This window comes from Podarcis muralis, chromosome 8 (assembly GCF_964188315.1).
Source record: "Podarcis muralis chromosome 8, rPodMur119.hap1.1, whole genome shotgun sequence".
Classification (NCBI taxonomy): domain Eukaryota; kingdom Metazoa; phylum Chordata; class Lepidosauria; order Squamata; family Lacertidae; genus Podarcis; species Podarcis muralis.
Genome location: NC_135662.1, coordinates 89,488,542 through 89,776,899, shown reverse-complemented (window position 1 = coordinate 89,776,899; position 288,358 = coordinate 89,488,542). Strand labels below are relative to the sequence as shown.

Sequence of the window (288,358 nt, the reverse complement as noted above, 5' to 3'; positions counted from 1 at the left end):
AGCGGACACGGAGCAATGGATCCAAACTACAAGAAAGAAGATTCCACCTAAACATTAGGAAGAACTTCCTGACAGTAAGAGCTGTTCGGCAGTGGAATTTGCTGCCAAGGAGTGTGGTGGAGTCTGCTTCTTTGGAGGTCTTTAAGCAGAGGCTTGACAACCATATGTCAGGAGTGCTCTGATGGTGTTTCCTGCTTGGCAGGGGGTTGGACTCGATGGCCCTTGTGGTCTCTTCCAACTCTATGATTCTATGATTCTATGATTCTATCCTTCATCTTCTTACTTGTGTAAGAATGCAAATACCTATTTCAGCAGAATTAAAAATCCCATCCCTGCACAGCTTATCTTTAGAAGCTTTTAGAGACAAGGTTGTTTAACCTAGAAGAATTATGATATCCAATGATGCTTTGGCAGACTTGGGTCATCTCCCTTTTATGTTTCCCTCTCAGACTGTTTAAAGAAACAAGAAACAAGATTTACTCACAATAAAATACTTGCCAGGATTCAAAGAGATACAGTGATGAAAATCAGGCTGGCAATAATCCTTAAAAGTTACAGAAGTCTATAGTTCAATTCAAAATGATGTGTGCTTCTTTGAGGAGACCACAGACAACTTTATCCCATCATAGGTAAGAAGAATGTGCAGTGACAGGAAGATGAAGTTTTCTATTGTTCTCCTTCCTACCACAAAAGTTTAGAGGTTGTGACATCATATAGTCCCGTTTATGGCTCTCTGGAAATCATGCATCTGGGGTTTTGGCTGCAGATTCTCCCACAGGAGAGTCTTCTTTCAATTACAAATGAAGGTGTCTAGCCAATGCCTGGGTCTGTTGTGAGTAGAGGCTCTACAGCAGCTGAGATTGATACCAGGACAACCTACCATGAACTAACTAACTAACTAACTAACTAACTAACTAACTAACTAACTAACTAACTAACTAACTCTCACTCACTCTTACTCTCTCTCTCTCTCTCTCTCTCTCTCTCTCTCTCACACACACACACACACACACACACACACACACAAACGCACACACGTTTGTGCACACGCGCACACACACTGTGTGACACCCCAGCAACCTATTGTGTTTCAGTTCCCTTCAGCCTCCTCTTCCTATCTGCAGTTTAGGAAGAATAATAGTGATCTGCTTTGCATGGTTGCTAGTAAGGTTTACTAAGGTAATGTGTGTGAACTGCTTTCAGTATTCTAAAGTATCAAATAAATGTTATGAGTTGGTTTCACAACCACCAGTTTGATGCTGCTCAATAGCAACAGGGTCCCAATTCATACTGGGGTGCACTGGCTATTTCTGCCGGAAAAATCAAGGGCAAACCTCTGGGTTAACATCACATGAAGTTTGGTCTTTGTTCAGTCTTTCTTCTTCATTTTTGTTTCTTTATACCTCTACTCCTCCCCACCCTGTTCAGCTCAGCTGCCATCAGCATTCTGAAAGCTTTTGACAATTTAGGGATTCAAATTCTTCAAATTTACAAACTTCTATAGATCAGTGTACATAGCAACTACTTCCTTATACTTCATTTCCAAACCAAGTATCACTAAACCAGCTGAAGAGAACAAGCAATGATCAGGACTGGGACCACAGTGCAGAGAGAGAAGGGCTTTCCCTCCAGGACATGATCCTGACTCAATCCCTTCCTCCAAAACTTCTACTTGGTCTATGAAGGAAGCAGCTTTGACACTACTACCAGTTACACTACCCCACTCCACCTCCCATAGCAAATTTTCCTGCCTGGTTAATTGGCACTCAGTAAGAAGTAGGACTTTGCATTATTATTTTTGCTGGGGTTTATATACTGGTTAATCCAACCAGTATATAGCAAAACAAAATGAGTGAAATGAGTTCCTGAATAGAATGGGTCTTAATTGTCACAGACATTTGCATATTCCTGAATCTGTACTTCTTAAGTTAGTACTTCAAGCCAATAACAACAACAACAACAACAACTTTTTATTTATGCCCCGCCCATCTGGCAGGGTTTCCCCAGCCACTCTGGGTGGCTTCCAACAAAATATTAAAATACAATAGTCGGTCAAACATTAAAAGCTTCCCTAAAGAGGGATGCCTTCAGATGTCTTCTAAAAGTCTGGTAGTTGTTTTTCTCTTTGACATCTGCTGGGAGGGCATTCCACAGGGCGGGTGCCACCACCGAGAAGGCCCTCTGCCTGGTTCCCTGTAACTTGGCTTCTCGCAGAGAGGGAACTGCAGAAGGCCTTTGGCGCTGGATTTCAGTGTCCGGGCTCTTCCTTGATGAAGTGGTTTAATTCTGACAGCACTTTTCAAAGTTGTTCAGCAAGTTAACATTCCTTTTCAGATGTCCTCAATGCATTTATCAGCTTTTTCAATTTCCCTGTATCAGGAGCTGCCTGAAGTACCCTTGGTGGGCCTCAGGCTCACATGACTCAAGCGGAAAACCACACAACCAAAGTTCTGGAGAGCTGGACACTGCTCTGCAGGAAAAGGAAGACATGACTTCAAGGCCTCAAATAGAAAATGGCAATTCACATCTAATTCTGCAAGCAGATTGAAAGTGCTGTGTGGAAGAAGAGTGAAATATCAATGATAAGGATTTGACACTTACTGGTTATCAATTATTGTTGATTAATAATTAAAATATTTTATATTTTATAATTAATAAATGTACAAGAATTAATCATGGCACTTAATAATATTAGGCATAATGTTAAATTTCATTGTTACTAGTTGCTAGCAATAATAGTAATACAGTATTATTAACTTTTATTATTATTTTGCCCTATATTATCATTATTTCTTAAGGTGAAAGGAGGAATACAGGGAGATGTTTTCTAAAGAGCAGTGAAAGGAATCATTTCTCTCTTATCTTAAGCACCAATCCACAACACTAAGACAGGAGATTAAGACCCACTGCTTACTCCTTCAGAGCAAAAGGAGTCAGTGGAAAGTTGTTGATATTGGCATCTATCTGTCTTGAGTGACAATGAAAGAGTGCACCTTCAGGGGTAAAGTTAAATCATAACAGAGATACAGTGCTGTTAGTGGCTGTAGAGACCAGCACAGGAGAGACATATTTTATTGCAGCTGGGGCAGATGAAGGCATCCGTTTTCGCTGTTACAGAAACATCATGGCATTTCTTCTCTCTGCGCTTCTCCCAGTGGTCATTTCTCCCCTGGTCACTGCTGTGGATACACAACCAGGCTCTGCAGTCGTCTGCAAGGGATTCCCATATGGCATGGTTGAAGTTGCCAGCCTTCATGTCACATTTGCAGACATCTTTGTAACACAGAGTTGGTCTGCCAACAGGCCTAGTGCCTGAAGCCAGCTCTCTGTAGAGCACATCCTGGAGAGTCCTGCCATGTTTCATTCTGTGGACATGACTGAGCTAGGGTTGCTGAGGCAGAAGTGCAAACACGCTGTTTGCTTGGGAGAGCATTTCTTTGTTTGAGGCTGTCCTGCCATGTGATGCCCACATGTGGGCACAGCTCATAGGGAAGGCATTGAGGCATCCCACGACTCACATCCACAAAGCAGTGTGCTCAACACACAAGCCTGGTAGACCTTCAGCTTAGTATTGGTTGTTAAGCTCACATTCTCCCATACCCTTTTGGAGAGCTGAGCCATTGCTGCAGCTAAGACATCATTCCCAGCACTGGTGTGGGGAGGGCTCAAGTGTGTATGCGCAAATACATGTAGGTTTGACTGCATGTATGCGAAGCTGGATGTCTGGTGGTTGTGTGCTGTATATCTGGCGAGTGTGTGGTTAACGTGCATGTGTCATGAGTATATTTCTGTGTGTAGTGTTCATGTCTAGTTTATGCATCTGTGAATACACTGGCACATGGCTCTCAGAGAGGTGGCTGACTGTTAGCTATGCCTGCTTTAGACCAAGTTCCCCAATAGCATTCCAAAACCTGTATAAAACTCTAAGCAACTTGAGACCCAGGTATTTGAAGGGCAACCTTCACCAATGCTTCCCAGCAGAGCCCTACAGTTAGCAGGGGATGTTCTGCTTGTGATCCTTTCAGCCAGCATTGATGGCAGGGCAGTGAGGTGAGTCAGATTTATGGAACTCCTTCCTGAATATTATTCTGCTGTCCTCCACACTAACTTTATTCAGTCCAAAGTTAAAGATATTTATTTGGCCAGGATTTCAGGACTTGAGTTGATGTTGATTCTGGAGCATATATTTATTTGCAGACTGAGGTGGGAATAACGAGGCAAAATACAAGTAGCTTGATAGGAATAGGGCCACATTTTATTAACTGAGCAGGGCAGTGACATTCCAGGAAAAACTCTGTGAATTATCCCTGCCCTGCCCCTTAAGTTCCATCCATTCAAGTGAGTAGAGAGTCTTCAACATCCTGCTGCAAGACTCAGGAAGCGTCGGCCATCCTCAAAGGCAGTGGTGTCCAAACTTATTCAGAGAGGGCCAGATTTGATGAAGTGAAAGGCCATGGGGGCCAACCAAGGGGCCAACCAAAATTGTTGAGCTTCTTTTAGGATTCAAGTTGTTGAGTTTTTTTAGGATTTTACCCCAGGAAATAAACTGCCACAGGGCCCGGATTGAACTGACCAGCGGGCTGGATTAGGCCCCCCAAACGGACTTGGACATGCCTGCTCAAAGGTGTTTAAGGGTACTGAACTTATTCCTTGCCTCTTAACCTTAACCTTCCATGTGAGCAATCAAGAGGGTTGGCCCACCCATGAGACAAGATGAGGCAACGGTCTCAGGTGGCAGGATCAACAGGGGCAGAAGAACTGTCCTCCAAGAAATGCACTGCCTGTTGCTGCTGCAGTGGCAGCGGTGCTGCGATGTGCTCCTTGGAGGCCGAATTTGCTGCCCGGGTAGCAGCCCCTCTACCATAGCCTCTTAGTGAACAGGAGGTCTTGCTGGTCTCCTCCTCCCTCTAGGAAGGAAATGGCCAATGCAGCCCTCCGAGGTCTCCTGGGCTCAGCTCCCATCTGATATGATTCAGAGCAAGCCCCTTTTCCCCTAATGATGGCCTCTGATTCCCACTTCAACTGTCAGATGAGGCTGATTTGATTGTAAATATAAATATTCACTCGCCCCTTCTTCCCTGATGCGGACAACATTTTGTGGTTCATCTCAGCTGCCACTGGCGGAGGAAGAGGAGTGCAGGGGGAGCACACAGCCCTGGCAGAGCGATCCTGGTGGGGTGCCATCGTGGCTGCCCCCCTGCACTGGGCGCCCCTGCGACGCACTCCAGCCACGCCCCCTCCTGCTCTCCACACACACACCCCAGTGCATGAAGCTCTGCCACTGTCAGCTGCATATTCTCACAACTAAAAGATTTTTGAGGAAGTATTTGTGCTGCCTGCTTAAAACATTAAAGGTAAAGGGACCCCTGACCATTAGGTCCAGTCGTGGCCGACTCTGGGGTTGCAGCGCTCATCTCACTTTACTGGCTGAGGGAGCTGGCATACAGCTTCCGGGTCATGTGGCCAGCATGACTAAGCCGCTTCTGGCGAACCAGAGCAGCGCACAGAAACGCCGTTTACCTTCCCGCCGGAGAGGTACCTATTTATCTACTTGCACTTTGACATGCTTTCGAACTGCTAGGTGGGCAGGAGCAGGGACCGAGCAACGGGAGCTCACCCCGCCGCGGGGATTCGAACTGCCGACCTTTTGATCAGCAAGTCCTAGGTTCTGTGGTTTAACCCACAGCACCACCCGCATCCCTGCTTAAAACATTACTTTTAACTAAAAATCAAGATGGAACGGCATTCAGCACATTCTCCTATAGGGTTTCTTTTAGAGCAGTGGTGGCTAACTCAGGCCTTCCAACTCTTACCAGCCTCAGCCTGCCCTGCCAATGGTCAAGGAGTAGTGCTCTAGCATGCCTGGAGTGCCGCAAATCCCCACCACAACTGTTATAAAGTGTTCAAAATGGTTCGCATTCATTATTTTGCAATCCTTCACAGTATCTTTGTAAGATAGTAAGTGTTGTTGTTTAGTCGTTTAGTCGTGTCTGACTCTTCGTGACCCCCTGGACCAGAGCACGCCAGGCACTTCTGTCCTCCACTGCCTCCCGCAGTTTGGTCAGACTCGTGTTTGTAGCTTCGAGAACACTGTCCAACCATCTCGTCCTCTGTCTTCCCCTTCTCCTTGTGCCCTCAATCAAAGCATCAATTTTTCAGCGACCAGTCTTCTTTATGGTCCAGCTCTCACTTCCATACATCATTACTGGGGAAACCATGGCTTTAGCTATACGGACCTTTGTTGGCAAGGTGATGTCTCTGCTTTTTAAGATGCTGTCTAGGTTTGCTGTCTAGATAGTAAGTATTAGCCCCATATTGCAGACTGGGAGCATCTGAGTCTGAAAAATAGTGCTTGCAGGGATTTTTTTCAGCTGGAACTCAGTTCCGGCACCTCTCATGTGAGCACCATTGCCATTCTAAGAAAATGAGGGAGGCGTTCATGGTGAGTTCTGGCACCTCTTTCTATAGAAAAAGAGCACTGGCGGCTTGCCTGTGGAAGGCTGGCCCTATTATTGGACAGAGTTAGGCTTAAAAGGAGAGCAGGTTGGTAGTAGTCTGGGTTTGCCAGCACCCAGGGCCATATGAAGGGTGGGGAGGGAGGGAAATGGAGTACACATGCACATTCAACTGCCAAATGGCGCCTGCGTCACCCAGAAGATCGCAGGCGCAGAGATAAGAAGAGTTGTTCCATTGTCTGGAGAGGTCACTTCGTGGTTTGCATGGAGGACAGTGACGGAAGCACTCAGCTGTATTGAACCAGCACTGGGGGTTTACATTTTGCACCCCTGGCAACTGGCCCTGTACGCCCCACCCCCCGTATGTTATTGCTGTCTTTTGCCTATTAGGGAGGGGGGGTTCTGCTTCAGGTGCCAAAAGAACTTTACTAACCTTGGACTTTGGAGATAGGCACCATTTCCTGCTCTACCTTAGGCAGCAAAATATTTTTGGCTCTGTGCCTGTGGTCCTAGCAGTGGCGTAGCGTGGGGGGTGCAGGGGGGGGCCGGCCGCACTGGGCGCAACATCTGGGGTTAGGGCAAATCCACAGGTTAGGGGGCGCAAATCCACGGGTTAGGGGGTGCAAATTACTTGCCTTGCCCCGGGTGCTGACAACTCACGCTACGCCACTGGGTCCTAGTGAGTTCGTGAGATGTAAATGGAAGACTTCCTGGCTTGTAGCACATTGCAAGGCTGCACCAGCTCTCCTTATTCAAAGTGACTTTAAGAAAGGGCAAATGAACTCTACTTGAACTCTACACTGTTGCCCCAGTAAGGTCTAAAGCACTTGTGCAGCAACCTAAAATCAACACAGAGCTTGCTTTTTATAGTCTGGTATAAACCTGAATGGGAAACACACAGTCACACTCAACAGCTTGGAGAAATCTTAACAGAAGAAATTGATGCCTGTGACCATGGACATGAACGCAAGACAAACAACAAGGATCTCTCAAAATGCTTAACAACTTCTCTGCCCCGCAGTTCTGCAGTTACAGAAAATCAGCACCAAAATAGTTGTGTCATGTTAACCACAGAATGTGATCATTTCGTATTCCATTTTTAAAAGGCCTCTGGTTACTGATGGCCTTAATATTTTGAAGTGGCATATCGCCTTTGACCTGGCCATTATACTTCAGCAAATTACTACTTTATTGGAGGACCTTTATTTCCTGCACGAATAAACCAGTGTTTGAATTCCTGAGGAAATTCATCAAGATTTTCAAAGTGAAATATGGGCTTTGAGTCTCTTCTGTGGGAGACTATGGATCTGTTTCACAGATGGGACAGCGATAGTGAAAAGTAATCACACAAGGTAGACCAAAAGGTTGGATTCAAAGTCCATACAGCTTAGTTCCTAAGCACATGTAGGTAATTTTAACTAGACTTCACGACTTCCTAGGATATCTCCCCACCCCCCAGAACACAGACACCCTGTTTCAGCTGAGAGGCAATTTGGAGAAGAGGCAGGGCAAGGAAGAGGATGCTTCGCCAGCCGCTTTGCTGTCCACAGAATCAGTGCTTGGTTACTGTGCTGCCCCAAATCCTCCCGGTTGAGCTTCAGGAGGTTCCAAGCACATCTTTGTGAGGAGAAGCACACACTTTGTGCCCAGTGCAGAGGAAGCAGTTAGACCTGAATTTATTTTTCTCCCATGAATTCTTCTCTGCAAATGTTGGAATTCAAATACTAAATATTGACAGATATTCCCTGGATATTGAAAGACTAGATGAATATTTGATATCTTTATTTTACATCCAGCAGCATTTCATTTCATTATTTTATCTTTCTCTTAGAATCTTGGTCTTAATATTTAAAAGGTGATACTTGAGGGAATTTGATAGTTGTCATGCAACAGCATTTAATATTTGACAGCATGTGCTACTCAGCATGCAATAGTACTTAGTATCAATAGTATTTGTGACACCTCGTGGGGTTTCATTTTTTATATCTCAATATTAAAACAAGAAAAAGATGTTAATAATTCTAAAGCACTGAAATTCCATATTTGAAGGGGAAATCACTTTCAAAATTCTACTTTGCAAATTCAAAATTATGCATTCAGAATTCAAATGATGAAGTACAGCATTATGGTGATTTTTAAAATACAGTGGTACCTCTGGTTACGAACTTAATTCGTTCCGGAGGTCCATTCTTAACCTGAAACCGTTCAAAACCTGAGGTACCACTTTAGCTAATGAGGCCTCCCGCTGCCGCCCCGCTGCCACCACATGATTTCTGTTCTCATCCTGAAGCAAAGTTCTTAACCCGAGGTACTACTTCCGGGTTAGTGGAGTCTGTAACCCGAAGTGTTTATAACCTGAGGTAGAACTGTATTTGGAAACATTTGTTTCTGTGCTAATTATAATTAAGTCAAAACCCACAAGCTGAAGGCAGGGAAAGTTCTGTATTTCTGGAAAGAGTCATATTGTAAATATCTTTTAAAAGTAGGTAAGTTGGAGACTGTGACTAAACCTGATTTCTGATGATACATTTGCTGACTGTTAGTATGATAATATTTTCATTTCATTGTGCTGAAAAGATAATTACTTTTTCAGGGTTTAAGAACTGAATGTGTTGATCCAAAGTTAATCTCTGTGTTTTACCATTTGAGTATTATATTAGAAATATAAATGTCAATGGGCTGATGTATCATAAGATGAAAAATATGTTATCTAAATTAAAGGAAATACTAAGAATCAGAAAATTTACTCCAGCTGTTGCATACTCTTTCTTCTTCATCAAATCAGCCACTGCCACTATAGCAGAACAGAAGACATAAGAAATTTGCTAATAGGGAGGGACAGGCACCTAGAGCATCTTCCCCTCGGCCTATTGCTTGTTTCTCATAATGACCTGAAGGGAATGTTTTGTTTGTTGCACTGAGAAGGTTTATGATTATATACATGATGTTGCAGTAATGGGGTTGACACACCAGTAATAGAGTTGACATTTTTCTGAAAGAAAGAAAAAAATGTAAGAGGGTTTTTCCTTAATATATCCCCATCATCCCCTCATGTTGCCGACACAATAAACACTCATATAACAGTAAATGCTTCAGGAATGTGGTAGGAATAAAGAAATCAGTTGTATACTTGAACTTTATTCAGAAATCAAGGCAACAACTTCTTCACTATTAAATCACAGTATATCTAATCCATGTTCCCTGGTCACACATGCTTAAAAAGGAGAACTGCTGGGAGAAGCCAGGCGTCTCGTCCTGTCTAGATGCTCCTAGATGGTACGCAAGGGCAGCCTTATCATGAGGTGAAGCAGTCACCTTAAGTCGTGGGTTTTAGGAGGACATATTCATTTTAAAACAAATTAATAACTGGAACAAATGTGGTTCATTCACATATTTCATTTCTAGCAAAGGAATGAATGCCACAGTCATGAATGGATATGTTAATTGAACTGGATATATTAATTTATTTCATCCAGAATTTGTTAGTTTTCATTTTTTTTTTCTTCCAGGCAGTCAGAGTAGGTCAGATAAAGGCTGCTGGGTAGATCCTGATTCCATGGGTCTCAACTATGAGAAGCATGGTGAATATGTATCTCAACTAGGGTTCTCCGTATAACAGGAGTGTCATTATTGCAGGTGGAGAGTCTGAGGAACAGAGAAAAATAACAGTGTTTAGAGACAAAGTTCTAAGCCTAACAGACAAAATAAAAACTGACAAATCGCCAGGTTTGTATGGCACCCACCTAAGAGGTCTCAAAGAACTCAAATGTGAAATTCCTGATCTTCTAATAAAAATATGTAACATCCCTAAAATCAGGTTCTACACCTGAGGATTAGAAAGTGGCCAATGAAACAACAATTTTTAAAAAGGGAATAATGTCTGTCCCAGGAAAACTGATGGAAAGTGTGGTTAAAGATAAAATAACCAAGCATATTTAACAGGGGTCAGCAAACTTTTTCAGCCGCAGGCCAGTCCACCGTCCCTCAGACCATGTGGTGGGCAAGACTATTTTGGGGGGGGAGGGGAATGAACGGATTCCTATGCCCCACAAATAACCCAGAGATGCATTTTAAAGAAAAACACACATTCTACTCATGTAAAAACACGCTGATTCCCGGACCGTCCGCGGGCCGGATTTAGAAGGCGACTGGGCCGCATCCGGCCCCCGGGCCTTAGGTTGCCTATCCCTGATATTGAAGAATAAGCCTTGCTGAAGCAGAGCCAGCATGGCTTCTGCAAGGACAAGTCCTGTCTCATGAATCTAACAGAGCTGAGTGTGTTAACAAGCATATAGATAGACGTGAGTTTGTTGGCATAGTGTACGTGGACATTCCAAAAGCTTTTAACAAAGTACCTCACCAAAGACTCCTGAGGAAGTTTAGTGGTCAAGGAATAAAGGGATGTCACCCTGTGGATCATGAACTGGTTATGTAACAGGAAGCAGAGAGTGAACAGGTCTCTGAATAGAAGATAGAAAGTAGAGTCCTGGAAGAATTGGTATTGGGACCTGTGTTTTTTAACTTGTTCATATATTATCATCGAATAATGGAATTCTACAGCTGCTGGGCAATGAGGGAATCACAGCTAAATAATTCCATCCTGACACCCAACCTCTATTTAAAAATCTCCAATGAAGGATAATCAACCGCCACCTTCCAATGTAGTCCATTCCACTGTCAATCAGCTCTTTAAATTATTTAAATTATTTAAATTATTTCAGTTATAAAGAAATAAAGTGCCACAGAGGGGGGAAGGGGGGAGTGGGGGGACACAAAGATGTTTATAAGAAAGAAAAAATATATATACAAAAATGCAATGTAATATACTCCCATACATTCTTACATCAATTGATATGTTATTATCCTATATATAAAAAATGATATTTATTACTTTTCCAACATTTTCAACACAACACTACAAACAAAAAAGAGAAAAGAAAAAGAACAATACAAATACAATACAAAAACACTACATAGACTAACAAAACAAAGCAAGAACAAACAAAAACAGTTTAAAAACACCTCAAACACTTTCAATATCTTATCTTTCATTCGCTTATTTCCAACGACCTCCTCACACCTCCCTTTTTGTATTCCACTTCTATTAATTGTTTCAGCAATTCCTTTCCATCTTACTCTGTTTTCTATCCTATAATTATCTTAACACATTCTTGCCTTATTTTTCTTTTAATTTTCTATTAATCTATTTATACTTAATTCCTTATAACATTTCTACTAAAGCCATATAACTTCATTCCAACATTTTTCTAACATTCCTTAATTTTACAATATTTCTATAAATAGTCTTTAAACTTTTTCCAGTCTTCTTCCACCGACTCTTCTCCCTGGTCTCGGATCTTGCCAGTCATTTCCGCCAATTCCATATAGTCCATCAACTTCATCTGCCATTATCCAACACTTCAGTGCTTTCAAGAAGCAGCCATTCTCTCAGCCAGCAAAAAGCAGATGGTTCACAACAAGGTTTAGGGGTCTGGCAGGGCAAGTCCACCTCCTTCTTTGGCATCCGTCAATATCTTAAATTTTACTCATGGCTTCCTGCCCTGCCAAACAAATCTAGCAACATCCCTCTGCCACCTCCTGAAACAATCCATCCCATCCAAACCTTGCAATGTTTGAAACAAAAGCAACATCCCCGAGAACACAGCCGCCCTCATCCCCACAACAACAACTCGGCCCAACAATAACAACTTCAGATTTGGCCATATTTCCAAATCCCCCTTCTCTTCAATCCAACGTCCTTCACAGTTGTCCTTGAATAAATTCACATTTCTGGCGGTCATACTAACCCCCCAAATACCTCTCTTTCTCAACCGATGTTAGTCCTGTCACCTCCTGAAACTCTGTCAAGCTTTCCTTTTCAAGTTCAGGTAGGGCTCTGGTCCTCAAATTCGTCTGTTTTTCTTTAAGTTCAATCATAACGAGTGTCAGCTTATGTTCATCAAGTTGTCTTTGTATGAATGGGACTCTCCTCTCCAGTTGTATTGCTTTACATTCAGCAGCAAGGGTTTTTTTCCTGACTTCATCTGCAGTTTGCCGTATCAGAATAGATTCCTGTATCAATTTCTGGGTGGTTTCTGTATTGGTATTCACCTTTTGTCCCAAGTTATTTAACTTTCTACGATTAAGTCAATTTTAATATTTGCAGCATCCACTTTCACATTTATCACGTCTGTTTTCTTGTGAAGTTGTTCCAGCGAATCGTTTATTTTCACTAATGCGACCACTAAGGCCTCTTCTGTCGACATTCCGTCTGTTTTTTCTTTCCATTTGCCATAACACTTAAGAGATTCAAGGTCAATTCCAGAGTCTCACAATTTTTTATCTTGCAGCTGGAAATTCCCCTAGCCCAGCTCCTGTAAAGTAACCAATTTCAAAAGCTTCCACTAGGGGAAAACAGTTTCTATTTGTATTGGTCAGTATGTCCTCTTTTAAACACAGTTTCAATAATCCAAAGTTAGCTTCAATTTTCAGTTACTTTCCTCCTTTTTTCTTTTTTTTATAACAACCGGAGACAGTAAAAACAATGTATTCTCTTGTTTAGCTACCTGTCAATGAACGTTCTAAACGCTGTCAATGAACATTCCAAAAGACATCGATCCTACTGGCAGCCCGTTTCCAGGGTCAGAGCGGCAGTATTTTAACTCTCTCTCTCTTTTCTTTTTTTTTAATAAATTTTTATTAATTTTCCAAACACATAATAAAAACAAACAATACACAAAACAAAAACATACAAACATATAAACATATATAATTTCATAATCTTATTTTCATTCACCTTACTTCTCGGACTTCCCCATACCTCCCCTTTTCTGCATCCTTGTTTTACATTTCTTCAGCAACTCCTCCAGTTAACTAATTATCAAGTTCACTTTCATATAGGTTCTTTTTTTTTTTTTTACTTATTGATTACAGCTGTAGTTCTCTAATTCCCAGTTCCTTAACATCTTAACACTCCTCAATTTTACAATAAATTTTAAGATATACTTTGAATTTCTTCCAGTCCTCTTCCACTGTCTCTTTCCCCTGGTCGCGGATTCTGCCGGTCATCTCTGCCAGTCCCATGTAGTCGATCACCTTCGTCTGCCATTCTTCCAGCGTGGGTAGTTCTTGTGTCTTCCAATACTTTGCTAAAAGAATTCTAGCTGCTGTCGTAGCATACATAAAAAACGTCCTGTCCTTCTTTGACACCAATTGGCCAACCATGCCCAGAAGAAAAGCCTCAGGTTTCTTAGGAAAAGTCCATTTAAGGACTTTCTTAATTTCATTATAGATCATTTCCCAAAAGGCTTTAATCTTCGGGCAGGTCCACCAAAGGTGATAAAAGGTACCTTCAGTCTCATTACATTTCCAGCATTTGTTATTGGGCGAATGGTAAATTTTTGCAAGCTTGACTGGAGTCATGTACCACCTGTAAATCATTTTCATTATGTTTTCTCTTAAGGCATTACATGCCGTAAATTTAACACCGGTGGTCCATAACTTCTCCCAGTCAGCAAACATAATGTCATGACCAAAATCTTGCGCCCATTTAATCATAGCTGATTTCACCGTTTCATCCTGTGTATTCCATTTCAACAGCAAGTTATACATTCTTGACAAGTTCTTAGTATTGGGTTCTAACAGTTCTATTTCTAGTTTTGACCTCTCCATCTGGAAGCCTATTTTCCTGTCTTGTTTAAATACCTCGTTTATCTGAAGGTAATGCAACCAATCTCGTACTTTAGACTTTAATTTCTCATAACTCTGTAGTTTAACTTTCTCACCATCTTGTTCTAAAATTTCACAGTATTTTGGCCATTTAGATTCCATATTAAGTTTTTTCACCTCTTTAGCTTCCATTGGTGACAACCACCTGGGAGTTTTACTTTCCAGTAAGTCTTTATACCGCATCCAAACATTGTATAATGCTTTCCTAACAATATGGTTTTTGAAACCTTTATGCAATTTTACCTTGTCATACCATATATATGCATGCCAACCAAATCTATTATCAAACCCTTCCAGATCCAAAATGTCTGTATTCTCAAGAAGCAGCCAATGTTTCAACCAGCAAAAAGCTGCCGATTCATAGTAGAGTCTTAAGTCCGGCAGGGCAAACCCCCCTCTATCTTTTGCGTCAGTTAAAATCTTAAATTTTATTCTGGGCTTTTTGCCCTGCCAGACAAATTTAGATATGTCTTTCTGCCACTTCTTGAAACAGTCCATCTTGTCCAAAATCTGCAACGTCTGGAATAAAAACAGCATTCTAGGCAATACATTCATCTTTATGACAGCAATTCGGCCTAACAAGGAGAGTCTCAACCTTGACAATATTTCTAGATCTTTCTTTACTTCTGTCCAACATTTGTCATAATTGTCCTTGAATAAGTTCACATTCTTAGATGTTAAGTTTACCCCCAGGTATTTCACTTTTTTTGTTATCACTAAACCTGTTTCAATCTGAAACTTCTCTTTTTCAGCAATTGTTAGATTTTTCTCCAACACTTTCGTTTTCTGTTTGTTCAGTTTAAATCCTGCTACTTGACCAAATATCTCAATTAGTTCTAATACTCTTTTAGTACTAGTATCTGGCTGTTGTAAGGTCAATACTAGGTCATCTGCAAATGCCCTTAGTTTGTAATGTCTGGCTCCGACCTGAACTCCTTTAACCAACTGGTCCCCTCTGATCATATTTAACAAAACCTCCAGGACTGATATAAAAAGTAAAGGGGATATTGGGCATCCCTGTCGTGTACCTTTTTCTATAGGTATTTCTTCCGTAACCACATTATTTACAATTAACTTTGCTTTTTGTTCAGAATATATTGCACCTATACCATTTTCAAAACCTTGGCCTACCCCCATCCCTTGGAGATTCTTCTTCATAAAGCTCCAGCAAATATTATCAAAGGCTTTCTCCGCGTCCACAAAAATTAAAACAGCCTTCCTATTAATGTCCCTTTCTAACAGTTCCAAAATGTCTATTATGTTCCTCACATTATCTGACATATGTCTCCCTGGGAGAAAGCCAGTTTGGTCCTTATGAATCTCCCCTACCAACACTCTCTTCAGTCTTTTTGCCAAAATGTCTGCAAAAATTTTGTAATCCACATTAAGTAGTGATATAGGGCGGTAGTTTTTAACCTGGTTCTTTTCAATCTCAGTTTTCGGTATAAGTGAAATAAAAGCTTCTTTCCACGATTCAGGTGCCTTTTTCCCCTCCAAAATTTCATTACAAACTTCTTTCAATGGTTGTACTAACCATTCCTTCAACGCTTTGTAATATCTAGCGGTCAAACCATCTGGTCCTGGAGATTTTCCCAATTGCATATTCTGAATGGCACCCTCTATTTCTTGTCCTGTTATCTTCTCATTCAAAATCATTTTGCTTTGCTCTGAAATTTTTGGTAATCCATGTTTCTTAATAAATTCTTCTATTTCCTGTTCGTTGACTGGCCCTTGTGCGTATAAATTCCTGAAGAAACTTTGAAAGCAATTACTTATCTCGTTTGGTTTGTGAATAATCTTTCCATCCATTTCTAAACTTGTCACAGTGTTCAGTTTTTGCCTCTTTTTCAATTGCCATGACAGAAGTTTCCCACATTTATCTGCTGATTCAAATGTCTTTTGTCTCATTTGCTTTATTTTCCATTCTATCTCTTGAGTCATCAATTCCATATATTGCATCTGATAGTGCTTTATTTCTCTCAAAATCTCATGAGACTTTGGTTTAGACCTCAATTTCTTTTCACCTTCTTTCATTTTTTCCAAAAAATTTTCTTTCCTCTCATTCTGCTTTTTCCTCTTTATGGAGTTCTGTTGTATTAGGAAACCTCGCATCACGGCCTTGCTTGCGTCCCAAATTATTCTTTTTTCCACTTCTGTTCTCAAATTTATCTCAAAGTAATCTTTCAATGTTTTTTGGGCCTTCTTGTAAATCTCTTCATCTCTAAAGAGGGTGTCATTCATTCTCCATCTAAAGGATCCAGTTGTTGTTAGTTTCATCTCCATCTTTACAGCGTTGTGGTCGGAGCAAGTCTTTGGGCAGATTTCAACTTTTTTTATCCTTGGCGCCATGCTACTAGTTACCCAAATTTGGTCAATTCTTGTCCATGTCATTTTTGCTTCAGAGAAAAAAGTTCCGGTATTTTAACTCTCTTAACTCTCTCCTACAGGCATATTCAGTCCACCACTCCCCCCCCTCTTCTCCTGTCTCCAAAAGGGGGGGTTTAGTTCTTTACCGATGGAAATTTAGTCTTTTACAAAAGGCTTTCCAAGACTTCAGCTTGCAGGCTCATTGCTTCAGTTTATTTACAAAAGGGGGAGGCGGACTTCCTGTATTGAACCTCCCCGTTTCGATACCAAATTAAACGTTTAAAAATCCAATTCTTCCCGAAACCAGAGGCCTTCCTCCTGGGCATTGTTGACCAAAAGGTGTTAAAGAAGGACAGAACTTTTTTTATGTACGCAACTACAGCAGCAAGAATACTCATTGCAAAATACTGGAAGACGCAAGATCTTCCCACACTGGAAGAGTGGCAGACGCAATTGATGGACTATATGGAACTGGCTGAAATGACGGGCAGAATCCGAGAGTTGGGAGAAGAAAAAATGGAAGAGGACTGGAAAAAAATTAAGGACTATTTACAAAAACACTATAAGTTGTATGAATGTTAAGAATTTGCATGATTTAGAAATTTTAGCTTCAGCAACTAGATTTGGTGGACAGGAAACTAAGTCATAAGTAAGAAAAGGTTGAAATTTAAAGTTATACTATGTTTATCTTAAGGTATAAGTAACTGATAAAAAATACTTTAAATTCAGAAGTATAATATTTGAAAGATACAAGTAAGGTATGAAACAAGGTAATAATTTGCTGATATGTTTTTTGTAAAGAATGCAGGGTGAGGGAGATGTGGGGAAGTCCAGTTGGTAATGTAAAAATGTTTTTGAAAGTTGGGTCTTTTTTGCTACTTTCTTTGTTTCTTTTCTTTTCTTTTATGTTTTTTATATTTCTGACTTTGTATTTGAAAATGTAATAAAAATATTTATAAAAAAAAATTAATCCAATTCTTCCCACTTCAGCTCTACTCACGGGTAATTACTTTAGAGTCAAATTGTCCACAGGAAAAAGTCAGTGCTCTCCAGCAACAGCTATGCGGCTTCGCTCCGTGGAAGAAGCAGATGATTTGAAGCACTGCGCCGCTCACCCCACGTCGCTCCGGATCCCCGAAACCGGGTTTCCCCGTGAGTAGGGGAGGCGCAAAAGGTGCCCGCCGAATCCCACGTTCACAGGCTTCTCCCGCCTGTGATTTTTACGGGTCTCCGCCTTCGCAGTGGCGGTACAGACCCAAATTCCCATGGGGCAAATTCCTCCCGATCAGAGGAATTCCGCCATTGCCGGAGGCACCAACCCGGAAGTCAATATGTTATTATCCTAATACATATATAGATGTTAATAGCCTAGTACATGCTGTATAAACTCATTCCAAATGTTGTCATATTTATCCAAACAAAGTCTACGTCTGTAAGCAGTATTCTCTAGAGCAGCAGAAAACAAGCTTGTGACAGTCCTTCAGTTACTTGAAGATTGCTATCATATCACCTCTCAGTCCTGTTGGGATGTGATTAGCTGCTAAGAGGGGATATATTTAGGGTTGCCATACATCTGGAATTTCCCGGACTTATCTGGAATACTGCTGACTCTAGCAGTATCTGGGTGGAAATCGGCAAAAAATGTCAGGGAAAATATGAACGTATGGCAGCCCATATCGGCAGACCCGTTTTTACCGATTTCCCCTAAAAATTGCCTTTTTGAGATTTTGCCCCCCAAAAGGAGCTCAACAACTTTGCCCCCTTAAAATAGCAAAGTGCTCTCCCTTCACAGCTTAAAGGGAAGCTAAGATAGCCTAGTTTTAGCCTTTTAGTATTAGTAATCCAGGATGCTTTAAGGCATTTAAGGCATGTATATTCCTGGTATTTCCTCCTTTTCTCCACCTTAAAATAATAATCACATATAAATAGTCTTGTAAAAGGTAAAAAATAACATTTACTCACTCAGAATATGTCTTGAAGAATAATGGGTACAGTAGCTTGATGCAGGCAGGCTTATTTTTATTTTTTTTAATAATAATTTTTATTAAGTTTTCCATTTAACAATCCAATCATATCACATTAATTATTCCAAATTATACCAATACATATCATAAAGTCCAAATATTTTGCCAAATTATAAATTTTTGTTGGGGGTTCCCATGCTTCGAGTTCAGTAGGGTCCAATCATCTCATATTTCTGCTGCTTTTAGTGTTCCCCAGTCCCATCTTTCAATCTTCTTGTTGTTATCCTTTTTCTTCTTAATAGCCTCTGAGTTGTTTCCACAGGCGAGTTAAAGTAAGCAATATTATGCGAACTATGTATTATTATTAAACAATATTATGTGAACTTTGTAAGGCTCTCCCTTTTTAAAAAAAGCTGCTAAGTCTTTTGTTTGCAATAAATCCTCACACGCTGCTATTTATGCCGAATCCATCCAAAAGTCCTCCTCGGGTGGCAGACGCCATCTTTCTCAGTTCTGATGAAATAAAATCTAGGCGTTTGCTCATTAATTTTCCCATACAAGTTGCACCATAAATTAGCCTTTCCAGAGAAGATTTGCCAAGTCGAACTTAGAATACAAGCATGATAACAAAGTAATGGCTCGCCTCCCCCTATGACTGTTAATCTCTGCAACGTAGTCTGTCTCATAATGGCGGATCCCAATTAAAAACTGCGCCACAGGAGAGCCTTTTATTTTATTTTCAGATATTTTAAAAAGCAAAGGCTTTAGTTGATATTTTTATTTCCACACAGTTTATTTTCCAATCTCACTTGCTATAGGTTGTTTTGACGGTTCTTCGGGGGGGGGGGTTGTTAGGTAATATCGTAATAAGAAAAGAAGAAGTTTTATCCCCCCCCTTCCCTTCCGTTTCATCATACCGTCTTAGATGTTGTTCTTTAATGTTATCTTCTTTCCAGTCCAATCCATCACTCTTAACTTCTCAGTGGCAGGCTTAATTAGCAGCTAACATACCCTTTTCTTCGCTCGAAGCATGTGCAATAACTCTTATATCCAATTTTTTATCTTAAGAAATGCAACTTGGGTCGCTCTCGGAGACAGCGTCCAGGAGATCCGAGCTCACTCGAGGGCTTTCCGTTCACTGCCCTCACCCCTTACTTCTTTCGAACTCAGGGGTGATTTATGGGCAACCGTGGACGAGGCTGCATCTTCCCTTCCACCGGGAAGAAAAATGGGAGGCTGATTTACTCCCATCTCAGCCCCTTAATTACCCCGTGTGAGCTGGAGAGATGGTATTGTCGGCCATCTTCCAAGGTGCCCCTAGCGGAGCCCCGATGCAGGCAGGCTTATAATGGTAATTAAGTTACTAAAATATACTAAGTCTAGCTTTAAACTGGATGTTCTTACGTTGTAGGCATGGTGAAGAAGAGCAGAAAAAGAGGGAGCCCAGGCAGGGAGGAGCAGATATAGACACACCCACTTCCTGTCAGGGCACAAAAGGGAAGTGACGTCACAGACTTCTCTAGCAGGAAAGCTCTGTGAGCCTCAGCCCTTCCTGTGCCTCTCTGGCAAAACATGAATTGTTGGTTTGACTGCAATTCAAACAGTGCTTTTTTCTGGGGGGACCCAGGGGGACACATTTCCCTGAACATTTTGTGAATCTAAGTTTGGCCTCATTGAGGGGCAGTATTTCAATATGAGTAGGAAAATTTAGGACAGAGGTGCCTGGCGTGCTCTGGTCCATGGGGTCACGAAGAGTCGGACACGACTAAACGACTAAACAACAACAGGAAAATGTAAGAAAAAAACCCACTGAATTTAAATATCCCACAAGCCTCCTCTTCTTCAGATTAAACATACCAGCCTCCTCAGTCATTTCCTCAGTAGAAGATAGTTATTTATTTATTTATTTATTTATTTACCACCTTTTTCCTTCCAAGGAGCTCAAGGTGGTGTGCTGTCTCTCCTCCTCCCCATTTCATCCTCACGGCAACTCTGTGAGGTGGGTTAGGCTAAGAGATGGTGACTGGCCCAAAGTCACCCAGTGAACATATTGCTTGAGTGGGGATTTGGAGCAACACAGAACCATGCTTATGACTAGGACTGGAGGGGGAGGACTGAAAGAACGGTTTTAACAAGAGATTGTAAATTGCCAATTTTAAAACATAAATATTTAAAGATCATCTTCTACCACAGGAGCCTGCAACCTATTAAGCTCTTCTGTGCAGCAAATGGAAACCACTATCCACAGGCCTAATTAAACCCATCAGACCTGTCCATTTGGCCAGCAAGGTCATCTCAGCCAAGCCATGCCCACCTGCCTGTCATGGACTGGTTGGATGCAGAGGACTGCTGGGAGGAAGCAGCTGGGGAATCCCCAAGGAAAGAAGGTTCAGAGCCAGGAGACTAGTGGTGGGACAATGCTGAGTGGTCAGAGGGAGCAGACTGGCAAGAGGAGGTGTTGGAAGCTGAAGAGGTCACAGGGCTTAGTGAGCAGGGGGAGTATGTGGCAGAGAGAAGACCAGAAACAGGCGCAGAAGCTGAAGCAGGGGAGGAGGGAGGCCAAGAGGCAGAGATGACTCAGGCTGGTGAAGAGTCATGGGTGTGCCCCACTTCTGCAGTGACAAGGTCCCCTCTCCCCTGGTCTCACAGAACCAAAAGAGGCATGAAAAGAGCAAAGGAGAGGTTGGCTTCAGGCAGGTACAGTTTCTGATTGCTTGGGGAAAACCCTGGAGCAGAGGGGACTTAGATGGCTGTAGGGAGGCAGATACTTTCAGTCTTGACAACTGATCCATGGGACAAGACATACTGGGGGTGAGATGCTGTGCTCATTAGGCCTGACACTTCGTCAAGTCTGTGCAGATTGTGTTCTTGATAATAAAAATTAACTCCAACTTGCATGGTGTGATTTACTGCTGGCTTGCTTCTGACACTGCCCCACTTCTGATGCCATGCATAATGTCAGGTTTGTGGCAGATAAAGATGCAACTTTGCCGAAAAAAGGTTTGCAAGCAACACCATATAGCTGATTTTCAGAGGTTTGGAAAGCACTGTTCCTTTGTGGTTTCCTTTCAAATTGTGTGGGCAAAGGATGATGGGTCACCTGGGGGTCATTGTGACATCAGGTGACTGATGGTTGGATGGTGCTACCAAGCTGTCAAACTTAGCTGTTTGGAGAGGTAAGGATCCAGTCCATTGGCTGGATGCAGCGCCACACTCCTGTTCTATGGAGATTTACTAAGGCATTTCAGCAACATCTGAGGTGCATATGCTTGATACATTAGAGAGGACTTTCTCTGAGGCCATGCTCTTCCTGTCAAGGGAAGTTGTTTCTTTGCTGATTATGTCCTTCCAGCATTGTATGGTGACATTTTCTTTTCAGCAGACACTTGGCCTATCAAACCTTTAATTTTGTAGGATGTAACATAAGCAGTCAAATACAACATTTCCTGTTTACCTAGAGTGGACATGCAGGGGAATGTTGGTCCAGTCAGTTGAGCTTCCTTTTACACCTGGCATCCTTCCTTTGCATGTGACCAGGTGGTGGGCGTGGTCCTTCCAGACCCCACAAAAGGTCCAGTCACGCAGCCACCTTCCTCTCTTTTGATGCCTTTTCTTCTCTTGGACTGCACTGCTGGCTCTCAGCCAGCAGCATGTGGGATGAACTCAAACCCTCTTCTAAGCTAAAGCCTGCCTTCAGGGATCCAACTGTGAACTGAATGTGAGTAAACTTCTTATTGTTACTTATGAACAAGACTGTTGTGTCTTTATTCTTTTAGGAGGGAATCAAAGGGGTCTTACCAGGAATAATAGAACTTAAGAGATTCTAACGAATCTGCAACTAGCTTTCTGCTGTGTAAAGAGGGGGGATGTACTCTGCCGTATGAATAAACTCACTAGCATGAGTTAGGAAGGATAATATTCAGTCAATATATCCTCTCCTGCTACCCACAACATTCCCACAAATTTTAACCTTTAGAGTGAGCAAATTATTGGCTATATTCACAAATGATTCTGAATTGTTAAAACAAAAAGAGATTGCAATGAGCTCCAAAGGGACCTCTCCAAACTGAGTGAATGAGCAGTAAAATGGAAAATGCAATTCAGTGTAAGCAAGTACAAAGTGATGCATGTACAGGCAAGGGGAAAAAACTAAGTTAACATATAGGTCAGACTCATGGGGTCAAACTGGCAGTGGCTGACTAGGAATGACGGTGTTGTAGTGGATAGTTTGATGAAGATGTCAACCCAATGTGCAGCAGCTGTGAAAAAGGTAAAGTCCATGTTAGGGATCATTAAGAAAGGAATTTAAAACAAAACTGCTGATATCTTAATGCCATTATACAAATCTATGGTGTAACTTCATTTGGAATACTGAGTACAGTTCTGGTCACCTCACCTCAAAAATGACATGAAAGGCTTCAGAAAAGGGAACCAAACTGATCAAAGGGTTGAGGCAGCTCTACTGTGTGGAAAAGGTCCAGCATTTGTGGCTTCAGAGAAAGGGTGAGTATGGGAATATGGCAGAAAATAATAAAATTATGCAGAGCATGGAGAAAGTAGGTGGAGAAAGGGTCTGCAAACCAAGCCTTATGATGAATGGTTGAGGGAGCTGGGGGTGTTTAGCCTGGGAAAGAGGAGACGGAGAGGAGATATGATTACCATCTTCAATTATCTAAACTGCTATCACATGGAGGATGGAGTAAGCTTGTTTTCTCCTGCTCTGGAGGGTAGGACTTAAACCAATGGCTTCAAGTTGCAAGAAAGGAGATTCCAACTAAACATCAGGAAGAACTTTCAGACAGTAAGAGCTGTTCGACAGTGGAAAAGGCTCCCACGAGAGGTGGTGGACTCTCCTTCCTTGGAGGTTTCTAAGCAGAGGTTGGGTGGCCATCTGTCATGAGTGCTTTAGCTGAGATTCCTGCATTGTTGGGGTGACCCTCAGAGGTGACTGACCCTTCTAACTCTCAGAGGTGACTGGTCCCTTCTAACTCTACAATTTTATTATTTCTATGATTCTAACACTAGAGCCCAATGAAGCTGAATACTGGAAGCAGGGGTACCAACTTGAATAAAATATGGGGGGGGGAGCGCTGCCCTGCCAATTGATCACACGATGCGGCACATACACATCATTTGAATGGCAATGCCCATTAACTTTGGGGGTGCCTGGCCTCTCAAATATTTTATTGAGGGGGCAAAGACCCCCTTGGCCTCTAGGAGTTGGTTCCTATGATTGGAAGATTCAGGACAGACAAAATAAAGTACTTTTTCATGCAGTACATATTTAAAACCATGGAATTCACCCTCCCAAGAGGCAGTGGTGGCCACTAAGCTGGACTTTGAAAAAGAGGGTAAGACAGATTCGTGGAAGACAAGGCTTTTAGTGGCTACTAGTCGCAATGGTTGTGCTTTGCCTCCATGGTCAGAGGTAATATGCTTCTGAATATCTCTTGCTGGAAAACTCAGGAAGGGAGAGAGTGCCGCTGTGGCCCTCAGGGCCTGCTGGCAGGCTTCCCACAGGCATCTGGTTGGCAGCTATGAGATGGGACACTTGCCTGATTGAGAAGGGCTCTTCTTATGCTCTTATTTCACCCATTATGAAGACCCAGAGCAGGATTGTCAGGCAGCGTATTGCCTGATTGGTGCTCAGTTGCATTCTGCTGTGGCCTCAGGAGTGGGGTGGGAAGCAGTCCCGGTGTTTTATAAAAGAATTACAACAGATATGTGTCGTTTTGGTGGGTGTGTTTCTGAAATGATCCTACAGTGGTACCTCGGGTTACATACGCTTCAGGTTACATACGCTTCAGGTTACAGACTCCGCTAACCCAGAAATATTGCCTCGGGTTAAGAACTTTGCTTCAGGATGAGAACAGAAATCGTGTTCTGGTGGTGCGGCGGCAGCAGGAGGCCCCATTAGCTAAAGTGGTGCTTCAGGTTAAGAACAGTTTCAGGTTAAGAACAGACCTCCGGAATGAATTAAGTACTTAACCTGAGGTACCACTGTATTGAAGACAGGAGTGCCTGGCGTGCTCTGGTCCATGGAGTCACGAAGAGTCGGACACGACTAAACGACTAAACAACAACAACAACAACAATTAGTATCAATGTATTTTTTATGCTTTTTATTTATGAACTGCTTTCCCACTTTAAATGATTCCTAAAGCAGCCAGTATAAATTAGAAGTACTTGGGGCTACAGCTGAGTGGCAGGTGGCAGCCCTCCTGAGAAAGGCCGTCGTCACGTTTCTTTCCAATCCATGGCATCTGAACATACGAGGAACTAAAATGAGAATCCTGGATGAACAGGGAACATAATGTATGGAAAACCCTATTCTACCACAAATGTAATGATAAGTGTATATGAGTGGCTTCATTCAGTTCATAAATCTTTGCAGCTGAAAGAATAGCCATGGAGTCACACTCTCAGCTGCAGCTCATATCTCTGATTATGCTCTCCAGATTATCACAGACACAAAAAGAACAAAATGCGTTATCACAGTATTCATTAGCATGCTTTTATGTGTAAACTTTCAGTGGAAAGTTATTTATGAGGATTCCTGCCTCTGTATTTTGGGCAAAAAAAGAAAAGAAACCCTGAAATAATTAGGTCACAAGCACTGTTTTTTGATGTACTGTGAAACTGAATGGTTAAATATAATTGCTCTCCAACTGTAGGACATTTGTTTGTAGCTTGGCTTTTTACAGTTCCAACAATAAACAGAGTACTGTACATTTATCTTGTGAACATAATCCAAGCTATGGGCTACATATGAGAAACATCATGCTACAGAGGTTTGTGAATTAAATCATTTCAGAGGGTGAATTCATCCATCAATGCAAAATACAATATATGAAGATGGCCTAATAAGGTATTTTCTTTTGCATTCAAGTTTGTTTGTTTGTTTGTTTGTTTGTTTGTTTGTTTGTTTTTATTTCAACAATTTCAACAATTTGTATACTGCTTTATCACAGTTGTCTGTAAGCAGTGTATAGAAGACCCAATGCAATAAGACTAAAAATGTGTTAAAACTAACAAACCAAAATTCAATTAAAAAGCTATTGGAACAGCCTCAGAGAAAATGCCAGTTCAAAGGAGCTCAAGACATCTGACAGGCAAGACCTTTTTGAAATGGCAAGATGGCGATTTCTCAAGATTCTGTTTTTCTATCCTTTGCATAGAGAGAGCTAATTAACTTTCTTTCAGGTTCCCAAATTTAAAGCAAAATATGAACCGTAGAAATGTCATAATTAATTAGAATGAGCACCACACAATTGTTATATGAGTTGAAACAATGCAGAGAACAAACATGGCAGTTGTGCAAGCAGATGTTGTGCAACTGTCCTGGGTATATTTTTAGGACAAGGGTGTTGTCTTTCAAACATCTGTATGCAGCTGTACATTGCTGAATACTGCACTGTCACACCTCCTCCTTCCCCTTGTTTATGAAAATGCAGAGATCCGGTTTTGAATTCACAAATACAGTTCATACAAAAAAGCTGATCTTTTTTGTCCACAGAACATTTTTCCCTTGAAATTAGCTATGCTATTTGTCAAAATATCAGAAACTTGGCAGAATTCTTAAACTAACCTTTTTCGTTAGCTGCATTAACAAGCCAGTCTGTTGCTCCCCAGCTAGATAATAGTGAAAGAAAGCAGCTAATGATTAGTGAAACCGGTTTGTCATCTTGTCTATATGAGAATGAAATAAATATTAATCCTGCACTGCAGGTGGTTGGACTAGATGACCCTTGGGATCCCTTCCAACTTTACTTTTCTATTATTCAGATGGGAGGGGTATAAATAATAAAATTAATATGATTATGATTATAGTTGGCCCCTAGCAGGCTATGCCCCACTGCTGCCAACCACCAACCACCATGCCTCTTCACCAAGGACTGGACTTCCCGTGGCAAGTCAAGGGAAGATAAAGGACCCTGGATGGTTAATTCCAGTGGAAGGCGACTATGGGATTGCAACGTTCATCTTGCTTTCAGGCTGAGGGAGCAGACAGCTTTCCAGGCCATGTGGCCAGCATGATTTAACCGCTTCTGGTGCAGCAGAACACTGTGACAGAAACCAGAGTTCACGGAAACGCCATTTCGAACTGCTAGGTTGGCAGGAGGTGGGACAGAGCGATGGGAGCTCACTCTGTTGCAGGAATTCGAACCACCAACCTTCTGATCAGCAAGCGCAAGAGGCTCAGTGGTTTAGACCACAGCGCCACCCGCATCCCTTTTTACTTCCCATGGTATCCTAGCCTCACCCATAGCAGCTAAGCCATCCCACAGTTTAAGCAAAACCCAGACCACAGCTGCCAAAATGAGGGCAGGGCAACAAAAAGAGCCAGGCAGGTGTCTGGGGGCATGTCCAGAAGAACTTTGTATCACGAGGCATTAAGAATGATGCTTATCAATTCCCCTTTTTATGGCCATATAAGAAGACATGGAACTAGAATGCTTTGCAGGAATAATTTTGAAAGCTTGCACACATGAGTTCTGAAAGAGTTGAAGCTGTTTCTGTCCAGCCAGAACTATTGTAGAAATGTAGAATCAGTAGAATGGAAAGTGTATGCCCTGTGCATGACAGGTGTTACCCCTTAGAGATGCGTGGCCTTGAGAGGGGAGATCATGAGGCAGCTGCAGTTTCCTGACTCATCCCTTTGATCCTGATGGGAGGCTCTTAGGCAGGGGTCAGCAAAGTTTTTCAGCAGGGGGCCGGACCACCGTCCCTCAGACCATGTGGTGGGCCGGACTATATTGGGGGGGGGGAATGCCCCACAAATAACCCAGAGATGCATTTTAAATAAAAGGACACATTCTACACATGTAAAAACACGCTGATTCCCAGACCGTCCGTGGGCTGGATTGAGAAGGCGATTGGGCCGGATCTGGCCCCTGGGCCTTAGTTTGCCTACCCGTGCTCTTAGGACTCAGGTGGGCATGAGCAACGCACCAGTTCGCTTACTCAGCAGGATGCAGGCTATTAATGTGAGAGCTGGAAGCACTGAGCAGGAGACCCAGAGGAGAGATCCAGATTGGTACTATGTGACAAAAGTTCCAGCTATCTGTGGGTCCAGACCCTGAGGGATAGCTCAGTCAGTAGAGCAAGAGGCTCTTAATCTCAAGGTCACGGGTTTGAGCCCCACCGAGGGCAAAAGATTCCTGTGTTGCAAAAGATTCCAGCATTGCAGTGGGTGGACTAGATGATCCTCATGGTCCCTTGCAACTCTGCAATTCTATGATCCAGCGGTTGTCATTCCCAGGAAGGAATTATTAGCAACTGGAGGGGCATAAGAATTATTATCTTGATAGTAGCTTTATGCTTTATTCTTGTTGTGCATTAATATGATCTAGCCTGGTAGCTTTATACTTGCTGTGCAACCAATAAAGCCCATAATCTTTGTCCATAAGAGTGTTAATTGCCTCCAAATCCAAAAGAGCCACTGTCTTTGGCAGAGCAGGTGAGAGGAGGAGGAGGAGGAGGAGGAGGCAGGATTTCTGCACAAGTGCTGCTAAAGAAAGACCTACATTGGCTCCCAGTACGTTTCCGAGCACAATTCAAAATGTTGGTGCTGACCTTTAAAGCCCTAAACGGCCTCGGCCCAGTATACCTGAAGGAGCATCTCCACCTCCATCTTTCAACCCAGACACTCAGGTCAACAATAATTGATAACCAGTGAGTGTCAAATCCTTATCATTGATATTTCACTCTTCTTCCACACAGCACTTTCAATCTGCTTGCAGAATTAGATGTGAATTGCCATTTTCTATTTGAGGCCTTGAAGTCATGTCTTCCTTTTCCTGCAGAGCAGTGTCCAGCTCTCCAGAACTTTGGTTGTGTGGTTTTCCGCTTGAGTCATGTGAGCCTGAGGCCCACCAAGGGTACTTCAGGCAGCTCCTGATACAGGGAAATTGAAAAAGCTGATAAATGCATTGAGGACATCTGAAAAGGAATGTTAACTTGCTGAACAACTTTGAAAAGTGCTGTCAGAATTAAACCACTTCATCAAGGAAGAGCCCAGACACTGAAATCCAGTACCAAAGGCCTTCTGCAGTTCCCTCTCTGCGAGAAGCCAAGTTACAGGGAACCAGGCAGAGGGCCTTCTCGGTGGTGGCACCCGCCCTGTGGAACGCCCTCCCAGCAGATGTCAAAGAGAAAAACAACTACCAGACTTTTAGAAGACATCTGAAGGCATCCCTCTTTAGGGAAGCTTTTAATGTTTGACCGTCTATTGTATTTTAATATTTTGTTGGAAGCCACCCAGAGTGGCTGGGGAAACCCAGCCAGATGGGCGGGGTATAAATAAATTATTATTATTATTATTATTATTATTATTATTATTATTATTATTATTAAACATCCTTCCTCTTCTTGGAAGATGGAGGAGTGGAGGAGGGAGAGAGTGAGAACAAAAGAGCAGGAAGTCAGGAGTTCCCCAGTTCAGCATATCAGACCAGCTTTATAGCAGGAGCAGCCTGAACAAGCAGCCAAGAGCAGCTTCCACCTCACAGCTCCATCTAGAGCAGAAGAACCCGTGGGAAGGGTTCCTCGTGAGCCATATGAGGAAGGGTTTAGAAGAGTCTCCCAGATCTCCCACTGAACTTTCCCAAGAACAGCAGAGTGACAAAGCATCTCATCTCTCAACCACTTTCTTCTGTCCAGTCTCCTGCTGCTTCATTCAGCAGAGGCTCTGCACAGGGACTGGCGAAGGTCAGCACCATCCCTGCAGTCTTGAACCCTAAACTGTTGAGCCCCATGGCAGCTCCAGGTTGTTGGCTCCACCTGGCCCCATCTTCTCTCTTGTGGAGACTGCCATGGCACAGAACATGATGCCACAGGACATTTTTTTGTTTAAAAAAACCACACCCAAATCCTATGCTGAATAAGAGATGGAAACATAAGAGTGAAATATTTAACAGATGGGTGCAGCACTTTCTCAGCCTGAAAAATTATTTTATCATATGCCATAAAAGGAAAGAAAGAAACAGAACAGAGAGGAGGAGGAGGAAGCATCTCTGGTAATAAGAAAAATGAGATTTATGAGAGAATTTAAATTATTTGAGGAAGTAACTGCAAGAACACAAAAGAAAGTGAAATAATTTTTGAGTGAACCATAGAGGATTAGATGGTGAATCTAGGAGAAGATGAGAAAGAGAACAAGAAGGAAAAGTATGCAGAACAGTTAAAGGTTAAGAGGGGGGAATATTTTAAATCCAAACAAAAGTTCAAAGCTGTGAAAGGATAAGACAGGCTGTGAGAAATGTATAAAGCATCATTATAGCAACAGAGCATAATCTGCAAAGGGTTTATATTGGTAAACTGAAGGCAAGGAAAGTGGAGTTCATCTCAGAACAGAAAGAAGGTCCTGTGAAACAGAGAAGAATGGCAGAGGGCACGGAAGGACTGAACTGGATATTTAGAAGTAATGCTTAGAAACTATTTAGAGTTAGTTAAAGCATAAGTGGGGTCTGCCACAAAATGTTGTGCGGAGGAACCTTCCCCTCATTCCACTGTAATTCTGTCATCAACATCTCCTCCCACACCTGCAGCACCTTTGGAGAACAGCTGGAAGTAACCACAAAGAACAGATCCACACCCAACACACATGTAATGTTTATTTCTTTATATTTATTCAAAACACATGATGTCCCCCAAAGAATCCTGGGAATAGTAGCTTACCTCTCACAGAGCTACAATTCCCAGCACCCTTCACAAACTACAGTTCCCAGGATTCTTTGGGGAAGTAATGTGCTTTGATTGTATGGTGTGGATCTGCCCCTTGTCTCTTGCTCTGTCAAGGGATTTAAAGATATAAGCACAGTATTTGGGACTGCAAGGTGACAGCACTCTTTCAAAAACGCCATAGAACACTGTCTCTAAAGAAAATAGTAGGATTAGTATGCATGTAATTAGCAACAGTGATTCAGAACATAAAGGTAGTCCTGCTGGACGAGGGCAAATATTTATCTTTCACCATCCTGCATCCCATTGTGGCAGCCAGATATGTCCAGAAACCCACAATCAGGATAAGGGAGCAAATGTTGTTTACAGTGGTACCTTGGGTAACATACGCTTCAGGTTACAGACTCCGAAATAGTACCTCGGGTTAAGAACTTTGCTTCAGGATAAGAACAGAAATCGTGCTCCGGTGGCACAGCGGCAGCAGGAGGCCCCATTAGCTAAAGTGGTGCTTCAGGTTAAGAACAGTTTCAGGTTAAGAACGGACCTCTAGAACGAATTAAGTACTTAACCCAAGGTACCACTGTATTGCCATCATCTTCTGTTCAAAGGTACAACATCTCTGAACCTGGAGGTTCCATTTTGGCTTTTGCGTTTAGTAGCTAGTGATGGTTCAGTGTACTATCTAATCCTCATTTAAAGCCATATAGATTGGTCATTATTATCATCACAAACTGGAGCAGTGAATGTGTGCTATGCAACAAAGCACTTGATCAGGCCACTCTCAGCCTCAACAGGGGGGTGGGGTGCTAGCACCTTTCTCCAGAAATAGTCATGTACAGTAATCCTATTTTTAGGGTATAAGTGTGCTGTCCTCTTGAAATCAATATCCATATAGTCCTACTTGTGTGCCTGTTGCAGATCTAAAGCTGTGGAAGTGAAAAGGTAAGCCTGTCTCACATTCTGCCCCTCCCAAGCTGCTTCTTTCTTTGTAGGTTTATATCGGCCTTGATCAGCTCTGACCTGTGCTGGCTTCCACCTAGTGATCACAATGAGAAAGAAATTCCTCTCCCATTAGTCCTTAGTTGGCTGGGTTCCTTTGTGGGTTGTTGTGGTGTTTTGTGTTGCTGTTTGGGGTTAAAGGCCATTATTTATTTCAATGCGGAGGTAATTCTGTAGAAAATACATCCGTGGTGATGACCACATCAGTGCCATTTTTAGACTTACAGCTAAGGACCCAGCGAATTTTATTTGTTGTGCTCTGGTGCATCTGTAGAGCAGAGAAGAAAGAATCCAATTACTTTGTGACAATAGGTATCAAACTCCTTCTGAAAGAGTGAAGCCTTGAACATGTGAAACAAGTACCATGGGAGCCAAGTTATTTAACTTTTATTTTTTTATATAAAAGCATTGACTTTTTCATGGAGGCTTTTATTAAGGCCAACCTGTGGAGTCTGGACACTTTTGCTGTGTTCACAGCTATGGCTGTTGAAATAGCAGCCATCCTGTGTTTTGTTTTCTAATGTGTAATTACTGCACTAGGCCGGATAAAGGCATGTTTCAAGAAAATGACCTTCATCGTTGCTGCCAGGCTTTGTGTTGTAGGTGTTGAGTTATACGCTGCTCCATTCATCAACAACAATAATTCTGCTGCCTTGGGCTTGTTAGAGCGATATTTGTTAAGCTCAATAGCGTTGCCCAAAGAGCGTAGCATTTTTCTTTCAGCTTGTTATCATATTCTAGGTAGGGTAGTTTTCTGTGCGTTAGGCCAAAGAAGAGCAGGTGCCTTAAACGTGGCAAAGACTTTGGGCACGATCCAGTGTGAAGTTCTCTGGTGCAAGCCATACTGAAATGAGTGGAATCTGTGCAAGTGGATTTGTGCAGGACTTCTGACATTGTCCCATTGTCATTCTTCTCAGCCACAGAGACTTGTGGAATGAGTGGAGGCAGGGAACAAGCCCAGGAGGGGAAGCTACTGGTACTGGTAACCTCAAGACTTGATTACTGTAATACGCTTTGTGTGGGGCTGCCCTTGAATATGACCCAGAAGCTGGAATAAGCTAATGGCAACTTGCTACTCCTCAATGCAGCCGAGGGGAGTGGTGGAACAGGAGGCAGCAGTGATCAAACAGGAGGGTGTAGGCTTGTTGCCCAGAATTATTATTATTATTATTATTATTATTATTATTATTATTATTATTATTAACATGTTCAAAATCACCTTTTTTCCTGAAGGTACTCAAGCCAGCTTATATATAAAAATGAGAACTGCTAAAAACATAGAAAAGGCGCATCATTAAAAAGCAATTAAATATTTTTTAAAAGTAAAATTATATGCATATGTAAAATCTATTAAAACCATAGCAATAATTGTAATAAATACTGTGGAGCACCAGCCCTTTTATTAAAAGCTGCCTGTTCCCAAAAGCCTGTTGGAGCAAGACGGTCTTCACCTGCCAGGAGAAAGACAAAAAGGATGGAGCCAGTCTAACTTCTCTAGGGAGAGAGTTCCAAAGTCTGGCAGCAGCCACTGAGAAGGACTCACCTTTGGCCCCACCTTTGCAGATGGGAGCGAACCTATCAGCTTCAATGGAGCACAGTCCTGAAAATCCAAGTTTTTGGGAAAAAAAACAAAGGTTTTATTGAAAGATTTTCATGAATATCAAAGCTACATATAGTGTCTCTGTTTTCAGTTCATAGAGTCTTTTTTAGAGATCAGTTACATCTGGTGTGAGACATTGCTGCCATAGGCATTGTGAGTTTTGGGAGGAGAGAAAGAGGCAGAGGAGAGAAGGGGGTAGTGCCCTTTCCTTCTTTTGCATTGTGTACATGTGGAGTTTTGTGTCAGCATCACGTGAATAGGTTCGTAATCTATTCATGTATTGGTTTTCATTGGCGGTGCAGGAGGTTGGTGAGCAGACATGCCAAGTTGAGTGAGTCTCGTGAGTGAACATGCCACACCTTGTCTTTAAAGCTTGGCAGGCAGGAAAACCCATTGGCTTTCACCCAGCCCTGACCTCCTTGCCCTGCTCCTCAGTGCCTGAACTGTGACTCCTCAGCCCTGTATCTGCTGCTGAGTCTGTATCATTATGTGCTTAAATAACAACCTTTTTCTTACTTCCTGGTTAAGAGCCTTTGTCTGCTTGGGTTAGGCAAGAGCCAGGACAGGCAGGGCACATTCTCAGGTCAACAGCAACTGAAACTGATTCCATGCAACAGGACCAGATTTTATTTAAATATTTGTAGGCAGCACTTTTCATAAAATTACAGTGATTACAAAATTACAGTAACATAAATAAAAGCATAATCTAAAAACTGATTATGGAAAAGAAATTAATCATTCAAAGGTCTGTCTAAATAATCAGTTTTCGGGAAACACCTACAAGTAGGCAAGGATAATTCCCACAGAGCCTCTACTGGAGCCAGTGTGGTGTAGTGGTTAAGAACGGTGGACTCGTAATCTGGTGAACCAGGTTCGCTTTCCCCGCTCCTCCACATGCAGCTGCTGGGTGACCTTGGGCCAGTCACACTTCTCTGAAGTCTCTCAGCCTCACTCAACTTCACAGAGTGTTTGTTGTGGGGGAGGAAGAGAAAGGAGATTGTGAGCCGCTTCGAGACTCCTGAAGGGGAGTGAAAGGCGGGATATCAAGTCCAAACTCCCCCCCCCCCTTCTTCTTCTTCTTCTTCTTCTTCTTCTTCTTCTTCTTCTTCTTCTTCTGGCAGGAAACTCCGCAAGGCAGGGCCTGCTACACTGAAGTCTCATATCCTAAATCTCAGAGGCATGGGGAACCACCAGAAGTATTGTGGGATGTAATCCACTGAGAGCAGTCAAATACAACATTCCTTGTTTTCCTAGAGTGGACATGCAAGGGGATGTTTGGATCAGCCAGTCAGAACTTCCTGTTCCTCCTGGCCTTGGGCATCCTTCCTTGCATGTGACTAGTGGGTGGGTGTGACCTTTCCAGACCTGGTCAAAGGACAAGGCATGCTGCCACTCTCTCTCTTTTCCATCTTCTTTTTGTCCTGCGGACTTCGTGGAATGAAGCAGTCCCCCAGGTCATCTCCCTTATGGGACAAACCTATTAGTATAAGTTTGTAACTTTAAGCCTTAAGCCTGCCTTCAGGGATAACACTCTGCCCTGCCTGATCATGAGTAAACTTTCTTTTTATTGCTTATGAATAAGACTGTGGTGTCTTTATTCTTTTAGGAGGGATTCAAGGGGTCTTACCAGGAAAATATTAGAACACATCTAAATCTGGACAAGCCAGATTGAATTGCGTATTGTCTTAAGAAACTCACACGAGTTTGCAACTAGTTTTCTACTGTGTAAATGCACTCTGCTAAGTAAAGGAACTTGCTAGTGTTAATTAGGAATGATATTAATAAACAATATATCCTCTCCTGCCACCCTGAACATTCCCACAAGTATGCCATCAGATGATCTCAGTGATCAAGGTAGAGCATAAGGGATCAGACAGTCATAGAATCATAGAACGGTAGAGTTGGAAGGGACCATGGGGGTCATCTAGTCCAACCCCCTGCAATGCAGGAATCTTTTGTCTATTGTGGACCTCAAGGTTTTGTGAATTAGCACAAGAACACAATTTGGCAAGCAGTACATCTCTTCAGGAACGTCTTGAGAAGTGGTTGGCGTCAGGGCAGAAAGGAGCCATCCTCTCTAATCCAACCCAATCAGCTCCGCCACCCCCATTTCTTCTTCCTCCTCCTCCTGTTCCAGAGCCTGCCAATCCAACCCCAATAATGCTGTGCTGCATGGCTCATGGCCCTGCCCTAGAGTTTCAGATGCCCTTATCTGAATTGTCTGTATTAGTTGGCTTTGATTTTAAATTTCACTTGTTTGCATAATCTCTATTATTTTTATTGTTTGGAAACCCACTCTGGGGTCTTTAGTGAAAAGCAGTCTCAAAATCCTGTAAATAACTCAATAAAAATCAGGAGCCAAGAGAAGGGTTATAGTTTAGTGACAAAGCATCTCCTTTCCGCACTGAAGGTTCAGTCCCTGGCATATCTACATATGGTTGGGAGAGATTCTTTCTGAAAGCCCAGAGAGCCACAGCCAGTCATTGTAGACATCACTGAGTAACACAGATCAATATTCTGATTGGTTAGAAGGCAGCTGGGATGGAAAGTGTGTAGACATCACTGAGTAACACAGATCAATATTCTGATTGGTTAGAAGGCAGCTGGGATGGAAAGTGTGGAGCGCAGCTCTCTTTACCTGTGTCCTCAGCTTGGAGGCCTTCATCCATGATGCTTCCTTGTGTAGACAGGCGTGGACAGGAGCAGGACTTTTACATTTAATTTAAGGATTGTGAAGGAGCAGGAACATCCAAGAAGGGGGATTTGTTCAAGTTCCTCTGAAAAGTGAGCAAATTAGGGATCGGCCAGGAGGTTGCAGCATAATTGGTTACCGCTGCACCAAACCATTCACTTTTTAATAACAACAAAAATCAATAGAACGGCTATGCAAGTGCTTAGCTCATTTGAAAACTTGATTTTGTAAATTTCCCCGTATGAAGTATTTGCACAGTGTATTACATTTGTTAAAGGAGATGACAGGTGTCTTAGAGGGACATCATATTGTTACACTCCACCCCAATCTCCACAGCAGTGTGAGATTCCAGGGGTGGAGGCATTTTGCAGGCTCTGTTTTTCCTTTGGAAATGGGACTGTGGTCGGGGTTGCCATGTTTCAAACAGTGAATGTTGTTGTTTAGTCATTTAGTTGTGTCCAACTCTTCGTGACCCCATGGACCAGATCACGCCAGGCACCCCTGTCTTCCACTGCCTCCCGCAGTTTGGTCAAACTCATGCTGGTAGCTTCGACAACACTGTCCAACCATCTCATCCTCTGTCGTCCCCTTCTCCTTGGGCCCTCCATCTTTCCCAACATCAGGGTCTTTTCCAGGGAGTCTTCTCTTCTCATGAGGTGGCCAAAGTCTTGGAGCCTCAGCTTCAGGATCTGCCTTTCCAGGGAGCACTCAGGGCTGATTTCCTTAAGAATGGATAGGTTTGATCTTCTTGCAGTCCATGGGACTCTCAAGAGTCTTCTCCAGCACCAGAATTCAAAAGCATCAATTCTTCAGCGATCAGCCTTTATGGTCCAGCTCTCACTTCCATACATCACCATGGCTTTAACTATACGGACCTTTGTTGGCAAGGTGATGTCTCTGCTTTTTAAGATGCTGTCTAGGTTTGTCATGGTTTCTACATATATAGGACCTGAGCCTAGGATAGAGGGGTTCCCAAGATTACACTCCAGCCCCCATTCTGCTCTGCCCCCCTTTCTCTAGCTTGTAAACTGCTTGCAGAACACAACTAATTTTCCTCTTGCTTACCCACTGTGATTCTGAAACTCCCCCCTCCCAACACTGACATTGTATTTTGCTAACTACCCACGAGTCTTTGCCTCGCTGATGGCTTTCTTGATGGAACATAACCCTGTCCTTGTTTGCTTAACATCTCTGTCATTCTCAGACTGGCTTGGCAATTTTGACACTGCTAAATTCAGCCAAGCATTGATTAAATTCTAGCACTTACTAAATCTAAGCACAAACTCTGGTACCCAAAAACCTATAACAATATAGTGTGGGGAAATGACCTAGAAACTGCTGTGGAGCAGAATGGCTGACAAAGCCACTGTAGAAAGAAATGCCTTGAAAGTTGTACATAGGTGGTACCTGCCTCCTTAGATCCTATGTAAAGTTCACAACAAAGGTTGCAGTCCTAACTGCACTTACCTGGGAGTAAACATAATTGAATTTAATAGGGCTTACTTCTAAGTAGACATTGTTGTCATTTGTGTTGGGCAAAAGATTCCTGCATTGCAGGAGCATGGTCTAGATGACCCTCATAGTCCCTTCCAACTCTACAGTTCTATGGTTCTATAGCCCACCTTTCTTCCAAAGAGCACAAGGCGGTGTGCATACTTCTCCTCCTCCCCATTTTATCCTCACAACAGCCCTGTGAGGTCGGTCAGGCTAAGGGACAGCGAGTGGCCCAAGGTCACCCAGGGAGCTTCATAGCTGAGTGGGGATTTGAACCACTACCCCATCCATGCTGGCTGCAATTAGGATTGCACAGTTAGTCCAAGATACAGGCAGCTGTATGAGGTGTCTGTGACATTTGGTAAAGATGAAATTGTGGCAAAATTATCCCATATAAACCCTAGTTTCTCTTACTATCGTTTTGTATGGGGAATACAAAAGATCTGATGCATAAGGAATCACTGACATTTTTATTTGTGGCCACTAGACCTCCAGTTGCTAGAACTGGAAAATATTTGTTTTTGAGAACTGATTCCACCAAGTGTGGGGAAATTAACTAAATAAGTGTGGATGCACAGAGGATAAATGGCAGAATATAATTTGTATGTTATCTGGTTTTGCTTTATTACATAAGTTAATAAAAGACTATGGCTGTCATGCTCTGAATATACATGGACAATTGTGGAAAGGTTTCCTAAAAACAAACAAACAAAAACGCTTTTACAACACTTGCAATTACGCACTCCTGTGTTGTTCAGTGGCGTAGCGTGGGGGTGCGGGGGGGGCCGGCCGCACCGGGCGCAACATCTGGGGGTTAGGGCAAATCCACGGGTTAGGGGGCGCAAATCCACGGGTTAGGGGGTGCAAATCCACGGGTTAGGGGGCGCAAATTACTTGCCTTGCCCCGAGTGCTGACAACCCACGCTACGCCACTGGTGTTGTTTATATCATTGTGACAAAAATGGATGATGTTAACTGCCTCGACTTGTAACATGCAGCTTATTCTGTTTACCTGGGGGGGGGGGGTATTATCCACAAACTGTCTTTTACCTTTTCTGCAAAAGTGCAACATAGAAAATGAATATGTTTCCTTTTTAAAAACAAAATTTATATATCACTTGATGGTAGTAAAGCCGCTAAGTGGTTTACAAGAAGTATTAAAATTATCAACAAAAAGGGTTAAAAACAATTTAAAACATAAAATAACAGTAAGAAAGATTAAAGCATGTCAACTAACAAGAAGGATCTGAATGATTTGGAACATGTAATTCTGCCTCTGGCCAGATGACTCAAGCCACCCTTAACGGCTGATCAATTGGGTCATCTTTTGATTCCTGTCTCGTTTTGAGAGTGTGTGTTCTCAAGAACCAATTGTTTATTTTGTTTATGCACTGCAAATCTTGAACCCTCAAAGTCTGCTGTGCATAAATTGGATAAACAATTGGCTGCTTCCTTTCTTTTCCAATAGGGCAAGGTGGGGAACACAAGGCCTGAGATCGCACCCCCCCAGGGGTCTCCCCGGGCCATGTACCCTCTCACCAGCCCTGCTCTGCATTCCCTCTTCTTTTGCTGGGCTGAAATGTCAATTAGATGACCCTCGAGGTTCCCTTCCAACTCTACAATTCCATGGTTCTATGATTATGTGCTCATCCATCCTGTTGCTTAATGTCGTTAGTACATTTCTTGTACATCCATTGATTCTCCAACTTCGATATGACATTCTCCTCTAAATCTTTTCCTTCCCACATTTTATCCTTTGTCAATTCAGATTTCCCCATACCTTCTCCTTTTCAGAGTATCCCTTCAATGAGATGAGAAAGGCTTCCTAGGCTATAAGAATTCGCTCTCTCGCTCTCTCTCTCTTTCCTTCCTTCCTTCCTTCCTTCCTTCCTTCTGATTTAGCTACCTATATGTCTTCTTTTTCTTTGAAGAACCTATACACACACTTTTCTTTCTGCATTAGCAGTATTCACAAGGTACTGTACTCTTGTTCCAGAGGACATAAAGTGGTTTGACTACTAGTGAAATTCTCCCTCTCCTGAATATTTTTACATGTGGGTGTGTCTGCCACCATTTTTGCATGCATCTGCATGCTCTTTATGCAATGGGGCTTTCAGTGTCATAGTGAAAGGTGCAGTCGGTTACTCTCTGTTTGTATGATAAAGTTTGTGAGATGTAACATAAGCAGTCAAATACGCTTCCTGTTTGCCCAGAGTGAACACGCAGGGGGGGGTGTTACTCCAGCCAGGACGACTTCCTGTCACACCTGGTCTGGAGCTTCCTCCCCCTGTGTGTGACCAGGTAGGTGGGTGTGACCCTGGGAGACCCCATAAAAGGGGCTGGTCACACAGCCACCTCCGTCTTCTTCCTCCTGATGCCATGCTCTCTTGATACTGATATTTTGCTCTCAGCCACCAAGACATGGGCTCATTCCCATATGGGATGAACTCAAACCCTCTTCTGTAACTCTAAGCTAAAACCCGCCTTCAGGGATCCAACTATGAACTGAATGTGAGTAAACTTCTTATTACTTTTAAAAGAAGCTTCTTGTGTCTTTATTATTATTATTGGGAGGGATAAAAGGGGACTTGCCAGGAACAGAACCCAATCTGGACAAAGCCAGACTGGATTGCTTAAGTAAAGAGATTGAAACGAATCTACCAACTAGCTTCCTGCTATATACTGGGGAATGTCGTTCTGCTGCTGACTCACAAGTGTGAGTGAGGAAGGATACTATTAAATCATTATATCCTCTCCTAGTATCTACAACATTCCCACAAAGTTCACCTACACTTTCCAGTAAGGAGGGGAAGAAACCCCCGGGAACTTGCCTTCCTATGAAAGCAATTGAATGCTGAAAGGATGGAGGAATGTGGCCATGGAGGAGGAGGAGGAGGAGGAGGAGGAGAATGTAGGGTTTCCTGTCATCATTTTCACTTGGAGTCTCCGATGGGCTATTTATGTTAGGATTATTCGTGCAGATTTCCCATTTGCATCGCCACCCAAACAGGATGCAACCTTTTGCCCGCTGGCTTCTACAGACTTCTGAGTGAAACAGCAGGCCAGCCTATAAAAGAAGAAAAATAGAAAAAGGAGCCTACAAATGTGAATTTCATGCATCCGGAGGCCTGAGCTTAGAGCCCTGGTCAGAGCCGCTCCGCCAGTCCTACCCCACGTCCCTGCCCCCAACCTCAGCAGCTCCCCCTGCCTGACGCCCTTGATTTCTCTGCGGATTTTCCGCCGCCGCCGCGACGGGCCACGAAATCGGAAACCTCTCCGAACCTTCATCTCTTCTGCTTCCTTCACATCTCCGCGCCCGCCCGCCCGCCCGCCCAGACACCCACCCGCATCCGCTTCAGGTGGGGAGGATGGAGCCTCGGAACCCAAACACGTCTAGGCTAATAGTAGGTGCCTTTTCCCCTTTCAGAAACGTTTGCAACAGGAAGAATGGTGACTCAGGGACACCAGAAGAGGGCAATTCCCTGGCGTAGATGCCCTCGCGCCCCATCCATCCCCGACTCAGGTCCCCACTTGTGGGCTTCCCGTAGGCAATGCTTGGTCTCTTCGGAAAGAAGTGGCCTGATCCTGCAGGACTCTTCTTCTCAGGCTCTTACTTTCTCCTAGACGTGGGGAGTTTTTGATCTTGAACCTGCGGGTGGGTGGAGGTAGTTCTTATATCGAGGTATCGCACTCCTTGTAGGAATGGACTTGGCAGTCGCAGTTTCGTGCGCCTCTTCCAAACGGTGCCCTGGCGAACGAGGAGGCGACGTTTCACCGAGGTTTCCTCCATCCCTCACACTCCAGTAACGTGGAAAGGCCAGCGATCTACAAACTCTTTTCTGGGTTACTTGTGCTGAGAGTTACAGCAGCGAGGTGTAAAGAGGTGACCCCAGTTTTCTTAAAACCCAGTAACCTATTGAGAGAGAGGCGGTTTACCGGCGTCCCATTCGAAAAAGCCAGTCCTAAACATTCCCAGCCAACAGTTCCAAATGTACCAGCAAGACAGCTACGTTGCTTCAGTCGGAATCGCAAAAAAACCCAAAAGTCCACACTTTTAACACCCATTAGTTTACATGCGAAAAACGCTTCACGTCGGATTTATGGTGTTTGGCCAGGTTTCGATTAGGAAAGGCGACTGTTTGCAACAGCCGAAAATATTATAGGCCTTGAAATCATCTTCAAATTTTGAGCTCTATAAAGTAGCAGTCGAATGGATAGAAAACTGGCAAGATTAATCAGAAAGTTATATTGAGCGTTTGCTCAGGATAACTCTCTGGTGGGTTGCAATAAGCGTCCCAAAGCAGCGTGAACTTGTTTAAAGGGTTTTAGTGGATCTGAACAGTTTTAGAAACGCGACTGATAATTTTTATAACTATAGTGCGCTCTTGCTGGGACGGAAGTTCCATGGAACCTTTTGAGGTCTTCACGTAGATAAGACTGAGACTAACTCCTGCGAGGAGCAAGTCGTGAAAGATCCCCGTCTTTGTTGCCGATGTCTTTATAAAGGCACCCAGAACAAGCTTCTCCCCTGAACAGCAGATCACATAGAGTAGAAACCTTTAATCTGAGTAGGGATTTCCTTGCGGGGTTCCCCCGATGTTTAAGGCACTCAAAATGCTTCCAAGGTGGATCTCATTTTCATTGCTGAAAGTAATTCATTGTTCCTCCATTCATTACCACATATACACCGCCCCACATATGTATAAAACAGAAGCCCCCCCCCCTAAACTTCTCGGCCGAAATACAGGTTTTGTTAAAAGCACCACAAGTTGTTTTTTTTTTAAAAAAAAAAAAAGCAAAAGCACCACCACAACCCTTACATAAAATAAGTTCACGCTGTAAAGGTCCGATACAGTCAACAGCCAGCACTTGAAGAGCACGGCCCTGTGCGCGCCTGCTCAGAAGTTCCGTGGGACTTACACCCATGTACGTAGGTCTAGGACTTGCAGCCTAAATTAAGTATTGATTTCAGTGGGAGAGGTTTAAGCAAGAGCTGAAGTCTCCCACTGAAATCGATGGGCCTCCAGAGTGCTGAACCTTGACTACATTCCTGCGCCCCTTTGTCCCACAGGGGTCTCTGAAAGAGATGCCCGTGCTTTCAAGCAGCAGACAGGGACCCTTGCCTGAGCTGGCAGTGCCACTTCAGACTGCAGAGGATGACACGTGTGATGCTTCCCCCAAACAGGATCCTTACTCCCAGGAAACAAGCGCGTCATCAAGGAAGTCAAGAGAGCATGGTTTTCTATTGGTGTGGAGCCTGCCATCTGAAGTGACATCAGCCAGACATAGGTTGACATCTCCTGGTGCCCTTCTCCGAAGTAAGCTCAACAGCAAGCCTCTTCCAAGAAAATTGGAAGAGGCGGAGACTTGGCATCGGAGCCAAGAAAGCCATAGGCTAGTGACCTACTTGCCTGCTCCGGCTGCTGTTTGCTGCCCACTCGCCACTGCCCACTTTGCACCAGCATTTGTCCAAAGTACCTCGATATGGCAGGTATTGTTAGCGTTGTGGCAGGCACAACTCCTTTGGGGATGCCCGCTCAGCACCACCCTTTGGTGTTATTGGGCCAAGACGCATGGAGAGTCACATCATAACGTATGCTATTGTTAGCTATTGTGTTACACAGGTAAGTACTTCTGGGCGCGTGCAGAGTGTCAGTTCTTCACCTGATGCCCACAGTGCCCACAACCTTATAGACTTCCAACTGCCAGCGGGCAGTCCACAGGGAGCAGAATTCCCCCTTCCCCTCTCCTTTCCCGAATGAAGCGCTCGCCGCATCGCCCCTGACAAGAGTCGGTAGGCGTTTCATTTTCCTTCTTCAGCGAGCAACTTTGTAGCTCGTAGAGCTTCTGCAGTAGAGCCAGGACTAGACCTGATCGCCGCTCACTTTTTCTTACCGCCGCTAGACCTCGTCTCCACACACCTTTTCTCCCAGGCCAAAGGCGATCGCTTTCAGGGCTGCTCCTAGAAAACGGGAGCACTGGCGGCTCTTCATCCTCACAGGGGTCGCTCCATCTTGATCAGCGAGAAGTGGCACCGTCTAGTCTCACCTCCCCAGCCAGCGTTCAGTCCTGCTCAGAGAGAACAGGAAAGGCGCGGGACGTGGAACTCTTCGAGCGGGACGTGGTCCTTCTCAAGCAAAAGAGTGAAGCCCCACAGAGAGGGAGGAGGCGATCGGTCTCTAGCGGGTTGTAAATGGAGGGCGCTTGTTTTTTACCTCTGCGTTTCTTCTAAAGATAAGAGCCGTCACCAAAACACTTGAAGGAGACCCAGCGCTAGAATCAGACTCAGCCCTAGTTAGGAATCCGACGGTAGGGGACCCGACGGGTTCAGGTCTGGCACACGTTTAATATCCTGTCAACCCAGATTCTCCTCTCCCTGGTTACACACACCCACACCCACACACACCTGCTTTAGTAAATCCAGCTGCCAGGCGGATCTCGCTTCTAGCTTCCCGAGGAGAACGTGGTCTCTGCCCGAGAAGTCACGCTAAGGAGAAGCTGCTGTTCTTCATCATCCGGCTCCGACGTGACTTGGAACAAAAGCACTCTCTCCCGAGGTATGCGTTTAGAATCGGATTCTTAGACGGACAGAGAACTGGGAAAGCTCCAATCCTCATCCTGAAGCACAAGGCCGAAGCAAATCCGCTTTCGTTTCCACGGGACACGCTTCCCAAACGGTGCCACTCTCTGTGGTCCGTGCTCCGACGGCACGCTCATTTTCACTCGATATCTTAGGTTGGACCGGAAAATTCAAGCAATGTTGTAGCAGGGAGCCGAAATCTATCCTTTCCTGGGTACCGGGGGCGGAGGGGAGTGCTGTTTTCTTTCTTTAGCCCAGTGAAGCAATCGCTTGTGGCATGCAGTCCCCACACTGCAGTATCCGCACATTTTGTAGGCGCAATGTGTCCTGGCCATCCTTGGACATCCCTTTTCCGTGGACAAGACTTTCGATTTCTCGCTTTCTTTTCCCACTGCCCAATATTGAAGGCAGAGAACTGGAGGACTTCAAAGCTTGCTTCCAGTTAGGTGTTTCAAACAAGCCTCAATTCAAATCATATCCTACTTAGCAATTATAACGCGCTTTTTCCATGCTCAAAGCGCTCCTCTTCTATTATCTCAGTCATCTTTACAACAACCCTGTAAGGCAGGAGAAACGTTCTCATCCACGCGCGCACGCTCAAGGTGTTGCTTTCAAGCGGGGGGAGGGGGGGAGCATTTCCTCTTTCGCCAACCTTGCTGCCACAGTTTTGCTGGAGGGCGTAAAAGGGACTCTGTCCAAGAGCGGCGGGCGCTCTCAAGCGCCAGGCGGGTGTGCGCTGACTCCGAGGGTCGTGCCGAACGGGCCTGGAGCGCACCCCTCGAGCAGTCGGTACAGCAGCCTGAAGAGGCGTCCAGGGCAGAGGGGTGCCTGCCCACCCATCCATTTGGTGTCCAAGGCAGGCCTTGCTTGGCAAGGCTGCCGCGGGGACGCCCGGGCCTCGCAGGACTCGGCCTCCCCCAGCTTTTGGAGCACGAAGTCGAGACGGCGTCGAGGGTTCTCCGCCTGGCTCTCTCAGGGGTTCCCAGTGAGCGGGGTCGGGGTCCCGAATAGTTGCTGAGGGAACCCTCCGAGTTGGGGTCCCTCTCCCTCTGAGGGCCTCGGGGAGGCGGGGTCCCCTGTACCTAGCAGGGGCTCCCTTTGAGGAGCGTGGGGTGGGGGCTCCTTGTACGCGAGGAGTGGTTTCCTACCTTGGAGCAGCTGGAGGTGCCTCTCTAATTGGCGGGGGACCCCCCTCTCCACTGGAGGGGGCTCCAGCCGCAGAGGCAGCGAGTGGCTGCTGGGGGGGGGCAGCCTTCCTTGTGGCTCCGCCCCCGCCGGTGTCTGTCGTAAAGCGGGTGCCGCCGGACTAAAAGAAACCCCAGCTAGGAGGCGAGAGCTGCGGGAGGGCTGGCGCGCCGCCGCCGCCTCCTCCTGCTGCTGCCGCCCCCTCCTCTCCTTGGCCGGGCTCCCGCGGCGGCGGGCGGCGGCGGCGGCGCTCAGCCCCCTTTTCGTCCGGACTGGGCAGCCGCGTCGGCCGGGCGAGCGAGCGAGCGCGCAGGGAGCCCAGGAGATTCGCCCGGCGAGCCATGTCGCTCAGCCCCAAGCACACGACGCCCTTCTCCGTCTCCGACATCCTCAGCCCCATGGACGAGACCTACAAGAAGTTCGGCGCCATGGACGGCAGCCTGGGCGCCCCCCTGGGCGTGGGCGCCGCCGCCTACCGGCAGCCCCAGAACGCAGCCCTGCCTCCGCCACCGCAGCAGCACCCCATGGGCGCCCACAACGCCGCCGCCGCCGCCTACCACTCCATGGCGCACGCCGGCGTCTCGCAGTTCGCCCACGGCCCGGTGGCCGGCTACTGCAACGGCGGGCTGGGCAACGTGGGCGACCTGGCACCTTATCCAGACAGCGTGCGCGGAAGCGCAGCCGCCTCGGGCTGGTACGGAGCCAACGCGGATCCCCGCTACCCCACGAGTAAGCGGGGAGGGGCTAGAAGGGAATAGGGCTGGTGGGGCTAGTGGGGCTGGGTACTCAGACTGCATTTTCTTGGGGGAGGGCTGGAGTGCGCCCCATCTTTGGTGGCCCGTCTCTTCCAGCGCCGCACCCCAAATCTGGAGGCCCTTACCCCTAAATTTGGGGAGCTAATTGGAATTCCGCAGTGGGGAGGGGGAAAATACTTTGGACGTGCTCAGGGACACTCTTGACATCTCAGGGCGCATAAGAGTCCCAGCTCTTTGGGACTCAGTCGCCTTAAGCGCTTAATAAAGCTGACCTCTCCATACTTGGTGAGGGTGACGCTTTCGGCCCCAGGTCCCTTTCCCCCAGATTGCCCTCTGCTCTAACTGCCTCCTAACTCTCCCGTGTGTGTGTGTGTGTGCTCAGTTTCCAGGCTAATGGGCCCGTCGGGGGGCATGAACATGGCCGGCATGGGGGCTCTGTCGGGCATCGCAGAGGCTGCCAAGTCCCTGGCGCCCGGGCTGCACGCTGCGCCGCGGAGGAAGCGCCGGGTGCTCTTCTCGCAGGCGCAGGTGTACGAGCTGGAGCGGCGCTTCAAGCAGCAGAAGTACCTGTCGGCGCCCGAGCGGGAACACCTGGCCAGCCTGATCCACCTCACGCCCACGCAGGTCAAGATCTGGTTCCAGAACCACCGCTACAAGATGAAGAGGCAAGCCAAGGACAAGGCCGCGCAGCAGCTCCAGCACCAGCCGCAGACGCAGACGCCTCCCGAGGGGCCCGGCCTGTGCCCGCAGCAGCCGCAGCAGCAGCAGCAGCAAGCGGCGTCTCCCAGGCGCGTGGCCGTGCCGGTTCTGGTCAAGGACGGCAAGCCCTGCCCGCACAGCGCCGCCGCCGCCGCCGGTCAGTCTGCCGGACAAGCTCCCAGCGCCAGCGGGGCCGGGGGCAGCGCTGCCCAGCACCCCCAGCAGCAGCAGCAGCAGCAAGTGACCTCCCTGGGCCAGGCGCCGGACCTAGAAGAGATGTCCCCCAGCCCGCCTTCGCTGCACAGCCAAGTGGGCGCCCTGGCGCAGATGGACGCGGCGGCCGTCGAGTATAACGGCGGCCTGGTCAACGCCAGCTTGCTCTATGGCCGGACATGGTAACAACCCCACAAACACCTACCCACCCCCGCACACACACCCCAAAATAAACCGAACCGCCCTGTTGCTCTTCCTCCCCCGACCCCCGCAAGAGATGCCCGCTCCCGGGACGCAGCGACCTTCTCCTGCGCTGGCGGGCTCCGACGGCAACCAACTGGACTCGGTTGGCTTAGGGAGACAGGGGCAAGCTCTCTCTGCCGTCTAAGTCCTCCTCGGCTCCAGATCATCCTCAGGCCACTAGCCCAGGTATCTGCCTACTGTACTTGCTGAAGACTACAGGGGGATTAAGGAACGATTTGTTAACGCGGAGCTGGGGATTATCCGCTGGGAGCAGGTTGTTCTCTGGCGTAATTTTGTCACCCGCTCCAGTGGTGGGCGGGAAAGCGGGGCAGAGAAGCCCCCCACCCCCAGCAAAGCTTGATCTGAATATATTCATCAAGACAGCTCCTGGGTGGTTCCAGAACTGGGCTGGATCGGTGTTTTGTACATATCCGATCAAGGCAACCGAGCAAGATCAACAATGAAGTGCAACTTATCTCTGGAAAAAAAGGGAAGAGATCCTGTTACTAACACTAATAATAATTTTATATGGGAGTCCCTTAAGTGCAATCTCGTTATTATTGATTGAGAGCTGATTGAATTGGAACTCGAGGTCGACTATCAGCATGATCCGCCATTTTTACAAAAGGGAAGGCGCAACTGTCGCCTGGACGGTGGCGGGGGAAGGGAGAGGGATGGAGAGAGAGGAACCCTGACATTCGGGATACCCCGCCATAGGGGTAATTTCCAATACAACTTTTTGGACGCGGACGCGCAAGAAAAGTTTTTAATTATTGTTATTTACTATGTGTTCGAATGTATTACTGGCAAAACCTCATACAAACCCAGCCATTGTAGAAAGAGCAGGCAAAACAAACGGCCGCCTCGTTTTACTGAAAGGTACATGAACAGATGAGCGAGATGGGCACCGCTCCCTGCCTAGTTCCCATAACAGGTCCAATTCCGTGAGAAGTTCTCCTGCGCAAACCCCACTGAAATCAATGCGAGCTGAGGAGGAGCACGAATAAACCTCCTCGAGGAGCAATGTGCGCCTCACTGAATTGGAATCTCCACGTTGGTAAAATAGGGTTGGGACTGTATTAAGAGCTGAGCTCTTAAGAGGACCAAAAGAAGCAGTAAACATGGACGGGGCGGATAGAAGCGGCAGAATTCCTCTGTCCATTAGACTGGGAGCAAAGGATCGAAATAAATCCACAGGCAGGAGAAGGTGGCCCTGAAACAGGAAACAAATTATGTTTGCCTTTGAAGGCTGAAATCCTCAGAAAAGTTTAAATTGCAGTGGGCTTTAAACAGTCTCGACCCAGTGTGTGTAGGATTGCGTCCAAAGTCATTTGTAGTCTCTGGCGTGGGCAGGAAAATCGCTTTTACATAATTTTGTAAGTCTGTTCTTTGGGCGGGGGGGGGGGCGTATTCTGTTGTTTTAATTGGCTGGCTGCTTTTTGCTGTTGTTTGCTGTTCTTAAAGATTGGGATTATTATTCCTTCCAACACGCCGGGTCTGAAATAGATCTGCCGTTCTCAAAACTAGCACGAGGTTTGTTCGTAACCATTTTTCCTCAAATGGTCATCAGAAGCAAAGAGATAATGTCCCACGAAGTCCTGCTTGGCGGGGGCCGCGTGTGTGTGTGTGTGTGTGTGACTTTTAAATAAGTGGGTACAGTTTGAAAACCTCAGATTGAAAATAACACGAATAAAGTGAAGGCTGGATCGAAATCTGATCACAACCATGTCAGTGAGCCGATTCTGCCTACTTTACGCAAAGCAAGGGGATATCAGAAATTCATAAAACAGGATGCCGGAGAAGAGAGACGCTTGTGGTGCCGCGGTTGTTATAAGCCTATTGGAGGGAAGTTCCCGGTTTGCTGCTGCTTTTTAAAAAATTGATAACATAGGAGTTAATTTATATAATTTATGCCATTAGTTAGCTTTAAAGCGGGCACAAGCTCACCTGCCAAAACCCCACTGGCAGGACCAGGAGCCACGCGAAACCAGGGAGTTCCCGGTTCACATTCGTGGAGATGGCGCAGGAGAACTTCCAGGAGGCTTTAAGGTCCCGCTTTACCGAGCTGAATGGGGCTTTGCTACCACCCAGCTCTAAGTGCTTTTGGCCGGTGCTGAATTGAAGTTTCTTACACGTAAAGAGTTCTGTTTAGGATCTCAGAGCACAACCCAAGTACTCTTGCCCAGTGCACAGAATTCCCCTCCCGCCCTGGAATGGCGCGATCCTATGCACGTCTACTCAGAAAGAAGAAAGACATTTCCTTGGGAGGAAGTCCGGTAGGACTTACTTCCCAGTAGACACGCGAAAGACTACGCTTTCAGTGCATTTTAGGTAATTATTTTGCAAACACGTTATTGGGCATGATGGATTTCCGTGTCTCCACAATTAAGATAAATTTGGGCATTTTCCATTACTCTATTTTCTCCGTATTCCTCAAAGTGACATTTACTGCTAAGTTTAGGTGGGAAGTCAGTTCCATTAAAACAAATGGATAGTTCTTTTTGAAGTTAACACTGGATCTTTGGAAATACAGTATGTGTCATTTAAAATAAACTCGGAACCAAGAGGACGCGATCTAACCAAAGCTGGGCTCTTGTTTAAGTCTTTTAAACGAGAAAGCTCAAGTTTAAATCTCTGCCTCTCGTCCCACACCAGTATGGTTTTGAAGTACCACACTTGGGCTGGATCTTGTCCATTCGGAGCAAGTTAGACTGCGATGGAAGGCCCATTTGAATTTAGAGGGATTTAGGCTGCACTTGCCACTTACCTAAGCCACATTTAGTTCAATGGCACTTTCTTTTATGTAAGCGCATGTTCTGCCGCACGTGCCATTTAAGGTGATTGCAGTCAATGGGACTTAAAAGTTAGTGGCTCTGAATTTACTTTAGCTGTATCAGGTTAGACTTAGAGGGACTAAGACACCGTGTTGTGTTTAGAAGTCGGGTTAAAAGAAAAGAAAAGCAAAACCACGCTGTGAACGATCGTCTTAAGGCTGCAATCCTAAATACTAGGAAATCAGTCCCATTGAACTCAGTGGGTCTTACTTGGGAACGCCAGTTAGAAAATGCATGGGGAAGAAAGAGAGAGGCTCAGACTGCAGAGAGACGAAATAGGCTTAGCATATTCTGTGGTGTTTGGTTGATGCGGGATTTTCGTCTTCTTCGCTGCTCCGGACCGAGGCCCGGAATGCTACCTATAACAAATGGCACACCTCTTTCCGATTAAATCCGTTTGAGATTCAACTATAATAATTATGAGATGGCACAAATACCTGGGAGTAAGTCTGAACTTACTGGGACTTGCTTCCCAGGAAAAATGCACAGGATCGGACTGTAAGTACTTAAATCCAAGTATTTGGACTTCGTGGTAAAAGGACCGGGTTGCATGAAATGTTACAATCCTGCTGCACCCTCACTTCCCTCCCACCTCTTATTGTATTTACTATCCTAAATAAACGTTTGGACAAAACATACTTTAGCCATTTGCAGACACCAGTTTTATTTTCCCTGTTATCTTGATTAGGATCACTTTATTTGGACCAATAAATATTCATTTTTAAGTTACTGTTCTTTGGGACTTAAAAGACAGTGACATCCAATTGTCTTAAAGTAAGAGAGGATAAGGCGGGGGCTGGGAAATATCAGCGACAAAGAACTTTTTGGAAAAGGAAAGCGTGCGAGATGGAGACAGAAAAATAATTCCATAATTATTAGGGAACTGGTGAGTTATTCGCCTGTTTTTAAGATGTACGCTTACTTACCTGTAAAACTAAATGCATTGCCTCGAAAGTCCATTGGACGTGGCAATACTCTCGAGTAAATGTGCATACTGTGACCCGACAATCCTATATGCACGTCTACTCAAAGGTAACATCCATTGAGTTTAGTGCGGCTTACTCCAAGCAAGTGAATCGCAGCCTAAACCTGATTAAAATTACTAGCACGTACTCTCCCACCCACCAGAAATGTTCCTAGGATAGAAGCGGAAATGGGTAAAGTCATAAGTTTATGAGCAGCACTGGGGCTGTAAACTACCTGGAAATAGTTCCCGCTGAAGCAAAAGGGAGTTTATTCTAAGTGAACATCTGTCGGATTGGGCTGCACAAAACTCTAAAGCGAATATAGAAACCGAGACCGCGGGGAAATGATGTGTTTGGGGCCACGCGAGAGTTTTGTCTTCCGTGGTTTGATCTGGCACAGTTCATTTAGACACGCGAGCTAGGAATGTGCACGTCTGAACCGGACCACACGCGGTGATCAGGAAAAAGCTGTTGCTTGGGCAGGCCATTCCTGCGGGAGGAAAGCGCGTGTGGACCGGGACATCTCCAGGCGCAAATATCTGTATACCAAGGTGGAGAGCCTCAGGTGGTCTAACTTGTTCTGGGCTCTGAACTAGCGGGGCTGAGCCCAAAGAATGAGAGCGACGGAGCATGTGAAGAAGCGACATTGGCTTGGGCCACCCCGGAATGGTAAAGGATTCTCTTGGTATTTACAGCAATTCAGTTTAGAGACGAAGGGACTTCCCCCAAACTACAAAGGCCTTTCCCGTGCGCCCAGGAGCTCCCCCAGCTCGCCTAAACTTGAGGGTGACGACGCAGATACACGCGCTCCAACTCCCCTGGAACTTCCTTCTCCGGACTTGAAAGGAACAGGCGCTCGGCAAGGCCTCTCCTGGTCACTCCAGCGGAGCTGGCGCTGCAAAACTGCCCGGTGATTTGTGTCAAATTATTCGTAGGGTTATTATTCATTTCTTAACTCTTGTGTGGGATTAAAATCCAATCAGACCATTTTTGCAAGCCCTGTTCCACACCATAATAAAGTGGAGGAAAGGAGATGGCATTGGCAGTTCTTTTTAATGTGAATAAAGAGCCAGAGATAAATGGAAGGAAGGGGCCTGAATATCGGGTGTTGGCTCTCAACTTTTATCTCTAGGAAAAAATGTTTAATTTAATAATCTAAATAAATGAGTTTCTTAATTTGTCCTTGCACAAAGGCAGCAACAGTTTTCTTAGTCCCTGCACAAAGGCTGTGCAAGTTTTCCAGTGTGCGCAAGTCTGGGAAAGTTTCGTTTTAAACCTAGAAATTCTGTGTGTGAATGCACACATATATTATTAAAAAATGTGTATCTCACCCACAGTGAGTCAAGGAGAGCTCTTGGCTTCTCTGAAGCTGTAATGGGAAGCCTGAGAGATGTCTTTTGAATGCCTGACACCTTGGCAAGGAAGGCACCAAGCAAGGAAACATCACTATTTAACTGCATGTCTAAAGCATACTAAGTTTAGCTTGGCAAGATTTGCTCAGGAATTGTGATGACTAAGCAACACTACTAAACTGACAAGGGCATGTTCCACTCTCCACCATAATGCATCAGAAGATATCTACTTGTTCCCTGTGCAGCTCCTAACAGCAGAATAAAACTATTTTTTAAAATAACAAATATTATAACCATTGCAAGTCTTTACTACTCTGCCCATCCATAGCTAAAGTATATATGCTAGCTACTGAAAGCAGTCTTTGCATGTGCCTGTATAAATATATTGTAAAAGGTTCCTGGTGCTAATTTGCCCTCCAACTTAAAACCCCTTTATGACTGAAAAGCCAAACTGGTTCTTTTTGGGGAGCAGCGAGGGTTTCCCCGTCTTCCTCGGCCCAGAGCAACCTTCCTTTCCATTCAGCTGCGGCATTTTTCGGGCTGCTTGAAAGAAAGGGCTTCTCCTGCAATTAGTGCTGCTGAGATCCTTAAGGCGAAGACAAACCAGGCAGACTTGGGTGAAGCTCATTATCTGAAGAGGTGGATAAGTGTCTTTGGTGCGGCCCGGCCAGGAAGGGGTCTTAAGTGGGAACAAAGAGCCTCCCGAAGTTTCCCTGGTGCAGTGGAGGGCAAAGTCAGCTGGAGGAGCACTCTCCCTCTCCAGCCCCTGGAGTTGGGGGCCCTCGAGAGGCGGCTCTGGGCCTCCGGCAGGCCTTTAATTGGCGGCCAAGACTGTCCAGGAGAGAGACCTGCATTTAACTCTGCAAAGAGGCACCTGCATGGGGGAGAAGGGGCTGGACGAACCGGCTCCTCCTGCTGCGACTCTGAAGGCAAGTAGGGATTATTTCATGGTCTCTTAGGGGAATTTCAACCTAGGGGTGTATGAGAACCACCATCCAGAACCATCCCTGCAAAAAACCCTCTCCCCTGTGTACCAGGCTCTGTACAGAGGCAGAAATGACAGGGCCTTTCCCCACAATAACCGACACAAATTGATAACAAAGATTCTTATTGCACCCTAAAGACAGACATGTTTGTTATAGCGCAAGTTCTTTTGCTGTGACAGGCTGACAGGCCTACCTTGCTGGGAGCGCAAAACAATCTATCAGATTGATAATATTTTTGAATTGGTATAGTCAGTGGCTAGGGGCAAAGAAGCCACAGAGAATAAATCAGTCATTTCCTGGATCATTCCTCTCCGTCCTGTTATTCAGAGCTCTAGAAATTTGGGGCTCTGTTCAACTACAAAGAACAGGTGTACCTTTCCTAGGGTCCTTCCGAAGGGAAAGGTGTTGGGAAAGAGTCGCAGGAAAGTGTCTATAAAGGCAACAGCTTTTCTGATTGGCTGGCAAGGACATTTTCTAAGCAGGGAAAATTGTAACTGCTTCACATGATTTGTAGAGCATAAACCTAAAATGTGAAGTGTGAACACAACCAACAAGCATTTGCAAACAGTTCCTCACACAGAAACACTCCACAGAAAGCTACCATTAAGTAATAATAATAATAATAATAATAATAATAATAATATTTATACCCCGCCCATCTGGCTGGGTTTCCTCAGCCACTCTGGGCGGCTCCCAACATAGAATCAAACATTAAAAACTTCCCTAAACAGGGATGCCTTCACCTGTCTTCTAAAAGTCAGATAGTTGTTTATTTCCTTGACATCTGATGGGAGGGCATTCGACAGGGCAGGCGCCACCACCGAGAAGGCCCTCTGCCTGGTTCTCTGTAACCTCGCTTCTTGCAGCGAGGGAACCGCCAGAAGGCCCTCAGTGCAGGACCTCAATGTTCTGGCTGAACGATGGGGGTGGAGGTATACTTCAGGTATACTGGGCCGAGGCCATTTAGGGCTTTAAAGGTCAGCACCAACACTTTGAATTGTGCTCGGAAACGTACTGGGAGCCAATGAAGGTCTTTCATGACCGGTGTTATATGGTCTCAGAGGCCGCTCACAGTCATCAGTCTAGCTGCCACATTCTGGATTAGTTGTAGTTTCTGGGTCACCTTCAAAGGTAGCCCCACGTCGAGCGCATTGCAGTAGTCCAAGCGGGAGATAACCAGAGCATGTACCACTCTGGCGAGACAGGCAGGGAGGGTCTCATCCTGCGTACCAGATGGAGTTGGTAAACAGCTGCCCTGGACACAGAATTGACCTGCACCTCCATGGACAGCTGTGAGTCCAAAATGACTCCCAGGCTGTGCACCTGGTCCTTCAGGGGCACAGTTACCCCATTCAGGACCAGGGAGTCCTCTACACCTGCCCGCCTCCTGTCCCCGAAAAACAGGACTTTCTTTTTTTAAAATATTTTTATTCAAAGTTATAACAAAACATATTTTCCAAAAACATATCCTTATTCCCTCCCCATTTTTCCTCCCCTCCCCCCCCACAAAACCCATCCCCCCACCCCACCCCCCGACTTCCCTCAGTTCCAGTCTTTGGTTTCTCCAATAATGCTATTTTCTGCATGTTACAGAGTTGTATAGATCCTCCAACTGTTTAGCTAGTTATTATCAGTAAAAAATAAATTTAAAAAATTGTGGATGTTTATTCAAAACCTGCCAAGGAGTCCAGTTCGCTTTGTTGCGTCTTCAAATACTTTGTGAAAGGTTCCCATTCATCCTTAAAGTCACAGTTATCCTTGTCCTGTAGCTTATGAGTCAATTTTGCCAGTTCTGCATAATCCATCAATTTTTCTTCCCATAATTCTTTAGTTGGGATTTCTTCAGTCTTCCATCCTTGTGCTATCAGAACTCTCGCGGCCGTTGTCGCATACATGAAGATGTTTTTCAACTTTTTTGGCAGGTCTTTCCCTACGATCCCCAGCAAAAATGCCTCGGGTTTTTTAACAAATGTTAAATGGAACATTTTCTTCAGTTCATTGTATATCATTTCCCAATTTTTTTTAATTACTTTACAATCCCACCACATATGATAAAATGTTCCCTCCTTTTCCTTACGCTTCCAACATATGTTTGAACTAGTTTTGTACATTTTCCCTAACTGCACTGGTGTTGTGTACCATCTGTACATCATCTTCATGTAATTCTCCTTCAATAGGGAACAATCTGTAAATTTTAAGTCAGTTTTCCATAATTTAACCCAATCCTCCATCATGATGTTGTGACCTACATCTTGTGCCCATTTAATCATAACTGATTTTACCTTTCGTCTCCCATTCTAATAGTATGCTATATGCGGCCTTCAGTAGTTTCACTTTCCCTTCACTTCCATTTGAAACCTAGATCTAGTATAACTAAATCCTTTCTTAAAGGTAAAGGTACCCCTGCCCGTACGGGCCAGTCTTGACAGACTCTAGGGTTGTGCGCCCATCTCACTCAAGAGGCCGGGGGCCAGCGCTGTCCGGAGACACTTCTGGGTCACGTGGCCAGCGTGACATCGCTGCTCTGGCAAGCCAGAGCCGCACACAGAAACGCCGTTTACCTTCCCGCTAGTAAGCGGTCCCTATTTATCTACTTGCACCCGGGGGTGCTTTCGAACTGCTAGGTTGGCAGGCGCTGGGACCGAGCAGCGGGAGCGCACCCCGCCACGGGGATTCGAACCGCCGACCTTTCGATCGGCAAGCCCTAGGCGCTGAGGCTTTTACCCACAGCGCCACCCGTGTCCCAAATCCTTTCTTACAGTCTTCTTTATGTTTCGTGTAGTTGTCGATAACGCAACCAACTCTGAAAGTGGTCTTTGATCTCATCATAATCTCTTAATTTCCATTTTCCATCATGTTCCTTTAATAAATCAGCATATGTGAGCCATTTTCCTTTCTTTCCAAGTGGTTTGAGCAGTAATGCTTCATGTGGTGAAAGCCACCACGGAGTCTTTTGTTCCAATAAGTCTTTATATCTTTCCCATACTCTCATTAATGATTTCCTGATTATATGGTTGTAAAAGCTTCTATGAATCTTCCCTTTCCCGTACCATAAATATGCATGCCAACTAACTCTGTTGTCATGACCTTCTAGTTCTAATGCCCCTTGCTTGTCCAATCTCATCCAGTCCCTGATCCATACCAAACAAGCAGATTCGTAGTACAATTTAAGGTCTGGGAGGGCAAACCCGCCTCTATCTTTTACATCTGTAAGTATTTTATGTTTTATCCTTGGCCTTTTGCCCCCCCCCCCGATAAATATTAAAATCTCTTTCTGCCATTTTTTAAAGCATTCATCTTTCAGGATGACTGGTATTAATTGAAAAAGAAATAGCATTTTTGGCAACACATTCATTTTAATCGCTGATATTTTTCCTAACATTGAGAGATTCATTCTGCTCCATATTTCTAAATTTCTTTTTACCTCAAGCCAAATTTTTTCATAGTTATTTTTAAATAGGTTTATATTTCTTGATGTTAACCAAATCCCTAAATATTTAACCTTTTTATGGACTTCAATCTCAATATTTTGTTCTAATTCGGTTCTTTATTCTTCCTTCATGTTTTTAACTAATAATTTAGTTTTATTCCTATTTAGCTTAAATCCTGCCACTTCCCCAAAATTCAGATTTTTTTCTATTACTTTAGAGAGTGAAGTTTTAGGTTCTTCCACTGTTATCACTAGGTCATCTGCATACGCTTTTAACTTGAATTCACTTTTCCCAGTTTTTACACCTGTAATCTCTTTATTTGCTCTTATGTTTTTGGCAAGTACTTCCAAGACCAGAATAAACAATAATGGTGATAATGGGCATCCTTGTCTTGTTCCTTTTTGGATCTTACAGTCATCCGTTATCACCTGATTTATAATTAGTTTAGCTTTTTGTTCTGAATAGATTGCTGCTATTGCTTTTAAAAACTTGGGACCACTTCTGATTTGTTCTAACAGCTTTATCATGAACTTCCAAGAAACAATACCGAAGGCTTTTTCTATAAACATCATTGCCACTTTCTTTTCATTTTTAGCCTCCAAATATTCTATTATATTCAAAATATTCCTTATATTCTCCTTCATTTGTCTTCCTGGTAGGAACCCGGCTTGATCTTGATGTATATATTCATTTAATATTTTTAAAAATCTGTTAGCTAGGATATTTGCAAACAATTTGTAATCATTATTTAACAAGGAAATAGGCCTATAGTTTTTAATTTGCAGCAAATCTGCCTCTTGTTTTAGAATTACTGTTATATAGACCTGTTTCCATGTTTCTGGGATTTCGCCTGTGTTCAGTATTTCATTCATGACATCTTTCAATGGGTTCGCTAATTGTTCATTTAATATCTTATAATATTTTGCTGTAAAGCCATCTGGGCCTGGAGACTTGCCATTTTTAGAGCTTTTTATTGCATCAAGTATTTCTTGCATTGTTATCTGGGAGTTAAGGATGTTCCTTTGTTCTTTTAAATATGGCATATTGCTATTTCTGATGTACTCTTCTATCTTAAATGTTTTTTCTTTCCCTTGTCTATACAACTCAGAAAAATATTTAACAAACCCTTCTCGTATTTCCTTCAGCTTGTCTGTCATTTTGCCATTTATGTTAATTTTATTTATGGAGTTCCTTTGTTCAGTTTTATTCAACTGCCAGGCTAACAACTTCCCCGGTTTATTTGCATGCTCAAAATATTTTTGTTTTACTCTTTTTATTTTCCAGCTGATTTCCTCGTTTATAATCATTGAGTACTGGGTTTGTAATGTTTTGATTGCCTGTTTTACTGCTTCTTTGTTTGCTTTGTCTGGCAGCTGTTTCTCCTTTTTCATAATTTCCTCTAATATTTCTTTTTTTCTTTTTCTCTCTCAATTTCCTTTTACATGAATTTTGTTGTATAAAGAGTCCTCTCATTACAGCCTTGCTTGCATCCCAGACCATCTGTAACTTTGTTAGCCCTTGACTATTTATTTCAAAATAATCCATCAAGGTCTTTTTTGCTTTTTCAACAAATTTGTGATCATCTAATAACTCATCATTTAATCTCCATCTAAAAGAGATTTGGCTTTCTTTTTGTAGTTCCATAGTCAGGGAATTATGGTCTGAAAAGGTTCTGGGATTGATTTCAATTCTTTTGACTCTTGTTTCTAATTCTTTGGAGATCCATATAGAGTCTATTCTCAAACTGCTGTCATGTACATGGCTGTAAAAAGTATACTCTCTATCAAACATGTCTCACTCGCCAGATATCTATCAGCTTTAGATTTTGAGTCATGTCAAAAAAAGTTTTCGGCAGTTTACCTTCTTTGGTCTCTTTTTTCCTGGCTGATCTGTCTTTGTCTAAAGTTGGAACTCCATTTAAGTCTCCCATTAAAATAATCTTTTGATCTGCAAATTCAAGTAGTTCTGTTTCTAGTTTCCTGAAAAAAGTTGCTTTTTTATCATTAGGGGTGTAAATACCAACCAATATCACTTTCTGTCCCTGGATTTTAATTTGTATTATTAAAATCCTGCCTTTTTCGTCCTTCTGAATCAATTTGGGTTCAAGTGCAGGATTAATATAAAAAACAACTCCTCTTTTTTGTTTTATCTGATGAGATGAAGTCCATACCTAATTTTTTGTTAATTAAGACCCTTTTATGCTTTTTTGCAATATGTGTCTCTTGGAGACAGATTATATCCAATTTCTGTTTTGCTATTACATGTTCAATCCGATGTCGTCTGGCTCCAGAGTTCAAACCGTTAACATTCCAGCTCAGTAATTTAAGATTGGCCATTTCCAGAGTCAGTTACAATATCTGTTTTCCCTGAAGCTGCCTCTTCCAGTGCAAGTTGTTCTAAGGCTTTCTTTTGCTCAGATCGGGGGTTTCCCCTGTCTTGTTTGGGGTCTAAGTCTCTCCTATTTTTATCCAGGAATTCTCTCGCCTGAAATTCTGATGTCAGCTTATATCTCCTCTTCATGTATGTAAAGGAGATACCCTCAGGAAATTCCCATTTGTATCTGATGTTGGCTCTCCTAAGAGCCGTTGTCAAAAACCGGTATTTTGTTCTTCTTAATCTCAATTTCAGAGGAATTTCTCTGAAGATGTCTACTTTCTGTCCAGCAACCACGGGATCATTTTCAAAGCTATTCTGAAGGATTGCATCCTTCACTTTTTTTGTCACTAATGTTAAAAAAATGTCTCCTGGGCGGTTCCGTTCTCTGCTCTGAAACGATTTAATTCTGAAACAGCTTTCAACTGAACCATCCAGCCAATCTGTACTTTCCCCTATCCACTCTGAAATTAACTGTGTCACATATGTCTCTAGTACTGGCTCAGAGTCAGAGTCTGGCAAGCCTCTGATTCTGACCATCCTATCCCGTTCTCGTAGCTGCAAAAGTAAAAACTGATCCTCCAAATCACTCTGTTTCCCTTGGACCCCTTGTACCAATCCTAGCATCCCTTTTTGTTCTTCCCTTACTTCTGTGACCTCCTCTCTTAATTTTTCTAATTTATCTACTTTTGACTCCAAGTTGCTAACCTTGTCTCCCAATATCCCAAATTGTTCCTTTAGAACCTTGTTTGAGTTCTCAATATCTCTGTGTACTTGTTCCTTCAATGATAAATTAGATTTTTCCATGTCACTACGGACCTGTTGTATAAATTCTTGCATTGATTTCATCATCTCTTTCCTGAATTCTAAAAGCTGCAGTGCAAAAGGGTCTGCCTGTTCTATATCGCTTTCCCCCCCATTATCGCCCTGTACACTGGCCCGTCTTGCAGCTGCAGCAGTAACCGAAGCTGCTGTTTTCCGTGTTGTTATTCTGTCTGGCCCCGACATTTCTTATCTGTTGGTTCCCAGTGTTATATGAGTTGTTCAAGGTCACACCTACCAGCTCTAAGTCTGTTCAGCCGTACAGCTATCCCCCCCTCCCGGCTTTCTTCCAGTTTCTCTTTCCCTTTTGTCAACTATTTCTCTCCCTGTCACCCTTTCACATTCAAAAACCTATAACATAAAATATATAGATATACAATACAATATTTAACAATAAGGGGGAGTCAATTAGTTAATATTCCAAGAACAAGGGAGGTAAACTTAATAATAATATTAATATTAATATGAAGAATATTAGGTCATTCCAATTTCCGATATTTTCTTAGAATCATAGAGTTGGAATAGACCACAAGGGCCATCAAGTCCAACCCCCTGCCAAGCAGGAAACACCATCAGAGCACTCCTGACATATGGTTGTCAAGCCTCTGCTTAAAGACCTCCAAAGAAGGAGACTCCACCACACTCCTTGGCAGCAAATTCCACTGTCGAACAGCTCTTACTGTCAGGAAGTTCTTCCTAATGTTTAGGTGGAATCTTCTTTCTTGTAGTTTGGATCCATTGCTCCGTGTCCGCTTCTCTGGAGCAGCAGAAAACAACCTTTCTCCCTCCTCTATATGACATCCTTTTATATATTTGAACATGGCTATCATATCACCCCTTAACCTCCTCTTCTCCAGGCTAAACATGCCCAGCTCCCTTAGCCGTTCCTCATAAGGCATCGTTTCCAGGCCTTTGACCATTTTGGTTGCCCTCCTCTGGACACGTTCGAGTTTGTCAGTGTCCTTCTTGAACTGTGGTGCCCAGAACTGGACACAGTACTCCAGGTGAGGTCTGACCAGAGCAGAATACAGTGGCACTATTACTTCCCTTGATCTAGATGCTATACTATTGATGCAGCCCAGAATTGCATTGGCTTTTTTAGCTGCCGTGTCACACTGTTGGCTCATGTCAAGTTTGTGGTCAACCAAGACTCCTAGATCCTTTTCACATGTACTGCTCTCAAGCCAGGTGTCCCCCATCTTGTATTTGTGCCTCTCATTTTTTTTGCCCAAGTGCAATACTTTACATTTCTCCCTGTTAAAGTTCATCTTGTTTGTTTTGGCCCAGTTCTCTAATCTGTCAAGGTCGTTTTGAAGTGTGATCCTGTCCTCTGGGGTGTTAGCCACCCCTCCCAGTTTGGTGTCATCTGCAAATTTGATCAGGATGCCCTTGAGTCCATCATCCAAGTCGTTGATAAAGATGTTGAATAAGACCGGGCCCAAGACAGAACCCTGTGGCACCCCACTAGTCACTCTTCTCCAGGATGAAGAGGAACCATTGATGAGCACCCTTTGGGTTCGGTCAGTCAGCCAGTTACAAATCCACTGAGTGGTAGCATAGTCAAGTCCGCATTTTACCAGCTTCTTTACAAGAATATCATGGGGCACCTTGTCAAATGCCTTGCTGAAATCAAGGTAGGCAACATCCACTGCGTTCCCTTCATCTACCAGGGTTGTAATTCTGTCAAAAAACGAGATCAGGTTAGTCTGACATGACTTATTTTTCAGAAATCCATGCTGACTATTGGTGATCACAGCATTCCTTTCTAGGTGCTCACAGACTGTTTGCTTAACGATCTGCTCCAGAATCTTCCCTGGTATTGATGTCAGACTGACTGGGCGGTAATTATTTGGGTCCTCTCTTTTCCCCTTTTTGATAATAGGGACAACATTTGCCCTCCTCCAGTCTGCCGGGACATCGCCTGTTCTCCAGGAATTCTCAAAGATGACTGCCAGTGGTTCTGAGATCACATCTGCCAGTTCTTTTAATACTCTTGGATGCAGTTCATCTGGCCCTGGAGACTTGAATACATCTAAACTAGCCAAGTATTCTTGTACTATCTCCTTAGTTATTCTGGGCTGTGTTTCCTCTGCTGAATCATTTGCTCCAAATTCTTCAGGTCAGGCATTGTTTTCTTTATCGGAGAAGACTGAGGCAAAGAAGGCATTGAGGAGTTCAGCCCTTTCTGTGTCCCCTGTTTGCATTTCACCATCTTCTCCTCTGAGTGACCCCACTGTTTCTTTGTTCTTCCTTTTGCTTCGGACATACCCATAAAAGCCTTTTTTGTTGCTTTTAACCTCTCTAGCAAGCCTGAGTTCATTCTGTGCTTTAGCTTCTCTGTGTCTACATGTGCTGGCTATTTGTTTGAATTCCTCTTTGGTGGTTTCCCCCCTTTTCCATTTTTTGTACACATCCTTTTTTAATCTTAACTCAGTTAAAAGTTCTTTAGATAGCCACCCTGGCTTCTTTAGGCACCTTCCATGTTTCCGTCTCATTGGTATTGCCTGAAGTTGTGCTTTTACTATCTCCCTCTTAACAAACTCCCAGCCATCATGAACTCCCTTTCCTTTTAGTATTACTGTCCATGGGATCTCACCCAGCACTTCCCTAAGTTTTATGAAGTCAGCTTTCTTAAAGTCAAGAAATTGAGTCCTAGTATGCTTGGCTGCTCCTTTCCGCTGTATAGTAAACTTCAGAAGAGCATGATCACTCGCGCCTAATGATCCTTCCACTTCTACCCCACTAACCAGGTCATCAACATTGGTTAGGACCAGATCTAAAATGCTTCCTGTCTTTACTTCCCCCTTCTTCTTTAGCTCCTCCAAATTTTTATAAAGTTTGCTTAAACCTCCAGCTGTGTAGATTTCCACTTATATCTCATTGGGTAACTGGATACAGTTAAAGTTGCAAGCCATTAGAATGTGACAATCCAGTCAGATTTAGCTGTAGCAATTCTCCATAGCAATAAACAAAATCAAGTCCCATTCACAAAAGAATCCATTGCAGAGCCTGTCCACAAAGATCAGAGACTGACTTCCTCTTTTATCTCCGTCTCACCAAATTGACGTTTTATGGTCTAATTGCGCCTTTAAATTGTTTTATTGGTTTTTACCGCTAATTAGGAAGGTCTGCTGCTTCTGGTGTCTGAATGTAGCTTTGGCAGGGGCCGCGATGGTGCCTTGAAGCGTCCTCAAGCCTCTCACCTTTTCCTCCCGTGTGCTGAATAGCCACCAGGGGGGCTCGGGGGAGGCGATAATTTTCGCTCTGCGGGAACCCTTGGGTCCCCACACTCCTGTGGGGTTTTTTTGGGGGTGCACTGAGCTCTGGCACTGCCCTCAAAGCCTTCCTGCCAGCTCCGTGTTGCAGGCAACACTTAGCACACCGACATTCCTTTCCGCAGCAGTCCCGGAAGCCACGATTAGCTGCAGCTTTCAGTCAAATGTACACTTGTATCAAGCTCAGGTTTACTGCTGCAGGATATATGTGCGCGTATGTAAGCCTACACCTGTGAGATGGCTAATTTACACACACACAAAAGGTTAAAAAAACCCACACAGGTGGCGCTGTGGTCTAAACCACTGAGCTTCTTCGGCTTGCTGATCGGAAGGTCAGCAGTTTGAATCCCTGCGACGGAGTGAGCTCCCATTGCTCTGTCCTAGCTCCTGCCAACCTAGCAGTTCGAAAGCATGCCAGTGCAAGTAAATAAACAGGTTTCAGCTACACAGTGTCAAACTTTCAAAAAGAGATAATTGAGAGTGATACAAAATTACTCAAAAAACGTATAATCTCCTGTTATATGGGGAAACGCTGGATGAAATGGTAAAGTCAGCACAAATAAAGTGGGCTCATGATTTAGGTCACAATATACAACTTGAAAATTGGGAAAAGGGTGGAAGGTGAATTTAAAATTTACAGATTGTATTTTGTTGAAAGAGAATTATATGTGGTGGGAATGCAAAAGGGTTAGAAATTATTGGGAAATGGTATATAATGAATTAAAAAAATGTTTTAAAAGACTTTTGTTAAGAAACCAGAAGCATTCCTTCTAGGAATTTTAGATCAAGATTTAAAAAAAGAAAATTGGAAATTATTTATGTATGCAACAACAGCGGCAATAATTGAATTAGCACAAGCTTGGAAGACAGAAGAAATACCAACGAAAGAACAATGGCAAGGGAAACTTATGGAATATGCAGAACTGGCAAAATTAACAGATAAACTACATGAAAAGGATAACAAAGACTTTAAAAGAGAATGGGAACCAATTACAACAGGGGTAGGCAACCTAAGGCCCAGGGGCTGGATGCGGCCCAATCCCCTTCTAAATCCGGCCTGTGGACGGTCCGGGAAGCAGTGTGTTTTTACATGAGTAGAATGTGCCCTTTTATTTAAAATGCATCTCTGGGTTATTTGTAAAGGTAAAGGTAAAGTTACCCTTGCCCGTACGGGCCAGTCGTGTCCGACTCTAGGGTTGTGCACCCATCTCACTTAAGAGGCCGGGGGGCCAGCGCTGTCCGGAGACACTTCCGGGTCACGTGGCCAGCGTGACGAAGCTGTTCTGGCGAGCCAGCACCAGTGCAGCACACGGAAACGCCGTTTACCTTCCCGCTATAAAGTGGTACCTATTTATCTACTTGCACTTAAGGGTGCTTTCAAACTGCTAGGTTGGCAGGTGCTGGGACCGAACAACGGGAGCTCACCCCGCCGCGGGGATTCGAACCGCCGACCATACGATCGGCAAGTCCTAGGCGCTGAGGTTTTACCCACAGCGCCACCCGCGACTCCTTGGGTTATTTGTAGGGCATAGCAATTTGTTCATCCCCCCCCCCAAAAAATTGACTGGCCCCCCACAAGGTCTGAGGGACAGTGGACTGGCCCCCTGCTGAAAAAGTTTGCTGACCCCTGATTTACAACATATATGAAGAGGCAGCATAAAGAATTGGACTCATTGGCAGGGTTTGAATAAACAAACACAATTGTATATAACAAAAAGTAAGACTATATGTATTGGGAAATTTTTGGGAAGTGAGTAATATGGAAATAAAACAAAATGGGAATGTGAGGGAAGTCCAGAGGAGGAGGGGGCAAATATGGAAAATTGTTAGAGAAATATTGTTAAGAGGATGTATTCATGGAAAAACCAATAAAAATTATTTTTTAAAAAAGAAAGAAATCCATTGCATTTTAGAGTGACATCTAGTGCACATTAAAGCTCTTATTTGTAGCATTAGTCCTCCAATGCCTCATTCACACATGCAATTCATCCGTTGATGTAGCAGCCATCAAGCGATGAACATACATGTGAACTAGTCCTGTCTTATCCTAGCTTTGGACATTTTATTATTATAAACTGTCACCTGTTCTGAATGTCTTGCCCAAAAGGAGGCATATAAGCACAGAAAACAAATGAACAAGTTCCTAGAAAAAGAAAATCCCTGCATATAGGAAGATGACAATTCTATTAATGTTTCTAAATTAAATGTTTTAGGACCCAGTTCAACTCCCCTTCCTGCCACGGCTGATGTGGGAGTTTCCTGCTGCAAACCTCCTGAGAGCAGAGAGCTGGGATTGCGCAAAAGTAGTATACACCTAGTGATGTGGTAAGGGGTGAACTATAAATTTCCAGTTAGTGTATTTGTAAAAGAAGTGTGGAAAGCATTGCTAATTTATCTAATTTAATGGTTGGGTAAGTGCTTCAGGAGGAAGAGGCATTTATTTTAGACCCTTTATTTTTAATATCTCAAAGTCAAGCTTTAAGAAGTTACTGAAGGAAAGAAGAGTGTTTTTTCTCTCTTTCTCTGTCTCTCCCACACACAGTTTGCTTTAGTAGGCAGGCAGCGTAAGTGGGTCCTGTGGATGAAGTAGCATAGGAATGACTCAGCCAAACTTGAGAACTTCTAATTCTTGTCTAATAATATGAAACAAACTGCATAACAAAGATACATTGATGTTGTAAAAGATGAAACTTTTACTTCAAAACTTCACCAACTTTTTTTTAAAGGGACAAATACATCAACAATGAAGCACTTTAGAAGGAATGCTGACCAAAAGTCTTTAAAACATGGTGCTTGTAGATAGCCTCTAAGCTAACTTCCACAATTAAAACACAATTTCTGTGTGTTTTCAATGCAATAGCAATAGCCTTCATAGGACAAACCTTTTCCTAGCTTTGAACCAAAGGGATATTCTTATGTGGATACAAAAGGCATCAACAATGTAGTAATGCAATAAAAACCACACAGTAAAGACAGAACAGGACTCCTGCTTCATTAGACTTTTCACACAAGCAAAATAAGTGCTAATTTCACTTGTATTCTGCAGTACAGTTGTAAAGTAACATATGTATCATATCAAATCTTATCAGTAAAAATGTACACAGTTTAAAAAGAAAGTTTATCACCTAGAAATTACTCAGATGATAAAGATGGTATTTAAAAAAGGATTATTTTAAATGGTGGAAATGCCAAAAGCCTAATTCCAGTTGTATCTTCCAGATGGTGGCAATGGGTAAGGCCTTCCATAACCCTGCAAAGGAGAAAGATAGTATTACTCTACTTTTTCCAGTCATAAGGTAGTACAAAACAGAAAGAAGAGATTACAAGAAAAGTGGTACAAGAAAAATAAAATGACATGCAAATAGAGGCACAATCCAGCCCAAAGTTAAGCAATTTTATGCCTCATCAAACCCAGAGAGAATTAAGGATGTGCTTCTCTTTCTCTCTAAATCAGTAGGTCTTAACTTTGGCGTGGATCATAACTCTCAATTGCCACCAATCCTTGAACTCCATTATAGCTATTTTTATTGCTATTACTATTAAAGTTGCCATTTTTTTCTTTGAGTAAAACTGGACTTTAAAAGTATAAGGGGAACCTAAAACGGAAACTTGGTAAATTAACATTACAAAACGTATTACAAAACATATTTACATGGAACTTTAAGTTTAACATTAACCCTATTAAATTAACTGCTTGAGACTTGAACTGACCAGTTATTCTTGACCAGTAACATGAAAGTATTGTTCACATTCTTTTATTTGCACTACATTATGCAGCCTGCAAAAGGGTTATTCAGCTATGTGAACAACAGACTACTAAGAGTTAATTCAAAAGTCGGCAATTGTAAAAGAGGACTCTTTTGCAAATATGTACAATATTTCAATAAAATACATTTTGACATAGGGTACAAAGTAGTAAATAACCTTATAGTTTCTCTGAAAGGGAACTTAGGGTAACTATTTCATGCTATGCTTAATAAACAGTACTTGCATCTATGCAAAGGGTTAGCAAAGAGGCCTGTGGCCAAAATCCGATCTCCAGACTTCTATCTGGTGCCCCAACCCCTGCTATTCCATAGGCAGCCTGGTGTGTCTGTGGCAATCCTGTGACAGGTGAACAAAGCATTTGATGGGCTGATGCCACGTGGCCTGCCCACAGATCTATTGGGAAGTGTTAGAGACAAAAAGGAATCTAATGCTGTCCTTGAGTATGGCAGGTGTATTTTGGGGAAAATTTTACAAATGAAACCCAAACCTGAATCCAATTCTGGGGTCCTATTTAGGCTATCTTTTGAAAGACAAAAGATCAAAGTAATAATCAGCAACTAATCCTAGCATTTGCAACTTGCAAAGTGCCTTACAGAAAACTCTTCCCTCCATCCCCATAGCTTGCAGCAGCTGCTAATGCCAACCAGAAACACATTTTCAGCTGTTCTGGTAACTAGAAGTGGCTAGCATGATGCACTTTTTATTTGCAACTGTGAGACATGTCCAGATGTGGAGAACTTCAGTTTTTCATTTTCAATAGCCTTCCCCGATGAATGGCTTTTGAACAAGACCAGGATGTACATCCAAGTGATGGTTGTGTGAGGACAGCTCCACCCCCCTCGCAACTGTGGTAAGAAGCATCCACCAAATGCTCAGGACAGCTTATCAACAGTTTGATGCAATTTCAATAGAGCTTTCAGTATCAGGTGTTTAAGGTAAGAATTGCGCAAACACTTATACTCTCATGCAATCATCCCAGTAAAGGCACAAGTGCAGACCTGAGATATCAATGGATTACTGTGTTTTGGTGCCAGCAGTGAAATGTCATTGCATCAAGGGAACTTGAGGGGGTGGGCTGGGGAGAGAATCAAGATCTGGAATGCAAGATCTGCCTTTCAGATTGTGTGCAGTCTTATAAGAGGGATATCAGATTATCCAAAATAAGAATTTATTTTTGAAAAAGGGACTATGCAGACCTACCACAGGGGAAAATTACACAGGAAACAAGTTTTTAAAGCAGAATAATAGCTGATCCTAGCATTAGAGAGTAGTGAAACCTCTTCAGAATGCTACCTGTTTCTACTTATTCAGTTACTCTTGAAAGAGAATTTAAGGCTAAAATTTGATTCTTATATTATTTCAAAAGCTAAGATCAGTCCCAGAAGGTGGCTCAATAATTTCCACATTGTTTAGTTTAATGTTTTTAGTTATCGTTTGCCTATGTACACAGTTTTCAACTGGTTAGCATGTTGTATGCCTACTTATATTGACTGGATTCTTTATTGCATGTTAAAAAAGAAAAATTAGTAGCAATATTTAATTCAGGCCTTGAGATAAAAATATCATTTTGATTTTAGGCAAAATATGTATGGCTAATAAAAGAAGTCAGAGATTCTTCAAAGGAATGAGGAACCTGTGGCCTTCTTGTTGGACTTTAACTTCCACCAGACCCAGCCAACATGGCCAATGGTCAAGGAAGATGGGAGATAGTCCAGCAACAGCTGGAGAGCAGGTCCTCCACCCAGTCCCAGACATAAGCAGGACCCTTCACATGCAAGCTCATCACAGAAAGAGCATATGCACATCCATGACAAACTGCCCCACATGACCAAAGGAAGCAAGCTAAGTCCCACAAAGGCAAAAAAGGTCTGGAAAACAAGACAGAGCTCCTATCTAGCTGGCAGGCAGGGGCAGGAGCTGCTCCAGTTCCTCCTCCCCACGGAGTGGCCACTTCTGAAAGAGGATGGAGGCAGCAAAAGGACCCTATCATCAAACATATTCTTCTGGTAATGACAATCCTTTGACATTTTGTGGTGGCAGATATTTTCAGCATAGGATGTGTGAAAATTGTTACAGGTCTAGATATCAGCCACAGTCCAGATAAAATTATTCATCCTTATATCCCATTAAAATTAACAGGACAACATTAATTATAATGAGTCTTAACCACAGTTAGATCCACAGAAAAACTCACTGGGTGTTCAAGTACCTTACTGTGAAACTGTACTCTTTGCTAAATGATTAATTTACAGGAAGCCACTGTTTTAGGCATGTCTGATATGTGTGCAACCATACATGTGCACATCACGCAGAACCTGCAAGTGACCCAAAAACGTCACAAAAAGGGGCAGGGCAGAACGGGTGTGTGTGTGTTGTAGGCTTTTTCAATGATGTTTCAAATATACACAATTTCACTTAAACACATAGTGCCTTGGAACACTCCTTGGGAGTTGCTTGTATTTAATATATCCCATACATTCAATGACTATACATATGATTTTTTTCTATAGCCAAAGAACATCCTGTTAGCTTTCAGGATTGAGATTACATTATACCCCACTTTCTTCTAGCTCGCTAGAGGATCACAAAGAACAACCACACAGCACTTTGTTACCTGTCTTCCCCTTTCCCTCCGATCATTGGGCCTTTGTGGGTAATTCATTGGTCCACCTGGGCGTTGGTACTGATTTTGTTGGTACGGTTGTCCTTGCGAATGAGGCATGCGGTTCCATGCAAGAAGCGGAGTGGCCCCGGAATTTCTGAAGAAAAAACATGTATATCATATGTACAAGTTTTCTTACCATCTGTCTAAAAGCTATAGTAAGTGGCGTTGGATATGGCACACCTCAGCTTATTTACAGAAATATTAAGCACCTCTTAAGAACCAAGCTTACTGTTATATTACAACAAGTTTGCTTCTTTCCTGGTAGTGGAACATTAAACAAAAACTAAACTAAAAGCGTATGCTCACTGGGAACAAACATAAGGATTTAAAAATCTTTGTCAAATTCAGATTCAGGTTTTAAAGATGTCCTGAAAGAATATGGTCCATTTGGTATTGCTGCCTCCCCAACCTGCCTCTGTGCAGGGATTTGAAGCATAAAGAAAAAAATCACGCCAGCAAAATGTAACATTATCTCAAGAGTAAACAAGCGCCAGAGTGAGGCTTTATTTTGTGGACATCCAGGCTAATCTGGGAGTCCATTCTTTCTAGTTAATTGCAGGTTGCAAATGAATTCTTACTGCAGAGTAGTTTGAATCCAGGGTAAGGGCTTTAAGCGTTATCTCCCCCCATCCATTATTCTACTCAATATGTCAGAAGGTCTGCTCAGGAGGAAACCTTTTCAAGTTCTATTGATGCCGTTTTCAATTGACCACAGTGACCTAGCAACGTCAGCACTAATTGGCATGGACCAACCAACATTTGGCATACTGTTTATATGGGAACACAAATGCAATGTCTTATTATCACCAAGAATGCCATCCCAGATTACCAACAAGTACTGTTTTAACTGTACCAGTATATAGCAAGAGTATGTATGAATGTATACAGAAAATGTAGTTTGTTTTAGTTATAGTTAAGACCTAAGCTCTGTCACCCACAGGATTTCCTCTGTCTTAACCAAAAATTTAAAATACATTTGAGCAAAATGATGTATCATTAGCAGGACCAAATAATATAAAGTAGCTAAAAGGTATCATCTGGCTAGTTACATGATCAGTATCTTGGGGAAAGTACTGGAAAAACCAATTCATGTACTTTGAGCAACAGTCATCAAGTGCCTAGTGTTGTTGTATAAGTCAGAGTTAACATTTCTCAAGAAGAGTTCCTAGTGGAACTCTACCAAAGCTAGTAGGCTAGGATACAAAGATGCACTTTTCTTGTTCTGCAAATCCAACAGATTTTTAGACTTGCTTCGCTTAAGCACCAGCAAACATCTATTGAAACTGCTGCTTTCATGGCTGCTACCTCCTACCAAGGTAGGAAGTCTATGTGAATGGAAGGCTATTCAGTAACTCCAGCCTCCCACCAATACATAGAAGTTAATTCCTAGGGGCTGTGGGAGCTTTGGCCCCCACAATAAAATATTTGAGGTGGCCAGGTCCCCGCAAAGTTGATAGGCATTCCCATTCAAATAGTGTGTGTGCACTGTGTCATGTGATCAATTTTGTGGGGTGGGGCTTTCCTGGGCCCCCACAATATTTTATTCAAGTTGAGACCCCTGCACCAATAAAGGTAAAGGAAAAGCTTTATTGGCTGAAGTTGACACCCCTGCACCAATAAAGGTAAAGGTAAAGCTTTATTGGCTGAGGGAGCCGGCGTACAGCTTCCGGGTCATGTGGCCAGCATGACTAAGCCGCTTCTTGCGAACCAGAGCAGTGCACGGAAATGCCGTTTACCTTTCCGCCTATTTATCTACTTGCACTTTGATGTGCTTTCGAACTGCTAGGTTGGCAGGAGCAGGGACTGAGCAACGGGAGCTCACCCCATCACGGGGATTCGAACCACCGACCTTCTGATTGGCAAGTCCTAGACTCTGTGGTTTAACCCACAGCGCCACCTGCATCCCTCCTGCACCAATACCCACCAGTAAAATAATAGGGCCCTTCTTCCCCTTGGGTTGCCACTTAGCAGAGGATAGCAGAGCACTACTTTTGACAACCAGCACTCTTCGTAAGTCACTAATGTGGTGAGAAGTCAGGGATTCCTGGTTGTCCACTATGAAACGGCTTATACTCTGAGGTGAACCTGGCTATATGTGTGGTTTTTCTGGTCCATGAAAGATAAAAAAATGTTTTTCTGCAACATTCTATAAGAATGGAACAACTGCCCTACTGGATTAAAAAAAGATCCACCTAGCCCCAAATTCTGCTTCCAGCAGCAGCCAAGTAGATATTTTCAAGCACTTGAAAACAAAGCAAAATGGTGCTTGACCCCAATACCTAATTCTCACAGATGCAAAATTAAGCCATGAAAAGCTTCAACTTTCAAAATTAACCTAGCAAGTAAATCAGAAGTTGAAAAGCTGAAATCTTACAGACAGGGACCGTTCATACAAATTACTTTGCCTGAAACAAAGTACCACCAATGTCTATTTATACCCCAACCTTTATTCCATCATGGAACTCAAGGCAGAATATATGAGATTCTCAGGCAGCCTCCCCCCCAGTTATTGACCAGACTCAAACCTATTTAACTTCAGCAAGGCTGCTACAACATGTACCTTCTGAACATGCTCTGGGTCACCTGATACCAACACAGCATTGTGTGAAGTTGATAATACAAAGAAAAATCAAGCTTTTGCATTCTTAGTCTCAGACAGCATCTCAGCGGTGGGGGGTAGAAATGTGTTTCATCATACAACCTCACAGGTAGTCAGGTCCTATAATGAAATGAAATATCTGAAATGGGCCCAGCTGTTGTGACATTTGAGAATTATTTCCTCCTTCTAACAAGTGAAACAGTGGATGTATCTTCTAGTCCATCTTGATTAACCTTTGATAGGTCTGCCACAGTGAGATAAAATTGTTTCAGGGAGCTGATCAAGTTCATGATATAGCAAGCAGGTGGTCCTTTGAGAATACCACATTTACATAAATGGTTCTTAAAGGCGGGGTGGAGGCTTCTCCAAAATGAATGATATCGTCCTCCTTGACCTGCCATTGTGGTGAGCCCATCTTAACTGAAAAGCAGACCAGAATACCGACATAGGTTGCAGACCTTAACTGCCCACTGAGGTTAGCTGGGCAAGTGCCAGGGGGTGGGAGAGAAGGCAGCACTCTAGCCTTTTTGTAAAATATTGCAGGAATCTTAAATGTGTAATCTCCTTTTAAAAAAATCTGACCTGCCTTCCCATTTAACTTGGAACAAGAACAACTACAGCTAAGCAAACTGCTTGCTTTTGGTCTCAGTTAAATGCAGGGGGGCTCAGAAAGGTTTATTTACTCTTGACAGGGGGGAGGGGTGTCATAATGAAAGCATAGCATATTATGCTGTACTTATGATTTAACTGATTTAATTTAATAGCAGTACAAAAATCGATGAAAGCACATTAATGAGTATTCTTGATTATGACTATAAAGAGACAAGTCACAATGTTCTTGAACTCTTTTTTTTTTAATTGGCCTACAAATATAAGGAAAGTAAAGCACTTCAAGATAAATAATCAATCAGAATTCCCCTCCAATCAGAATTCCCATATACTCTTGGAACTGTGATAGCAAAATTAGAAGGCGATTTACTCAATTTTTTGTTATTAGGTGTTCTCTTATAGCAAGGAACAATACATACAAAGAAAACATATGCTCAGTTTAGCAACTATTTTATTTGTATTATCTTATTTTGCTCTACAGATATAACAGAATTATTCAAAGATACACTTTCCAAACCCCAGGATATCTGGTTTTAAGGGCATACAATCAGCTTCTCAATGAAGGGACACACATATAAAACATCCCTTATTATCAAACCATGTCACATTCTCTCTGTTCCATGGTACTTATTGGACTGCAGATTCCTTAATCCTTCTCAGAGTCCCTCCTGCATTTAATTCAGTTCAGTCTTAAGTAGTTAAAGAAACTGTTTTCAGTGGCAACTAATAACTACTGACCTACAGTGACACTGGCCTACAATAGACTTGTCAGGCCTGAAAAAGCTGCACCAAAGAAGCTGATTAGGACTTCAAGAGGTTTGTAGCAAGAATCAATGGCTGGTCTGTACTAATGCTGTGGTTCCTGCACAGTGATGATAAAAGTGGACCACCATTAGTTATGCCTCATTAAGCTCCACAACTCTCCTAAAAAGAAATTTGTTTAGCCTGTCCAAAACCTAATGCAATTTTAAGCTGTCTGTGTTGAAATTCATAGTGCTTCAAAGAGAGAGAGGCCAAAGAACCAAGAATGCTACAGCAGAAGCATCAACAGCAAAGTTAATTTTGAAGTTTCTGATTATTAAAGGAAAGGTCTTACAGAAACCATCCAAAGATGGGTTTAGAGAGATATTTAGAGAGATCTTTATAACAAAAATAACAGTTATAGAAATTCTAGGAGTTGGTTTCCATTGAGACACTAACATATGTAATTAAAAGGAATTTTTTAACAAATACCTGTCAAATCTTTGTGGTGGGTGCTGAAAGAGAGGTGTAGGACCTTGCCATGAGTCTTGGGGACCAATATCTGTGAAATTAAAGCAAAATAAAATATAAACACACATGTAACATATCACAGTGAACCACAAATAGGTGTATTTTAAGACTTATTACAAAAACAAGTAGTTTTAAATCCTTACACAGATAAGAATTCTAGAACTTTTAGTTTTAAGAATTACAAAGAACACAGTGACAAAAAGTTAGTATTTAGCAAAAATTTTGGTAAAGGGAGAAAGCAAGCTGCCCCTCATATAATGTGTAAGAATGGCTTAATTTCCAAAATTCTATTGAAACACACTTTGGCATGGCAGCTGTGAGGGGAGAATTAACCTCTTTATTGCTGTCACTGATCAGTTAAAAGCCATATTGCCAATTAAATTTAACTCCAGTAATATTATTAAAATCTCAGGTGGCCTTCTGTGACATGGAGAAATGTGAGATAACTTTTAACTGCAAAACAAAAACAACCACTCATTCTTAGAAAGACCACTTTAATATATTATCTTTTTAAACCCTTCCCTCCCAAAGCCCAACAACTGCAGCGCCATCAATTAAAATTTGCCCCCATGAAAATAAACCAAATCATTAATTGATTAGCAATCTCATTCTTTTTACTCAGAAGACAGCAAGAAAGGCCAACTTCCAGGCATGTTTGTTACCCATCACCAAGCTTTCCAGATGAGGCGGCTATAAATCTGAGAAACTAAGTACTTTTAGTATAATCTGTATTAGAAAGCTACACACTAGGTGAACTGTGGCTAAGGACACCGGGAACTGCATCCATCTGATGCTACTAAAAGACCACCCACTTACGTCTTTTCTTAGCTCAAAAGTACAACATACTACAAAGATGTACCAGCGACAACATCATTTAACAAGCCATGCAATTAAATGGCTTCTGTTCTTTTAAATAAATGGACCAGTAAACAGAATGAAAGAAATATCTAATCAATAGATCCCTGGTGAGTTCAAAACACTTACATCATTTATCAATCAAAAGCTTCAGTTTCAGTGACATCTTTGATTATCCTCAATGATGTTTAAGTGCCACCTCATTATAACAGCTGGATTCAGAAGTTGTCCAATGGATTTACTATGACAGGACAGTAATGTCCCTGATAATGGGCTAATATTCAAGAACACCAGGGGCTAGCAATAATTTACTGGAATGCCACACGGCCTTTGTGAATCCAAGCATTAAAAAAGGCATGGCTGGAAGGAAACCTGAGCCCCTCTCCAGGCACATTCAGACTGGATGGCTTATACTTTAATGGTCTGACCTGAACAAAAACCTTTTATCGTAGCAGTTGAATGAACCGTGTACAGTGCAGGCATGTCTGATTGACACCAATGTAACTTTGCTGGTGGAAATCCAGCCTAATTTCAACACTGGCAATTCCTGCTTTGGCTGCTGTTGGAGCAGAGTAATTCATAGACGCCAATGAACAAAGCTTTTTGCACTATGTTCCTAACTGGTCAGGCTAAATTAGGGACACCCCTATACCAACCTCAACATATAAACACATTTGTGGCCAGGATTTGAAGCCCTTAAGGTTTGAGGTTCCTTATGCACTAACAATGTAAGACAGCACCATCATAAATTAATGAAACTAAGACAGTACAAATCTTGGATTTACTTTAGGAAGCAACTGCTATTGTAATGGTAGTTTAATCTTAAAAAACTCAAATATTCATGTGAGATGTACGTATTAAATTCAAGTCCGTATCAAGACTTATTAAATTATCTTAATATTGAATAGTCAGCCGGTTCTGAGAAATATACAACTTAAATGGTTTATAAAGGATGTGGCAACCTTTCCTATACAAAACCATTTCACATATCTTTATTACATTTCTGGAAAACTAGCAAAAAGCATACTACATGGGCAGGGACCAGCTCATTTCATCTCCTATTCCGATGGGCAGAGCTGGGATGGTATTTTTGAAGGGTCAAGGGAGAAGAGGCATTCTAGCCCCTCTCCATTCCATTATCCCCCACCACCGCTGCCTCACTCACAAAAAGAGGGTAAAACTCAGGATTTCAAAAAGAATAACATAGAAGTGAAGTGCTAAATGAGAGTAAATAATAATCTGGATGCATTCTGATATCTGCTTTCATAATTGTTAAGAGCCGTTAGCTCAAAAAGTACTGGTTTGGACACTTCTCTAACAGCACTGACACTGTTATCCAAATATCTGTATAAACAGCAGAATTCCACACAAAGAGACAACACTGAAAATAGTTCTTCTTACTCAAGGTACACAGCACACACCTAAATACCGTAACAGAAAGAGCTGCAATGCCAAGTTTCTACCTTTGATCATGGCAATGTAAGAAAATAGGTAAGTGAGGAAACATAAAAACAAGAGGTTGACATTTCAAAAAGGTACAGAAAACGAGAGAAATGACAGTTAATATTTCATTGGTCTTGAAAATGCAAGCAATTCCCAGAACCGATGCAACAATTTAAGTTGCCCTCTCCAGTAGCAACTGAAGTGATAACTTATGTAATCAGCATGGCAATCAAAGCCAAGACTTCATGTTTACTGATTGAAAAATGCTCCCCCCCTTTTTTCTTTTTGATTAGTGGAAAGTCAGCTAATTGACAAGTTTACTGACTGAAATGAAAATAATAAAATCAGACACTCTGACAGCAAAATCCAAGCCTGTATTCGCATAGTACTAGCAGACTCCACTTGACTCCTGCAAGCTATCAGCATACAATTATTCATCAGCTGAAAATTGGCACATCAATGTGAAATCAGGGAACACCACTAACCCCCACAGCTAGCTCTGAGAGAGCTTAGATTGGATTGACTGTATTACCCTGCTATACTCTAATTTTCATTCACTTACAAAAAGATGTCCTGGAAAATAAAAAGCTTAGTATGCTAAGTTCACAAGTTAATGTTCTTAGAATATGATGAGATTTAAGGAAACAAAAGTGAAGTGGATTTGAATAATTCTATCACACAGATGGAGTAAGATCTTGACAAACCAATATATTGACAAATATCTCCACCCTTATTTCTCAGACCAACACTCCTACCAACGCAATGATACATGAACGCATAATGATACTTGTACAAGTGCTAACCAACCACATTGCTAGAAATCCTGGAGTCCTGGCAGACCTACTAGTATGTAAAACTATGGTCAGGAGCAGGCCACAAAATGGAATGATTTCTCCTCATCTCCCTTTAGCAGGGCCTTTCTGTTGCTGACCATGGTTGTGGAAGACCAGAAGCTCAAATTCAGAAATCATCTTCAAAACTGGGCATAAATACAAGACCATAAACACTGGACAAAATCTCCCCTTTCTTTTTCCTCTACTACCAGTCAGCTGGTTTTAGTCGTTTTTGTATTTATTACTGAGGTTTGATATCATTGTAATATCATTCAAAAACATTTTTCCTGTAATGCAGAAGTGAATTTATATTTATTAAATTTCCTACATAAATTAAGGCACCTGTCTTGTTATTTTTAAAAACTACCTAAATAGAGCAACCAAACTCAAACTCCTAGACATTTTTTGTATTTTCCCAAGTTTTCATGAGTAAGAAAAGGCATTTACAGTGGTACCTCTGGTTACAAACTTAATTCGTGCGATTTCTGTTCTCATCCTGGGACAAAGTTCTTAACCCGAGGTACTACTTCTAGGTTAGCGGAGTCTGTAACCCGAGGTGTTTGTAACCCAAGGTACCGCTGTATAATGCTTTAGACACCCCATAACAGCACTCTAAAGTAGGCTTGTATGACTACCACCCTTGCTTTACAGAGGGGAGGGCCTGAGAAAGGGAGAGAGAGTCATTCCCAAGGCTACAAGTGGGTTTGTTCTTCTTATAAAATCTGTACTGAGGAATTCCTGGATCATCCTCTTAGCCACTCACTACACCAGTTCTCAACTTGTACTGTGAGGACATGTTCAAACAATGATAAAAAGATGTACGATTGTGAAGGCCCAGCAACAATGATGTAGGACTGTGAAGTTTCAGTAACAGGAAGGTTAACTTAAACATAAGTACTAGATGGCAATAGCAAACCAAGTATCATATGCTTCCAACTGGCCAAATGATTAAATAGAACCTTGAGTTCCATTTTTAAAAATTAAAATAGAAAGGGGGGAAAAACTTACTTGAAAGCAATTTTGGAATCTGTTGTGGTCTTCCCAGCAGTGGTCTGTAAGTATTTCCCTGATTGTAAGCTCCAGGGGGAGCAATATTGCTGTAAACTCCACTTCCAGAATGTCCTCTGTTTCTTGACATTGCATGACTGTAATACGGAAGGGAAGAGAAATGAAGGTATCCATGGAAAAAGGCGTTACACACATGGCAACAGTGTTACATTTCACACCTGAACAATGGTAAATTCCTTCAACTCTAGGCAAGGCGAGACATTAATAGGTCGGCAAATCTTCTATGAATGATGGGATACACAGCCGACGTTAGGCACATCTACCACTGTACAAAGCAAGAGTTGTGTGCCCAGGGCATCTGTACATACACTGACTGATTTCTTCAATTCTTTCTTCTCCAGAAACAGTCAGAAAGAGCATTTAAGTTAGGTGAAGATAAAAAAAGGTAAAGGTAAAGGACCCCTGGATAGTTAAGTTCAGTCAAAGATGGCTATGGGGTGTGGCACTCATCTCACTTTCAGACCAAGGGAGCCGGCCTTTGTCCACAGATAGCTTTCTAGGTCATGTGGCCAGCAGGATTAAACCGCTTCTGGCGCAACGGGACACTGTGATGGAAGCCAGAGCACATGGAAACAGCATTTATCTTCCTGCTGCAGCAGTACCAATTTTCTACTTGCACTGGTGTGCTTTCGAACTGCTAGGTTGGCAGAAGCTGGGACAGAGCAACGGGAGCTCACCACCGTCAAGCAGAACGCACATAACAATGGCCCAGTAGCATTAACATCTGAAACAGTTCTCACTCTCTCTTCCATTGGCCCAACTTATGGAAAAACAGAATTGTAACATTTTAAAAATTGGTGTCTCTTAGGTGATTTATTCAATTATGATCACAACTGGACAACTGAACCAGATTCCTCAGAAAGCTGGGGTTTTTCTCCCCTTGGCTTCTCCTAACAGTGCAGATCAGGAATTGCTTTGGGATGCTCAGACATCAGCCACTGTGGTTCTAAAGTTTAGTAGGCATTAAAAAGTCCCCTAGTCACTTGACATGGAAGGACACAATTTGTTCCAAGATAATACAAATATGAAAGAGTCTTTCAGAAGTTCACAGAACTTCCCCATCTGGAAACAAGACATTTAATTGCTGTTGTTAGCAATTCCCTTAATCTAATTAAAATAAGAAGAATGTTGCATTTAACCTTAATCTACTCAACACTTAATATATGCCTGGTTCAGTTTATTATTGTTGTTGTTTATGAAATTTGTATGTTGCCCTTCATCTGCAGATCTCAGAGGGGTTCACAACACAAAAATACAAGGTAAAAAAATCAAAATACATAATAAAAACAAAAAGAACATAACAAACCAATAACCCCCCTTCTCTCCACCACAAACATGTTCAAAAGGGTATCAGATGTTAATCAGCCAAAGGCCTGATTGAAAAGGAATGTTTTCACCTGGTGCCTAAAGGTGTATAATGAAGGCGTCAGGCAAACTTCCCTGGGGAGAGCATTCCACAAAACAGGGAGCCACTGCAGAGAAGGCCTGTTGCCACCCTCCAGACCTCTCATGGAGGAGGCACACAAAGAAAGGCCTCAGATGATGATTTCAGAATCTGGGTCACTTCATATGGAGAAAGGTGGTCCTTGAGGCACTGTGGTCCTGAGCTTTATAGGACAAAACTAGCACTTTGAATTGGGCCTGGAAACTAATTGATAGCCAGTGCAGACAGGCCAAGGGTCAGCGTAATATGTACAAACCATCTTGCCCTGGTGAGCAGCTTGGTTTACAAAAACTGTCTTCAGAGGCAGCCCTTTGCAGTAATCTAACCTAGAGGTTACCAGAGTACAGACAACAGTAGCTGGCCTATCCCTGTCCAGATAGGGGAGAAACAGCCAAAGCTGATGGAAGGCATACTTCACCAGATGCCACCTGAGCCTCAAGCAACAGCCAAGGATCCAGAGGAGTGTAACCCCATCAAGAGCAGGCCACCTCCCAGCCATCTGGTCTGAGGAACTGGCCACTCACAGGACCTCAGTCGTATCTGCATTGAGCTTCAGTTTCTTGGCTCTCAGCCAGTTCATAACTGATGCAAGACAGCAGTCCAGCACATCCACCGCCCCACTTGCAGATGTAAAGGAGAAGTAGAGCTGTGTGTCATCAGCATAATGCTGAAAGCGTATTCCAAACCTGCGGATAACCCCACTCAGCAATTTCAAGTAATGTTAAATAGCATAGTGGGTAGAGATGTCAAATTCTCAAGAATAATCGTTTGGAGAATATTATCGATTAATGAGAATATTAGAGAATTTTCATTTAAAATAGGAGAATATTCATTTTAATGCATTGAAAATGATATAATTAGTTAATATACATGTTTATTCATGAGTAAACTTGTTCAGATGGCAACAAAAAACCACACAGATACTTTTATTCAATGGGGTAATGCAGTGAATTCACATTCTTTGATTTGGTAAAGGGGAACTGACAACCAGAGGACTGCAGAAAACTAGTTACTGGCACTAAATAAAAATATAGAAACGTCAACTGTTTAAATCAAGGTCACCTCACATGCTGTTTCATATAATTGTATAGGCCTAGGTACTTTAAGTGTATAAAGCATTAAAGCTACTTTCTGTAAAAAAATCACAATGTATGGCCAAGGGTATAGAACTGCTAAGAATAAGGTCACACCAAAATAGGGAAAAAGGCTATTACATATAGTTTGAAACACATATGAATTCAAATGTTCATCAAATTAAATGAATAGCATTTTAAAAACAAAAAACCCCCAAAACCCAAAAATGTTTTCTGTAGCTCACATTTCAGAACTGCCAATAGTGAAAACCACAATGCCCAGTAATGTAACTGGATCAAAAACAATCATTATTCATTACTTACACTGGCAATATCACAGCTTGACTTATTATTTACTAGATTTTTTAAAATGTGGGTTGTAAAACTGGTTCTTACATTAGAATTTACAGTTTGTGGAGAATTTTCCAGAGAATTTCCAGAGAATTCCAGAGAATTTCCTAGCAGAGAATATTCTCACCTCACATCACTAATCACTAATAGGGGATAAAATTGAACCCTGTGGAACCCCACACTGAAGGCTCCACGGGGCCAAAGAATCACCCTCTGGAAACTACCATCCAAGTAGGATCGGAACCACCGCAAAGTGGTGCCAGCCACCCTTAACTCAGACAGCCACTCCAGAAGAATACCATGGTTGATGGTATTGAAAGCTGTTGAGAGGTTGAGGAGAATTAACAGGGACACATTTTCCCTTACTCTCTTCTGACAGATGTCATCATGCAGAACAACCAAATCAGTTTCTGTGCCAAAACCAGGGACGGTTTATTGAGTAGTTTCAGTTCCAGTTCCATGTCTTCCTCACTTAAAATTGAGTGCATGAATCTATATGAACAAAGAACATTAGATGAACAGTAGTTAAATCAGTTGCCTACCCCAAAGTTCTGAATGATGACTGGTCCAAGTGAACCTGCCTCCTGTCGCGGTTAAAGCCAAGCTGTGGCCTCCAAGGTCTGCCATCATTGTTAGTTTTCTCCCAGTCACCTGGCTTCAGAACCGGTGGAGGCTTTCTAAATAATAAGACAAGTTAGTTTAATCAAATAGGCACTAGAGACACAGAGTTGGAAGAACTGAAAGCCATCAAGTTCAATTCTCTGAAACAAGACATAGGACCACCCACAAAATCAATCTCACCCATTCTACAGCGCTGCAAGTGGTTCAGAAGAACTGGTAAGGGTAAACAGAAGGGTTACTTACTTTGCTCCAGATAACACCTCTGCCTTAAAAATAAAGTCTTCTTGGAATTGTGGGTCTTTAAAGTTGATACTAAGAATGAAAATATTTGAAACAATTATGAAGAATTAACACATTGCCTGTTATGTGACATCAAAGTTGGTAACTTATTTGCTCTCTTCAGAATACAGCAAGGATCAGTAGAGTGCAACTCAGGCCCAAAGATGAAATAAGAGCTCACCAGGCCTCTTGATTTGATCTGCTTTGAAATGGCCACAGCCACTTGTCACTCACCTAATATCACAGGGTGTCATGGGCAGGACAGGAAAAGCCACTTACAGGGCGCTCTGAATTGCTCCTTTGCAACCCAGAGTTGCATTCAGTCATTTACACCTGGCACTGAATACAAGATCCACTGCTTTAAGGCAGGATGGGTTCCTCTTGAGAGCTCGGATTCTGCCCATCCGCTATATGACTTGCATTCAGTGCCAATTGTAAACTGGGGCTGTACAGGAGCAATTATGTGTACACTCTAAGCCAGGCTCCCCCAACCTGGTTCCCACCCTTCCTGATGCTTTGGATTAAAATTCTCATCATCCCTGACCACTAGTCATACTGACTGGGGCTGATGAGAGTTGGAGTCCAACAACATCTGGTTGAGGAAGGCTTAAATTTGGTGCCAAGTGCAACCAGCACATCTTGGGGGCAGGATCAATTCCACCTGACATCATAATGGCCTGTCAAATGTGGTCTGTGAAAGGCTGGTCACTATTTGATCATTTGATCATGTGGTCCCCCAACACTTGTGTTGGCAAAATTCTCTCTTTTTCAGCCCTAGTCAGATGCATTTATTCATGCACTATGTGGATGACTCAGAAAAAGGAGTTAATTAAGACAGAGGCCATCACTATTGCTAAGATAACAGCTGGGAGGAGTCAGTAGATCCCTCTGCAGTAAGGAAAGGAAAACCAGCAGTTATATTCATAATCTGAATACAGTTTAGAATAAAAAATATTTGATCCATCATTCTACGGAAGGGCTCGTATTTTCCAAGATTTAGCAGCTTAGTTGCCTTCAAGCCCACATAAGCAAGAGCCTGAGAAATGAGGAAATGTCTAACTTCATTAATTTGGTTCCCTCTCCCTTTCATATATCCCATTAGTCTCAAGAGGAGAAGCCAACCAGGAACTGGTGAACACCTCCACTATTGGGGACTTCACATCATGACCTAGAGGAAGTCATTTGGGTAACTTCATCCATACACATTTTACCTTATTGCAGAATTCTGTGTCAGGTCACGCAGCATGGGCACAGGAGAGTGCAATGTCCTAATGGATATGGAAAAATGGAACAACTATTCATTTAGAAGAAAAACTCTCTTGGCTGTAGAGATAAATGGAAAATGTATCTGATGTAAGCAGGCAATGGTCACTTAATACCAAATGACATTTAACTGACTGAAGGGATCAAATTCTTGACAAGAGAGCTGAACAAGTATTTTGCATGCTAAATATTTCTAAGACAAAAACCTCAAATAACAAGGCTTGAAATGGAAGACTAAAAGAAGCTAAGGCAATATGCTTTAATCCAAGCTAAATGGTAAAGAAATGGGAAGGGCAGCATATTAACATTTCAAAATGACCACACGTAATATGTCATCAAACAGTACAGAAAGTTGAATAATCAATACTGCACTAATAGAATACAATATAGCAAAATTTAATCAAAATTGATTGTCCATTTTCAAAACCAAAAACATTTTAAATTTTGCCATGCTTAGATCAGCTCATGTTAACCATCCCTTTGGTGTCCATAACACTTCTCAGTGTTTTCAGACTCACCTTTAATCCCATCCTTCCAACATGGGACCTACTTTCTGTTAGCCTTTTATTCTCTTATTCTTCACTCTAGCCAATTTCCTCTACCAGATCTCCCTCCTTCTTTTTAAAACTTTAGCAAACCATCTTCAATTGGGGCATGACCCATCAATGTGTGTCTATTCAATAACTGAAAACTAGCGGCATGCATTAAGCAGCTTTTGATCAGAATTGTGAAGGAGGCAAATAAACTACAAACTAATTTTATTTTGTCTGAAGAACATTGAACAAGGAGGGATTCTTAATCAGCAAATAAACCCTGCTGTAAGTTATACTTACTCATCAGGAAGAACTGGATTGTCATTCCTGGCTAATTTTCCTTGAATACCATGACACAGTTCAGGGGGAAGGCCTACTGCCTATTGGGGAATAATAAAATCCTGATCAGATGAGCCAGACAAGAATGAATTAAATGTAATATCCATTAGAACAAATTTGACGCACCTCTTTTTCACCAGACTTGTACTGTTCGAGAATGAAGTCATGAAGTTGATGCTGTTTCCCAACAAAGAGAACATCACCACCAAGACTATTTCTTCTGACTGAAAAAAGAAGGGGGTGATAATTCTTCATTAAGAGCAACCTAATTGTAATACTTACAAAACAGGCTCATGTTGCTAACTATCAGCACCATAAACTAAAAAAGTCCTCTCTAGATTTATCATTGATTTGACATTGTACAGGGATGTTTGCTTTGATGAGCATCCAAGTTTACTCTGAGTAATGGGGGAGAGGAGAGCATCCATTTGTCTTATACTAGTGCTTAATGTAACTGAACAACCTTCCATTGCTTTATCAGTGTACTAGTGTGGGTCCAGGGACGCGGGTGGCGCTGTGGGTAAAAGCCTCAGCGCCTAGGGCTTGCCGATCAAAAGGTCGGCGGTTTGAATCCCCGTGGCGGGGTGCGCTCCTGCTGCTCGGTCCCAGCGCCTGCCAACCTAGCAGTTCGAAAGCACCTCCGGGTGCAAGTAGATAAATAGGAACCGCTTACTAGCGGGAAGGTAAACAGCGTTTCCGTGTGCAGCTCCAGCTTGCCAGAGCAGCGATGTCACGCTGGCCACGTGACCCGGAAGTGTCTCCGGACAGCGCTGGCCCCCGGCCTCTAGAGTGAGATGGGCGCACAACCCTAGAGTCTGTCAAGACTGGCCCGTACGGGCAGGGGTACCTTTACCTTTTTTTAGTGTGGGACCACAATGAAGTTTCTGTCCATTTGGTACACACTTAACCATTTGCTTACAAGGTGTCATGCTCCATGGGGATCAAGCCAGGAACTCTAGGAGTCTGGCACCAGATGTCTTTCTGAAAGTAATTTATATACTGCCCTCTCATAAAACAGGGGGTACAGCAATGCAAAAACCTGTAAATGTACAAACCAATGTAAAGCTGTAGAAAACAGTAATTAAAATGATGGGATACGCAATAAAAAATTAAACAACTGCATAGGCTTTTGGGCAAATAATAATAAATTAATGGGGGGGGGGAACGTTTAACCAAAAAGGCTCTCACAGTAACTTAGGAAAAATCAGTTCTGAGGATGCCCCCCCCCCCCCTTTCGGGTTCTTCTTCTACACCATCATTTTATTATTTGTACCCTGCCCATCTGACTGGGTTGCCCCAGCCATTCTGTGCAGCATAAAACAGATATAAAAACATTGAAAAGCTTCCCTAATCAGGGCTGCCTTTAGATGACTTCTAAAAAGGAACACACAAGGAAGGAAGAATGAGAGGAAGGGAAAGCAATCTCAAGCACAATTCTTGAAGTTATAATCAATGTGAATGTGGTTCTGGTTGTCTTGCCCTTGATGAAGAGCAGTCCGTATCATAACAGAGGCAGAAAGCAATAGTTCAACCCTTCTTAGCCTTTGGGTGGAGCATTTTGACATATTTGGTCAAAATAGGAGTCAGAAAACTGCAAAAAGGGAGATTCAGCTTAAACTGTGAAATATCAGGACTAATGCAGAGGCTGCATGTTCATTCTATACAGGTTACTAAGGCTGAGCACAGAGAATGGTAACAGTTCTTGGCACCTGAGATCAACATAAAAGCAAACTGATTTATGGTGTGGAAAGGCAGATGTGGGTTTTATAGTAGGAAAAAGTAGCATTGCACAAAAGTACCACTGCCAAAAGCCTTGGTACTCAGAAAGATTCTTTAATCCTGCAACTCTTACTTTCTTCAGGGGTGAGGTCAGGATACACCTCTGCTAGAGCAGCTCTCAGACGGCGTTCGTCAACAAAAGGCAACAGTGCAACTCCTACAGAAAACAACTCATTAGAGTTCATATTTTCTTTTTAATAGTACAAAACGCAAGGTTACAAAATAGTACAAAAGGGTAGAAGAAACTTTGGCAAGATCAAATTGTCCCCAAATCATAAAAAGATCCTTAATGGATCAGACCCTAGTCTTACCTAGTTCAACATCCTGTTCTTACTGTGGCTCACCAAATCAAGCCAAGCTAAGCATATGGTTTAGCTCTCTCACTGAAATTAGTGAGACTTAATGGTACAGGCAACCTCCTGTTTATGCGGGGGGTTACGTTCCAAGGCATACATGAAATCATGTATATATTCCTTATGGGCACAGTCACATTTCAACTCTCTTTAGTCAACAGAAATAAATGCTGCAAAAGGATAAAGCACAAGCTAGTCAATAAACACTCTTTAAAATGAAGACTAGAAGATTTAAAATTAACTTTGGTTAGACTGTACCAATGAACTGTGTCAAAGTATACTTGAGAATATGTAACTTTTCTTCAGTTCATTATGGTATTAGCTTTTAGTTTTTTGCTAATTCAGAAGTTCTACATTCGAAGTTATAAAGGTTCTCAGAATCCTAATAAAATTACTGAAGAATGCAAGACCCCAAAATTTATTTTCAAGCATTTCTATCTGGCTTTCTGTTATAAAAGTAACTCAAAGCAGCTAAATAATTAAAATACTCCAAAACAAAATATGCTACATGAATAATGAATTGTATTTTAGTTAATTTCAAGCCAAAATAATGTTATCTGATAGCAGGCACATAAATCATTTTGGCAAGTGGTTGCAAACATGGCTTACAGAATAAATTCCAAAGACATATTGATGAACAAGTATTAATTTTGTGATCTTAAATATTACCTTGCCAAGCATATTTCTTTCCATTCAAATCAATAGCAAAGTCTTCGGGGTAAAAATCAATTATACTTGATTCCTGTTTTTTTAAAAAAACAAGATCATTACAGTGATTCAGAGATTTGTACAGTAACAGATGAAGAATTAGATTAATCTTGCACAAGCTTAGAGATCCTATTTAGTGATTGTTGCATTTACATCCCCCCTTTTCCCCAAGGAGCGCAAGGTGGTCCACACAGTCCTTCCTCCTTTAATCCCAACAACCCCGTGAGGTAAATGAGGGTGAGAGGCCGTGACGGATCCAAAGTCCCCCAGTGAACTTCATGGCCAAATGGGGGATTTGAACCCTGATCTCCCAGGTCCAAGTCTGACACTCTAACCACTACACCACACTGACTCGTCACCTTTTTTGGTGAAGTGGTCTATAAAGTTTTCTGAATTAAAAATAATAATACATATAAGCTATTTCTTTTCTTCTTTTCAAACTCAGTACAGTGGTACCTTGGTTTACGAACTTAATCCGTTCTGGAAGTCTGTTCTTAAACCAAAGCGTTCTTAAACCAAGCCGTGCTTTCCCATAGAAAGTAATGGAAACGGATTAATCCGTTCCAGACAATGAAAAGCAACCCCTGAAACAGCAATTTCACATGAATTTTACTATCTAACAAGGCCATTGATCCATAAAATGAAAACAATAATCAATGTACTATACTATACTATAAAATAAATAAAATAGTCTTGTAGATGATAAAAATGAAAATTAAAAAAAATTCTTCCCTGTACTAATGATAGTCATTGTTTGGATGGGGGGGCGCTTTTATCCATTTCCACAGTCACACAATCAATCAATCAATCAATCAATCAGTCAATCAATCAATCAGCAGTTGAACTGGGATCCACACAGATCCAACCCCCCATGCTGCTGCGGGAAATGCTCCCTAGAGTGCGCGCCTCCCGCAGCGGCATGGGGTGGGGGGGAGTTGCGTACCTGCCAGCCAACTGGCTATTGTCTTGGGAAACCTTTCCATGCACCTCCATCTCCCAAGCAGCTTGGCAGCAAAAAAAATTTCCCCTGCCCGGCCGGGCTGTGAGAGGAAGGCGCTCTGCTCATGCAATGGCGGCGGCTGTTCCCTGGGAACTATGCGGAGGTGCGCTTGCAGCTGCCTTGGCTGACTGCCCCGGTAAGTCGGAGGGGGAGGAGGGAGCAAGTCCAGCCGGCCACCATTCTGTGCACCTGGGAGTAAGCGCTGTGCAACTTCCCTCCGCCAGGCCAGCTGGACTCGCCTCCTCCTTGCCCTCCGACTTACCGGGGCGGACGGCTAAGGCAGCTGCAAGCACGCCTCCGCATGGTTCCCGGGGAGCAGCCATCGCCATTGTGTAAGCAGAGCACCTTCCTCCCACAGCCTGGCCAGGTGGAGGGAACTTTTTCTTGCTGCCGAGCCGCTTGGGAGATGGAGGTGCATGGAAAGGCCACACGGTTTCCCAAGACAAGAGCCAGCTGGCTGGCGGGTGCGCAGCTTCACTCCCTTGCTGCTATGGGAAACGTCGTGATGACCCCCTTCTCCGCTGCCGGACAATGGAAGTGTGGCACTCAAAACGGAAGTGCACCTCCACAGTATGTTCATATATCCCCCCCGCCCCCCCCAAAAAAAAACCACGCCACACAACCCGGAACACTCATTTCCGGGTTTGAAGTGGTTGCAACCCAAAAAGTTCATTGGCTAGGCTGCTCATAACCTGAGGTACCACTGTACAAAGAACAGGTCAAAATGAACAGTACTTTGTTGACAATTTTCAAGCTCTGGTGCAATAACCACTTCTAAAGTTTGAAATTTCAAACTGCAAGTTCTGGACATTTTCTAAATGTTAACACTTCAGACAGTAGCCTTAATCTCTCTTGCCAGTTGTAGTTCTCATTGCTTATCTTGGGTACATGCTCCACAATGTGGCTTGACCAGAATTGGGACAGCTGGTGGGGCCATTTGAGGTCATCCTATCTCAGTGTTTATCAAACTTAGGTCTCCCTGTGGTTGTTGGACTACAACTCCCATCATCCTTGGCTGGCAGGACCAGTGGTTAGGGATGATGGGAGTTGCAGTACAACAGCTGGAGGCCCCAGTTTGAGAAACACTGCCCTAGCTCTAACTGTTCCTCAGTTCACTACAGCTAGCAAAGAACAAATTGGGCTCCAACTGGAAGAGGTGTACCCTGACCTCAAGTCAGTATGGTTTTCCAAGTTTCTGTCTCCAGTAAACAGAGTAAAACAGGCACATTATTCAGACAGATACTGAAGCTATTAATAGAATATCAAAACAAGCATTTCAATTTTGAATAGATGAAAAGGTGAATAAACAAAAGCAAAATTCTTACCGGATCAGTCATAAGATTCCGCCAAGTTGGTGGGAGAAAGTTACCACTAGCTGCAGGAAAGACTCCCATAAGTTGTTCAAGAGGTCTGAACTGCCAAAAACAAAAGTCAACAGCAATAACTACTTTGATCACCCCCATAACAATATTAGTGACTTCCAAATAATTATAAAGATGAACAGTAATCTTACCGGTTTGGTTCCTTTTTCAAAGTCTGAGGGCATGTCTGCAATTCCTTCAAAATCTGAAGCAAATGGCGCATAATGGAATGGATAATACCATTTCCAGGAGGCACACCCCTAGTTTGCAAAATGTAAGAAGAAACCAAGTCACAGCTAGAAGACCCAGTAACTCTTCTGTAGGGAGACAGGCAAGACTGAAAGCCATCTGGTAACTAATTCACATCAATTTCTAAAGCAACATACGTATTTGCCAAAATACTGATTTATTTATTTTTGGTAAACCAACTTAAGATATGGGACCAATATACCAATTCAACAAATGAAACAGTGACCACAAATCTCTTTTCCAGTGGCAATGTCATTTTACATTACTACTAACTCAGTTGCCACTGCTTTACATATTGATAACTTCTTGCAATATACTGCAAAGATGGCATACCAAACTTACTCACTGAAAAAGAAATCAAGTGATTGTAACATCTATAATACAATTCACCAACGGTCAGCAGCATGGGGCAGAACATTTTCCATAACAAAAACATTTCAGTTTCTATAAAAGCATTGCTTCTCAAAATTTGCTTTTAATAATGGATACCATATTAATTAAACTCAACAGATTCAAAATTCTAATTATCATTTTTCAGGAGTGTGTCAAGGAAGCATATGCCTATACAATTATATCTATATGCCTGCAGCACAACTGTATCTTTTGTGGGGGTTATGTTCCAGAAATGGCAAAACTACATATACCCAAAACACCCTTGCGCCAACACCCACCCTTGCTATCCAGGCTCTGGGAAGCTCTCACAGGGCCGTCTTGAGTTCCTGCAAGAGCCTCCCTGAGCCTGTAAGCAAGACAGAGAGCTTAAAAGCTATTTCTGCACCAGGAAAACTCACTGCAAAAGGAGCTTTTAAGCTCTTTGCTTTGTGTGCAATTAATTTGTGGGACTTCAACTAGCTTGCTTTCAACCGTGCATATGATGCCATCATTTTGTATATGTATACAGAGTGCTTTGCTGCCCAGTTGAGAAAACCAGATCCAGCATGTGGCCTGTCACATGCCTTGGGTCAATGACATAGAATTGTAGAGTCTGAAGGGACCTTGAGGGTCATGTAGTCCAACCGCCTGAAATGCACGAATCTCAACTAAATTATACATGACAGATGGTCACTCAACCTCTGCTTAAAATCCTCCAAAGGAGAGTCTATCATCTCTCATGTGAGTCTGTTCCACTGTGGAACAGCTCTTACTATACAGAAGGTCTTCCTAATGTTTAGCCAAAGTCTCCTCTATGCACATTCTAGCTTGTCAATATCCTTCTTAACCTGTGGTGCCCAGAACTGGCACAGTATTCCGGGTTTGGTCTGACCAGGGTTTAAATGAGCAGGACTCTGACTTCCTTTGATTGGGACACCAGACTTCTGTTGATGAAGCCTAGATTAGCATTAGCTTTATTTGCTGCTGCATTACACTGCAGTCCAGGTTGTGGTTTTGAATAAGATCCTCCAGCTACAGTAAGGAGACTAGCAAAGATAGAAGAGCAAGAACAGCTGGCTTATAGGTTCTAGATAAAGCCAGGCTGAGTGCATTTCTGCAGAATCCTTCAGTCAGTAAACAGTTCAGACTTTTCAAGCTCACAGAATCCTGACTCACTGACTGTTGCAATTATAGCTGACAATAGTTTGCTTCCCAACAATCCTAATGCACTTTCACTTTTTGCAGCTAGTTTGCCAGAAGACTGTTTTGTTGTCGGAGCCATTGTTGAGCAGAAGGCAAAAGCCAGACAGAAAACTAGGCAAAAAGGCTTTATTTATTTATTGTGGAATCAAAAGCGCTACAGAGAGATAGCTGTAATAAGCTGAAGAAGAAGAAGAAGGAGGAGGAGGAGGAGGAGGAGGAGGAGGAGGAGGAGGAGAAAGGTAGGAACATTTTTTAAGAAGAGGAGATGCATACCAAAAACAGAGGCCTGAGCTAAGAATAATGGGGAGAGGAACACAACTTCTATGCTGGAAAGGGTAGAAATGAACTGAGGAGCCACCAGCAGGAGAAAGGATAAAGGGGAAAAAAAATCTAGACCACATCCTTGCTTTCTGGGTGGCTGGAAAGGCACAAGCCACAGTGGATGTCTCCCACACCAAACAAGAGGCAAGGTTGTGCAGGGAAGCAGGAGCACATCAACCTCAGAAGAGGTTCAGCTCATTTATACTGCGTTAAACCATGGTTTAAAGTGATGTCCCCATGAAATCATAGAACATGTTCCTTTTATATTAAGGAAGTTTAAAGTTACAAAAAACAATGGCATGAGATGTGATTTGAGAAATCATACAGACAAAAGTAACACTAAGTGCTAATTCAAAGCAAACACCAATAACTTCCAAAACACATGCCTGGATCTAAACCAAATCTCCTACCTCAACATAACCTTATGGCAAAGAGAGAAGGCCAGGGTGTGAGGGCATCTTATTTAAATGTGGTTAATGTCTACTGGCTTTAACTAATCCAGAAGTTTCTGAATCTGCACAACAGACCTGTTTTATTTATCTTTATAATAACTATCCTTCATTATCTATTGTTAAACATTTCTTCAGACTCCAATTGAATGAAACATTTCTGACCATTACACACACACAATAGCAGTGCATTATAATTGTCCCAAATCTTAATTTAAACTTTTCAATACGCTTCTGTAGAAAGATAACATAATAATTGCACTCCCGACTGATCATTCGTGGTATCAGGGTTTTACCAAAATAAAGTTGCTGTAAACCATCATTACAGCACTACAACATGATTTGCTTTATTAAGCTTTAAAGAGCTCAAAATAGCTAACAGAATTAAACCATTATAATACTTTAAAAAAAGAAAAAAAGATGGCTACTAAAATCAATTTCATGAAGACAGCTTCAAGCAAGTAATGAAAGTGTCACAGGGTCTCCTCTGTGTCTAAATATCCAGATTTACAATGAAAACCTGCTCCGGTCTTTGCATACTCCTCTGTCAATTCTATACCAGCAATGATGCTAGATGTACCTCTGATTATGCCATTGCTGAGTCTTATTACATTATTTGGGAGACAAGCAAATGAAGTTTTTTGAAATTATATAAATTTTAATGAAAGATAGTAAGTACCTGGTAATAGTACCGGAGAACCCAGCAAAGCCCTTCTACATAAGACTGTACAACTTTACGACGGAAATTTTTATCAGAGACATCAACATCAAATTTGTTCTTGTAGTAGCGCTGTTTCCAGCCAGCTTCCCATAACCTATACAACAATTCAAGCTTTGTTATTATTTTTTGTATAACATGACTTGAAATAACATACAATTCAATTTTTAAAATTGTTTTAATACAAGATTAAGTAGTATAACAGCATCACATGCCTTTGTTGACCCCAGAAAACTCTTAAGACGTAAGTAACATAGCTACTTTTTTCATTCTTTCCTTCATTCCCTTCCTGTTAGCCAAACATATGAGTGCACATAGACTGGGATTCAAAGAGAGGCTTTTCGGGCCCCTCTTCCTTCTGCAGCCCCCTTCACTTCATCTAAGAAGCTTTTATAGAGGTTCACAGAGGTCCTTCTGGCACACGGTAGAAGAAACAGATTCAGCTGGAAGGGAAACCACTCCTTCCCCAGCGTGTGTCTCTGTACACACATAGAGACATGTGCCAAGAAGCTTCTTTGGATCTCAGTCACCAGGCCTTGCTCGACCATGACATTTGTGTGGCAGGTGGAGAGCTTGGACAACTCATCATCTCTCAGCCTAAGCTATCACACAGTTTGTTGTGAGCATGAAGTACAACTGTGTGCTATTTGAAGGAAACAGGAGCTCCAAGTATTGCTTGTGGAAATAATATCCTTTCTCTTGGGAGCAGTTAACCTAACAGTGAAGCATGTATATTAAAATACAACCCCCTCACCCTGTGAACAAGCACAAAAGAGTACGTCAGTCCTCCAAAAAATTACAGGCTCCCCATTAAAAGCTATTATGGAGAATCCCCCAGCTTTTGGAAAGCATTTTAGAGGGGAGTTGCTGTAAGAGGTGCCCATATACAAGCAGCAGTGACTCTGTGCTACTTTGGATCCATGCCACAATTTCTGACATATTTAAGAGTACACGGAAGAATATATGAACTCATGAGGCTGTCTTATACAGAATCAAATCACTGGTCAACTTAGCCAAATATTGTCTACCCTGACAGGCAGAGGCTTCCAGCTTGAGGCTTTTTAAACTGGAGCTGCTGGGTTTTTAGCCTGGAATTTTGAGAGTAAAAAGTATATCCTTTAGCAATAATCCAATTCCCCAAAGGAGCTGAAGTAAAGCCTTAAGTAAAGAGATTTGGTTGTAGAACTTTAAGAGTTAAACAGTTTCATTTATGCTGTAAAACAATGACATTCTGCTCACAGTTGCTGAGCTGAATATTGAACCTCTAGCCAATCTGGTGCTGAGTCTCAAAGGGAGCAGTAGCTTTTAGGACGAAAACCTTCATGCATACTAATGGAGACACTTAAAATTTAACAGCTATAGCCTACACATCTCACTGGAATTTGCTGAGTATCCCAACCCTCCACATTAATTATTGGTGGATAAAAAGATCATGGAAAAGCATTAGAAGGTGCTATAGATAAAGGGTAAACAGTATTAATGAGGCAACATCCCTTTTGACAATTCACTAACAAAGTACCAAATGTATCACCTGATATTATCTTCAGGCTCAGGTTCACTGTCACTGTCCTCTGCTTTCCGCTTAATTCCTCCTACTGGGGATGGTGAACCATCAGAGGTGAAACTCGTATTAGGAGACGCTGAAGGAGTCTGGGGATGCAGTTGTCAGGCAGATAGTTGGGAAAAGGTTTCATTACACTTATAAAATTAATGGCTTTGTCATAAAGAAATAAAAAGAGAACCATCTATTTTATTGAGGTGCAGAAGCTGGGATCCAAGAGAATCATGTACAAGCTAGTTCCAGGCACCCAAGTGGCTTTGAGCAAGTAGCATTCCATTCCATGTAAAAAGCCACGAGGGGGGGGTGCGGTTCAAAAGCAGATTGTGATATGGCAGGCAGGGAGAGTCGCTGTGTTTAAAAGAAGGAAAACATACCACTAGAGATCCTGCTCCCCCAACTCAACATAGCTGAAGACTACTTTATGTGTTACAATTTTATTAGGTGCATCTATCAGTTAAAACCATTAAAAGTGCATATATGTTGTTTTAACTTCATGTAAACAGTGGAAATTTGTGCTGGAAAATGCCAGTCTTGGCTCCACACATATGGAGCAAACTTCCTTGTACATGAAACTGGGGTGTGTATGTGTATGTCTCAAGAGTTCATTAATTTGACTGATTGATTAAATTTCTATCCAGTCCTTCCTCTCAAAGGAACCCAGGACAGCAAACATCAAAACAATTTAAAAACAACAACACATTTTAAACATTTTAAAACTAATGTTTGCATACAAACATATGCACAGAGGCACATGGTCAGGAGACAAAGGCAATTCCTGGTCTCACCCTGGGTTTAACCTCAGGGAGCAAAGGTCAAATTAGAAAATGGGGAGTAGGAAAAAGGAGGGATTTTTGGATGAATGGTGGGGAAAGAGGAAACAAATGATATTTCAGAGTGCCAAAAACAATAAATATTAACAGTAGAAAACTACACTAAACAGAAACCAGAAGTATTGTGTTCTCTTTGGAATTCTCAGGCACCTCACTTTCATACAATCATAAAATTGCAGAGTTGGAAGGGACCACAAGGTTCATCTAGTCTAACCCCCTGCAATCTCTTGAAATTTGTTTGTGCTAACAGGCCTGTTCAGATGCTTACAATGTTCTGAGTAGTCAGCTATTTTAATCACTGTTCTGATGTTTTATAAATAAATAAATAAATAAATAAATAAATAAATAAGGTGTGACATATATAGTGAATTCAAGAAGTCAGTTGCTTACCTACACCTATTTAAAAGAACTTGAAGTTGTACTTAAAAGAGATTCACTTGCAGAAATAAAATTGAGCCACTAGTAAGCCACAGGTCTATAAACTCACTTAGTCATTACTTCTATGCTTGTGACAAAGTTCAGATCAATCACTTACAGTGCTCTGTCTGTCTTGCATTCTCATTTCAAAGGCTGCATGTCTTGGATTATTGATTGGTTGATGACTTCCTCTATTTCCCCTCCCCAAAGGTTGTGGGGTGAACTGGCCACCAGGCATAGAATGCTGTTCCCTCTAGATGAGCAGACATACATTAGCAGAAATGTTTGTCATCATTTTCCAGGCAAGAATGAAATATTTCTTGAATGCTGAGACTCAGCAGAGGCTGCAATTATGTACACAAAAGCCTAGGGTTCCACTGATAAAATAAGTAAGTAGCAGTATACATTTTATCCAATGCTTCCACTTGGATTTAGATTGTTTTAGTAGATTGGTTAAAGTGCTTCAGTTTTGTCACTATGTTATCTCCATTACTAAAACAGTTGTAAAGAACAGAACAAGTGTTACAACTATGAAATAAGCTTAGAATCAAAATCTAAACATGTGCTAGCCATCTGTCACAGGCTGCATTTCCAAATCTAACCAGGAGAGTAACAGTACGATCCTAAACATAAACGGGGCTGCCGCCCCTGCTCACTTCACCCCAACACCCCGTCCCCCCCCCCATAGGCTGCCAACCTCCCTCAGTCCTCCTTGCCACTGAGGGAAGCCTGAGGCTTCTTTCCCTGGAGCGGCAGCAGGAGCGAGGTGGGAGGATGGGGGAGGATGAAGGGAGGAAACACAGCAGGATGCAAGGGTGGAAACACTTTCTCTCATTCATTCTCTGCCTCCCTTCCAGCAGTGGCAAAAGTAGGGGAGTGGGAAACGAAGGGGCAGAAGATTTGGACTTTCCCTTTCACCAGTCCAGCGGCAAAGGAGAAAGGCAGTCACGCCGTAGTTCATCATGCCACCTGCCAGAAGCCAACCAAACTTCAGCATGGCAACATTCTTATATTTTTATGTATATAAGAAGACATTTAAGTCATGAACATCAGTGTTCCTAGACAATTCTGACAAGTTTCACATCAAATATGAGACCTGGCCTTAGAATAAGCTGCTATTAATCCTAGTGGCATATGTGAGGAAGGTGGTGGCATTAAAGTAGAGTTATGAGAGTGATGGGAAGACAAATCTACCGTAAAGACTACACTTAGAGGAGTTCAATTGACACCCCCTGCCTTGGGAGCAGTGGAATACATGGTGTTTCAATTGTTGTATAAAAGTTACCAGAAAAAGTTTTGGGGGGAGGGTGATGAAGTGTAAAAATGGCACAAGAAAAAACATGATCTTTTTTATATGAAGTCTTTATTATTGCAATCCTATGGAAAGCCTCATTTAATTCAATGGGATTTACTTCTGAAAAACAGGCATAAGATTGTTCTGTATGCCTTAAATTTAGTCTAGCATCTAAGGAACCTATAGCTAAGGGGTTTATGTACCCAAGCAGCATTTCATGCTGCTCAGCAAGACACTTTCCTAACTGAAAGTAGGTCCAGACACAGTGTGTGAGATTTCGTACTAAGAGAGGGGGGGGAAGTCAAAGATCTTATGGGGGCAGATGCGTTCTTGGGCATGCACATAGATGTTATTTGGAGTCTGGATCATTTGCTACAGCTGAGATATAAATAATTGTTCAGCTAGTTCCATGAGCCTAATGAAGCACGAAGCATGTTTCTCAAAGGCCCCCATGTTACACATCCAAGAGAAACTTCAATGGTAGTTTGTGATTTGGGATAGAATGGGTATTGCAAAAAGCTGCAACATTATTTATTTATTTTGAGCCTACATTTTAACTCAAAATGGCCAAGAAGTTGGCGTACATAAACAAATAACCATATTAGGGCTGTTTTTACCCAAACTGATATATTTGTCTTAAATCAGGATTTTGCAAGGAAAAACAACAGGGCTAGAAGCTCTATATTTACTTTCATCCTTTTTCTTTTATCCTTCTGCCTTCTTCTGAAATTTTCCTAAAATGAAGAATGAAGATATTAGAACTGTGTGCCATACGAATTACATGGAAAAACCCAAAAACATCAGAAATATTTATTAGGGTCATTTCTTGGGGGGGGGGGGAAATGCTCAAACAATTATTCATACTTGCCATATGCAGAACTCCCTACTTCCTGCTACAAAAAATGCTGCTGTTCTAAACAAAACTGGAATCCAACTAAAATACTCATAAAAATGTTTAGGAGTATCCATTTGTTTATTTAAATCTCCAGGTGCTTTCCTACCACATAACACACATAGACACTCCACACCCAACATATCACCGTCAATCACAAAGCAGCGTGCAAGCTTTCATGTTTCCTAGGTCTTTTACAGACTGAACGCTGAGCTAAAATCAAAAGGTGTGGAGGGAATGGGAAAATGTTGCTCAGCATAATGGAAGCTGAAGTTGAGGTCTGCTGTAAGACAGCTACCATTGCTTCTTTGTCCAAGAATGTCTTATGCAACACCCTGCCCAGCAACAATCTCTTTCTGTTTTTGCATTCCCCCCTCACATTCAAGTGAAAGAAGTTCAACTCAAAGGTTTGCATACTTATTTATTATTTTTGTCGGTCCTAATGAAGTTCTTGTTTGTTTTGCTGTCCTTACACTCTCTGTGTCTCTCTCTGTCTCTCTCTCTCATGGGCCAACACGGCTCCTGTTTCTTTTTCTTTCCTCACAGAACTGACTTAAAAACATTAAACCAGCCATTCAAAAATCAAATAAACCCCAGATACAACACACATTCATTGACAGCTTACAGAGGCAAACTATCCTGTAATGTCTCTGGTTAAAACATGATTTTTTAATTTATTGCATACTAGAGTAACATGAAGATAATAGTAAGCCACACTCACTGTTTTCATTAATGTAATTAAATTAAACTATTCTCTATAAAACATAGATACACAATAAATATGTCACAGGAACTCTTTTACCTCATCATCTTTTCGCTTCTTAAAAATATTATCTTCAACTTCTCCAACAGATAACATGATCATTTGCACTCTTTGCAAGTTGACATAGCCATTTTCTGTAAGGTATCCCTGTAAATTGTAAAACAGAACTGTAACGATCTTTCCTTTTCCTAAAGTTCCACGAGATTAAATTGGGGTGGGTGGGTGAGATGGCTTACCCCAGTTTTGTGCACAACATTTTTATAAATGTTCACTAGACGATCAATTGCTCCTTCCCTGTGAAACAAATATAAATGAATTCATTTAGCCATTTTACAGGATGTTGTACACACACAGTCTGAACCAGCATTTAGTTACTAATCTGTGAACCAGTGCTGATCTCATAGAGTGCCTGCTGTCATTCCTTCCCATAATGAATATCACCGGCAACAAGGAAAACCCATGGATGCTTTCCTTCAGTGACAGAGAGAACCCCACCCTTACTCTCTGGGGCAAGCAGCACAAGTTCACTAGAAAACAGGTTTTAATTGGGCAGCGACCTAACTCATTAGAGTTGTTATAATTATCTTATGGGAAACTAGAAAGGGCCTCAATGTAACGTGCAGGATAAATATAAACAATACAAAGTACCGTATTTTTCTGTCTATAAGATGCCCCCATGTATAAGACGTCCCTATTTTGGGGGACTCGGGACGCGGGTGGTGCTGTGGGTAAAACCTCAGCGCCTAGGATTTGCCGATCGTCAGGTCAGCGGTTCGAATCCCCACGGCGGGGTGCGCTCCCGTTGCTCGGTCCAATCGCCTGCCAACCTAGCAGTTCGAAAGCACCCCCGGGTGCAAGTAGATAAATAGGGACCGCTTACTAGCGGGAAGGTAAACGGCGTTTCCGTGTGCTGCGCTGGCTCGCCAGATGCAGGTTGTCACGCTGGGCCACGTGACCCGGAAGTGTCTTTGGACAGCGCTGGCCCCCGGCCTCTTAAGCGAGATGGGCACGCAACCCCAGAGTCGGACACGACTGGCCCGTACGGGCAGGGGTACCTTTACCTTTTATTTTGGGGGACTCAGATTTAAGAAAATGGGGGGGGTGGTCCAGAGTATAAGACGCCCCCTAATTCTTAACATTATTATTTTAGGGGGAAACCCTAGTCTTATACACAGAAAAATATGGTAATTATTTATATGAAGTCATGCATTTTAAAAGCCTCAAATCACACACACTTGATAACCAATTGTAGTTAGTAAGTTTGGAACAGCTAAAGCCCTATTACAGAACCACAGAATTGTAGAGGTGGAAGTGACCCTCATGGTCATCTAGTCCAACCCGCTGCAATGCAGGAATCACAGCTTTCCCTTGTCTAAAACCATTCTTGCTCTGCTCCTATTGGCATGAACCTCCAATCTCCAGACGTTTCCGGACTACAACTCCCATCACCCTTGGCCAGCTGAGGATGGTGGGAGTTGTAGTCCAACAACATCTGGGAACCCAAGGTTGAGAAGAGTTGCGTAAGGTTCCTAGAACAAGGCAACATTGTTACATGACACATCTTGAAGACTCGGAATTGCTACATAACCACCAAGTTTTATTGCTACAAATCTTGGTATAACAGAGTATGGTCAATAGAATTGGCTGAGAAACTAACATGCCAGGTGAGAGCGGTAGAGGGCAAACACAATCCATATTCCTTTTATAATGTATGGCAATTGTTTACTGAATACATAAATTGTTCAGACTGGCAGGAATCTAGCCAGCACTCATGGGAAAACGTGGTGTGAAGTCTAGGAATCAAATGAAACTTTAACACATGGCATGATAAAAGTTTGTAATTTGTTGTTTACTGTTGTAACAATTGTTTTCTCAAAAAAATTCTTCTCTAGCATGAAAATAAATAAAAACAGTTTTGTTTTGTTTTTAAGGAAAACAGAGACAGCACACACATTCAGTTTGTGGTAAGGGTTGCCTTAAATCTAAAAGCTAAATGTTGTACACCAAAGAGGGCTTTAGGCTTTTGCTTTTCAAATATCAGCCCCACTCTATGCCACATAGCAAACCATTTTTGAAACTGAAGGAACTTTCAAAACAAGGTTATGGTATGCTATTGGTTCTGAAAAATAGGAGGAAATTGCACAGAAAGAGCCCAAAGTCTTTTGGACACCTAAACACGTTCTTATAACATTCATTGTACAAGCTTTCACCACATCAAGTAACTTTGCATATAATGCTGCTTTTCATACCTGATCTCTAACGAAGGTAAATGAGGAAGAAAGTCATTTCCCACAAAGAAACACATGAAAACCCAGTCATCGATACTTCTTTCAACATCAAAAGTGAAAGGCAAACTGGCCATCGTTAGCTCTCTTTCCAAATACTAGAATTATTTAAGAGAGAGAGAGAGAAATGGAACACATTTCTACAGATGCTACTAGAAATAAAATGTTAGTGTGCAGTTACTTATACATAAAGTTCTATACCACTAAATCGAGGGAATTCTCAGAGTGGGGCACATAAACTTGCCTGACAGGCCATAAATGTCCCACTTCCATTCCAAATGGATGTCTAAAGTGACTTAAGCATATTTTATTATTAAATCTTTGTACCACCCTCGATCCAAGGATCACAGGGCAGTTTACAGTATAAAAATACAAAATACAAACTCTAATAACAGACAAAACAATAACACCCACCATCTCAAAGAATATGCAGAATGTAAGGAGAAAGGTGACCCTTCAGGTAGGCTGGTTTGAAATTGCTTAGGGCACCTTAAATGTGGCCCAGTAGCATATTGGAAGCCAGTGCAAGTTCTTCAAAAGTGATGTCAATTGCTGTAAATAACCAGTATTCTGCAGCAGCTGCAGCTTCCAAACCAGCCTTAATCTTGGACTCACAAAAAATGCCTTGCAGTAATACAGCTTGAGGTTATCAGTGCCTAGACCTCCATGGCTAAGCTATCAGAGCATATGGAAAATGCTTATCTCTTTCCATCCATTACAGATTCAGGTAAGTAGCCATTTCCATCAAGCAAGCGCAATCTGTCTCTCTCACAGAATTAAGGTGAGAATCTAGCAAAGACACTCTTTCCCCACAAACTGGAATTCCTGCATAACTCTTCCTTGAAATTAAATAATGTCCTCCCCCAATAATTTCATCCTCCAAAAACACCAGTCCTATTTTTTCCAAATTCACCTCCAGCAGCTTCGCAAAATTAAAAATTTCTCCTTCCCTCTAAGTTGTTTGTCATGGCTAAAAAGGCTGGGAACATGATCTTTCCATGCCGTAAAAAAGTCTACTCCAGATTTTTGTTTTTTCCTTTGCTGCAGTTTACATCACAACCAGTTCATCTTTTTTGTTCCTTTATCAGCCTCTGAAGAACAAAATGTGGGGAGCCCTTGTGAAACTTCTGCAGTTCCCCCCTCCTTTCTGAGATGGAAAGTGTGGTGCGTGAAAGAGAGATGCCAGCTGCGAAGAAGAGAGCGAAGGCTGGGAACAGAGAAAGACCTTGCAGACAAGACTCTCTGGAGAAGCAAGACACAAAACCCTTGTATGGTAGCTGAACAAAGCTGACTAATAGAAGTAATGTTTCAAAATGCCAACCTAGTCAGAGGAATGAGAGAAGAGCAGGCAGGGCAGGATTAAATGTAAGACAATTCAGCAGCAGCATGTCCTGAAACCACCTCTTGCTGCTTAACAGGGGAAATGCTGGTAGCTAACAAAAAACAAAGGGCAAGACACATGGCTTCTCCTGGCCAATTGCCAGAATTAATTTTTTGGTTGCCATGGCAACTTGTGCCCATTGGCTTGGAAGTTAGTCCCGCTGTATTTAACAGGTCCAGAGACCCACTGCATAGGATTACAGCCTTAGTTCAAACACATCCAAATATTACTTACTTCTCTCAAAACACATAAGCGAATAAAGATAAATTCTTGTTCCGAACCAGGAGGACAATCTGCAAATTGATCGTGCTACAAAAGAGAAAAATGGTATACTATTTGTAGGTAAGCTTTACTTTAGAGTGCCTTCTCCCACAGCACAGGCCTAAGCATGTTTATTCAGAACTAAGTCCTGCTAAATTCACTAAGTTCTTTGCTCTAGAAAGGTGTGTTTCAGAATGCCACTTCAATAATAAATTAAGATTACAGAAAATTCCTGTGCATGCTTTATTCTCAGGTAAGAGTATCTGGGACTGTTTCTGAAATCAAGGGGATGAAGTCTAAACTTGCAGAGCTGACTCTAATCTGTCATCCCATTCCAATTTTGCTGCACAATATTTAAATGCACTTTAGCATTTCTGCTGAATTGATTTGCCCCTCCCCACATCCCATAATTTGTTAGACCACATTTATTTCAAGGAAATGAATCCTGCTTTGTGTTCCTTACTTTACAAATAGTTGAGAATGGGTTTCAGTATGTCCTTGTTGCCAACCTGCAATGTTAGTCTGAGAGACAGAGATTACTCAAAGCCACACAATGACTTCATGGCTAAGGAAGGATCTCAACAGGAATCTCCTTCATTCAAACCTATCACTTCATTCTCTTGCACAACGTGCTGGTTCTTGAGAAAGTGAGCAAACTGTTCAACCTACCTCCCCTTGTTTTTCTTTTGGCAGACCCTGACAGTCCTTAACTTCATGTCCAAACTGGTTGCAAAGAGCACATGGCTTTGGTTTATTAGGCTTAAATTCTTCTCTAATTATAGTAAAGTTTGGTTCATGTGTAGCCAATCCCAACATAATTAGGTCAGCTATAAAAGAAATAAAGCAAAAATCAAATACTAAGTAAATAACTACAATAATGGCCAATGCAGATGATCCTCCGAACAAAACAAAGTATGTCAATTAGCAGTATAACATTATTATTTTTCATAACAGAATATGTATACTGCTTAACTGTAAATTCAGGCACCAGACCCACTGGCAAACCATGTGCTACAAAGATGCTTGCAAACATGCTATGAAGGCTGGCAATATCAACCACACCATGTGAGAATCCGCAACAATTCAGCAATACCTGAAAACAGAGTCAGGTCATGCATCTACACCAGTGCCCAGAGGAGAAATGATTGCTGGGAGGAGCGCAGACAGAAGAAATGTCTTGGTGCATCTGCAGCAGCACAACTGGATGGTTTCTTCTGCCCCAGATGCAATAAAACATGTCTCTCCTGTATTGGTCTCTAGAGCCACAGCAGACGCTGTAACCTTCCAACAGTTTGACTTCACACCCAAAGGCGTACTCCTCCATTGTCTTCCAAAACAGACAGATGCCAACCAACTAATTGTAAATAAAAGCTCTAAGCAATTACAAATATGTTAATTATGTAGACATAAGTTTTTTAACAACCTTAGTAACCTCCAAAATATAACTGTAGACCCCAAGATGGCATTACCACATTTTACAAATGTGGTTTACTCAGTATACACAGTACTGACCCATACAAATCATTCTCTACTTAACTGCTAGAATAATTACTAATGGAAGAAAACTAAGAAATGGACTTACCATCAGCACCACACAAACAGTGATGAGTGTTTGGATCATGATTCGGTTGAGCTAAAGCAAAAAAGAAAGAAATGTTAAATACATTTTATTATTCTTAGGCAGAAGGAAATAATTACTGAAGACTCACTGCTGACCTCTAAGGCTGAATAAAATTACATATTCTGCCCTTGGCTCTTTTGGTGGGAAAGGGTAGTGTATAAAATAAATAAATAAATAAATCAATAAATCGCAAAAGCACAATAGACAGTCAAGAGGTCAGAAAGGCAATACAGAAGTAGAAAGTTGATAAAACTGGCAGACCTAGTGGCATTTTCACCAGAATACTATTTATTTATAGTCGTACCTTGGATCTCAAACGCCTTGGTCCCAAACAATCGAAACCGAGAAGTGACTGTTCTGGTTTTCAAATGATTTTTGGAAGCCAAACGTTCGGTACGGCTTCCGATTGGCTGCAGGATGCTCCTGCAGCCAATCAGAAGCCACACCTTGGTTTTCGAATGGTTCCAGGAGTCAAAGGGACTCCCGGAATGCATTCTCTTCAAGAACCAAGGTACGACTGTACCGCCCTTCATCAAAAGATCTCAGGGTGGTTTACAAGATAATATGAGTACCTGTAGCTGCCAGGATATTTAATGATTGTTTGCCATTTAATCAGATTCCAAATTCATGAAGATTAAGCCCAAAGCCCAACTGGAGCAGGCCCTGGTGTTGTCTTTGCGTCTTCCTCACTCTCTCCTTCCTTCCCATTTTAAAGGTCAATATTTCATTCCAAGTTGCTCTATGTTTTTAATTCTAATACTGTACTGTATCTAATGTTCTAAAACCACTATAGTATTTATGATTTATCAAAAAAAAAAAACGAAAAAAACCTCTCTTTACTGTTCTAAACACCTTTTTTCACATCTGTTTTGCTTATGCACTTTTGCATAAAAATATTCAGAAAAAGTAGATCTATTCACATTGAACAGCCCATTTTTACTAATATCAGTAGATACAACTTTTACTGTAGAAACTGCAAAAAAATACCTCTTTGCCTTCGTATGTAATCCATGATTTTGTGTTCACCTTCACCTGGAGCACTAGCATCAGATAAAATAACCTACAAACATCACCACAAAGAGGAAACATAAAAAGTAGAGTGAAACACTCAATACTTTGCAACACCATTAAAATTACTACTAATTTGTGTTATTTGGCACAGTGTTCCTGAAGACCTAGGACATTTAAAAAAAATAAATCAAAACTGGAAGCGGATTGCACTCATGCACAAAGTTACACATCACTCCTCAAAACAACACTCACACATCCTCCTTACAACTATGAGATGGTCTGGATAATAATGCCTCCTGCTCCCCCATTTTTCCCAGGCAGAAAGCCTTTCCAGGTGATCCTACCATGCCTATCAGCTATACAGCAGGCTGTATGAGGGGCGGAGGCACCAGCACATGGAACCTTCCCGCTTCAAGGCAATAGAGGGCCTCTTCACATAGCACACAGTTCCACTATCATCATAATCATCAAACCTTTTATTGGCATCACATACAAACATCCAAAAGTTCAACTATGGAGTTCGCTCCACAAGATGTAGTGAAGGTCACTAACTTGGATGGCTTTAAGGGGCTATTAGCCTTTTCCTCCATGAATTTGTCTACTAGCCATGAGGACTATACTCAACCTCCATGGTTGGAGACTCTATGCCTCTGAATAGCAGTAGCTGGGGCTTGCATGTGGGGAGAGTGCTGCTGTGCTCAGGTCCTGCTTGCAGGATTCCCATAGGAGTCTGCTAGTCACTGAGAGAACTAGGCAGAGCTTTGGCCTGGTCCAGTCAGGCTCTTAGGTTATCAGTAGTGAATTTTTCAAGGCACACCAGACACTCTTAGAGCGCACAGGTATATTCGGGCACATGCCCCCCACCCCCGCATCTTGCCTTGCCACACCACACATGAAAAGCTGCTTTTTAAGCCAAGCGTGTTTCAAAGTGGATATGGTACAGGAGGGGTCAAAATGCCACTGGGCTCACGCACTCCAAAAGTAACTATGGATCTGATCTAATGATAGGTTTTCAAAATTTCCACATCTGAGATAAAACAGCTAAACACCTTGGGAACGCCTAAACTATACCTGGATGTTAAACTGTTGGTTTATCTTCTTCAATTAAAACAACTATCTTCTGGAACTCATTTGCATCAGTCAAGAATAGTACAAGTTCCATTTATTGAACAATATGGGTATGAAACTTACTGCCACGTTTTTCCATCCTGGATCATTGTTTAAACGATCAGCAATATAATAGCGAAGGCATTTAGCAAGATTGTCCATAAACTCAGTCCCCTAAAGAACAGGGAAATAATACAAAACAGGAAAATAATACAAAATTTAGATTGTGATGGGCAGATTGCAGATGTGAGCCATCTTATTTTTTAAAAAACAAAAAAGCAGAGCACAAAAGTCCAACAATTGAAGGGGCAAGCAAATGAAGCAAAATGAAAGCTTGGGGGCAGAGCCAGTTGCCCCCAATTACTACCCTCCTTGAACCATATAGAGAGTGCTATGCCTAAACAAGTATAAATCCACAGCTGCATTAACACAGCTCAAGCCCTAAAATGCACCAGGGGAGGCATACTAATGCCTAGGCATAGTCTTCCAATTAGTACAGTGGTACCGTGGTTGTCAAACGGCTTGGCTTCCAAACACCACAAACCCGGAAGTGAGTGTTCCGGTTTGGGAACATTCTTCAGAAGCCAAATGTCCGACGCAGCTTCCAATAGAGTGCAGAAAGCTCCTACAGCCAATTGGAAGTCACACCTTGGTTTTCAAATGGTTCTGGGAGTTGAACGGACTCCCGGAACGGATTAAGTTTGACATCTAAGGTACCACTGTACTACAATTTTACAGGCATAGAATTTTAAGACTAAGTAATTAACCTCAAGCACAGCCACAAAATTTACAACACAGTATTTAATTTTATTTTTTTAAAATATTATTATTACACAACTACAATCTGCATCTGCATTTATATATGTGGGGAACCTCCTGGTCACCAGTTCAAACCCCTTGGCAAGATAAAACTGTCCCCAGCAGCCCTCTGAATGTAGAGGAAGGGAGAGAAAAAATGTGTCAGAAATAGAAAAGGGGAAACCCCCACTTTTATATTTATACTGGCTCTGGTCCTGCCCACTGCAGACAGCCCTTGAGAGAGAACACTCTCCTCAACAGGAAATTCCCCATGCCTCATTTATATTTTACATTTTTTCCACTAGGAAGCAAAGAGGTTCAGAAACATACAACTTGGCTAATGATTAGGTTAACATTTTATGTTTGAAGTTTACTAGGAAACCAAACTTGAAACCCTTACAACCAAATCCATCACATAATGAGCTCTTCATCACTCAGGTCTTGCTTAGTGAAAAAAGGTTTATTTTTCTTAAGCCTATGGGGATTTCTGTGCTGAACACACCTTCACACAAGGTTTCTGCATGAAACTAAACACTGGATTAGGGCTGGAAGAGATAACTCTGTTGTAGCCCAAGGTTTTTTGTATGGGAAATTTAAGGCTAGAAATCCAAATAAGCCTAAAGTCATGTTCCAGCACCTAACGGAACATAGGAACTGTAATGCAAAGTTCTGTACAACTAGCACAAAGGCTTGAAGAAGATTCTTAAGCATGTTTGACAGAATGCACTTAGAAAAAGCTATCTGGTAAAAGAAGGTTCCGACTTACAGGAGAGTTTAAGTTTGTTCAGTTGAACACATTTAAAAAACCTCTTCAAATACAAAACAATTTCAAGGCAAATCTTGCATGCATGCCCATGCCTCCATCTCTACAGCTTGCTTGTTAGGCAAATGCCAAAACATGGCGCAGGCTCTCTCTTTGACCTGCGGTATCAACAACAGATTACCCTATAGAACCGCCGAAACTCCCTGTATGTCACAGCTCCCCAAACCTGTGCTGACATTGGCAGGGCAATTCTTAATACGCCAACAAATTTAGATTTTTCCACATGGAAAAAAACCATGAATTTGAAAAAGCACCCCATCTTTGCTGCTGCCTTTCAGTTTCTCCTCACCGTTCTTACAGTGCAGCATTGTTTGGCAGCAGGAGAGGCCAAAGAGAAGAATATTCTTCCTCTGTGAATGCCATCAAACAGTAATGTTGCATAAAGAAAAGCTGTTGGATCCTAGTCTATCCTTACACAGCTATTCTGAAGATAGGAGGAGGGAAGAAACCTACAGCCAGTCAGAAATTAGCCAAGAATCACGCAACAATACCATGATCAGTACTGTGACAACTCCCAAATTAGAATGATAAGAATACTTACTGGAGTAATGCAATTGCTATCAAATCTTTCTTTTATTTCTTCTGGAGGAAGATAGCCACCTTTAAAAGCAACATAATTTAACTAGTTTGAGACAGATAACTGCAGGAGGGAGGGGGACAGACATACTCCCTCTGTTATTTTGAACATGTAATATCTCATTTCACTCAGTTATGGGAATCACAACTAGTTGTGATCAAAACCACAATTTTATACTTATGTATAAACTCAGGCACAAGTCCCATGGCTCTTAGTGGAGCTTTCAGATCAGTTTGCATAGGGATGCATTTGTATTGTTATAAGGATAAATTATGAGTGATCAATAACAAAATCATGCAAATTTGCCTGACTTTTTATTTTGCATACTTTATTAAGCTCCTTCTAGTTACAAGGTGATGCAGACCATTGTAGCTCTATTCCCTACTAATGGTAATTTTAATTCAGCAACTCTTCAATTTTTACAATGCACTGCTAATACAATTTCAAGCACATCTGTACAACTATTGTAAACCTCCCACTGATCCTCAGATGATGGGTGGTATAGAAATAAATGGTAAAAATAAGGGTTAGAAATGTGGTTTTAAATATGCTTAGATTCTAGGAACCTGAATTCTGTGCTCAATTCCATATTGCACAGCTTTCCTACACTCCCAAGAAATCACAGAACACAAACAACTGCTAATGCAAAATTTAGTACAAAACTAAGTGCATGTCAGTCTTTTCTCTAGGCCAGTCATGTGATATCTGTGATATGGCGCCTGTCACAAGAGTAATACTTCAGAAGATGCAACTCTTCTTCAAGTTACCTGTTACTGAACTAAACTGAATAAGTAACAAATCTATATACCTTTCTCTAAAATTTCTTGTCTGATTCTCTGCTTCTCTTCTGCAGTCTCCACTCCTTCCTTTGATGCTCTAAATCTTCTAGATCTTTGCTGGTTCATTTTTGCACGGGGAGCCTAGAAGAATAGAATTACCATGACTAATCATTTCACCCTTTATACTTAATTTCTATACTTTATTAAATTTGAGAACCTTAGAATGATTCACGTAACGAGAGCTTACTTACTTTATGTATGCAATTGAGGAAGCCCTATCTGCTGGTAGCAATATTTTTCCATTTATGTTTTAAAATTGATATTCAAAAACTTAAGCCAACGTTCAAAAGAGAAACTGCAATTGCATTTATTATTTTATTTAAACATGGGGCGATTTCCATTACCCATGAGAAACTTTACAACAATTAAATATGCTTCCAGTTCAGTAATACAGCTGTGCCTCATTTTTTTGCCATATATACTGCAGCAGCTGCAGCATTTCTTTGTCCTCACATTGGCTTCATTTTAGTGCAAGGTGAAAACCTTTTTGTTTACCTGTGGAATGTAATCAATCTTCTTGCTGACAATTGCTGCTTTATATATGTTGTTACGATGCAGTTAACACTGTTTTTTTTTACTGTTGTGCTATATACAGTTGCCTGTTCTTTCTTACTGCAGTGGAGTCTGGTAGCAGTGGTGGAGGGAGACAGCAACAGCAAAGGAAGCTTTGGGATAGGCAGGGACATTTTTGCCTTCTCCCCTTTGTCTACCAGCTGGAAAGACTGGTATGTGACAGAAACTAATTAATCATGTTTTAAAAAACTAACTTGAAACACATTACTAAGTCCAGGACAGATGACTGGATCCAACTTTGGAAAATTAGTGCTTCATCATTCTCTAACTGATCTCAGAACAAGGAGGCTTCCTGACCAGTAACAGTTAATGGAAGTTAGCTAAAACATCCTGTGTGCAAGAACAGTTTCATAAGCTGTTGTCTACAGCTAAACTGATTAAACTGGTTGTTAAAACAATCTGGAATAGCCCCTGAGTAAATATACTTTTCATTCATTAATCCTTATCAGTTAAGGGACCCTGCACTGAGATATCGCTAGTAACTTGTGAACATGAAAATAGGTGTTTGGGGTTGTTTCAGTTTTGCAATCAAAAACAGAAGGCTTATAATTTTACAAATTAATGTATTCTAGTTCAGATGTGTATATGCAATGCAAACTGATAGTGGGTATAACACATTATCATTTTAAGCAGAACAATCCCAACCCCTGATCTACCACCATTTCTGGAGCACGTCTGAACATAGCTGTCAACTTTTCCCTTTTTTAGAGGGAAATTCCCTTATTCCGAATAGGATTCCTCGCAAGAAACGGGAAAAGTTGACAGCTATGCGTCTGAATGGAGCAGAAGTATCACCCTGTCAGTGGTGGAGTTCTGCTGACAAAGTGTGATGCAAACAGGGATGGAAGTTGCTGCCAGTTGCATTCCCACCAGCAGTAGCCAAGGGAAACCCCAAAATGGAGGCAGGGAGGGGTAAGGCTGGGCCAGCACAGGATTGGCTAGAACCTGTGCAGACCCAGCTGCTATCATGTGACAGAGACAGGTCTGATCGATGACCCTTTGCAGTACCAGCCTGAGACCTGGTGTGAGTGCCAGTGCTATAGTTATAGCTCTGGCTGTGCTGTTCCATTGTGCCCTGTGGCTGTCACTCAGGGGTTACGATTAAGGCCAAAATAAATGCAAAGACAAGATTAAGAAATAAAAAGGAGTTCTTCTTGAACAATAAGGTTATACATCATTCTAAAAGGACCTGCCCTGAAGAATTCCACTCTTGAGTTCAGACTGCACTCAGAGAGAAATTGAAGGGGAGTTGATAAACTCATCTTATCCTGCAATACCTTTCTAGACTGTGCATGTATGCCACAACACTAAGCACTGACAAGCACTGGGATGGGCTATAAGAAGATCAACAAACTGAGATCACATACCAGTGGCTTCCTTAAAGGTAAAGGGACCCCTGACCATTAGATCCAGTCGTGACCGACTCTGGGGTTCCGGCGCTCATCTCGCTTTATTGGCCAAGGGAGCCAGCGTACAGCTTCCGGGTCATGTGGCCAGCATGACTAAGCTGCTTCTGGCAAATCAGAGCAGCGCACGAAAACACCGTTTACCTTCCTGCCGGAGCAGCTTCCTTAATGAACCTTAAATGAAGCCACCATTCACAATCTATCTTAGGTGGCATAAGTAATGTTCACACTCACAAAGTGTTAAAAATAAAATCATCTCATATATAAATGCAGTTACTTTAATTTTGACTCTGTTCACCAACTGGCAAAACAGATGCAGGAATGGAATTTAGTCATTGTGTCCAACAGCATTGTAAATAAAGTGGAAATTAAACTACAGCAGAAAATAGCACTTCAAACGATTCAGACACAATTTTTCTCAACCCTGACCCAAATACATCAATGGCAACCACTTAAGTACTTACCACTCCATCTATTGCCATGTAGAGAAGCCGCCTCGGTCTCACAATATTAAAAAGCCTGTCAATATACTCAAATATGGCCACCATCATTTCATCTTCATTTTTGGGTGCTGGTCTGCAATGTAAGAAATTGTGTCAATATCCAAACAATGTTTAATACAAGCTACCTATTTAAAGTACAAATGTGACTCACTTGTCCTCAGGATGTGTACAAGGGTGGATGATGCCATTCATATCCAAATACAGATTATCAAATTCCACTTCATTGGGGTTTGGTTTGCTGGAGTCAATGGGAATTTTGATACCATTACATTCTTTAGGCTGCAAACAATGAATAACAAAAGATTTTTAGATGTATGCATCACATTCAAATCTGAAAGAAAAACACAATCAAGGTGGAAATGGAAAGGAAATTCGAAAGGCAGGCTATGATTTATGAAAGGTAGCTAAGCTATCTCACCACATGCCTATGGGAATCTTTTCTCTCTTTCTCCGGCACAAGTACTTTTAGCCAGCGTTAGAAACTCAGATACACAAGCTAGGTGCAAAATGGCTCCTAAAACCAAGGTTAGTCACAAAAATGGAATTTCTAATATCCAATTTTTTGCAAGATGGCTCTAAAGTCTTATTTTTCAAATGATGAAGTCACTGTGGTCGATTATCAGTTAAACATCTGGCTGGTTCAGATGACAACCTTGAGCTAGGTTAAGAACTTTGAAGTCCGGTTAGACTGGCAAAAATGTATAAAAACTGTAGTGATGTCTGTTGGAGATGCAAAAACGGGGCAGGAACCTTTCTACACATGTGGTGGGAGAGCAAAGAGATAGTGGGATTCTGGGAAAATATTTATAACGAATTGAAAAAGATATTTAGATTCTCATTTGGGGGAAAAACCAGAATCCTTTCTCCTAGGTATCATGTCAGAGGAAATAAAAAGAACAGTCAGACCAATATTTATGTATGCGACTATGACGGCAAGGTTATTAATTGCCAAAAATTGGAAAAGCAGCAGCATCCCAACTAAAACAGACTGGCAATCTAAAATGATGGAATACTTCCATATTGCCGAATTAACAGGGAGGATAAGAGGAGATATGCTACAAAAAGTGAATAAGGAGTGGGCTATCTTTAAGGAATACATCAAAATCTATATGGAAAAAGTAGAATTTTTGACAGATACTGAGTGAATCCAGAAAATGATTAGAGTGAAAGGAGAGTAAAGTTAAGATAGAAGAAGAGATCAAAGAAACAATGAAATGTGTTTAAGCTAGTTGGAAAAATAAAGTAGCGTAACAAGAATGGCTGGAAGTCAAGTCACTTGGTGGGTGTCCGTGTGGGGTAGGTGTGTAGGTATGTTGATATGTATAGTATAAGTAGGTATTATACAGAGTATTGTAGGTATGTTTTATGCTATGAAAATAAGGTAGTGTATTGCATATATGTATTGTGTAAATGTAAGCGTTTTATATGTTATAATAAATTAAACAAAAAAAGGTTAAGAACTTTGAGAACTTGAAGAAGAAAAGTCATTTGATTCAGGGACAGTTCACATATATATTGGCCTATTCCTACCTCTTTTTCTTAATGGTGACACGGACCATTCATAACATAAGTATATTCTTCCTAACTGTGAGCAGCGCAGTGGGGTGGGGTAAATGAAGACAAGCTACAACAATTAACTATAATGTCATTCAGTGCTCCTGCTCAGGCTGCACAGAAAAAGCATTTTGGTTCTTGAAATTCATTCTGATAGTGCAGATAAAATACAACCGAGAGAATTCTACAGAATGTGGTCTTAGTGTGTGAAAACAGTCAAGATCCAAGGATCCCGATGATGCCAGGCACCATCCTGGTGCCCAGGCACCTAAATCAAATTTCACTATCTATGCAACTAAGCACCTGAACTGTTCTTGTCAAGAACGCCAATTTGCCAGAGGCCAATTTAAATGGAGGCAATATTGTAAAAGGCTGAAGGTGTAAAAAGTATTCAGGGGATTGCGCTGTGGGAGTCGAGTTAAGAGGACATAACTGAGTGTAAGCAAAGCCCTCATATGTCATAATGCGGAATCCCAGGCCAACTGAGTATTAGGATAGACTCCCTCTACCATTTCTATGAAACTGAGCACATATGCTATGATCAGATTGTAAAGGAACACTATTCACCCACACAGGCATAGTTTAGAGAGCCATTCAAACATCACATTCTGCTTGCCCCTGCAATTTAAAACTCTCAAGCTTGTTTTCTCCTGCTCCGGTGGATAGGACTCTAACGAATGGCTTCAAGTTACAAGGAAGCAGATTCTGACTAAACCTCAGGAATAACTTTCAAACAGCAAGAGCTGTTCGACAGTGGAAAAGACTCCCAAGAGTGGTGGTGGACTCTCCTTCCTTGGAGCTTCTTAAGCAGAGTTTGGATGGCTTTCTGCCATGTATGCTTTAGTTGAGATTCCTGCATTGCAGGGGGTGGACTTGATGACCCTCAGGGATCCCTTCCAACTCTACAATTCTATTATTTCACTACATATGTTGATGAAGATGGTCTTGGATTTGGTTTTGAGAATCCCAGAACAGCAGCATTGGGGGATCTCAATATTTATGCCAAGCTCACTTCAACTGGGGTGCTGCAAGACTTCATGGCCACCATGACAACTATAAGGCTGTCCCAAAATGTCATTGTCCCATGCATGTGGTAGGACACTCCCAATTTAAGGTCTCTCTTCTGAGCAAAAGGATGGTGGTGTGATAGTGAGAGTGGTGTTTTAAATAATGACTAGCAGTAACCAGGAATTCAGACAGGGGTATTTCTCAACTCTACTTGAAGATGCTAGAGCAGGGGTTGGCAACCTAAGGCCCATGGGCCACAAGCGACCCACGGGGGTCGTTTAACCGGCCCATGAGCTGCCCCCAAACTGAGCTGCCCACCTGGCGAGTCCCCGCCATTGCGGTACATGGGAGGCAGGTGTTTTACTCTTGAGTTTTAGGCACCATACATCGCCTCCATAGATCTGAAACTGGTCACAATTGGACCATGCCAAGTTGCAAAACGCGCCTAGCACATGGAGAGTTTCAGACACTGCCTAGGACCACAAAGTTATTCACCACATGTAGGACACACATCATTATAGCTGATAGATACTAATCATGTTCTGGCATAAATCCAGCATGGCAAAGACACTCAAACTGCTTTCAGCAAAGAACTCAACAGATAAGAACTTCCCTTTCGAGAGTAAAAGGGCTTCCAGGACTGCTGCTGGGCTTCAAAGACTGCTGCCGCCAGCCCTGCCAACTGAGAGGAATGGGGGGTGCCTGGGGCGTCTTTCAAAGGAGCCAAAACACCCCCCTACGACCTTGTTTGAGCCAGAAAGGCACCCGACCCCCCCCAACAGCCGAGAGGAGCGCCAAACCCAGGAAGACAGTGGAGCTAACGCAGAGAGGGAGAAAAAGAAAAGGGGGAAAGAAGAAGAAAAAGAAAGAAAAAGGAGCCCTAACTTTACTTTACCGCTGCTGCCCCCATCTCTGCCGACAAAGAAGAGGGGAGGTAGGTGAGCACGGAAGGCAAAAGAGGCTCCGAAAACACGTGGCTGAGCCGTGGCTGAGGGCTGAGCCGACTGGAGCCTACCCCTCCAGCTGCAAAGCCGCATGACAAAGGAGAAAGGCAGAAAGGAAGAAACTACCCCCTTCTTTTCTCCTTTTTTTTTTAAAAAAAGAAAATCCTTTTTAACCCCTTCCTACCCCTCCCCCCCTTTTTAAAAGAAATTCTTTTTTATCCCCCCCCCCATATACCTACTTTCAGCAAAGAACTCAACAGAACAGCGGGGGGGGGGGGGAAATCAGCAAGGAAAAGTTAGAAACTCTAAGCAAAAGATTAAAGTTACTAAGACCAACAAAGCTCCAGTCTCAAGTTCTCCAGAGAGCAAAGTACAAGATGTGTTGATTATTCTATTTATATCCCACCTTTCTCCCAATGCATGATGGAAATTGGCTCATAGCAAAAATTAAAACAGATACAACTAAAGCCATGCAATATAAACATTTAAAAAAGTAAAATAAGTAATCCTATTAAAAACAGTGCTGAAAACACCTAAAACCATTTAAGAGTGTGCATGTACACACACAAATGCAACACACAAACAAGTAGGGTTCGGAATTTCCTGGTCACCAGGCACATTTCGCAACTGGGGATGGTTTGCTTGCAACCAATGTGAGATGTCTTGTTGCAGGTAAAGCAACTGACATCTCCACCATCTAGGTGCGTGCCACAGCGCAAGTCAGCTGGCTGGTGCTGCTGCACAACTTGAGAGTAAAATTGCCACCATATGTGCCAGCTGGCTGGCAAGTACAACATCCACCCTCAGAAGACCCTGCCACAATAGCCCGTTAGTGGCCAAAGACTGGGGGGGGGGGGGGGAGAGAGAGCACTTGCCTGCCAGCAAAAGGAAGATTCTCTCTTGGATCCTCCTCAATCGTGCCTGTGGAGGTGGTGGGACCAAGAGAAAGACCTCCCCAAAAGACGTCAAAGTTTTAGCAGGCTCATATAGGAAGATTTCATCCTTCAGATAGCCTGAACCCAAACCACGTAGGGCTTTGTGGGTCATAACCAGCACTTTTGAGTTGTGCCCAGAAATAGATAGAAAGCCAGTAAGCTGGTGTATCAAGGAACTTCCATTCTCCCTGTAACATTGCCTGGCTGTGAGTCATGAAGGCCACTCCCTGCAAGGCCCTTTCCACCTGGCTTAGGGGGCGGAGCCCAGACTCACCCAGCTCTACTAAAGAGGAACCTGGTGAGACCGGAGGGGCATCGCTATGCCTGACAACAAATCCTAATTATTGGATTCTTTTGCCCCATCTTTTTGTGCCTGTCAAACAGCCATGTCATGCTTATTATAATATTTTATTCTCGTTAATTATCCTGTTTTAAATGTGCATTTTATAATTGACTTCACTTAGCAACTTTTTTTTAATGTTTAAGATTGTTTGTTTGTTTTTTGTTAACTTACTTTGTGTTAAATATGTATTCTGCAGTTGGCCACCTTTGTAGTGTTTTATTTTGAAATCTCTGAGATGGTATTTTGGTTTCTTGTTGATTATGTTGCTTTGAGTGTGTACTTTATATTTTATTTTCTTCAGAAATGTTTGATTCTGGATTGTTTTATTGATGTTTAATATGCTGTGAACCGCTTTGAGTTTTTTCTTAAAAATATAAAGCTGTATAGAAATTTATAAATTAAATTAATTAACTGGATCCAGTGAGCAATCTGGCCATGTGAACAGACAGCTCCAGAGATGGATGCAGCTGATGCACTAGTTTTGAATGTGCTAATGCACTTCTGGCTATTGTTGTTGTTAATTAAATCTGCATACCATCCTTTATACAAAGATCATAGAGCAGTAACAACATAAAAATATAAAATGAGAACACAAAATACATTTATAAACCCAATAAGCCCCCTCCCACAAGCATTTAAAGGACCACAGAATACTCAAAGGCCTGACTAAATGAAACATTTTCACCTGTCAGCTTGTCCATGTCCTCAAGTCTTACCAAATGAAACTCATCCAACACAATAGGACTAGACCAGGTACATCCAACTTCCAAAAGACTGTGATCTACTCACATTATAAAAATACTGGCTGTGATCTACCCATTGTTACTGACAGGCAAAGTTGTTGGGCTTTTTTTAGGGAAGGCAAAAAGCAGATCTACCATCTATCTACCACAGACATCCAGTGATCTACCGGTAACTCACGATCTACCTGTTGGACAATGCTCTGGACCCGTGTTAGAAATTCAGAAATTCAGCTAAGTGCCAAATGGCTACTTAAACCAAGGTTACAGTCACCAAAATGGAACATCCAGTTGCCATTTTTGGGCAAAACAGCTCTAAAGTATTTTTTTCAAATGATGAACTGACTGTGATCGATTATAAGTTAAACATCTGGCTGGTTCAGATGACAACCTTGAGCTAGGTTAAGAACTTTGAGAACTTGAAGAAGAAAAGTCATTTGATTCAGGGACAGTGTCAGGACTGGTCGTTGTCCTCTTCAGATCACCACAGAAACGCTTCTTGTTCTTTTATAAAACTTTTTATTGCGTATTAACAAAACATTATTATAAACAGTTCTTAACTCTTCTTCCTCAGAGTCCCTTCTTTCAGATACCTTCTGAGCTCTGCTTCTCCGTGACCAGCCACTCTCCAAATGGCGAAGGCGCCCTTCCCTTCGCTTTCCCGCTCTTTTCCCTACCCTCCTGGCTAGAGCTGGCTTGTATCTCCCCTCCTCCCAATCTGAGCTAGAACTGAACCCTTGCCTTTCCTGGGAACAGCCGGTCCCTCCCTGTTGTTCCTCTTGCTCCCTTCTATTAGACTCACTGCTCTCCCCCCCCCCCCCTTGGGGAATGCTTTCTCCCTCTGAGAAACTGAAAACCTCTAACTCTTCCCTGACATCACCCCCTCCCCTAAGCCCCCCTTCCTCCTCCTCGCTCTCCTCTGTTTCTGAAGGACCGAACCCTATGAACTCTTCTTCCTCGCTATCTGTCTCTTCAAAAATTTCTTGAAGATGCCAGTTCTGGGGTTTTGGCTTGTGGGGATGTCTTCTATGAAATTCTCTCTGCAATTCTGGAACGTTAATTTTTTCTGCTGGTTCCCATGAGTTCTCAGACTCATCTAACCCTTTCCATGCAACCAAATACTGTAATTTCCTCCTACTTATTCTCGAGTCTAATATTTCTTCCACTTCGGTCTCCGCTTCACCCATCATGGTGGGAAAAGAAGGTGGTTCCCTTGAAATTTGATACTTATGTGCTGGTACAAACACTGACAATAAAGATCTATGAAATACAGGGTGTATTCTCATATTTTCAGGCAAATGAAGCTTGAAAGCGACTGGGTTAATTTGAGCCTTTACTTGGAAAGGTCCCAATCTCCTTGGTTCTAGCTTTTTACACTTCCCTCGTATTGGTAGTCCCTTGGTAGACAGCCATACCCAGCTCCCTACTTGGATTTCTTCCCCAACTCGCCGGTGCCTATCTGCAGCTTTCTTGTAAGCCTCTTTAGCTTCTTCCAAATCCTCTTTCAATATCTCATGAATGCACCTCAACTCCTCTATCATTTGTTCTGCTGCTGGTACTGCTAACTGCTCCTCTTGACCTGGGAATGCCCTTGGGTGCAAGCCATAGTTTGCCACAAATGGGGCTCTGCCCGTAGGCACATGCATTGCATTATTATACGCAAACTCTGCTAGACTCAACTTCTCTAACCACCCGCTCTGCTGATAACCAGCATAAAACCTCAGATATTGTTGTAGTGTTGCATTCGTTCTTTCAGCTTCCCCATTGGTTTGCGGGTGTCTCGCTGACGTGAGGCTTAGCTCCACATCTAGTAACTGCATTAACCTCTTCCAAAATTGTGATGTAAATTGGGCCCCTCTATCTGAAATGATTTGTGATGGCATACCATGCAACCTAAAAATATTATCTAAAAACATCTTTGCAGTTTCCTGTGCGGTCGGAATTTTGGTACATGGTATGAAATGTGCCATCTTGGTTAGCATGTCAACCACTACAAAGATCACTGTTTGCCTGTGCGATGACGGTAGATCCGTTATAAAATCCATAGACACCACATCCCAAGGCCTTCCCGGCGTGGGCATAGGTTGCAACAACCCTGCGGGAGCTGCTCTGGGTGCCTTGGCTCGTTGACATACTTCACAACCTCTTACATATTGTGTTACTTCCTCCCTCAACCTTGGCCACCAGAACTGCCGTGTGATCTGATACAGGGTCTTTTCTCTACCAAAATGTCCTGCAGTCGGGTTATCATGATGTTGCCTCAACACTTTACCTCTTAATTCACCTGCAGGTACATACAGCACCCCTCTCCTGTACAACAATCCATCTTTTTCTTTGAAACCTTCCTCTTCCCCTCTACCTTTTCTCAGTTCCTCCATTTTCTTTTGTGCAAACTCATCTGTTACTGTCAATTGCTGGAATTCCCTGCCGTCCACTACTACGGCTGCACACCCCCACTGATCCGATCTCAGCATTTCTCGCAACTTGGGAGGTGCTTCCCCTTCCATATACTCAGGTTTGCGCGATAGTGCGTCTGCACGAATGTTTTGATGCCCAGGTATGTACTCAATCCTAAAATTAAACCCAGCAAAAAACTCTGCCCACCTAATTTGCCTTTGGTTTAGCTGTCTAGCAGTTCTCCAATACTCTAAATTCTTATGATCTGTTTGTACCACCACCTGATGTGCTGCCCCTTCCAAAAAATGTCTCCACACTTTAAAGGCAGCGTGCACAGCTAAAAGTTCCTTATCAAATATGGTGTAGTTTTGTTCTGATTGATTTAATTTTCTAGAGTAGAATGCACAGGGTCTCCAGTCCCCTTCCTTGTCCTGTTGCAGCAGAATGGCCCCAATAGCCCTGTCAGAGGCATCAGTTTCTACCTTTATACGCTTACTTGGATCTAGGTGCATAAGATATTTTTCTGAAGCAAACACCACCTTTAATTTATCAAAGGCCTTCTGTGCTTCCTCGGTCCATCTGAATGGCCCCTTGCCTCTTAGACAATCAGTTAGTGGCGCTGTGATTTTGGAATAATTACCTATGAATTTACGATAGATATTAGCAAATCCTAAAAACCTCTGTAGATCTTTCTTAGTTTTAGGTGCCTCCCATTCCACCACTGCCTGAACTTTACTGGGGTCCATGTGCACCCCTTTGTGGGAAATGCAATATCCCAGGAACTCCACCTTTTGTGTGTGGAATTTACACTTCTCTAACTTCACATATAACCTGTTGGTCCTCAATCTCTCTAACACCTGTGTGACATGTTTTACGTGTTCCTCCATACTTTCACTATATATTAAGAGGTCATCTAAATAAGAGACACAGAACTGATCCAGTATACCTGCTAAGACGTGATTGATGAAGGTTTGAAATACCCCTGAGACATTTTGCAAGCCAAAAGGCATTACCAAGAATTCAAATGCACCATACTTAGTACAAAAACTGGTTTTCCACTCATCCCCTTCTCTGACCCTTATCAGATTATATGCTCCTCGTAGATCAATCTTGGTAAAGACTTTGGCTGACCTTACTCTCTCTAAGAGGTCATCTATACGTGGCAGTGGGCACACACGAGGCTTCGTTTGACTGTTAAGGATTCTGAAGTCACATACTAATCTTGGTGCCCCTTCCTCGCCTTTCTTTTTGACAAAAAAGACAGGAGCACCCCCAGAGGCTGTAGACTCTCTAATAAAACCTCTCTGCAAATTCTTTTGCAGGAACTCCCTCAATGTTGCAGATTCTACTTCCGACATGGCATATATCTTGCTTGGTGGCAACTGTGCCCCAGGGACTAGATCTATCTTGCAATCATAGGGCCTATGTGGTGGAAGTTTATCTGCTTCTTTTTCACAAAAAACATCCTGATAAGCCATATATTGTGATGGAATCTCACTTTCATTCCCCATCAACTTCCCTTCTACCTCTGTTCCCATTACTTCCACCGAGATTTTTCCCTTTTGCCCCAAACAATGTGTCATACAATATATCGAACCAAAAACCAAAGATCTTTGATGCCAGGCAATCACCGGATTATGACGATTGAGCCAACTCATGCCCAGCACCATTGGGTGCCCAGCTAGTTTGGTCACATGAAATGCCCTGGTCTCTGAGTGATGACCCATATCCATTCTCATTGGTGGAGTCTCATAAGTCACTTCTCCTGAAAGTAGCGGTCTGCCGTCGATTGTTTTCACTCGCAGTGGGAAACTCAAAGGTAACAAAGCGATTTTGTGTTCCTGTACCAATTTCTGGTCTATGAAATCTGCTGACGCTCCTGAGTCTAACAACGCCTCTACCTGGACGCTGTGTCCATTGGGTAGTTGTAGTTGCACCTTCACCGTTAGCCCTGGGATAGGTGGTTCCGCGTGAGAGCCTTCTATTGCTTCTCCACCCGGCTGCAAGCTCCCATTTCCAGCCGGGGACATTCGTTTCCCTGATGCAGTTCCTCTGGGCAATTGTCGTCTCTCATGTCTGCTCCAGATAGAGACTCCCATCCTTTACGATTGTGACATTGTCGTGCTAGATGCCCTGGTTTTCCACAGACAAAGCAACGCCTTGCATCTCTTCCTTTCCCTGCATTTCCTCTTACCATGGAAGAGGTAGTAACTGGGAGGGGTCTGGCTGCTCCTAATTCCATGGGCTCTGGCCGCTCTCGTCCTGTCACGTTGCCCGCTCTGCTCTCTGTACTTTCGATAATATTGTTTTCCCGCCACCGTGGTCTCCATTGTTCCTTCTTTTCACTAGCCCTCCGTTCCACACGTAGGCTCAATTGCAGGCACGTTCGGACCAGAGAGTCCAAGGAACTAGGTTCTGGCATTTGGGCCAATTGGTCTAAAATCTCATTATTCAGTCCTTCCCTAAAAAGGGCTGCAACTGTTGGGGAATTCAGATCCCATTTTAATTTCTGCACCAGCAAACTAAAGTTGGACCAATAAACTCCCACAGTGTCTTTTCCTTGTCTCATTCTCAACAGCTGCCTAGCTGTGGTTGTTTCATGCGCAGGGTCTAAGAAAATCGTGTCTAGATACTGCAGAAAAATGTGTAGATTTCCTAGGGCGGCATCCCTCCGAGATATGAGGGGTATAACACAGTCCTTAGCCCTCCCTTCCAAGAAATTAATCACATAAGCAACCTTCTCTTGCTCAGATTGAAATTCTTTATCCTTTATCTTAATTATGTAAGAAATTTCTGTCTTGAAAGCCATGTATTCAGAGCTTCCTCCCTTGAAGCTAGGTGGACGTACAGTCAATGTTTTACTCACTCTATCTCCCCACGTCAATTGCAGCATGGTTCTATGTTCTCCCAGTGCTGCCGATAGGACGTCGACTTGACTTTTCAACTGTAAGTGCTGTTGCCATAAGTCCTGTAATGTTAGCTGGAGCGCTGGGGTTTCTCCTTGCCCAACTGGCGCCACAGCTCCATCCATTTTGGTTTCTCCTTCTTTACTTATAGTGAAGAGGCACAGAGCAGAAGGTATTCTGTCAGGACTGGTCGTTGTCCTCTTCAGATCACCACAGAAACGCTTCTTGTTCTTTTATAAAACTTTTTATTGCGTATTAACAAAACATTCTTATAAACAGTTCTTCACTCTTCTTCCTCAGAGTCCCTTCTTTCAGATACCTTCTGAGCTCTGCTTCTCCCTGACCAGCCCCTCTCCAAATGGCGAAGGCGCCATTGTTCCTTTCGCTTTCCCGCTCTTTTTTCTAACCTCCTGGCTAGAGCTGGCTTGTATCTCCCCTCCTCCGAATCTGAGCTAGAACTGAACCCTGGCCTTTCCTGGGAACAGCCGGTCCCTCCCTCTTGTTCCTTTTGCTCCCTTCTATTAGATTCACTGCTCTCCTCCCCCCCTTGGGGAATGCTTTCTCCCTCTGAGAAACTGAAAACCTCTAACTCTTCCCTGACAGACAGTTCACATATATATTGGCCTATTCCTACCTCTTTTTCTTAATGGTGACACGGACCACTCATAACATAAGTATATTCTTCCTAACTGTGAGCAGCGCAGTGGGGTGGGGTAAATGAAGACAAGCTACAACAATTAACTATAATGTCATTCAGTGCTCCTGCTCAGGCTGCACAGAAAAAGCATTTTGGTTCTTGAAATTCATTCTGATAGTGCAGATAAAATACAACCGAGAGAATTCTACAGAATGTGGTCTTAGTGTGTGAAAACAGTCAAGATCCAAGGATCCCCAGGCACACACTTCCAGATGGAGATGATGCCAGGCGCCATTTTCACTTGGTCGCAAGTGGCAGATAAAGGTACCCCTGCCCGTACGGGCCAGTCGTGTCTGACTCTAGGGTTGTGTGCCCATCTCACTTAAGAGGCCGGGGGCCAGCGCTGTCCGGAGACACTTCCGGGTCACGTGGCTAGCGTGACAAAGCTTCTCCGGCGAGCCGGCACCAGCGCAGCACACGGAAACGCCGTTTACCTTCCCGCTAGAAAGCGGTCCCTATTTATCTACTTGCACTTAAGGGTGCTTTCGAACTGCTAGGTGGGCAGGAGCTGGGACCGAAAGATGGGAGCTCACCCCGCCGCGGGGATTCGAACCGCCGACCATGCAATCGGCAAGCCCTAGGCGCTGAGGTTTTACCCACAGCGCCACCCGCGTCCCTAAGTGGCAGATAGTCAGGTGTAAAATGTGCCTGGTGAATTTTGAACACTGCTCTGGACACCAATCGTGCTTCATCTGTTGTGATAGACCAGTCAAGATCCTGGTAAAAGAAAGTGATTTTTTCCTCAAAGCGCTCCGCAAACAAGTCTCGGTGAGATACCACTTCCTTCAGGCCAGACCGTGAAAGGCCCCAAACTACCTGAAAAACTCTGCCAGATGAGGATGTAACGGCGGCAGCAAAGTATGCCTTTTTTGCTGCCTTCCGTGCCACTAGATATCCTTGATGATGAGCCCTCACAGTTTTCGATTGCATTTGACTGGAGTTTTCCTCCCCTCCCATTCAAGCAACCTTCCAGCTTGTTGCCTCGCCCTAAGTTCTGGAGTATACCAAGGAGCCAAGTGGGCTCCACAAAGTGGGAGAGAGGGCTCAGGGGTGATCATGTATGGTACAAAAACCATAAATTAAAACAAAAAAAAAATTATGTATTCAGTGCAGGGGGAACATTAAAACCAACACAGGCTTGTTGGCCAGGATTGCAGTAATATGCTCAAAGCATCTTGCCCCAGTGAGCAAGCTGGCCGCTGAATTCTGCACCAGCTGAAGTTTCCAACCCGTCTTCAGAGGCAGCCCCACATACAACGCATTGAAGTAACTGAACCTAGAGGTCACCAGGGCACAGATGACAGCAGTTAGGTATCCCTGTCCAGATAGGGGTGAAGGTGGGCCGCCAGCAGAAGCTGAGGGAAGGCACTCCTGAGCCTCAAGCAGCAGCCGAGGATCCGGAAGACTCACGAGCTGCGTACCCGCTACCTCAGAGGGAGTGTAACCCCATCCCTTCTAGGGCCCCGGGGGTGCTATAGGGCAACGCCTTTGCACGACGCAGCTTCAGGCTCAAAAGGGCTGCCTCGCCCCCGAGCTCCCAAGCGCGCTCCCGCCTGCCGAAGGGGCTGCTCTCGGGCTAAGTTCGGAGCATCTGCGCCGCGGACCAGGAGGAGCCCGAGGGGGGGGGGGCGGCCTGGCCAGATGCTCCGCGGCCCCTGGCGCCCGGCCCTCCCCCGCCGCCCTCAGGCTGGGCCTCGGGTCCGACAAGGCCGCACAGCCAGGGCCCCTCCCCGCCCGCCTCACCTTCTCCTCGACGCAGGACACGATGATGGCCGGGTACTTGCGGCTCAGCCAGCGGAAAAAAGCCGGAACCCCCATCGGACGCCTCTGGCGAAGCGCGCAGCCGGCAGCACCGCGAGGCAGCGAGAGGCAGGAAACCGGAGCAGGCTGCGGAGCGCTTCCGGGTCACCGGGTCAGGGCTGCCGTGATGAGGGGAAGGAGGGGCGCCTTGAAATTCCTGACCACGTGACCGGCGACCTCGCTTGACGCCTCCATCTTGGAACCTGGCAGGAACATGCGCACAAGGAGAAAGCGAAGGTTCGGAGGGCGCGGCCGCGGGAGCATGCGCCCTTCGAAGGGCTCGGGCGTCTGAATGCTTTGCCTGGGCGCGCGGCTTCCCGGGAGTCACGTGAGAAAGACTCTCGAGGGAGAGGGGAAGGCGGGGAGCTGGAATTCCTATTCATTCCTATTTATTTGTATAATAATATCAGGATAGTTGTGGTCTTAACAGACTTATGTAAAAAATCAATTTATAATTTTAACATTATATATTTTATCAAAGGTTTTTTCAGCTTCTAAGCGGTATACGGTTGCATTATAGAAATTCGGATTTCCGTTGGAATTAATAAAATGGATTAAGGTATTACAGTATATGATTCACCCTTGCTTTTGAATATTTGCTTGGAACCCTTTAGCTTGTGCTATTGGACAACACAGGGAGATCTACGGAGCAATCTATAATTCAGCTGAATATATATTGGTTTTATTTGCAGATGATATTCTTCTGTTTACTTCTAGGCGTCATATTACTGTTCCCTGTGGCTAGCTCACATGGTTAGAGTGTGGTGCTGATAACACCAAGGTTTGACCCCCACACCTTCATGGCAGGGGGTTGGACTAGATGACCCTCAGAATCCCTTCCAACTCTACAGTTCTCTTGTTCTATTATTCCTGTGTTGATGCAAATGATAGATGCCTTTGGTAAAATATCAAGTTACTCTATTTGTTGTTGTTGTTTAGTCGTGTCCGACTCTTCGTGACCCCCTGGACCAGAGCACGCCAGGCACTCCTGTCTTCCACTGCCTCCTGCAGTTTGGTCAAACTCATGTTGGTAGCTTCGAGAACACTGTCCCACCATCTTGTCCTCCATTGTCCCCTTCTCCTTGTGCCCGCCATCTTTCCCAACATCAGGGTCTTTTCCAGGGAGTCTTCTCTTCTCATGAGGTGGCCAAAGTACTGGAGCCTCAGCTTCAGGATCTGACCTTCCAGTGAGCACTCAGGGCTGGTTTCCTTCAGAATGGATAGGTTTGATCTTCTTGCAGTCCATGGGACTCTCAAGAGTCTCCTCCAGCACCAGAATTCCAAAGCATCAATTTTTCGGCGATCAGCCTTCTTTATGGTCCAGCTCTCACTTCCATACATCACTACTGGGAAAACCATAGCTTTAACTATACGGACCTTTGTCGGCAAGGTGATGTCTCTACTTTTTAAGATGCTGTCTAGGGTTGTCATTGCTTTTCTCCCAAGGAGCAGGCATCTTTTAATTTTGTGACTGCTGTCACCATCTGCAGTGATCATGGAGCCCAAGAAAATAAAATCTCTCACTGCCTCCATTTCTTCCCCTTCTATTTGTCAGGAGGTGATGGGACCAGTGGCCATGATCTTAGCTTTTTTGATGTTGAGCTTCAGACCATATTTTGTGCTCCATTAGCTGGTACAAATAGGAAATTGAAGCCAATAGGTGAAAATTTGCTTACCCACGTATTTAAAGGTAAAGGGACCCCTGACCATTAGGTCCAGTCGTGGCCGCCTCTGGGGTTGCAGCGCTCATCTCACTTTATTGGCCGAGGGAGCCGACGTACAACTTCCAGGTCATGTGACCAGCATGACTAAGCCGCTTCTTGCGAAACCAGAGCAGCGCACGGAAACGCCGTTTACCTTCCCGCCAGAGCGGTACCTATTTATCTACTTGCACTTTGACATGCTTTCGAACTGCTAGGTTGGCAGGAGCAGGGACTGAGCAACGGGAGCTCACCCTGTTGTGGGGATTCGAACCGCCGGCCTTCTGATCGGCAAGTCCTAGGCTCTGTGGTTTAGACCACAGCGCCACCCGCGTCCCTCACCCATACATTTAAGGAATATCAATTCCACATTTGTTCCAAATCTGTTAAATATTTAGATATGTCAATACCAAGAGCTATAACTCAGTTAATAACATATCTATTTAGTTCATGATGTTTTTTTAATTAAAAACAACGCTCAAATAGATTCAGATATATTATGTGAAATGGCTGTCAGTGCCTCATATTTGTTCGTGATCAGTTTTTATACCAAGAACTGAATTACTTCATACTTTCAAATTTGACATATTTTGCATTTGATACTAAAATGTGAGGTGTTATCTAGTCAGGAACAAGGTAAAATAACATTACACATAGTGGGTTGCCTGTATTTAAGATCTGATCCTTCTGCACAAGAAAACCAAGGCTGCAATCCAGTACATACCAACTTGGGCGTAAGCCCCATTGACACAAGGAGACTTCTGAGTATATATGTAGGCCTTTGCATGGTAAGTTAACTATACAATGATTTTTTTTTAATGATTGCTTGGGTGTCAGCTACTTATTGTGTATTTTCAGCATTTGCATAAAATAACATTGAGGTTGGAGGAAAGAAAAGCCAAAGCAGAATTCCAGCAGGTCTTCAGAACTATGGTTGTTCCAAGGACTAGAAGCAGGGAGGAAATGTGCACTATAAAGGAGGCCAAAACAGCCCCTCTTCAGCACCCCAGTCCAAAGAATCCACTCATCATTCACAGTTCTGACCTCATTCATTTGCTAAAAATATTGATTTTGGGAGCAGCCAGGCTGACTTCAAGGAAATCATTTAGTGGGGTGCCTGCACATTTTACTTTATAAATTTCCACCTGCGCCTTTATAAATCTGTTGATACCTGGGGGGGGGGGGACACTACAGCTGGAGAAGCTATCTGCCATTATCTCTGCTTCCCTCCCTTGCACTTCTGTTCCTTCCTATGGAACAGTTTTATAATCTTTTTAACCATTCGCTTCTTGCCACCCTTGGCCCATTTCCCAAGTGGAAAAGGACTACCTCTAGCAGAGCAGATGCAACTAGGGGGGAAGCTGGAAGGAGCGTGGAGGGAAACATCAGCAGAAAGTAGCATGAGCTGTCATCACAGCCTACTGATATTCTGCATGCCTGATTGAGGGGCCCAGGGCCATGGGGCTCACCAGAGGATGCCACTGGGATGCTGGGGCTGTACAGAGGGCGCTGCATCACAGCCCAAATAACTCCATGGCAACCCAGTCATGTGCCTTTGTGCCATGCAAATCTTCCCATGCAGAGGTCACCATCCCATCCTTGGTCCCAGGGGCCTCTGCCCAGCTTGACATTAATGGCAGCTGCCACACCAACTTGGCTCAGGACAGCACCACATTAGCAGTGCAGCAGAACCACAATGGTGCCAAGTACAGGTGTTGAGTGGCATGCTGCAAGGCTCTGTAGAAGAGAATCTGCACTGGGTGTGCTCTTGGCCCCACGCCCAGGCTGCCTGCTGCTGCTGCTGCCAACTCAGTGAGCACCAGCCTGGGCCAGTGTTCAACCTTCAGCATGTTGGACAGTTCCCTGCCTTGACAAGGTGCCATGGGAGCTGTCCAGTATTTGAGAGTCAAGGCTGCTGGATGCTGTTGATGTCTGTAGCGATCTTCATTCCTCCCCCCTCCCCACCAAAGCCTTTTATTCTTGCTTTACACCCCAGACCTACTATGAGGGAAATGTGCTGGCTATTTGAGAGGATTCACTGTTCAGCTTGGCTGGCTGGCAGTGAGAAGCAGCATTCCTTACTACCCCATCCCAGCCTTGCACTCAAGGTATCGCTTGTTTGCTAAGACCTGCAGGTGAAAGGCAGAGGACAAGGGATTGGGAATATTGCTTCTAAAGCAGGGGGGGGGGCAGAAGTGTGATGGGTTGGACTCTGTATGAAGTTTTATACAGTGGTACCTCGGTTTTTGAACAGCTTGGTTCTCGAACTACTTGGAACCCAAACACTTCAAACCCAGAAATGAGTGTTCCGGTTTCCGAACTTTTTTCGGAAGCCAAACGTGCTCCGATTTGCGTGCACACTTCTGTTCTGAGTGAGCGGCTGGACTCCAGCAATGACTGCCGCCACTTCCTTCCCTTCCATCTGCTGGGAAGTGCCTATTTCCTCAGTATGAAGTGGAGTTGGGTGGCTCCTCGGAATGTAAGTGACTGGAGTAGGGAGACTTGGAACTTGGCGACTCTCCCCCAGCGCGCAGAGAGAGAGTGTTTGGGGGGAGGAGTGTGTGGTGGGGGAACTATGCTGGGCAGCTTGACATTCCTGCCACCTCGCCTTCCCCCCTCCCGTCCTAAGCCCGACCCCAAGCGAGGTCCAGGTGAGGCAGTGTGGGCACCACATTCCCGAGTTTCTTTAAGTACATTGTCAAGAGTGCATTTTATTAGAACAAGACAAAGTAAATACAAAAGAAAACATGTGGCTGAGTCACACATCTGAAACTTTGATTTCTGAAATAATATGGTTTATTCCTACATCCCAATAGAAAAGGACAAAATTGCAGGGGGGCATTAGGACAGAAATGAATAGAAATCTGGATCAGTACTGCAGCAGGGCATGGTTTCGGTCTGGATCACATACACCTTCCCATGACTGCTAATCACTTAAACACCACACAATTAGTAATTTTGTGAATAATAACAGATGTTTCCCCCCTAAATTTGGCCCAACTGCACATTATAGGTAAGTGCATATAACTGTAGTCTGTTAGACTTTTTTTTGAAGAAAACACCCCCCCTGCTTTTAGTGGAGCAATCAGCAACAAAGAGGGAAGGAAAACAGTACCCTACCCCCAGTTTTCCTGTTTCAAATTGATTTGTGTGCCCCCTGCCCAAGTTTTGTGAATTTCAAACAAGGAAAAGCATTACATTCACCTTGGTTCTAAATCACCCCCTAGGAAAAACTTCCTTTGAGCTTTTTGAGCACATGTACGTGGGTGAAATGTTGGTCCTCAATCATAGAAGTCATCAAATTCATCTTTTTGTGAGGAATGCAATTGAGGACGCAGTGCTTCTTCAATCTCAGAGTTACTGTCGTCAGAATCACCCCAGAAGGCTGCATTAGGAAAACAAAATATAGCATATAACAAATAAAAATGGCAATATCTGGTTTTCAACAGGCAACTGTCACGACACAGAGGAATGATGAGAAGAACCACCACCTGGGGAACCCCCAAGGGAAGAAGGTGGTGGTGGGACAACGTTAAGTGGTCAGAGTGAGAAGAGTAGGAAGAGGTGGTGTCGGAAGCTGAGGAGGTAACAGGGTTTAGTGAGCTGGGCGAGTCTGTGGCAGAGAGAAGTCCAGAATCAGAGGCTGAAGCAGGAGAGTGAGATGAGGGGGGCCAAGACACAGAGATGAGTCAGACGGGTGTCTCCCCCTCCTTCTGCAACAAGCTCCCTGCTGGTCTCCCAGAACCAGGAGAAGCATGAAAAGTGCAGAGGAGAGGTTGGCTTCACACAGGCACAGTCTCAGATTTCTTGGGGGAAACCCTGGTAATAATAACTGGTTTCATGAAACAGATTTCTGGTGCAGAAACTGTGGGATGGGGGGCTGCTTATAATCAATTGAAGAATAAATTATTTCATTTTCATTAACATTTTCCAGTTGGGATCTGCTGGTATGGATGGCTTACACTCACAGAACTCTACCCTAACTCTAAATTCTTACTCCTATATGGTCTATTAAGGACTTTAAGTTATCTGTTAGCTTCTCAACATAGCTGTTGTTGGGTGACCCACAAAAATGCCATGCATACTTCTTGCCTTTCCAGCATGTTATGACTATTGGGGCAAAGAATATCCTACTATTCAGGTGTATCATGTGTGTATATATCCTATAGAACAAGAATGATCTTGGGCTGATGGGAAAGGGATATTGCTGTCATGGTGGAAATTTCGTCTGATGCCTGGTCAAATATCAGAGTAAACTAGCCTTTCCCCAACCTGCTGCCCTCCAGATGTTTTCAACTACCGTTGTCATCAGCTTCAGCAAAAGTGGCCCGTGATCAAGGATGACAGGACTTTTAGTCTTATAGAATTAATTGCTACAAGTGATGATTGCCACTGACTGCATTCAAAAGTGGGGGATTTATATGCAGCTATTATCTATGATTTCTGTATACCAACCGCTCTGGGCAAGCAAATGTTGGAGGACTGTTGCCTTCAGGTCCTGCTTATAAACTTCTCAGGTCACTGGCTGACCACTGTTAGAAACAGGTTGCTGGGTGGACTAGATGAACCAGTTGTGAAACCGTCTTGAATCTTCCCATGTTCTTACAAACCAAGGTGGAAGGCAACCCCAATTGTTTATGTTACTACAAACTCTATACTTACCTTTGGATTTTATTGTTGATACCGTTCCCCTTTGGTTTTCATCCCTATAAAAGATATTTTAAATGGGTTAGGAAATACATTGACATCAGTGCTTCTGTGACTATACCCAAACATACTTGGACACAGTTGTGAAACTGAACACGCACAGGGCAAGAACACATGGATCCCTTTAAGAGGAGTGGCCACCTTGAAAGCATCTTCATCATGTTCTGTACATATTTACCTTTTTCCATACAAGAATTACCTCTGAAAAACTATTTCTGCAAGTTTTCAGCATGATTCACTTTCAATGAAGGACAGAAGCCATGAAGGATGTTTATTGGCTGCAGCTTTTAACATTAGCAACACATCTTCCTTCTTCAAACCCAGAGTAGTTTTGCAATTGTTTGTGATTTAATAATATATAGATATCTAAACATATATTTGCCATAAATATATATAAAACAATAAAATACAAACACACCATGTGACACAAGCTGACAAATGCTAAGGCAAATTGAGAAGTCGGCTTCAAAGCCCAGAAACAGGACTCACTAGTGGCAATATTAAAATGTTATGCATCTTCACTCTAATATCCATGGGAAGCCCAAACCTGTAAATAAGTTCTAAAACATATATTACACAGAAACTGCCTTCATTTTGTAGGAAACAGATTTTCTCTGAAGGCTAGCTCCACTGTAAGTATAAAAGGGCTTCAAAATTTATTCACAGTTGCCAATTTGTTATACTGAATGTCCTTGGCTAAAGATACCTGAGCTTTTAAAAAGTCAACAATCTGGATTCTAAAAGGTATTAGAATAAAATTTAATTTATCCACTATATTCTTATTCTCCAGCTTGAATATGTATTGCTAGGACTCAACAGTTGGGTTCCCATAGTCTCACCCCGTTCCTATGTAAATGATGTAGGCTTTCAGCTGCTTTTGATCTACCTTGATGCAAATACAGTCACCATTCTGTTCTGCTAAATGAATGCTCTCATATCTTGAGCATCACAGACCCTTTTGAATCTGCCAAACAAGCTGGAATCATTTTGATCTTTTGTGTGTTGCATGCATATTGTGCTGCTGTTGCTGTGAAATAATCTCATCAGGGGCAATGATGTTAGAGAATTAACTATTCTATTAAGAGTCTTGTGATAAAGGACCCAAAAAATGGACCTCCAATCTATTTTCCTGTGGGAGATCTAATAGAGGAAAGATGGTGTTTTCTGACAAAAGCTCCTTAAACTGGGAATACAAACATTATACATTTTCACTGCAGTCTAGTCACCAAACCTGCATCAAAAAATTATTAATCTGTAAATATCAAGTTTCAAATTCAAATTGCTTTGAATTGGAGGACAAACAAATTTGATCTTTCTCAGTAGCACTTCTTCACAGCATGTTCTAAGAAATTTTGTTTTAAAAGCTGAACTGGAGAATTTTTCTGACCTTCATGCATGAGCCTCTCAAGATGCTTCCCCTGATCTGTGGTGATTCACCCTTCCTACTGCAGCCCCCAGTGCAACACACTAGGCATTCTCTGTAGAAAAGCTTTAATTAATAATGGAAGAGACAGGCTGCAGTGAAGGGAGAGGTGAGAATTAACAAAATTAAATTTAAAATTCGGAATTCTGTAAAGCCATATACGCTGATCTGACAAAGGCCCCCCCCACGGGTGTCAGCACAATGTAAAACCCCTGAATCTATGACTGGCAATCCATGCACAGACTCCTGGACCTATATGCTCACTGCCAAATGGATGGATAACATTGTCAACTCCACCACCACCAGTTGGGGGAATCTAATTCCAGCTATTCTCTTCCCTGCTGCTTTCCTTCCACAAGGGATCAGTGCTGTGTTGACGTTTCCAGGACTACTCATCCTTTTGGTAGAGAGAGATCTTCCATGCATAGCTGTGTGTACTGAGCATGTGGCTGAGGATGTCTGCAGAGGGAGGGGCATATAGGTTTTTCCAAAATGTACAAGCACATTAAAAGTACAGTGGTACCTTGGGTTAAGTACTTAATTCGTTCCGGAGGTCTGTACATAGCCTGAAACTGTTCTTAACCTGAAGCACCACTTTAGCTAATGGGGCCTCCCGCTGCCGCCGCGCCGCCAGAGCACAATTTCTGTTCTCAACCTGAAGCAAAGCTCTTAACCTGAAGCACTATTTCTGGGTTAACGGAGTCTGTAACCTGAAGCGTATGTAACCTGAAGCGTATGTAACCCAAGGTACCACTGTACCGCATTTTTCGCTCTATAGGACACACTTTTCCCCCTCCAAAAATTCGTCCTATGGAGCGAATGCAGGCTCCTTGGCTTCAGCGATAGCAACGCGAAGCCTCCAAAGCACAGAGGGAGCACTCCCTCCGCGCTCCGGAGGCTTCGCGTTGCTTTTGCTGAAGACTGGAGAGCGAGAGGAGGGTGGTGCGCACCGACCCTTCTCGCCCTCCGGGCTTCAGGGATAGCCACCTGAAGCCTCCAGAGCGCAGCGGGAGGTCCCGCTGTGCTCCGGAGGCTTCGGCTTCCTTTTGCTGAAGCCGGGAGAGCAAGACTCTCTTGGCTTCAGCAGTCAGGGAGAGCTGTGCAGCGCCCCTTCAGCCAAGCGGGAGGAGAAATGGAAGGGGCTCCGTTTCTCCTGCCGCTTCGCTGAAGGGGCGCTGAGCAGAGAGGGGGAGAATTTTTTTCTTGTTTCCCCCCTCTAAAACAAGGTGCATCCTATGGTCGGGTGCATCCTATAGAGCGAAAAATATGGTAGTTGACGGAGAAAACAGGTGAGAAGCCTGCTAACAGCTAATGCTTACATTTAGAAACTAGCAAATACAATCAAGAACATCACAATCCGACACTGTGCTTGTTTCATAATTAAAGATAAATAATTTCTCCACAGAAAGAAGATGGAAAAAGGCAAATTAAAATTGAGAGAATAATATTGCAGAACAATATCTTCTAGGTGAGTTTACTCCAGATTTAATACAAAACCTATTTGTGAAGCACAATTCAAAGATTTTCTTTTTCACACATCTATCTTCAACTTTGATGAACCTAAGTCCAATTCCTCAGGGCTAAGTTGTTGCATAAGTCTTCTCCCTGCCCCCCACTCCCCAAAAAGCACTTCCAGGAAATTGAAATCTTGAAGGGAAAAGTGATGGGGGAAGTGGCTGCTTCACAAATAACCAGCAGGGAAAGAGTTAGGCAACTATTCTTATAGGTTCTCTGATCATAATTCTAATCTCCTCTGTGTTCTCTTTTCGTGGTGGGGTAGAGAGAACCAGTGAGGAACCAGTGAGGAAAAGAAGCATGCAACTGCACATAATGTGTACCACCCTCCTCAATCTGCCTTTCATGCTGCGAATTGTATCGCAGCTTTTTCAAAGCAGTGTCTGAAGTAGTGCACCCATTTTGTGTAGCTTACACATAATTTCCTGCTCCCATGATCATTTCTATTGTGAGGTTGATTAATAGCCCCCCCCCCCCCCCCCCCGTTTAACTAGGGCAACATTTCTGCATTTTTGTCACCCTTTACTGACACTCTGCCTCCCCATCAACAAAACTCCTTTTTCTTTCCAGCTTCGGTCAGATGCTGGAAGTAAGCCGCACTGGTCAGTAGTGCCTGAGGGCAAGGAACTTCAGGAAGATAAGGGAAGGAAGCATTCAGTACCCCTCAGCTGCACATCCCTTTTGCCATCATATTTTATTTGGTCCTCAGTATTCCAAGCAAGCCCTCCACATACAGTGTTAGGAACATACTATCACAGATACTGCAACAAAACTCAAGTGGAAGAGGTGCAGTCTTGAAATATGTGGGGGTATGTGTGTGGAATCAGGAAGGCATACAGCATGGATGACTTCAACTGCCTTCAAAGCAGCATTTTCTTCCCTGTTTTTGTTATATGTTTTCTTCTATTGACCATGATCGGGAGGAGGAAATAAACTACAGCTGCATATAGGACTTCCCAATTTATATTCTCTCTTTGTACAGAAGAATCAGTGGAGGACTGAGGCACAGAGGCCAAGAGAGGTGTGGGAGAAAGGGACTCGATTAGGGATAGGAATCTGGGCTTCTCCAGATGTTGCTGGAATACAACTCCCATAAAACCTGTCCACTGACCATGCCAGCTGAGGCTGATGAGAACTGTAGTCCAACAGTTTCCCTGTCTCCCTGTCCTTGGACAAGACAGATGAAGGAACTTCAAGAGATATGGTCAAAGAGATGAAACAGGAAGATACCCAAAGTAATTATTTGCATTAGTTAGCCAACAAAACAACAAACTTGGGGGGGGGGTAGGGGTGGAACCTCAGACATAACGCCTATTGACTTCCGGGGGAGGATCATGGCAGATTAAGCATCTTTTGTCGGCAAGCTGCTGACGGAGATGATTACGTGCTGATTGAGGATAGCCAGACATAAGTCTTGGCTATCAAATTCACTTTAGAGAAAAGAGTTAGCAGGGAAATAACTTCTGATGCTCAGAAAAAGCAGTTTTCTGTGTCAAGAGACCAAGAAACTGTCAGCTCCTGGAAACAAAGTTAAGCAACTTGTGAGCTGAGGAATCAACATCTCACCCAAAACCCACGAGATGGGCATGGGATCTGCAAAAGGTTTCCTTTCTTAATTATTTCTGAGACAGTTATAATTTATGACTGAGAAAGATTTATCTGTCTGCCAGTGGAAATTTACATTTGGAGCATGAGCTACTTTCTGACTTCAATAAGAAGGGAAGTCGATCGTAAAAGGGCTGAAAGCAGAAAAAAGGCCTGCTTTGATGGTTTGAGTCAAGAAAGTTTTAAAAACAGAAGAGTTCTGTATGCTATGTTTTTTTTATTGATGAAAGTGTTGCTTAGAAATCGAAAGTAACTCTGCCACTTGATACTTCCTCCATGGGAAAGGAATGTGTTTATTCTAGTAAGAGATAAGACTGTGAAAATCTTAAGGTGGAGACAGGTGATGTAATGAGACTGAATTATTAATAAGATCAAAAACAATCAGTACGGCAAATATACCTTTGGACATTCTGCTGACTGTTAGCATCCTTTAGCAAATGTTTGATGAGCAAATAAAATTGATTAGAACTAAGAATGATTAAATGGAAAATGGAATGGGGAATGCAAGTAAACCAGAGACGAATGAAATGGAAAGCAAAATCACACAGACACAGAGACTTTGGAGAAGAATATGAATAAAAGATTGGCAGATCAGGAGGGTGAAATGGTAGAGTTGGAGGGAAGAGATGGTGAAATGGAAAACTCCTTCACAGGGGTGTTTGGAGGAATGAAACAGCCAAATGGTGGAGTTGTGATTCTGGAGGAGCGGAATGAGCCCTGGATGGAAATGTGGAGAGACATCTTGATTTGGCATTGATAGAGCTGAGAGTGAAAGGGCTCTGTGTATAACTTGGAGTGAACTCAGAGGGGAAAACTACAAAATTTCTGGTGCTTTTCTTAGAAAAAGAATGGAAGAAGCATAAATGGAAGAGATAATTTTTTAGATAAGGATGGAAAACCACGGTAAACACAACTAGAAATGGGAATGGAAGATACAGAACTGGGTGCAAATTAATGGATACATAACAAGAAAAAACTATGGAATATCATTTTAATATATGAGCACAGTGAGACTCTTACATGGGCAAAATAAGAAAGATTTATTATTGTTTAGTATGGAGGAATGGTTGTTGAAGTTATTGTAGGCAAAGCTGATATGTTTGATTAGAGAAAAACCATTGCTGACATTTGTTATACTACTAATAATTAGAGAACCACTTTTTAACTTTTTGTGTGAAAAGGAAAATAAACAAATCTGAGACATCTGGGCCTGGAGACTGGGAAATTATTGCTTAACAGAAAGCAGAACAGTTGGATGTTATCCTAGAGTGAATGTTTTGAATAATTTATTTTATGTAGCTAACAGACAGAAAATCAGAAGTCCTTTTATTTATCTTTTTCCTTTCCCCCCTCTTCTTTTCTTTTTTTCTTTAGTCCCTTCCCTTGGGGACCAAGGATTATACTCACATGAAGGTGATGGTTAGGTGGTGGAAGGACCCCTGAGTGAGAGGCAGGGAAGAGAAGATCTCCCAGGTGAGAGCTGGGAGGGTCCACCACTTTCTGTGAGTGACAAGGGTTAAGAGCTGCCTTTGGGAGTAGGTTCTGTGTTTCCTTCTCTCTTTCTTTCTCTGTTTTTGATTTTTATTTAGATGAGTTTATTTTATCTTATTGTATTATGAAAAAGCTTTAATAAAATCGTATTTAAAAAAAGAAAGAAATGCCTTATGGGCATCATATATAAAATTAAACACAATATTTCAATAGGCACATTCCTAAGTTTTGGTGATATATCTGTGCACAAAATACTCCTTCCCCTATCCAAACAATTGCAATAGGGAAGAATGAAATAAAGTGCCACAATGATTATACTGAACAATTTACATCTGGTTTAGAAAGAGACTAAGAATTAAAGCTGCTGAAATTTAGCAAAGAAAGAGTGACCCCCAATGGCCATTATGGTTGTCTGCAAAGAATGAGCCAAGGCGCTTATTAGAGGCACATTCATTGCATAGATGTCTTAAACATTACAATTTGAAGTCATTAACACAAACAACCATCACTGATAACCAGTGATTTAGTCAAGTGAAAAACGTTTTTAAAATTAGCTTCTGTTTAAGGAGTAAATTTGAAAACCAACTTAATGGCTTACTTCTGGAATCCAACTTAAAGTCAACAGTGCACATTATTTTACAAGTGGAATATATCAGCATTTGGGTCCCTAATTTAGCTCTTTAACTATCAAATGTTGCAAAGCGAAGAAGCCAAAGGAAAAAGGCATTGCATCTAGCCTAAAGCTGCAACAATAGAATGCTACTGACCTCCGCTGGCTGACTATATTGCTACAGAACTACAAAATGCCACACACATTGCACTGCAGCCATTGGTTTAGAGATGATTAAAACACTAAGAAAACCCATTCTGCAAAATAATTATTTTGATTTCTTTGAGAATATATAATCCATCAATTAACAAATTCACACCTCAGTTTAAACATATTTGTATCAAGCTGCAGAAATCTTGTGAGAAAGCGATTTTAAGCTAGGATCCAAGGGGTAATATTTGCTGGAGAAGAGGAAGCTGCGGCATGCACCTCCAGACAAAAGGGAACAAGTGGCCTTCAATCGGAGAGCAGCTTCCTATTAAGACTCACTCCTTCGTACATTATGCCTTTCATCCCCACTCAACCACAAAATGATTTTGCTGTAGGACACACAATGGTGGAAAAAGATTTACATTGAAAGAATCTTTCATAATAAACTGTTGCAGGTCTGCCTACTTCCCCCATGATTTATAATACAATAAACATTGGATTCTATTAAGTCTCATGCACCGAAGTTGCACTGAAAAAAGAAAAGCGAATATGAAAGCACTCAATTCTTCCCATCTCCAGTGCCATAATAGTGAGATGAGCATGGATAAATGTGCTAAGAGTATCTCTTTGCATCTTTTATAGCTTGTGTGTATTAATCTGTAAAGCTTATTAAGAAAGTCATTGCTATGCAAAGCAGCACCCAATCTCTTTCTCTTGCTTTTCAACAGAGTGCAGTGTTTAGCCAATAGGGCTTGCCCGCTGCCCCTCATTCTGCATTCATAACATGCAACATTTGCACAATGTATCTCTCAAAGACTACTGAATAGAAAGCCTTAATACTCATGTAAACAACTGCAAACCAATTACTTAATGAATCAGGCCCACGCATAATGAGCTGCCAGACAAAGAGCTATAAATGCATTTTTGCGCCCAAGCCTCTGCTTTAAAGTAAAATCCCTCAGCTGTAGTTTGGGCTTAACTAGCACATCATAATTATTGTCTGTAGGACATCAGAGGAAACCTTTTTTATTATTATTTAGGTCCATCAGGGTATTTTTCGAGGCCACTCATCAGCTCAGTGACTAAACACTGCGAGGGGGGGGGGGGAGTACCACAGTGGTACTAGACTGTTATGTTTATTTTCAAGTACTGAGTTTCGAGACCACTTGTAAAAGCAATAAAGCGCAAGAAGTGAGTACAATAAGTGGAATCCTTAGACATCAGCCTCTAAGAAATTTCATTGTGTCCCAACTGCAAATAAGCACCTGAGCAATTTCCCATTCTTTCACACTTTATTCCTACATTGTGTTTGTAAACATATTTCTAAGATGGATGTCAAGTGTGAAGCTATAAGTGTTACTAACTGATTTGGTTTTGAAAAGTATTTTATTACCAAGTTATTGAGGAGGCTAAAACGCACACTATTCATTAAAAGAAACCCTAATAATTCATACTGTACTAGAAATGGTATTTTCTCCTAAGATCAAAGATATAAAATCATATGATGCCATAAATGCGCCCCAAAAATCTTTCTGCCGTGCATACAAATTTACAGAAATAATACTGATACTCCAGAGTCTGCGCTGTATGACCAGCATTTCAGAAATGCTAGAAACTGCTGACATATATCATAATGCAAAACATTCCTTCTTGAAAACGTTCGTGTTGTTTACACATTTGCTTGTTCTTTCTACACAAGAAATAATAATTGAAAATTATTTTAATTTTTTGGGCAACAGATATTACTTTTGCAGAATATCATTACCTCAAATAACAATTACCTTAGGAAAAGAAAATGTTAACAAATATACCTCAACAAATATATTTTAAAGGTACTACTTTCCAACCCCAACTCCTGAAAATCAGACATAAAATACATTTTCTATTACATTTTGTAATGTATTATAATGCTATTTATACATTATGCTGGCCAACTACTTTTGTTCCAAGGCCAGTTCTTCTCAAATTCTAAGAACCTTAAAAGATAAAACAAAATATATCTTCAAGGATATTTTCAAGCAGTGAAAAGCATTCTCACCCTATGTCTGCAAACATACACATATATATCAGGTATTATAAACGGGTGTTTCCAAGAAGGGAGAAACAAAGAGAACCAAGCAATGGAAGTGCTTTAACAAATAATCACGTAACAATCTAAAGCCAATGAAAAATTCCACAATTGTTTACCATACTTCATTTGCTATTATCGCTTGAATGCTAGTCATTTGAGTCATGCTAACAGAAAAAAGTAACAAAACATTACTTAAAGAACTGAAAAAAGATAAATTGCATTTCTTTAGAAAAAAACCCAAGGACATTAATTAAATGTTCTCAATTTGGAAATACAAAAGAAGAAAGTAACAAATAATCTAGTATCAAATTCTTCTTTTACAAAGATACAAAAATATGTTTTGAGCTGAAGCTCATTTACATCTCAGCAACACCCAGAAGGTGACACACCACTTTATTTCTTCAAGACTTTATGTTTTACGTCTGCCCTTTTCCTGACAACTTCCATTGTTTGGTCTCTAAGTAGTCCTACTGAGAGCAGCTGTACACGCTAATTTGTGGTTCACTGAGATGTCAATTGAGTCTTAAAATGAGAAAACAACAGCTGCAAAACAATACCTGGCTTTAATGCAAATATTTTGTAAGGTATACAAAATTTTAAGTTGTTGTAGTGAAACACAAATCTGAACCATAGGCCATCCATCAAAATATTCTTGCCAGTGCTTCATTAACTTTCTAGAGGCATTTATCACTAGGTTGAAACTATTCAGGAAGGAAAGCCTTTAATGACTTTACCTTGACAAAGGGCTTCTTCTTTCCGGAGATGAAGCACTGGGTTCTGAACTGGTTCCATTGCTTTTCTGTTCATTTAAACTACTGCTGTCAATTTTCAAAGCTATAAGGGGGATAAATAGCAAAAAACTTTAATTAGTTTCCAGCAGAAGCTAGTGGAAACAGATACTATATAGGCAACAGAGGGAAATGTATTTTGCATTATATATTTTGCAAAATAAGTAATAATTAATTTTCCATGAACAACAAAAACATCTCTTTCATCAACTCACATCTTGAAACACCTTATAGGACATTTTTGGCTTCAGTTCCATCAAATTATTGCTACAAAACTACTGTATCACAATTTCAAACATCTGACAAGTTATACTGCCCTTGCACTGTATGTTTCCTGTCCTTCTGTTCAGTGCAGTTTGCTCTATCCATACTGTTTGTAGTTCACAATTGTCTCCACCTCCTGGTCTTAATATGAACTTCCTTTCTTTTTTTACAATTCTGTGAATTTCTCAAGCTCACAATCACTCTCTTTAAAATAACTTTCCGGTGACAAGGCTAGGCACAAATATGCTACTAATCTGGGCTGTTAGTGTGGCATGTAAAAATGCACAGTCATTTGCTGAACTGCAACTCCCATCGCTGACCACCGAGTCCAACAACATCTGGAGGGTCAAAGGCTTCTCATTCCTATCTGGATCAGCACACAGGCAATAAGTGTTTGGGCCATCCTGAACCTGTTTCTGGGTATAATTTTCTGGGGGGGGAAATTATAAATAATATCATTTATACAGAATTTTTCATACAGCAGACAGATAATTAGGGGCCATCATGATGTTGTTGTTCCAGCTATTGTAATATTAAACACTATCAAGCATCCAATGAGAAGACACCTGAAGATCATAAACCTAGGCAAATATCCCAGGAAGCAAGTCCCGCTCTACTCACTATGGAACAAACATTCTGAGAATCAGTTTATAGTAAACAAAATTTACCAAAATAATCAAAGCACACAGACACACAAATCAAAATACAAATTAATGGAACAATGGGTTGGATCCAGAGTTGCAGTGAGTGGGAGTCCATGAACTCCATGGGTGGAAGCGGGGAAGCAGGTTTTCCAGATTCATCTATTGGCAAAACCTATTTGGTGTTTCGCAACTTTCTGACTAGTTGCAGGACCTTAGCCAGACCTAGCAGAGTAAACGCAGAATCCACGGAAGCAATTGGCGACTTGGCTGCAGACAGGATAGACGAAGCAGGAATCAGGAACTTGTAGTTAGGTGTTTATTATATACAGTGGACTATTTACAGGAACAGAACACGGATCTTATGCTAGCTCTCTCTGACACGACTCACAACTCCTACACTGACACACAGAACTCTGAACCTCTGAACTCTGAAATACTGAACTAACACATCCCAGTTAGTAGGCCATTAATTATCACTCCCTTGAGAGAGCTTGACCAATAAGGGAGCTGTCTCCATGTCTCTGTTACCACCAGGCAGACTTACTCCTTCACATGACCTTCTGGCTGTCTGCCAACCCTTAATTGACTCTGTGTGAGTAGCAGCACGTACACAGTTTCCCAACATCATCTTCTCCCTCACCCTGCAGTCTTTACAAACCTCCTCTGGGGGTTTGGGAGACCCTTCAGAACAGAGTGGGAAGTGGTGTTGCAGTGTTAAATTTGAAAAGTGGGAGTCTCCAATGGATCAAACTCATTTCCATTCATAGAAGGACTCTTCCATTCATGAACTGGCAAGTCTAGATTCAACCCAATGGACAGAATAAATTTAAAATACTTTCCCCCACCCTTTTATTGTTTTGGTCTAATGCAAACATTTATACTCACATGGAAGTCTAGCTTTGCTTGTTCCATACAGCACAGCACGCACGCACACCCACACCCACACACCCCGTATACATAAAATCATGCATGGAATGGATTAATTTGTCATTGTCTGCTTGAGACCTTGAGATCCATTTCCAGGTTGATAAATACTGAGCTAGATGAAGCAGCTGGACTGATTCAGTATAGGGCAGCTTCACAGGTTTACCTAAATTTCTTCCCCACCTTTTTCCAAGGGCTCAAACAGTTAAGAAGAGTTTAAGGCTGCAATCCTAAATACAATTGTTAAGGTGCCAACTGTGTGGAACTTACTTCTGATTCAACAAGCATAGGATTGAGCTTCATAAAAACAACCCTACAATACCAGAAGTACAGCCAGATAACAGTATATATAATGGATGATACTCTACATTAGTGAGCAAACCCACTGAGAACTTAACTGAGGGCCACTGCCATCCATTGTTGAAAGGTGGGGCCTACCTTCATGGGCGTAGCCAGGATTTATTTTTTTGGGGGGGGCAGGCCCAAGTTATCTGTCACGCAACTGGTCAGTTAGAAGTATTTCTATTTATTTACTCGATTTAGGGGGGCAGCTGCCCCCACTGCACCCCCCTGGCCATGGGCGTAGCCAGGATTTTTGCTGGGGGGCAGAATCAACGTGTTTGGTCAGTTAGTTAAGTATTTCTATAGTTTTACTTGATGGGAGGCAGCTGCCTCCCCTGCCCCCCATGGCTACGCCCATGCCTGCCTTGAACAAACTCTCATCCTCTTCCGAAGGCTGGTCTCAAGGAGGCTCAAAACAGCTCAGGTCCAGTGTGCACAGCAACTTGTCCAGAGGCTAAAGGTCCCCACCTTCCCACCACTTTCTAAGGTTCCTCCTCCCCTGGTTCCTTCCCAAGCAACCAGAGGCACCTTCATCTTGCTTGTCTTTCCTCTGCCCTCTTCATACCCCTTTGGGTTCTGGGAGACCGGGGGGGGGGGGGGCTGGCTGCAGCAGGACAGGAAGGCTTCTTCAGCAGCTTGCCTCATTTCTGCCTCTTGACCCACCTCCTCTCCAGCCTCTGCTTCTGCCTGTGATTCTTGACTGCTCATTGCCACATACTCCCCCCGCTCACTAAGCCCTGTGACCTCTTCAGCTTCCAACACCTCCTCCCTCCAGTCTGCTCCCTCTGATCCCTCATCATCATCCCACCACCACTCCCCTGGCTCTGAGCCTTCTTTCCCTGGGGGTTCCCTGGCAGATGCCTCCCCTCACTCCTCTGCATCAAGCCAGTCCATGATGGCTGGGCTTGCTTATACGTATGTTCTGGGCTCAGCCAGGCAGAATTAGAAGTATAAGCTCTGGCGCAAGGGTCCTCAGTTTGGCCTGGTTTACATGCCATGTTAAACCACAGTTTAAAATGCACAAGCGCTTTTGCGTGCCCCTGCTCCTGACTGTGCCACATGGAGGAAGGTATAAGGCAGCAACAAGCCAGACCAGGGGTCAGCAAACTTTTTCAGGGGCCGGTCTACTGTCCGTCAGACCTTGTGGGGGGCCAGACTATATTTCGAAGGGGGGGGGGGAGACAAATTCCTATCCCCCACAAATAACCCAGAGATGCATTTTAAATAAAAGCACACATTCTACTCATGTAAAAACACGCTGATCCACAGGCCGGATTTAGAATGCGATTGGGCCAGATCCGGCTCCCAGGCCTTAGTTTGCCTACCCATGAGCCAGACCTTGTCACTACATGGGAAACCACAAGCCGTAACCAACGTTCCTTATGGCTTACTGCTCCTGGTTTGGTTGGAAAGAAACAAATCGGGTCCTGTATGACCCTGGGTTCACACATAACAATAAATCAGATTCAGGCTTGTTCCTAGCTTTATTCTCCTGTGCTACACAACCAGAGACAGAGAAGGAGCAGGGCACTCATGCTTCAAATGTGGTTTAATATTACTTGTGAACCAGCTCAATAACTGAACAAGAGCTCTAGAGAGTGGAATTTGGTCCTGCCAATAAAAGACTGCAACCGTTAGCCACCAGAACATCTCTAAACATAGTCTCAGAAGCCCATGCCTCTCCTGTTGCTCTAACATGATAAGCAGGGAGGCAGCCCCCAAAATGTTTCTTCTTTCATATTGAGATGTGTTCTTCATGCCTTCAGATGCCTCTCATCCTTGGCATGGATCAGTTATTGAGCTGCCAATATAAATAATGGCATGGTGAGGACTGGGGTGCTCAATGTGGAACTCAGGCAATGACTGGTTTTAGTTGTTTAATGCTGCAGTTACATTAGTACTGGAATTTGCAGTTGAACAAAATTAATATTCAGGAGTGGTGCATCTCGTTCCGCTGCTTGAGAGTAAACAGGAAGTGCAACCTTGCCCTCCCACTGCCACCGTTCCCACCACCACCTACCTGTTCTTGCAACCACCGCCTGCCTTGACACATCTGCTGCTGGCAAAGAGACGCCACCAGCGGTGCCTATTTCAGGCAAGTTCATGCCAATTTTGGGTGAAATCTTGCTCAAATTTGTGTGAGATCTTGTACGCTCCAAAAGATCTCACACAATTTCAGGTGAGATCTTGCCCCAGATGGATGTGATCTTGCTGAAAATTGGCGCCGCTGGCAGAAGTGGCAAGGCACCCAATGCGTGTGCCATCTGCAGGGGCTTCTGTCACCTGAGGCAGCAGCCTCACCCTGCCTAATGACTGGGCCAGCTCTGCTAATGTTATAGCAATGAGAAGATTCAGCTTATAATACCATGGTCATATGAATGGAAGAGATTTCATAGGCTAGAGATCTGATGAGGGTGGAAGGAGGAGCTCCATGTATCACTCTGAAGGTGGTGTCTAGCAGGAGGCTGATGGAGGCCTGTAGGGCTGGGCAGATGCACTCCACTCAATTCACTTCCTCAGCAAAGGAGTTTGGGTTGTTTTGCCATTATAATGTCTTACTGCTCATTTTAGTATGCTGCTCTAGGAACCTTTTGGCTAAAAAGGGGGTTAAAGTGTTTCAAATCAATACAAGAACATAAGTCCAAATGCCATAAAGTGTTTGAGTAGAAACATTAGGACTAAAATTTAGTCAAAGCTATAAGCCCCATTGATTTCAGTGGTGACAGCTAACTACATGCTTAGCTCCACTGGAATTGGGGGATCTAAAAATGCTGAACTTAGGCTAAATTCTGCCCCAGTTCAACAATATATTCTGAAGATAAGAAGAATAATTACCTCATTCATCCAAGGGCAATTAATATCTCTAGAACATATGGTACAGCATCCAAGATAACCCTATGGTACTAAGGGCTACATCTGAACGTAGATTTTATTCCACTGAACCTAACATCTGAACCACTGTTACCTATCTTAACAGACTCAAATGTGTGTTTGCTTTGCATATGGTCACAGTTTAACTATCCCAGTGTCTGTAATGTTTTCACTATTTTAAATTCATTTTTATGCCAGTTTTCTAAAGGAAAGGCAACAAAGGAACTGCAAAAATGTTAATGCAACAGGTGTGCCCCTGAGTCAGCCAGGCCTATGACTCACTTTCAGCTCAACAAACCACACTTAAAAAAGATCAGTTCAGCTTATCTTTACAATCATATAAATCTCCATCCCAGTTACTGCCTTGAGCAAACATTTCCCCAAACCCACTATCATCACTGATTTGACATATCTCATACAAGAAAGCATTTTACATCGTCCTAAGCATTAATCATTTGGTTATGTGTTGCTTCACTAATGAATAGGAAAGAAAAGTTATATGTTACTTTTCTGGGCGAAACCATGTGATTGTTCTTTCTACCATGCAAAGACAGCCAACCTCCAATCATTACTTATATAGGCATTTGATGTTAAGCAATGCAAGCCTAGGTTCTACTGCTACAAATTAGTATTTCAATCATTTGAATGCTCATGATCAAGAAGTCTCCTTTAAAACAGAGTTAAATCAGCCTGAGCTCCCATAGAGCTCTAAAGCCTAAACTTTGGCATAAATAGTTTGAGAGCAAACGGAGTAGTGAACCTTAAAATAGGCAGACTATAAAAGTGGAGAAACCATGCGTTCTGCACAAAGTTCCTCAAAGCCATCCATGCAGGATTTTAATGGGACTGATTAAAGATTCTTACGGTAGTTCTCTTTTTTAAAGGACATTTCTCTATCCAGAACAGTTGTTTAGGAACAGTTGGCTGTATTGGTTTTCTTTCCTTTTTTAAAAAAATATTTTTTATTAAAGATTTCTTAGTTTTCTACAGCTCAGTTTCATTTGTTGCAAGACATTAGTGTTGCATGCAGTATAAGGCTGGAAAGAAAAAAGGGGGAGGGGGATGGTGAGTGGGGTGGCAATGCTTCTATTCTTCTACTGTATGTGTGGGGTTTTGTGTGGGTTCTCTTTCTGTTCGCTTGTTATATTTCCTTGGTGGGGAGAGAGGTTGGCGGTGGCCTGGCGTTTGGTTGGTTGTCTTTAGTGAGATTTGTTTGCGGGGGGGCATAGCTGTCAACGCTTCCCATTTTTTAAAGGGAAATTCCCTTATTCTGTATAGGATTTCCCCTTTAAAAATGGGAAAAATTGACAGCTATGGTGAGGAGGTGGATTCTTGGATCAGGCTGCATTGGTTTTCTGATACAGTGTTTCTAGATATTGCACTTTGTGGCATGTATGACTGATGAGCTTACTAATGTTTTATTATTCTGTCTCTTTTATAAGGCAGAAACCAATATTTGTATATTATTTGATTGGTCATGATATGTATTTTAGTAGACGTTTATATACCACCATCTTACAGCCCAATGTTCATCCAGCTGTACTTGGTAGTTTAGAATGTAAGCTAGTAAACACACTAATGCACAAGGAACAAGCTCCAATCCTAGAGGCATACTTTCCTGGGAGTAAGCCCAAGTTAATTAGGTGGGGCTTACTTCTGAGCAGACACAGGATTTGTGCCACATGAACACGTGTGTGTCATTTTCCTTTTTTAAACTCAAGATTATGACTTACCATGTCAGTATTGATGTAAGAACTCTTTGAAGAAAAGAAAGGGGGAAATAGTGAAGCAGTAGATGGAAGGGAAGGGCAAAGGTCAAGGGAAAGAGGGCAAATACCCCAAGTAGCCATATGGAATTTCACTGGAATAATTACCGTATTTTTCGCCCAATAGGACGCACTTTTTCCCCTCCAAAAATGAAGGGGAAATGTGTGTGCGTCCTATGGGGTGAATGCAGGCTTTCGCTGAAGCCTGGAGAGCGAGAGGGGTCGGTGCGCACCAACCCCTCTCGCTCTCCAGGCTTCAGGAAGCTCTCCGCAAGCCTGGGGAGCCCGCGGGAGTTCCCGCAGGGCTCCCTAGGCTGCAGCCTGCTGCCTGGAGCGCGGGGCACACTGAAGCAGAGTGCCCCGCACTTCGGGCAGATATCCGCAGCCTAGGGAGCCCTGCGGGAGTTCTCGCAGGGCTCCCTAGGCTGCGGATAGCAGCCTGCTGCACGGAGCGCGGGTCGCGCCGAAGTAGAGCGCCCCACGCTTCGGGCAGATATCCGCGGCTGGGGGGGATTAAAAAAAATTCCTTTATTTCCCCCCCCAAAAAACTAGGTGCGTCCTATGGGCCGGTGTGTCCTATAGGGCGAAAAATACGGTAAGATCTTTAAATATTGTCATAAATGTTTTGCAATGAATGGCTTGGGTCCAGGCTATTTAAAAGACTGCCTTCTCTCAATAAGACCATCACTAGAAAGCTGGGTCGGGAAGCCTTAACATCATTACTACTCCCCAACATTTCCCCTTGGCTGCTACCAGGGCCTCCTTGGAGGAGAGATTAGGGAGGCAGCTATGAATATTCTAGCCTGGTCTGTGAAGTTGCCATATAGAGTCACAGCGTTGACTGGCAGGAGCTCTCCAGGGTTTCAGACAGGAGAGTTTCTCAGATATATTTGGAGCTTTTGGATGCAAAGCATGTGCTGAGCCACTAAGCTATAGGGACCTTTCTCTATTTAAATTTAGGCTGCTGTGGTGTCTTGGTGCAAGGAGACCAGGAATAGCTGTGTGGGTTGGGCTAGGTTAATGCTGTTTTTGCATTTCATATGATTTTACTGTGATACTGAATTTCTGCTACAATTTGTTTATTGAAGACTTTTTTGTTTCTGTTATGTTGTGGGACAAATTGGTTTTTCAGATAAGATGCTGCATTTTAGCTTTATTGTGAGTCACTCTGGGCATGGGCAACTGTGGGAAAGTTAGATGCATGTTCATTTAAATATTTATATACTACTTCCCAGCAAATGTTTCCATAGCAGTGTACAACAGGAATATCAAAAAAATGTACATGCAGGTGATTCTTAACTTACACTAGGGTTATGTTCTGGGAATAGGGCCAAAGCCAAGACTGCATATAGTCAATACACATTGGGTTCAATGGCAGGTGGGACTGCCAAAGTCTTTTTCCTCTGACACACACACCCTTTCTATTTTTTAATGTTTTGGGCAAGTGCATAAAACTGAATGTGCAAGCTAAATGCACATATGTTGCGAGTTGCCAGTCCATAACTATCTAAAAAATAGATCTTAAAAACATCAAATTATGCAGATTCCGTATAGTATGTAATATAAAATGGCTGAGTTAATCTTGAAGGAAAGTACTCTTTAAAAGATGTATTCAACAGCCACCAAATAACAAAAATGCTAGGCACTTGTCTAAGTTCAATCTAGGCCTGATTCCACAAAGCTGCATCCACAACACTAAAAGCTGCCAGGCATAAAAATAAAACCCAACTCCAACACCAGCCTGCTCACTACGTAAGATCTGTTGCAAAGGCTCTTCTTTAACTCCCAACAATGTCCCAGGCAAGATTAGCTGCTGTGTATAAGAGAACTTTATATCTAGTTAAAGAACTTCCTACCTCAGGAAATACATTTGGGTCCTTCTTTTTCTGTCTTCCATCAAGACCAAGATTTTTATTATTCAGGAAGGCCATCCTGATTGTTTTAGCAGGAGTTGTGTTTGTTTTTAGAATGCTCGTGTTGTTATTTCTGTACTGCTTTAGGATTCTGGTTTTTATATTTTTGTAAGCCGCCTCATGAGAAGAGAAGACTCCCTTGAAAAGACCCTGATGCTGGGAAAGATTGAGGGCACTAGGAGAAGGGGATGACAGAGGACGTGATGGTTGGACAGTGTTCTGGAAGCTACCAGCATGAGTTTGACCAAACTGCAGGAGGCAGTGGAAGACAGGAGTGCCTGGCGTGCTCTGGTCCAGGGGGTCACGAAGAGTCGGACACGACTACACAACAACAACAAAGCCACCTCAAGCACTGTGCACAGAGTGGAAGGATGGGATATTAATAATCTAATTTAAAATAATACAAAAATTAACATTTCTTAATATAGATGCAACACCAAGCAAGCTGAGTTAGAACCAAAACAACACACATATTTAAATAAGCATAATGCAGAACATGGGATGGGAGGGGAAAATCAGGCCCAGGGACCAAATGTGGCTCTTCAGGCCTCTCTGTCTAACCTATGGGTCCTCCCCCAAGCCACACCCACTCCTCTCCATCTTTCTCCAGACCACATCCTTCCCTGGGACACACACACCCTCAGTGTTTTTGCCTGGCTGGAATATATCCCTGAATTCTGATGATGACTCTGGCTTGAGAGGGTGGAGCATAGAGGGGTGTGCGAGTATGTTTAGAATTTAGCCTACTGGACAAAGGGCAAAACTTACATTCAGCGCTCTGCCCAATAGCTCCTTCCACCACTGGCATGTGCCCCCACCCCACGGAATTGCCCATAAAAAAATATAACCCTTGGGCTGAAAAAATGCTCCCCCAGGAATCAAAAACAAAACCAAAAACTATACAAAAGATTATGAAAGCTATATATAGAATTAAAAAGATGAGGAATGGTTAATTCTGTACTAGTCACTGACATCAAAATTCTTCACTTTCCAAAGTGTAGGACTCTTCTAGCTACAGACCAGCCAAAGAATGTGCTAGGCTCTGCTATCGTCTTCTGAAGGTTGATTTGTGAACACCATCTCTACAAGAATCTGTAAGCCAAACATGCACCAAACCAAAGCAGGGACATATTAGCTAGCAGTGAATCTCATTTTCTTACCCACGGTTCCCCTACTGCACAGCTTTCCAAACTTTTCATGTTAGCTTTCCAAACTTTTCACACATTGTGTAGACATGCATCATTTCACGACACAGTAATTCAGTTTTACAAGTAAACCAAAAGTTAAACTAACCCCTTTCCAGCCTCAGGAGGAGTGTGGGGAGCGTTTGTGCGAGACACAGTTTGGAAAGCTCTTCCCTACACCGTTTCCATCAAAATCTAGTTACACACATTTCATTCCAAAACAGTAAAGCACAGTTATTGGACACTAGGTGGTGCTGCAGTTGAAGTGGATGCAAGCTTCTTGGCTTCCTAAAACAATCTAAAGGCAATCCCTACTCATCACCCCCTTAAAAGCTACACTCAGCTACCAGACGCCCAGCATCCTATTCTTGTTAACATCTAAAATGCTCAAATACCATAAGGTCTCCCTTAATGCTATAGTCCCCCCCCCCCGATAATTACAAGCAACCTAAGTTTCCTACAAATTCTTGTGCTAGAAGACAAACTGAGTCAAACCTAAAGCTCTAGCCACATGGCAATAAGCTATGTCATATGCATATTTGGACACATACAAATAATGCCTTGTGTTAACCCTCTCCAGCCTCTGAAGTTTTAAATCACTAGCACAGATCAGAATTGGAGCTTTACCAATAATAAGCATGCATGGAAAAGAATTAAACCACTTCTTAACCACACTGATTTCAAGTACTATGTTGCCTGGGCGGAGATGAAGAGAAGGGTATCATTAAGGGGCAACTGGTCTGCATTAAGTGATTGCTCCCTTAAATGGCAGGAGAAATATCAAGCCATCAGATCTTTCAAATACTTTACATTGCAAAAGACAACTTAAGCCACCTTGCTGAATAATAATCAAATGGTAAAGAGAGATGAAAAATTCTACTTTCCCTACGTGGAAAATAATTTGAAAACATGCACTTAATGATATCAGTGCACATTCAAGAGTGGCAGACCTTCACTTCCCTAAAAAGCCTCCTTGAAGGTCAGGAGCCTTCCAAAGTAGTAGCACCCTATGACACAAGAGAGGGGGACACTGGAAAGAAAAGTCAGTCTTGGTCTCGGGCTTTGTTTCAGCCTCTCTCTCTCTCTCTCTCTCTCTCTCACACACACACACACACACACACACAGAGAGAGAGAGAGAGAGAGATATGTACCTACATGCATATGCAGAGATATACACACAGAAGCACTTTGCACACACGAACCTCCCTGAATCCTAGTCTATGTTGGGAACATGGTATGAAAACAAAGCTATTAATATCCCAAATTTCTATTTCAACATGCAAGTTTTTTCTATTGTTGCACGTAAGTTTAGATTCCTTAATTTAAAATCTTATCATCATTATGAAATCAAGATTATGAAAAATGAGAACTCTATTATGTGGTTAACTGAAAATTGCCCTTTCATCCTTTTTCAATATTGTTGTACGATCTAATCTCAAAAAAGAGGAATGACAATATATCAAACTTAAGCACACCATTCTCTTCTCAGTTCCTGTTATCTCAGATCTCCTAAATTCCAAGTATTCCTTCAAATAGCTGTTTCCACAAGACACTTAAATCAGTTTTTGCATGCCCAGCACCTGTAATTCAGAAGAAATGTAGTCTACACCACAATATAGAAGTGGCTTGCCAGGTGACTGTCTTCCTGGCAGGTGAGTCACTGATGCTTACCAAGAGGGCAAAGATGAGAGGAAGCAATGCAAACATATTAACAGGAGCACTGGATTGGCTCTGCTGCTACATCTGCATTAGACTGACCTCCCCACCCCTCCCTCTCTTGGTAGTAAAAGTGACCCATCTGCTAGGAAGCTAAGGCAACAGCTCTGCCATTAGACAGAGAAACACAATTGCAGAATTCTCCAGTCCATGATGAACTGGCAAAGCAGCACTGAATACGGATGCAGCTGGCAGGAGAGAAGATAACAAGGTGACATGGCTGGTGATGCCTTCCTTTCTGTATTGCTTGTCCTGGATTTCCTGCCTCATCTACCACTTCTCCCCCTTCACCCCCAGACCAGAAAAGTGAAAATGATAGCAGGCCCAGGGGGAAGCCCAGTTGGCACAAGAGTACACATTTGTCTGCCAGGAGGCTTTCTTGTCAACTGTCTCCTAAAGAGGGTCTCTCAGGAGAAAGGAAAATATTCAGCTGAGAACAGCAAGCCAGCAGATGGAAAGGAAGGGCCTAGCAGTGAGAATAGAAGCCAGATTCTTCTGGGCTCTTGTTGGGACAATAGTCCCTACTGAACTCCAAGTCCTGCTCCAGCTGCTTCTAGCTCGGCTGCTGCTCCAGCCCTGGGTGCTGGTCACAGATAGGCATAAGCGTGGCTGAATCAGACCCATGGTCTACAGGTTTTTTCTTGCACTGAAGTAGTTTATGCAAACAAAACGCATAACATTTGAAGTAATTCCAACAATATGAGCCTACACCAATGGTCGCTGTCTGCATTTATCATTTTTGGTTGTCCCTCTTTGCTCTGAAGCTAGTCTCTACAGGCTCTCTGTCGGCACAGACCATTTTTAAAACAAGGAAAAAACACACAGAGAGAGTCAGCACTGGATATATTTGGAGTTAATAAAAAAAGGAGGTGAAAGCAGCTGCCATCTCATGATGTCACTTCCCTGCTTAATATAATAGTGTGCTAAGCATTTCCCTCTTTTAATTATAGGCAATAATTAATTGAGGGTGGGGAAAATATATCATAATTCAACAATTTTAAAATTCCACTGTTATCCTATCTATTGCTGGTTTGGAGTTAGGTTTGGAGAAACTACTCCTCCCTAGAATACTGACTGATACGCAGAAAGCAGCCCATCTGAATTACTGAGGGCAAAAGAAGTAAGGGCAACACTTCTTAAATAAAAATACTTTCAACCCAACTGCAGAGAAGTTTCAACAACAGTGAACAGATATACCTGGAAGTGAGATCTACAGGTATAGGGTGGTATACTACTACTACTAGTAGTAGTAGTAGTAGTAGTAATAGGGAAGTTACAGAAGCACTAATTTCTCCCATGAAAAAACCCAGCAGCAAGGAAGCACAAGGCAGAGCTGGGGTTTCTGTGCTGAGTTAAGCCTCCAGAGGGTCCCAGCCCGTGTGTGTACACAAATGTGCATGAGTGTGTGTGCCAAGCTGGATCTTTGACCCGGGCGAAATAAAACCTACACTAGTGACCAAAATTGTGGAAACCTTTTGGGGGGAAAGAGTATTTCCAAGGTTTGATGGCACATAACACCACCTTTTTTTTTAGTAATACCTTAAAATTATATATTAATGGAAAAATAATTTAATGAAGAATGTAATGCAATAACTTTTATGAAGGATTATTTATTACAACAGCAGTCATTAAGAAGAAACGTGAAACACATAGAAAAAATCAGATATACAAACATTCTCGTGCCAGTTAATACTAGTTGGGTAACCTTTAGCTTTAATTACAGCCTTAAAACTCCTTCCCATGGAGTAAACCAAGGTTTTTTTAGTTCTGCAGCTGTAATAATGTGAAACCAAGATTGAATTATTGTCTCTATTAATTGGGCTTTACTGCTGGGTTGCTTCTGACTAACAAGTTTCTTTAGTCAGCGCCATAGATTTTTGATTGGGTCTGGGCTATGTATTTTTAGGCATTTATATTCCCATTGGGATGCGGGTGGCGCCGTGGTTTAAACCACTATGCCGCTTGGACTTGCCGATCGGAAGGTCGCAGTTTGAGACCCTGCGATGGGGTGAGCTCCTGTTGCTCGGTCCCAGCTCTTGCCAACCTAGCAGTTCAAAAGCACGCAGTGAAAGTAGATAAATAGGTACTGCTCTGGTGGGAAGGTAAATGGCGTTTCCGTGCGCTGCTCTGGTTTTGCCAGAAGCGGCTTAGTCATGCTGGATCACATGACCCAGAAAAACTGTCTGCGGAAGTGGACAAACGCCGGCTCCCTCAGCCTAGAAAGCGAAATGAGTGCCGCAACCCCAGAGTCATTCTCAACTGGACTTAACTGTCAGGGGTCCATTTACTTTTTATTCCCATCAATGACACAAATTCTGTCCACACCTTTTGCTGTCATACAACCCCAGATCATAACACTAACTGGGTGTTTCACGGCAGGTGTAACGCAAGTAGGATGTAAATCTTCTCCGATTCTTCTCCTCACGTATTTCATGCCATATATATATCAGTGTAAGCACTTTCACATTAAAAATCCAAAACAGCTATTTAAAGTAGCATGCTACTCTTATGTTGTATGCGCACACACGTGCAACACCCCCCCCCCCCAGTATCTATATTTTCAATTAAGGTGTTTATTCTTTGTATAAGAGAGGAAGTTCTACATTTATTTACAAGAAATGGATATCTGTCAAGGATGCTAATGTGCACACTATCCACAAACCAAAACTGCCATGATATCTTGGATATTCTTTATAAACAAACATAATTAGCTGCCAGAAAAAGAGGTCTTAACAGGTCCTGATGAGACCTTATTGCAAAATATTTTTAAATTATCAGTATGCCTTTGTAACTGAGGCACAAACCCAGCTTTTTGTCTGGCACAATTTTTCCTCCCTTCTCTTATTCTAATGATACACATTCAATTACTACAGAAAAGAAAAGAGTCAAATCAGAAACATCTGTAGTTTGCCATCTAATTACTGATTCTTCCCCATGGAGACTGACCTTTGTAACACCGATACCAAGACCTGAAAGGCTAAAATAACAGGATATTCACAAGGTTTAAAACGTATAACATGATTACAAGGAATTAAAATAGGCACTGTTATTTTCCATCTTGGTTTATGTTAACATAAGCGTGGACTTTATGATCTTGCGTTTAATCTCTGTGCTCAGTATGTAGTAGCTGAATTTACTCACTATTAGGGGAATTCACAAGCTGCTGAAATGCAATGTTTTGATTATATAATAAAGTCAAACCCCGCATTTGAGGCTATTATGCAGCCATGACTTTTACCTGTAATAGGAATCTTTTCCACCAGGCTTTCTTCCTTGCTCTCATCTTCACACCAGCTTGTGACTTCTGTACGTGAACACACACAATAATGAAGCACATTTCAAAGTCACAGTGATCAGACCAGTTTGTTTTCTTTTTAAGCCCTATTCCCTTTCTTTTAAGCCCCACTTTTGTTATGTCTTGTTTATTGATCTAAAATGTCTATTACAGTTCTTTACAAAAGGACCCTACTGTGAACTTTAGCCAAATATGCTGTTACTGTATCTCTGTGTAACTGCCAAAGAAAACAGTAAACTGGCAAAATACCTTGAATAGTCTAGGTCATGAGACTTTTTTTCTTTTTAATTGTGATTACTTCACCATTTTGGCTATTAACCCATTTTCAATATTTGATATACATAAAACAACTTTACCCAGAAAATTAGTTTAAATCATAGCCCCTCTCTTTTATCAATAAAAATCTAGGAAGGCAACCTAAACAGCATTGCTTATGTTTGCCTTGTAAAGGCATCTGGGTCCTAATTGCTCATCTTTTCTGGGCTTTGATGCAAGGACACACTGAGTCACCATCTCCCGCTCCTAAATCAAATTACTTCCTTTAGCAAAACAAATTCATCTAACATTCATTTCATATTTTTTTTAAAGCCAATACATGTTTTTCTCAGTATGAAGCTTCTTCTAAAAAGGGGGGGGGGGAATCTGCCTATGCTTCCTTTGCACTAATAAGCATGTTCCTAATACTGTATATAATGTTCTTCAATGTTTTGTAGAGAAATGCATTTTACAATCTTTAGGTATTTCCTTTTCATAACATGTTTTAACGAGTTTATACATGATTCCATTTCTAATTTACACCAGAAACAGAACACATGATTTTCCGAAACACAGAAATTACTACTGTAGATAAGCCACAAACCAAAACACCTTACTCAAAGATAAGTTCAAATATACTTCTCTATTCACTTCATATAGCCAGGACTCAATTGCACACATGGAGCTTCAGAGGAACTGGGGCTGCCTTGTTTTAGCTTCATATACCTAATCCTGCATTTATGAGCAGGGTAGCACACGAGGACTCTTATACGTCCACAGTGGGGAGTGGGGGAAATATATCCTGCAGTTTTCACTACTGCATATCCTGAGGTATTATATTATGTTATAATGTGTTATATTATGTTAGACTAAGAATGAGCCTTAACAAAAATTACCCTTTTCCCTTTCAAGATTATTACCAAGCCGTTGTTCATATCTTCCTTGCTTTATTGTGTTATTGTTTGTTTGCAAATCACAAGATGTTTTATCGCTACAAGCAAGTGAGCTGTCTTCATATTCTACTGAAAAGCTTTCTTTCAATAATGATGTAGCCTACAGAAACAGAAATAAAACTGTATGATTATAACAATAACAATAAGTACATTACTATTCCTTTTTGTAACCCGTTAGATAGGAAAATGTTTAAAAACTGCTGTTGTCACAATATTTAGCAGCATTATAACAGTAAATAGAACAAGAAATAACATGTTTAAAAGAAAAAGAACAGCTTAATCTCATTCAGGTTTTGCCTTAATATATACTCTAGTTAATGTGTCTCATACACAATTTATTGTATTGTTGCTTCGTAGGCATTCTGGAAAACCAAACTTCTACTGTCACCAATCTGTTTCTTCAAGGTATATTTTGGAAAGAACAAAAGAAAATGAAACAAGAACTGACCAGGCCCCGTTGCTCGTGGCTCTCCAAAGTCAATATGGTACTAAGCATGTCTTTCACTTCTTGTTCGAATAAAACATTGTACTTCTTCAACAATAAAATATGTTCACTTAAACGTTTCCATGTCTTAGCAAAATAAGATGTCAATTCAGACCTAGGGAAAGATAAAAGCAAATATGGTAGACAAAACAGAACATACCACTAAAGATGTAAGACTATCAATCTTCACTGTTAGCCAAATAATGAAATACAAATTTGTTTATTTAATAAAAACACCATTAACTTATTTTCTGAAATTCATATTTGCTCAAGTAGACACCAAGAGAAGAATTGAAATTGCATGTATTTTAAGTCATCCCAAGCAAAACTTAAAATTAAGGTCTGTATAATTAGTATCTAAATATTAGTGGTCAGTATAGCATAGGTAGTAGCAGAGATTGTAGAGTTGGACCAAGGAGACTATAGTCCATATTCAAATGTCCATGTAGCTCACAACCTAAGCTATCTCACCCGTAAGCTCAAATGTGGGTGAGATAGCTTAGGTTGTGTGAAGTGTGGGGGCAGGACCAGTGATTCAGCCCCCGCCCTGCAACTGGTGTGAGGGATAATGCCTGAATATGGCTTACACATCATTGTTTAAGACTCAAGATTATGAATTGCTTGAGTAACTGTTTCTAGATCCCTATCTCAGAGTTATAGCCCTGTCATCTACAAGCATTGGTGAAAAGCAGACCTCTTCAACTTGAATAAAAATTAAAAGATAAAAAGCAAGAATAACATGGAACTGCAAACAAGACTAACGCAACAAGCAAGCAGCACAATAGGAGTCCTGCTTTCCCATCCCTCTGCAGCACGCCTGAGGATCCAGAGCTATTCGCCCCTCTGGGCCTGGCACATAGCATCAGTTTGCTTCAAGAACCCTAAGTGATTATAGACAAGGCATAAGCTTTACATATAAAACACAAAACAATTGTTCAGTATGTCCTTCAAAGCTGCAACCCTACACACACTTACCTGGATGTAAGTTCCACTGAACACAAGAGGAGACACGCTTCGGATTATGCTGCAAAACAGGGGTGGCTAACCTGTAGCCCTTCATGTCTTGTCACCTGATCTACAGCAGGGCTAACTTGTGGCCTCTTAGATGCTGTTGAACTCCAACTCTCACCAGCCCGTCACCATGGCTGATAGGCAGGGATGATGGGAGCTGAAGTCTAGGAATATCTGGAGAGCCACAGGTTAGCCATCTCAGCTGTAAAATCTTTAAACACTACATTTTGAATGGTTAAATCATACACATGATATTTCAGGTATATGACGTTCCTCCCTATAAATTCTCTGATTTCAATAGCATCACCAAAAATAATGTGAATTGTGTAAGTCTTAACAATGATCATACCTATCATGCTTTTCATCCAGCGTTCCACTTTTGTATTTAAGCGTTTTCTCTGGTAGAAGGCATCTATCAATTGTAAATTTCAATAATCTCTCAAGATGATGAAGGACAAGTGCTTCACATACCTCAAGGCCTTCTGGTTTTAAGCTGCCAATTTCATTACAGATGCTATAAAACAATAACAGGTGCTTAATGAAGTATTTGCTTAAACCCATTAATTATAAGCACCATTCTTATCCATGTAATCTATAATAGTTCCCACAGCAAATGGCTTCAATATAAACAGCAAAGTTAGAAGATATCGAATATCATCTAGAACAACCTCCTCAGTTGTGAGAGCCAGTGTGGTGTAGTGGTTAAGAGCAGTAGTTTCGTAATCTGGGGAACCGGGTTCGCGTCTCCGCTCCTCCACATGCAGCTGCTGGGTGACCTTGGGCTTGTCACACTTCTTTGAAGTCTCTCAGCTCCACTCACCTCAGAGTGTTTGTTGTGGGGGAGGAAGGGAAAGGAGATTGTGAGCCGCTTTGAGACTCCTTCGGGTAGTGATAAAGCAGGATATCAAATCTAAACTCTTCTTCTTCTTCTTCTGTGATACAGTCATACCTCAGGTTACAGATGCTTTGGGTTGCGCACTGCACCAAACCCAAAAGTACCGGAATGGGTTACTTCCGGATTTCAGTACTTGCGCATGTGCAGAAGCTCCAAATCACGATCCGCACGTGCACAGACGCATGGGTCACGGGTTGCAAACACTGCAGGTTGCTAACGTGCCTCCCGCACGGATCACGATCGCAACCCGAACATCCACTGTACTTTTATTACCCTAAAAGTTATTTCCCTGAAAGTTAGTGTTCTCCCCTTCTGATGCCAAAAGAATAACCACAACTAAAGTCATGATTCTCAGTTCCTTTCCCTCCCTGCGAGAAGTGAGGTTACAGGGAACCAGGCAGAGGGCCTTCTCGGCAGTGGCGTCCGCCCCGTGGAATACCCTCCCATCAGATGTCAAGGAAATAAACAACTATCTGACTTTTAGAAGACATCTGAAGGCAGCCCTGTTTAGGGAAGTTTTTAATGTTTGACCTTTTCTTGTGTTTTTAATATCCTGTTGGAAGCCGCCCAGAGTGGCTGGGGAGGCCTGGCCAGATGGGTGGGGTATAAGTAATAAATGAAAATGATGATAATGATGGTGATTCAGTAGAGTAACTCCCCCAGTGAAGTCTCCTTTGAGGAACTATATGGTGGGATATTTGGAAAGGATGATTCTTTCTTTTATTTCAGGGCTTGAACCCACAGAGGGTTTTGAACTGGAGTTCAAGGGAAATTAGGAGACTAGTCAGTCATTTCCAACAGTGTACTCCTTTCAAGAGGAAAACACACATACAGTTATTTCACTTATTTTGGCATGGAATGGAGAAACACAGCCTGCAGGGACCTGAACTGGAGTCTGCCCAATGGGACAGTGTCCAGGTATAACCATCATATCACTAACCTGAACCAGAGTCATGAATGTTTAGTTTTACTGTGCATTTCAACTAATTTTGAACATTCATGAGGAATCCATGTCTCTGAAGCAACCAAAATATCTGTGCCACACATGGATTCTCTCAAGCAGACTGCTCATGTGATCACTAACACTTCTTTGTAGTGATTTGTAAGCCACTCTAGGAACCTTTTTTAGCTGAAGAGTGGGATAAACAAACAAACTCACTGTTCCTAAAGGAAAGCAGAAGTCAAGCACAAACTACACCTACCTTAAAAGTATATGTAACAGGATGTAATGGGCCCTGAAGTATAGGGGAAACTTTCTAAAGGGCAGGAGAGGTGGGAAAATCAGAATACAGAAATGGCAGGGTGAAGGGAGAACATACACACTTCCTGTTCTGAATCATCACGACCTCTTTGATAGCTTATTTGCAGGCAAGATTTAAAATGTGATGAAACGTGAATTAGAAACCCCAGGCAGTGGGAGAGCTACTTGGGAAGATTTGTAACATGGAAATGGAAGGTTGAAAAAGATCTAAAACCTCCTCCTATTCCTAATTCCCACAGGAAATGGTGTTTTCATATTTTAATTGGGGTGCTGTTATATGCATTTAGATTAACTTTTAGTTTGGGATTCAGACACAGTACAGTTTAGTGCAGGGCAATTCAGTGTGACAGTGAATGCAATTCACAGCCAGCAAGAGAAGTTGCTGCCGAGCTCAATCCAGAAATCTCTATAGAGGTCAGAGAGTATCACACAACCTGCTATGAACTGTTAGTGAAAAGAGGCTTCCTTACTGATATAGCTGGTCCCCTTTTAGTTCTCTCTTTAGGCTAGAAGACACATGAATCAGGGACTATGGTACATTTAGCCTTCCTTAAGTATTTTATTGAGCCAAGAGTGTTTGCAAAAGGTAGTTTCAGCTTCTAGTAATATCAGAGAATAATTTTCCCATGGGTGTCTGGGTTGTTCCTCCCACTTACTCCAGAAGGCAGAACCTATACAAATCAGACAACTGTTATCCCTGTTTGGGACACAGCATCCATCTCCCTGTTTTTGTCCAGCCTCATCAACAGACTCAGGCAATGCTGTTCTATAGTTGATCCCCCTCCCCCTGTTATTTTTCTCAATTTGTTCACTTCTCCCTCATCTTATGTCCTTTCTCCTTATAGCTCTGCCCTTTTACTGTTCTCTAATCAACACATAAGCAAAGCCTGAGACTTATGGGAAGAGTCTAGTTATGAGAGTATGTCTTTGGACCCTCATACAGGGGATACCCAGTTCTCTTTCAGGACTGTTCTGAGGACCATTCAGAGAGGCATTGCTAGAACTATTAGCGCCACAAACTGGGGGGCGGGGAAGTATACTCAGAGTGGCAGGCGTATTGCAGACGGTGAGTGAGCTAAACTCAAAGTCATCCAAGCCAAGTGAGACTGTTTCAATGAAATCCTACATGCTGCCTAAGAAAAACCTGAAGAAAGCCCTCACGAATGCTCCTGTGGCAGTAGTAGTGTCTGGGACAGTAGTATCCAGTAGTGGAAATGAGGTTTTAAAACACCGTAAAAGTGATACATTTTGCTTAAGTCCTATGAGGCATTTGCTCCAGATGTCAGGACTGCAGCTTTTATTTTAATATTTGTCAGGCCTTCTCTCCTTTAGATGAAGAAACTACACAGAGAGGTCCCCAAACCAATCTTAAGATCAAACAGGATATTAAGAAGCTAACTGAGACTGATGCCTTTATAGTGGATGTTGGTTTAAGACTCTTTGCAGTTTACTCCCAGGTTCCTGGCTGGATTAATCCAAGATTAATCTGCCGTCCACTCCATTTAAAAGGGGGCAGGCTATTTGGCAAGGCTCTTGAGGAGGATAAAAATAAGGTGATCCAAAGAAGAAAAAAGCAGATTGGGAATAGTTCCTCTCATCTCTTTAGGCAGTGGTTTTAGGGCCAAGAAGGCAGAGAATCAGAGCAGACCCAGATCCCAGCCCAGCGAACAGTGGTCCCAATATCAGTGTGAAGCTGTATTACATCCTGAACCTGTGGGAGAGACACTCTCTCACACACAGGGCGCAACAGGTATATGTCCTGGCTTCTGGAGTGATCAGGAGAAAGGACTCAGGTAGGTCCAATGTTCCTTTTTGCTACTGACTAAGCCAGGGGTTATCAACCTGGTCCCTACTGCCCACTAGTGGGCGTTTCAAGATTCTAGGTGGGCGGTAGGGAGTTCTACGGCACAGTCCTCCTTCCATTGAGCCCTGGTGGGCAATAAGGAAATTTTACCATCAAGAAAGATGCATTAGTGCGCGGTAAGTATAAAAAGGTTGACTACCCCTGGACTAAGTCATGCATGTGGGAAAAACACAGTCCACTTTGCTGGCTAGCAGGCACATGAAGAATAAGGGTTAGAGCTGGGTGTGTCCCCTCTGCAAAAACAGTCCTGTAAATTCTTTTCTCAGATTCAGATGCATTAATGCTTGTTTTGTTTTGCTCACACCCCTCAGGGAGCAAACTCCAAAAGAACTCTGCATGGACAGTGACAGTGACAGTAGCCAAAGAATCAGGGGAAGAAGAGAGGAAGAGAACATTTAGTTGTATTGCTCATCTTAAATAGTAAAGGTCACTCAATATGCCTCAGGCCCCACAACTGAGGGGCAGGGTGGGGGTGCCACACACAGTCCTCACCCCCACCCTGCTCCAGCTTAAAAACAACAACAAAGACTCTTACCCACCCCCAAACAACAAACAAAAAGAAAACCAAACAAGGCACACTCTGAAACAGCTGTGTATAAAGTTCCAAGCACTTAATTCTCTTTTATATGTACCCCAACATACATGGCTGCTGCCAACTTTGTGATGGCCTCCCTTCTCCCTACAAGAGCTATGTGGCTGCTCCCCAAAAGAGCATGCTTAGCGCACAAAGCAAATATCATTGTTAAGAGTTTCCACCTTTACATTCTTCTTCTTTGCAGACTTGACCTGGCTGAGAGCCACCCAAGGAAACCTTTCCCACTTATTAAATTCAACCACAGTTACCAAAACAAGCAAACTACACAGACAACAGATCAGAGTCTCGTGGACTGAACTGGAAACTAAATCAGTGACCTTATCCTGCTCAACCCAAATGCATTTGTAGTTCTGGGAGGGGACCTCAACACCAGATTGGGCCCTAATGACCACATTCTCTATGCGCAGCACAAATGTCCTCCTCTCAGCCGTGAAGCCGATGGATTCCTCCTCACCCGCTGCTCAAAAGATCAGAAATCAAACTTTGCAGGCCTCTGCTTGGCTAAACATCTACATTTTAAATGGTGCCCTTGAAAGCGACTACCCAGCTGAATTCACCTACCTATCTGGCTCCGGACTATATAACTGTTTCTAGGGAACTCCTTCCTTATGTTAAGACGCTAGAAGTTATGCCCAAATTTGGCAGTGATCACTTCCCAATTCTCCTTCAGCTGAAAGCCTTCACTCAAGAGATACCTGTACATACTGAGGACTGCTACCAGCCTTTCCTAATGCCAGCAGGAAGAACTTACCATTGACCCAAGTGGACTCCTCATCTAAGCCAAATGATAACTGAACTACTGGCCTCAGATCGCCTGCAGTGCCCTGATATCTGCTGTCTCTCCTGATGCACTCTTGGAGAACTATAACACCCTTATGCAAGAGCTCCACAAGCTCCTAATCTGGCATAATAGCACATGCTTGAGACAACAACAGCACCACTCCAAGCCATGCTTTGACAAGGACTGGGTTAATGCCAGAAAAGTTCTTGCTGCCACTTACAAGGCTTATGTATCCAAGAGCAAAGCAACAGCTGCATTGGACCTCCTCCAGCAGAAGAGATACTATAAGCATCTGCTGGCACAAAAGAAAAGGGATGCTATGAAGAACACCTGGACACGACTTATCCAGGCAGCCAAATCCAATGATTCAGCCACATTTTGGCATATTACATCTAGCCCACAAAGCAATGGCCCAACCATGCTGGACTGTCACATCCCCCCAGGGACCTGGGAGGCTCACTTTCAGGAACTCTACTCGGACACCTCTGCTAAAAGTGGAGACTCTAGTCAAACTATAGAGAATCTGCCTATGTGGGCACCAGTGATGGTAACAATAGATTAACAAGCTGGTAGCTCAGCTAAGACTGGGGAAGGCCCCAGGGGAAGATCTAACTCCTCCAAAGGCCATTAAAAACAATATGGACTTCTGTGCCTCTATTCTGGCCTCACCCTTCACCTGCATTGACACCCATGGCCGAGCCCCCAAGGGCTGGGGGCTTGTAATCATTGCCCCCATATATAAAAAAGGAAAAAGGGATGATACTGCAAACTACAGACCGATTAGAAGAAGAAGAGTTTGGATTTGATATCCCGCTTTATCACTACCCTAAGGAGTCTCAAAGCGGCTAACATTCTCCTTTCCCTTCCTCCCCCACAACAAACACTCTGTGAGGTGAGTGGGGCTGAGAGACTTCAAAGAAGTGTGACTGGCCCAAGGTCACCCAGCAGCTGCATGTGGAGGAGCAGAGAAGCGAACCTGGTTCCCCAGATTACGAGACTACCGCTCTTAACCACTACGCCACACTGGTATAGCAAACTTTACACAAGACACCTAACAATGGAAATTCCACAACTGGATGGAACAAGAAAATATACTTTGAGAGGCGCAAGCTGGCTTTAGGGAAGGCCGATCCACTATTGACCAATGCCTAGTACTCCATCATCTCATTGAGAAGTACTCCTCCCACAACACAACCTCCCTTTATGCTGCTTTTATAGATTTCAAAGCAGCATTTGATTCCATACCCAGAGCTAAACTGTGGAAAAAACTGGAGGCCACCTCAATAGATAGATGTCTACTCCATCTAATTTGTATGCTACATGAAGGGACCTCACTTAATGTAAAATGTAACCCCTGAGGCCATCTCACCAATGCCACTGGAACCAAGAAAGGTGTCAAGCAAGGCTGCATATGGCCCCCACTCTTATTTAATTTCTACATCAACTCAATGGTGAGCCACCTCCATAGCACAAACTTTCACTTCCCAAAACTTGCTGGAAGACACATCCCTGTTCTGCTCTATGCAGACAATGCAGCAATATTTTCAAGAACACCTATTGGCCTCAAAAGAGCACTGAGAGCACTAACACAGTATTGCAAGGAGGACCAGCTAGAACTCAACTATCAGAAAACTAAAATAATGGCATTTGCCAAAAGGCCTATGAGCCGCTCCTGGAGCATAGATGGCTATAAGATTGAGCAGGTCTCCTGTTTCAAATATCTGGGGGTAGTTTTTCATTCTGCTGGCAGTAGGAAAGCTCATGGAGACTATGTTGCTGTTATTGCTCAGAGGAGCGCATCTTCAATCGTTAATTTTTTTAAAACAAGAGGTGGCCACTATATACCTGCAGCACTCAAATTATTTGAAGCCAAGCCAATAGCACAACTTCTCTATGGTGCCCGGCTGGGCCCCTTCTCCAATTTTGTACGACTAGAAGAGAGTTTGGATTTGATATCCCGCTTTATCACTACCCTAAGGAGTCTCAAGGGACGCGGGTGGCGCTGTGGGTAAAACCTCAGCGCCTAGGGCTTGCCAATCGTATGGTCGGCGGTTCGAATCCCCGCGGCAGGGTGAGCTCCCGTCTTTCGGTCCCAGCTCCTGCCCACCTAGCAGTTCGAAAGCACCCTTAAGTGCAAGTAGATAAATAGGTACCGCTTTATAGCGGGAAGGTAAACGGTGTTTCCGTGTGCTGCGCTGGTACCGGCTCGCCAGAGCAGCTTCGTCACGCTGGCCATGTGACCCGGAAGTGTCTCCGGACAGTGCTGGCCCCCGGCCTCTTAAGTGAGATGGGCGCACAACCCTAGAGTCGGACACGACTGGCCCGTACGGGCAGGGGTACCTTTAAGGAGTCTCAAAGCGGCTTACAATCTCCTTTCCCTTCCTCCCCCACAACAAACACTCTGAGGTTGAGTGGGGCTGAGAGACTTCAAAGAAGTGTGACTGACCCAAGGTCACCTAGCAGCTGCATGTGGAGGAGCGGGGAATCAAACCAGTTCACCAGATTACGAGTCCACTGCTCTTAACCACTACACCACACTGGCTCTCACTACACTAGAACCTGTACAATCCAAATTTCTAAGATCAGTCCTTCAAGTCCCAAAATGTGTCTTTAATGTCACTCTGAGACTAGACAAGCTTCACAAAAGTGGAGGCTAGAGTGTGGGTGACTATACTCAATTTATTGGCTCAGATTATCTCTATTTCCCCTTGGCCTTGCCCCACTAACTATGAGTGATGATTTTCAATCCACATGGAAACAGGCAGTGGCAACTAAAATCTCATCCCTGGGCTTCTCTCCAGGTCTTCTACTCAGCATGGGATATGATCAGGCCAAACCACTCATTAAGCAATGTGTAGTAGACACACAGCCAATTGGATCTAGCCAGTACCCCAACTTTTATTGCCAATGAATCCATCATATACTCTGCCTCCCCCATGGCATATCTAACTAAAGTCCCTAAGCATCGGAGGGCCTTTACCCTGGCACAATGTCACGCCAGGAAGATTGCTTGCTCCGAGAGACAATGCCCCTGTAATTCTGGACAAACAGAAACAATAGAGCATGTGCTTCTCCAGTGCCTGTATTACAGAGACATTCATATTAGCCTCATCTACCCGCTCATCTCCCCATAAGTACCCAGGGTGCACAGGGCAATTCTATACCTCCCTGCTGCTTTCAGGTATCAACCCTGCTACAACATACAAGTTTCCAGGTTCTGCATAGCAGTGCTCAAAATTTGTCGAATGATGACCTGTGCCACAAACTAGATTTAATGAACACTCATATTGGAGTGCTTTGTAAATTGATAGCCATAGTCTTTTATATACTCACCTTGTATGCTCTTCCACAGCCGATTAATGCTCCTAACCCTTCTTTTAGCTTCTTATAGTTTTAATATATATACCTTCTGTTTTACTAATTTCAGCTTTCCAAAACGTTTTACAGATTTTTAAATGATTGTACCCCGCCCTACTTATGCTGGTCTATGACCATAATAAAGATTTGATTTGATACATAGACAAACACTATTACTGTCTTCCAATTAAAAGAAAATAATATTTGAACCTTATAAGGGTCTCCAGCTCTACTGTATTCACAGCTTTCCTCTGGTATAACATCAGGTGTTCCTGATCTGCTGTGGCCACAAACTGTTCTATGAATGTCAAGACATGAGCAAATCCTTCAAATGTCAAAGATTTTCTGCAGAAATAAACAAATGCTATTACAACCTATTAAAATATTCACATATAAAACCAAAATGGGCACACAACTGTAAATGGGGAGGGAGTCATATTTGCTTATTCATGTGTATGATGTATTTGCATATAAAGAAGAAGGTAGGATCTTCCACTTAAAATCAGGTGAATCTTCCTCCTCCTCCTTTGGTATAATAAAACAGAACAGTCTCCATTTTCCACTTTATACACGAATCTGTCATACCTAATTTTTCACATAAATAAAAATATTTTGAAAACTTCATGAAACAATATGAACACTTTAAAAAATAATAATTACAATATGCACTGTGTGCTCATGGTAATGAATGTGTTGTATAAAATGACAATGGGATAACTTATTCTATCTTCCATATATTCATATTTTTGAATGGAGCTAGCACTTTTGATAAAGAGCAGGAAAGTTGGAATGGATCACTTCATTTCTAGCACACACCCCCAATCTTCTACAGAACCTTTAGATTCATGTGTGCATGAGGACTGGCCCAGCTCTTGTTTCTAAACTATAGGGCATTATCATATTGTGAGCTTCCAGCCCATGAAGCGGAGCACAGGCAGAGACACAGTGTCAAGATGTCATCATGCACACTGGGTATCCCCACCTAAGAACATAAGGCAGCCATACTGGATCAGACCAAAAGTTGATCTAGGGCAGGATCCTGTTTTCCTAGTAGGCAACAAAATGCCTGTGGGGTGCCCACAAACAGGACCTAGATATTAAAGCAGTCTTCCTGAACCTTGAGATGATTTAGACTACAATTCCCATCAGCCCTCAGGTTTCTGTATCTGACAGCAAACACTGTCCTGATTTTATTATTAGAAATTGTGACCCTTTTAGAATATTAGAAGTGTAGAGTTGGAAGGGACCCCAAGGGTCATCTAGCCCAACCCCCTGCAATGCAGGAATCTCAATTAAAGCATCCATGGCAGATGGTCATCCAACCTCTGCTTAAAAACATCCAAGGAAGGAGAGCTCTCGATCTCCCAAGGTCAAACAGCTCAAATAGTTTTTCCTGAGGTTTAAGTCAGAATCTCCTTTCTTGTATCTTGAAGCCATTGATTCGAGTCCTAACCTCCAGAGCTATAATACATTAGTGTATTGCTTTGTCTTCTTTAAAAATAGAAAACTTACCTCATGTTCAGATCAGGCACTGAATACATCTCAAATGTAAGTTTTAACAATGAGGCAGTGAGCTGCAAATGATAGCTCAAACAACTTAGCATTTAGCCCTTTCTAATTTAACAGTACCCAAGCATGATTGTATTTTTATAAATCTTACACCTATATAAATGGACAAAGCTAGTGGTTCCCTACAGGTATAAAATATTACTGGAGAGATTGGAGTAAGTGATACCTCTATAATGATGCAAATTGAAGTTTAAGCTTTTTAACAATGGGGAATTGCTAATCCTTTTACAGAGGTGTAAATAGCTATTCAGGTTTTTATTTCAGACTGCCTGTTTTGTTTCCACATTCAACAGCAGAACTCCACAAAGCAAAACACACAGCTAGCCTATAAACTGTTCAACAACAGCAGCAGCAACATTCATTAGCCTTATCAAGGTTTTTGAAAAATCTATAACTTTAATATATATTGCAAAATACACACACGAAATTGTAAAATATTCTTCCAAATTGCTAAACTCTACTGCAATGCAATTCCACAACAGTGACTAAGAACAGTGGAAAATGAAGATGGTGCGGGAGTGACGTTTTCAAGTTTAGACTTAACACACATTGAGGCAGTGAGAACACACAGGCAGTTCAACAGGGCTTTTCATTGCACTGAAGTCTTACAAAATCTCTATTTCAGCTAGCTCGCTCCCTATTGTGCTCCTCCCTCTGGGTGGTCTTTCCAGGGTGCCACTTGAAGGGAATACATTAATAAAAAGGAGGGGAAGGAAGGGACACATAAATAAAGAAAAGCAAAATGGATGACATGATGCAGCAGGCTATGGATCAGGGGTCAGCAAACAAGGGGTCTTTCTCTTTTACAGGTTGCTTCCTGGAAACAGTCTGATTAAGCTGACAGCTTGAATTATGTGTTACATTTTGTAATGCACAATCCATCTGTGCTAAGTCCTCTTGAATGCAGCTGAAGCAGCACAAGCAAAAGGTCTCTGCCTTGTTCCTTCTTAAACATGAGCTTGAAATACTCATTATCTTCCTAAGTGCTAAATCCGAGAGGCTGAAGTTTTTAAGGCTCTAAATGAAGCACAGGTTAGTTATGGGAACTGGCAAAGTGCTGGACAAGACTTTCATTTAAGAGTTTGACAATACTGACATGTAGCAAATTTCACAACTCCCTGAACTATCAAATTTCTTTCTGATTTCTTATGGTGGATGGTGGAGACCTTAAGTATCAATAATAGAAACAGATTGATAACTACCAGAAGGCACTATTTAGACATCTTGTAGGAAGCTCAGAGCACAAAACTTCAATTTGTGATTGGGGGAGGTTGGAAATCTGGATGTACTGTTATGTACTAAAACAAATGGTGAAACATAAAAGAAATGTGCTGTGAATAAAGCTTAAAATCATTTTATTTATTTTTTGGGGAAGGGGAGCTAGTCTAGGTCTAAAATACAAAGTGAATCCATTATCTGTAGCAACATACCACTTGAACTGAACACAGAATCTTCACTTACAATAAAGGCTGATTATGATGTTTTCTTCACAAAGAGGTTATTTTCAAATAAGGTACAAAATTATGCTATGTGTAAAGATGACTAATTACATTTACCATATATTTCCATGTATTGGACGCCCCCATGTATAGGTCGCCCCCTATTTTTGGGGACCCCAAATTAAGAAAATGGGAGGAAATTGTTCTGACTTGTTAAAATTTTAGGAGGGGAGGATTGCCCAGAGGCTAACAGCCCCACGCGTCTAACAGGCCGCCTATCAGCTGTTCCTTTGCCGGCAATCGCTGAGCTTTTGGGGGGGGGTGCAGATATGAGCTTGGGGGGGGGAGAAGAGTGGTGAAGCTTTTTTTTTCAATTACTTTTACCACTTCTCGCCTTTCCCGTGGAGCCTGCGTACAGTATTCTGCTTGCCTCCTCCCACTCTGCCCGCCCTACAGCTGGGAGGGAGGCTGTAGGAAGTCCGTTTTTGCCGTGTGGTGTCTTCGTGCGGCTCCATTTGTGTGTGGACGGAGCAACGTTACACAGGAGGAGCGCAAGGCGCGATGTTTTGTTGATGTTAAAGGCGCAGACGGAGGATATTATTTCAATCGCCATGCTCCTCCTGTGCAACGTTGCGCTGCCCGCGTACAAATAGAACTGCACGAAGACTATGATGCATCACAAATACCATTGGAAATTCCTCAGTTTTAGCACTTAGTCAGAAAATGAGCATTTCTGGTTGCTTAAGAAGAAACAAGACAGAGTTCAGACAGTTATATTGTGGTAACACTTGCAGGGGGACTAGGCAGGATGGAAAAGGCATGTAGAGTGACCAGAACTAAGCAAGAAAGCTTGCAGCTACTTGGAGACCCAAACCAAAAGGAGAGAATCTGTCTGTTGCCCAGAAAAGGGTAACATAATAGTTTCAGCCACATCTCTGCAACCTTGAATGACTTGCCACAAGGGGCAGTGAAACAACAGATCACTTTCTCTCAATAGTACCATGTTTGCTGGAAGCGTAAAACTGTGACACCAAGCACAGTTTTATTGCTGGAAGTGCACAAGGTTTAGGGGGAGGTTAAACAGCTTGAGGATCAGTGCGAAAGAAGGCAAAGTGGCAAAACCTTCCAATGATGTCGTGCACACCTGCGCTAAAATATCATTAGAAAAAATGTTCCAAATGGTGTTTCAACTGAAAGGAATGAAGAAATCAATGGCTTGGTTTTACCTTATTGTGAGACTAGCAGATGAGCCTCCACTTGAGCTATAATGACATAATGCTTGTGAACATGGATGTTCTTCCTCATTATATGGTGTGCTGCAGCCTAAATCCTGTAGTTTTAATGGTTTCCCTTCTTCATCCTCTTCACTGAAAGAAACAGTAAGGTCACTACTTCCACCTGAACTTTCACCTTCTTTCTCCTGTGCATTTTTGTCCAGCATCAGACTATCCTCAGGAGCTGTAACAGAAACTTAACATTAAAAATAATTACAAATAAAAATAAATTACAATGAAAATATTAATTCAAATTTGATAATAGTTGGATATATCTTTCAGTTAAAAATACACCCCCAAACATAGGTCATAACTGGCTACTTAAAAAATGTTAAATCCTGTGTTTTCAAAAAAGAAAAGGTTGAAAGCAATATATAGTAAAATACATAAATATACTGTAATGTCAAAGCCATTCAAAATCTTCATCACCAAGTACAAAAGTAAATGATAAAAACAAACCATCTCACAGTCTGTCTAAAGAAGAAAGTTTTAGAAATATATACAATTTTTAAAAACTGTACTGAAAAACTCAATCAATGGAAAAGTAGAGACCAAAGGAGATTGTCTTCTGTTTGTCTGCTGGAGTCAATTCCACCAGCATATTTCACCAATGATTAGTTTTCCTATAAAACAATCGAATAAGACCACAAGGCCTCTTGTATACTTTATACTTCTTATGTTAGCCGCTTTGAGTTTTTCTTTCAAAAAAGATAGGCTATAAATATGAACAAATAACGAGGAATACGTATTCAGAATTGAAGCTAGATATCTCTACCACAGAAACTAATGAAGAAGAAACTACAATCAAGAACCTACAGAGAGAGAGAGAAATCAGTTATAGCACTGAAAAGTTCAATGAAAATCCAATTTAAAAATCATGGAATAAGCAGACAGACAAAAACAAGTCTGACTTCCATTCCTGAACAGCAAGATCAACAGTAGTGGAACTGGGTGTTTAGAGAGGCCAGGTAACTGTGTACTCCTGCAGAATGCCCCTTGAAAGGACTGTCAAGTTAAATTCTTTTCCACTACAGTACTGTGTTCCTCAGAAAGTAATGAAGACAACAGGACAAATATTTCCATTCAAGAACATGAAAGAGATCTAGAAAGCTGCACCCAAAAAGTAAATAAAGGACATAGATCTCTTGCAAGGACTCTCACTATAGTAGCTCAGGCAGTAAACAAAACTTAATGCAAGCAATAGATAGCCCTCAATGTGTCCCTGCCATTGTTAGTATATAAAAATGCAGTTCCTTTGCATCTGCAGATAATGCAGTGATGGATACCATTGTAAAAATCCAACTAGGCAGGAGGAGAGCTATTTCCATTACACACATCATCACTATACCTGGGAATTTTGCTCTCGAGTGCTCATTTCCAGAAACAAGCTGCTCAGGGCGACACACCAATAAGATCGGCCGTTTAGATCCTTGTTCATTTCGTACAGAGTACTCATGTGTCAGTATTTCTTCCAACGATTTGCAGGAACTGTCACTTTTTAAATCGGTGGTTCTGTTCTCTGGACTTAATCTTCCATGTAACAGGGAGTTAAGTTCAGGAGACATTTTGCTTTCCACAAAATTACTACTGCAATTATTTGTCTTGCTTTCTACTGTTAAACAGCAAGTTCTTTCATTCTCATATGATACACTGGATGTGACTGGCGTTTCCTTGCCCATCAGCAGATATGTCTTTCCATCTATTTTGTCAGACTTATTTGAGCGCTGTAGATCACTATTAGTTCGTACTACACAGCTGTCTGTCACATAACTGCTCTGTGATGGTTGTCTATGTGAATGTGGGTCAGAAATTGAAAAGCTCTTTGTGAGCTCAGAAGATTTCGGCGGCACACTGAAATCTTCAACGCTTGAGACAGCTGACATTTGGCGTCCCATAAAGATTGTTGCTGTATGATACAGTCCCCTTGACATGGCTGTCCTGCTGTTCATTCCTGTCTGTCTTACTTCTGGCACCATCTGAAAAACACAGTTTGAAACCAGAGTAATTTTTGTTGTTGTGGATGAGGATTTTAAAATGAACAAGGTGTTATCCATTTAAAATATATGCGCACACCTGCAAGGCTCTCTTATAGGCACAATCAAACCAGATGGTCTCTTATGTAAACCCCGCTGAAGTGAGTTGGAGAGCACAAGAAAACATCCCAGTGAGTTGTATCCCACTCTTTTCTAAATGCAAGCACTGTGTATAGTTCTACACATTGCCAAGTACTTTGAATCTTGGATCTTCTGCATGCAAAGCGGCTGCTCTACCATTTGGCTGACAGTTTTGACCATATTCTCAACTGTGTTACAAATAGTTAATTGGTCACACTAAAGTAAGACGGAACAGTGGGAGAAGGTGACAGAATATCAGAAAACTTGCATTTGTATATGCAGGTTTTTCTCTCCCCCCCCCCCAAACATGTAAGCTGGCAATCAGCTGCTCACCAGGAACAAGCATTAACTATTTCCAAGAGAGAACCAGATAGACAAAGTCAAGTATGTAAGTGTGGTGGTCATGGGCAGAGAAAACTAGAACCAACTGCAGGCATAGGGCTCTCTGAATCTTTTTGAACCAAAGTTGTTGTGTCTTTCAGCACATTCAGTAGATTCTGAAGTAGAGGCTTTGAGGTCAGGACAAAGGACTTATGGGCACAACTAGTTAATTCAATTGAAATAAACAGAATCTATACAGCTCTATTCATTTCAATGGGACCTATGCAGAACATCCAGTGAATTATACCCACCATCTACCACTATACAGATAACTACAGTACTGGCAGATATCTATCTGTTCCCTAGTTCTGAGTCACAAAGGCAATCAAGTAATACATGACCTTCTGCAACATTCTGAAACCAAGGTCCTGCTTTCAGGTTTACGACTGGGAGGATGGCCCTGCACAATTTAATTTATATGAAAATGCACAAGATGGCATAATCCACCAAGCCATGGCCCAATGGCTACTCAGAAGTCCATCAAGGCCCTTCCGGTAAGCAGTCCATCAAAAGGATAAGCAAAGATAGTATGATTCCCAGCCCACTGGCTAGAGGACTGTCAGCTGTAGAGAGTTGACATCACCCTCACAGCACATGCTCCATGTGAACTGTCAGTTGTTCTCTGGGTTGCTCTGGCTATTTTGAGATTGTGTGTGGAATAGGGGAAATGCTGATGATTTTACTTCCCCACATCTTTTAAAAAGTTATATTATTTGTAAGAATTTTCCAGTTAACTTGCAACCTCTGGCACCCCTAGAAAAATTGCTCCTGGGAATCAGGGATTCTCCAGAATAGGGAAATGCAGCTTGGAAGTGGAATCACCAACTCTCTATCTGCAGTCCAATGCATGTGTGGAGGCTCATTCCACTTGCACATGGGCCAGTTTGGCTCTCAGCCACTTCTATATAGAAACATCACTGTTGTTCCTTGTCATTTTTGTGCTGCTGGAATTTTTTTAATGGATTTGATACTCTTAACTCTGAGTGTATATTGGGCCTTCTTAGGGGTTATGTTTGTTTTCTGTTTTCATTAATATTTAGTGGCTGCCTTTAGTTCCTTTGGAGAAATAGGTGGGACAGAATTTTTAAAAATAAAATAAATGAACACCTTATGACTGCAGTACTATAGTGCCCCGTATTATAAACTGTTGTTATAGTTGCCTGTTTATTTTTTAATTTACTTCCAGAAGGTAAGTAAAGAAATGAAGAGGTACCCAATGCAATAATTTATGACATGGGGTACTAAAGTACCATGGTATTATAAGGGTTCTAGTAGTTCTGATATACAGATATTTATGTAAGTAGGGCTGCAATGAAATATAGATTTATTTAAGATCAAAAACTTCAAGGACAAATATTTTAAAAACAACACAGAAAAATTAGTATTTCAGAACTCTATCACTATCGCTTCCTAAATATCTGAACATTGTAGAAGGCATACTTATATAGGTCAAGGCTGGTGAGGCTCATTGCTCCATGTATATTTTAAGAAGGGCCTAAATTCAAGGTTTTTCCACCTTTTTAATCTACTGTGAAGGAAAAACATCTATAAACTCAGATTAACGTCTGCTAACGCAATGAAGAAAGAAAAATGAAAACCTTCCTGATACTATTAAACACACACACAAAAAAACACAAAATAGTGTTGCCTCTGTTTCTTTCCTGATAAGAGTCTTAAATACCAAACAGTTAAATGCATAATAACATTTACTGGCAGCAAGACAGCCTGCTTAGCTGATACATAAAGCAGGTAAAAGGAGAAAAAGTTAATTTCTTGGCTGAATGATTCCATCGGTAGCTATAGGGCAAACTAGAAAGTCTTTTAGCAAAGTAGCAGTTGATTCTTCTATCAATCTGCAGCACACATACTCTTCCAAGGAATGCATTAAATATGAAAATCATATCCTGTTATCATCTGTTTCCAGCTTTCAGCCCAGTAAGCTTTCCTTAATGAATGCTGTAGCCTAAGGGACAAGCATGCTGTTGGCTTTTCTGAATAATGGAGTGATGCTACCCATTTTGGCTTATTACAATATCGACTAGCTGAGGGGGTTTCACACATAGTCACAAGTGACTACTCTTGCCAGCATGCTCCAAGTTATTACAAGATGTTTTTAGACATTTCATCTAAAAGAGCTTTCCTGCTTTTAGGGAAGAAAAACAGCTCTGGTCTTGAACTGTATCATTTATATGGAGATAGGAGGAGGGATTAGAAGGCTGCACTACTGCAGATATATAGCAGAATATATTTGAGTATTTCTCGTCAGGCTTTGTCTGTGACTGTTGTTGTTGTTTTTCTTCTTTTTTGGCGTCTTTTGGAAGGGAAAAGTCAAAATGTACAAAATTATAAATGCTAATTTTGGGGGGCTTAAATTTAAATATTTGGCATACACGGTGTGTGTGTGTGTTAGTATTTTTAAATTTCACAATGAACATTTGTTTCTTTTCCAGCACTATGGCACGATTTAAACTGCATGGCGGAAGTAATTACACAAGAGGTTTGCAAAATATATTTTTACCTGAATAAAATGAAAGCCTCTAACAGCTCCCCAATTAATAGACTACAGATCTGTTCCAGCCTGATTTCAGAGGGAGAGACTTAAACATGTCTTTTTAACTCCACAATTGAAATGAATTTAGAGCACAACCCAGCTACACTGATGGCTCGTGGGGCCAGTATTTGGTTGGTGCATAGTTGCCTCTCTGCCAGCGTCTGTGGAAAGGAGTGCCACCAGCTGGGTGGCTCTGCCGCAACAGAGGCCTCAGCATCACCCAGTTGGTAGCCAGCAAAATAGCTTTCAAACAGGATAGGGTACTGGTGGCTTTGGACTTGCTGGAGTCAAAGCACAGAAAACGCATTCGGGGGGGGGATTCTTTTCAATGGCTCCCCTTGCCTTCTGCTCTGGTCACACAAGGAGGCAGTGCTTGGGATGCAGTGATGGGTCCATTGCTCTGCTCCGTCCCACTTGTCCCCAGTCCCAGTTTGGATTGCTTTGCCCAAAGTGTTTAGTTCTGGTTAGATATACCTTTAAGAATATTTTTACTTACCTGGTGTTTCATAACATCACTCTTATAGCTTTTGGAAATATTTTTTCTCTCAGGAATCTGCTCTCTCTTAAATCCTCCTTCATACTCTGCCTAATATATAAAAAAGGCATCATAAATTAAGATTCAGGCTGTGATCCAGCCAAACCTAAGTATGCTCTACTGATTTCATTGAGGAAAGGTAAAACATATAGTTTTCCACTGCAATCAGATTGTAATAAATATACAGTAGGCAGTGAAACAAATATTAAACATATATATTAAGCATTCTGAACAGAATTCTCAAAACATTACTTATTTACCCTGGCAGTTTACCTGAGTAAAGTTTTAATGTAGTTGAAACATTTTATCTATTTACTGTTGTATTTGTCTGATGATAAACTGCACCAATATGAAATCTGAAGTAAATGAAAGGCATGTTTTAAAATGTGAAACCTTTACGTATGACACTTCATTCAATTCAAAATACAAATGAACTGACAATGCATTTGAACACATTGCAATATTACTGTATTATCTTGTAATTCATTTTGTAACATTTGTTGTTATACTATCTTTGTAGTCTACCATGGATACACAACTCATATGTCACAAGAGTTCTGTGTTCCAGGTGGCATATATGGAAAAAGCTAGTATTGTACAGATTGTATGGCAAAAAGAAAATAATGGTAACTCTGATATCAAAATAAATCCCAACAAAAAGTGAGTGCTGATGGAAGAGAAACCAAAATGGAATGGTAACGTGGTTAACTCCAAAACAGCACAGTTCAATCTGTCAAACAAGCTTCTCTTAAAGACCACAACAGAGTCAGCATCCACTGCAGCTACTCCAGAATGCTTCAATAGCCAGTAAAAATAAAAATCACATACTACTCAAGAAAAAGCAACATCATAAGAAATTGTAATAAAATGCTGGGAGGTGTTTCCTCTACTCTTTTGGATCCAGTTACATGGGTCAGGGAACCAAAACACCATATATTTAGCAAATAGGAACATGAGCACAGAGCCTCAATAGTATATAAAGAGTATTCAAGGTTCTCTGTGCCCTCAACCCTCCCTCATTTCCACTTTGGTTCACCGCTTTACTTATACAGCAGGTCTGCATTTTTCACACAGCAAGCAATTTATTCTAAAAAAGGTTTTAGGGCTGATTTATATCAAAGTGTGGGTACACCCAATCTGTTTTCATCAAAATCATTTATAGTTATTAAAGTACAGTATATAATACCTTCAGCCTCTGAAGGCACTCTGATCTTGAAGCAAACTTCTGAATTTGAGCTTCAATGCAATCAAATTCCTTCAACAAGTCTTGGTTTCGGAGCAAAGACTTTTTCTGACGCTCACATATTTCTTCTAGGTATTTTTTTAACTTCCTGTATTTCATTTTAGTTCTACACAAGGAATGGGAAACAAAAAGAGAAACAGTTCCATGTTGTGTATATGAGCTTATTCTTGGAAGAGAAATATTTACCTAGGATTCTAACAGGAATCCTGCCAAAAGCCATCATTCATAGAAAAATCCACGAGGGAAGAATTCCAATACGATATTTACATTTTGTTCCTTTTCATTTTAAACACTCATATCAATTTCCTCAACAAAATGTCCAAAGCTACAATTATGAAATTAAAGTTCCTATTTTAAAAGTAAGGGACTGATCCAGAGGATCCAGAGGATTTATTGTCAGGGAAGAGAAAGGGCTCAGTACAACCCTTTCCGTTCCATTCCCCTTTCCCTTCCATGTACTCATGTGCATGGGAAGTGCAAGCTGCCTTTACAGAGACTGAGAGATCCATGTATGCCTTCCATAGCCCCATGTAGTCCTCCATCTCTGAGCCATTCAAATTCTGCTGCTCCAGGAAACAAGTACAGTGGTACCTCGGGTTAAGAACATTCTGGAAGTCCGTTCTTAAACCAAGGCGTGCTTTCCCATAGAAAGTAATGGAAAACGGATTAATCCGTTCCAGACAATGAAAAGCAACCCCTAAAACAGCAAGTAGACATGAAATTTACTATCTAACAAGGCCATTGATTCATAAAATGAAAGCAATAGACCAGGCTGCAATCTACTACCCAGTATAAAAACCCCTACTGCAGCAGTGGCGCCAGCATCCTGCCCACGCCGTCCTGTGCCCTGTGAGGGAATGCCATGGCAGTCACTTCTGGGGCCGAGCCGCTTGGCATTGCTCTGGGGCCTGGAGCAGCGGCTGCGAGGGCGACAGCCGGTACTGGGGGAGGGGTGGTTGCTGCAGCAGCACAGCCTTCGATGCTGCTGTGATGGTGGCAGCAGAGGGACAAGATGCCAACGTCCCCCTTCTGTGCTTCATTGCCGGGGAGCAGCAGCGACATCCCTGCTCGGCATGGCAGGGCAGCGTTCCCCTTCTCCGCTTCAACCCTTAGACCAGATCCTTGAGGAATGGCATCTTGTTCTGGAGGACAGCACCTCCAGGAAGGGCTGGGGGGGGGGGGAGAGGGAGCCCATTCCTTGCCTGAAACCCCGGGGAGCCACTGCCGGTCCACGTCGGCAACAGTGAGCTCGGTGGAGCCGCCAGGCCGACTCATGAGGAGGTCCCTAAAGGCAGCACACCTCGGGGGAGAAGGAGGCCCAAGGCGAACCGATAATCTCCACTCCCCGGGGAGGGAGGTGTGTGCAAAGCAAAAGGAAACTCAACCCGGATCAGGCTCACCACCACGGACTCCCCTCCCTTCACCCTCCCGTCTCTATCTGCCGTGGGATCCTAAGGACAAGTGACCCCCTCCCGCCTCGCCCGAATAATCACCCTGGCCGCTGCGTGTCCCTCTCCAAGTCCCAACAGGGGTCTCTCCAAAGCACGCTTTGGCGCACAGCAGCTGGCGTCTCTTGTGCGTCTCTCTCTCCCTCTGTCTTCCCCGGCGCTGGGTCCCTCTGCTGCCGCCATACTGCAGCATCAACGTCCCCCTTCTCCGCTTCTGGGTGACGCTGCCATGGCCGGCGCTGAGTGACAGAAGGCCATGCCGACAAAACAGAAGTGCACCCCCAGACGGAGTACGTTCATATACCAAAAAATTAAAATTTTTAAAAAATACACCACCTGGAACATTCATTTCCAGGTTTGAAGTGTTCATAATCCAGAAAGTTCGTTAACGAGGCTGTTCGTAACCCGAGATACCACTGTACCTTGTGGGAGCACACCCACAAATGAACTACACTGAGATCCTAATATTTGTTAATGGTGTTTCAAATCACTCTTTAATTCAAATCAATTAAAGTGAAGATCCACCCTCACCGGGGCGCATACAAAACTATTCCTCCCAAGACCACTTTATCCCTGGGGTAATCTGTCAGCGGCAGCATACCCAAAAAGTGGGTGGGGCAGAGCCAGCTCTCTCCCTGTCCCTCCAGTTTGCATGACACTGTAAGCCACACAACAGTGTGGGCTCCCAGAGAGCAGCTTGCAGCTCTTTTGCTCCTCAGTCCTTTCTGCTTCTGTACTTCCAAGGTCTGAAACCAGGCTCATGGTTAAATTGTCTTGGCTACAGCTTGTAGCTGGTGTATATACACACATATATGTTCAGGGTGTTTTTTTCAGACGAAACTCAGCAAAAACCCAGTTCCGACACCTCTCATGTGGGTGCCATTGCCATTATAAGAGAACAAGGGAGGCGTTCATGATGAGTTCCGGCATCTCATTTTCTAGAAAAATAGCACTGTATATACTGAACCCAGGTATCACAGCAAATCAATTTGCCCTTCCCCCCAAACTTGCCCTTTCCAGATCCTCTGGCTTCAATTAAGTTATTCCTTTTTGTGCATATTTTATTCCTCCTTCAGTAATTCACAAAATCACTGCAGCAACAATTCTATCAATCCCTTTTCTCTCTCTCTCTCTCTATGTATTCATTCCAAGGAGGGAAGTGAGGGAACTGGGCAGCTGGCTGTCATTCACCATGAAAGGAAGATGGGCAGGCCGTGGGGTATGGGCAGGGACCAGGCTGGGTTTTCTTCTGCTGCCTCTAGCGAAGTGAGGTTCCTCTGGCACTTCCAGCATTAGAGCAGAACAAGCAGAGGCAAAAGGGAAGGCAGAACAGGGAAATGCCAGCCAGAGGGCCCCAATGCGAAAAGCAAGAGGATGCAGTATCAACCTTTGCTGACAGATGCCAATCAGCATTGTTATGTGAATATTAATTTTAACCAATTATAAAGTTTTTCAAATATAAAATTATAATAAATTAGAATTTCCAAAAATTGTAATAACAAGAATTAATTGAGAATCAACCAAGTTTTACTTGTATAAACCACTTCACAAGCTGAAGTCATCAGAAATTGAGGGAAAAAATACAAGCTCTAAAAGCAATAAAACCATTTCTACAAACTAAAAGCAATAAAATCATTTCTACAGACGTACAATTAATATTCCATAAATGACTGAGTCACACTTCAGGAAAAGTTTGCTTAAACAAAAACATCTTAGGTACCCACCCAGACATCATGAAGCTATGTGCATGCCTTATTTCAGTTGGTAACTGATTACAGAGGGCTAGAGCTACAACACTAAAACTCTGGTTTCTGGTACAAACTAAATGCACATCTGGTGCATGTGGTACTCTCAGCAGAGCCCCATCTGAAGAGTGCAGTTGCCAGGTAGAGATATATGGGGGGAAAGAGGTAACCTGGTCCCAAGCTGATTTTAAATACTAAAAGCACAATCTTGAATGGGCCTGGTAGTACTTACTGGCAGCCAGTGCAGCTCCCTCAGCAGAGGCATGATATCGTGTCAATACTATGTAGTCACAGATCCATTAAAATAAATTATCAATAAAAAATAAAACAATGCAAAATCTGCTTAAGCAGACTTACGTGCGGGTATCACATGTGGTGTATTCAAGCATTTTTCTTTCCAACTCCAACCTCTTTGTTTCACTAAAAGTACAGAGTGATGAAGTTATTGTACAAATGGTACACTACAAATCACTTTGCAGTAAAGAAAGGAAGATATTTTACAGGTTTCAGAAGAGCTAGACACCCAAGGAACATTATTTTTTCACTGTGAATTCCAAGCCATCAAGAATCATTATCATTATTAATCAAACTGCTTTGATCCTAATCTATCTGAGGTAACAGCTATCACTGGAACAACTTGCCTCTTCTGGAGGTAGATACAGGATTACTAACTCTTGGAAAGCACACCTTGAAATGATGTAGGAAATCAGTCATTTGTAACATTTGGCCACATGGTAGGAGGAATAACATCATCTACTGCTTACAAGGATGCAGAAACAGACATATGGTTAAAGTACTCTCTACTACATGGCTAAGACAACTGGCTTCCCATGCATGTACCACACATAGGATTCTAACAGAGCCTCCATCCTATTCTCCTCCTCTTACAAAATATCTTTAACACACTGAGAGTAGATACTATGCCACTAACAATGTGGCATAGTGGTAAAAGTGCTTGACTAGAACCTGGGAGACCAAGGTTCAAATCCCCACCTAGCCACAAAGGTTCACTTTGGGCCAGTCACCATCTCTGAGCCTTGCATCCCTGACAGGGTTGTTGTGAGGATGAAATTGGGAGGGGAGAGAATTATGTAGTCCACCTTGACCTCCTTGGAGGAGCAGTAGGATATAAATAAATGTTAACAACAACAACAACAGCAGCAGCAGCAGTAAATCTGGGTTCATTCATGTTAATGCTGTAATTGTATTGTATTGTTAATGCTGTTAATTGTAATCTCCTTTGAGCTTCAGAAAAGTAGAATGTAAATTGACAACATTAAAAATACTAAGAAATAAATTAAAAACATGTTGAGGGTGTCCCCCCATCTGCTGTCATGGTTAATAGCAGTAAATATACACTTATCAAATAAAACCCACCTCAACACTTATCTTAGGACAAACACTTTTAAACAAGTATTTCACTGTTCTTAGATGTGAAGATTGGCACTATTAGATTCCTGACAACCTTATAGAACACAGCTTTCTATAAGCCTGAAAAATCTACCTCCCTTGAAGGTTTCTGTGAAGCAATTGGTTCAATTGCTTCTTTAATCTTTTATATGGATGTATTTTCTTCGATATATTCAACAATGGTGCTGTCAGCATATTTAAAGGTGACCCTTCCCCAAACATCTCAAAGAAATCATACAGTAGTCTATTACGTAGACCAATTCTGCCCATAAATTATATCCAATATGTAGGAACAGCATCACTCCAAAAAAACCCTGCATTGGCAAACTATAACGTTATGTTAGTGGAAAAATACTAAACCCATCTAGTAAGACCCTTGCCCCAATTAGAAGCCACTGGTAAGATAACTTTTATATCATCAAGACAGCCAGCAAAAGAGGAAAACTGGGGAGAGTTTGGAGCATCATTAGGGATAAACAGGCCATTGCTAGAATCCTAGTTCAATCAGTGATCCTGCTGTCCCCTCCCAACACAGGTGCAATGTTATACCTGCAAAAGAGATGACATAAGTTTAAGTATTCTCATTAGAGTAAATGCAGAATCCTGAATTACCTCCCACCCTTCCTCTTTGCCACCATAGCTACAAAAGGTAGGATTTCAACGAACCCTGCAGCCAATCACAGCACACCACAAGGTTATAAAACCACCCATGGAACAAAGGCACACAACATAGAGCTACAAATCTCTGCTCCCATATCTAGTGTGCTATGAGCACATAGTGAGGGCTCTGATGATGGGAACTTCAGTGATGTGGCTTTTTGCACGCTCAACAGCTAGGGAGAACAAAAAGAAAGGACGGGAAGATTAATTTAAAAAACCTACCACCCAGTTTCACATCTCCCATTCTTAGGTATCTGGGATCATGCAGTCATGTTGCCATGGCAGCTGGGATGCAAACCCATCTTCTCTCATGAGAAGCCAAGAAACTCTCGTGAGATTGTACTGGTTGCAGCATTATATATGGCAAGTGTGGGCAGGATGCTAAGGAGGCGGCTTAGGTCCCAATGCTGGGAGATAAGACTGAGCAGGAGGAAGAAATGACATGTTAACCTTCTCTTCTCCATTTCTGAGGCCAAGGGAAGAAAACTCCCAGAGGATAGTCACTATTTAACTCATTTATCTATATTTAAAAGGGTATGTTAAACATGACAATTCCATAACTTTACAACCATTCCTCAGGAATGATTATATAATGCACATGAACATATTTAGAGAGACAGTATTTATAAATTCTAAAATAAATCCAAACCAAATGTCAACTTCTTCCTCATTGACTGTGCAGGTCAAACAAAAACCAAAGATAAAATTCTTATATAATCTCAGACTGCAAGTGAAAGCACAAACGAAACTAAAATGGTGATCAGTTTTGATTTTACTTGCAGCAAACACAAGGACTCTGGAATAGCCTACTCTGGGTCAATGTTGGGATTATACACACATGAAGACAATGGCTGCCTGAAGTACCCTGCATGAAAGGCACAGAAAGGAAGAGCTCCCAAAGTGGGAGACTCGGAGAAGAAAAGGAAGCTCCTAGGTGAGAGCTGGCAAGGTCTATCTCCTCCTGTGTGAGACAAGGGTTAAGGTCTACCTTGGAGAGGGAACTTTTCATTTTTTCCCCCTCTTTCTTTCTTTTCATTTAGTTTGTTTCTTGTATTGTATTATGAAAATGCTTAAGTATTTTTTGTATGAGTAAATATTACAGACGGTATGTAGAAATATTTAATGGCATGTCAAAAGTTTCCTGGGTATTTTTTTAAAAACAGCAAAATAAACATGCTAAATCAGATCAATCTCCACGCTTCAGAAAACGTTCCAATGGAAACTGAAAGTTTTTCATCACAAATTAGCCTAATTTGTGAAGGAACTTTTTCCAGAAAACTCACATCTGTACATTCTGGGCCAACTGTAGCTTCTGAAGATACTTCAAAAGGTAGCTCCATATATACAACTCTTTCTTCACTAAGATTAGGCTGGCACCACCTGTAATGGATTTTAGGCACCAGCGGGTGGCACTGTGGGTTAAACCACAGAGCCTAGGACTTGCCGATCAGAAGGTCGGCGGTTTGAATCCCCGCTACGGGGTGAGCTCCCGTTGTTCGGTCCCTGCTCCTGCCAACCTAGCAGTTCGAAAGCATGTCAAAGTGCAAGTAGATAAATAGGTACCGCTCTGGCGGAAAGGTAAACGGTGTTTCCGTGCGCTGCTCTGGTTCGCCAGAAGCGGCTTAGTCCTGCTGGCCACAGGACCCGGAAGCTGTACGCCAGCTCCCTCGGCCAATAAAGCGAGATGAGCGCTGCAACCCCAGAGTTGTCCGCAAGGAGTCCCTTTACCTTTAAGCCTTCTCTTGAAGCTGTCCCATATATTACTCCTCTGGATTTATGCAAACATAAATGTAGTATGTTTTCTGTATTTATTTGTTTTATTTTGTATTAGTTTCACATTTTCTATACCAGATATATTTATACGGTTGTGCAGCATAAAAAGATGAATGAGTAAAGAAATAAAGCATATTACTGTAATCCAATCTTGTAACTAAAGCCACGTGTTACCATAGCCAGGTCTGATTTCCTCAGGAATTAGCCCAGCGGTGTTCCAATCTAAACTGGACAAAGCCACCCCATCATTCAGATATAAAGCTCCTAAACTACAAAGCTGATTTTTCAAGGGGAATAAAATTCCATCCAAAACTGGATCTCGATTCCAGAGTTCCCCTCCCACCTGAGGAGGAACATATCTCTCACATGTGGATTCAGCTTTCCAGCCTACTATCATCTCCAGACACTGGTTCAGAACCCCAAAAGTTTCCTAAGTATAAGAGCAGCTTGTCATGTTGATCACAGCATACTTCAAACCTTGACTGACCTCTCCACGTTTATGTTTATGTTAAGTAACACGGGGAGAGACTCAATCCAAGCGACACCATACACCAACAGCTTACTCTCCTTCTATTCCAGTAGCTTATTCTCTTTTTATTCCACCCCAACTAATCAACTCAGCATTAAGAAGCATAAATTGGAAGCAGTGAGAAGACAAAGATAACTGGCCTCTTAGCAGATACTGGTAATCAACAAATGAAGAGGGTTGTGGGGTGGCTGGGCTGAAAGGGGCAGGGCAAGATGAAACATACCCTGTGGCATGAATGGATTGAACAGTTATATCAGCTTATTTATCAAATTGGTCAAGGTGCCAGTCAGACTGACTAGAAGCCAGTCTGCAGTATTTCAGATACATGGCCATGAGTGTATGGCCACACCATACATCCATACCATACCATACCAAACCAATCACCTTTAAAGCACATAGTTCCCTTCCACAGAATCATGGGAACTGTAAGTTGTTAAGAATGCTGGGAATTGTAGCTCAGGATTTGGGGGGGGCAGGGGGTGGAGCTATGTGCTTTAAATGTATGGTGTCAATATGACTTAAGTCGTATTGCCACTGAGCACAAACAGGAAAAAGAGACACTGTCCCTAACAGCAACTAATAAACAAAAAAAGTAAGTAAAGGCTATATTATAAGTTACCCATATAACTATATTTAAAACATTAATAACATATTTCAAAATCACCAAAACAATAAATGCAAGTTGTACAAAGACTCTCTGTTCAAGAGCTAAAATTTCAAAAGCCAATAGTTTTCTAAGCCTACTGCTGTTAAAAGCCCTCAACATTGGCATCACTATAGACTAAAATCCAAATTGCCAAAAGCATTCTGACCTTATGGCATTCTCCAGTGGCCTGGATGCAAATTATAGCAATCTGACTCCTCCAGCATTCTCAAAGGGTTCAGGTTTGCAGTCATTCACAATGGCACTTAGATAAGAAGCTTTATAAAGGATATATGTAAAACTTTATACCGCAGATCTTTTTATCTTTGAACTCTCTAGATACACATGGATCTGGCAGCCCCTATTCAGGTAATCTTAATTTGTGTCTGTAGCAAGACGGAGGGTCCACATGTTGAACAGGAAGGTCTGCGACTGAGTGGGGCGGGGTGGGGTAAGCAAGTTGGGCTGAAGGCAATTGCAATGCTCCCCACAATCAGGAACCCTGCAATTGCCTCTCTGCCCCTGCACAAATTTAAGAATACATGAACAGGACTACAATTTATGTGATTAAGTGTACATTCTTGAAATCTCCATCTTTCACATTTATACCACCTTTGTATACTTTCTTGTTAACTGTAAGATGATCTATTAGTAAATATTACTGTCAATTGGTAATAAGTTTAAGAAATTATTCATTTTAAAACTTTACCTTTCAAAAGGAGAGTCTATGGACAACTTTTTTGCTATTTAGAAGTATCATTTGATTTAAATAAATGTATATATGTATGCATGGATATTGTATCATAATGCTGTAGTCCAGATGTATTTTTCACATCTGCTGCTGGGCATGTATAAGCTCTCAATGACATTCCACAAACATTAGCCCTGACTGGCACAGCAGGACTGTAGGATCAGTCTGTCAATCACAAAGTGAAGAATACAGAGACCCATAATTTTTAACCTGATTGTTGATCTCTCCTACTTCAAGAGTGGAATTTCCATCTCCCAGTAATAGGCAAGAAATTACATTATTACATTGCTCAATGAAAGCATTTTAATTTTCCTTATGAGTAACCTACCTGCTTTATCTCCCCATTCATGGTGCCTGTTTGACCCTGTTAAGAATAAATTCAGTCACAGTTGATATGCATTTGCTATATTCCCATTTGCTGCAATGACAGAATGAAGTGAATCTCTTCTGACTCCCCCCCCCTTATTTTCTAATTAATTTTTAAACATACTGTACTCTTATATGAAATAAGTTTCATATGCAGTAATGTATACGCTCAAGTGCTCATCCTCCATGCACTTAACTGCTAGTCACCTTGAGGCAGACCTAGCTAAGTTTGGACACGTGCCCATAGAATCTGTGTGAATGGGTCAATCTGAGCTTAGCCCCAAAGAGAGGGAAGGATATGGGTGGTTCAAGTCTCACTAATGTCTTCCTGGGAAAGGAAGGGGCATGGAAGTAGGAACAATGCAACCACTTCAGTAAGACTTGAACGTGCCCAGGATGGATGGTATAAAATATATACCAGTAGTTGGATGGTATAAGATTACCCAGGAACACTGAGGAGTTTATTCTGGTGAGTATGGTATCTCCTGGATGTTGCTGATGGAAATTTGGAGCATGTTTAACAAGAGATTTAGAAATCTTTTGCCTACTCAGAAGAAAGCTCCAGGTAAACTGGCAACCAAGTCTAGATGCAAGTTTAAAACCGTCCCTTTAACAGAATTTTCTTGCAGTTTTTACTGTTATTGACAGTGGCAGTGACTTCAATACAAGAGCATTATTTAAGAATAGGATATTAAGAGCCTCAATATTCCATAACTGTATCTATCCACTTAGATATTAATATTCAACCTTCTTTGACATGAATCTGACGACCTATGTCAACAAACAGGAATCATCAAAATGGTTAAGAAAAAATTGTATTACTATATTTTTAAACACATGTGCCAATATCATGCCAGTTCAATAATTACACTTCAGCCAGCTGCACTATTGTAGTGAGGGGGTCAGACCGCCTCAGCGGCATTGAGGGGGGGCACTGGATGAACCGGACTTGAAGCTCCCTCACACAGCCCCAACCAGCTGACCTCCAGTCTTTTCATCTGAGGAGAGTTGCTACTCCCCCTCCACCAGAGTGACTGAAGCCACTCAGGCAGTGGCGGCAGCAGCGCACTCCTTTCCTGCCTGGCTCTGCCATCTGCGTCACAGCTCCTGCTCATTTTGCTGCAAGAAGTCATGGTCCTTGGCTTGAAAAAGCTCCATTCTGGGGCAAGTAGGAAAGCATGCTGAGGGAGGTGGTGCAGGTGAGTGAGGGGAGCAGTGGCGTAGCGTGGGTTGTCAGCACCCGGGGCAAGGCAAGTAATTTGCGCCCCCTAACCCGTGGATTTGCGCCCCCTAACCTGTGGATTTGCCCTAACCCCAGATGTTGCGCCCGGTGCGGCCGGCCCCCCCTGCACCCCCCACGCTACGCCACTGGAGGGGAGGGCTGTGAGGGGCAGGGGCTGCGCCTTGCTTCAGCCTGCCACCAGGTTTACAGGGCACGGCCAAAGGATCTGCTTCGCTTTCCATGCCACGACCACAAACGTTGAGCGAGCCCTTCAGGTGGCGGCTAAATTCCAAGAAGAGTGATGGAAGCACATGCACACCCAGCGCAACACATCCGCCGCCTCAGGCAGTGCCTGTCTCCTTCGGCTGTTGCCACCCCTGTCAGGGCTCCACAAAAGCTGGGCAGGTTCCGGCAAACAAGAGGGAGAGGGAGAGCACCCCTAGGTATGTGACTCCTGCCACCAGGCCCTTCTTTGAAGTTGTTTCATCCTGGAGATAAGCTGCAAGCTGAGAGGCTGCGGCAACAGAGACAGCCATCCAGGCTCCTCCAGAAAAATAAACGAAAGGAAGGTGGCAGGGATATACATGCAGAGAGAGAGGGGGAGACACCAGCAATATGCTGTAGAATGCTATCCATTATATTTTATCTGCACAATTAGAATGAATTTCAGGAACCAAAAGGTTTTATAGAAAAATACACCTTTTGAGCTGTCTGGCCCAAAATGGCAGCTAGGTATTCCATTTTTGCAACTATAACCTTGGTTTAAGGAGCCATTTGGTGCCTAGCTCATATACCTGAGTTTCTAACACTGGTAGGAAACTTTTTCACATGGTGGCGCATTCAAAAATATGACTCTCACACCTGGAGTGCTTCAGTCCAGAATTCTATCACTTTATTCCATCTCATTCAGCATAATGTATAGAACAGCTCCAAGACCTAGCCACCATAACACAGGTAAGCACACGCACACGCACCCCAGAATGAGATGGCAGAATCAGTAAGTGTAAGACTTAACCTGGTGAGCTTCTACTTTTGAGCACTCCAGAAAACACACAAAAATTGCTACACGTTAAAAAAAAAAAAAAAACTCCCCAGCACACCAGACTGTAAGACAGCCATATATATATGTGTGTGTGTGTGTGTGTGTGTGTGTGTGCAAGTTTTCTGCTTCCAGGGAGGATTGTTTGGGCAGCAGGAGCAGGACATTAAAATGCATATGCAGACACCCAGGGACACTATTATTAGGCCAACTAGGCTGCTGCCTACAGCAGAGACCTCAGAGGGCCACAGTTTCATACAATTTGCTGTTGCTATATCTTATACATTCCTGATAATATTTTACTTTTATTTTATATTTTGAACGCAGTTTCTTGAAGCTCAAGCTCAAGCTTAAAAAAACGTACAATGTTGCGGGCTTGGCAACTATGCCAATTGCACATGCCCAAGCACTAGCACTTGACCTGAAGGAAAACTTGTAAAGAGAAAATGAGATGTTGATGTGCCAGGAAATGAAACTTCTGAGAGACTTAAACTTTAACATTGCAATCTGCAAGCTTATTCAAAATGTTTTGTGGATGCAAGCATTTTCTTTTGTATTTGAGAAAGGCGATAAAATACAGTTGCATTACTTAGTTTTGCCATTTAAAAGAGCGGTTTAAAGTTTTGCGGCTTTTTGTTTTTCCTGCAAAGCATCTGTTTTTAAAAACTGAAGCTAGCAATTTTATTTTGGGGGGGAAGTGTGCATGCAGGTAGCTAGCTTTGCCTATGGCACAAAATAGCCTGGCACCAGCGCTTTTGTAGCCTCTGTACACTCTGTCCTCCTACAAGCAAGCCTGTACCTCTTGTGGCAGCTGCACAGGAAAACACATGTGAATAGTTGATATTTAAATAAAGTATTGGCATAGCCAGAGGGGCAGCTGCCTGCCCCCCATCAATAAATAAAAATACTTAACTAAATGTAGAAATTGTAGAACTATTTAGACATGCTGTATTTTTCTGAGCACTTGGGGTGAAAAGAAAGTAATTTAAAACAACGGTCGCTGAGACATTTCATTGCCACGCAGAGGGGGGTGACAGGTGGGCGTCCTGCTCCCCGCTAAAATAAAGCCCGGCTGCGCCCAGGAAGTCAAGTATTTAAATACAAAGGTCACGAGCGAGTCTATGGGGAGCTCCGCGCAAACTCCGCCCCTTCGGCCCCAACATCCCCGACAGGAGCCGCCCCGCCGAGCCCGGGACCCTCGCGTCGCCGCCCTCAGCCGCCCCGGCGCCCAGCAACGGGCAAGGCGGCTCCGCCCGAGGGGAGCTCCGGACTGGACCCCCGGGGACCCCGTTTCCCCCCGAGCTCACCTGTCCCGGAGACTCTCCCGAAGGCGGCGGAGCTGCCCTCCGCAAGCGGGCGCGGGAGGGCCGGGGGTCCCACGGAGGCTGCCGGCCATGGGGCGAGGGCGGCAAAGGGCCTGTCAGCCGCGTTTGTTTGGGGGGCGTCTCCTGCGAGACGAGGCCGCGCTCCCGAGGTGCACCGCGGCTAGCCCCGCCTCCTCCCGCAGCCAGCCAGTCGCGGCCAGGCCGAGAAGAGGCCCCGCCCCCTTCTCTCCCTTCGGATTGCGGGCGGGGGGGGGGAGGCCCGGCAGGGGCGCCGCCGGGCAGGTGAGCGGGGCTGGGCTGGGCTGGGCTGGGCGGGGCGGGGGGGGGGCAGAGCCGAACTAACTGCGAGGTCAGTTCAGTACAGTGGTACCTCGGGTTACAGGCGCTTCAGGTTACAGAGTCCGCTAGCCCAGAAATATTACCTCAGGTAATATCACTCAGCAGCGGCGCGGCAGCAGCAGGAGGCCCCATTAGCTGAAGTGATGCTTCAGGTTAAGAACGGACCTCTGGAATGAATTAAGTACTTAACCCGAGGTACCACTGTATTTGTATTTACTTGACGGGGGCAACTGCCCCCCCCTGCTCCGCCCCTGGTTGAGGCCTGCTTCTGCGTGCAGTTACTCAGAAGTAAGCCCTGCCGAGTCCAGTTGGACTACCTCCGTAGTAAGTGCAGAGCAGAGCTCCTGCGTAAGTTTCCTACCGCATAAAATCAACTGGATTTCTTCTTGTTGTTTTTTAAGTGCTTCAATTGGATTGCTTAACCTTGGATTTGCAAGCGTGCTGCCGGATCACGTGCCTTGTTTCCCGCGAGTAAGTCGCATCGAAAGGGGTTTGGTCCCAGGTAGGTGTGTCTCAAGGGACATGCATTCCTATTTGGTGTGAACAGTTTGTGCCATGAAATCTTTGCTTGGTATATTTCAGAGCTGTTGTTTAGTGGAGGTCGAGGATTTGCCCTCAGTGCCTCCAAAATAAAATCGTGTTAGGAGAGGAACCAAATGGAGGTCAAACTCAGTGTCCAAACACCTTGGACTAAATGCCCCTCAGGGCATTTCCAACTCTGCAGTTCTCTGCAGTTCCAACTCTGCAGTTCTAATTCTGTGAAGTGGCTTGAACTAATTTATTATCACTGCAAACCTGCATTGCATAGCAGGATTCTACTGTCAGCACACTTCTGCGGTTTGTTCTTTTTTATTACTGTGTTTTAAGGGTTTTGTCCAATGTTAGTTCCACTCAAAGTAGGCCCGCTGGAATTAATAGACATGACTAAATTTAGTTCATTAATTTTGGTGGGTCTATTCTGAGAAAACAATTGGATATAACCCTTACAATGAAGTAGTACAATAAAATGGCTTGTTGAACAATGTCCTCAATCCATCTATCTCTCAAAACTATAGACCCTTCTTGTGTGAAATCACTTTCCACTTCACCAAATCCTGTTGCACAATACAAGGCAACAGCTTCTGCAGAGAGCTATCTACATAAAGGCTGAGCAAATGCACATGAGATTATATACTAAGGAGCAGTAATCAAAAAACCACAATGTATAAGAGTACTTAGTCATATTGACAATCCTTTGGATACATCCTTGGTCAGCTGTTGAGTGAAGATAACCTAGGCAGATAGGAGCAGTAGCCAACTACTGCCTGTTTGCACTACTATACCTTGATAATGTTATTCTCTGAATTGTGGTATAATTGAGATCTAAAAATAAATTGGGATCTGTATGATTAATATTTGTGTTTGTTTTCTTTTAGTTTGGGATAAGAATGGCGATATGGAGGGAAACAGAAGTAGAACAAAATATGTTTAAGAGAACTTTATTTTGGGATAAGGGAAGTAACAGCACCATGAGAATGTTAGTAAGTATAATGCATTTAATATTTTAGTAGATCCTTTTATTTACTTAATCCGCACTCAGAATCAATACTTAGATTATGTACCCGGTGGACACAAAGATGGGTTTACCATAAAGCCACAGGACAGGAAGAAAGCTGGGAAACCAGCAAGATAATGGAGTGAATTCGCCACATTTTCCACATGTCTACTTTAGCCTAATAGATTCAGCATCAAGTTTAGTCCAGCAGGAAAGGAGAAAAAATCTAGCATTCTCTGCTTCTGCATGGGAAAATCATAACTGTCTACCGGAGGTCCTTCTACTTTTCCTTTGGAAAGGGGCACCTGTTGCAATGCCTCGGTCTTGAGAGACAGGAATGAAGTTAACTCCAGGAATGAAGTTAAATTACTGGAGAAACACAGTGACTGCAAGGACTGGTAACTCATAACTTCTGCCTGCTGCATTGTTTTTTCTGCATTAGCAGCAGCAAGGTGACCTCTCCAGGGTGGAAGCCTGGTTAGTGTGTATGGAGGTCCTGGGCTATCCAGGTGACAAGAACCCCCTCTGTGCCTTGCTGGTGTCGTCCAAAGGAAAGCAGAGCAATACATTTGGCACCAGCTTAGCTACAGGACTAGGAGGCGGCATACAAGGCACCATCCAGCTGTTTTAGCGACTCCACTCTGGATTTGTGTATGGTTTATTCCTTAGCCTTTTCTTCTCCCAATGGTGTCCCACAAGGCAGTGGGTACAGATTTTTCCTCAGGGTTTACTCCTGAAGCTTTTCTCATAAATGAGCATAGCCACAAGGCAGTGGGGAATTAGGATCAGAGTTTTCCTTCTCTTAGATGGGCTCCCTTCCCAGATTGCTGAGCCCCATCTACCCCTCATTTCCCTCTACAGCACATGCAGAAACTGCCGTTTTGCCCCATTGGACCCACTATTGGTCTCGTCCACTCAATCTGCTGAAGCTTGTCCTCGCATGCAGGGGAAGTCCCTAATTCATTGAGGTTTTGAGACCCAACAGCTGGCCAGTCGAAGCTGTTTCCCGGGGTATGGTTGCCTAGGAGCCACAGGTGAGAGCTGAGTGTAGGGTGGGAACCGAAGATGGACAAACTAAGCCAGAAGGAGCACGACATGTCCCACACCAGAGGTACTACCCAACCCCAAACCCCCTGTTTGTATTCAGACAGAAAAGACCTGCTTCTGCCTTGATTTCCACAGTAAAAAAATCCATTGCTCCTATGCAGGAGTTTCTTCTTGGAGCCTACCAAACTACAGAATACAGACTTAGCTATTCCTTGAGCATTTCTTTACAAATAACAACTTACATATGTTCTGATTCATACGCTGTCTACAGAATTCCCCACAACAAGCTCCCTGTTGTTTTTTTATACTTGTCTGTTTTTTCATATTGCTTGCCTTTTTTGTCCTGGCATATAATTTATTGCAGCTTCTAATTGCTTTACAAGGGAAATATAAGGTTCAGGTCTAAGCAAGGAGTACAGAGTAGATAACCACGCAGTTTGATATCATTATCTTTATTCCAAAGTCCAAACTGGACTTTTAAGTATCAATGCTGATATTCAGTAACTATGATGTGCTGTTTATCCATGCTGCTGAAACAAATTGTGGAAGTGCACTTCAATGTAGTTTCTCAAGGAGAAGTATTAACCTGCTTATCAATACCCAGTACTACTTTCAAGTACAATATTGGTGTGGAAAACCTGCTTTGCCTTGAAATATCAATTTGATATATCTTTGTGAGAGAGAGGAATGTGATGTTCATTTCACTTATTGGTTTTGGTATTTTCATGCCACCGTTATGCCAAAGCACTCACAGTAGTTTACATTTTATAAGAACAGTTTATAATCTTAAGAGACATAATTTTAAAAGGAATCGAGATGAAACAGGAAGATCAGCAAATCCAAGTGGCAACTCTTTCTTGCCTAACACAACACAGTACTTGTTACATAAGGACCAGGTGGAAGCTTGCTGTGGGGATTATTCTAGGAGGGGAGGAGCTAAATGACAGTTTGTCCGAGCCAAGAACATGAAGGGGGTCTCAGTGTCTCACTTCTCTTTTAAGGCTCAGCCAGCTTCCCCAGCGGAACTTGCTGATGGATTAACAGACTCGGGTTTCTCAAGTCTGTTTGTCTTCTGCTCTCCTGCTGCCTTGGAAATAGATCTCTTGAGGCAACCACCTCTCCTTGCCTTGCTTTGGGGTTGCATCAATGCAAAATGAACTTTTAGAAGTAGGAGCAGTAAAACAACAGACTATATGCAAGTGGCAGGGAAGGGGGGGAAATCTGAAAATGATGTTCTCTGTTGTATCAAGACTCCTTTGCTTCTGGTAAATTGCACCGATTCTGTTACTCTGCAGTTTTGCAGATCATGGATTTGCATAAATTCAACTGTGATCTATATGTTTTAAAATGAAATTGTGTTTCTTTATTTGATTTAACTGTGCAGTCTTATGCACCATTTGGCATACATATAAATGCATTTTATTTACCATCCCCCTTTAAATTGGTAGCACTTGTCCTGATGTAAAAGACACACAGCAAATTTACATAATGCCCATATAAGACCTTTTTTAATGAAAAGTCTTAAATTAAGAGTGCTATAAATATATTAGTAATCAAAGAGCAAATAATACCAGTGAACATATCTCTGCAGAGCAGTTGTTGAGATCCATTTCTTACTGTCAGTGTCAGTGCATGGCACACAGTCCTAATTAACATGTTGAATTTAATGTTTAAATTTTAATAAATTTATATGCAATGAAACGCTTTCATTCAGGCCTACAGTTCCTTGAAATGAATAATTGCTTTTCTCTGATGTACAAATATATTGTTTTGTTGGGGGAAAAATAGGCATTTTGCATACTGCAGTATCAGTCAAATGAGCTCTGACAGTTCTCAGTTCAGAAGAAGCTTGTGCTAAAAGTGTTAAAACTTGAATAACAAGACTGTATTGGTTTTAATCTTCAGATGTTTTGTAAGAATCTTAGGGCCTGGGCCAAAGGAATCTCTCAATGAGGAGGTCATCATCCATTTTAGAATAAGTTTGCATATGCTGCTTAGGAACCAAAGATGGTTCATGTTCAGGAACACTTACTGAAGTGTGTAGAACCTAAAAAAAGGTAAAGGCACCCCTGCCCGTACGGGCCAGTCTTGCCAGACTCTAGGGTTGTGCGCTCATCTCACTCTATAGGCCGGGAGCCAGCGCTGTCCGCAGACACTTCCGGGTCAGGTGGCCAGCGTGACAAGCTGCATCTGGCGAGCCAGCGCAGCACACGGAACGCCGTTTACCTTCCCGCTGGTAAGCGGTCCCTATTTATCTACTTGCACCCGGAGGTGCTTTCGAACTGCTAGGTTGGCAGGCGCTGGGACCAAACGACGGGAGCGCACCCCGCCGCGGGGATTCGAACCGCCGACCTGACGATCGGCAAGTCCTAGGCGCTGAGGTTTTACCCACAGCGCCACCCGCGTCCGTGTAGAACCTAGATACGTATAATCAAGCTACAAACAGCTGGTCAAATACCAATGTTTTCAGAGTCATTCCTTCACTGCACATGGAGGCCTGGATCCTTCGTGTTGCTAGAATAATTCTATCCATTGTATTTGTACCTTGCTCTTCCTCCAAGGAGATTAGGAACATAAAGTCATCACATTTTATCTTCAGAACCACCTTGTTTTGAGGGACAGTAATTTGCCTAAGATCTCCTGATTGGCTAGGGATTTGAATCCAGATCGCACAGGCCACATTTCAACATGCTAGCCAATACACCACATTGACTGTTCTTGTGTTTGTAGGCAGATGAGAACTTACTTATATGTTGCTACCACAGTTGCACTGCATTGCTTGCAAGGCAACATTTTAAGAAAATTTGGTGGTTCCTGCCCAATAAAAAGATTTGAGGAAGTAGAGAAAGCTAATATTGCCTGAGATGAGAGCTGTGATTGACTTTTGTCCCACATAAATTTGGAGAATTTGTCCAGGAGAAACAACTCAGAATTTTTGTGGGAAGGAAGGTGGTTATATAAGATTAGTGAAATTTCTCAGGGCATTCCTAGTTGGTGTGTGTGTGAATTCAATTGACTGCCTTGGTCTTTTTTGTGCCTTGGAGAATACCAGACATAACTGTTTGGGGAAGAATCTAAAGCCAAAGGAAACATTTCTATCACCTGAAGGCGGCCTGAATTTTGAGGGTTATATGGAGAACTCAAAAGCTTGTTCCCTATATTTGACATTTTGATTGCTCCTAATAGGTATATTTGCCCAACTCTGGATTTTGAAGCTTTTTCTTATGGACCAACATATCTTTCTTTGTTTTTATTCTTTCAGTATCTTCAAATCCAACACTTCTTAACAGTGGCAAGCAAGATGAGTAAGAACTTATTAAATTCAGTTTTCATAGTTTAAAGAAAAAGGCAGTTTCTAGATCAGATACTACTTGGGAGAGATTGCACTAGAATTAAGTCCTATATTAAGTCCTATACAGTGGTACCTCATGTTAAGTACTTAATTTGTTCCGGAGGTCCGTACTTAACCTGAAACTGTTCTTAACCTGAAGACCACTTTAGCTAATGGGGCCTCCTGCTGCTGCCGCGCCACCGGAGCCCGATTTCTGTTCTTATCCTGAAGCAAAGTTCTTAACCTGAAGCACTATTTCTGGGTTAGCCGAGTCTGTAACCTGAAGCGTATGTAACCTGACGTACCACTGTACAGTGCAATCCTTTGCATGCCTACGCAGAAATACATACCACTTTGTTTCCTCAGACTCAGTCCCAGGAAAGTGTGTATACAGTTGCAATCTTACCACTCTTCCCCAGAAGTAATCCCCACTGAGCTGGTGGAACTTACTTCTGGGTAAACTTGCAGAGGATTGTGCTGCAAACAATCTAAGACAATGGAGGGGGAGTTCGACACTTCATGTCTCACCATCTCAAAGCAGTATTTTCTTTGCATCACAATGGCACCTAAGACCTTGGAAGTTAAACAGTATTTATGGAATGATTGAACACAGCTGTTAGTACTGTAATGAGATTTCATGCATCTGTGGAGAGAATATAAAAGCTAAGAAGTCTGGGGAAAATATCCTTGAAATCATCAGAGCAATACTAGGATTTTTATTCCAAAGGTTCTTCTGGCCTGTTATTACATGAAGGATTGTGTAGTCGGGGAGGGGAGTGAGAATCAAGATGTAGTCTTAAATCTCTAGCAGCAGTCAAGCTACTATATACAAAATATTGAAATGCAAGCATGATACAATTAGAAATTGTTAAAACTACTATTAATTGGTAAAATTAACTTTATGTAAAGGACAGGAGATTCCTGGAAAAGTAAAATAGTGAGTGTCTCCTTGTTGTAGATAATATGAAGCGGAGATGTATGAGAGCAGAATATATAAAGAATTTGTGACTTCATATGAATTATGTTGTCACATATTCTGTACTTTAAATATTATAAATTGTTAATTTTTAATATATTTATGATATTGCTATACAGACAGGCAGATAGATACTAGATATAGGAAGGGCACTTCTGTTGTTGTTGTTTAGTCGTTTAGTCGTGTCCGACTCTTCGTGACCCCATGGACCAGAGCACGCCAGGCACCTCTGTCCTCCACTACCTCCCGCAGTTTGGTCAAACTCATGCTGGTAACCTCAAAAACGCTATCCAACCATCTCGTCCTCTGTCGCCCCCTTCTCCTTGTGCCCTCCATCTTTCCCAGCATCAGTGTCTTCTCCAGGGAGTCTTCTCTTCTCATGAGGTGGCCAAAGTACTGGAGCCTCAGCTTCACGATCTGTCCTTCCAGTGAGCACTCAGGTCTGATTTCCTTAAGAATGGATGCATTTGATCTTCTTGCCGTCCATGGGACTCTCAAGAGTCTTCTCCAGCACCATAATTCAAAAGCATCAATTCTTCGGCGATCAGCCTTCTTTATGGTCCAGCTCTCACTTCCATACATCACTACTGGGAAGACCATGGCTTTAACTATACGGACCTTTGAGGGCACTTCTAGATCAGACCAAAAGCCTACACAGTCCAGCTCTGTTCTCACACTGGCTATCCACAAGCAAGGCACAAATGCAGTAGCGCACTCCCACTCATGTTCTCAGCAACAGGCATTCTGAGGCATATTATGAGAAGGAATCCCCTGTTTGAAGCAAATGGAATGGGAGCAAGCAGTTAAAACCTCTTGTGCACGATCCCTTCCTCAGTTCAGTTCTTCCTCCTGTGGCTGCTTTTAGCTCCTAGAAAACCTTGATTTTGGATCTCCTGTTTAATCTCTAGTTTGACTCAGTATTCAGATCCAGTGGACTGAATTGGTGCATAACAAGTTATATGAATGAAAAAAGCCGCTTCAGGTGACAAATTGTGCACATCACAAAGTGGAGGCAAACAGTCAGTGCTTTCACACTCTGATTAGTCATTTCCTAGTTTGTTGCTGAGAAACCATAATTTACTGTTCATCCAAATCCGCAAACTTATGTTTGCCCTCCAAACCAGAATTTCAGACCAGTTTAAGCAATAGTTTAGAGGGAGAATGTAAAACATAGTTTGCTTCCCCCCCAAATGTCACAGCAAACTATGGTTTTCCACAAACTACAGCATAACTAATCAAAGCACATGAGCACAAGGCTTGTTCTCATAACACCAAACCATGGTTTAGCATTACATAAACTGACCTACTTGAATTATGTCCTATATCTACATATAGCTACAAAAAACTTAATATATTTTAATCTACTTCTGAGTAAGAAAGTTACATGGCATTTTGTTTGATTCCACCATCACCCTGCCCCCAAAATTAATTTCTCTGCTGACAGAAATGAGCTATCATAGGAAAAGTTGATTTACAAAAGGGGGGGGGAGAAACCCCACCCTCAAACTCTCCCCCCCCCCAAAAAAAATCAGATTTGACTTTTCTGATTAATGGATCCTTTATATAGTAGGATAATACATTTTCTATGGAATGCTCTAGTACCATAAGACTAAGAGGGCTATGAATAATAGTCAATATGATAACAGCATCAATAAATTACTGCACATAGGACAGGATTATCCTGTAAAATGTGAAGTGTTTCAAGTTAAATTTGTTTATGATATCTATAATTATCTGCCACTTGGATACCCTTCTCAGCAGGTTGAACAAGTACACAAAGCTTAACAGAGTTTGAAATAAAAGAAGTGTTTGGTCTACCCTTGGGTTGTTCCATTGTTGATGTAAAAGAGGGCAGCTGCTAGCCAGCCAGGAAGTGGAGTGACGGTGTGTAGAGTAACTGATAGCTTCCTGCTACCAGCCAGTTGAATTGCCACCTTGTTTTTCCCCACCCCACACCATTCCACTTGCTGGCTGGAACCCAAAAGCCTATTCAGTTCCCCAAGTGTAGCTTTCAGGTTGACACTACTGCATCATGGGCTTCTACCTTGTTTAAAGCTGCTGCAAACATTCCCCACAAGAGGTAGGCAACCAGAGGGTGGTGGGTAAATGATTGAAACATCTGCTGTCCATTGTTTTGAGCTTTGCCAAAGACAAAGAAGACCTCAGTCCCGAATGCCCCACTTCCAGAGTGCAGAAAATTTGCAGTGGTTACTAGAAGATGCAGAATTAAAGGTCTGCAGAGACACTTCCTCCTCTGTGCATTACATCATTAAATATATCTTTGATCAATATTGATCAGTTGCAATGCTTTCTACTCACCTTGCCTTCTGATCAGAGGCAAAGTGGTAACAATCTGTTGGTGAATCAATTTATGTTTGCAACTTGATAACCCAACAAACAGCTAACATGAGGTGCAATCTAATAAAAAGGTAAGGAATTTTAGGTTAAACTGATCTTGTGGGAAGAGCTAAGCATCAATGAAGGCACAATATTAGGCTAACTAATGTTACCAGTTAAGCAGCTGTTCCTATTGAAATCAATCTAAAACTGATTTAATTTTGGCTGGATTATGTTCCAGGTGTACCATTTTTAAAAGTATGTGAATTATGCTGCTCAGCACTCCCACTCCAATGTTTTAGACTTATGCCAACACTGAAACATAAACTTCCTGATCTACCTTATGCATGAAAATTATAACTGCTTTTTTAGAAAGTTACTTAAGTTCAACATTAAATTATAAGCGTCTACTGAAAGCAGACATTGCATAGTACGGGGGCGGGGAACAGCTTAATAATGTATTTTTCCTTTATATGGGTGTAATCCCATTGATGGCCTTGTGTTCATGGAGTGATCCAGTGGGTGCTTCCACTAATGGAAAAAGAGGGAAGAAGTATTTGCCAGCTTCATCCCCTCCCAGAAATGGGCGCCAGAGAATTGAGGGACCTTCCAGAACAAGGTTGAAGGCAGTGGGGGAGGGCTACAATGGGGAGGGTAAATTCACAAATATTGGTTCCATCCTATAGTAGGTGTTCATAATTTGCATTTCCTTGTCTAGGGAAAAGGAAGGTGTGGATTCAGTACAGCTGTATCAGCTGTATATTTCTTGGTCTTTCCTAGTTTGACCTTGTGTACTCTTCCTGCAGTCAGGAGCCCCTTGGCTGATTTTCCAGAGGATGATCCAAAACAGAGTTAGAAAAGTAATCCCTTGGAGGGCTGCTAAAAGTGAGAAAAGTCTCTCTTATCAAGGTATTTAATAGAACTTCCCAGCTGCAAAAGCCTTTGGAAGTGGGATTCAGCAGCTCTCATTTAAGCTCTGATCAACTTTATTTTGGATTATTGTAACATGCTATGGTTGCCTTTTAAAATGGTCTAAACGCTTCTACCAGTGCAGAATGCCGAGACCCAGCTGTTATCAGGAGCTCCAACAGGGAGATCATGTTGCCCCATTTTGACTGTTAGCTTCTAGGCCCAATTAAAGTTCCAGGATTGACCCTACACAGCTTCCTTGAAGAAGAGGCCTGCTCCATTAACTATTTCTCCTTCCTTCTTCCAGGCAATCTAAATGGCACTATTCTGTATGAGTTCCTTCCTTCCTTTTGTGAATCAAGGCTTGCATGTCACAACATTTACAGTGAACTCATACACCACCCTTGGAAACTGCCAGTCACAATGACTGACTAGCAATGCTTCTCCCCACCAGACATTCATGAAAAGCACCAACAGGGCCAAAATAAACCTGCAACATCAGGAACACTGGCTGACAATGTTACCCAACCTATTAACTCTATTTCACACAGAACGGACAAGCAGGCTGCCTGGAAAAACAAATGTGCACATGAAAAGGAAGAATTTAGTTGAGGAAGAAAGCCCCAAGTTACCCAAGTCAACAGAAGGAAATTTCATGCAGTGGAGGAGATGACTGAGAACCAGATTTGATAGCGTGGGTATTTTAGATTGTATCAAGAGAGCCAAACCTGGTGAAGCTGAAGTCTTAAAGTTATGGGAGGAGCAAAATAAATTAGCAGTGTCTATTATCTAGGAAAATCCCACAGGTGCCCAAATGATTCACACAAAGGAAAGGAAAACAGCTGCTCAGATGCTTCAGAACTTGGAAAAAGCATTTGGATTTACAAGCCAGCACTCACATCCTGAGAGATTCATTTAGGGCATGAATCCAAGAAGGACTGTAAAAATCATGAAACACAGTTCCTAACCATTATTGAAAAGATAGAAATTTCCTAATACAAAATGGATGAGGAATGCAAAATTAGTTATTTCCTGGGGTCACTAGGACGCAAATTTGTTATGTTTATAGTTCACATGGCTATAACATTCCAAACTTACCACTTGGTGATGCAGTTGAACACCTAAGAGGAAAATGTGAAGAGGAGCGAACACTCTTGAATCAGGAATGGAAGTGACACAATTTATGTGTCCCTATCCCAGAAGAGAGTCAAGGCCATATCCAGAAAAGTTGTTTGCTACAGTTTCTACAAAGAGGGATACCTAGCCAAATTTTATAAAGCACAAAAGTCAAAGAAATTCCCTGAAAACTGTCCTGACAAAAACAAGCAACCAAGACAAAATAAGGGGAACAACAGATGAATCTAACTGCAAATTTTAATGATGAGAAATGAAACAAATGGTTGATTGATTCTGGGTGTCCTTCATATATGAGTTATGATAAAAATTTATTTGGAGGCATTAACAATCAGTAGATGGTAATATCCAAATTGCAGAGCACAAAACCATAAAGGTATGTGGCACAGGTTCATGAACCTTAAATTGCAAGCTAAGCAATGAACTGAGAGAGAATACTGTGCAGCAGGTCCTGTATGTCCCACAATTGAAATATGTCATGCTTAGTGTGTCTGCTTTGGACTGAAAAGGTTTTGATAGGCTGTTTAAATATGGGAAGTGCCAAGTGACCGGAGATGGGGGCACACTTAACTAATGGTGTATATGAGACCAATCTTTCAGGACCGCAGTCTGCAAATGTGGCACACTAATGCCAGCAGGATGAAGCAGATCCAGAAATTTGGCACAGAACCTCTCCTTCCCATCAATGCTGAGGCAGCCAGCTGTTTCCTGAGCAGGCCTAAGGAAGGCAGGGCCCCTACATGGCTGGACGGGAAGTGAAGGCTCACCTCTCTTGGCTACTCTTGCTGCCGCCCTGCAGCTCCTGTGTGTGCAGCTGACTCTGACTCGGCCCAGTTCAACCTTCTGAGCTGGGAGGGGGGGGAAGGTTCACCTGACAGAGGGAGGGAGAATAGGAGGAAGAGAAGGTGGAGGCAGCAGGAGCAGTCCTGTTGTTGTCTTGTGTGGCAATAGGGTCGTAGGGTTGTTTGGGTCTGCAGGGTGACATGAAGGAAATTAAATCCAAAGTGAACACTGAAGTGCAGAAGCTGTGGGAGCTGCTGGAGAAGCTGGAAAAGCAGAACGAGCAGCTCCACATTTGCAATGCTGGCGGGGCTTCGTGCGGCAGCCCCAAGCAGCTCTTTGGCAGCATCCAGAGCAGTGGGGGGTTGGTCACCTGCATGCATCCAGATATGGCTCTTGCCGCGGCCGTTGACAGCCCGCTGTTCCCTTTGACCTTCCCCTGCCACCGCCAGGAACAGCCCTCTGCTCCTGGAACTCGAGAGTCACTGCCTCAGCCCCAAGAAAGCTGGGCCCAGGTGGCCTCCGCCTAGCAAGAAAAAAGGAGGAGGGAGTGGCCTGGCACCGGCAGATGTTTTGCCAACAGGGAGAGCCGGGGAGAATGCCAGCCTCATGGAGGAAGTGGAGCCGCTGAAGCCCAACAAGCTGGAGTGACTGGCCAGCTGTGGCAAATCACCTGTCTCACGCAGCACCAAAATACATTTTTCTTTCAGTGCTGCGTGAGCCAGGAAATCCATAGGGCACTGCGGCACCAAAGGACGTGCATCTTCTGGTGCCATGCTACCCTGTTCACCAGGTGATTTGTGCAGCAGCAAAACAGGCATATCTTTTTGTGCCCTGCTGCCCCAAAGTCCAGCTGAATGGTGCAGCATTGCAGCCACGCCAGCCAGCCAGATGGAGATGTTAGGCAACAAACTTGGCACTGGAACCATACAACACTGGTCCTAAAGGCTCCCAGTATGTTTCCGAGCACAATTCAAAGTGTTGGTGCTGACCTTTAAAGTCCTAAACAACCCTGGCCCAGTACACCTGAAGGGGATATATAGTCTCCACCCCCATCATTCTGTTCGGACACTGAGGTCCACCTACAAAGGCCTTCTGGTCGTTCCCTCCCTGCGAGAAGTACAGGGAACCAGGCAGAGGGCCTTCTCAGCAGTGGCGCCCTCCCTGTGGAATGCCCTCCCATCAGATGTCAAGGAGATAAAGAACTGCACAACTTTTAGAAGATATCTGAAGGCAACTCTGTTTTTAATGTTTAATGTTTTATTATGTTTCAAAATTCAATAAATTATTATTAATATTATTAATAATATTAAGCTGGAAGCCACCCGGAGTGGCTGGGGTATCATCATCATCATCATCATCCTTTTCCCTGCTTTTCAAAAGGCCAGTTGCTTGTCACAAAATGCTACTGGCGCCTGGTTAATTTCAAACACTGAACAGAACTCAGATGCAGAGAGAAGGTTTAGATCTCTTTGGAAATGACAAGATGCATGCTGACTGATGCAGGCATTCCCAAGTACATGTGGGGAGATGCAGTAGCCACTGCTGTGTATCTCCAAAACTGCCAACCAAGGGACCTACACAAACTGACCTGAAGCTTTATTATGAGGCAGCCTACCTATTCTGGATAAGGGATTGATGTCTACTCCAAAATATGAGCTTGGTTGATTTGGAAGGGCATGACAATTGTTTTGGTTGGCATGCCTACCTTAACTACGACAAGACTAAGGCACACAAGGGATTTTTTAATCATATTATTAGAAAAGTGCTATATACGGTTTTTATATATATATGGTTTTTGGACGCAGGTGGCGCTGTGGGTTAAAGCCTCAGCACCTAGGACTTGCCGATCGAAAGGTCGGCGGTTCGAATCCCTGCGGCGGGGTGCGCTCCTGTCGTTCGGTCCCAGCGCCTGCCAACCTAGCAGTTCGAAAGCACCTTCGGGCGCAAGTAGATAAATAGGGACCGCTTACTAGCGGGAAGGTAAACGGTGTTCCGTGTGCTGCGCTGGCCTGCCAGAGCAGCGATGTCACGCTGGCCACGTGACCCGGAAGTGTCTGCGGACAGCACTGGCTCCCGGCCTATAGAGTGAGATGAGCGCACAACCCTAGAGTCTGGCAAGACTGGCCCATACGGGCAGGGGTACCTTTACCTTTTTTTATATACGGTTTGGATAAAATATAAAGACCTGATTGAACCTAAAGCCCCATGGTGGATCTCCCACTTGGAGGCTAATGCAGTAAAGTAAAGTAAATATGCAGGTAGGCTGGCTCACGTATAAGTCATTATTAATGGAGGAAGGCACCCAACTAAAGTTAAAGCAGTATGATGATATGAAAGAACATTTTTCAGGATGGCTACAGTACTTCCAACTAAACGAGACCTTTAAACTTGATAAAAAGAAGGGCTTTGCCAAAGAACCCTCTAAATTGGAAACAGAATTGTTAAATAATAAAACTAAGATACTTCCTAAAATGTACCGACTCCTCCTTGACTGGGAAGTCGAGGAGGAGGAGGTCAAATAAGTGATGATTAGGTGGGCCCAGGACGTTGGTCATACTATTCTGATGAGTGATTGGGAAAATTTGTAGAAAACGAATATGAAATTTACGGCCTGTTATAATATTAAGGAAAATCTCATGAAAATGCAGTTCAGGTGGTATTTGATGCTGTCAAAGCTATCTAAGATGTATAAAAATATCCTGAGCACATGCTGGTGGTGTGGAGACACAGAAGGAAATATGTACCACATGTGGTGGCTCTGTATAAAAATTAAAGAATTCTGGAATATCATAAATGATGAACTGAAAAGAATGATGCAAGTATCTTTTCCAAAAAAAAGCCGGAGGCCTTCCTTCTAGGTATCTTAGATAAAGAAATACCAAAATGGCTTAAGGAAATTTTTCTATATGGCACTGCGGCTGCAAGGACCCTGGTTGCAATGAATTGGAAGGGGGAAAGGTTTCCTTCCAAATCAGAGTGTTTAAACAAACTTCTAGAATACGTTGAGATGGCACAGATGACAAGAGAGGCAATTCAAATCAATGCTTTATTCAGAAATGGGACATGTTTAAAAAATATTTACAGAACTATAATCAGGGTGTGGCAACTATGGCAGCATTTGAATGATCTCTGTAAATAATACAGTGTTTGAAGTAAAATTAGAGAAAAGGATTAGTGAAAAAGATGTAAGGTGTATGATAAATTTGATTGAATTATGAAATCTACAAATGTTTTGCAGAAAAGGTAAACGCATTGGGTGTTGACAGGAAGTCATGTATAAAGCTATAAAATACAGAATAACAGAATAGAAGATGATTGCTATTTTGGCCTATTTAAAAGTTTTTACTGTTTTTTCTTGTGGTTTTTTCTGTTCTTTTTTTCCTCAAGTTGTAATGCACACTTTATGTTATGTTTATTTTTGAGCTTAATCAATAAAGCACATTTATTCCCAAAAAAATTCAAACACTGAACAGAACTCAGATGCAGAGAGAAGGTTTAGGTCTCTTTGGAAATGACAAGATGCATGCTGACTGATGCAGGCCTTCCCAAGTACATGTGGGGAGATGCAGTAGCCACTGCTGTGTGTCTGCAAAACTGACTGCCAATCAAGGGAGTTACACACACCTTTTGAACTTTGGCATGGAAGAATACCTAACTTAGAATCATAGAATCATAGAATCATAGAATCATAGAGTTGGAAGAGACCACAAGGGCCATCGAGTCCAACCCCCTGCCAAGCAGGAAACACCATCAGAGCACTCCTGACATATGGGTGTCAAGCCTCTGCTTAAAGACCTCCAAAGAAGGAGACTCCACCACACTCCTTGGCAGCAAATTCCACTGTCGAACAGCTCTTACTGTCAGGAAGTTCTTCCTAATGTTTAGGTGGAATCTTCTTTCTTGTAGTTTGGATCCATTGCTCCGTGTCCGCTTCTCTGGAGCAGCAGAAAACAGCCTTTCTCCCTCCTCTATGTGACATCCTTTTATATATTTGAACATGGCTATCATATCACCCCTTAACCTCCTCTTCTCCAGGCTAAACATGCCCAGCTCCCTTAGCCGTTCCTCATAAGGCATCATTTCCAGGCCTTTGACCATTTTGGTTGCCCTCCTCTGGACACGTTCCAGTTTGTCAGTGTCCTTCTTGAACTGTGGTGCCCAGAACTGGACACAGTACTCCAGGTGAGGTCTGACCAGAGCAGAATACAGTGGCACTATTACTTCCCTTGATCTAGATGCTATACTCCTATTGATGAGGCCCAGAATTGCATTGGCTTTTTTAGCTGCCACGTCACACTGTTGGCTCATGTCAAGTTTGTGGTCAACCAAGACTCCTAGATCCTTTTCACATGTACTGCTCTCAAGCCAGGTGTCACCCATCTTGTATTTGTGCCTCTCATTTTTTTTGCCCAAGTGCAATACTTTACATTTCTCCCTGTTAAAATTCATCTTGTTTGTTTTGGCCCAGTTCTCTAATCTGTCAAGGTCGTTTTGAAGTGTGATCCTGTCCTCTGGGGTGTTAGCCACCCCTCCCAGTTTGGTGTCATCTGCAAATTTGATCAGGATGCCCTTGAGTCCATCATCCAAGTCGTTGATAAAGATGTTGAATAAGACCGGGCCCAGGACAGAACCCTGTGGCACCCCACTATTCACTCTTCTCCAGGATGAAGAGGAACCATTGATGAGCACCCTTTGGGTTCGGTCAGTCAGCCAGTTACAAATCCACTGAGTGGTGGCATAGTCAAGACCGCATTTTACCAGCTTCTTTACAAGAATATCGTGGGGCACCTTGTCAAATGCCTTGCTGAAATCAAGGTAGACTACATCCACTGCGTTCCCTTCATCTACCAGGCTTGTAATTCTGTCAAAAAACGAGATCAGGTTAGTCTGACATGACTTATTTTTCAGAAATCCATGCTGACTATTGGTGATCACAGCATTCCTTTCTAGGTGCTCACAGACTGTTTGCTTAATGATCTGCTCCAGAATCTTCCCTGGTATTGATGTCAGACTGACTGGGCGGTAATTATTTGGGTCCTCTCTTTTCCCCTTTTTGAAAATAGGGACAACATTTGCCCTCCTCCAGTCTGCCGGGACTTCGCCTGTTCTCCAGGAATTCTCAAAGATGACTGCCAGTGGTTCTGAAATCACATCTGCCAGTTCTTTTAATACTCTTGGATGCAGTTCATCTGGCCCTGGAGACTTGAATACATCTAGACTAGCCAAGTATTCTTGTACTATCTCCTTAGTTATTCTGGGCTGTGTTTCCTCTGCTGAATCATTTGCTCCAAATTCTTCAGGTCGGGCATTGTTTTCTTTATCGGAGAAGACTGAGGCAAAGAAGGCATTGAGGAGTTCAGCCCTTTCTGTGTCCCCTGTTTGCATTTCACCATCTTCTCCTCTGAGTGACCCCACGGTTTCTTTGTTCTTCCTTTTGCTACGAACATACCCATAAAAGCCTTTTTTGTTGCTTTTAACCTCTCTAGCAAGCCTGAGTTCATTCTGTGCTTGAGCTTTTCTGACTTTGTGTCTACACGTGCTGGCTATTTGTTTGAATTCCTCTTTGGTGGTTTCCCCCCTTTTCCATTTTTTGTACACATCCTTTTTTAATCTTAACTCAGTTAAAAGTTCTTTAGATAGCCACCCTGACTTCTTTAGGCACCTTCCATGTTTCCGTCTCATTGGTATTGCCTGAAGTTGTGCTTTTACTATCTCCCTCTTAACAAACTCCCAGCCATCTTGAACTCCCTTTCCTTTTAGTATTACTGTCCATGGGATCTCACCCAGCACTTCCCTAAGCTTTATGAAGTCGGCTTTCTTAAAGTCGAGAAATTGAGTCCTAGTATGCTTGGCTGCTCCTTTCCGCTGTATAGTAAACTTCAGAAGAGCATGATCACTCGCGCCTAATGATCCTTCCACTTCTACCCCACTAACCAGGTCATCAACATTGGTTAGGACCAGATCTAAAATGGCTGTTCCTCTTGTTGCTTCTCCCACTTTCTGGACAATGAAGTTGTCTGCAAGGGCAGTGAGGAATCTGTTTGACCTTATGCTCTTGGCTGAGTTTGACATCCAACAAATATCCGGGTAATTGAAGTCCCCCATTACTACTATCTCCCTTCCTTTTGCATGCTTGGCCATCTGTTCCAGGAAGGCATCATCTATGTCCTCCGTTTGGCTTGGGGATCTATAGTAAACTCCCACAATGAGGTCACTGTTATTCTTCTCTCCCTTAATTTTGACCCAAATGCTCTCACTTTGGCTTTGAGGTTCTAAATCTTGGATCTCTTCACAGGTATACACATCCCTGACATATAACGCCACTCCTCCTCCTTTCTTGTCTGGTCTGTTTCTTTGAAATAGATTGTATCCCTCCATTATTACATTCCAATCGTGGGATTTATCCCACCAGGTTTCAGTGATTCCTATTATGTCATATTTAGTTTGCTGTACCAGGAGCTCAAGCTCATCTTGTTTATTTCCCATGCTTTGCGCATTAGTGTACAGACATTGAAGTCCATTAATCATTCCCCCGTGTCTCTTATTTAAGGATTTTCTCCTCCCACCACTAGGTCTGCATGCTCTTTGCTCCATTCGGTCTATGACATTTGGATGATCATCTTCATCAATTGATAGACTCCTACCTTCAGGAGCACTGTCTCCCTCCCCCACATTAGTCAGTTTAAAGCCCTCCTGATGAGGTTTCTGAGATTTTTTGCAAAAACATTCCTCCCAACCGTTGTGAGGTGCAGCCCATCGCTTGCCAGAAGTCCATCTTCAAGAAACTGCATTCCGTGATCTAAGAATCCAAACCGTTCCTGTTTGCACCATTTGCGAAGCCAGTTGTTCACTTCCACTATTTTCCCCTCTCTCCCTGGGCCACGTCGTTCAACTGGGAGGACAGATGAGATGACAATTTGTGCATTTAATTGCTTCAATTTCCTGCCCAGAGCCTCGTAATCTCTTTTGATCTTCTGGAGGCTATTGCTTGCAGTGTCATTGGTTCCCACATGAACCAAGAGGAAGGGGTATTTGTCAGTGGGTTTTATGATTCCTTGCAGTCGTTCAGTTACATCTTGGATCTTAGCCCCGGGGAGACAGCACACTTCCCGAGACATCTTGTCAGGCCCACAGATCACTGCTTCTGTTCCCCTCAGTAGGGAATCCCCTATCACCACTACACGCCTCCTCTTAGGTCTGGTCGGGGTTCTTCTGTGAGCTGTCGGTTCCAAGGTTGCCTGGACATTCCCAGAGGACTGCCTTTGCTCCTCGTCTTCATATACCTGATCGACTGTAATGAGGGAGAGATCCTCAAATGGAGTCTGCTCTTCGTCTTCCATGCTAGGGGAAAGGACCTCAAAGCGATTGCGTATTTCTAAACAATCAGAGCGAACCCTGGGCCTCCTACTTCTTTGAGTCACATTTCTCCATATATCTGGCTCCTGTGTTGGTGAACTAGCCACCTTCTCAGGGGAGTCCCCTGTCTCTTCCTTGGTGGAGACGGTGTGCTCTGTTGCTTCCAAGAAGAGTTCCAGCTCTCTAATTCTTTGGAGCGTAGCTACACGTTCCTCCAGTTGCTGGACTTTGTCTTTTAAGAGGGCAATCAACATGCAATTGCTGCAGGTAAAGCTGCCTGCAACCTTTGGCAAGATGGCAAACATTGCGCAGGAACCACAGGCGACTGCAGCTGTTCCCTCACCCTCCATCTTGGGAACGTGTCGTTGGGGGTGACTACAGTGGTCCTCTATCATAAAAAGTGTGGAGACAGGACAAATAAATCCCTCCCAAAAAACCTAGGTCTCCCCCAACAAATGTTTGAGACTAGCTCCCCTAAATCTAAAATATGGATAAGCTCCTCCCACAGCTAATCACCTACCTCAACAGAAGCCCTGCCCCCTCTGACCTTTGCCCAGAGAGAGCAGCTAATCAGCCACAAGAAACTTGTCACACATAAGTATATTTGGCAGTATTGCTTATGCTTTTGTACACAAAGAGAGCAGGCACAAACCAGACTCCAGGGCAGAACAAGGAATTATGGTAAGATATGCTTCTGGGGGCAAAAATGATAAAAGTTATGGACTTAAAAACAGGAAAGGTCAGCGTAAGACGTGGTTCATTTCGATGAGCACAGGAACGCTGATAAAAGAGGAACTATGATAGATTATTCTCAGCAGTCAGTGAAAGAAACACAAAACCCTTTGTACTTTTCACAATACGTACCAGTCCAGATCTAGCTTTTACTTTCATACCTTCTAGCACAGATGATGAACAGAAAGAAGCAGCAGAAGACCAGACTCCAAATAGCACCACCAGAGGGGATGAGATGGAGAGTGATGTCAAGATACTACCACTGGAGGGTGAATATGAGGATGTTGATGCAGTTCCAGAACCAGAGGTCTGACAGACTCAACAGAAGTGTTCCACCTCTGCGACTCTCCTGCATTGCAGGGTTGGTGCAGCCCCTAGAACCTTCCGCCTGGGAAGAGATAGAGCAGATGCCAGTCGCTGAAGCTCCTCTGTGGAAAGATGCTATGCAGGAGGAGTTGGATGCACTGCACCAGAACAAGACCTGGACCAAGGACCAAGTTGCCTCCTGGGAAGAAGGCAATTGGAAGTAAGTGGGCACTCCAGATAAAGCAGGGTGCAGAAGGCAAAGTTCAGTGCTGCAAAGCAAGGCTTGTGGGGAAAGACTTCCTTCCAAAGTTTGGAGAGGACTGATGAAACTTTTGCTCCAGTATTCAGATACACTACTTTAGAACACCTTTAGAGATTTACATGAAGCAGCTGAATGGTTTTGTCAAACCAAATAAATCTAATTTAGCTGCTATTGGATGAGAAGTTGCATCGCATGTTCATACAGCTCACACAGTTCACACACAAGGTCACACAGACAAGTGTTTGTACACAAAACACAAAAATGGATGATGTCCTTATGTTCTAGCATTTGTGGATGACCTGATCATTGCAACTAAGAGTGACTGAGATTAAGTAGTAAAGGATGTGGCAAAGGATGTGTCAATCAGAGAATCAGGAAAAGTCTCCTACTACCTAGGAGTCTAAATTGAAAGAGGAGGATCAGAGGATGGATCCGATCTTCCAAGCCAAAAACAAGTTGTTGAATTGCTTGGCAGGCTGAAGCTGTAACCATACCTATGGCCTCTGATTTTCTAAAGAGCCAATATGAATCTAAACTCTTAACTGACAGCAATCAGTACAGGTCAGTGATAGGAAAACTTTTGTACAGTGGTACCTCGGTTTCCAAATATCTTAGTTCCTGAACAACTCAGAACCCGAATGCTGCAAACCCGAAGAAGGTGTTCCAGTTTTTGAACTTTGCCCAGGTAGCCGAATGTGCTCCTGAGCTTCCATTTTTACTGTTGCACAGCAAATTTGAGTCCCCCACATAGTAATTAAGGCTTTCCCCCTCTTGTTTTGCCCTTAAGCAGCAAAATTAAGTACGCCCCATCATAAATAAGACTTTTTCCGTCCCGTTTTTACCCTTAAGCTGCAAATTTAAGTCCCCCCCCATCGTAAATAAGGCTTTCCCCCCTCTCATTTTACCCTTGCACCACAAATTTTTTAAAAAACCCATCGTAATGAAGGCTTTCCCCCTCTCGTTTTACCCTTAAGCAGCAAATTTAAGTCTCCCCCGCCCCATCATAATTAAAGCCTTCCGTTTCTGATTGTAGTGTTCTGAGGTGATATTTGGTCTTTTGTTTTTGCTATTTTTTATGTTTTTGTGTGCCTTTATTTTTGTGTCTGTGGCTTGTTTTTCGTTTTATGATTGAATGATGGATTGATTGTGTGACTAGAAATGGATAAAAGCCCCCTATCCAAACAATTACTATCGGTGCAGGTAAGAAAAAAAATTATTTTAATTTTTATCATCTACAATACTGTCTTATTTATTTTATAGTGCAGAACATTGATTATTGCTTTCATTTTGTGGATCAATGGTCTCGTTAGTAAAATTCATGTTGCTGTTTTAGGGGTTGTTTTTAAAAGTATGGAACGGATTAATCTGTTTTGCATTACTTTCTATGGGAAAGTGCTCCTTGGTTTTGGAACACTTTGGTTTTGGAACGGACTTCCAGAACGGATTAAGTTTGAGAACCAAAGGACCACTGTAATTGACCACAACAAGTAGAGCAGATATTGCAAAACGCAGTGGAGTAAGCTATCAAAAGAGTTGTGCAGATATCCGATGGGAACAAAGAACTGCAAACTTAAGCTGCCAGCAGACAGTAATCTTGAACTGGTAGGTTATTTGGACGCTGATGGACTTGGGACACTAAAGACTATAAGTAAATAGGTGGTTATGTTATTTGGAAATGGTTCCGTTTCTTGGGACAGTTATAAACAAAATTGTGTAGCTTTATCTTCTACAGAATCTGAGTATGTAGCTGCTACTGAGGCATGCAAAGAGCTCAACCAACTGGTGTAGGAGAAGCCCATTCAGCTGATGGGGGATAACCAGAACTGTTTGAAGCTAACACAGATCAAGAGGTTCCATACAACAACCAAGCATATTGGAGTGAAGTACCACTTTGTGTGTGAGGGGATGCAAGATGGACTTGTCGAGTTGACCTATTTGCCATACCAAAGAGATGGCAGATGATATTCCCACCAAACCTCTACATAGAGATAGCTTTGAGAACCTTCAAATCATGATGGGACTCTGGGTGGCTTAATAAAAAATTATACATGCAATTGTTCTATTTGTCTGAGAAGGGGTTTGTGGGAGATTTGCATCCAAAACTAACAGTGCATACTTTTGGTGATAACTGCATCTAGGGTCTAACAACCACAGAGCTACAAATTTATTAATTGTTATTATTATTGTTATTATTATTATTATTATTATTATTATTATTATTATTATTATTATATACCCCGGCTGAGACCGGGCTCAGGGTGGCTAACACCAAATATATAATACATTAAAAACACAAAATCAAACGATTAATTCAAAATACAATTCGAGTCACATTTAAAATCAAATTAAAATTAAGTGGGAACCCACAAATCATAACTGTAGGGGTAAGGAATTAAAAGTTCAAATTTCTAGACAATTGGATTCAGACTATAGAATGCAATTGGTAGAAATAATAATAATAATAATAATAATAATAATAATAATAATAATAATAATAATTTATTATTTATACCCCGCCCATCTGGCTGGGCCTCCCCAGCCACTCTGGGCGGCTTCCATAAAAACCAAAAATACAGTAAAGGGGTCTGTGTGATGTCTTTTCCCATGGTGGGAAGGATTAAAGATATATTAGCCTCCCTCCTCATTCTTCCCAGGATGTGAGACAGGCCAGGCATATGTCTGTGCTCCATCTGACCCTGAACTCCATTTTAGAAGCTAATTTTGTATTTTGTAACTTAGAAGTAGTTTTTAACTGCCTTATTTTGGTTGCTGCTACAACTCAAATCAAGTGAAGTACTTTATGTAAGTAAATACTTTTTATGTTTATTCTACAGTCTGTTGCCTGATTTATTAAGAGGGTAAGAATGCTAAACAGCCTAGCTCCCAGAGTTTCCACTTAATGCCACAAAGGATGGTGATCTAAACTCTGCTAGCCAAGTGTTTTAATTCTAAACACTAAGCCAATCGCTTTGAATGTTTCACTCACAGACATGAGTAACAGGAAGGATTGTTGCATTGGCACCGTCTTGCGAGACAATGGAGTTTGCCCCTGAGGGTGAAGTCAAACCACTGTGTTAGCAGCACCAAAGTGACCTCACCAGAGTATAAGCCTGAGCAGTGCGTGTGGAGGTCCTGGGTGACCAGACAAGACCTCCCCCTTTTTGGCCTTGCTGATATGGTCCAAAGAAAAGCAGAGCAATAAGTTTGGCACCAGCTACAAGAGTTGCTATGGGACGCGGGTGGCGCTGTGGGTTAAACCACAGAGCCTAGGACTTGCCGATCGCAAGGTCGGCAGTTCGAATCCCCGCAACGAGGTGAGCTCCCATTGTTCGGTCCCTGCTCCTGCCAACCTAGCAGTTTGAAAGCACGCCAAAGTGCAAGTAGATAAATAGGTACCACTCTGGTGGGAAGTGGCTTAGTCATGCTGGCCACATGACCCGGAAGCTGTACGCCGGCTCCCTCGGCCGATAAAGCGAGATGAGCGCCGCAACCCCAGAGTCAGCCACGACTGGACCTAATGGTTAGGGGTCCCTTTACCTTTACCTTACAGGAGTTGCTGGAAGGAGGTTCCACTCCAAATTTGTATAGGGTTTTACTCCTTAGCCTTTTCTTTTCCAGAAGATATCCTGCAGGGCAGTGGAGGATTAGGATCAGAGTTTTCTTCTAGATGGGCTACCTTTCCCTCTACAGCATGAGCAGAAACCACCTTCTTAGCTGTTGGACCCACTACATGAAACTATAGGTCAATGGAACCTGACTGGCTCAGCATACAAGAAATGGCAGGTTTGATACTGACTACTGGTTCCTAGGGGAAAGGGTTGGGAAGGAGCCACACACATCCTTACCAGTCATAGAACATGGAATGGCTGGCAAATGGACTACAGTGGTACCTCGGGTTACATACACTTCAGGTTACATACACTTCAGGTTACAAACTCCACTAACCCAAAATAGTACCTCGGGTTAAGAACTTTGCTTCAGGATGAGAACAGAAATCGTGCTCCAGCGGTGCGGCAGCAGCAGGAGACCCCATTAGCTAAAGTGGTGCTTCAGGTTAAGAACAGTTTCAGGTTAAGAATGGACCTCCGGAACGAATTAAGTACTTAACCCGAGGTACCACTGTAATGACCTCACTCCAGCAATTTCCTACTTTATTTAGGTAAAGTCTTCCTCCATCCAAAAACCTGTGTTTTCTTTCACCTTAAAAATCAGCAACACCTAACCAATGTTTTTGATTCCAGCAACACCTCACTGGTGAATCTGCTGCCATGCCTTGAGCATCATTGTATCATTGCACAGCAACATTATGGCTTGGTTGATCATTCCCTCCCTCCTTTAAAATAAAAGTCCTGCTCGTTTCCTTTCTCACATATTTAATTCAATTTTTTCACCTTTTGAGAGTTTCAGTTCAGATTTATCATGCCAGCAGTTACCATGAGGGGAGTCAAAAGGACTGTGAGCTCTTGGGGCCTAACCAGTCACCTTTTCCAGTGTTCATGGCTTCCAATAGGCAAAAAGAAATTCAGACCTTCCATCCTAAGGCTGGTGGATTGGTAGTGTCATGGTAGAAGGCCCATTGTGTCCAATGTGTTGGTCACATCTGAGTTGAGATAGAAGATGGACAGCCTGTCTGCTAACTTGACAGGAACAGAGACAATATGGAAACAGAGCTTTTATTGAATATCATTGGTTGTAGAGTGAATTGTGGCAGCATCACGTAAGTATAGGGTTAACAATCCAGCATCTTTTGAAAGCTACTTGATTGACAGAGGAGATACAGCTTCTGCTGTCACTGCATCCCCATGCTGAGAACACCGGCACCTGTTTCTTTTCTGCCTGCACTTTTGAACAGCACTTGAGCTCTATTAAGGGGAAAGGTGGCAACCCTATAGAAACGACTAGCTTCCCATTGGTTGCTGCTTCTCAGTATCTTTTGTGACCTTCAAAGCAACAAGTGGGGAACATCCTGGAAGTACTGGATGGCTGTCTGTGGAGAGATAAGGGATAATAGAGCACAACAGTCAGCAGCTACTACAAGTGGTACCTATGACTGGGTGTGCATTAGAGGTGTAAGTGAATCACTGAGAAAGAGTATGGCCACCTTCATAAGCAGAGTGCATTACAAAAAAAAGAAAAAAGGATTGAAATCTTCAGCCTAAATTCAGCAGATGTTTTGATTCTCCCTAAAATATCACTGGGACATTTGAATGCTTATTTTTGGCTGTTCATTTTCACCTATGTACCCATAACTTTAATTGGCATGTGTTAGTCTGCAAGATAAATGATACTTTCCAAGAACAAACTTGGAGACTCGCTTACAGGTTGGAAGAGCCCAACTGAATATTGTTGAATAAACATCATTAATGCCTCCCTCTTTTGAATTGAAAGTAAGCTTTCCAAAATTCTAATCTAACACTAGTGCAGTAGGAATAGGAAGAAGATATATAAGAAATTATTAATATTTTTCATTTTTATAGAGGTGCATTTCAAGTTTTAAGCAATAGGCTGGTCTCATAGCAATCCTCCTAAAGGGTGGGACTCTGAGAAGAGGGTACACTATTGCCTAAGGAGGCCTAATGAGTGCATGGCTGAAATGGGATTGGTTCTTGACTGTTTTTAGATATGTTGCTCACTACATTTAGCGACTGCACAATTGTGTTTGAATGTTTCACTGTGTCCAGACTTGTCATGGATGTCCTGCAGTCATTACAATCCCAAGGAAAGGGTTGCTGTTGCCTGCACAGCCTATTCTCAAACAACCCTCCTCTGGTGAACCTTGTTCACATCAAATTCCAAACAGGCATTATAGGAAGTGTTGTACACTGTTTCTGCAATTTTAATAGAGGAAAGATTAATTAAATATTAATTCAGTTTTTAAAAGGAAATGAACAAACTGAGTATCAACTTCAAGCTTTGCACCACCACTTTCTCCAAACGCAGAAGTATCTGCAATATGGGATAACAGTCCCATTTACATGTCAAAGTTGTTCAAGGACCTCTGGAATAATGTGTGTGAACTGTTTTGGACTTACACAAGAGCTCTAAATAAATGTCTAGTATTGTTATTGTTACTAGGGCTATAATTGAAACATGTATACAAATCCATACACTGGATAGAGTTTGTGGTGGTGTTCCCCTGCCCCCATAAAAATATCAACAAATTCAAAGGCGCCTGTGAGGAAAGTGGCAAAAAGAGGATCCCTAATTTACTAGTTGTAAAGGATGTCACTCTTAAGTTCGTAAGAAGTCAACAATAATTTCAGTATGGGAAACTGAAGAAGAACGGGAAAGAGCCCACCCTGTTTTGTGTATTAAAATTTAACAACGGTATGATTAACTCGCTGATAATTTTAACTCCAATCATAATTCAGTTGCAAGCAGATGGAGATCTTGGATCTGTCCTTTTTGGGAAGCGAGAAACTCCCGTCTCTTCCAGAGGGGCACATCTGGACTGGGTGGGGGGCACTGCATGGATTATGCTTTAGGGCACCTGGACCTTCTGGTTGGTGAGACCCCCTTAGCCAATCTTGCCTGCCAGTGCAAAGAGTGGGGGGACCTGGGGCTGCAGCCTTCCAGAGGTTGTGCATGGGCACGAAAGGGAGGAAGGCAGGCAGCGTTGCGACCGAGCCTGAGGCTATTCTGGGCACCTCCGAGTTTTCCACCCAAGGGTTGCACTGAGACATCCAGCCCCTGAAATGCACCGCCTGAACATCCCTGGGAAAGCAGCGCCAGGACCCCTAGAAGAGTTCCGAAGCGCGTGTCTGCGTCTGTGAAGAGGAGAGAAGAGGTTCAAGATTACGATTGGTTGTGGGGAAGGATGAGCTATTTCAAATATTTATTGTTGCTGTTTTTGTTTCCCGGCTGGGCCTTTTGCGGTGTAATATGTGGAGAGAAGACAGGTCCCTGCTCCCAGCAGCTTACAATCTAACTTTCGGCAGACTTGAGAGGGCGGAGAGGCAAAGATAACAGCGGGTGGTTATGCACAAACGCGAGCTCTCTTTGGTTCTCTTTGGACTAAGGAGTTAAGCCAAAGACTCCACAAGAGAGGTAGGTACGCGGCCTCTCCCTCTTTTTGCACGCTGTCACCGGCAGAGATTGTCCCCGGAGAGGGGACATGGACCCCCCTCCCTCTCCGTCCCGGTCTCCGCTCCCGCCGGGGTCGCCTTAGGGGCCGCTATCCTGTTCCCAAAGAGATCGCCAGTGTGGTCTCCAATATCAGGTCAATCTCTGGCTGACTTTCTGCGGAGATCTTTCCTATACAGACCTCGTATCTGTATATTAACGAGTGCATGCGTACTCCAGTGAATCGTTGTTAATTCCTTTTCCTTTCTCCTTTTCTTAAATATGTCAGTAAATATACATTTTCTTTAAAAGCGGAAGAAAGCTGCTCCGGGAGCAGAAACGTGGAAAGTTAAATTTGCAGCTTTTGCCTTCCGCAGGTAAAGCCGATTCCCATCTCTTCCCGCTTTGGTGCCCATGCTTTTCAGGCACTATTGGACACGGAAAAAGGCTCACGGTTTAATCCTTCCTGTCAAAATTATGTTTACTGGGGAGGGCGGGGAGTGAAAGCGAGCCTTTAGTCCGTTGATAGTGCTGGGTTTCTGTTAAACGGGTGACTAAATTGCTTAGAGTGCCAGATCTCTCCGTCTCCCCATCTCCATCACACCTTAAAATCTACTTTGCTGGGCTGAGGTTACTCGTTCAGGTGTTAGTGGATTCAGGTAGGTCTCCTTTGCTTTTTGGAGCTTCTCTGTATTGGTTTGTTTGCTTCTCTCTGAACTGCTTCTTCTTTTTTTTTAAGTATAGTAATACCATGATGGCGACTTAAGCCCTGTTAAAAGCGCCGCGCACATTGGCAGGACAATAAGAAGGAATAAGGAAATCAGCCAATCCAGTGAAACAAAGCACCTCGGGAGTAAACCGATACGTACCAATCCTAAACCACTTCGTGGAATTTAAGCCCATTTTATTTAGTGTGACGATATGCTCCCATGTAAATAAGCGTGTGCTTCAGCTCCAAGCCTTATTTCAATTGCAGCAATATTTCCATTTTCTACGTGCTGCTTTTAATGCAGGCGGTCAGCGCTGTGGATCGGTCTGAGAGCGAGCAGTTCGCCTCCATTTGGAAGAGCTGCGTTTAAGAAATTAATATCCTGCGGGCAAAGGCATTACCCACCTTTTCATTACGCACATACTCCACAGTTTGCACTTTCTTTCCCTTGTATTGGTATCGAAAATCCCAGTGAAAATCAATTAAAAACTAATTTCAAGTTCCTTTGTTTGCGATCAGGTATTAAAAAATAAAAAGCTAGAACAATAAGCAACAAGCAATTCTTTGTCGAATGATGCTCAGGAGGACAAAATAATTTATTCCAGCGGGCTTTGTGCTTATGCACTGTAAGTAAATTCCGTTAAAATTAGAGGAGGGGGTTGCTTCCAAGTATTGGGGAGAAGGTATGAAACCTGAGATAAGAGAACAATCAGTGTTGCACTTGTACCAGAAAGCTGCCGCTCCTGAACCTAAAGAGATATAAAAAACGGGGGGGGGGGGGAGCGGGCATCCCAGCGCCCTTAAAGGAAAGGCGAATCGGTGGTGGGATCGTGCCACTAGATGCAGTCCTTTACTTTTCAGTTGTTAGCATCCTGGTGTGGAATTCTAATAGGAAAATAGACAGAAGTGACGCAAAAATATATGCACGTAAATCTAAGGCCATCACCCGGCGGGACTGTCTCCTGCACAACCCTCAATGGAACTAATGACCTGTAAAACCCAAAAGCAGCTCCCATTTGTTTGAATGGAGCTGGCACAGGAAGACTTCCCCTGCTTAGACAGTTCACCAACTTATTACACTGATCACTGGGATTTTGAAAAGCATAATTTATTCAGCGAATTTATGTACCCACCCACGTAACGCCCTTAAGGATATTAAGAATATATTGTATATCAGGGGTTTTGTTTTGGTTAAAAAAACACATGAAGAAGATATATAAGAAACACCCATATATAAGAAAAAACACCCTGATATTACTTGGAAGAGAGCAATTATGTTACACTGAATGTCAGAAATGCAGGGTCCCTTGACCACATGGGAACGCCGACAATTTTGGTGGTCCCTTTTTGTACACTTCGAAAAGGAGGACACAGACACAGATTAATGCTCTCCTTCACCTAACGTAACTGTCAGCAGTCACCGGTGTTACGTTTAAAAACCGAGATTTGGGTGTAAGGGTTTTCGGACATTTACAAACAAAGAGGAAGAGCATCAACACTGCAATATAAATAGTGTAAAATACACACGCGATCCACAAGCATATATACTCATAAAGAGAAACATTGTGCATATTTTCCCAAACATGCGTGCACATTCAGATCACTCAAAATATTCCGAAGTATGCCGGAACTACTACAATGAAGTGGTTTCCATGGGGAAAAAGAAACGGGCAATTCTGCCCAAGGAAGAGGAAAGTCCTCAAAAGTTCAGACTTTTTAAAAGCAAAACAAAACCCAATTATTCTGTAATTCGCCCTGTTAAGTATACTGACAGGATGTATGAGCAGCTTTAGGAAAAAAATTGCGAAGTAAGCGTAGTAATAAAAACTAACGGGTTGCTGAAATAGTGGACAGCTCCTCGCCAGTCGCCTTGGTCCGCTGCTCTCCATAGTCCAGATTTTAAAGTGCCGCCTGCAGGAGAAAATAATTAGAACAGTCTGATCTATACTGTATTCTAATCAAACCGGAAAAGATGCGTCTAAGAAACCACGATGCAACCGGATTGTCACTGAAGTTGTAAATAAATATACCCCCCCCCCAAAAAAGGAAGGCAAAAGTGAAAGAAATAACCACTGTGAAAGTATGTGCCAAGTATCTCTACTTGCGAAAGCCCTGGCCCGAGTAATGTTACTTTAATAGTTTACTTGTAATACATTTAGAATTATTGAATTATTTAACTGCACTTTATAAATTCATCTGAGTCTTGTGCGCGCCTCTTAGGAGGGGGGGGGGGCTGCATTACCAGGAGAGTAAAACGAAATCAATGAGATCTCGGCTATAGGAGCATTTATTTTCTAGTGCAAGATAATAAAAAGGGTGGAGCAAATAATAGAAAAGTAATCTACCTTAAACTTTCTCCAACCCGGAAGCACCAATTACGTGCTGCTTTAAGAAAGGCCGCTAAACAAGCTGAGGAGGAGACCGGCTTGCCGCGTCCTGAAGGGGCTGCCCGCCCGGCAGACCTGGTCGCCTCGCCCGCCCGCGCGCCCCGCTCTTCTTCGCCGGCTGCCGAGCCGGGAGGCCTTCCGGGAGCACAGCGGCCTCCGAGGCTGCCGGGGGAAGTGGCCGGGAATGGAGGAGCCCCGAGCGAAGGCGCCCGGCGGGGAGAGAGGGCCGGGGCTCCGGAAGTGGGGCAAGGCCCGCGCCTGGCTCGGCTCTCGGGGCGCCGCTCCGGCTTCGCGCTTAGAGGCGCGCGCGCCCGTGGCTGAATGCCGCCGCCAAGGCCCCGAGGGGGGATAATGGCGCCAGGAGACAAGGACCCCTCTCCGAGTCCTCACTTCTCCTCACAGACACGGGGATTTCAGAAAGAGGGTCATTTGATTTCATCTTGCACTAAATGACACCCGGACGCCTCCAATTGCCGGCTTCGCCCAAGCCGCCCTCGCGCCGCAATGGCGGGAGCCTCGCGGGCTGCTCGCCTCAGAAAGGCGGCCGGGCGGGAGAGCGGGAGAGCGGGCGGGCGAGGCGGCGAGGGGGGCGCCGGGCTCCGGGGCCGCGCGGAGGGCGGGGGGGGGGCCCGGCCAGGAGCTGCTGGCGCTCCCGGTCTCCGCAGAAGGGGCTCGGGGCCCAGGAAAGCGCCCTCCTGCTGCTGCCGCCGCCGCGCGCCTCCTCTCTCGGCCCTTCGGCCCGGCTTCTCGCCTCTCGCTCCCCGCCTCGCCTTGCTCCCTCCCAGGCTTCCTCCGGGGCGCCTCTCGCTCGCCGCCCGCTCGGTCTTCACCTCAGCCCCGGATTCCCCAGGCCAGGAGCGGGAGGGCGAGCGGCGACGGGCCGGCCGGGAAGACGCGCCCTCCGGGGTCCACGGCGGGCCCAGTGGCGGGACGGGGGGGGGGGCTGGCCGGAGACCCCCATCCGGGGCCCGATCCGGCTGAGGAAAGCCGAAATCCAGCCCTTGGGCCGAAGGGAGGCCCCTTCCTGAGGCCCCGGGGAAGGAAATATTGGGGGGGGGGCGGGAAGCCATCGATCCCATGGCGGGGCGCCCCCACACCATTGGAATGCCGGTGCCCATCAGCGATGGGGGACCCCCCAAATATTTTACTGGGGGGCCGAAGGGACCTCCTCTGGACGACGCTCTATCAGCAGAACAGCCGCCTTGTGGCCCCTCGAAGGCGATCCCACGGAAGCTGCTGCTTTGCTTAGCTTTCCAGGGGCCACAAGACCCTTTGCTGTTTTTGTCCTGAACATAAGAAAAACCCATGGAATGAAATCTGTTTCTTAATTGGCAGGTTTGAGATTACAGCCTTCGGAGGACTTAGATTTGATCACGCACGTTTCTTACATCCACTGGGCTGGACCCAGCCAAAAATAAGGATTTTTAAATCAGTTAGACTTATTTCTTAGAAAAACTACTATTCCATGCGCACTTGAATCCAACTGAGTCCAAGAGGACTTGCTTTTGTGTAAGCATGCACAGGATTGTGCTGCACTTATGTTCAGGATCGCAGTTGTTTAACCCAGTTAATTAGCAACTGTCTAACCAAAGGCGAAAATCTGGAAGTACTTTATTTCTGCTACGTCTCCCCCAAGCTTGCGTTTGGAAGCAGTCGCAACTCATCTTGGATGGGAATAAATCTCAACTATCCAGAGAGAAACTGGATTGACTTTCTCTTCCTCCTTGGCTTTCTTCCTTTCAACTCTTTTCGTCACCTGCAGCAGGCCCGTTCCTACCAAGCTGCTTCTTCTTTGACAGTCACTCGTAGCCTAGTAAGAGTGTCTTCCACAAAGACAGTCTTAACAGTTTGTCCGTAAGAGACTGCGCAGGCCAGTTCTGGATCCACACGTCCTTCCACAGTGGGAACATAGGTTTCTGGGCGAGAGTGGATGGTGGTGCCTTCCTCTTAGCACGTTTCTTCCTTTCAACCTGAGTTCGAGCAGCTTCCAAGCAGCGCCGTCGTGACTGGCCATTAAAGGGAGAGGTTAAGAATATGCGGGCTATGACCAAGGCTGAAGAGCTCACAAAGCACAAATTAACCGCCCCTTGATCACCCAATTGTCGAATTAGTAAAAGAAGTGCATTTCTAAAACATAGCTTTTAATGAAAAGTTTTCCAGCTACAACAAAAGCATAAAGGAAGTACGATGAATGGACAGCCTGAGAAAGGAAGATTGATGGCTTACAGCAGTGGTTTTCAACCAGTGTGCCTTGGCACCCTGGGGTGCCTTGAATGACGGTCAGGGGTGCCGTGGGCAACACTGGCCTCTCTGTCCCTCTTTCCTTCCCTCCCTCGAAAAAGGGTGAGAGGCTGCCAGCTCTGCAGGCAAGGGGGGACATAAGTGGGCTCCTGAGCCCCACAGGGGAGCTACAGAAAGAATGTACTTGGGTCAAGGGAGCCGTGGACTCAAAAAGGTTGAAAACCTCTCGCTTACAGGACGTGACTGTGGAGACGAGGCATTTGAGAAATCACGAAAAAGTGGCGCCACCAGCCCTACCTGTTAACTCCCGCTCTCCTCCTTTGTTTTGAACCATCTCGCTGGTCCATCCTAGACTAGTTGTCTTCTTGCACTTCAACCCGCCACCACTAAAATAATCAACTCTCTTGCAGAAAACCACATGATTTTCCTACTTTCCCTTCATCAGTGCCCAAGCCGGAGAACCCCATAGCTATTGCAATGAATGAGGATATCTGATTTGCAGTGCGAGCCCATTCACGTGTGGAGCTTACTCCACAATAAGTGTGTTAAGGACTTGCTTTCCCCGTAGTTTGTAAACAGCTGTGATTTGATGAACAGCGGTATTTACTTATCTTTATTTATGGTAGTTATACGCTGCCCAAGGCGGCTTACAATAAAAGTTAAAAACAAGTAAAACGTGTAATTAACTATTTTAGGGTATTCTGTTTTACACCTTTGGTGTGAAGCTGGTCCTCTGGAGTGCATGGTCTCCCATAATACATGAAGCTTTTCCGCCTAATGAACTGTGTGAACTGCGGAAATGTCCGGAGTCAAGACGTGCCTGAGGGAACGAGCTGTGTACAAGATGGGCGTCTCCACTCTCATCCTCCGCGCTTGCGGTGGGTTCCAGTACAAATATGGAAACGCGTAGAAAATGCTGTGGGTCCGATCCAACGCTGAATTATCGGGATACAGCCGCAGCGTAATTTGAGACGCAGCAAAACAAAAGTCGTGCACAATTCCCCATATTTCGCGCTCAATACGAAATGCCATTTCCTGCTCCTGTGCAGGTCGCACTCACTGCAGTGGGTCGCGCGCAGGAGAACTTCAGCCAGGATCGGGCTCGCTAAAAATTCTATCCCGCGGATGGCTAGTTAACTCGGTTTCTCAGTTCTTGAAGCAACTATTTTTCATCAGCTTTGTGTTTTCGAATAATTTACCGAAGACTACATTTTACATTGCTTATAAATTATTGTCATTAAATATTATTATGATATTACTGTCTTTATCATTATATGTACCCAAACACCATTCTGAAGACTGGACATTTAATAGGGTGTTGTTGTTTTCAGATATTAAACCTAGTGATAAATTTTACTTTAAAGAAACAAAAACAATAGAATGGCACAGCAAAACAACCACGTAGAACTAATATATATTCTTTATCCTAGGTGCAACCCCCTTAGGTGGTTTAGGCTCCAAGACAATGACTCCGTGGCTGAGTGAGGTTTTGAACCTAGGCGACTCGGGGCCAAGGCTTGCGCTAAGTCCGCACCCGCACACAGCGTTACTCTCTGCCTTAAGGACGCCCGCGCCTTGCTGAGTGAGAACCAAGAACCGCCGGAGCCACTTGGTCAGAGCAGGGGGGCCAAGAATATTGCGGGGGGCAGGTAAGCCCCGCCCCACACAATCGATCACATGCACGCACGACATTTGAATGGCAATGCCCATCAAAATGTTTTATTTGGGCCACGAAGCCCCCTCGGCCCTTAGGAGTTGGCTCCTATGGGTCTGAAAGACCTTCTGCCCTGCGCCACACCGGCTCTCGGGGCTTCGCGCAGAGCCCACTGAGGAAAATGGCCGATGCCGTCTCCCACCCGAGCTCATCTGTCTCCAGTGGACAAAGAAACGTAACGTCAGCACGTGCCCGCCCAGGACACCAGCTCTTCCCAAATGGATCTGTTTCAGATCAAGAACTCCGTTGCAACCTAGTGTTTGACTGATCCGCTTCTGAAAATAAATAAAAAAACATATTTTAAAAAACAAAACCCAGCCCATGGAAAGTGAGCAAAGGCAAGCTGAACCCTTTATACTGTTTGTGCATTGTTTGCTCGGAAGGGTCCCATTGAACTTAACAGGCCTTACTCCTAAGTAAATTATACTAAGGACGGTAGCCTAAGGCTAAATCACCAGCGTAGGTTTCCGGTCTCCTATAACTTCTCCGGCTCCCGGCTATAGATCTTACGGTCCAAGGCGTTATCTTCTTGTAATTCCTATAATATAGCTACGTATGTAGCAAAGGTACATTAGGGTTATTCCCTCCATGTTGCAGATGGAGGACGGAGGCTGAGAGAATAAGGCCCTTCCGAAGGTGAGTTTATTGACGAGCGGAGATGCTAACCGGAGTTTTAGGTTTGTTTCTCTCGCCGCTAAGTGACACCAATCTCTTCAGGATGGGGTAAACATATATTTTTATGGTCTGGGTCGGCAGGAAGCAGATACCCCCGCTGAAGGGCAGTTCTTATTTCTCTGGAGACAGTTCTGCAAGCCGCATCGTGTTCCTTGCTTTTAATTTGAAAAGCCAGGTTGAGAGCCAGAATTCTTCACAGAGAGAAGCGCGAGATCATTCCGTTCTTTGACCAAAGACCGCGCTTCTTTAAGCCTCCTGGAAGAACAAAGGCGATCCTTCTAGCACTGAAACAATCTAAAGGAAAAGGAAATACCGAATTACCATTGAGGTTTGTGGACGACTTGAGATGTTGATTTTGTTTTTCGAGATAGCTGTTCATGGCAGGTGATGAGCCATTTATTCCATTCACAGCTTTCCCCCGGATAAGGACCTCTAAGATCCTTTGCAACGTGCTCAGGCTTTGCGATGACTACAATAGGCGTCTTTACAGAGGCCAGACGTCGCCTCTTTACTACCACCCACGACCAGGTTACACCTGTGTCTCTAAGAAAAGCAGAGCGAGCTTCAGCAAAACTATAATGTAAAGAAACGTTTTTTGCTTCGATCTTCCTGAAAGCGAAATCAACAGATACCTGTTAACATGGGATAAAGAGCCGGCTCCCACGTGCCCTGATTATCTTATTTTCTCTGCACACGGGACGACTTCCAGTTGAATATGTAAATTGGTTCCAGTTGAAAAGCACTGAGTTTGAGCTGACTGGGAGAGCTATGCACTTTATGGCTGTATTATTAGGTCTGTGATAACTTATTCACATATGCAAGTTGTCACTTGCTTTTGAAGCAATCTGGTACCGTGTTGCTTTTCATAGGTCTACTTCTAACTATGCCTATTTTGGATTTCAGCCACGCAGTCCGATGTTATGTATGTTTATCAGGAAATATCCCACTCTGCTCAGTGGGAGTATATTTCAGGAAAGGCCTGAAAAGGATTGCACTTCCATTATTCTAGGAGTTTTTAAAAGTCGCGTTTCCGAATTCTAATGGAGAACGGAATATTTGAAGATTTCCCAATGCTCCGCCCAATGGGATCCTCTCCGTGCGTTGAAAAGTAACACATCAGGGAGAAAGCTAGACTGGGCGCCTTTGCACAGGGTCCTATGTCTCTAAACTCCAAAAGCAAAACACAGGAGAGACCCAGCATGAGAGACACTGCAGAAGCAGCTCGCTGCTCTGGCTGAATCGGGAAACACTTGCTAGTGCCAAAGTTTGGATGGTTTTGCCCATTTCCATTGGCTTTGCCAAGCAGTAGTTTAAAATGCACATCCAAAGTCATTATCTTTGGCTCTGCTGCAGCCCTTATCGTTGAAAGCATGCCTACATGATGAGCAGGCTAGGACCTGGAACTAGTTTCCACTGAAATCCATAGGATATGCTTTGATGCTGCGGACATTCTTCACCCAGATGACATATCTGGTTGGATTTCAAGATTTCGGATACAGGTGCTTGTGAAATGCATCCGTTATAATCCAGAATAGTTTGATTAAATAAATAAATCAAATAGTTTGATTTGATTAAGATGCAGCCAGTAAGAAGTCACATTTCATATATGTTACCTAGAAAGATATACGAAATAAATCAAATTATCTTCATGTAAAGGGGTGTAATACAGAAAAGGAGCAGACTTGTTCCCTGTTTGCTCCAGAAACGGATGGCAGCGGCAGGGAAGAAGTGCTCAGCCAAAACACAGTGAGGAACCTTCTCACGGCAACAGCTGCTGGCCACTGGAACAGACAGCCTCTGGAGGTGGCTGGGTTCTCCATCGCTGGAGACTTGAAAGCAGACGCTATAGCGCCGCCTGTGAGCGAAGCTGCAGCTGCATGCTTCCTTCCTTGTAGATCTTGTGGGATCTCCAGTGTAGAGCCAACGTCCCTTCTATAATGATGTGATTCTCTGCACAGAGAGAAAGCGATATTCTCCGCATACAAGAGAAACCCAGCATATTTAGTACCGTAACATGCCTACTGCTCTCTTTTGCATCGCTCAAACTTTTGGTTTCGCTCTCTCTCTTTCTCTCCCTCTCTGGACTCCAGGTACCCACTTCTGTTTCCAAAGAAACAGACCCTCCGGCCTCCCTTTTGGGATAGATGACTTGGCTCCACTGTCATGCTCTTTTTTCTCAGGACTGCAGCACCTGACGTGCTCTTGGCACATACTATGCAGCGGTTTAGGAAGGAGGCATCGGAAGACCGGTCCCCATCTAATTCCAGGAAAAGTGGCGTGTGATTCTTACAGCTAATAAAAAGAGAGAGGTTGGCGGCAACGTCGAATTAACTTTTATCCCACCCTATCGACTTGAAGTGTGTGGATTCAAAGCCGCCATTGTCTCATTGGCTACGCTAAAGGACACGGTAAAGCCAAAACTGCAGTCCAGTCCATGTTTACTCAAGTATACATATATAGCAGCCTTACAACGCAATCTTATGCATATTTGCTCGTTAGAAGATCACACCGTATCCAACGGGGCCGCTTCCAGGTGAGAGGAATGAAATCCTCTGTTGAATTGACACTGTTGTCCTTTCTATGTCTGCTGCCTTCTGCACCCGCGCGATTTAAGCAAGTGCTTAAATCTCTCCCGTTGAAATGAAGTGCATTAAATGATGTTTAACTCTGCCAGGATCGTGTCCAACACTCTGACCCACTGTATACGCTAACTTGGGAGTAATTGCCTTTTAAATGAACGCAGATATTTAGAACTGCTCCCGCGCACTCGCTTATTTGGGAGCAAGTCCCATTGAAACCCAGAATTCAGGTCAGCGTTTAGGACGCGCAGGCTCCGGCTTCCCAGCAGAACAAGGTGCCATTTCTTCCGTGGGACTTCTGGTTCCTTCAGACGGAGCGATAAAAAACCCAAAACAGAACTTGCCATTCGACTCTACAGCGCTTCTATTGTTAGAACGCGCAGGACGTAGAAGGTGCGGACCAAAAAGCCAGCAAGCAGCAGAAAGGCCTCTGCCCCGAGGAGCGCACAGGGCTCTCGCTGCCTCGGTTTCCTCGGCCGCAGCGTTTTGATCCGCGCCTCTCCGGCTTCGCGACTGCGGGGCTCTTTCAGCGTGATCCTTTTCCAACAGACGCTAATCAAGTAATTTCCCCATCCCAGCCCCATCAAATTGCTCTTTAGCTGTTGAACTGTGGAGTTTTGCTCCGCTTTTCTCATGCTAATCACCTTCATTCAGCAGCTCTCTTTGAGGCTATTTGTAGTGGAATAAATCTCCTTGTTTGCCTGCCGCATGATTAATTGATATTGTGCTAGCGCGGGGGCCGGAGGAGGAGGGGGGCTGAAAAGGCAGCGCAGCGCAGGAGCCCCAGCCCAGGCGCGCCAGAGACGCCTTTGCGCCGCCGAGGTCCCGCAAAGGTCGTCCCGGGGGAGGAGGGACGAGACGGATCGCCCTTATTTGCTCCTATTTATTTACCTCTTAATAGAAAAAGCGAGGAAAGCGGGGGGAAGCCAGGAGCCTTTTGCTGAAGAAATGCTGCTGCCGAGCGCGCCGGGTGGGGCAGCGCCCTCCCCGCTCTAGTTCTCTCCCCTTCCCCTTTGCTTATTAGAAAAATAGCCCTTTCCCAAAGACAATTTGATTTAATCCCGCCTGTCATGACATCACAACATGTAAGAGGTCTGCTTTGTTTTTCTTCTTTTGAAAAAGGGCCAAGCAAATATTCGCGGGCCGGCGGGACGGAAACCTTTCCGGCGCACTCCATTGCCGCCTCCTGCCATCGCCCTTGGTGGAATAAGCGCAGTGAGAAAAGGGACGCGAAAGGGAGAGACGCCCAAAGGCCCGGAATACGCAGCCGTCGTTGGCTAACAACTCGAATGCAAAAAAACTGGTTTGCTTCAGCAGGAAGTTCTCCTCCGCAAGGACCTGGAGCTGTGCAAGAGCGCGTCCTCCTTCGCTCAGCTGTGTGGCTTCAGAATGAGGTCGACAACGAACTCTTTTTGGGGTTTGGGATTTTCCCCCTCCAGTAAAAGCAAATACACGCGTCTTGGTCATTCAGACATACACAAAAAACCCGGTGGTTACCCAAAAGCTTGTATTTTCTGTTTAAGGATGCGAGATACCAGCCCTGTTTCCTTTATCCCAGCACTAAAACTGCCCCCCTCCTTTATTAAAAAAATAGTCCTCGCAGATGCGTCGCTATTTCAGAAGATTCTCGCCTTCGCTCTCCTCCCTTCTCCCCAGATCCCCGCCGCCGCCTTTAGACTACTGTGTAAACCTTGCTTCCCACACCACGTAATTGCAACGCGGCGCTTCAATTAAACAATCCCAGTCTTTGCTTCTGGCTTCATTGCAAATATTTCCCTTCAAAAAAAAAAAGGGAGGAGGAGAAGACGACGCGAGAAGAAACTGTTTTCCCTTCTTTCTTCTTCCTCTGTGTAGGGTAATTGATAGGCTCTAGGAGAGGTCAGGATTAGCATAAGAATTAAGAGCAGAAAATTAATTTAATATTCCATGCACATCTTCAATTATTCCTCCAGACCTTTGTCTCCGCGGCTGGCAGCGAGAAGGTTCAGCTGCTCTTCAGCCAAACAACATCTGTGCAGTTAATAATTTGATAAATAGCTCATACAAATAGTTTCTGAATTATCTGCCAAGCAGGGACTATTCAGGGTTGAAACGTTTGGCAGGGCCTCCCGCGCCCAGGCTCGCCTCGCCGCCGCTGGGCAGCCTCCCATCCTGGGGCGCCCTAGTTGCCCGGGCGGCGCCCTGCTCCCCCCCCCCGCCTGCTCCGCTGCAGAACCAGCGCCTTTCAATAAAGGGGGGCGGGGGGGGGGACACGACCAGCAATTAGCAACAAGGGCCGGGCTGTGAGGCTGCTTGGGAGAGCTGATTCAAGATGCTTCCAGCCAACTTGAAAAAATATTGTGGGAGTCCAGGTAAGCCCTGCCCCGCATAATCGATCACATGACTCAGTGCACACACAACATTTGAATGTCCATCAACTTTGGGGAGCCTAACTCCTTCAAATATTTTAGGGGGGGGTGAAGGCACCTCGGCCCCTAGGAGTTGGCCCCTATACTTCCAAGGGAAGGTGGGGTGCATGGGCAGGGGCATAGCCAGGGGGTGCAGGGGGGCAGCTGCCCCCCAAATCACGTAAATAAATAAAAATACTTAACTAACTTAACTAACTGACCAATTGTGTCACAGATAACTCGGTTCTGCTCCCCCCAAAATAAATCCTGGCTGCACCCATGGTGGGGTGGGGTAGGCAAGTCAACCTGGGCAGGAGAAGGAGATGGGGGTCTAAAATGCTCCTCAGACAATGTAGGGGAAGCATCCTCTGGACAAGCAGTGAACTGAATGCAAACATCCTGATCTGCAGCAGGCCCTGTTGCTGGAAGGGGTCCTTGCACTAGCTCATGAGCTGCTGAACATCTGGCGATGGCTTGAATGTGTGAAGGAGAGGCCCTCACAAGTACTTAATGTCCTTGCCCACTGCAATGGAGGGCTGCCACTGTACTGGGGGACCTGCAGCGTGGGTCCTATCAACCCCAAAAGCCATGGACAATGATGATGGGAATTGGAGGAGCCCAACATTCAGTCCTGGGCATCCTGGACTGCCTATCAGTCTCCTCAGGGTTGCCTCTGGTGGAATTCAGCAGGGAGGATGAGTTGGCACTCAGGTCCCCCAGTCCTGCTGTAGGTATACAAGAGCAGGAAGGCTCTAGCCCAGGCATCCCCAACCTTCGGCCCTCCAGATGTTTTGGACTATAATTCCCATCATCCCTGACCACTGGTCCTGCTAGCTAGGGATCATGGGAGTTGTAGGCCAAAACATCTGGAGGGCTGCAGGTTGGGGATGCCTGCTCTAGCCTGAAATAGGTTAAATAGGCTTTATCAGCAAGTACAAGTCTATTCTGTTATGCTTTGCATGATAGGGCCTATTGGACCGACTTCTTGGACTCACTTTTTAACAGCCTTTCCCCGTTTCTGTTGCCATGTATCTATTTCAATGAATTTGTTCCATCAGTGCAAGGACTGTGGGCTGTGCCATTGGGACTTCCTCTCCTTGTATACAACCCACACCCTAAATCTGTTCTGGGGTTTTCCTAAACCCTTCAGAGGTTTTGGAAGGGTGAGGGGTGTGCACAGGGAAGGAGGGATATCCTTATGCTAATGGAGGGAGTGCATTGGATCCCACGCCATATCTATTTCAGCTAATATTAGATATTATCTTCCAGCAGTGGATAGTGGTTCAAGCATTTGATAAAGTGGACTTCAGTACCACATAATCTTATACCACAACAGCACCTTTTGTTTTTAAGGTGCCACAATGATTCTTGCTACTGTTTTGATTTTTTTTTACAATCAAGCAGTATATAAATTTTATGAAATATATAAATAAGCAAAGGGCTAACATGACTATTACTCTGGAAATTGCATGCGTGGAGGAGCCACAGGCAGAATTTGGCTATCACTTCCGAAACCAGACATCGAAAAGGACAGAATTAGCATTCAGTTGTGAGCCATTAAGAGATGAGTAATCAAGTGAATAGAAATGAACTCATGTGTGAACTGGTCCCACTTAGATGAAGCAGCCCCTGTCCCCAATAAGCTGCCTCATGTAGAGCTTTAATATTTTTCAAGGTTGATAATACAGGGAAGCAGCAGCTCTCAGTTCAGTTTCTCCACTTTCCTCCCATGCCTTGTTCATCAAAAACTGTAATGAAGTTTAGAAGAGGAACTCATGACTGTTTCACACATTCATGCTCATTGCTTGATGACTGCAGCAACATGGTGAAGATCTGTGTGTGTGAATGTGTTATCACAGGTCTAACAACACAGATGGGACTTTAAGCAGGTGTTCACCTCAGATACAGTGCATTCCACTGGAGTCAGTTCACACATTACTGTATGCATGTGAATATTCTCAGATTAATCAAGTGATGTACATGCCTGTGTGAATAGGTCCTATTATAATAGTAAAATTAATATATTGCTACAGAGATTATTTTTCATAGTAAGCACAGCACAGTCTTGCAGCAATTTTAAAGATGAAGTTATTTGGCATAAGCTTTTGTGAACCAGAGCCCAGTTAGTTACACATTCAAGAAAACTGGAATCTGGCTCAAATTCATGAAAACTTGTGCTACAATAAAACAACTATCTGATTGCCACAAAACTATCTGCTTTTTTGTTGAAACTAATACTGCTACCCTCTCAAATCTTCACATAATAAAGGCATCCTTTAAAGTATGTTTTCATAGTAAATTGTGAGCAATCCAGCTAAGATCCAGCTACTTTTAAACCCTATCATTGTAATAAGAGAAAGTTAAGCATGTGCTTAACTCTTTCATGAAACCAACAAAGTTCAAAGTGTTTAACTTGGCAAGATCATCACTTAAGTTTGCCTTTTTAATATTTGCTTGTTTAACTCTGTAGCTGAGTCAGCTGTACATTAGAGAAGAGTGTTCTTTCCCTCTTAAGTATGGCATTGGCTGGATGGACACTTGAAGTCATTGAAAACTACACCCAACAGCTCAGAGGAGTTCTGAATAAGAAGTAAATACACTGGATGTCCTTGCACTTTAATGAGAACATGGCACTGCTGATCCTTAAATACCGGCAAACAATCTTCAAGACCCTAATAACAATCCACTTCCCAGACCTCTTTTAAAAGATCATACTGCCAGGCATGTGGCTGAATGAGAGAAACCTCGCTTATTAGAGCTGGGTGAATATCACAAAACAAAAAAATTGCCAGGAGTGTTCACTTGAATACAGGATGATGTCCTCCATCTCTTTTGTATTTTCTCACTGCAGACACAGGGGAAATAAAGTTCTCATCATGCAACTCTTGTGGAAAGCAAAATTTGAGCTCTTTAGCTTAAGTGCTGTATTTGGGCTGGATGCAACAGATTGTATAGAGAATGGGACCCAGAATGACCCAGCAGTGGGATCCATTTCCCAAAAGTCCTTTTCCAAAGGCTCAGTACACAGGCAATTAAAAAAGGAGTGGAAAGGCCTCGACCTACCTTCTGACGGTTTTAATTCAGTTGCTTTGTCTGAATGTAACAAGTGGTAGATAACTAGTTCTATCTGAGATCTGAACTGATATAGCAGATATTACAATGGGCCTTCTCTAGTAATAACAAAGTTCTCATAAGAACTTTTTTGTTTTGCTCTAGGAGTCAAGTCAGATAATACTAGCACTCCACATTTTATAGTTAACTACTTCCAGACCACAAAGTGGAACTGGATTACAGTATCCTGAGGATACTCACCCTTCTCTTGTGTCAGCTTATTTGGAAGTTTCTGTATTAAAAAAGAAACCTTATGAAACAGACAAGCTAGGAATTAAACATAGCAATTTCAGCTCATGAGTATGTGATTATCTCCATAAAAATTTAAGAACCACTTTTGGATTTCTGGATTGGAAAAAGATGGGTAGGTGATGCCTGAGAAAAATTATGCCTGGCAGAATGATAAGCAGCTATATAATATGATATACCTAGATCATAGAATCATGGAATTATAGAATTGTGTAGTTGGAAGGGACCCTGAGGGTCATCTAGTCCAACCCCCTGCAATGCAGGAATCTCAGCTAAAGCATCCCTGACAGATGGCCATCCAGCCTCTCTTTAGAAATCTCCAAGGCAGGAGAGTCCACAACCTCCAATGGAGACCATTCTACTGTCAAGCAGCTCTTACTGTCAGAAACTTCTTCCTGATGTTTAGTCAGAATCTCCTTTCTTGTCATTTGAAGCCATTGTTTTGAAGCCTGCCCTCTGGGGCAGGAAAAAGCAAGCTTGCTTCATCTCCCATGTGACAGCCCTTTAGATATCTGAAGATGGCTATCATATCTTCTCTGTCTCCATTTTTTTGCAGGCTAACTATACCCAGCTCCTTCAACCTTTCCTCATAAGGCCTGGTTTCCACCCCCCTGATCATTTTGGTTGCCCTCCTCTGCACAAGTTCCAGCTTGTCAATACTGTATGCTTCTTAAACTGTGGTGCCCAGATTTGGTTACAGTATTCCAGATGTGTTCTGACCAAGGCAGAATAGAGGGGTACTATTACTTCCCTTGATCTGGACACTATACTGCTGTTGATGCAGCCTAGAATAGCATTAGTTTTTTGTTTTTTTTGCTGCTGCATCACACTGTTGACTCATGTTAAGCTTGTGGACCACTAAGACCCCATGATCCTTTACACATGTACTGCTAGCAAACCAGGTGGCCGCTGTCTTATATTTGTGCATCTAGTTATTCCTGCCTAAGTGCAGAACTTTACATTTGTCCCTGTTGAAATTCATTTTGTGAGTTTCATCCCAAGTCTCCAATCAGTTAAGGTCCTGATAGATGTTATCCTGTAGTATAGGTTTGAATAATTTGAATGATCACTATATATACAATTGGCAGATACTGAATTGGAAGCCCACACTTTTTTATTTTCCGTTCCCTCCTTAGCTGTTTTTAAATTTTAGGTCCTCTATCCTGCATTAATGAGGAGATACCCATGAAGGTGGCCGGTGGACGATGAGGGGCTCCAGGTGGGGGAGAGCGAGCATACAGGAGCAGAGCGGAAATGGGTGAATACAGGACAAGCTGCATTCTGTATTGAATAAACACAGGACACAACATTTTACATTGAAATAAGGGACATTCTTGTATTATACAGGACAGGTGGCCACCCTACCTAGTTTCCAGGCAATGCTCTTTTCTCTGTAAACAGGAGACTTTCCACATGGAGATTCTCCATCCTGAATCCCTCTGACCAGCCTTTTGGCCCCCCTTTTGGTTCTGTGGGAATGTCTCTTTTTTGGGTGATGGTGCAGGATTCACAGATCTGCCCAGTTATGGAGCAGGCACAGACAAATAAATTTGTTCTTTTAAAAAAATAAATAAATTGTATTTATTGATACTTATTCAGAGATATACCAAAAATACTTACCAATTACAAAGTATATTTTATAATATACTGATATAAAACAGCTACTTAGTCTAAAAAAGAATGAAGGCAGAAAGAAGAAAACACAAGAAAAAGGAAAATCTAAAGAAAGAGAAGCGAGAGAAGAGAAAGAGAGAGAAAAGATTACAGAAAGATAAAAAAGAAGAAAGGGATTTCTGACTCTCTGTTCTGCAGCTAAATATAGTATTCACTCCATAAGAGCCAAACATTCTATCTTCTATAAATCAGTATTTTTTTTTCAGTCTTCAAAATCCAGCTATTCAAGTCCATTTGCTCTTTAACGGAATAAATTCATAAGAAACTTCCAATCCCTAATCAATGTCAGTAATGTTTTTTCTCTAATTAAGCATGTTAACTTTGCCATATCAGCCAAGTCCAATAGTTTTATCAGCATTCTTCTATAGTGGGTAAGGCTGTATCTTTTGATCTTGGTGCATATAGCAATCTCACCACTGTAATCACATTTTGGAGTAAACTTCCACAATCCTTTTCCAGCTGTTTATATTTAACCCTAAAGGAAAGAGTTATGGCTTCAACTGAATATTAAGCTTTAAAATCTGCTGTATTAATGCATGTATTTGTGTCCAATATTCTTTAGCCTTTTTACAAGTCCACCAAGCATGATAGAACCTCCCTTCATGTTCTTGGCATTTCCAGCAGTGGCAGAGCTTCATGCTCCTGCACCGGGGGGGGGGGGGGGCGGAGAGCAGGCAGGGTGGCTGGTGCGTGTCCTGGGGGCGTGGGACACTGCCTGCGGGGGCATGGCGCCCAGTGTAAGGGGGGCAGCCGCGATGGCACTCCACCAGGACCGTGTTGCCAGGGACGGTGTGCTCCCCCCCCACTCCTCTTCCTCCGCCACTGATTTCCAGCAAACATTTGAAATATCTTTATACATTCTGAATAGTTTCTCAAGAGTTAAATACAAGCCAAACATCATTTTATTTTTTAAAAATCTCTTTAAGATCATAACACAATGCAAAATTTAACCCCTTAGTCCACATATGTTCCCACTGTTCTATATGTATATTGTGTTTTAATTTATTGGAAGCTGCCCAAATGGCTGGGGTCACCCACTCCGCTGGGTGGCTATGTATGTATGTATGTATGTGAATGGATGAATGAAATTCCCCTCCCCCCATTTAATCATGTGTTCTTTAACCTGTTCTTCAGTTTCAAATTTCTGCAAAATTCATGTTCATCATCTGTGCACAGTTGATTTTCAAAGTCTGTCTTTTCTTGCTCTACGGCAAAATTATTTCCAGCTTGAATCTCTCAACTAACTGCATATAAGGGAACCAATGGAGATTGTAAGCTTCCATTATTAATTGCTCCCTTGTTTTAATTTTGTAATCTCCTTGATGCGGTTCTATTAAGTCTTGGCATGTTATCCATTTCCCTTTGCCTGTCATCTCTTTTTCGGCAAAAGCTTCTTGTGGTGAAATTCATAAAGGTGTCTTTTGCCACAACCTGGCCTTGTATTTATTCCTAATTTTTAATATGGAACTTCTAATACAGTGATTTTTAAAATCCACATTCGCTTTATCATACCACCAATATTATGTGCACAATTGAAAAGTCAAAGCATTTATTTCTTAAAACTTGAAAATGTGTTTTTTTTCCTTATGAGTTACAACCATGGGAATTTTATTTTTACATACATTTTCTCAAATTTGGTAGGCCCAGCAGATTAGAATGTCCTTGGGGAAACAGTTGGACAGACCTGCTCTATTTAAAGTGTTTTTGTGAATCTTTAAGTGATAAAGATGTATATTCACAGACTGCTGATGAAAATACCAAAACAATTCAAATGTTGGCAACCTTGGCAAAAACAACAAAACACTAGAGCATAATGGCATCAAAAAGACCCGTGAAGTTTTGTGTCTGGACTGATTATGTAAGTGGTGGCTGCAAAGGTGGAATATTGTTATGACTGGATTTCTGAAAAGCTCTCCATGAGGTTTTCTGTTGTTGTTGAAAGTGGGTCTATTAAAAAAAACAACCCCACACACAATCTGAGGCCACCAAGCAACCAAAGTAATACGTATTATGTCCCATTTTTTAAAATGTAAAATTTATTTTTATTTTTAATGCAAGATGTCCAGCATATGCTTGAGTCTCCAATTGAAATTTCTCGGCCCTAAAATGCAGGATCATGCTCATATTTTGCTGTTACCATAAGATAACAAATTAATACCAGCAATGACTTGATCCACCTCCCTGTTCTATCTGGCTTAAGTGTCAAGAAGGAGAAACAGTTCACCCTCTTCTGTTTAACACAATCTGTTTAACATGGGTGGAGCCAGGATTTGTTGGGGGGACAGGCTTTTGTAGGGGGGGCAGAACCTCAGATTTGTATTGATTTGTATTGATTTTTACTAATTTGGGGGGCAGCTGCCCCCATGCCGTCGCCCATGCTGTATAAGATCACTGACTTAAATAAAATAAAATAATATTTGCCACCACCCACCCTCTGGGTAGGTGACAACAATTTCAAATACATTGTTTAATACCATTCAAAATGTTATTATGTTCTTTTAATTCTATAGATATTTCAATTACTTTGTAACCATAAACTTTTACAGACCCTCCAAGTGTCCCTATTTTCCAGGGACATCCTTGATTTAGAGAAGCCGTCCTGGTTTCTGATTTGATCCCAGAATGTCCCCCTTTTCCTTAGGATGTCCCTATTTTCATTGGAGAAATGTTGGAGGGTATGGAGTTACCCAACCCCCAAGTCGTCTGAAGGCAATCCTGTATAGGGAAGGCTTTTTAGCATTTAACGTTTTATCATGTTTTTATATACGTTGGAAGCTGCCCAGAGTGGCTGGGGCAGCCCAGTAAGATGTGCAGGGTATAAATTGTAAAATTATCATTATGGAATGGGCCGTCCCTATTTTCATCGGAGAAATGTTGGAGAATATGCTTTTATATGTTTGTTTTAATTTTTGTGAGATACCTTGAATTCCAGTTCTGGGAGAAAGGCAGTATATTGATGATGATGATGGTGATGATGATGATGATAAATATAGCATTAATCCCTTTAAAAGCCGTTCCTGTGCTATCTTTCCATCTACCTCAAGGTCTCATACTTTCACCATAGCATCCCAAATCTGCTTCCTCACTGCATCCCACACTGCTCCTTCTTAGATTTCCTCCTCCTCTTCCTGGTCTCTACCCTATTGTGTTTTGAAGAGGTGTGCCTGATTAAGTACTCTTCATACTTCACATTTTGTACACACCCAGTATTGTACTTAGCAACATTTTCTTTTGTGAAAACAGGTGCTCCTTCTCTTACTTGCCTTTGTCAGCTTCCAGGACTGGCACCCTCACCCAAAGCTTTGCTGAACAATATTATTATATTATATTATATTATATTATATTATATTATATTATATTATTATATTATATTATATTATATTATATTATATTATATTATATTATTATTACAATGGTATTATAAAACTAGATCTCAAGGTTTCTGAAGTGATTCTAGGGGTTAATGTCATTCTAGCTAAGCTTAAAAGGCATATGTTCCATTGTTTTGTTATTCAATTGTCCTTAGTAACTATTGTTCCTAGAAATATGAATTTTCCCCAAGGCCACCAAGCTTTGAAAAATGACTTGGGTAGGCACAGCAGATGTACAGCAGCACCTCCAATGTTCTGGGAGGCCTGGAAGTGGCTTTGGAGAATTTATGATGCAGACCAAAGCTTCCTTACATGGAAGTGTCCCACACAGAAATAAATCAGATTTCTATATAGCCTTGATTAGAACTGGGCTGAAAGGAAATATTTATATCACAAACACTGTTTCACAATAGTCACTATCTCTTTCAAAAGAATGCCAGGAACCACAGTATATAGTTTGATGAGAAAGTTGATAACTCTTTGTATGTGAGTCCTAGCTCTCCTGAAAGAACTTACAGGAGAGGGAAGAATTGGTGAATCATTTTAAGCCTGTTACACCATAATGGAATCTATCCAGTGCTTCCAGCAACAGTTATTACCAGGACTCAGCCACTGAGATCAGCACTACCACTACTGAATCCTAATCCTTATACCAGGGGTTTTCAAACTTTCTGAGTCCACGGTTCCCTTGACCAATCACATTCTTTCTGCGGCTCCCCCATGGAAGCCACTTACACTGGGGTTCTGTTACAGGATTTGCCCATTCTGCCCTGCCCCTTTTTGGCACCATTTTTGATGCACATGCGAGGGGGAATGCTCCGCATGTGCTGACAGGAACTGAAGCAATGCCACTGCTCTGAGGGCTTAGCTGCCACACCCCACATGGCAACCCCAGCCTCCGCTTCCTGCAACTAGTGTGCACATGATTGGGGGGGGGGCTGGAGAGGGCAAAATGAGATTAAGATCAAAAGCAGAAATAATGCAAGAAGATACTGTAGGAATGTATATGAACATAGGAGAGGAAATATTTAGATATGGTTCATCCTCACTCACGTTAGTGGGCACAGAGCAGAGCACATTCCTTTGCAGCAAATAGCAGGGAGCTGTGGACAGCTGGTTTCAGCCTTTTAATGAAGCAATCCAGGATGCCTTAGTGCAGACTGGATTCTTCCTAGTATTTTCCCTTTAATTTTCCTCTTAAAAAAATAACAACACAAAACAGTCTTCTTAAATAAGAATAAAGTTTACTCACAAGCTTCTTCTTTTGCGATCACTCATAGCTGAGTAAGATTGTCTTCCATAAACACGGTTTTAACAATGAATCCGTAAGTGACTGTGGAGGCCAATTCTGGACCCACACATCCTTCCACAGTGGGGACATTGGTTCCCAGGTGGGAGTTGATCACGGTGTGGATTTGCCAAGCGTGTCTTCCTCTTAGCACGTTTCTCCCTTGCATCCTGAGTTTGAGTGTCTTCAAAGCCCATGACACCTTTGGTAAAGGCTGTTCTCCAACTGGAGCGCTCGCAGGCCAGTGTTTCCCAGTTGTCGGTGTTTATACTACATTTTTTTAGATTTACCTTGAGACAGTCTTTAAACCTCTTTTGTTGGCCACCAGCATTATGCTTTCCATTTTTAAGTTTGGAATAGAGTAGTTGCTTTGGAAGACAATAATTAGGCATCTGCACAACATGACCAGTCCAATGGAGCTGATGTTGAAGAATCATTGCTTCAACACTGGTGATCTTTGCTTCATCCAGTACATTGATATAAGTTCTCTTGTCTTCCCAAGTGATGTGTAAGATTTTTTGGAGACACCGTTGATGGAATCTTTCGAGAAGTTGGAGATGGTGTTTGTAAGTGGTCCATGTTTCACAAGCATACAGTAAGGTTGGTAGTACAATAGCTTTGTAAACAAGCATTTTGGTTTCCCTGTGAATGTCCTGCTCCTCAAACACTCTGCACTTCAATTGGGAGAAAGCCACAATCACAGAGCTCAGGCGATGCTGGATTTTGGCTTAAGGCAGGCTTAAGTTGTAGTTACAGGACCATTTGTAGTTTAAAATCAAGAAGCGAAATGAAGAGAAGTCTGAGCTTAGTCTCAGACTTACAAATGGGCCTACTGTTGGAAAACAAGCCTTAATGGGAGAGACTGGTCCCTCTCCCTGCTCCCTGAGCTTGTTTACCGGTGACCTCCCTGGCTGGCTTCCCCGCAAGTCCAGGGTAGATCATAATAGGCGACATTTCCCAGCGTGGAAAATGCACACCCACTTCTCCCTTTTCACAGGGGAAAGAAGAGTAGTCAGAAAGTCCTTTTACATCATGTTTATTTCTGACCGTACAAGCCTACAAGAAAACACGTCCGATCACTTCAGACTCCTTCAAGCAAGTCGCAAAGACTTCCTTTACAAACACAACAGGAAGGTCTCATATTACACACTTCACAAAGACTTTTCCAGCCTGTGAACTTCCGGGAAGGTTCTTTCCCACAGCTAGTCACATCATGTGATGTAAACATTGAGCTGGCAGTTTGCAGCTGCGTTGCTCTCATATCGTAACATACTCCCCCATATGAATCAACGTTAGCTGCGAACAAAGCTTGATCCAGAGAAGAAAACAAGCAGTTGTTATACATATAACAATCCCCTGTTGTTTCAGTTCCACCCTTGGAACTACCCGCCGCTGGTTTCCCCAATGTAACTCTCTGGTTGTCTGATTTCCAAGGAATGAGTGCATCTGCATTACCTTGGCTAGGGAATGTAGTGTTACGCTTAGCAACTCCCAGTTGTGTCTTCGTCTCTGACTTGGACACACCTGTAACTTGTCTAGAGTTGTCAACAATAGTAACACATGCAACAGCTGAGTTAGCAAACTCTTGAGAATACCTTTTGGTGGTACGCCCTTTGTAACCCTCTCAGACCTGCGTATGAGGTGCTGATCCTCTTTGCTGACTGGTTCATCCTCAGGACCTTTTGAAGAACCAGTTCCAATAGTAAACAGTGGTTCAACCTTAACCTGTGAAGGTCTAGCCATTGTGTGTGAACCTCTCTCAATGACTGTGTCAACAGAACTCTCTGAGCTTTCTGTGTCACTCTCAGTACCAGAATAATCAGTTAAATCAGAATCATCATCTGAATTGTCATCAGTGGGATATGTGTGAAAAATTACTCTCTCCTGTCCAGGAGTGCTCTCTAGAAATTTTGTGAGAATCACCTGACCTGATTCAGACAAAATTACTCTGTAGAAACCCTTTTCATAACCCACAAAAATGCCTTTTGCATTTTTAACTCCACCTGGAGCTTCAGTCTTCACATGAGATCCAAAAACCTTAAAATGTGCTACAGAAGGTTTTCTGTGGAACAGCCTCTCAAAAGGAGAATTTTCCATACCTTTTCAAATCTTTCTCAGCCAAGTGTAACAAAAACAAGATAAAGATTCAGCCCAAAACTCATGTGGCAAATGTGAACTCAGCAACTGTGCCTTCATGCCATTCCATTCTGCAACTCTTTGTTCACTTCTACACAAATACTTCTGTTCCAAGCATTTTCAGAAACAGCAACCTTATGCTTTATCCCTTGTTTCTCCAGGAAATCCTGAAAATCCTGTAAAAGAAAAACTGGCTTTTCATCTGTGAAAAGACAATCAACATTAGCTTGAGGCCTCAGGCTTTGCAGAGCTCCCTTTAGCTCCTTTCTGTTGCCGTGGCTTCTTACAGTTCCTCTGAATATGTCCAACCTGTCCACAATTGTAACAACAGACAACGTTCAGAGCTACAGCTTGCTCTTCACTAGCAATAGCAGTGGGGGTGCTAGAACTCCGAGCTTCACTCCCCCTGTCAGCGACATCTATTGCAGCAAGTCTGTCTCTCTCTCTTAGGGGTGGTGGATAAGGTAAACCTCCCCCTTTCTTGGCATCCATTTTGAATCCAAGCTTCAGCTTTCAGTCACGAGCTGAAAAACCCAAAAGCCTATAGTGCTGTTTACTAGCTGCTACGCACCTGGCAGCTAGCCCCGCTTGGAAAGTCCCTTCCAAGAGTCTGTGAGATAACAAACAAATGCTGGAATTCCAACAGCTATTTCCAGCCTCTCAGCCTCAGCCTCGCTTTCGCTTCGGCTTTGTTATGGATGAGGCATCTCAGGAAGCAGGTGAGCAGGAGCTCAGGAGAAGGTCAAAAGAGATGAGTCAAGAGAGAGAAGGCTGTGAGCCCAGTCCTTCTATTTGGGTCACACCCACCTACCTGGTTACACCCAGAAGGGAGATGGTTCCCACAGGTTTGGCAGGAAGTCTTCCCTGTTGGAGTCACATTCCTCTGTGCGCCCATTCTAGAAAATAGGAAATGTTGGATTTAACTGCTCTATCTATAGACTCCACAGATATGGGCTGCAGGTTAATGGAAGGATGGCCCCTGGGTCTCCCCTGAACATTCCTCACGTCACCCAAGGGTGCCATAGCACACTAGTTGAAACCCAGAGGACCAGACCCTCCAAGTGTCTCCATTTTCCAGGGACAGTTCCACATTTACAGAAGCCATCCCAGTTTCTCATTTGTCCTGCTTTTCCTTAAGATGTCGCTATTTTCTTCAGATAAATGTTGGAGGGTATGGTAAGGTAAAGGTAAAGGGACCCCTGTCCATCAGGTCCAGTCGTAGCCGACTCTGGGGTTGCGGCGCTCATCTCGCTTTATTGGCCGAGGGAGCCAGCGTACAGCTTCCGGGTCATGTGGCCAGCAGGACTAAGCCGCTTCTGGCGAACCAGAGCAGGAAACGCCGTTTACCTTCCAGAGCACCAGAGCTACTTGCACTTTGACGTGTTTTCGAACTGCTAGGTTGGGAGGAGCAGGGACTGAGCAATGGGAGCTCACCCCGTCGTGGGGATTCGAACCGCTGACCTTCTGATCAGAAAGTCCTAGGCTCTGTGGTTTAACCCACAGCGCCACCCGCGTCCCGGAGGGTATGGTAAAAAGGTAAAGGACGTCCCTATTTTCATCAGAGAGTATAGAGTTATGTAACCTCTGAGCCACAGAAATAAGGAAATATACAACCTTTAGAAGACATCTGAAGGAAGTTTCCCAGAGTGGTTGGGGCAACCCAGGAAGATGGGCATGGTATAAATATTTATTATTATTATTATTATTATTATTATTATTATTATTAATATCCCTATTTTCATAGGAGAAATGTTGGAGGGTATGCAATGCTTTATACCAACAGAAAACACATTCTCTGAATAGTGATCCTTATGAAAACAACGTGACACCAAACCCAAAGAAGAAGACATGTCAATTGGCTTGAGGGAACTCCAAGGTTTGCAGAAGTACAAAAAATTCTAAGGGTGCAAACACCTTTTCAAAAACAAAACAAAAAACCCCCAATTAGAACAGACTGCTCAATGGCAACAAAGCAGGGGTGGAAATCCTGAGGAAATAAGAAAATCCTGGAAAGAGTACTGGAATGGAGTGTCCTGTACAAGGTCATAGCTGTCTGTCACATTGTGGAAGCAAATTGCAGGAGTCTCTACAGATTTTAGAAGACAGATTCATAGATGGCAGATCCCACTCCAGCCCCCCTAATATATGCCCAGTGTTATTCCACCAGTGTCCTAAATCATCTTTACGTAAGTTACATGCAATATATAGCATCTTGGCTTCAATAATTTGTATTAAATTCTGTCATATAGTGTCATAATATTATTTCAGTAGAAATTTCAGTGCAGTTTTCATATCCTAAACACAAGGAACCAATCCGTATATGAAATACAATGTCAATCCCACATTCAAAAGTAAGGGATGCAAAAGCTACAGCTCAGGAGTGCAGGTGAAGAGAGTGGATATTAACCCATGGTTTCCTGATTAGCACCCCCTGAGCCAGCTCTCAGCACTTTCTTGGAAGAAGACTGGCTGGCATTTAGGTCAGGGATAAAAAAAAGATGCCACTGTGGGCAGCAGAGTAGCCTCCGCAGGGGACACCACCCAAGAATACAGATCCCCATATCAGGGTGAAAGTATTTCATTTTATGTGTACTGAAATTTGTGGCATCTGTGAATGTCAAAGAACAAGTCAGCAGTAAATCACACCATTCCAAGTTGGAGTTAACTATGTATTAGCAGAGTTACAGGTGCAGCAGCTCATCCCTGGGAGGTCTTCTCCCCATGAATTAGTTGCCCAGGCTAAAGGTCCCCACCTCCCCACAGTTGTCTGAGTCCCCTCCTCTCCAGGGCTTTCTGCTCACATCCTGCCACTGCTCTATCCATTTCAGCTCTCTTCTGGTTCTGGGAGACAAGGGAGGAGGGGGAGACACTTATGACTCTTCTTCAGCTGGACTCATCTCTGTCTCTTGGTCTCCCACCACCCACTCACCTGCTTGAATTACTACGTCTGATTCTGGACTTCTCTCTGCCACAGACTCTTCCAGCTCACTCAGCCTTGTCGCCTCTTCAGCTTCTAATACCTCCTCTTCCTAGTCTTCTTCCTTGGCCCACTCCTTGTTGTCCCACTGCCACTCCCTGGGCTCTGAGCCTTCTTCTCTTGGTGGCTCCCCAGCTGGTACCTCCCATTTCTCTGCATCCAGTGCGTGACTGTGAAGTTCTTCCCATATTCTAAATATTTAAATGGTTTCTCCCTTGTGTGAATTTTTTGATGATGCATAAACCTGTTGTGTTATCAAATATCAAAGTTATTTCCATGTTCCAAGGCCTCTAGATGCAGCAGTAAGATCCACTACAGGTGGGAGAAAGAAGAGCCAAAGGACCAAGCACAGAGGGCAGTTACTGGAGGAGTGATTGCAGTTCGTTGGCCCCAGGAGGGGAGTGAGGCACTCTTTGGGTGGCAGCCCAGAAAGCTTCCCTTGACCTGGAGTGAGGTCTCCTCATGAGCCTGCTCAAGACTTAATACCTCTACTCAATTAATGAGCATAGCTAGATAGCCATATTTTAATAAGAGCAAGAAGAAGGGACAAGGTTTGTAATAGCCCCTTAGACCCAAGAGGTAGTCTCAGAGCCACCTGGCGCAATGTCAGAGGTGCATTTGAGGTGGACCATGGCTAATTCTTCCATACTCCCACCCCTACATGCCCAGATAGAAGCTCTGCCTCTCTTGCTGCTCTTTTCTTCTCAGTGGTATACAAACTGGAAAAGCTTACTTAATCAAAGGGACACTGCAGAGCAGGGGATTTCCCAAGTGAGGTATTTGTAATTGTTTACATAGTGGGAAACATCTAATCACAACCAAATTTTTGACAAAGCCCAATGTATACTCTGTCCATTACACAAATATGAAAACTTTTAATTACATCCATATAATTTCCCCAATGGAATAATGACTACAGTGAATGTTTCCCAAGATGGGTTAAGTTTCCATGGATACAGCTGAGCATTTCCTTAGTTTGTGGTGCTGGCAGATGTATTCAAAAACACTTGACAGTACAATCATGATTAGGTTCTTTCTGGTGAGTGAATATCTTACTTTTTCTAATTTTTATGCATTGGATGTTAAAGTTGACAGAGGAAGAAAAATATGCCTCTAATAAACTACAGTACTGCGGTGTAGTTTAAGGATATGTTTCACAGTAAGGTGCTTTTTAAACAAAAATTTAGTCACAATATTTTTAAGGCTCTAAATTCTTCAAAATACTAAATGGCATTATAGTCGTTAAAATAAGCTATCAAAGATGGGTTAGGAATGAAAAGAAAAATTTATAAAACAGGATGGGAGGTGGGACAAGTATAATGAGCAAGTCAGCTAGGTGATTAAACAGAATATAAATGAGAGTTTAATTACTCAGGGTTCAATTTTTAGTTTAAGGTCATGGGGAAGGACAAACCAAGAAAGTGATATAACGGTGATAGATCTTAAAGTAGCAATATCTCAATTAAAAGGTAGTGAAAGTGGTAGTATAACACAGAGGGTAGGGAAAAAAAGTTATGGACCAGGCAGTCCATAACTATGAGCCCAGTATGGATACAGCCATTGGAGACACTAAAGGCATTTCTCAAAAGAATGAATTACATGCTGGACTTGCATTACTCTTCAATTTATTAATTGCAGCATGAGAGCCAGTTGGGACCCCAAAGCATGACATGCACCAGGTGAAATAATTTCATATGAAGATCTTTGGGTCTTTACTCGCTCACTAACTCATAGATGTTATCTATATTTCTCAACAGTAGAAAGCTAAAATTAGGTTTTCTAGCAGGTGTTACAGTTACATTGATTTTTCAATGTTGCTTTATAGAATCTGAAGCTTAGTCCAATGTTGGTAGATTCATAAAGACTTTTAAAAGACTTGAAACATAATTTGAATTCTACATTGTGTTTGCTAGCTCCACCAAACATACTAAATATTAGGTCCTATTATGGGAGTTGCAGCGATTTTTCAAGTCTTTCATGTGGGATATTTATAATACAGTCAAACCAACAATGTGTGTTTGCTAGTGTTATTAGAATTATAAGGTCTCAAATATGGAATAAATGTTGATAATTGCACAAGGTAAACATACATAAGTATACAAACCACATGTCTAAAATAGTACAGGAGAGCAATCCAAAAGCCATCTTGGCTCTCCTAAAGACTCTCAATATTTCCTCTCAATATTTCCTTAATCCCCCTTGCCTGAGAACACGGAGGCAGACAGCAATCAGGGGAAGTTCCTGAAGGGGATTCCTGTCCTATATCTATGAACCTCCTTTGTATTAATTGTCATTGTTTGCCCAGATGCTCTGCACTGAGGGATGTCTGACGGGCATCCTGATTGTCTTATCATATGCTAATGTTTTGTGTAAACTGTGCCTGGAACTATAAAACTTGCTAAATCCTCAGGAATATCACACCTTGGCCTGTTTGAGCCACAGTAACCTCACCATATGTGTGATGTAATTCTGACTCCTCGCCAAAATGCAAATGCTTAAAAGAGATGTTTTTTCTTGGTTTTGGGTCTCTCTTCCCTCCTTGCTAGAGAGGGAACAGAAAAATAAAGATCTGCCTTATTTTCACTGCGTCCTTTCTCCATCCATTCATCTCTGACCAATCATGGACTTAGGAGACTCGGTCCCTTGAGGAGTTGGGCAGCAAAAGCCAGCCATCCCTATTTTTCTATATCACTCGAAAGGCACACACAAGATTAAAATTTAATTTAATTAAGATTTAATAAAATAAATAAATAATTCTATTTACAAACAAGAAACATAATATTATGTCAATATGGAAGTATATACAAATAGCAGATTGTAATACGAGGTGTAATAAACCAGGGACGGAAGTTGAGGGAAGTCAGTAGGAAAGGGGAAACCAAAATTTGAATGTAATGTAATGATTACAGATATTGTTATAAGAGGGGGGGAACCTAATAAAAAGGGTTTAAAAAAGAAAGGCACACACAAGGAAAGTTGGATCTCAGATCTACAGGAAATCCTCCCTGTGAGAGCCACTCCTCCTTTGTCCAGCCAACCAGGTGCAAGTAGATAAATAGGTACCGCTCCAGCGGGAAGGTAAACGGTGTTTCCGTGCGCTGCTCTGGTTTGCCAGAAGTGGGTTAGTCATGCTGGCCACATAACCCAGAAGCTGTACGCCGGCTCCCTCGGCCAATAAAGCAAGATGAGGGCCGCAACCCCAGAGTCGGCCACAACTGGACCTAATGGTCAGGGGTTCCTTTACCTTTAATTTCTATACACATCCCAACATTTTAAAATCTACCAACAGTGTACTTAGCTTCAGACTATATAAAGCAACATTAGCTCTATTTTACAGATTCCTAACAGTGCCATCTTACATATGTCTACTCAGAAGTAATAAGTTACCATATTTTTCTGTGAATAAGATGATGTTTTTTGCTTTAAAAAATTAGTCAAAAATTGGGGGTTGTCTTATACATGGATGGTGAATGCACAGGAATTTGGGCTCGGGCTCTTGAAATATGGCAACCCTAACTTTGGCAACCCTAACTATTTGATTTCTTAATTTGGGGTTCAAAAAAATGGGGTTGTCTTATATATGGGGGCATCTTATACACAGAAAAATATGGTACATGGAACTTTCCTCCAGATAAGCATGTATAAGACTGAAGCCTAATTATGATATGATCACACAAAGTTGAGATTAAAATGCAATCTTCTAAACATTGCCATTGTATTATTATTTTTAGCTGTTGCTAACATAACTGTAGATACTCTAAGATCAGATTTTCATTTATGATCCTTCAATAAGAAACATGGAAAATTAAATGCAACCATTTTCAGCTTTATGTTTATTAACTCCTCTCTTTCCTGTGGGAATGCTGTGGATAGTAGGAGAGGATATATTGATTAAATATAATCCTTCCACACGCATACTAGCGAGTCAGTAGCACATTCCCCAGAATATAGCAGGAAGCTAATTGGTAGATTCATTTGAATCTTTTTACTTAAGCTATCCAATCTGGCTTTGTCCAGATTGGGTTTGATTCTGGTAAATCCCCTTTGTTTCCCTCTTAAAAAGAATAAAGGCACAACAGTATTTTCTTAAAAGGAATAAGAATTTTACTCACATCTAGTTCACAGTTGGATCCCTGAAGGCAGACTTTAGCTTGTAGTTACAGAAGACAGTTTGAGTTCATCCCATATGGAGATTGAGCCCATGTGCTGCTGTCTGAGAGCCAGCAGACAGCAAAAGCATCAGTATTCGAAGAGAACAGCAAAAGAGAAGGGAAGATGGCTGCATGGCCAGGGTCATGCCCACCTATCTGGTCACATGCAGGGGGAGGATGCTCCAGACCTGGTGTGACAGGAAGTCCTCCTGGCTGGAGTAACAGCCCCCTGCATGTCCACTCTGGGCAAGCAGGAAATGTTACACCCCACATTTCCTTGTACCATCAGGCTGTGCACCTAACAATTATTACTCTTATGGCCCAATCAAACTTTCTATCATGACCTTAGCAGTTTTGCTTTGGAGTATAAGGCATAGATGGTGTTTTATTCAGCCTGGATGACCCAAGAATCTCTTTGGCTCATCCAAACCCCAAAATTTTATCTCAAAAGAATAACAACCTGCAGATCTTCAAATCGATAGTAATCTTCAATTCCATTCCAGCTGATCTTTTAACATTTGTTCAACTTGGGCTGGGAACCTGAAGTGATAAGGTGATCTCTGCTTCCCTCTGACAATTTTATAGGTTGAAAGATGCTTTCAGCCTGAGATCAGGACCTAGACACCCCCTTACCAGTGGTGTGTGGTCAGTGGACTAGGGGGACTAGGCTAGTCCCCTAGATGTTCCCAGTAAATTAAAATATTAATGTATTAAAGTATTAAAGCTTGGTGTCTCCTTCCCAAAGCCCAGGAAGCTTCTGCCCAGCTTAGGGAGGGAGGCATGTTGGTCACACACACGACATCGCCCCTCTCATCACCCTTGCAAGCTGGTGCCTCTGACCCTCAGTTTACCAGCACTATATTCAATCATTGTTATAAGAGAAAGAGTTGTCATCAGTGCCAGCAACAGAATAAGCAAGTGATTGATTACAATAGCTTTTCATACTATCAAAACCTCAACAGAGTTTTTGAGATAACAGAAGGAAGTACCGGGGAATGTGCCAGGATAATAAAGTTATGGAGAGGAAACGTGCTGAGCTGTGTCGTAGGCGGGTGGAAGTTGAAAGGCATGTATTTATTTTCCTCTGGCAAGGTTTCGGGGACCAAACTCAGGAGAACGACATGCTTCTGTGTGTAGCTTGGTTTCATAAGAGTAGCAGCAAAAGAACCATCATTTTGATAGGTAGGATTTGTGTGGAGGAGGGTGGGTTTGTATACTGCAGATCTCTGGGGATTCCAATATGTCTCTGTGCTCTCTTTAGCCACTGAGTGAATGGCAGATATTCATTTATATGGAGAAAAGTAACAAAGTGCGCTTGAGGATATACTGGAGTGAGGCTAAAGGAAACCCGCCCTACATCCTGATGATGTGCATGGCTGGGTTTAGAGCCAAGCAATCCCCATCTCTTTAATAGCATCCTAGAGTCCAACCTGTTTACTTTGTCCCATAGACCTTAATGGGATCCTGGGGGAAAGGCCAGATCTCAGGGGCGCTGCGCATACTGTGTATGGTAAAGCTCCCAGGGTCAATTCCAACATGTGCAGCGCTGATCTCGATGGACCAATGTTCTGACTTAAGGGAGTTTCCTGTATAAGTTAATAAGCTCCAATTTACAAAAGCCCCACTCATACTATCGGCATATATTCTAATGCATATATGGAGAAAGACAGCAACCAGCAGTCAGTTTTCTTGTATATGTGGTGCTCAGCACCACACGTACAAACGTGTACAAAATTCACACTCCCTGGGGGGGGGGGGGTTTGAGGACAGGATGAACTCACATCCAGAAATCCTGACTTGCATCAGCAACAAGGCTGCGGCAGCCAGGTTTGTGGAAGCCTCTCAGGCTCTGCCACATGGAATGTTTCCCACACGAGGGTTCAGAGAGGAAAACAACAGAGGATGCAGTCATGGGCAAACAGGACTTTTATGCCTATTCACTGCATGCATTCTTAACTGTGGCTTTCCAAGATGTGAGCACAATGAAATAATGATGCATTGCAAAGATTTATGTAGCACTTTTCAATGCTGGTAGTTTACCTTCCAGGGGTGTTGTAAAAATTACAGAAATATTCTGCATGGAGCAGGTTGAACATATCCCAGGTAAGCATCATTATCTCCATGTTGCCGTAGAAGAAGGGCTGGAAGTGAAGGGGAGTAGCTTGCCTAAGGCCCCATTAAATTAATGATTTGGGGACGTTCTCATCCAACCATTTCCCAGCTCACAAGACACATGACACATAGCCACTATGTTACCCCAGATTTTAGATACAGCATTCCCAAACATATGTGTTGTTTCTGTCAAACAGTACGCCGAAAAGGGCTTAATCCTTTAGTATTCACAAAACCCTACAAATAGGTTACTGTGATTGCGCCCAGGTCTACAGGAATGGGTGCGCTGTTTCCTGCTGCAGCGGGACCTGTGCTGTCCCCACCTCTCTTCCTCAATGGTCAGGGGTGCAACCCCAGAATCTCTTTGCTCTTCCCCCTGTGCTCCAGTGGTGCTTTCCCTGTCAAATGCTTTGCATGGCATTTGGGGGGAGTCACCCCATAGGCACTTTCTGCTTGGCCTGAGGCCTTTTAATGTTACCACTATCAGGGGCGGATTGGGGTCATTTTTTGTAATATTGCGCATTGTGCATGCCCAAAATTTGGTGGCCCCAAATGGATCTTGTAAATTGTGGATCTAATAATAAGCCCTCTCCCCAAATTATTCGAGGTGAAGGGCTCCATGACAGCAACGGGTAATGGAGTTGGACTGCTGGCCCCACCCCCAATGTCATACCAGTTTGTCTGAGTCTAATCCTGACCTCTCTGTGCTGCAAGTGGATCTGAAGTGAGGATCTGGTTATATTTGTGGGGGCTTCTCCCACATGCCTGGGAGCCCCAATCACACAGAGCTCGGGATCACATGGAGCAGTCTTCACAAGACCAATCAGCTCCCCCCTCCACCTTCTTGCCATGCAAGGGTATGGGGAGGGGCTGAGCCAGGCAAGTGGCATCCATCAGCGCAGCCCTCTTCACATTTCGTTGTAAGGCACCTTTCACAAAGAATAAGGCATGGAGGGAGCTTTGCTTATATTACTCTGTAAAGCAATGCACGGGAACCTGTGCCCTCCAGGTGTTATTGGACTCCCCTCAGCCCCAAGGGGAAGATGTGAACTACCTTCCAGTAACACCTGGGGGGCTCCAGGTGTCCCCAGCCAGGCCCTAAAGGATTGCACTATATACCCACTACTACTTCTACTAACCATAAATTATGGCTTTGAGTTGAAATAAAACCAAGCATGAATTTAACTGATAACAATGCAAAATAGAAGTGAGGGGACACAGACACGGCACGGGAAGAGGGGGGGGGGCATTCCCTGTGTGGCAAGTTATCAAATCTTTAGAGCCAGGCAACCAGCAGCTTGGGGAGGTGGCAGTGGTAGAAGATTGTTTCTCTGGTTTCTCCCCTGCCAGTAAATCATTGGCCTTGCATGGCTTTTCAGGAGCTGTGCCTGAATAAAATATGACAGGTCTCTCGTAGGGCCTATATGTGTGGCTCTGTAACAAGTCCCATTACTCTCGCGCCATGCATACTGACTGCAAATTGTGTAGGTTATCATGAGACGCCATAAAAAAAATCCTTTCCTCAACTGATTATGAACCTCATGCATAGCAAATGACGGCGCAATAACGCTCCTGATTTCCAGTAGCGGAGGTAAGAAAACAAATTTACACACTGACAGGCTAATGGATACTTTCCCAAAGAGCGGTTAGAAAGAAGTAGTAAATGGGACTGCGCTGATGCAGGGCAGCAGACCCGGTCAAGGATCAAGACACCCAGCAACATATCGGATAACACATAATTGGCAGGTCACATCCAAATGAGTGCAGCCGTGCATCATGTGGATGGCTTTTGCCAGCGATAAAGACACTTGTAAACAATTCAGTCACTGAACATGGCAATAATATGTTGATCCAGCATGTAATGAGGTGTTCCTGGAATCAATAAACTAGTCATGAAGAGCAGGGAGCAAGGTCAGTGTCTGCCTGTTTGATGACCTTTCCTTGCCAGTAAGGACATCATATACTCTGAAGAGGCCTTTTTCTCATATTGCAGGGAAAGCGCCAGAGTGTCAGAACTTTCATTCGCAGCAAGCAAATGAACAAGCAAGCTCTGCATGCTAATGAAGTCCAGGCTATTTCCCACCTTTTCATCTGCACATTATGCTCTTGACTTTGGAGAAGGTGGGAATTAGGTTGGGCCCTGATGTCAGGCTGCCTGATGGCTCGGCTCCGGGAAAACTGGTAATTGAAGCTGATGACTGATGCGGAGGAGGCCTGAATTTGGAAATAAACAGTTTCAAGCACTGCATGTCATTTCTAGAGAGACTGCTGAGTGAATGGAAATGAGCTGTGTCCCTTGAATCTAATGCAGTTTCTCAGCAGGAAAATCGCCATCTTTTAGGCAACAATGCCTGTCATTAAGATTTAAATGTTCGGGTGATAATGCAAGGAATAGCTTCTGCTTTTACAAACAGCACTTATGTAAATTCCCTTCAATTCCAAGATCTGCATTTAATCCACACCCAAGAAGAGAGCACTGTTTTAGAAGAAGAGAGACCTCTAAATATCCTTTCTTGGAAGCAAAAGAAAACAGGACGTTTTTTGCCGTTTCATCAACAGAGAATGTGGTCTTTGTACCCCAGAAAACAGTCAAAGCATAGTTTTTGTGTGTGTGAGAGAGATAACACTTCTTCAGTTGGGTCACATTTTATATTACAATTCTTAATGCTTCTTTTTAAATCTATGCTCCGTACACACTCCACACACTGATTTATGGGTAGGACTGCCTATCTGGGGCCATATCTGCCATGTAGCTGCTTGGACTTGCATGAGCTGAGGATCAGGCCATTGAACCTAAAGGCTACAGCAGAACACTAATCTCTGAAGACTGTTTCTTGATCCTCAAAACCTAGTGCTCTCTGACTAGGGAATGGATTATATTATCTGTCAGCTGTCTCAAAATGCACACTGGAAATGTCATAAACTGTTTTTAAATCTTATCTGATCATGTGAAACTAAATCTAATGACTTGCTCCTTTATGCAGAAAAAGAGAGAGTGTAATCCTAGCCCAATTTATATTAGTGATTTGGATATTCTCCTTCCAAGGTAACTATTATTCATGAGTGATTTTTCCCCCTACTGTAAGAACTTACTAGTATGAAAGCATTTATCTACTTGAATAATTGCCAATTAGCTGTTTTTTGGCAGCCTCCAGAGAAGTGCGAGGCTTCCCTTGACAGAGGAAATTGCATGATCGGAACCTGTTAAAAGCCAGCTCCTGATAACACAGCTGACACGCAGGTCCAGGGTTGGCATTGTGCAAGTCTTGTTTTACAAGAGAGGGACACCACGGATTTCTATAGAATCTAACGGGCATGAAATTAGAGTGATTACATGGTGAATTAGGCCTATAGTTGCCTGGCTAAGAGGCATCATTTAAGAATCTGCACACCCAGCCAATAAAGTCAGTAAAAATAAATACATTGTAATGCCAGTGAAATACTTATAGCGTGAAAGATGGATTGGGCACAAATGTATTGCTCCCATGTACTGGAGGTTTAAGAAAATAGGAATTTAATTTAAGAGGAAAGTTTGGAGGATAGCATTGTCATTTACTCCATTGTATCCTTCTTTAAATTTTGGGAATTTCAGAATTATAAATATTTTGGCCAAGATCCAGCACTGTTCGGTCACATAAACCCGCTGAAAAACAACATACGTATGCTTAAGTCAACATGGCATTTGTATTTAGTCCTCTTAGAACAGAGCCCGGTTTGCTGCACATTGCGTATGGTAGCTTTATTCTATGGGAAGTTCCATAGAAAAGAATGGGGAAAATCTCTGTGGTTTGCAAAGCACTAATTGCTGGATGAAGACATCCTAACACAAGTGTGGTTATTCCCTAACCACCAATTTGCCCAACTTGCCAACTTTGCAAATTCTACTCCATGGTAAACTATATTATTCTAATTTTAAATCCAACTTTTTTTGGTTGCTGCTTGTGATGGGGCTAGTGAAGATTCCAGGTTCTGTCAGCATACAGTTTTCAAGCACTATATTGAGAGGAACCACAAAGGTCACAGCACTTTCTCTGTGGTCTTGCAGTAACAGAGTAAGCTGCTATCTGGCAGCATATGAACATTGTAAATACAGTGGTACCTCGGGTTAAGTACTTAATTCGTTCCGGAGGTCCGTTCTTAACCTGAAACTGTTCTTAACCTGAAGCACTACTTTAGCTAATGGGGCCTCCTGCTGCTGCCGCGTGATTTCTGTTCTCATCCTGAAGCAAAGTTCTTAACCCGAGGTACTATTTCTGGATTAGCGGAGTCTGGAACCTGAAGCATCTGTAACCCGAGTTACCACTGTAAAACTAATTTCTCAAAATTAGTATTGAAACTTTACTTTGAATTTATATTGATACATGCACTGCCATTAATGACACTGTCTACTTTAAAAAAAAGAAATGATACAGTCCTCTGTCCGAAGGAGCTTACAATCTAAGGTTTGACAGTGGAGCAAGTAGAGAGCAATGGAAAAGGCAAAGATTACAAGGCATAACGATGAGCAAGACAAAAAGAACAAGGGATTAATTGTTATATGTACTTTTACTGCTACATCTATGTGTACCCACTGGTGTCGCCGGCCTCCCTCTTAAAGCACATGAAGTGCTTGCTAGCCCAGTCATGGTTTAGAATGCAATGATTCTCACAGGGCCTATTTCAGCCTAAGGCTTTGCACCTGAGCTCCTTCTCTCCTGCAGCCCCCCCCCCCTTTCTGCAGCAGTACTGAGGCAGGATTGACTTTCTCGGGGTTGACCCAATGTATTTAGGGTCAAGATGCAGTTTCCATTCTTAACACATTTAGGGGCAGATTCGGTTCAGATCTTCAGAACCTGCTTCACTGAGATAAGGGTGCCAGTATGGAATAATGTAAGTATGATGGGATGTCTGTGAGCTATAATGGGCAGCATGCTGGACTTCACTAGGGAGATCTGGGTTCAACTTATCACTCAGCCATGGCACCCATTGGCTGATCTCAGTTGTTCATTTATTTTATCTGTGCATCACTACCTACACAAAGTCCCAAAGTGACAAACAGCTATAATATTTGTGTGGGGTGTTTTGTGGATTGACTTTTGGTGTATTTGTCCATCTAAAAAAATAAACAGCACTCTCCTGCCCAATAAGATGAACCACTGCTGCCAGAAAGGCCACCAAAAGCTACACAATTTGTCTTGTCACATTTGCTATAATCTACCTTACAGGATTGAGATGGGGAGGGGGACCCATGTGTGCTTTTCTGAGATACCTGGAAGGATGGTACAGAAATGTAATAAATAATTTGGAATGATCAGGATGTTAACTGGCATTTAAAACACATCACATAGATATCAAAAGAAAATCAATGGGAGTTGCTTCTAAGTAATATTCTAAGAATTAAAGGATGTTCATCCAATTGAACAAAACACATTGGGCTTAATACTTGCATGTTATGACAGTTCAATGCTATGGGCATGATTGTACAGCTTAAAAGAGGTTTGTAGACCAAGGTTTTACATCTTAGTAGTCCATAAATATTTATCTGGAAGTAAGCAAATACAAGGCCTTATGAAGGCAGCCTTTTTTATCTTGTTAAGATGTTGCCCCAATAGCTGAATGTTCAAATTACTTCCTTCTTTCCTGAATTCTGTTTGAACTTGAGCTGTCTCATTATCTCCTTACCCCCAAAGTGTTCTTATTACACATTGGTGGCTCTATATATACCGTAAGTTCAGAGAATGCGGCAGTGAATGGTTCTTCAAAAGGCCACATATTCTTGATCTTTCTTGTTAGTAGTAGAGTAATCAAATTACTTTTTTATTAAAAAGAAAAACAAATTGACAAGAATTGAAACAATCTCATTTCAGTGGTTTCCTATTGTTTAAAGGATGCTCTGTTATAACTTTAATTCTTCTGCTAAACTGGAGTTACTGTCCTATAGGTTTTAATATGCAAATTTGCTTCTAAGTTCTAAAAATAATTACTACTAACATAGCATCTCGAGGAAAAGTTCCCTGCCTGAAAACTTGCTTTTAGTCAATGTAGAACACACAATACTGTGAGTTAGAAGGACCAATAGTTTGATTTGGTTCACATCGGATTCCTATGTTCCGACATATTAGTTAAAAGAGTTTCTTAATACAGTGGTACCTCTGTTTATGAACAACCCTGTTAATGAACTATTCAGTTTACGAACTCTGCAAAACCAGAAGTAATGTCCCAGTTTGCAAACTTTACCTCAGCCTAAGAACGGAAGCCGAACGGTGGAAGGGCACCAGTGGCGGGAGGCCTCATTAGGGAAGGCGCGCCTCGGTTTAAGAACGGTTTCGGTTTAGGAACGGACTTCCAAAATGGATTAAGTTCGTAAACCAAGGTACCACTGTACTCAAGAAAGAAAATGTTGATCTCAACTGCATTTAGTAACCCCATCCCCACATTTTCTCTGAAATACTGATTGTGAAATACTTTCATTGAACTAGCTTTCTTTGTTTACCATGAATCCAGACATTTCTAGAGTATGAATGGAACCTAGTTTCTCTAAATGGAAATCACTGGTCCAAAATAGCATTCTCCCCTCTTGCATAGAAAATATATTTACCCAATTTTTGAGGATGTTTATTATTTAATTGAATATCATGCAGTGAAATGAACATTGATCCATTCATGAAGACGGTGATTTATTAAAGAGGAAGCAGTGACAGTCACTTTGGGAAATAGTTGACAAGGATTGTAAACCTGATCTATTAAAATCAATGGGAGTTTGCTACTGATTTCTGTAGGACTGGAACTGCATTGGAGAGATAGAATTTAAAAATCACTTTACTTTCCTATTAAGCATCATGAGTGACATTCCCCCCCCCCTTCCAGAATAGTTCTCGTAAAACATTAAATTTAACTTACTGCAAAAAAAGATGTAAAATGATGTTTCATTTATTTGAATAATAATGATTTCAGGAGCTGATTTTTCACTGTATATATACATAGAGCTTGTTCCAAAATCCAGTAATCTCTTTACTAACCCCAACAAGAATTTTGAGGAAAAATAGTGTATCTTCAGTGCTTACAAATTATTCATATGAATATGAGTTTGCAACCTCTGGAGTATACCTACACCTGCCACGTCCTGCAGTTTGAAATAATGCACGTAAGTGAAGTGCCTGGCCTGCTCTGGTCCAGGGGGTCACGAAGAGTCGGACACGACTAAACGACTAAACAACAACAACAACAAATTGTGATTGTAGAGCAGCTGTAATAGAGATATTTATTATATACATAAAGGGCACACACACACACACACACACGCCCCGCCATTCAGGAGTGAGCCTGGTGCCCTGAGGCGCTTGGCTACACATCCTGGCCTTGTTCTGGGTGGATGGCTGTGATCCTTTGCACACACAAAGTAGCAAGTGCTAGCGAGCTTGTTGGGACTTCCTTCTGAGTAAACACACTGAGGATTGCACAGTAGAAGTTATAGGTTAAAGGACAAAAATACTTTTAAAAACAGAATAGACTCATATTTAATAGTTTCTCATTCAGATTTGGCTGAAGGCCACAGTTTACATGTGATTAAATGCAGTCACTGTTAACAAGATTTGTTCTGTTATTTATTTTCCTTAAAACTAGGCGTTGTATAATTCCCCACTTCCCCCTGTAATTTCATACTGTTTAGGTTATCAGCTTCCTGTTTTCTTTTTGCCATATGCATATTGTAGGTGGAGGCCAAATGCATTTGAGATCTGCATCAGGAAAAAAGTATATGAATTGGTGCGGCTTTGAGGTTTGTGATGAACGACATGCATATCAAGGAAAAATCTGTATGAGAATGAGAAGAGTCTTTTTGCTTTTGTCCATCACATACAGGAAAACCTCTTCATGGTCCCCAAACTTCATTAATAATGTCCTTCTCTATGCTAATACAATCAGAAAATTATGCAGACTGTTTATATTTCTTTACAGGCAGAACAGGCTGATGACATGAATCAGCCATTAGCGATGCACATGGAGGAGTCGCCACTAATTGTGCAGAATGTAATTAGTGATTATGTAATATCTAAGCTCTTGCAACTGTCATTAATGTCCACTATTCACCAGAGATACTTCTTACTGAATTAGAGAATGATTACGGCATGCTAAATCTACTTAATCATAAATATGCTAATTAACACTGGGTGCACTTTAGCCAGTGGTTAAAAGCACTAGTCACCTCAAGGGAAAAAATGCAGCCCACCACCATCTAAATTGCATGCAATGAATTTTCCTTTAAAAAGGTAAATGTAGTTAATTAAATGGTTTAGTAAACGCTAAGGCCGGACTATTGGCTACTGCAACCTAAGTAAGCCTCTTCTGTAACCGATATTGTTAGGCTCTGGTTAAGCATAGAAATGTGTTCTCTCCATTCCATTTGGGTGCAGAGAGGTTTGCTTCTTCTCAGTCTCTGGTGCTACACAGCAGACATTTCCCAAGCTCTCCCTCAAATGAGGCGCAGATGAGTAAGCCTCGCACGTTTGATGCCAATTGTTCTTCCTGTGCTGTATTACAAAATAGAGAGCTAATGCATAAAGATAGAATAAGCTTCTGCATATTTTTTTCTGTTTTTTTCCTTTTTCCTTTTCTTAAAAAAGAGATTAATTTATATGAGAGTCAGTTAGATTTTTAAATGCTACCAAATGAATGGAGGAAATACAACAATCACCCAGTTTTTTAACATCTTTTCCTAGTGCCTACATTATTTAATGTATTCTGCTTTTCCATATAAAAAAGATATGGCTGTCATGAACCCCTAGGATAATACCAGCTTGTGATTTATGACAACTCTTCCTGCTTATATATTTTGTATAAATAATAAACACTCCTGCATGTATCACACAGCACTCATTCATAATCAAAAGATGCACAGGCTATAAAAAGTGTTTTCCTAATAACATATTTAAAAATCATCCTACACAATTGGGCAACTCATACAGCAGGCACAAAATAAGTCACAGTAACAAATACACTGAATGAAAATTAACAGCATAATGCAATGCCTACCATTCTTTTATCCTGGGGAAAAAATAGCAAACACAGAACACAATCCATGGGGAAGTTCTCTTGCGCAAGCTCCATTGAAATTAAGGGAAGATATACAAACCGACTTCCACAAAATTATAATCCTTTCAGAAGATGGGGAGTGGGGTCGAGAGAGAGTGAAGGAGAAATAAGGTATGAAATAAACAAAAGCTATAATTTATGTTGGGCAGATTTAATGTTTGCAGCTAAAGATGAGATTCCAAGGGTTCTTGGAATGTCAGGAATATATTGCAGGTGATAAGTATTCTACCAAACTGCATAAATGGATGAGAAACTGGTCATGTCAACAAAGGCCAGAGCTTTTTCTCATCAGCTCTGCTTCTACCCACCAAGTTCATCCAGAAATGCACCAAGAATGGCCTAGCGACTGCCTGGGTTCAATTTAGTACACAGGCAACATTACAAAAAATATGGATTTCTACAGTCAGTAAACAATAATAGTTTATTTCATTTTAATAATTCACCTGTGGAATTTAGTCTTTTTCATGCATCATCAGCCCATTTTTGTTAACCTCTGCATCTTTACCAAAATGCAGTTGGTATTCTTACACAAAGGGAATTAAATATTGTCCCCAATTATCTTTGCTTAGTGGCTACTAAGTGAAAGTTGGGGCCCACACCCATGTGGATGTCACAAGATAGTGGTGGAAGCAGTGGGCAACTGGATATTCTTGGTCTCTGCCTACAGGGGATGTTGCTGGGGCTTCCCAGTCCTTACCCTAGGAGTTCATAGCTTGAAACCCAACTTAAGACCTGCTGTATGGCATGACTGTGTTGTTCTGTCCAGCCACACACTCAAAATGCTTCCTTTGGTACTGGGCTAAATTTCAGCAGGGAACCCTCAATTGTATGCATGACAAAGAAGTATCAGCGTCATGTTCTTCTGAATTTATGGGTATCTGGTATAAAAGACTTGGGTTCTAGACCTGTTGACACTCCTCTTTTCCACCCAAAAATGTTGTTACCAGTAGGGCAGCCCAGACATACAATAGGGGTGCCCTACTGACAAGAGCACCTGTCAGGTATGGAAATCAAATTCAAAATCTTCTGTTGACCACTGAAAGCTGCTCTCCTACTGAGTAACCAGCCAGTACTCCCTGTTGTGACTCTGCTCTTACAGTGTCTTTTCCTCTGTGTCCATATGGTTCCATACCCTCCAACATCCAGGTGATGAAAATTTGGACACTTTTTTTTGGTCCCCCTCCCTATCAAATTTTCCCCTTGAAGGGGCAGATTTGTGTATTGTCGTCCCCAACGCACCCACCCACCCTCCCCAATCCGGACCACCACTCTCAGCTCATTTTCACCCTTCTCCTCTGCACTCACCTTTGCAGGGCTGCATGCCCCCCATGTCAAGTCTCCTTTGCCCACTCGCTTCCTCCCCTATCCCAGCTGCCAAGGTCCCCACTTGGCTCCAGCCCCAACTACCTCCCACATTCCTTCATTCTTCACTTCCCACCTCTGGAGAATGCTCGCGGTCACCCACCAGCCTCCCTCCCTTACCATGCTCCCAATCCCCCGCTTGAGCCACCTGCCTCCCTCTTAGCTGCCCTTACCAGTGGAAGATGGTTGTCACTTCCCTCCCTCCAAGCTGCAGCCTCAATCTCTCTCCCCGCCCCCCGCATGCCCATTCCATCAGGCCTCTTCCCAAGCCTTCCTTATTGTGGAGGCTCCTCCGCCATCCCCCTCACAGCCACTATCACTGTCTGCTTCAGCCAGCCGCCTGCCACCAGTACTACACATCAAGGGACTCCCCACCCACAGGCCTCCATGATAACCAGAGAGAGAGGGAAAGTGGCAGGTGGAGCAGTGCACTGGCTTCAGCTCCTGGTCCCGGTGATGTTGTCCCGAGCCAGGGAGGGGGAGGTCTTTGTTGCTATTGGCAACGGATGGGCATGACTCAAGGCATTAATGGTGGGGAGGGGGGGAACACAGTGATGAAGTTGATATTATTAAACTTGATAAAGAATAAAGCACCCCTACCATTGCTATATATAGTGTGAAAAGCCATGTGGAGGGCCCCCTCCCCTCATATGCATCTGCCACACCAAGCATGCAAACATTGCTGCTGTCGTTCGCAAGATTATGCGCTTGCTCTTCACCTGGCTCATGAAAGACACGTCTTTGGGGTCGCACAAGAGCATCACAAAAGACGAGATTCCAGGATCCAGTCAGAAGCTGGGATAGCTTCTGTAATTTTGGGATGTTCTGGTCAAATTGGGATGGTTGTGGGATATGTGGTTCCTGTCCTCTCTGGTAAAATGGTGGTTCTCTTCACAAAGACACCAATATATGTTGTATGACTTTTATGAGACTTAGTTGATTGAACTTGTCCTACTGACTTCAGTAGAACATAATGCATGACTAACTTGCTCCATTGATTTCAGTGGGACCCAAGTTCAACTAATTTAATCTAATTCCAACCCATTGTATGGCATGGAAGAATTAGTACCACAACAGGATTTGATATTGGGTTAGTGCAATCTGTGCACCTGAAAAATGTTAGCCACCCCTGTCTTAATAAGTAAAGAAGCTGATCTACCTATTGCCAATGCAGCAGTCCTTGTAAAGGAGTAATAAAATTGTGTCGTGTTCTCGAAGCTGCCAGCATGAGTTTGACCAAACTGCGGGAGGCAGTGGAAGACAGAAGTGCCTGGCGTGCTCTGGTCCAGGGGGTCACGAAGAGTCGGACACGACTAAATGACTAAACAACAACAACTACAAAATCGTGTCATGTATGGGGGTATTCAATTTGCCAGTAGCTGCAGGGTGAAAGACAGAGTGAGGAGTGGGTAGTGGTGGCCTGTAGCCTGCAGCAAAAGACCTGTTAAATAGGGAAGGTGGGAAAACTAGATAGGAAGATTGAGATGAGAGGAAACTAGATAGGAAGGAGATTGAGATGAGATCAGTTGATAGCTGCAGATGAGGAGGAAATGCTAGTACTGAAAGGTATAGAAGCAGAGCACCCTGGGATTTGATTGGAAGGGGTATTTTTTGAGGTTAATTGTTCTATGAATTGTTCTGTGAACAATTATGGGTGCAGCTCTTGGCTGCTTGCTGATTGGGGAGTTCCAACCATGTTTCATGCCCCTTATTTATATAGTCCATTTAAATAGTTCTAACTAATTTGCACACATTTTCTTAGTAAACCTTACAGCAACCCTGTAAGATAGGTCAGCATCATTATCTTGATATTGCAGATGGGGATTGAGATAGTGACTCGCATAAAACAACCTAGTACCTTCTTGACTGATGTGTGATTTGAACCAGGGACTTCAGGGGTTACAGTCTTAGGGTGGTTTTACTCCAAGCAGATTCACTTAATGGTCCTCCCTTAAGTTAGGACCATTAAGTTTACTCAGAGCAAAACTAAACACTTACGGTAGTTCTTAGCCTCTGCATTGCACATGCCTTTCTCTGGGTCCTTTCATAAGGGCCTGCTTGTCTACTAACACTAACTCTTAAAGCCTGACCCCCATTTCATTTCCCCCCATAGAGGTATGTCCTACTGATTTTAGCAAATAAACATGATCAGGATTTATTTGCAAAAGTGTTTGTCCGCTTTCTGCTAAATTTATCCATGTTTGATAGATTACAAGGATGTGAATTTGCAGGGTAACAGATTTATTGGTACCCTGCAAGCTCAACAAGGTCATCTGAAATAATTTCTCTGACACCATTGGGAGCTGGGCTGGCTGAGGTCCATCAAAGGTCACATATGCAATGGATTTTGCATTCATATTCATTTTAATACAAATTTCAAAAAAGATTAATTATAAGTCAGTCCAGTATGTGTGAGTGACAACAACATAATCCTTGGATTTAACTGCCCCTGTTTTATGACTTTTCAAAAAGAAGTCATTGCACTTGAAGGAACTAGATTCCTAAATAAAGACCATATCCATTCAATCAGCATTATAAATAATCTAGAACCTGACCTTGCAAATGCATGCTCACTTGAAGAAGGGTCTCCAAGAAACATTCTGGTGTTCTACAATTACCTGCTCGGTGGAAGAGTGGAATGTTATAATTCCAGAAATGCAGATGAAACATTGCTCATTCAAGAGATCACGAAGTGGTTCACTTATACCTATTTCAGTTTCTTCCCTGCCCCCGCATTTTATCCTATGGGCCCAACAATGCATTGCAGGCTCTCTGTGCATGCTATGAGTGTGGGAGTTACTGGTGTCTCCACCTTTGACCTGTCTTCCAAATGCTGGAGCATTAACTCCTCTACTCCATCTTTAGCACCACTCCTGGCGGAAATGACCCTTACCTCCTTTCAGGGCCTAGAGGCCATCCTTGATTTGGACATAAAGACCACCAAGGCCACACACATGCCCTTCGGAAAAGTATTCTGGACGCTCTTCCTGTTGCAATGACTTTAATTGTGAATAGGAAAGCAGGGGATGTAGGAGAGAAAAAATCGCCACTGTCATCTCACCATTCCACTAGTCACTGATAAAGAAATTCCCATTGCTACTGTAGTGAGTGAGGGAAAAGGTTCCTTCCCATGGTTGGGAGAGTGTCTGGTAGCAAGTCAGACTAAGAGTGGACTAATCCATTCCTTCTCTGCTTCTCATCAAACTTGAAGAGTTATTAAAACCAGGGATTAAGGGCAAGGCAGGACTAAGCAGGTGTAATGGTACCATTAATACAGAAACTGGCTCAGTATTCTGAATTATTATGAATGCTTTTATATACCACAAGGAGCTCTCCCTCTCACCACATCATCCTCCTCACAGCAACCCTGTGAGGTAGGTTAGGCTGAGAGATGGTGACTGGGCCAAGGTCAGCCAGTGAGCTTCCTGGCTGCCGATGGCTTTGAACCCTGGTCTCCCAGGTCCTAGTCCAACACTCTAACCACTACACCATACTTGATCCCATTGCATCCTACAGAACAGGCACCCCAAACTCAGCCCTCAAGCTAATTTGGGACTACAACTCCCATCATCCCTAGCTAACAGGACCAGTGGTCAGGGATGATGGGAGCTGTAGTCCCAAAACAGCTGGAGGGCTGAGCTTGGGGATGCCTGCTATAGAACCAAATCTATAGGCTTCAGTCTGGGAAATAGCAGGTTCACAAGTGATGTCCTGAAGTGCATCTCATTCATTCTTACTGCTAAAGCACTTGCACCCGGAGACAGCTTTGTGTGCTGAGAAAACTGCTGAACACAATTGACACCAAATGGTCCAGCTGCCTCAGCTGGAGATCCCACGGAAGGGGCATTATCCCTCCTTTGCATCCTGAAGGCAGCCCAGAGAAAGGATTGTATTTCCAGTGCTTTCTTCCCAAACCAAAAACGAAACAGGAGCTAGCTTCAGGAGGAAAGGGGGCAACAAATAGCATATCACAACCAACAGACAACTCACATTAATTTCTTTTCCTTTACTTTGCATGGTTCCTCTGTGATGGTGCAGACAAAAAGAGCCAGCTTGCCAGCTGGAGCAAATTTCTGGAGTTCCACTGGAAATCTTATAAGGTACATCATGCAATTTGCACCAACAGAGTGTGCAAACTCCAGTGACCTCTGATATATATCTTGATTCAAATGTAGTACCATCTGGGTAAACATCTCCTGTTTCATCTTGTCCTAATCCACCCATGAATGAAACGCAAAGCCTGACTGGCTTAAACCAAAATAGGAGCTTCCGTTGGCCTTTTGCACCAGCTTAACTTAATATAATTCTTGATTTACCTAGAGGAAATTCCAAAGCAATGCCTGTTTTCAAAACATTTGTTTCAAAATAAATGCTTTGAAAAATGCTGAAATTAATCATCTGGGTTGCAGGGTGTGGGAACGCTGGAAAAAGAAATTGCTCCCTTTGGCTGGACAGGGAGCCTGCACTGATCAGTAAAAAGCTTTTCCATTGTCTCCGCATGCCCCCAACTGGCAGATGGGCTGAAGGGATCTGGGAGGAAACCAGCATTCTCTAGTGCTGATCTAGACCTTACGCAGAATATTTGCAATCTATGCACGCACAAATTGCCCAGATAGGAAAGCCATACTGAAAATTGATTATTCATAACAAGTCCTGATTAGGATCTACTCTTATGAAACACTAACTGCACAATGCTGGAACACCATGCTCTCCAGAAGTGCTTTGCACGATGGTACATTACACTTCAGTTCCTAAGCATATTTTTTTTTCAGGAAGAAGCCATCATCACCAAATGTGTATTGTTTAACTAAAGATTATCTTAATGGAAAGAAGTCACATCATGCAAGGGGGGGGGATATGTAGATATCCAGCCAAGGCTGTGGCACAACTCCAGAGCTCTCCTTCTTTGTCAGATTTAAAATCAACAAAATCAGCAGACCCATCCTTAGCTTCGGTCAATAGAAATTGGATAAACAAGGAACTCCCATCCCTAAATCTAGAGAGTGAACATGATAAAGGTGGAGACCTAGAAGATGATAGCAACCCTCTCAGGATGGGACTGAAACTGCAGCAGCCTCTAAATGATGCTGTAAAGTTTCTCACATAAGGAAGTGATTGCACTTCCGATGATGCACATTTACTGTTTTAGAAAAGAGTAACCTCATATTAAAATGGCACTTGCAAATCTGAATGAGATTGCAGTCATGGCCAGTAAGGCAGAGATTACTAGACATTGCTGAAAAGCAGTAGATAGACATTGGGAGGATTTAAGCAGCAAATGTAAAGCTTATGGAGAACATGCAACACAGATTCTAGATCTAGGGATACTATGGTAGAGGGAATGGGCCCCATCTCCAACCCAGGAGCTACACATTAAAATAAAGAGACAGGTAGACAGTCAGCCCTCAATCCCAACACGGACGCCCAAATTCACACAGAGTGGCACACTCATGTAGCACATCAAAACAAAAATGCTCCTGTGCATTGCAGTGCACAAGCACTTCATGCACACATCCTCTAACATGGACACTGAATCCACCTCGCCAGCCCATAATGACAAAGCTCTACTATTCACTTTAAAATCAGTGTACATGGGCACATATGCACACCCCTTGACACACCCCGTCTCCAGCCTCTGCCCCTTTATGTTACCCATTGCTGAGTGTTGTAGCAAAGAATGGGAAGCCTGAGGGAGAAAGCTTTTGGGTAGCTCAGTTCCTCCATGACCCTGGAGCCCAAATGCTGAAGACAGGTTCAACTCCCAAGTTTTCTTCCATTTATTTGCAAAGAGTAATGTCATCTTCAGATTTACTGTATATCCTTAAGCCCCAACAAAATCAAGGGCGTTTCTTGTTGAAGTAGTAGCGGGTCAGGATGTCCATCAACTAAGTATGTAACGAGACAAATGATGCCACACAATCTAAAATGTAAGCAAGGTTGCTTACATTTTAAATTGTATGGTATCTTTTGTCTCTCTTTAAAAAATGCCTTTTATTAGTCACTATTTGCCCTCTGCAAATCTTAAAAACAGTCATACACTTTCACAATTACTCAACAAAACAAGGTTCTTCACTTTATCAGAGCTGGCCTCGCACTTCACTTTGTGAATTTGGAATTCTCAGAAAGTTTGGAAGGGTCAATATTTCAAGAGTCTCACCTATAAATATATTCAATATTAAAGTTCAAAAAAAGGAGAGTAATATTTTCAGAGCAGTTCCTATCATTACTTTTTTTGCTTCACATAATAATAGGCTATGATACATTATAAATGCAGGTCCAAAATACAAAATATACCCTGAGGCAAAAGGGCTCTGTCTTTGGTATCCATAACTAGCGTGTGTGTGTGTGTGTTGCGCGCGCACACACACAGAGTGAAAATTGCCATTGGCCAGCAGAGTGTGTGTAAAGCAGGCCAGAATGAGCCAACATGGTAGCTCCCCATATATATTAGGACCAGGGTTGGCACATTCCATTTTGTTGCTTGAGGCAAAATGGGAAGTGCTGCTATGCCCTGCCCCTGCCTCAGCTCCCTCCACCACCTACCTGCTCCCGCTGCTGCCACCCCCTCTGCTGCTGCTGACACATCTGTCACTGGCAGAGAAGCAGCACTACCATCAGCACTGATTTGGGACAAGCTTGTGTTGATTTTGGGTGAGATCTGACCCCTTGGGGGCTTCTGCAGTCTGAAACAGCAGCCTCACCCTACCTAATGACTGAACTAGCTCTAGGACTCCCATCTGTCCTGGTTCTCCATTTCAGGCTCAGAACGCAAACTGCTACCAGGACTGGAAGTTTTGAAAGCTTTATTGATGAAATGAAAGCAACATTCCCATGCAGGTCTACAGGTTATAAACAGATAAAGTTTGGCAGAGCATTATGAAACATGGCTAGGCTTAGCTAAGATGTTGATCCAACATTTGACTATACTTTCCTGTTGAAATGCTGGAAGGCACAACTATTCATGTGTGCTACATCAGACTGTGCTAGCAAAAGGGTAGTCCTTTGTTGAGGTTGGGCATATAGAGCTTTTGCTTGCTCTGGCTGTGTAACCACCCTGTCCTTGGAGATGGAGTCAGAGGAGCCAACTCACAGCTGGACTTATTCTTAGACGCCTCCCCTGAAGGGGAAGGCACTGGACCGCTTCAACAGCTGGTGATTGAGTGCTTGCAGTGTTTGGTATCACAGATGTGGCTGTTCTTCGTACAGATCACTAGGCTCTTCTCCTGGCTCCAGATCCCCACCTCTCAACCTGCTGGGACACTTCCCTGGAAACACTGGGGGAGGAAGGGGGGTGCGGTGGGTGTGGTCCGCCCCGGGTGTCATCCCTGAGCGGGGGTGACATTGCCATGTCCCCCCAGGACGCTCGCTGCTCACCGTGGGTGGCTAGCCCCACCCCCGGGTGCACAGCATGTGTGCCGCTCCAGGTGCCGGATCAGCTAGCTCTGCCTCTGTCTGGACCAGTCCCATCCTGGAGTCCTAGGCTGTCATCCCCCAACACACTAGGACCTTCCCCATAGCCAGCCTCCTCCATCTCTCTGAGCTCCTCCCATTCTGCACCATCACCTGACCACTGTCTTGATGACATATCCACAGGGCGCTTGACACCATCAATCCCAGTTTCTACAGCCAGTGATCAGGGACCATGGCGGTTGTAGTCCAACAACATCTGGAAGTCAACACATTGGCTATCCCTGCCTTAGGCCTTGGCCTCTCTACCTTATACTTTGCACTGGATGTTAGTATGGAAAATTCCAGACCAGAAGTGCCAGTAATAACTGTGATGGCTTGTGACTGTACTTTCTTTCCTCCAAAGTACCTAGGACTTTATAATTATTTATAACAAGTCCCTGAGCCAGCCGAAGATATGGGGTTTTCCCAGAAGAATAACCTGGGGTGGGGTGACACTAGTGACTCTTCACCCCACCCTCCCTAAACAGTCTTATTTATGGGTATTTTCAGCCTTATCCTTTTTGTTTCCTTCTTTTTTTGTACTCTCATTTCCCTTTGTCTGTTTTGGGTTTGAACTTTCACCTCAGACCTTTTTAATAGTTCCATAAATCTACCACCCATTCAGAGCCTTTGGGAAAGGCAAGCGCTACACATCTAAATAGCTCCTACACCCCTTATTTGTGAGTGAGGCCCCCAGCCTGTGGGGCTACTTCAGAGAGCTCAGTGAGCAGGCACCAGCAGACAGCATAAGCCTATAATGCCATCGAAGCACGCCTGAGATGAAATTGTGAGGAGCAAGGTCAAAGTTCAAGTGCTTCCTGCACCTGAGAAGTGTGCCTATGACACAGTGATCACACACCCTAAAGTGTGTCACTGTGCATATAAAAAGCTTTTTTAGGCATAATAATTATGGGTGATGCTTTCATTAATGAACTGAAACCAATGCAGGACCAGGCTTGCAATTACGCAGTTTGGGATCTTCCTTTAGCGAGTCTGATTGCAACATCAATCAAGCAATTATAAAATGTGGGGAGGAGTCTGGCTGCACATTGGCTCCCTGAGGTAGTGCACAAATATTATTAAGCATGCTCCAGCCACAAGAAGCTCCTGTTCTCATCCACATCAAGACCAGGAAGGGCCCAAGACATTTTTCAGCCTGAGGTAAAGGACAAGAGAGCCCATTCCACATGCAGAATTTTACCTTCTGAGATATATATATATGCCACCGAATAATATTGTTCACCGGGCAACTCTCAGATATGAAGAGTAAAATAAAGTCTTTTGAAAGAACGATTTCAGCATTAACACTGTCAGTTGAGACAGAGGTAAAACCAGTTTCATAGCATGGCAAAACATACATGGCATGCAAAGAGTTAGTTGCAATTCAAAATATTGAAAAATTGATTTTAAAATGCTTGGGAGTTTTTTTTTAAAAAAGGAAATATTTCCCTAGTACTGAAATGATAAAAAGAAGGCACCAAGTGAGCCTTTCTGAGGAGGGCATGCCAACCAGGGTGCCACCATCAAGGTGGCCACTTTTTGGCAGCCAACCATCTCCCCTCCCCCACAACACATAACCAAGTTCCAATTATATTGTGATGCTGGAGTGTACAGATGGGGACAGCAGGCAGCTGCCAACCGATTACCAAGACACTGAAGTGCATTACGACCAATAGGTACCTGTTAAGGTCCAAAGGGAATTGAGTTTCAAACTCCTGCTGAAGAGGACACACTGTCTTATATATGAAACAGCAGTGGCAGTTCCACTTATCACACTATTACCAACATTTAGGTGGAACAGCTCCAATTTATGTCTACATACATCAGATTACAAGATACATATCCCCCAAATTTGCAACTGTGCAATTCATAGAATTCAACACAAGCTGCTGCATCCACTGTCTAGCAGTAACTGGATAGACAACTGCTAAAAAATCTCCCTGTAACAGCTCCAGTCATGTATGGAATTAGGTCGCTTCTAGACTCAAGCCATAAATTTAATTCATAATTTGGCATTAATGAAACGGTAGAAAGGAAAGCAGATTTATCAGACATGACCTGGCCCTGGGACCAGGCGCACACCAGAGGTAAGTAAGAAGGAACAGCTTGGTTGATTACCTGTGATACAGTTCCCTGACAAGGGCCTCCAGATTCCTAAGCATGCAATGACTCAAGCTCTCATGCTAATTTTGTCCTGCCAATATTACATGGGGGACAGATCAGCAGTCAGCATTGGGCAAGAAATGGCACTGCAAGCCATTTGGGTGGGTAGGTGGAAACTTTGCTTCATTAATCCGTTCTAGCTTCATTTGTGAACTGTCTGGAAAGGACTTCTTGCCCTGAAGTCTGCATAAAAGTATGTAAATAATGGACCAAAATTTCATAAAGGGCTAAAATAGTAGTGTTTGGACAGTGTGGTGGTCAATACGGGATGGACCCCAAGTACCATAGGAACCCCTGTCAATGGCAGGCACCATAGACACGCCCAGAACACTCCTTCCTCCCATTTCTCAACTGCTCCAAAGTAGTGTTTGCATGGTGCATGCACACTAAGCACAGCAAATATGTACATGTAGATACATAAACAACCATTATGCTGGTACATGTAAAAATATAAGCAAATAAAATAATGCATGGCATGGAGAAAACAGAGAAAAGATTTTCTCTCCCTCTTATAGCACTGGAACTTGTGGACATCTAGTGAACCTGAACATTGAAGAATTCAGGATAGACAAAAGAATCTCCTTATTCCCACAGGGCACTCCATTTCGTTGGAGGCAGATGTGGCCACCAGCCTGGATGGCTATCAAAAGGGATTAGGCAAATTCACTGTGGCTATCAATGGTCACTAAGCTCTTCCTCCATGGTTTCGAGGCAGTGTGCTTTTGAATATCAGTTGCTGGAAACTGCAGGATGGGGAAATGCAGTTGCCTTCAGGTTCTGCTTGCAAGCTTCCCAAAGGCATCTGGTTGGCCACTGTGAAAAAATATGGTAGACTAGGTGGGCCACTGGCCTGTCCCCTCTTGTGCTCTTATTAAACAGACATGTAGATGAGCACACAAGGACACAGACAGGACAAATGCTGTATTCTAATTGCTAATGTGGGAAATGAAATAATAGATTAGTCACACAATAAAGGCCTTAATTGCTTGCCAAAGCATTTAGGGGACATTACATCGATTTCTAACTGCTGCCAGAGAAATAAACTCCTGTATCATTAGATAACAAGAAAAGAAATGGGATATTTCCTTTTTGAAAGCATCCAATTGCCTGATGTATTTGCTCAGTAGATTATTTTCTGTCATCTCAGTTAATTGAATTTTATCCATTGCTCTTAGAATTCTTCCCTTTCATAGAAGGTTAAAAAGTTCAGAGGAGTCACATTTTTCAACTTTGTCAATTTATCGTATAAACCAACTTGAGCTGCACAAAGTGTGCTGGGTGTTGGGGAGATGGAGTAACAAAAACTATGAAATAATTGCTTTTTAGTGTCTTGGTGAATCAGTGTTCAAATAATTGTTTGTAAACCATCGCTCTGTAACATGGCACCCAACTGAGATACTGTAACAAGTGCCGGTACATAAAAGACTTTTCATGGATATGGCTCCATCAATACATTTTTGCTGGGAAGTTCTATAAAGATTCCTGATGTTCCATCACTTTCATTTTTATTTGTTGGGGGGGCGGTTTGAAACCCAACATTATGTTGAAATTTCACTATAAGTTGATTTACAATAGAATATTTACCTTGCCATGAAACACAGCCCTGGTGGAACTATTTTACAACGTGTGAGCCATGCAGTTTTTTAAAAAAGTTTTTTTAAAAAAACACACACAAACACACAAATAAACACAAATTGTACAGCTGTAGTACAATTATATTTTTAAAATGTACTCTTAAAACTTTAACCTGATGAATATTTTCTGGGGGAAATTTAACTAACACAGTAAGCTCTTTTTCTCCCAAAATAAAATTAAAATTCTAATTGCTAATTGCCCATTAAAAAAAGGGGGGGGGGTGTTTTGGATTTCAGTCTTGGGTCCAATAAATGCCCAATGGATGTATGAATCATATTCCCCCCCAACACCATGGCACAGCTGACATTGACACTGAAATAACAGTGTGTCAGCTAGTCAATAAAAAGTCAAAGAAGACTGACAGATTAGTGCTTCTTATCTCTCTGAATCAGCTCATAGTGTAGACTGAACTGAAGGTCAACATCTAGTGACTCTTCTGCAGTAAACAAGTGTCTAGAGACTATGGATTTTCTGCTATGTAAGCTGCAGTGTCCCTCATTGTTGGGTAACACAGCACCAATTTCAAAACTGTCAATGTGTATTATGGAAAAAAACCTCCCATGTACAAAGCCCTGCATTTGTTGACATCTCTCCTCCTCAACTTTAGGTGGGGCTCACTCCCAACCACTGTGTTCTTTCACTCTGCCACCAACCAGCTTTCTCAGCATGACTAGCGAGCTTAATGGAGAGGATCAAAAAGTTTGAGCAGTCCAGATGCCAATTCTCCAACCATGGATGGATGCTTCAGATGGAAAGGAGCCTATCATTCTCTGGGACAGAGTATGTGGCCCTGGCCCTGTGGAGTAGAGCCGCCAACTACAAGCACATGGAATGGCACTCTAACGAAGCACTACTAAATTGGTAAAGTCCGCATTTCGAATTGGGGGTGAGGGAGAAGCAAAATCAATCAAGTCCTCTCTTATATATTATCACGACTAGCGCTCCCCCCCCCCACAAGAAAAATAGGTTCCAGAACTCACCATGAAGTTGTTACAGCAAGTCACCGCACAAAAAGGGGAAGCCCTGAACAGATGCCGTTTGACAACAGCTGCGTTCACTGCCCACGGAGGTGCTAAAAACTATGGCAAGCTGTCTCCCTAGCTGCTTTAGGGTTGCCCCTAGTTCTGGTGCAGGTCAAATAAATGCGCCCCTGCCTCCCTCCCTCTCCTCGATTCAGGCAGATGGCTGGGCCCTTGCACAAACGTGTGCATGGCTAGAAACATGAAGCCTGCTTTCACTACACAGAAGAGAGATGGAAGAAAAGGAAATAGGAATTGGCTCTGCCCTGTAGATTAGGGGTAGGCAACCTAAGGCCCAGGGACCGGATGCGGCCCAATCGCCTTCTAAGTCCAGCCGGGACTTGTGGTCCGGGAATTGTGTGTTTTTACATGAGTAGAATGTGTGCTTTTATTTAAAATGCATCTCTGGGTTATTTGTGGGGCATAGGAATCCGTTCATTTCCCCACCCCCAGAATATAGTCCGGCCCACCACATGGTCTGAGGGACGGTGGACCGGCCCATGGCTGAAAAAGGTTGCTGGCCCCTGCTGTAGATTGACCAAGAGTGGCTAGGAGTAGGTGGAGTCATAGGTCTAAAAAAAGTGTAGACACGCACGCTGGCCAGCTTCCATTTTGACTTGAGATGTTTGTTTTGGGCTTCTCAGAAGTACGTAAATGCAAGAAGCGGGCAGGAGGAGTGCTAGCCCGCAATGGTGCCTACCTGAGAGGTGCTGGAAATGTGCTCTGGCTGAAAGAAGCAATGATCATAGTTAACTTTCAAAACAGGAAATAAGGTAAATTGACACAGTTCATCTCTCTCATAATAGCTGTAGTACTTTTATTAATACAGGATAGTGACCCCTCCAATTTTTATTATTTTAAAGCAAAAGGATTTATGTCTTTTGTATGAATTCATAGTGCATATGTTCACTTTATTGCTTATAAACTATAGGCACTCAGTGCATAGAACCAGTGAACTGAGTGAGCCACAGGTGTTGCTCCTGCAGATTAACCATAATATATTGTGATTCAAGGACCCGCCACCCGCTTGAGTTTAAGAAAGACACATGGACACGGTATATTAGGTTAATGGGCTAGAAAAGGCCACAACTTTATTGATTACAGCATGTGAGAGGTATTGGCTTAGGCATTGGATAAAACAACAGAGCGTGACTCCACCCCCTTGGGGAGGGGTGAGTCTATCAAGGGTTAACCAGGGAGGAGCCTGTTGATGCAAATACAACTGAAAGCTCCCCCTGATGTCACGGGGGTCGTGCCATGGCCCTAGCCACCAGCAAGGGCGTCGGACAGGATCCACGACCGCCAGATTCCTTTACCAGAATACTCATAAAGTGGAGGGGGAGGTGATGGCCACACCCTGCCCTCCAACACACAACCATATTCCAATGCCTAACCGCCACCCGAGCCAAAGAGGCTCGCCGCCAATACCCTCACAGCTGCAACCAATCCCTAAGGCTTCTGATGATGTCGCCCAGCCAAACATCATTGCCAAGGTCTGAAAGGTGAACTCCGTCATCACGAAATAAAGACCATTCGCTGAACCGGATGTCAGCATGCTGAATCACTTGGCCATTCATATATCGCAATTTGCGTGCCACCACACGGTTTAAAAGTCTCCTGGATTTTTCAACGGCCATAGGGCTGTGGGAGCCACGCCAGCAGCACAATGGCTGAGAAATGCTGCTGGGCTGCTAAACCCCGCCCCCAAGCCTCCAGCCGATTGGCTGGCCACCTGGGGGCGTGGCACAGCAGCCAGAGCAGTTGGGCAGGGGGCGGCACACCCCCTCCCAAAGCAGGAAATGGCTCCTGCTCACAACTCTCCCCCCCCCGAGGAGGAGGAGAGGCTGTATTAATTTATATACTACTTACTTGCCAAAATGGCTTCTAAGTAGTTTACTTGCATAAAACCAATTATCAAAATATAATCACACAGGATTAAAAATACACAATTAAACAATGTCATTAAAACAAACACCCATAATTAAAATGTTTGATAAACAAGCCCAATAAAACAGCATAACAGTTAAACAGCAATTAATACAATTTAAGCAGGAGGGTCAAGGAGGAGATCAGCGTGCCAAAAGCAGGCAGGATGTCAATACCAACAGGGACCCTCATATTTCAGTGCTGAGAACATTCATACCTAAATGGTGACCCCAAAGGTTACCCACACTTTGGCTTTTCCTATTAAGAGTAGAACTGGGGAATTAGAAGCGCAGCTGAGACCCTCACTTTCTGAATCAGCTCTCAGGCTCTTATTCTGTGGCCACACGCCTGCTGTTAGAACAGAGATTACAAAGCTGGGAACAAGTTAATGTATTAAAGGAATTATGGACGAACAAATCCTTATTTCACCTAGATACAGGCTGAATTCTAATCATCTCAAGCTTAAATGGTCCATAAGTTCCATTAGCTGCACAACCAAAGGACTTACAAGTTTATTGATCCATGAAGCAAACAATCTCACCTACTGTGTAAAGACAGATCTGCAGGTGTCATATGGACAGAGAAGGTCGGCACAGGGATGTTTCTCTATGCTTAGCAGGGTTTTTTATATACAAGAGAATCTTAAAAAATGTATTAAGCACATGCAGAGAATCATGAAGATGTCAATAGTTATATATTATTTTGATAATGATGATGATTAGAATTTATAAACTGCATTTCATTTCAAGATGAAATACCAAGGCAGTTCAGAAACAATTAAAAACTAGCAGTAAAATAAAAAGAATAAAAAGTTATGAAAATGCAGCTATGTGTAATTAAAATATATAATAGACAAGTGCGTTAAATAAAAGTTTAAGCTACTTGTTGGAGTAGGTGACAGTCTTTCAACTCCAAGTGCTTTTGGAGTATACTGATCATTTGAATTCATTCCAGTCCAGTTTCATGACTGGATTTGGGATGGAAGCAGCTTCGGTTACCCTGGCGGGTGACATGCTGGGGAATGGACAGAAGGAATGCAACCATATTGGCTCTCTTCAACACCTTCTAGCCTTGGTTTCCTTCTGGACAGCCCAGCTGTGTTGGGCCCAGGCGACCCAGGGACATGGTAGCTTTAATCCTTCCTGGATTAAAGGTAAACCCCAGAAAGTGGTGCTGGGGCGCTTTTGTTCCAGCCCATGGCCTTTATTTTACAGCAGGTGTGGGGAGGCTTTGCTCCTCCAGATGCACATTTGTCAAGACAGGTATCCTGGATCTGGAGCTGCCTGGAAAAGCACAGGTCGTGATGGCCAGGAGTGCCTTTTACCAGCTCAGGCTTGTACACCAGTGTGACCTGTCTAGCAAGGGTGGACCTTACCTTACCTCTGTTACCTGTGTAGTGATGACATCCAGATTAGACTGCGGCAATATGTTGCATGTGGAGCTGCCTTTAGAGATGATTTTGGAATGCCAACTGGTGCAAGATGCAGCTGCCCAGTTATTGAACAGAGGCAAAGTAGTTGGAACACACAATACTTCTACCAGTTGCCAGTGTGTTTATGGGCCTAATTTGGTGGTAATGATCTTTACAGGCCTAAAAAACTGTGGCCATCTTATCTGAAGGACCACCAAGTTATCTGAAAGACCACCTTCACTCTTAAGGTTAGCTGAAGTTTCTGAATTGTCTTTAAAGGCAGCCCCACATGCAGCACATTGCAGTAGTCTAGGCTGGATGTTACTATGGTTGCTGTGTTTCTGAGCTTCCCATGAACATCTGACTGACCGCTGTTGGAACAGAACACTGTATTGGTCTTACCCAGCAGGGCTCAAAACAGCAGTCATGTTTTGAGTTGAACAAGGGCTAAAAGGTCAGGAATGTTGGCTCTTATCCTGCTCCCACTTGGTGGGGAAAGGCTCTTTATTCATTCACCCCTTCTCTCCACTGAACAGCAGCAGAGGTTTTGGCACAGTCCATTATGCCTCCTTAGTCACTCACTCTAAATATAAATAGCTCTTTAACCTATTTCCCCACATTCTAAAGAGCAACAGAGATTATGACAGAATTCTCCCCTTCTACACTTTGGCTGCCCATTCTGATGCACAGATAAAAAAGGATTATGAAATAACAAACTAAGAGATGGGTCAGTGGGACCAGCCACCTAAGGTGCATAGTGGGAGAATTCTGACAGAGCCTCTGTTCACACTGGTGGAGCAAGGGACCTATTTATGTCATGGAGTGAGCAACTAAGATGCATAGAAGGAAAAACTCGGACAATCATTTTGTTGCTATTCTTACCGGAGAGGATGGCGTTAAAGAGGCTTTGCCTATGTTGGAGTTTGCACAGGAGAAAGCAGTGCAGGAAAGCGGGTGGGAATTGAGGTGACCATGCTGCAGCCTCCTGGGGGTCAGATGAGGCCGTAAGCTACCAGTTGCACATCCCAGCTGTTGAGCATCTCCTGAATGGACTGTAATGCAGCTTAACTGACCACATCTTAAAGAATGTGCATTGCAATTTATTAACCAGGCCAGTATGTGTGTGCATGTGCACACTCCATCTTGGTTTCTCATTACTTTGGAGAAGAGCACCACTCAATAATGAAAGCTGATTGCCTTTACCACCAAACGATTACCCAAATAATCAGCTTGTGACTTCAGAGCTGCTTGATTTTAAACACTCTCGAAAACCAGCTCCATTTTCTGCTTTAGTGAATAACAATTCTGCGCACTGGCATATTAGAATAAATAAGCTCCAACTGTACTGCACTGTTATAAAAGTTTCCAACTATTATAAAATAGTTTCTATAAGATCAGTTTTTCTTATAGCTGGTCAAGTGGAATAATTCCTGAAGGCAATTGTTTGTGGCAGAAGAAGTGTGCTCAGCTTTCTGCCTTATGTTTCCCAATCAGAACATTTCCAATTTAACAAAAGCAATTTGAGAGCCTTTGTTGTTAAATGATTCGGAGGCACTGACGTATACAAAGACCAAATAAGAAACTAGAATTGCCAGCTTATGGAAGAGGATAGGACAGAAAGTTAGAAAGCAAATGAAATGGAAAAATATGCAAAACAGTAGCAAAGCCCCTTGCACAAGTGATTGACAGCTGCCAAAATCCCTTGGGCAACTTTCCCCATGCACCCAACAACCAGCTAGTTGTTGGGCACTTGGGAACTGCTGTGCAAGGCACTTTGCTGGCCATATGCTTGGTGCTCAGGAAGAGCTGAGCACAGGGCAGCTGGTTTACAAATGACTGGCCGGGGGGGTGGGGGCGGGATGGGAATGTGGCCCTGCAGGCCAAAAAGCTTCCACACCCTCAGGATGAAGAGTTAGAGCGAGCCCTCTTCTAGTACCCATCATCCTTACACTGGCTCAGCCCAGAGGGTTTTTTGTGGCTCTGCAATAAGGCAGAATGACATGAGAGTTCACCTGTCTTATTCAGGTTTGTAACTGCAACCCGAAAAATATCCATTCACTGCCATGTTGCAAGTTCCACCCACAGGCATCCTACAAGACACTTGGGGCTGCTTGTGAACCTGAGCTGCTTCAGAGGCAGATTTGGGGGAGAATGGCCATTTTGCCTGCACTGGGCACAAAGTCCAGAGGGCGCCACAGGGGACGTGGCAACAGTGGCAAACCATGGCATGCAAGAGGCTGGGGGGCACAGGATTTTGGTGCTGCACAGGGCACGCACCACTGAAACTTTAAAGCCCAAGGTTAGCCATTGGGTGCTGGGGGGGGGGGGAATAAAATGTGCTAGGTGGTGTTGTGCAGCGTTGGCAAATGTGGCAAGTGAAAGGATTAAGCATTTTCTTCCAGAGCACCATTTCTTTGCTTCAAAATGTACTCTTCCATTACCATTTTGCAACACGGAAGAAAGAGGAGAGTTAAGAGGGTAAGCTCCATTCTGTCACTTGCTGTTCTGTGTTAGTCCCCATGTAAGCAGCAGCTCTCCAGGGTTTCCAGAAGGATCATACCCCTCCCTGTTGTTATAAGAATTCCAATTGTTATAAGAATTCTAAGGTCTCAGATATAAATTAAATGTTCATAAATGTACAACGCAAACACATACATAAGTATATATAAACCTCGTGTCTGAAATAGTACAGGAGAGCAATCTGGAAGCCATTTTGACTCTCCCAATGACCCCAAATTTTCCTCTTCAGAAAGAGCAACAACAACAACAGCAATTTATTATTTATAGCCCGCCCATCTGGTTGGGTTTCCCCAGCCACTCTGGGCAGCTTCCAACAAAATATTAAAAATACAATAAAACACCAGACATTAAAAACTTCCCTAAATGTTGTCTTTTGCTTGCAAATCCTGTCTTTAGGCCACATTTGGGTATGAATAGGGTGAGCCTGTGACCTGGATTCAGGAACTAACTATTAACCGTCACAAAAGAATGGCAAGACTGCCTAGGTAATCAGTGACCATTATCAGGTATCCTGGCAAACAGGATTTCTGCTGTAGACCACCTCCTCTGCTGTAGACCACCTCCTTCTGTGATATATGTATGATGTTTCAGGGGGGTGGTCTTGGGCTACAGGGTGGGCAATTCCAAAAGTCTATATAAGGCCTTGCACACCATTGTCCAGGGATTTCTCCTCCCTTCTGTATGTGGTGAGTGGGGACCGTGTTGCAACAGTTAATAAAGATCAGGCTTACTAGCTACTTTGCTTTTCAATATACTCTGGTTGGCTTCTGTTATTTTCTCCTACCGATAGGGGACCCACTTAAGGACACCATACGGGCTCTTGGATACCCCACCAGGGAAAAGGAGCAGGTTTTTTTTCTTATAACACTACCTAGAGACAACCTAGAAGTGAACCTGGGATCTTTTGACTGTTGTTATAATTGTTATCTCTGTTTTCTGTACTAGAGGAGGAATGATCACTGGGAGGAGTGCAGATAGAAGAAACACCAGGTGCACCTGGAGCAGCAAAAATGGACACCTTCCTCTGCCCCACCTGTAATAAAACATGTCTCCACAGCCACAGCAGGAGCTGTAACCTTCCAACAGTTTTACTTTAACCCCAAAGGCATACTCTTCCATTGTCTCCTGAGACAGACTGATGCCAACAACAAATTTATATACATTATAAAATGAAATAATAATATGAATAAGTATACACACACAGACATTAAAAACTTGTGTATCATTCTCCTTCCACCCCTCTGTAACTATGGGTTGTATTCATTCAGAGTAAACCCAGTGAAGTTAATAAGCATGACCAACCATTAATCTCAGTGGGTCAACTCTGAGTAGAACACCTTTCCAGACACTAATGTTTTTGAAGAGGTTCTTTAGTGTGTAACTTATTTAATAAGAGTAACTAGTTCCAGTGTGGAATCTTAAAGCATTCCATTCAACATTCTGAAGCTAAAAGGGCTCTTTTAATGGTCAGTTTATTAACACAACTTGGTTTAGAAGCCACTGGAGGATGAACTATTGCAGAGGATATGAATACAGAATACAGCAGCCAGAAAAGAGTCTTAATGTCTAGTGGGATGGGAGAGCTCAGGCGGTGATCCTGGGTTTCAGAATAAATGTATTACAAAACACAAAAGAATGTCTCTCTGTGAAATGTCAGAGGGTATGCATTAAGAGCTACTTACGCTAAGCACTTTTCTGAAGGTTGATCTGGGATAAGCAGCCTACACCCATGCCGTAAGGGTGGTACCTTCCAAAGCTGGCATAGCAGAATGCTAAGCGTATAAGCTGGAAAGTGCCCAGTTCAAATCTCACTTCAGCAACCAACTTGCAAGAGCTGCACTGATACACACTTATTTGGGAGTAAGTCTCAATGAACTTGAGCTGCAGGTTTCCCCAGGCAAGTCACTGTCTATTCATCTCTGCATCACACAACATAGGGAGAATAGCAACACAGACATTGGTGAAGATTCCTGAGATATAGTATATATGGCATGCTTTGAGAGCTAAGGAAGTATTATTTGACCTGAAGATTTCCAGTTCTGTGGTCCGTGTGTACATCAGTGTAAGATCACAGACTTATCCTTGTAGAATTCTGCATATCATACTTTTGGGAAAGTAAATACACTTGTATGGACTCATATCATTGCCAGATTTCAAGACCACCAAGCTGTGGTTTAAAGGCATGATAGCAGGGTCAGTAACTGATTACACCACAAGTTGTAACAACAAAGAAATACCACGGAGTACAAAATTTGTCCTAACTGTGCCACATGTCTGAGCTTATTACAAGAGCAGCTACCTTAAACATCAACAGGTTTGGATACCATCAGCATGACCCAGGGAGATATACTGCTGAGGAAAGCAAGTGGTATTCTTGCCTGCAAAAAGCCTGCAAAATTAGTACCTTGTAATAAAAAGTGCAGAGGCATTATGCCTTTGAACACCAGCTGCTTGGAATTGCAGGTGGGCAGAGGACTGTCGCACTCATGAGCAGCTTGCAGGCTTCCTGCAGACATCCGGGTGGCTGCTGTGAGAACAGGATGCTGGCCTAGCTGGGCCATTGGCCTGATCCAGTAGGGTTGCCTTTTTTCTTTTTCTTTTTACCAAGTAAAGCAGAATGGAGGTCCCGTTGATACTGTACTAGCATTTAAAAGATCATCTCTAAGTTGTACCAAAATGCACTCCCAGCAAATACCAGGCAGGTTCATCAGTTTCCCCCAAGATAAAATAAATACTATACAAACTTTCATATTGGGTATTACAGTGTCATATTGCTAAAACTTCTGCTATGGAGTGAAATCTAAAAGGCTCTTCTCTTGAAGACAGTACTTCTGGTCTGAGGTCAGTAATAGAAGATGACAATCCCACTTCTTTCCCAAGTACCAAAACGAACAGGTACAAAAAACAAAGAATGATATAGTTTCAGATATTCTTGAAGCAAAACATATCACACTGCCACTCATACAAGAATATTTGCTAAATCTCTTGAAATGTACAGACATTTTGCATTCAGTGCATTTGATCTATTCAGATATTTGGTTGGGAGCCACCCAGAGTAGCTGGGGAAACCCAGCCAGATGGGCGGGGTATAAAGAATAAATTATTATTATTATATTATATTATAATTTCCTATCCTTTCCCCTCTAAAACTTCAGTGCCATTAATTGGTTATGGGGCAAAAAGTACAAGGGTAAGTCCGTGTGAGAGTGTTACATCTGCTGTATGAGGATCAGTAAGGGCTCATTCACACTTCGTCTTATCCCGTTGGGAGGAAAACCGCTCTCTAGTGCTCTATCGGAGCAAACAGCAATTGGGGTTTCCATGGATTGCCATTTGCTCCAATTTAAAGCTAAAGAGCAAGTTTTCCCTGGGAATGGAGCTGGGCATGGGGAAAACTGCTCAGACCTGAGCTTTCTAGGCATGGGACAAGCGGAAGTGTGCATGAACCTAAGACTTGTTTTATAGTATTTTGACAACTGGCAACTACTTTTCAGCAATCTAAGCTATAGGCTACACTTTCCTGCAGAGTTAATTCAGGCATCCTGTGGTAATGAAAGAGGACAATGATTTGCATTTTTAAAATGCATATGTTCTGTGTCACATGGAAATTTGCGTCCTCCTTTGCAGGTGGAGTGGAGGGCCCAAAAACAAATTAGTGGCCAAACGTGTTATACAGTCTCTGACAGACAGAATGTGAATAGGCAAAGCTTTCCACATGATTGCATTTCCATACTAGAAACAGTTTAACCTGTTGGATTTCTGCCTCCCCCATAGCTGTTAAAGGTACTGGAACCTTGCTTTCACCCAATGCCAACTATTACCTAGTTTGTTAAGGGGGGTGGGGGAGGAAGGGAAAACTACAGCGGCTTCAAATACCAGAAAACAAGTCAGAAGCTGGAAAAGTGTGCTACCACTGAGTGAAAAGCAGAAAGTCTAAAGGACCCCACAGATTCCTACTACAGGTGCCAAACAACTCACTTGGCAATCACAACTCTGACTTCACTCAGTGGCTAAAAAACACTGAAAGGTGGGAGCAGCCAGGCTGGCTGATCTCACAGAAATCAGTTAGTAGCGTACCTGTATATTCTGCTTCTGTATAAGGATTGCTCAAAGAAGAGGATATTACAGTGTGTGTAACCTTTACAGTATTTTGAAAATTAAAATAAATCAGAGGCGGAGCCTTCCTCAAACCGAACAATAATAGTTAAAACACTAGCAGTGAAGTAGGGAAAGCAAACTGTTCTGTGGCACATTAAAGGCTACCAAATTTATTATGACTGAAAGTCAGCCATGGCTCTCCTTTCTCTGCTATCTCTTGTACCCAGGAAAGGGAAAGGGGTTATTACCGGTAATACTGCAGAAGTTTAAAAGTCATCTAAGTCTGTAAATGCCATCTGTAAAAACAACAACACCACACTCTCTATGAAATTTCAAATAGAGACCAGCTTCAATTCAGCACCCCAGAAAAACAGTAAAGCAATACAATTAACAAAAAAAACTTGAGAAAAGAGATACTGATTTTTGAGCTTAAAAGAATGAATGAAAGAACCCGTTGGACACATACAGGGATACTATTCATTAGACCAACTTCTTTTGCAGCCCAGAAGGAATGAACTGTGGCAAAAACTACTTTAACACAGGTGCGTTTTAAATCAAACCATTGTTACAATTAATTTCTATTTATTTATTTTTCTAGATGAATATGCATTATTCTCAAAGTTCTCATCTGTGTGCTTAGGAATACACACTTCTATTATTCCTTCAATAAAGGAAACAAGAAAAGGAACGGGCCAGCCAAAGATTCATGTGAACCACCAACTGCAGCAGAAACTTCATTTCCTTATGTCTCCCTCTCTTTCTCCCTTTCATTGCTTATTTGTTTTGCTTTTTCGTTTCAAAAAGAGCTGTTTTGATGAATTCCTCCAACAGCAAGACCATCCTCAAGCAGTCTGGCTTTTCACAATCAAATGGTGAGCTAGAATTGTTTTTAAGCTACAAGCAGTAGCCTGACACATAGAAATTTAAGCAGGTGAATCTTTTCTGAGCATACAGATAAATGGATGGGGGGAAATCCATCTGCTTAATTTCAGTATGTCACACAGCTGCTAAAGGCATAGTGAAGGCCACAATAATACCCCTTTAGTTGTTTCCCCCACCCACCCCATTTCCATTTTTTTTTATAAAAACCCTATCCATCCCTTTTGTACTTTCCTCCCTTCCCTGGGGAGCAAAATATTAATAATGAAAGGTACAGATGCAAAGGCAGAATAAAAACTGGCAACTCCGTTTCAAAATTAATTTATTTGGGAGGTTTCTATCTTACTCTTCAGCCTGAAGACATTCCGAGTGGCTAACATAATTTAAGAATAACAGAGCATCAGTTAGATTAATATAATAAAAACAGGAGAGCTTCAGAAACATGTCTGTTGCATTTCAGATAGAAACAGCAACCTAGCCACCTAAAAGGGTCATCACCTGGTCCTGAAAGGACAAGTGATCTGGTGCCAGGCAAGCTCTTTAAGGTGAGCTTTTCAAAACTTGGGTGCTACAACTGAAAAGACCTCTGGCTATCATCACAATCCACCTCATCATTAGCTCCATGGCAAAGGTGCACGGAATGGCTTCTTTTGATGATCTGAGCATGTGGGCAGGAACCTGAGGTAGAAGTCTCAACCATGACACATCCTAGTCCCAAACCATTTGTTAAAACCAGCACTCTGAATTATGCCTGAAACTGACTAGGAGACAGTGCAATTATTTTAAGACTGGTAGGATTTGTTTTATGAGCTCAGTCCTGCTGTATTTTGTACTAGCTGAAGTTTCTGAGTAGTCTTCAAAGGCAGCCCAGCATCTGCTATATGTTTTGGAAAGTGATTTGTCTGCCTGCCTGTCCATCTGTTCTCTATACAGTAGGTTTGGCTTCCTCTAAAGGTATCATCGCTAAGTGGCATGAGGGTTCCCAAGGTGGGGGCAGTGGTTTTTGTCAACACCAGGCTGCCATTTTGAATCAAGGTGGCAGACAGAAACATGACTTTGGTGTGACTTCACCTGATTTTGGATGTGGCAGGTCCAATCTTGCTAATTTGGATTTCTCTGAAGATAGTGTTGCCCATTTGGCAGAACAGCTCCATCCAATGCCATTTTAGATATTGTCACCCAACTCTGTATGCGGGTTACCAAGGGGGAAGCAGCAATCTCCATTTATGTTTGGATGCTGGCCAGCGTGTTGAATCAAGATGGCAGAACAAACCAGATGGTCCAAACTGCACAAAATTGGATGGTTCTCAAGGGGTTGTTGCCCAGTTTGGCAAAATAGTTCCAACTTGTGCCAATTTGGATGTCTCTTGAGATATTGTTTCAAGGGTTCCCAAAGTAGAGGCAGTGTTCTTCTATGTACATTTGGTCACTTGGTGCCTCGTTGAATTAAGATGGCAGACCAAATCAACCCCAAAATTAGCTCCCACAAAAACCAAATTGATTCAGGGATGGATCAGGTCTTCCCCAGGTCAGAATCCTAGGTTGGGGTGTGTGGGTGTGTGCATGCAGCCTGACAACTCACACATTGCACCATCCAATTAAAAAATCACTATATGTTTTTCTTTCCTCAAATTCCTGGGCAGCCGCAGGACACTTCCCACTAGTAGAACATATTGCAAAAATCAAAAAGGGTTATTGTTTTTCTCATGCATGGATAACTATGACTGCTCTGTTTCTGTCCAGGAAGGGTGGTTATCAGCTGGTGGAATATGGAGGCTACTTGGGCACCCAGTGATAAAGGAGGATCCATGAGTTTCCCAGTTATGTAGGGTTAGCTGCACTGCAGAAAACCTACAAGAGTAGTAGCTCCATCTTGTCAGGGTTGAGCTTGTTTATTGGCTCTCATTACTGATCCTTAACATAATAAATATAAATATGGTTTATACAGGCAACAACTGATTCAGGAATGTCTGAATGACAAACAGTCGCACAGGCATGCATGGCATCGAGCCTGGAAG

At 43.0% G+C, this 288,358-nt stretch overlaps 4 protein-coding genes across 15 annotated transcripts; 2 read left to right on the top strand and 2 right to left on the bottom strand.

Moving 5' to 3' along the window:
- The first annotated feature begins 44,881 nt into the window (after positions 1-44,881).
- Positions 44,882-50,133, top strand: NKX2-4 (NK2 homeobox 4). Its single transcript, XM_028738376.2, has 2 exons — positions 44,882-45,475; positions 45,884-50,133. The coding sequence occupies exons 1-2, from the start codon at positions 45,088-45,090 to the stop codon at positions 46,597-46,599; spliced, it is 1,104 nt and encodes a 367-aa protein (XP_028594209.2). The 5' UTR covers positions 44,882-45,087; the 3' UTR covers positions 46,600-50,133.
- Positions 50,134-65,363: 15,230 nt separating this feature from the next.
- On the bottom strand, positions 65,364-124,599 carry XRN2 (5'-3' exoribonuclease 2). Its single transcript, XM_028738374.2, has 30 exons — positions 124,432-124,599; positions 111,316-111,443; positions 111,126-111,237; positions 108,652-108,763; positions 107,808-107,866; positions 105,730-105,819; positions 104,515-104,587; positions 103,489-103,539; positions 102,576-102,733; positions 101,880-101,954; positions 100,229-100,362; positions 98,216-98,273; positions 98,019-98,126; positions 97,014-97,058; positions 95,149-95,283; positions 93,754-93,872; positions 92,184-92,319; positions 89,063-89,170; positions 88,875-88,964; positions 86,511-86,583; positions 85,562-85,645; positions 83,836-83,933; positions 83,671-83,750; positions 82,786-82,842; positions 81,539-81,607; positions 81,217-81,351; positions 77,747-77,883; positions 73,569-73,638; positions 69,077-69,221; positions 65,364-65,944 (listed from the first exon to the last, which is right to left on the bottom strand). Exons 1-30 carry the CDS (start codon positions 124,504-124,506, stop codon positions 65,891-65,893), a joined length of 2,868 nt encoding a protein of 955 aa, XP_028594207.2. The 5' UTR covers positions 124,507-124,599; the 3' UTR covers positions 65,364-65,890.
- Positions 124,600-128,961: 4,362 nt separating this feature from the next.
- On the bottom strand, positions 128,962-191,090 carry KIZ (kizuna centrosomal protein). 11 transcript variants are annotated; one of them, XM_028738367.2, is made up of 15 exons: positions 190,923-191,058; positions 187,317-187,352; positions 181,580-181,642; positions 177,973-178,135; positions 176,748-176,837; positions 172,554-173,181; positions 171,158-171,401; positions 167,134-167,268; positions 158,520-158,684; positions 157,124-157,274; positions 156,619-156,775; positions 155,411-155,476; positions 140,495-140,594; positions 130,851-130,894; positions 128,962-129,573 (listed from the first exon to the last, which is right to left on the bottom strand). In XM_028738367.2, exons 3-15 carry the CDS (start codon positions 181,609-181,611, stop codon positions 129,470-129,472), a joined length of 2,079 nt encoding a protein of 692 aa, XP_028594200.2. In that variant the 5' UTR covers positions 181,612-181,642; positions 187,317-187,352; positions 190,923-191,058; the 3' UTR covers positions 128,962-129,469. The 11 variants fall into 11 exon arrangements, with proteins under 11 accessions (XP_028594200.2, XP_028594193.2, XP_028594195.2 ...); XM_028738364.2 differs by lacking the exon at positions 187,317-187,352 and adding an exon at positions 132,283-132,373 and having other exon boundaries at positions 129,469-129,573; positions 190,923-191,090; XM_028738360.2 differs by lacking the exon at positions 187,317-187,352 and having other exon boundaries at positions 190,923-191,088.
- LOC144328767 (uncharacterized) lies at positions 191,076-213,752 on the top strand. 2 transcript variants are annotated; one of them, XM_077933552.1, is made up of 5 exons: positions 191,076-191,222; positions 191,681-191,781; positions 192,695-192,799; positions 197,123-197,165; positions 211,587-213,752. In XM_077933552.1, the coding sequence occupies exons 3-5, from the start codon at positions 192,707-192,709 to the stop codon at positions 211,946-211,948; spliced, it is 498 nt and encodes a 165-aa protein (XP_077789678.1). In that variant the 5' UTR covers positions 191,076-191,222; positions 191,681-191,781; positions 192,695-192,706; the 3' UTR covers positions 211,949-213,752. The 2 variants fall into 2 exon arrangements, 1 of the variants encoding a protein (XP_077789678.1); XR_013394076.1 differs by having other exon boundaries at positions 191,143-191,222; positions 192,695-192,795.
- The last annotated feature ends 74,606 nt before the right edge of the window (positions 213,753-288,358 follow it).

Excerpts from the sequence above, each read along its gene's own strand:
- NKX2-4 (XM_028738376.2), top strand. The coding sequence starts at position 45,088 with ATGTCGCTCAGCCCCAAGCACACGACGCCCTTCTCCGTCTCCGACATC. Across the intron at positions 45,476-45,883 it reads GGATCCCCGCTACCCCACGA|TTTCCAGGCTAATGGGCCCG; the intron begins GTAAGCGGGGAG and ends GTGTGTGCTCAG.
- XRN2 (XM_028738374.2), bottom strand. The coding sequence starts at position 124,506 with ATGGGGGTTCCGGCTTTTTTCCGCTGGCTGAGCCGCAAGTACCCGGCC. Across the intron at positions 111,238-111,315 it reads TGTACACATCCTGAGGACAA|ACCAGCACCCAAAAATGAAG; the intron begins GTGAGTCACATT and ends CTTACATTGCAG. Across the intron at positions 92,320-93,753 it reads GAGCCTGAAGATAATATCAG|GTTATGGGAAGCTGGCTGGA; the intron begins GTGATACATTTG and ends ATTGTTGTATAG.
- KIZ (XM_028738360.2), bottom strand. The coding sequence starts at position 191,011 with ATGGCCGGCAGCCTCCGTGGGACCCCCGGCCCTCCCGCGCCCGCTTGC. Across the intron at positions 171,402-172,553 it reads CTCGAGAGCAAAATTCCCAG|TTTCTGTTACAGCTCCTGAG; the intron begins GTATAGTGATGA and ends TTTAATGTTAAG. Across the intron at positions 155,477-156,618 it reads TAATCTTGAAAGGGAAAAGG|AAGTCACAAGCTGGTGTGAA; the intron begins GTAATTTTTGTT and ends GTTCACGTACAG.
- LOC144328767 (XM_077933552.1), top strand. The coding sequence starts at position 192,707 with ATGGCGATATGGAGGGAAACAGAAGTAGAACAAAATATGTTTAAGAGA. Across the intron at positions 192,800-197,122 it reads ACAGCACCATGAGAATGTTA|TATCTTCAAATCCAACACTT; the intron begins GTAAGTATAATG and ends TTATTCTTTCAG. Across the intron at positions 197,166-211,586 it reads AACAGTGGCAAGCAAGATGA|CACAGATGATGAACAGAAAG; the intron begins GTAAGAACTTAT and ends CATACCTTCTAG.